Source organism: Sarcophilus harrisii, chromosome 3 (genome assembly GCF_902635505.1).
Source record: "Sarcophilus harrisii chromosome 3, mSarHar1.11, whole genome shotgun sequence".
In the NCBI taxonomy this organism is placed as follows: domain Eukaryota; kingdom Metazoa; phylum Chordata; class Mammalia; order Dasyuromorphia; family Dasyuridae; genus Sarcophilus; species Sarcophilus harrisii.
Genome location: NC_045428.1, coordinates 291,619,401 through 291,873,669, shown reverse-complemented (window position 1 = coordinate 291,873,669; position 254,269 = coordinate 291,619,401). Strand labels below are relative to the sequence as shown.

The 254,269-nt window shown below is 35.0% G+C and overlaps 4 protein-coding genes across 5 annotated transcripts; 1 reads left to right on the top strand and 3 right to left on the bottom strand.

The window, feature by feature from the left end:
• The first annotated feature begins 15,448 nt into the window (after positions 1 to 15,448).
• On the top strand, positions 15,449 to 41,685 carry GCSAM (germinal center associated signaling and motility). Its single transcript, XM_012547247.3, has 5 exons — positions 15,449 to 15,643; positions 23,873 to 23,941; positions 33,615 to 33,655; positions 39,666 to 39,694; positions 40,177 to 41,685. Exons 1-5 carry the CDS (start codon positions 15,564 to 15,566, stop codon positions 40,432 to 40,434), a joined length of 477 nt encoding a protein of 158 aa, XP_012402701.3. The 5' UTR covers positions 15,449 to 15,563; the 3' UTR covers positions 40,435 to 41,685.
• An 8,357-nt stretch (positions 41,686 to 50,042) lies between these two features.
• C3H3orf52 (chromosome 3 C3orf52 homolog) lies at positions 50,043 to 90,285 on the bottom strand. The gene is made up of 6 exons (XM_031959654.1): positions 89,716 to 90,285; positions 77,381 to 77,510; positions 68,028 to 68,158; positions 63,128 to 63,198; positions 53,265 to 53,443; positions 50,043 to 50,976 (listed from the first exon to the last, which is right to left on the bottom strand). Coding segments are annotated over exons 1-6 (621 nt in total). The 5' UTR covers positions 89,824 to 90,285; the 3' UTR covers positions 50,043 to 50,974.
• A 9,772-nt stretch (positions 90,286 to 100,057) lies between these two features.
• Positions 100,058 to 196,651, bottom strand: TMPRSS7 (transmembrane serine protease 7). Its single transcript, XM_003763582.3, has 18 exons — positions 196,604 to 196,651; positions 194,809 to 195,025; positions 178,811 to 178,941; positions 164,002 to 164,069; positions 162,162 to 162,349; positions 161,444 to 161,482; positions 161,058 to 161,286; positions 155,954 to 156,084; positions 154,258 to 154,370; positions 138,130 to 138,236; positions 126,560 to 126,696; positions 121,568 to 121,675; positions 119,260 to 119,370; positions 117,608 to 117,724; positions 115,272 to 115,446; positions 107,916 to 108,184; positions 101,589 to 101,725; positions 100,058 to 100,542 (listed from the first exon to the last, which is right to left on the bottom strand). Exons 1-18 carry the CDS (start codon positions 196,649 to 196,651, stop codon positions 100,372 to 100,374), a joined length of 2,496 nt encoding a protein of 831 aa, XP_003763630.1. The 3' UTR covers positions 100,058 to 100,371.
• A 33,849-nt stretch (positions 196,652 to 230,500) lies between these two features.
• TAGLN3 (transgelin 3) lies at positions 230,501 to 252,229 on the bottom strand. 2 transcript variants are annotated; one of them, XM_012544510.3, is made up of 5 exons: positions 251,919 to 252,229; positions 251,251 to 251,432; positions 249,904 to 250,078; positions 232,884 to 232,986; positions 230,695 to 231,198 (listed from the first exon to the last, which is right to left on the bottom strand). In XM_012544510.3, the coding sequence occupies exons 2-5, from the start codon at positions 251,428 to 251,430 to the stop codon at positions 231,057 to 231,059; spliced, it is 600 nt and encodes a 199-aa protein (XP_012399964.1). In that variant the 5' UTR covers positions 251,431 to 251,432; positions 251,919 to 252,229; the 3' UTR covers positions 230,695 to 231,056. The 2 variants fall into 2 exon arrangements, with proteins under 2 accessions (XP_012399965.1, XP_012399964.1); XM_012544511.3 differs by lacking the exon at positions 251,919 to 252,229 and having other exon boundaries at positions 230,501 to 231,198; positions 251,251 to 251,888.
• Positions 252,230 to 254,269: the final 2,040 nt, after the last annotated feature.

Below are 254,269 nucleotides of genomic sequence, written 5' to 3'. Positions count from 1 at the left end.
TTGAACTAATGAAGATGAATCTTTCTGACTGCAATCCTTACCTACTTTATAATCCAAGGATCAACCAGTGATCAGTGTGCACCTTTATGTTCCTGGACCAAACTGTGGGGCTGACACCTGGAGCAATACTTTCCACATCTCTTTTTCAGTTATTAGAAACAAAACAAAACAAAAGGAGAAACAAATAGATAGTTAAGTTTCCTATAGTAGTGAGAGAATAGGAAGCTCAGGTGGCTAGGGTACCTGCATATACATAAAAAAGTCTTTCCTATGTTTATATCTGGAGTTTGATTGCAAAATGAAGAACTCCATCATTTATTAGTTGCTAAGAATTTTATTTAGCAACTGACATCATGTCTTTTTAGAATATCTAAATTTAAACTTAGCAAATTTCACACAGGGAGCAGTGAGTTGATTTGAGATATTAATTGAACAGTATAAAAAGATTCAAAATAAAAAAAACTGATCTAGAGAACAGGACAAAAGATGATTTAATAATCATAGGACTCCTTGAAACCCACCCCTCAAAAAAAATTGGACACTATATGTCCAGAATCTCAAATGAAAGCCATTCAGATCTATTAGAACCAGAAGACAAAGTATAGATAGAATCTATTAGTCACTTCCTAATGGAAATCCAAAAGGAAAAGTCCTCTAAATGTCAGTCAAAATTTGAATGTCTCACAGGAAAGAAAAAAAATTACAAACACCCAGAAAGTAGTCATTTAAGATCACAAGGAGGAGCAAATAAAACCTGTGAATGAGAAGAATGTAATATTCCAAAAGGTGAAATAAAAACTTATAAGTAAAAATAACTTATACTACAACGTTGAATAAAATGCTACAAGGAATATAATGCTACTAGGAAAAATAGATCTTTAATGGAATAGAGGAGTTTCAAGGATTTCTGAAGAAAAGACTAGATATTAGTAGAAATTTTGAAAATCGACATCTCTTTAGAACAGAAAGGAGTGCTTAGTTTGATATGTATGGATAGGTTCCAGATAGTTACTGAAATTAGATGGAAACATACAAATTTATTTTAACTAATCGCTAAATGAAATTTAAGATTTCTTTCAATTTCTTTCAATCATTAGATTGAGACTAGAGCTTTACAATTCACTAAACTGTGAAAGTGGTTCATGATAAAAAGTTTAAGATCCCTGGCTTTCAAATCTAAATATTTTTGAAGTGTATTGTGGATGTTAAATAAAAACAAAACAGAGGTCTTAGAGACTGATTGGTTCTGTTTTGATGGTTCAAAGAGAGAAGGGAAAAGAGGTTAAAAGGAACATACTTGTGTAGAGAGAAGGAAATAAGGGGATTTCTTCTAATTGACGTATATGAGAAGAATATACAAACATGGGGGAAGGTGTGGACAATCAGAAAAGCCTCACTTATATGAAATGGACAGTGGAAATTTGTATCTCCACACAAAGTATTTTTTAAAATATTTAATGCAATTAAATTTGTATACATTATTATATACAATTTTGTAAATATTAAAAGTATACAAATACTACTATTCAGAATAAAAAGAATCGGGAACAATTCTGAGGTACCATCTCACACCTATTAGATTTGCTAACCATGATAGAATAGGATAATGACTAATTCAGGAGGGGATGTGGAAAAGTAGGGATACACTGTTGTAGGAATTGTGAACTGATTCAGCCATTTGGAAATATGCCCAAAGGGCAATCAAACTCATACTCTTTCACCTACCAATATCCACTAATAGATCTGTATTCAAAAGAGACAAAAAAAAAAAAAAAAAAAAAGGAAAAGGACCTGTTCGTACAAAAATATTTTTAGCAGTTCTTTTTGTGGTGGCAAAAAATTCTAAACAAGTGATGCCTATCAACTGGGAAATGGCTGAACAAGTTGTGAATGATGATTGTGATGGAATAGTGTTGTGCTACAAGAAATAATAAGCAGAAAGGTCTCAGAAACCTGGGGAATCCCATATGAATTGATGCAGAGTGAAGTGAGCATGATCAGGAGATTTTTATACACAATAATAGTCATATTGAAATGACGATCAACTAACAAAGACTTAGATACTTTGATCAATAAAATAATCCGAGATAATCCCAAAGCACTCATGTTAAAAATGTTTTGCAACATGGCTAATATGCTTTTAATATTTTTAAAATTACAAATTCCAGATTCTCTTTCACCCATTGAGAAAGCAAGTAATATGTTATCATATAATATGTGTGAAATCAGGCAAAACATTTGAATATTAGCCATGTTGCAAAACAAGAAAAAAAATAAGAAAATAAAAGAACCATACTTCAATTTGCACTCAGAGTTCAGAATTTCTCTCCTTAGAAGTAAATAACATTTTTAACATGAGTACTGAATTAGTCATTACCCTATTCTATCATGGTTAGCAAATCTAATAGGTGTGGGATGGTACCTCTCAGAGTTCCCAATTCTTTTTTTTTTTCTGAATAATAGTATTTGTTTCAAATACAGGCAAATTTTTTTTCCTCTCTCCCCCTTTCCAAGATAGCAAGCAATCTAATATAGGTTAAACATGTCCAATTCTTCTAAACATATTTCCATATTATTCATGCTATGAAAAAAAAACGATTTCCCAATTCTTGAAGGGGATATGTAATCTAAGATTTCCTCTTGAACAATTAGGAAATGACTGAACAAATATGTAATAAAATATTAAGGTACTATATAAGAAACGAGGAAAGAAGCTTTATTTGGGAATTCTGGCTAATCTGAATATTAATTCAACTGGAGAAAACAGAATCAAGAGAACAAGTTAAAAGGACAGCATTATAAAGAAAAACAACTTTGAAAAACCTAAGATCTGATCAGTGCAATGATTTACGGGTTCACAAAGTGTAGAAAAAGATAATTGACATGGCTACTTTGCAGATTTGTTTTGATTATATTTAATTGTCATAAAATTAGTTTTTCCCCCTTTTCTCAGTTTTTGGGGCAGGGGAAAGGGATACAAGGGAAGGTCCAAAGGCAGAGAGTGATGCCAAAAACTGAGAGCCATTAAAATACATATTAAACACATGTGTGTATATATGTATATATATAGATATATTTATATATCTATATATATCAACGCACAAAAGAACAGAAGATAATTCAGAAGGAAATGTAACACAACAGAGATTTGAAAGTAAAGTATATTTATTTTTTTTCTAATCATAGGTAAAAACAATTAGCATTTGTTTTTTTAAAATTGTGCCTTTCAAATTCTTTCCTTCCTCTTCTGTCCATCCCCCTCATTAAGAAGCCAAGCAATTTGATATGGATTATACTTGTGCAATCATGCAAAACATATCTCCATGCTATTCGTTTTGTGAAAGAAAAAAACAGGCCCCTAAAAAATTCCACAGAAGAAAGTTTAAAAAAAAAAAAAAAGCATACTTCAATCTGCATTCAGACTCCCATCAGCTCTTTCAATGAAATGCACAGCATTTTTCATTATCAGTCCTTTGGAATTATCTTGGATCATTGTATTACTTGATCATCTTTATATTTTCTTACTGTGTTGGTTCCAGTTCCTGGCAAATTTTGTCCTGATACCTTTATCCTTCAAGTAGAGGACTTTCAAGGAGAGGACTAACTCTACTTGAAATTTTCCCAGCTCAGTTTCCCCATCTAGTGATTTAAAGAGGCATTTCAGCTCCTAAATCTTAACTAAATTTCCTGCTCTTGATTATAAGATAGCATCATGAATATGTTTATGGATGGCACTCAAAAGTACATGTGATTAAATCCAAGTTCTATAACCTCTTGCCTATATTGGAGAAGTTATTTAACTTCTCTGGGAGTTAACTTCTTGATCTATAGAGTAGGAAGGATAATATCTCACTAAAATGTTGTATAGAAAGTTCTTTGAAAGATTTAAAAAGCTTTGTAAAGATTATTATTATGCTCTACTGTGATCCAAGACTACTTGAGCTCAAGAACCCTTCCGACTGCATTTACTAACTTGGTGAAACAATGGGCTAATCATAATGGTGAGATCCCTGGCTCTGTACTTAATCAAATATCATCCTTGATTCAGAATATTTACTTGTGCTTGAGGAATAGAGACTTAACCTTTTTTTCTTTCTAGTTAGTCTTTAATGGTCATGTGAGCACACACATAAACACTACCACCCCCTTCCTTTTCCTCCCCATGCCCTCTTTATTTAAAGTTTAACAAAATTTATTCCAACTTAGAAAAAGTATGAGTATACATACTATTATCCATATACACAGAATAGATCCAAGATTTCTACCTCCTGTCCTCCTTTCTAGGGTAAAAAAAAAGCAGAAAAAAAAGACCCTTGTAACAAAATAGCAAAATCATTTCCATCATGACCATGTCCAAAGTTGGATTTTTCAATATGCACCCTGAATCTATCACCTCTGTCAGGAGCTTGGATGAAATTAGGTATTCTAAATGGCAGAAGTGATTAGGAGTCAAGTTCAAAGCTGGGCAAAAGTAGAGACATGAGAAGAAATGCTGAGTTCAAGGAAATCTAAGAAGGCATATGATGGGAATAATACAAGGTTAGGATTAGGCAATGATGGTAGAAGAAAATAAAAGAAATTCAAAGGGGAAAGAGTATATAGTTGAATTGGCTAATTATAGCAATAAGACTGAAATGAGAGGAAGGTGAAGACAAAGGAGTGATGGAAAGAGCAAAGGAGTAGAGTTAATGGAGGTCAGAGTGAAAACCACAAAATAGGTTTTTATAGGAATCAAGCAGAAGAAAAGCTAGAAAGGTGAGAAGCTGTGATCTGAGAATTTCAGAGTCTAATATCAAAACATAGAATAGTTTATGAGTGAACATAAGATCTAGACAAAAAATGGAAAATCTGAAATAGATAAATATCTAAAATACAAAATTCAGATAAAAAGAGAACTTAAATTGCCCAAATTGGGGAGGGAGGGAAATAGGCAATTCATCTATTAATTCCCAAAAGGAGGGGGAAAAAAACACCCATCAGGGTTTGTAGGTGAATCCTATAAAACTAAGACCTGGGAAAAATTAAAAAGGGCAAGGTCTCCCATTACATCTAATGCTGTCTCTAATTACTCCAGATGGCTTCTGGAGGTGTGAGAGAGGTGATTTTTGCACAGCTCTCCCTCACTTAAATCCAATATATTTGTAAGTCATTGCAACATCTTCCTAATGTCACGATCTTTTTCAAAAATGAAGTTCAAAAAATGGCATTAAACACTTAATTCCAATATTGCATAAACTATTTGTAAAAATAAGAAAAGGGAAGAAGTTAACAATGTTCCTTCTATGATTCATATTTTGTCTTTATAGGTAAAGCAGGGAGAGAGAAATCAGAGAAACAGAACAATAGCCCATATCCCAAATGAATCCTGATGCAAAAATTTTAAATAAAATATTAGCCAAGATGTTCAAGAGGTAAACCCAGAAGAAGAAATTAATTAGACAATGAGTTCAATTGACCTGGTCACAAAAGTACCTAGAAGAAGTGAAGAAATAAAAAAATGTAATTTTACATGAAATAAAAGCTTTGGAGGAAATAATGGGAAGGAGAATCAATATCTTAGAAATGGACTTTTTGAAAAATTGAATGGGCTAAACAAAAATCAGTGGCTCCACAAAGCCACAGAAAGATATCAAAATAAAATCAAAGGACTGAAAAAATGGAAGAAAATAACAAATAGATGCTATCAAAAATGACTATACTGGAAAACAAGTAAAGGAGAGTGAACCTAATAATCATTGGACTATCTAAAAAATAACTTTTTAAAAAGTCCCTATGCCAAATTTCAAGAAATCATAAATGAAAATTTTATAGATATGTTAGAATCAGAGAGCAATGTTAAGATAGAAGCAGTTACCTCTTGAAAAACAAAATGAAAACTAAGAGTGTCACAGTCAAAAATCTAGAGCCTCATAACAAAAGAAAAAAAGTACTGCTAATAACTTAAAGTATTCAAGTCTAAGGAAACACAATCAGGATCCTATGAGATTTAGCAGCTACTAAATTGATTATTTAAATGTTCTATTTTTTATTTTTGTTAATTCTGAGTGCTTTATATTTTTGTAAATATATTTTGTATCCTTTTTATTTAAATTATTGCTTTTGTTGGTATGTAATTGGGCAAAAAATAGTTTCCTTTATTTCATCTTCAATGTTTTAAATTTTTTCATTATATTCATAATTACCTTTTTTCTTTTAAAAAACAAACTATTTTATATCTTTTTAAATAGCTCCTAGATTTTTCACTTCAATTATTTATCAATTTTATTACCTCATTTTTGATTTTTCATAATATCTAACTTGATGTTTAGTTTGTTGCTTTTCAATTTTTTTAAAAAGTTGCATTCCCAATTCATTGATTTAGTGTTGTCTTTCTTTTTTGTAGAAAAATGTGTTTAGAGATTTTTTTTCTTTAGGGATTGTTTTGACTACATCTGAAAAGTTTTGTTTCCTCATCATTTTTTGATGAAATATTTTTGGTGATTTTTTCCTACAATTTTAGGATTAAACTAACCTCTAGTTTCAGTCTTTTTTCAAAGATGCTTTATTCAGTATAATTTTGCTGTATTGTGGTCAGCAAAAGATGCATAAATATTTCTGTTTCTTCATATTTCTTTTGAGACATTTATGTCCTAATACTTGGTCAATTTTTTTTTTAAAGCTGTCATCACAGATGAGAATTATGTACACTTCTTTTGTTCCCATTCAATAATTATCAAATATCCATATATACATTTCCCTCTCCAGCTCCCCTGTTTTCACTTCCATAAAATTTTATGTCCTCAATTTCTTGTTTATCTTCTGTAGATTTATTTAGGTCTGTAATATATACACTATATATTATAAACAATGCTCCCTATTGTTTTAGTTTTAACCTATATTGTCTCTAAAATTTAATTAAATTTATTCTTTTAAGAATTTAATTACTGAATCATTTTGTGCATATTCAGTATTTATATCAATTTTTTTTATCTTTTAATCCTGTTTATTTTTACTTATTAGTCTTATTAGAGACCATGATTGCCAGTCTGTGTGAATCTTTCTGTTTCAAATCAGCTTCTTATAAACAATGTATTATTATATTCTGTCTTCTAATCTATTTTCTTCCATTTTAAAGTAATTTCATCTCATTCAATTTCATGATTATGATTTATTATTGTATATTTTCGTTCAGCCTTTTCTCTAATATTTTTTCCCTTTGCTCCCCATCCCTTCTTCTCCATACTTCTTCCAAAAAAAAAAAAAAAGAAGAAGAAAAGGGAATCACTGAAATCACTGAAACATTACTGAATAGAATAGGAGGAAGACTAGAAAGAATTGGTAACATGCAGAATACTTCAAAAACATAGCTTCAAATAGGTTGAATTTATTAAATATTTTAAAGAAAAAAAACTAGCTGTATAATAATAGAGACTATTTGAGGGATAATCCTCTTTCAGTCTTAGTTTGTATATGAAAATACTAATTTTATTGAATAAATTCAGAATAAAAAAAAAAAGAAGCACAAAACAAATACCAATAGTTTTTATTTTATCCTTCAGGCAAAAGAGAACCACTGAAGATTTTTGCACAGTGAAATGACAGGGTGCTTTTAGGCTTCATAAAACCCTATTAGTCCATCAATGAATCTCAAAAGTCTCAAATTTAAATGTCTTGAAATTTCTCAACTCACAAATCCCCTGCCCTTATTTCTCACCATCTTCATATTCTCCAGACCAACAAAGTAAATTCCTTTACTACTATAGGTATCACCTCCAACCTTATGATCACTGAACTTGCCATTGCATCATTTGGGATGTCTTACCTAGTCCATATCCCTCCATCTTCAAAATTTTGAACAAGTAACTTTTGTAATTTGAACTTTCAGTCTCCCTCTTGTCCTGCATGAGGCCTCTGTGAGCCTCACTTTTCATTGTCAGAAAGCATGTGATATGTATGTGGAAGGAGGATTGAAGGAGGATAGTGTTCACTAAATATTCTCTTTAGGTTATAAAATTCTACAATTAGTCAAGCAACAAAATTCATCAAGTGCTTATTTCATGCTAAACATTGGGCTAAGTGTGAGGAGTTGGGGGAGTTATCCAGTCAAAGCAACATCACAAAACTACCTTTCCTTCTTAGATGAGTCTTATCTGCCTCCAGGCACTCCAGTTACCTTTTTCCTTTTCTTTCCTACCCTTCCAAATCCCATATTGCTTCCTTTAATATTTATGTTTTTCTTCCAGGCTCTGTATAGGAGGGCAACAAATAAAGTCATGTTCTATATGTAATTGTGGTGGCCAAGGGGGCTTTCATTGATTCATTTTTCTGCTTGAAAAAATCCTCTCCACAAAGGCTCATTGTATCTGAAGAGTCTTTTTTTTTTTTAATTTTTAGTGGCTTTTTCTTCTGAAAGATTGGATGCACACTTTCTTTTTTTAAAAACTGTTACCAAATAACATGTATTATGCAAACATTGATTATATTTAAATTTACCACCTCCTGTAAGTATTGAAACTCACTTGTACTCCCCCTCTGCCATCCCATCATTGACCAACTATTAGTTTCTAAATACCAAAATAGTGCCAATATTCTATCAGCACAGTCGTTGAAGCAAAAATTCCTTATGCAGATATATGTTTTCCCTGATATTTTAACAATCAAAATCTCATGTTTCTGATACATGGACATAATAAATGTTTGTCTTGTTTTTCCACCATAAATTCCTCCAAAATGGACGACCTTTTTATTTTGTATGTTTATACAGGCAACACTACACACAGTGGATGTTCATGAAATGTTGCAGTTGGCACCGATTTATTAATACTTTATATTTAAAAATAAACTGTTACATTTATGAATGAATTGTATTCTTATATTCTAATGCAACTGGGATTTGGTTCTGGTAAAATTTAGAACCCCATATTCAAACTGGTTTTATTAATTTTTCTAAATTCTCACCCACTTCTATCATTCTATAGTTGGATCTGCATAAGAAGTCAACAAATCTGTTACCAAATAACAATTACTGATTGGTTCATCAATTACTCCAAATCCAAATCATGGCAAGTGACCTACATTTCCCTTATTTTTTCATAGTGTTTTCCTTAACAGATATACAGAAATTTGTCACTTTACATAAGAGAACCATTCCACAACATTTCCAAAAGTGATTTTTATATAGTTCTTCCAGAGACCTGGGGAAGAAATAGAGGGGGAGGAAAGGAAAGAGGGATGAAGTAAAGGGTCCATGTGCCTGCAAAGGGAGAGTGCTAGATAAGGTTCAAGGATACATTGGAGTCAGGGATAGAGAGACATAAACAGGGAAATGAACATGCAGGCTAAGAAGAAGAAGGTGGGGAAGTTCTAACATATAGGGAGTGACATGGACACAGACAGGAAAGAACAAGTGCTATGTTGGGGATTGGGTACCTGAACACCAAGTGATAGAAGATAGGAGCATAGGCAGGTGGGCTGTCTGAGCAGATCAAGGGCTCCTCTCTCAGTGCTGGAGGTCTAAAGCCAAGTCCCCAGTCAAACCCTCAATTTTATGTAGTCTGTCAAATTCTTCTGCTTTCACTTGGAGAGTTTTTTGTTTGCTTGTAAGGGAAAAGTTGAGCTAAAGGACAAGAACAGAGAGAACATAGTACTGAACGATAATGTTAACATAGGTGGGCTTTTTGGAATGCAGATGTCTTTCAGAATTCTTTACATAAAGCTGAATCAGTTAATGTGAATTTATGTAAAGTGAGAACATCTTACTCCATTCTGGTCAAACAGGCTGGTGAAACAGTCCACTTTACAAGGTATTCCACTGGTGTTCAAAACTGTTTATACTAGTCTCCTTCCCATCATCTTGCAGTATGGCTATCACATACTGTGATCCAGTGGCATTGGTGGTCTAGTTGTTTCAGGAACATCTCACAGTTCCGGATGTTTTCTTTGACTGTTCCCCCCTTGCTGGAATGCTCTTCCTCTTCATTTCTATCTACTAACCTCCTTGGCTTCCTTCAAATCCCAAATAAAATTTCTTCTGCACCAAAACTTCCTAAACTGTGTGTGGCTGACTCTACATGGATCTCCATAACTAAATGTGGGGGTCATGAAAGATTTGGCAACAATAAAAGGTCTCTGAACACACAAAAACCAAAAATTCAAAATCAGATTCACAATGAATCTGAGGTGTTTCTGGCAGTATTTGCCCATGTTGCATTGCTCAACTTCACTGCAGTCTTAATTATAAACACAAAAGATGATTACTTCACACTGCACATGGTTTCTATGCAATGCCAGTGAATCCTGCCAGAAACACATCAACTTATATTCAAGATTATGTTATGTTATAAATTGCAGTATTGTTACTGTACATATAAAGTTTTCTGCTATTACAGAACCATAATTTAATTATAGAAAATAAACTTTTAATATTTTCCTACCATCATTCCTCAACATGTATCAAATTATTATATCTCTGGATTGTATTATGTTAGAATGTTAGATTTTTTAAATTATCTCCTTCTTTTACAGAAACGTTGAGTTTTTAATTGCAGCAAGTAAAGACAAAAGCCATTTAATATTTCTCCACAATCACTGCTATATGTGTATATGTGAACATCAATTTTTTTAAATTATGCACAAACAAATATGATTTCATGAACTAAAACATATTTATTTGAGAAATTTTAACAAAATTTATTTATGCTTTAATACAAAAATATTTTTCAATTATGTATCAGTAATTAAATTTAGACAGAAAAGGTAAAAATACTCATTACAATGTAACGGTCTGCACTTCTAAGTTGGAGTACACTTAAATTGACAAGAAAAAGAAAATATGTCAAATCAATTTTGCAATGTGGATTTACTTCTAATTATGATGATGGTGTATCTCTGCTTAATTTGTAATGAAGTTTTGGCTGAGGAGAGCATGAAAACAGTCAAACTAAAATAATATCTTAAAACCAAGCATGTAGCATACTGCAATACATCAAAGAAATATTTTGAAAATTTTAAAAAATCTTCCATTAAAAAAAAGAGTTTTGAGAAATTTGTTGCTATCAACAAAAAGTATTTACTTGTGTCTTACAAAAATTCTTATTTAATTGCAAAAACTAAAAAGCCCTCCTCAATAGGGGAAGATATCATGTTGCCTGCTGCTATTAAAATATGAGAAATAGTTTTGGGGAAAAGCATGGGGATGATATTTGTAAAATTCCTTTATCAATTGATAATTTTCCTAAACGAATTTCCAAAATTAGTAATGCCAAATATGTTTATGAAAAAAGCATACATGAGGATTGTTTTTGTCACCCTTTAGAAAGGCAAAGAAGAGGAGAAGGTATATATCTTACACCTATGATTTTTTTTTCTCTTTATGAATTTTTCATAGCTGAAGGTTTATAGTGGAAAAATTACATTGGAGTCTGTGCTGGAGCAATGATGGAAAAACTGTTGCATTTGTAGCAAAAATTAAAGCTGGAAGAAAAAAATTACATAGCTTTTACTCATTGCATGATCCATTAGGAGACACCTGTAGCCAAAAATAATCACCAGAATTGGATGTTGTGCTTTTCAATACTATCAAAATCACTAACTTCATTAAAAGTTGTGTTTAAAAGTTATTTGTTTTCAAAACTCTGCAAAGACATGGACTCTAGTTACAAAAGCTTATTACTACAAGCAGAGGTAAAGATGCTTTCAAGAGGGTGAAGTTTTAAACATTATAGAAATTGAAAGATGAAGTTGTTATATTTCTGACTGAGCAGAAATACAATTTTGTTAATTTTTTATAATGACTTATGGCTTCCAAAATTATGTTATTTGTTGGATATTAAAAAAAAAAACCTCAATGATTTAAAGATGTCACTTCAAGGGAAAAAAAACTAACATATTTAAATTAAAAGATAAAATTGAAAGTTTTATTTTCAAAGTTAACATATAGAAAAATAAAATGGAAAATCGTTCTTTAGAAATGTTTATAGCTACAGATGATTTTATAATAGAATATAAACTTCCCAAAGATTTAATTGTGGTGACAGTTTCAGAAATACTTCCCTGCAAATTTTTGTAATGTTGGGGCTAGCTTTCTGGAAGTCCTCCAGAAGGGCCTTGGTCTCAGCAGGATAGACACCACAAGAATGGACAAGAGTCCAGAGTCTTTATTGTCTTGTACACAGTCTGTGTCTGTCATAGTCTGACCCCATCTCATCCAGCATTCTGACAATCTGCCAGTTTCAAGGAGTCTTCCCCGTAGTGTAGGAAGCAGGAGAGCCACCAGGAGGATGGTCAAAGATAGAATGTCTATCTTCCAGTCCTTCTTAGTCCTTATATACCTTATTGTAATTACATCATTACAGCATACTGATTATGTGTGAACTTAGAGAACCATTACCTCATCAATTCCACTGAGTTAACACCTTGTTTCAAGTATACTCCAGAGTTCCAGCCCTCTACAAATTTTGATTCTAAAAAACTAAGTTGGGTTCATACTCAAGTGAAATAAAAACTGTCAGTCATCTGCCATTAAAAATTCAAAAAGAATTTGCCAAGCTATCAAGAGATACAGATTTTAAACTCTAGTTTATGGGGGGAAAAACATTAAATGAACTTTGGCTTAGGCTTAGGTCAGAATTTCCAGTTCCAGAATTTCAATTATCTGAAATAATTCTAAACATACTCCTGCCATTTTGTATTACATTTATGCAAAGCAATGTTCCCAGCATTGGGAATTATAAAATCAAAATATCAATCAACTCTGAAATATGTTAAAGTTGCTCTGCATCCAGTAGTATCAAATCTTCTGTGATCTTTGGCAAGTTACTGCCAGTTTGGACTCACTTCATCTGTAAAACGAAGGGGCTTTATTTGATTACTTCTAAAGTCCTTTTCATCTCTAAATCTTATTGTTCAGTCATTTCAGTTGTGTCCAATTCTTTATGACCCCATTTGGGATTTCTTGGCAAAGATACTGGAATGGTTTGTCACTTCCTTCTCCAGCTCGTTTTATAGATGAGAAAACAATTAGGACTAAGTGACTTGCCCAGGGACATACAGCTAGTGAGTATCTAATGTTAGATTTGAACTCAAGAATTCAGGGCTTCCTAAGTCCAATATCTAAATATACGTTCCCCCCAAAAAAGGTTTTTTCCTGATTCTTTCCCCTCTGTCTCATTATTACCTTCTTTCTCTATCTAGAGATTACTTTGTATAGAGTGAAAAACACATTTGAAAGACTTAAAACTTAGAACAAAGTTTCACCTCCTGCCAGAGAGGATATAATGAGTTTAAAACTGAATTTTAAAAACTGTACTTAGAACTGTGGGAACTAGTTTTATAGATTATGCACAGAAGGTTTTATTTTTTTTTTTGTTTTGTTTTGAGGTTTATTTTGTTTTGAGACTTTGGTTTTTCTTTTCAGTGGGAGTTAGAGGTGGTAGAAAATACACATTATTAAAATAACAAAAACTATAACAAGAAAAAAAAGAATTACTTTATATTTACTTATTTATATGCATGTTTTATCATCTAGAAGAATGCAAGTTCCTCAATGGCAGGGATTTTTGTTTTGTATGTCTTTGTATATATTAGGTGCTTAATCAGAGCTTGATAAATTTATTTAATATTTAAATTTGATTCCAATACAACAAGAAGCCAAACAAGTCATTTGTTGTTGTTATTCAGTCGTGTCTGACACTCTGTGATCCCAGGGGGAATTTTCTTGGCAAAGGCACTAAAGTGGGTTGCCAATTTTTCTCCAGCTCTTTTTACGGACAAGGAAACTGAGACAAACAGGGTTAAGTTGCCCAACTGCACACAAGCTAGTGAGTGACTTAAGGCCATATTTGAACTTGAGAAGGTGAGTGTTCCTAACTCTATCTACTGTAGCATCAAGCTGCCCCCAAAACAAGTCATACTCAGTTGCTTTGATGGCTACTGATAACAACTTAGATGCTTGGTGAGTAAGTTACTGGATTTCTTTGCAGCTGAGTCAGTAGCTCTGAAGCCGTGACATCCACTGACTAACATTGTACCACAAGAAATTATCAACAAAACTGTCTTGAGCTCTAACAAGAATGATGGAAGTGATATGCCCTAGACAAAGGTTTCTAAAATGGTGAATCTCTGGATTGAGAGAAGTGAACCTATTTCAAAATCCAGTTTTGACACTTAACTAGCTGAGAGATCTCGACCTCAGCTACTTTCTCTATAAAACGTGGTTGAACTAAGCCACGTCTAAGGGTCCCCTCTAAGTTCTGTGATCTATTGTTCCCATCTTGTGCTTCATAATCAGCAGGTTGATAATTTCTGAGAATTGCTCACTTCTTCCACCACTAGCTTCAAGTCTCTTTACTGTCCCTTTTCTATCCTCATCCTGTATTTTTTCATAGGATCATAGATGTAAAGAGGGATTTCTATTTTCGTCACAATAGTCCAATTATCATTTTACTGATGAGAACTTGAGTCTCCAAAAGTTGAAGTCAGAGAAATAGTTAGTAAGAAAGCTAGGATTTGAACCCCACATCCTTTTCTTTTAATTCCAGTGTTTTTTCCACAAAGTTTTTTATATACCGGATTCTCTAGAACCAAAAAATGTAAATAAATTAAGTTGGGGAATTTCATCCTTTGTCCCAGTTATCCCTCAGGACTACAATGATCCAACCAAAAAGATATAGTGAATTTTTTCCTTTTTTCTTTTCCTAAAGAAATATATGACAAAAGCTGAAAAAGCAGGTTTGAGATTAGGTTTTAAAGTCTTTAAAAGCTAACCAGAAGAACCTAGATTTCATCTCAAAGGCAATAGGAAGCCACTGGACCATACTGAGTAGCAATATGACTTTGGAAAAAGAAATTTTGTAAGTTCATCTCCTTTTCCAGAATTCTGCACTAGCGATATCTAATTAAATTTAGAGCCATAAAAGTCCCTCCCTCTAACTGCTTTATTGCTCCTAAGCACACATTTACCTTTCAGTATCCTGGACTGCTCATATTTCTTAAATTTCCCAACATCAAAAGAAGTTATCTGGACAGAAACATTACTCATTCTGTTCACACTCAGACAGAGAAGCCAAACTCATATGTCTCTGGTAGTAGCAGAAATTAACTTTTAGTAAATTTAAACTTAAAACTTCAAAAAGAACTAAAGATCTATCCTTATGAAAAAGCACTAACCTTATGAAAAGGCAGCTTTATGGAAGATTGACTAGAGCTAGGCAATAGTTGAGGCAAGAGACCAACTTGGACGCCATTGAAATTGTCTTGGAGAAAGATGGGGAAGGTCTGGACTGTGAGATTTCATCCTAGCTGGTAGATTCTGTTTCTCTTGAGGGCTTATTGGAACACTGAAGTGAGGACCACAAGCTTCATTATCTCATTCTCTAGCACTTCAGGAAGTCACATGTGGACCCAGGCACTCACAAAGTTGCACATGAAATCCTTTTGCCTCCTCCCTCGGTTTCCTCCTTATCATCTTCATCCCCTCTTTAGATAGTCCTCTTACCTATAGATTGAGTCTTGGACTAGCAGTTCAATGATGACGCTACCCTCCTTATATTAGACTTCTTTCTTTCCTGAGGTGTGGTACAGGGCAGATGAAGAAGGGAGTGAAACAAGGAGCTGGGCTGAAGAATCCCAATGAAACGATGGGGAATTGTCTCCAAAGAATATTCAGGTGAGTCAAGGCTCAGGACTCTGCCTTGTAGGGCAGAGGCAACAAGGCAGCTGCCATAAAAGAAGAAACTTTGCAGATAGAAAGGTTTTATACTCTTATATCTGGGATGGGTATGAGTTGGGGATGTGGTTAACAAATGGAAGTCACATAGCCTAAGACAGATCTGGGTTTTCAAGAGGTTTTAATATGTGGCTTAGATTGATAGGTGGAAAACACCTTACAGACAATCAAATCCAATTTCTTCATTTTACGGATAAAGAAAGTGAGGTCCCTGGAAGCTAGATAACTTACTTTAGGTGACACAGCTGGTAAGTGACTGAGATGTTTGAACCTTAAATCCAATGTTTGTTACTTGTATGACTTAAGGAACGTCAATCTCAGATTTCTTGATTTCAGACTTTATAGACCTATGATCTTGTGATTAAAGCCTCATTCTATAATTCAGGGGTCCTCAAACTTTTTAAATAGGGGGCCAGTTCACTGTCCTTCAGACTGTTGGAGGGCCAGACTATAGTAAAAACAAAAACTTTGTTTTGTGGGCCTTTAAATAAAGAAATTTCATAGCCCTGGGTGAGGGGGATAAACGTCCTCAACTGCTGCATCTGGTCCGTGGGCCATAGTTTGAGGACCCCTGTAATATCTACATTATAGCAGCTGCATGGCTTAGTGGATAGAGTACTGGACCTGAAGTCAAGAAAACTCATCTTTCTGAGTTAGTTCAAATCCAGTCACAGCCACTTATCAGCTGTGTGAACCTGGGCAAAGCACTTAACTGTTGTTTGCCTCAGTGTCTTCAACTGTAAAATAGGGATAATAAAAATACCTACCTCACAAGACTGTTGTGATAATCAAATGAGAAAATACTTGTAAAGTACTTAGGATAGTGTCTGGTACATAGTAGCTTTATATAAATGCTTATTCAGTTCCTCTGCTTCCTCAAACACACACACACACACACACACACACACACACACACACACACACCCTGGAAGGAATTCATTTTATGTGGGACAAATTCACTTAAGTCTTTTTTTTTGTGCCTCAGTTTTCTCACTGAAACATAGAAATTGCTGTATTGATCATGTGGGTGTTTATAAAGAATAAGTCCATGACTAGGAAATGTACTTGAAAATGGAATGTGTCAATTTTTCTTCTCTTTGACAAGTGATTTCATTAGATTAAAAAATTTCTACTATAAAGTGATAAACAGAATCCTTTTTGGAAAAAAAAAAAAACTTGAAAAGTCCTCCATGAACTCAAGCAAAATGAAATGTACTGTATAAAAAGTCATAGCAAAGTTCTGGGATGATCAGCTGTAAATGCGTTTGCTAATCTCAGCAGTACTCTGATCCATGACTATTCTGAAGGACTTAAGATGAAAAATACTATCCATTCCCAGAGAAAAAAAATTGATTATATCTAAATACAGATAAATCATAGTCTCTCTCTCTCTCTCTCTCTCTCTCTCTCTCTCTCTCTCTCTCTTTAAACTTTATTTTTCTTGAATATTTTTTAATCAGGGTGGGAGATCTATTACAATATAACTTTACGTCATGGAAATGTTTTGCATAACTTCATATGTGATTTCTTAATGGGGGCTGAGGATGGATATAAGGGAGAGAATGTAGAACTCAAAAGTTAAAAAAAAAAACAAATTTAAAGAAAAAAACTGTTTTAATTGTAAGTGGGGGAAATATAAATAAATAAATAAAAGATTCCAAATGTAAAACTTCTCTCCACATAGAAAGATTAGCAACTCAACTGCAATTTACTATGTTAGAGCAGAAATTCTCAGTTTGTGGTCCACACATTCACAGAGGATCCATGAATAGATTTTAAAGGGTCTGAGAACTTAAATGGGAAAAAAGAATTCATCTTTATTTTCACTTTTTTTTTTCATTTCCTTAGTAATCCTATGTATTTTGTTTTATGCATACAAAAACATAATTCTAAGAAAGGGTTTAGAAGCTTCAAAAGATTACCTAAGGTGTCAATAGTATAAAAAATTGAGGAGCCTTTGGTCTAAGAAAATCAGTTGCTTAGGACACTGAAAAATCTACATCAGTTGTGGGCAAGAGCGGGAGGTGTTGGGTGGGGGGGGGGGGGGGAGGAAAACAACACACAGATTTGTGTCAGAGGCAAGACATATAATGCTTACTGTGTGTCTGGTGCACTACTAAGGATTTGGGGATACAAAAACAGGAATAAAACAGGTCTTTTTCTAAAGTTGTTTTCATTCTACTAGGAGATTATACATACAAATGCACACATGTGTGTGCATATATTCTAAAAGCTTTAGTGCTTTTAGAAGTTTTCTTACTAAAATTTAATTTCTGTTGCTGACAGGGATCTGTGAGTTTAGCTTCTCTGAGTGTGGACAGAATGAGCAACATGTTTGGATAACCCTTTTTAGTATTTGGGATTTCAAAAAAGAAGTGTTGTGGTGTTTTCTTCTTTTTTAAAAAATATAATCATTCTCTCTGGGAGCAGGTTTTTTGGGAGGTTTCTGGAGGCAGCCTTAAATTTCAATTCCAAGTAATAATCACTCAAACGCAGCCAGGAGTTAAAATCCAGTCCTTTATTGTGTCCTTCAAAGTCTTGAACTTCATCCCCTACTTCCTTCCGAATGTCTCCAGCCAGTACAAAGGTAGAATATGGAATGAATCTGTCTCCGCCTCCAAGAGTGGGCTTCTGTGTCTGGCCTTGAGAGCTTCTTGCTTATATGCTGTACACTGAGTATACACGAATCATTATATCACTGGAAAACCATTATTTGTTGTAGGATTAAATCAATTCTAAACTAGATTTAAACATTGTCTCCTCAATTCCACTTAGTACCTTGTTTCAAGTTCTGACCCATAACATCTCCTTGGGATCAGATCAATCATACTGAACCATGCTAAATTAGATAATTATTGTCTCTATCAATTCTAATGACTTAACACTTTGTTAGGATTCCAACAAAGTGTGATGAGTAATCCACATGTATAGTCCAGGATACTGATTGGGAGGTGTGTGCTTAAGAGCAGTAGAGCTGTTGGAGGATCTTTATGGCTCCAAATTTAATTAGAAATCACTGGTTCAGGATTTCTGGAAAAAGAGATGAACCCATAATATTTTAATCTTCAGAGTTTTGTCTTTGTTTTTCAAATTGCAAAAGAAAATAGCTAGGGAGGGGATTGAAGCTACTGACCAAAACAATTCTGGACCCATTGGGAGGTCATCTCTCTTTAGTTCCTCTGAGGGTAAGTGCTGAAAGGCATAGATCAGAGAAGGAAGAATGGGAATAATGGAAAAGTCAGGGCTGGGAGATACCTAGAAAGCCACCCTATTGCAGTACAAAGCAAAAAAAGTGATAATTTTTACTTGAAGTTCACAGTTTCTCTAGTATGGGGCAAACAGCTCTCCTTTGATAAAAACAAAACAAAACAAAACAAAACAAAAAAAACAGCTGTTCTTTCCACAATTTACCCAATAAGAGAAAAAAAGAAAAAGAAGAAAGAAGGCAGACATATTACACAGAAACCCAGTTCAAACATAGGAAATGATATTTTCAAAATAAGACTTTTTCTCATCCCCAACGAATTTTCTGCCCTTCCCAGAATCTAATATATTGTGTCTGGCTCAGTATTATTTTTGAAAAAAAGGTGGGTCCCCGTGAGGCAGGAATTTTATATCTTAATTTTTTTGCTATGCTAGCTACTGTCCTATTCAAACAAGGGGAGGTATATAAGGAAACTTTCTTCCTGATTTGTGTTTAAGAAGCTCTGATGCTTATTAGCTGTGTGACCCTGAGTAAGCATCTAAACCTCTCTGGGCTCCATATATAAAATGAGAATAAGACCTATTTTCTGCTTCTTAGTTATTGGAAGAATAAAACCAGATGATAAGTGGAAAATAATTTGTAAACTGTAAAGCACTACATAAATGTAAGTTATTACTCCCATTCTTCCCCAAATGGGAGAGTGGTTCAATACAATTCAATATGTTTTCATTAAAATCCTATTCTAAACTAGGTAATGGGGGGGGGCAGGGGGAGGGGGGAAGACAAAGATGGCATAATCCTTGTCCTCAAGGAGTTTATAATCTCTTTGAAGTATAAAGTAAGTACACATACAAGTTAAATACAAAATGCATGCAACATGAATACAAAGTTTATCAGATATAAACAAGGCATAGGTGTTAATATGACTAACCCTAATTAACCTAAAACACCTCATGTTTTCAAATCCAAGAGTTTTCCTAGCAAGGGAGACAGCTACAGATGCCACACTGATATAGTAACTCTTCTGACTTTATTTGTGTGGAAAGTTTTTTTGTAATTTTCCTCATGTAATTCCTGATTTTCCTTTGGTAGATAGATTTCCAAATATTTTATGCTATCGACAGTTATTTTAAATGGAATTTCTCTTTGTATCTCTTGCAGTTGGATTTTGTTGGTGATGTATAAAAATGCTGAGGATTTATGGGGATTTATTTTGTATCCTGCAACTTGGCTAAAGTTATGAATTATTTCTAATAGTTTTTTAGTAGAATCTCTGGGGTTCTCTAAGTATACCATCATGATATAGTAACTCTTAACCATCTATGCTCATCAATACTAGCTCCCAATGTTATGCTTTCTGCTTATATAAATCAATTTCAATGACAGCATTAACTCTTAAGTATAAGACACTTTCTAAATGAAAAAAAAAGCCAGAACAATATTTAATCAATTATACTAAAAATTATGAACAATCAAATCATAACAATCCTTCCATAAACTCGGGCTGTATAATCCCACCAGTGGACATGGGGTTTTGTGGCTGTTTCGTTTTGTTTTTGAATTTGATAAGGAGAAGTAGAGTTGATATTTACTTAGACACCCATGTCACCTGCTTCTCTTCTGATCTTCTCTGCTCCCCTACTATGCTTGGGCTACTGAAATGGTGATAAGCTTTTTTATCTAATAGCAGCTTTAAGCCTGGCATCTGCAGAGTTTCCCACATGTCTGTTCCTTTAGCTAGTGTGACATTCTTTCAGAGGAAAGTATTCACCTTTGATAGTGGAATCTATAAAACTACTGAAGTTTCCTTTTCTATTAGTTTTGAGGGATTTCTCCTCTCCAGGCTTATAGAGCATTAAAAGGCAAAATAAGCATGCCTTTGAGGGGTTTCTCCTGCCTCGTGGTGCAGCTGTCACCAGAGAATAAGGAAGCTAGTTCTTCATCCCCAGTAGAGGATTCTCCTTTCCATCAATCAGCTCTCTGGACTAGAAGTGCTTTCTTCCAAACAGATCCATTCCTCACATAAACAAAGAGCAGATCCTCTAGTGAGCTAGACTCTGCTTTAATGCTCCAATAGCTTGTGAGGTCTGTCTTCTGATTTTTCAACTATTCTCATTAGCTTCTCTCATCAGTGTCTCTTGTCCTTCATTCACCTTCATTGACTCCTGACTGGCTTCAATCAGAACCACTTAGCATTTTTATAACCCATATCTCATTGGTAGCTATGTGAGAGGTAAGGAGTCAGGAAGACCTAGGCAAGGCTTAGGGAAATTAAGGTATGTTTACTTGGGCAGCTTGGTGGTGCCTAGAATCAGGAAGACTCATTTTGAGTTCAAATCTGCCCTCAAACACTTATTGGTTCTGTAACCCTGGACAAGTTACAAGAAAGATCTATTAAGAGTTCACCTCCTTTTTCAGTTACAATTTTACATGTAAAATGTGCTGGAAAAGGAAAGGCAAAAATGCTACAGTATCTTGGTATCACAAAAAGTTGGACACAACTAAAAAATGGCTCAACAGCAATCTGTCTCTGTCTCTGTCTCTCCTCTCTCTGTCTCTGTCTCTCACTGTTTCTCTCTGTCTCTGTCTCTGTCTCTCCTCTCTCTGTCTCTGTCTCTGTCTCTCTCTGTTTCTCTCTGGCTCTCTCTCTCTCTCTCTCTCTCTCTCTCTCTGTTTCTCTGTCTCTGTCTCTGTCTCTCCCTCTCCCTCTCTCTCTGTCTCTTTCTGTCTCTTTCCTCTGTCTCTCTGTCTTTCTCTCTCTCTCTGTGTCTCCTCTCTCTCTCCTTGTCTCTTTCTCCTTATCTCTCTCTGTCTCTGTCTGTCTGTCTCCCCCCTTCTCTCTCCCTCTTTCTCCCTCCCTCCTTTTTTCCCTCCCCCTCTCTCTCTTTGTCTCTCCTATTTCTGTTTCTGTATCTGTTTGTCTCTCTGCCTTCCTATCTCTTTCTGTCTCTCTTTCCCTCTCTCTCCTTCCCTTCTTCTCTCTCTTTATGTGTGCGTGTGTGTGTATCTCTCTCTGTCTCTCTCTCTCTCACACACACATGCACACACATACACATACACACACAAAATGGTAGTGATACATAAAGTACTTGTAATTTGATCACTATTACAGAATATGAATTAACCGTCTCAGAAAGATATTATTACACCTTAACTGGAGAACCCCAGGTACAAATCTAGGAAGAAACTTAGATGATATTTTATTCACCTCCTTCCTTTTACAAATGAGGAAATCATGACCCATAAAACAATGGGTGATTTATCCAAAGGTAAACAATAAATAAGAGTTAGGATTTGAACCCAGATTGCCTCTGATTCCAGATTAAGAACACCTTTTGCTATACTATCCTGTCTTAGAAGGGTTTTCTCTCTCTTGGGATACATTTGATTTGTAATTAATAAAAAGGAAAGGATTGGATATTTTGGTTTGGGGAGTTGTTTGTTTCTTATTTCATTTTGTTCTAGCCTAAACCTGAGGTTTTGTTCTTGTGTTGTTTCGATTTTCTTCAAAGATCATACCAGAAGTAGGGCTGAGAAATCTTCCCTACTTACTTGAGTCACACAGAGCATCTCTCCAAGGCCCCTCTCAAAAGTGAAAGGCCCAGTTGTACCCCAGGCCAGACCCTACATGTAACATTGTAGAGTTTTTACAAAGAGAGCATTTATTTTGCAAAGTATAATCACACACACAAAAAAATACTCCCCATTATATGGGAGGCATAATCTCCCTCCTTACTTTGTAGCACCTCAGTTCTGGAGTGGGGAAAGGAATTAGGTTCCTAACCCATAGAGCACAGTTCCAATTTCAAGTGCACAAACTCTTACTTGTGCTAACGTCTGAGGTACTCTGGCTTCCCAAGGTTTGAATGCTGTTCTATATGTCTATACCACCCTACCTAAAAATCTGACCCTAAGGTTACCCATGCCTCAAATTCTCCATTCAATAGGGATTACCTCCCATATCTGAAACTGAGGTCAAACAACATAGAATAGCAACAAACACTACTAGGGACATTTTTCAGAACCAGTATTATGAGAGTGTAGGGAAGATTTTCCTTCTTCTCTCACAGATTCAGCTCCTAGCACCCATACATGTCAGGCACAGCAAATATCAGTCACTGGAAAAGAATAAATCCTAAAAGATGGTGGGGAAAAAAAAAGTTAATGGCTCAGTCTTTCCATTTTTAAAGATTTGGGCAGTCAATCAAAAGAGACCATTCCTAACCACAAATTATACTTATACTTGGAATAAATGGCAGAGACTGCAATTCCCTCTACAAGCCTGTACTGAGATGAATGGGGTAGGATTTATTAGTATTATTTACAATAGAGACAAAGACACTATGTGTAGTTTAATGGAGAAAATTCTGGACTTGAAATCAAAGAAATCTAAGTTCTAATCCTACTTCATCTATTTGTGCTAATAAGTAAGCAGGGTTGTGAGAATCACATGAAATAATGTATATTTCTTATAGCAAAACTTTAAATTACACAAATATGAGTTTTCATTAAGATCCTAGACCTGGAGCTACAAGAGCCCTGAAAGGACATCTTGTCTAATGTCTGCTTTTCACAGATAAGAAAATGAGGCCTAAAGAGGTTAAATAACTTGTAGGGTTTTGTTTGTTTTTTTTGTTTTTTTTTTTTTTTTTTTTACACTGAAGGACTTCAGTAGGACTTGTGGGACAAAAGCTAGAGAGAAGTTGGAGTCAGACAGAGAGGACAGGGCTGCTTCTGATGAGAGTATAATAATCTGAGAGATTGGGGCAGTTAGGTGGCACAGTGGATAGTGTCATCCCTGAAGTCAAGAGTTCAAATCCAGCCTCAGATTTGGATCATACTGGCTGTGTGATCTTGGGCAAGTTACTTAGTCTCACAATTGTCATAAAAATAAAAAACTGGCAAAGTATAAAGAGATTGGAAAGGACTATTAAGAGCACTGAATCTCGTGGGTTTTATTGTAGATGGCCAAAGGATACTCAAGAGGAGCACAGGATGCCCAGAACTGGAAATTCAAAACAGAAAAAGTTCAGGTAAGAACTAAATTGAACAGTATTTGTTGCCAAACTATCAAAGACTTGGGGGTCTATTAACTTCAAAGAATCCCAATGGAGAAGGCTTAGACTTTCTGCCTCAAGTCTCTCCTTTCTTAAATCATTTGTTTACCTAATTGTGAAACTAATATCTAAAGCACAGATCTGGCCACTCACCAGCTCAAAAAACTCCTTTGGCTCCCTATTGCCTAAAGGATCGAATACTAATTCCCTCATTTGATATTTAAATCTCTCCACAATCCAATTCCAGATTAACCTTTCCTGACTCATTAAACATTATTCCCCTTTATGAACTCTTCTGGCAAGAATAATTGGACCTTCAAGCACCTTCAAGCAGTGACCAAGTGAAGAAAAGGGAGAAGGCAAGAGAGATATCATGTGCTTTGAATACTCTTGTCCTGTGAGGATCAAGTTCAACAGAAACACAATCAGACTAAGACACTTTAAGTCCATTGTTACTTTACACACTCATTTCACATATCTTTGTACCCAATCTCCTCATCAATCATTTCATCTGTAGCTCTTGGTTTCTGTTTTTTTTAAGGCGGTTACTTCCTTTACCTCCTGTTTCACTGATATTATTTTGAGGTTTGTGGGAAAGAGCATCTGATGTCAGTTTTTCTGAACTGGACCACACTCTTTCCACCCACTACTTTCGCAGTAACCTGGTTCTGAAATAACAGAAGAGAATGGGAGCTAAGAGCCACACAACTTCTGAAGATAATAGTTTTTGCTAATAATAGAGTATGTGGAGCCCCTTGTGTTTGGTGCATTTTTTTAAGAAGGTGAAGGAAGAAAGAGCAAATGAATCAAACATCCACAGATATTTAGCAAGCAAATATATGTGCACAGTGTTGGGTTAGGCCTTATGTTTAGAGTCTCCTTCAGGAGATAGAACCTGTCAAAGAATGGCAACATTTCAGAGTTGAAAGGGACCTTAGGGACCACCTAATCCAACCAATATCTGAAAAAGAAAAAAAAATTATTTTTAAAATTTATTTACTTATTTAAAACTTAAATACAAGATAAAAAAAGAAAAAATCTGTTAACATGTGCACAGCAGAACATGTCAATATTCAAAACATAAAACAAACAAATTTTCATTTCAAGAAAGGCTATATAATAAATATCACACATTGTGTTACAGAACTGTCCACCTTTCCTTTACTTCCTTATAGGTTTTCTTTTGTCCTCTGCCTATATACTGTAATCTTTCTTTCCCCTTACCTCCCTCTACTTCTCCCCAAAATACTACGATTAAGCAAGAATATATATATATATATATATATGTATAGAAATACATATACATATACAATCATATATACATATGTTTACATACATGTACATGAATATATCTATATATACTTCTATCTTCAACTTCTCTGAAGAAGAATAACATCATCCTTTCCAAGTCTTAGTCTGCATATTTTTTTTAAATCCACCCACTCATTTCCTACAGCACAGCAATATTCTGATTGTATATTATCTCGTAATTTTAAATAGTCTAAAACAAAATTGAATAATGTGGCTGATATATAGTATGGTTCCCTTATTTTTTCTCTTTTGATTAAATCTGTTTTAGCTTTAATTTTGTCTAAGATCAATAATTACTACTTTTGTTTCTAATAAATTCTACTCCTAATCATTATTATTATGTTTGTATGTATCTCTTATTTCCTATCCCTACTGACTCCTCTGCTTAACTTATATCTGCTACCTTACCATGTCTTTAAGTAACTTACTCCACCTCCAAGCATCTCTCCCTGATCCTTTTCTCCTACTTTTTCCCTCCCTCATTATCTATTCCCATTAATCTACATATCTTATTCCATTCTCATTAATTTACATATTTTCCTATATTTCCCCTTCCTTATCCTACTCCCTTCCCCTTTTATTACTTTATAAATGTAGAAGACTTTTATACACTTCTATATATAGTTCCCTCATTAACCCATTTCCAATGTGAGTAGAATTCCAGAACTACCAGCTTTCCTCCCATATCTAATTCCTCTATGTCAGTTCTTGCTCTCACATCTCATTTGTATAATATAATTACTTTTTTACCTTTTCCTATACAGTTTTGCTTTTTAAAATCATATCGTACTCAGTTCTACCCCCATATTTCTTTTGAACTACCGACTTACTAATTACAATCTTACATGATTTACATTTCCACATATAAAACATAGTTTGCCTTTATTGAGTTCCTTGTATTAGTCTTTAATTTTTACTCCATATTTCTTCTGTATGTTATATGTCAAATTGATGAGATGCAAATGATGAAGCTAGTGGTAATGAAGAGATGTGAAAATTGGAGTGGGGAATCCCCTCTGGTCAGTGCAGGTCCAATGTGAAAGAATTATGAATGGCAGAAAAGGGAAATTTATTGTTCACTAAGAAGGAAGCTTTCCTAGCGGACAAAACTCCTCACTAGGGATTTGGCACTGAGAAACCAGCTTTGCTAGGAAGATAAGGCTACGTAAATGTAATATTCTTCTTTTCTAAAATATGATCCTTCTCTGGGAACAGATTTCTTGGGGTGCTTCTGAAGGCAGCCTTAGTTTCAGTTCTGTGTAATAATCACCTCAAATGCAGCCAGGAGTTAAAGTTCAGTCCTTTATTGTCTCTTCCAAAATAGCTCAGTTAGCTTTCTTTGAGACCTATCTCTCTCCTTGGTTCTGATACCTCTTGCTGCTAGTCTTTTGTTGCTTCCAGCTTCAGTCTCCAGCTCTCTCTGAATCCTGGCTCTCAATCTCCCCAACTGACTCCTGGCTGAAGCTCCAAGAGCTCCTTATATGTGATCTCTTAAAGGTGTGAACTCAAAGGTTGACTCCTCCTCCGAGAGTCGGATTGTGGGAGCTGTGATTTGTGAATCTCCTCCACTGAACTTGTGAATCTCCTGGACTTATGAATCTCTAACACTAATGTGTGAACTAATATGTGAACTCTTAAAGGTGTGAAAGGTGTGAATTCTGAACTAGAGAACTATTAAGCACGATGCTATAATTAGACAACTGACTTAGCACTTTGTAAGAATCCTAACAGGTAAAAAGTCCTGTTAAGGAAATAAAAAAGGCTAACACAGAAGAGAATATCTTCACAGTGGGCAAAAGTCCTGGCAGGCAGCCTTGCCAAGAAGAGAGCTTCTTTGGCAAAGCAAATTCCTATTTCAGACTTTTGCAAAGATTCGGGATTCAGAATTGTCTTTTATTAACAATCTGAGACTTGGGCTTCCATTCAAAATTGAATGAGATTCCTTCAATGTTGTCAATGCCCGGGGCTTAGATTTCCAGTTAAAAAGAGATTAATTATCTTGGAGTTTTGAGCCACTCAATAGGACTATCAGACCAAGATCTCCAACTGAATGAGGCCACTTAACTTGAGAGGGTATCATCTGGGAAAGGCATACTTTTTCCAGGAGAGAGCCTGAGACCCTGAATCTCCCTTCTTTTACAGTTTAAGGGGACACAGTTTCAAGATTCACTCCCATCAAAATTGTCTATTAAGTTCAGGTCTTTTGCCACAAAATCCTGAAAATCTGGTAATTCATTGAATATCCATTTTTTTTTCTGTTAAGGATTATGCTTAACTTTGCTTGGTATGATATTTTCAGACACAACCTTAGTTTTTTTGTTCTTCCATATTATAGCGTTCCAAGACTTGCAGTCTTTTGATTATAGCTACTGTTAGGTTTTTATGTGACTCCAATTTTATTTGAATTTTGTTGTTTTCTTATTTGAATTGTTATTTTCTTATTGATTATATTTTCTCCTTGAGCTGGCGGTTTTAAAATTTGGCTATGATATTACTGTAGGTTTTCCTCATAGAATCTTTTTTCTATTTCTACTTTTCCTCTTGTTTTAACACTTCAGGACACTTTTTTTCAATCATTTTGAGGGGGGAGCCCCAAAACTCTTTCTTTTTCTCTCTCTGACTTTGGGAATGGGCTTTGAGGTAAAGCACTTGAAGCTCCTTGAAGGAGAAAATTTCTTTCAACCCTGCCTCAGTGAAAGACTGCCCCAGGGAATCAGATAAAGTGGTTTATCTAGGTGGGGCTGGTTGAGTTCTGAACTATGGAATTCCAAGGCTATTCAATTAAAGATCTTCTACTCAATTCAACTCAAGCTGTACCCAGCCCTATCAAGAGCAACTTCCAGTTTACAGCCAAAGCTTCTATTATAAAAAAGATAATCTAAAACCCTCTCTTTGCAGAGGTCCTAACATGCTTTGCCATGCTATGCCAAGGAAACCTCTGCCCACTGGAATAATATTCTCTTCCAGTGCTACCCTCTCTTTATCCTCACCCATTTCCCTAATGAGACTTTTCCCCTCTCTGTCAGGATTTCTCTAAACTTTACTTCTCTGTTAGACCTGTCCACTAAGGAAATCAGCCTTTCTATTCACACATATCAAAGGCTGACTCCCCAATGCCTATAATAAATCTCTTTTATCAATCTAGGTTTTTGGGTTTGTAAATTCCTTTACAAAAAATCTCTGCGCTGCCAGAAGGGGGTTCCCAAAAACTCCCTACCCATGCACCAAATCCCAAGGGGATATAGGGGAGCCTAACCTCTCCATTTGGTTCCCTGAATCCCAAACCTGCCATTAGACCTCATTATTTAGCTCCCTGACCACCAGGAACCCTAATCTCATTTTGGTTCCCTGAATCTAATCTCATCATTTGGTTCCCTGACAACCTTAAATCTAGACTTCATCATATTTTGGTTCTTGGAACCCCAATACCTAAATCTTATCAATTTCTTATATTATTGTATCAAGATTCTTTTTTTAATTGCAAGTTTCAAGTAATTTTATTATTATCTTCCCTCTTTTTGATCTGTTCTCCAGATCAGTTTTTCTTCTGAGGTGTCTCACATACTCTTCTATTTTTTCATTCTTTATAGTTTATTATTTCTTGGTTTCTTATAACTTTGCTGCTTCTGATTCTATTTTTCAAGGAGTCATTTTCTTCCTTAAGATTCTGAATATCCTAATTGATTGATTTTCTTTACATATATATTAGTTGTTCCTTAGTCTCGCTCATTTGATTTTTAATTTTTTTTTTTTTTTTGGAGTTCTTTCATGAATTCTTTTTGAGCAGGTGACCATATAGCATTACTCTTTGGGGTAGAAGAGGCTGTTTTTGTTTCAGTATCTTTCTCTGAAAATAAATTCCAATCTTCTCTATTCCCATAGCAACCTTCTATACTTGGGTTCTTTCTCCTTTGCCTGCTCATTTTTTAAAAATTTGTAGCAGAATATTGGAGTAATCATTTCTAGTTCTGGGGTATGAAGAATGGTGCCACTGGCCTCAGGCTTTTCTTTGGTTCTTCACTCTGGTCTGGAATCCATAGACCAGTCCACAGCCAGCAGCATCCCTGCTTCATTGCTTTTGCACTCCCCAGAGTGTACTGATTCCTTCTCTCTTGGGGTCACTCTGGAAGCCCAGTTGGACATGGCATTTTTTATCATCAGAAGTTCTTTCAATTTTCCCACTCAGACTCCCTACTCCCCACACCATTTGGGGGGTGAAAATTCCCATGGATGGGGCAGAAGCTGTCTTTCAATACAGCTAGCTCATCACTCACTGTTTCAATGGAACAGTATGGAAGTATTTACATGCACACCCATGAGCCAAACCTATTCCTGATATCTTTTTTCAGATCTTCTCTCTTTGTCCCACGAGGACTACTGTTCTGCCCCAACTCTTATTTGTTTTTAATGTTCTATGTTCACTCTGAAGCACAATTTTGTCTTGTTTGTAGAGGGAATCTAGAGAATTTGGCATTTTCTCATGTATTCTGCCATCTTCCCAGAATCTTCACTCTCAATCAAAGCTTTTTTAAAATTCCCACAAAGAAGCTAACACTTCCTGAGACAGTCTATACCACTTCTTAAATAGCTCCAATTATAAAAAGGGTTTTCCTTATATAGAATCTAATCTGTTTCTCCAAAGAATTTACCTTTTGCTCCTTAGTTCTTCCCCTGGAGCCAAATGAAGAAAAATTAATTCCTTCCTCTGTTTTAAACAATATATAATATAAGCTATTATCTTATAATATATATAATATAAGCTATTATCTTATAGCTAATTATTAGCTCTAATATATATAATATATAATAGCTATTATTGTAATGCCGAAGAAACTGAGCAAGACAGAGATTCAATAGTTTGAATTCAATAATTTATTAAATGGAGAGAAATACTGGGATCCATGTTGATCCCAGGGCTAGACAAGACTATCATCTCAAAGAGTCTAGCCCGGAGTCTCTGGGCAGGGAGCCTTTTGTGGAATAACAACAATGGAGGGACCTAGGTGGGGATAATCTAATAGAAGGAGGTTACTGATATTCTAATGACATTAAGGAATGTCTATAAAACTTTTATCTCAACCATTAAGAGGGGATGGTCATAACCTAAGGCAGAATTATAAAATAGGACAATTGGAGGAGCTGGTCACCCCATTAAAAGGCAACTTTGGCATAACATTATCATATGAGATCACTGATCAGGAAGATTAGAGTTCAAATTCTGCTTCAGACACTTACAAGTTGTGTGAGATCCTGGACAAGTCATTTAACCCTGTTTGCCTCATCTATAAAATGAAGTGGAGAAGGAAATGGCAAACCAATCTTGTGTCTTTGCCAAGAAAATTCCCTAAATGGAGTCACATAGAGTCAGACATGACTAAAATGACTGAACAACAATAAAAGAAGAATCAACTTGTTCTCTTGGCCTCACTTAACCGACTCCAATCCCTGGGATGAATGTTGTGTCAAGATAACTGCTATTTAGTGAAAAAAATGTTCATTCAAATCCTCCACGTTAAAGGTAGTTATGGTTATTGACCACAAACTTTGCCATAGGAGAAAAAAAAAAAACTGAGTTTCAGTTTTCTTATTTGTAAGACTAAAAGATTGGATTGGATCATCTCCATGGTCCCTGGTTCTAGCTCTAAATCTATGTATGATTCAGACCCCTCTGGGACTAAAGTCCATAATTCCTTCTGAAGCAATATGTTATCTCAGAGTAATAAAGACACTTCAGATATATCCCTGGGCCATTGTGGATTTGAATATCCCCTTCTAGGTCAGTTAACAAATCTAACAAAGGAGGACATTCTTATATGTACATAGCTATCAACTCTGCTTATCTGAAATGATTTCAGAAACTTAGGAAGAACTGTCCTATCTTCTATACATAAAAAATCTATTTTTCAGCTACCAGACACTTGAAATTTCTGGAAAAAAAATTCTTTTATTCTCTAAATAGAAAAAGTGAGTTTAAAATACATATACAATTAGGAATGTTTAATTCATTTGCTTAAATTCACTCTAGGGTAAAAATGATAGATAATATATAGGTTCTTAAATTAGGATAGAAGAGAGAATATGGTGATGCTTAAAGAAAATTGGGAGAGCCAGCATTAGAGGATCTTAAGATAAATATAAAGCTGGAAAAAATTTAACCTAATCTACTTATTTTCAAGATGAGGAAACCAAATCCCAGGGAGGTCAAGTGACTTTCCCTTTGTTATCAATTCAACAAGCATTTATTAAGTTCTTACTATGGGCCAGGCATTATACTTAGCATAGGGAATACAAATATACAGACTAGGAAAAAAAGTCTCTGCCTTTGAGAGCCTTATATTTCTAATGAGAAACACAACATATAAAAGGCACCTGAAAAATAGGTGGGAGGGAAAATGTCCACTGGGACATGATGAAGGAAGTACAGAGAATAAGGAGATCCAGAAGTAAAGCCCAAGAGTAATGAAGACATGGATCTCCTGAGCAGTCTTCATCCTTGCTTGTTTTAGTAAAAGACTAGTAAAACTTGTAAGGAACAGCTAGGTAGCACAGACAAATCTTCCAGAGTTCAGACTAGTATCTTTGCAGAGAAAAATCAAAGGTATTTGTGCCCGGAGGGAGGGGAAGGAGGAGGATCAGAAAAATGATAGAACAACATGACTGAAATAACTAAAAAAGAAGGATTTGTAGGACAAAAGGATACAAATTCAAGTAACCCAAGAACCCAATTAAAGGAAGAAGGTCCTCCTGCTTCTGATAGTGTTGGAGAAATCTGTAAAAGTTCGGGAGCAGTGAAAAAGAAGTGTAATTATGACAGTACATAAGACAAGTTTAATCTTAAAGAACAAAACATACTTCTGGTGTTTTTCACTGTAGATGACTAGATCCCACAGACTCTGTGGAAAAAGCGTTTAATATTGAAAAGTAATTGAATGAGGTACGATGAAAATCCAAATCACCTGATTCCTAATCATAGTATCTATAATATGAAATCAAGGTCAAGAAGAGAGACGCTGGAAAAGGACAAATTTTGTGTTTCACATTTTTTTTTCCTTCTCTGTAAAGAAAAAGTTATCTCAAGTGCAGTAGTGCAAAGGTGAATTTGGGAATTCTACTTTTATGTTTGTTAAACCCTAGTAGTGACTCTAATAATATAACAGCATAATAATAGTATAAGTAAATAATAAAAGCACTTCTACCTCTCACAGTAGTTGTGAGGATTGAGATAATATTTATAGATCACTTAGTTTTAGTATGCCATACTTGGTACAATACAAATTACTATCATTATTATTATTATTATTTCATCAGTGAAAATTTTAAGCCAGAAAGGAGAATCTTACAACCCCATACTGGATAAATTGAAGAAGATATTTTTAGAGAGTTAATGAGCTTTTTCAACCCATTAATTAGCCTACATAGAAATAATTAAACAATTTGTCCATCAAAAAACCTGGTCCTAAATGATAACAACATTTCAATTTAGGAGAAAAATTGAATAGCGCCTATAGTAACTTGATCAGTTGAGAATTCTAGAAGTTGGTGATACAAAGACAAAAAAAAAAAAGGGTGGGGGGAAATGGACCATTTTTTAAGAAATTTGACTTTCTGCAGGAAAAATTTGGAGAGTATCAAGATAGAAGGGATAGTGATTAATAATAATAATAAATGTTTATCTAATGCTTTAAAGAAGCAGCAGAGCATAGAGAACAGAGAGCCAGCCTTGTAGCCAGGAACATCTGGGTTCAATTCCTGTCTTTGACACAACTTGACAATATAACACTTATCAAGTCACTTAATTTCTCAGCATTCTAACAAACCCTCTTAGATACCAAGTTAAAGAAAATGTGCTGACATTCTTTGGAAGAAAGTTTCCTCATCTGGCAATTTACTGTACTAATGGAATCCAATTTCAGGTCCTATCCATGGAATAGCATCTTAAAAATTTGTGAAATAAATTATTTCATTTGATGATACCCTATGAGATAAGCAATACAGATATCCCCATTTACAGATGAAGGAAGAAGCTCCAAAAGATAAACTTACACAATGCACACACACAGAGTCTCACAGCTAATAAGATAGCATTCAAGTCCAGTCCATCCAGATTCTAAGTATTGCTCTCTCTCTGCTCTACTATCTTGCCTCTAATGTGAAATTCATACCATGGTTTTACTTTTGCTCTGTTGGAGTATCATAGACTCCAAGTTTCACTTTGTCATTACTACAGCTAAATCTTTGGATATGTTAAAAAGATTGGATCTAATCTCTTGCTGCATTATAAAAACCTTTTCAGATATAGTAAATATTGAGGTTTATATTTTGATTCCTTTCTTTTTAGACAAAAAATGGAAAGAAGAAAGAAAAAGTTTCACAAGGAGAGTAAGTTCTTAGTTTCTTTTTTATACTGACTTGTTTTTACAAAGAATAAATTGATAAAGCATAGATGGTCAAATCTTACACATGGATCTACGAAATTGATTGGTACAGGTTATGTCCAGACAAGCACCCAATTGAAATAGTTTTTGAAAAATTTGAGCTAATTATGAGTTAGCACTCCTCAAATTTCTCATCTAAATTTATCTTGCATTAATAGGACAACATCCAGGACTAAGGAAATATACAATACTCACCCCTAATCAAATATCTAAAGCACTGTGATACAAAAAAAAAAAAAAATTTAAGCAACATATTTTGTAAAGGATGCTGGTAAACTAGAATGTACTCAAAAGAGCACAACTAGCATAGTTAGGAGATAACAGATCATCAGAGGAGCAATTAAGGAACTGGGAGATATATATCCTGGAGAAGTATTAGGGGAAATGATGCTAATAATGATGATGACGACAAAAATGACAATGATGATGATGATGTTGATAATGATGGTCAAGACTGTAGAAATACTCACTTTTAAATAAACATAAGGAAAAACTTCTTAATAATTAGTGCTATCAAATAAAAAAAAATGAAATATACTGTTTTGAGTAGAAATGTACTTATCACTAGAGATCATCAAGCAGACATTAAATGATGACTACTCATGTCCCTGTGATATACCCTTATTTTTTCATAAAAGATATCTGTAATAAGCAATGAATTAGATGACCTTAGAGGCCCATTTCGGAGAGATTTTAATTTAAAATTTCTAAATTGGCTGAACTAGAGTTTGAGGGGACCTATTTACATTGCTAAGGAGAAAGTGGAATAAACCTTTAAAAAAATGCATTTGGAGGCAACAATGGAGGGAAAAAAAGAATATAATTGATCTTTGAGTCATCTGCATGGAGACAATAATTCAAACTATTCAGAATAAAACAATTCAGATAAAACAAATTCCTGAGGCCATGTCCAAAAAGTCTCTTTGCTTGGTTTTTCAAATGCTTCACAATTTTTTTCCAACCTATCTTTCCATCAGCTCACCACATTTTGTAAAATTATTTGTTTTTATCAGATGACACAGAATTTTTTCTTATTTCATTAATATTAATCTCATCCCATAACATATTCAGACTACACACACACACACACACACACACACACACCATTTCACTCTCTTTCCCCTGCTCTTTTCTTTTTTCATTCTTTATAATCCCTCATACCAACATTTTCCTTTCTTGTTTTTCCTCTTCCAGTCTGTTTGTGTCACAAATTATGTATTGAAACTACATGATTATTTTGCATAAATTGTTGGACACAGTTTTTTTTTCTTCTTCTGTTTCTGATATTATATACTTCATTAAAATATTTCTGATTTTCCTTGTCTATTGTTTCATTTGTATTTCCTTCAATGTATTTCTTAACTGCTGTTTTATTATCATTTTTAATGTTAGCACAGTGGCTAGCAGATTCTTAATATTTATTGATGGAATATTTATTGATTCTCTTTAATATTTTTATGAGTGTCCACTTTTTTATTGCATCTTAAATCATCTTGTAATTTTTTTTCTAATTTAAGTTTTTCTCTTTTTTTTACTTCAGTGCATTTATTATCTATTCTGCTGTATTTTTAAAGAAAATTCTAATTTTAGTTATGATATTTCTGTTGTTTTTCTCTGATATTTTTATCCCAGCAATTTTCTCTCTTTTAGTCCATCATCGTCTCAAAAAGTTTTTGTCTCAATTTTTTGAGTTTTTCTACAAGCAAATTTCTTTTAGGTGTTAATTTGACCTCTTTAGAATTCTATTGCTGCTTTTTGAGAGATATTCAGGAGAAATTATGTATTGTAATTTCAGTCTGTCATGCTTCTAAAAGCTGTATTTGTATTTTATGTGTCCTGATAGTAAGGTATGCTACATATTACAAATAACTAATAATTTAAAAATTTTAGTTTGATGCCATTTAATTAAATTTGTGTCAATTAAAGATTGTTTCAACAAATATATGCCATTTTCCCAATACTTCTGTTATTCAAGGGAATAAGTAGAAGTGCTTGACTACTCTGAAAACTGTTAGTCTGACATCTTTGGGCTATACAAAGGGGTTCTACTAGTACATTCACTAGTACAAGGATACTAGTATCCTTATGTTGCCTTTGTATGTAATCTACAAAAAATAGACTCTATTTGTTCCTTATTGGACTTATTTACCCCTTATCTGATTAGGTTATTACTAAATCTTTGACGTAAGATAAAAATACATTTTTCAAATTGAGCAGATTAGAAAGCTTTCCATTACGCTACTTCTGCTTCTTCATTTCTACCACTGGTCATAAGGGGTTGTAAATAATCTCCCAAATAAATCATTTCTATCTTTGTCATTATATGTGTAAATTCCAGGCTAGCTTCCTGGAGACCTCAGGATCAGCCAGATTCAGGATAAGCAAAAGTCCTTGGTCTTTAGGGGGAGAAGTAAAAGGGATGGACAAAACTTCCAGGAGTTTTGCCAAGGATCCTTCCTTGATTCTAGAGTCCAGAATCTCCACACTTTTCTCCTCCTCTTTCTGAAGCCAAATTCTCTCACCTCTCTCACTCCACCCCCTAATCCTTACCTACAAATTCTTTTAATCCCAAGCATTGAGCCAGCATTAACTAAGAGAAGAGAAATTCCAAACATATGCTAATAGAGTTATTGTCCAATAGGTAATTAGCCGTAAGTGCTCCCCTGCACACTTTTTAAGAGTTTCAGCCCTTTACAATATGTGCTATGCCTATTTTTAAAAACCACACCAAAAAGTGGTTTTTAATAACCGTGTCCATCAATTTATGTCACTAGTATGGTTTGATGTCAAATTCTAGCCATAATGCCAAACAACATCTTTAACCCTATCATTTGATAATAGAAATTTTCTTTTAGCAGGAGAATTTTGCAAAACATAATATAGATATGTATCTATATTAATTCTATAAATTTCTAATTAGCATATCATTTAGCTTCATTCATGATGTTTCTTCCTTTCTTCCTTTCTTTTTCCTTCCTTTATAACTTTTTTCCTTCTTGACATGGAAGAGCTTTTCTATAACCATTCCTTAGTAAGGTCTGGCAATTGAAAAAAGTCAAAAGCAGTCCTCCCAAGTCCAACTCTGCTTCCTTAAATAATTAGTTTCCACCTCTCATGAAGAAGATGGTAGTGCCAAGAAAGGTAAAGGAAGAATGTTTTCCCTCCATTTATATTGGTTTAATAGCAAACTTTTCCCTGTAATGAGCTCTTCACTAAAACTTTTACATCAATTTGATCGTCCAACAGAAAATGGCATTTCAAGTTCTGGTTGACTTTTTGGGCCCAACCTCAAGGACCTTCTGACACACTCAGAAATCTAATCCTGACCTCTCCATCCCTGCTCTAAATCAGAATCTCTTGTAGAAAATGATTCACTTCTATCTTGTAATACAACAAAATCCACCTTTCTATTTGCACTTTGAAAATCATATGTAGGATGGATTGGAATGGGGAAATACCAGAGGAAGAAAGATCAATTATGAGGTCATTGCAATAGCCCAAGGTAGATGTGATCAGAATCTGAAATAAGGTTCACCTATATAAGAAAAAGAAGGATTCAGATACAAAGATATTTTCTGAAGGTAGAAACAATAAGAGCTGGCAATTGAAGAGGATGAGAAATCGGGGATAATGTAGAGATTATAAACTTGGTAATTGGAAAGATGGTTAATAGAAATATGGAAATTAAAGAGGCATAAATTTGAAGTAATGCTCCTTTTTGGACATCATCATTATAATCATATTAACTAAAATTTCTCACAATTGGTCTTTACTATAATCCTATAAAGTAACTATGATTGTTATTTTTTAATAACTGAGGTAAATGACTCATTTAACCTTAAGGTTAAATGACTACTTAAAGCCACACAGCTAGTAAATTTCTGAGGCCTGATTTTGAACTCTGGTTTTCCTGACTCCAGGTCCAGTATTCCATCTATTGTGACACTTACCTGCCTAGGACATTTTGAGATGTTTAATGGATATTCAGCTTGAAATGTTCAGTAGTCACTTGATGATTTGAAACTGGAATTTGGGAGAAACATGCATTTATAAAGAGACCATAATTCAAATCATGAGAACTAAGGAAGCCAGGCAAGTGAAAGATTATAGAAAAATGAAAAATGATCCCTTCAGTGAGGGAGTGTAGTATAAATTAAGAGTCTGAAAAGGACTGAGGAGTGGGCATACAGATAGAAGGAAAACCAAATACAAAAAAAAAAAAAAAAAAGAAAGAAAGAAAGAAAGAAAGATCAGGTGAAGAGGGAAAAGCCAAAAATTTTAAATGTTACAGATGGGTCAAAAGGAAGCAGAACTGAGAAAAGGCCATTAGATTTGCCAGTTAAATAAACTGAAGCTCAAATTAAGTAAGAAAATTGGATTGCAAAGAGCTAAGCAGTGAGAAGAGAGGAAAAGGGGGCAATGATGGTAGACAGTCTTTTCTTGAGGTTTGGCTAGAAAGAGAGAAAAATATAACTTGAAGGGAAGAAAAGGTCTAGTAAAGGTTTCTTAAAGATGAAAAGGTTTGCTCTCATATTGGCTAAGATGACAGGAAAAGATAATAAATGTTGGAGGGAATGTGGGACATTAATACATTGTTACTGGAGTTGTGAACTGATTTAACCATTCTGGAAAGCAATTCAGAACTATGTTTAAAGGGCTATCAAACTGTACATACCTTTTGATCCAGCAGTAGAGACCCAAAAGACTGGGTCTATGTCTCAAAAAGATCATTAAAAAAGGAAAAGGACACACATGTGCAAAAATGGTTCTATCAGCCCTTTTTGTAGTAGCAATCAACTAGAAACTGAGTGGATGCCCATCAGTTGGGGAATGGCTGAATAAGTTACGGTATATAAATGTAATGAAATATTATTTTATAAGAAATGATCAGTAGGATGAAAGGCCTGAAGAGATTTACATGAACTGATGATAAGTGAAGTGAGTAGAACCAAGAGAACCTTGTCCAGATCAATAAGATTATGTGATAATCAACTGTGATGATGGCTCTTTTCAACAATGAGGTGATTCAGGTCAGTTCCTATAGACTGATGGAGAGAGTCACCTGCATCCAGAGAGAGGACTATGGAGATTGACTGTGGATCACAATATAACCTTTGTTGTTGCTGTTGTTTACTTGCTTGTTTTTTTTTTCTTTCTCATTTTCCCTCTTTTGATCTGATTTTTCTTGTGCAGCATGATAAATGTGGAAATGTGTTTAGAAGAATTGCACATGTTTAACCTATATTGGATTACTTACTGTAATTACTTTTGCAAAGGTGAATATTGAAAATTATCTTTGCATATATTTTGAAAAATAAAAAGCTATTAGAAAAAAATGAAAAAAAGTTTGGACGTATTTATGAGCAGAAGGGAAATAACCAGTAGATAGGAAAAGATTAAAGATGGATGATAGGGTGAGAGGATGTGGGATGGGACAATCTGCTAAAAAAGATGAGAGGGCATGGAATCAAGAATATGCGGAGAGGAAAAGGACCACCTCATTATCAGAGAATAAAGGAAGGATGAAAGATTGTGTCAAAGGGTTTTGAGATAAAGAAAAGGGGACAGGAGGAAGTCACAGTTAATGTTCTTTATTTCCTCAGTAAAATAATAGGAGAGGGCATCAGCTGAAAAAGTGGGGACAGTGAGAGGGAAGTATGGAAGATTTGAGTAAAGAAAGTTAGAACAGTTTCTGAGAGGAGTAGAAACAAAAATCAATTAGAGAGAAATAAAAGAATTGCCTTGCTTCAGTGAAGTTAAATAACAGATTTGAAGTAGACACGGGCACCTCTGACTGGACTTCAGCCAGTCTGTTCAGTAGTTCATGCCTGCAGAGAAATAGGTGGTAGATCCTTGCTCATTCACTTCATCTATAGCTCTATACCTGTTCCCCCTTCAATTCTGTACTCCTTGAGGTCTGATCTATACTGACTGCTTTTCTTTTCTTCTTTTAGGGGAAGAAGTTTCACTTTCTTACCGTAAGGTAAGAAAAAACTCATTTTGTTTTTTCTGAAACAAGCTTAAAAATGCAGACCCATAGGACATGCCAGGGGGTGTATATATAGAATTGGCTACCATGTGGCACCATCTGAAGGGCATAAAGAGAAGCCCTCTTCCTTCTAACTGCCACAAAGTTTAAGACTATTAGAAATCCACCCTTTTAGAAGAAATACTGTTCTCTCAAGTTTGAGAAATGCAGGCTTTGGAAGAGGAATATACTAAGATATTATTTGTCACAAATCTTCATTGAAATATTCATGGATGAATTTCTCTTCCATGATAGCTAGCTGAGAGCATGGCACCCTAGTAATTTGGGTACCACTTGGACAGGAGAGGCTGAGAGAGCACAGAAGGGGAGAAGGGAGGGATAATTTAGGGAGGAAAGAAGAGAAGAAGGAGGGTTGCAGAGAAGTGGGGGATTGGAGAATATCTGAAGTAAACATGATCTTTTTTACCAATTGCCAGAAAAATCATGAAGGCAATGCAAAGGAGCCATTCTATGCCCTCATAGTGCACTTACCTCAGCGAATGCCTTCCACAAACTCCACAGAGAATGACTATGAGAATGTGGGCCCCAAGTACAAGAGACCCAAACCACCGGATCATAAGCATGAGACTGAATACGCCATTCTTAAAATCCCTTCCAACCCGCAGCCTTCCCACAGCTTAGAAGATGAGGAATATGAACTCGTCATGCCTGTTATTCATGACTCTTACCCATAGCGTTACTCATCCCACCTCAATCTGATGAATACAGGGAATCTGAATATATAGAAATCTCTAAGAAACAGATAGTAAGGTAGTTACTCATAGTAACAACAAAAGTAACTGTAACAATTCATCGTGTGTATAGAATGCTTGGTTACATGGTTACAAAGAGCTTTCACATACTTTCTGCTATTTGATATTTGCAGTGACTCTGTGTTAGGGCTGATCTTGTGAGGTCCATTTTATAGATGAGGTATCTAAAATTCAGGGGGACAGCATGGCATAATAAGCTATGAATCTGATATCAGAAATATTTGAGTTCATATCCTGCCTCAGGTACTTCTTAGAGGTAAGATTGGACAAGTCACTTAAACCTTTCTGTTTCTCAGCTTTGTCAGGTATAAAATAAGGAGGCTTGCATTAGATGTCTTGTAGGGTGCTTCTAGCTCTATATCTATGATGGAATGACTGGCCCCCCAAAAGCCAGGACTACTGATTCCCAATTCCCAGGTTTAATGCTTTTTCCACTACATAAAATCACAAGGAAGCCTTATCTGCAAGATGACATTTCCAGACAACAGCTTGGAGATCCATTTCCCCAGACATGTATAGCCCATTCCAAACCCCTCACTGTCTCATCCAGTCTTCCTCACTTGAGAAATAGGTCTTCCTCTACAAGAAAGAGAGAAGTAGGAGATGGGGCAGGATCCCAAGGTGATCAGTTACTTCCTTGGCCAACCTACCAATATTGGGGTAGTTTTTTTTTGGGGGGGGTTTGTTTTGTTGCCTGCCTTGCCATTTTGTGTATATGGAAACAGGAACATTTTCATTCAGATTCTTGAAGATTTAATCCATTTGATGAATTCTTTCATCCTCTCCCCCTTCCTCCTCAAAAATTCCTAACCCATAATGTTAGAGCTAGAAGGATCCTTAGAGATAAACCTAATAATTACTTTTTCAATTTATTTTTCAATTAAGCATTTATTTTCCCTTCTTTCCAGTTTCACTTAATGGAAAAAAGAAAACTGACAAATATTTGTAGTTGAGCAAAACAAATCCCTAATTGTCAATATATAAGCTTTCATTTTAGAGATGAAGAAATTGAGACCCACGAAGATAACATGACATGCCTAGAGTCACACACTGATGGAGCTGGAATTACAACCCTGGTTTCCTGACTCTTGGGGCAGCAATTTTTATACCCCAACTAGAAAATATCCTAAGAGTGAAAATTAAAAATTTAATTAATTAAACTTTTTTTTTAAAAAAAGAACACTAAAGAAAATATTTGTATAGCTCCTATCTATATGATTTTCCCTTTTAATGTTAACTTAAGGAGAAAAGGAGAAAAAAAAACAATTTGGAATACAAGGTTTTGCAAGGGTGAATGCTGAAAACTATCTTTGCATATGTTTTAAAAATAAAAGCTTTTTAAAAAATTAATTTAAGGAGCACCTACATGGTGCAATGGTCCTATAGTACCAGAACTATAGTCAGGAGGACCTGAGTTCAAATTCGGCTCAGGCACTTAACACAATACGTACTAGCTGTGTGACCATGTGCAAGTCACTTAACCCTAATTGCCCTGCAACAATAATAATAACTATTTTTATTATTATTATATATTAATTTCAGGTAGAATTCTCTGCCTTTAAGATACAATATTGTTCTATTATATTGTTTAAGGTACAATACTTGTTCTATTAATAGAAACATCTAAGCTTGAAGTGAGAATGGAAGTATCTTGGAATGTTTGCTGACATAGGTTGCTCTGAAAGCAGAAATTGGAAACTTTGGCAGTGGTAGAAATGAAATCCCATACATCATATTATTAAGTCCATTAATCAGAGTTTAAGAAAGGAGTAGAAATATTCTCAGATCTCCAGTGTTATTACATTTAACTGGTGACTGACAGACCCATTTAGGGATGTTATATAGTCTTGGAGGTTTTTGTATTTTGTTTTATTTTATTTTTTGTTTTTAGTAAATTGGGTCATGAATGGATGGAGGGAGTATGCTAAGGCCAACTCTAGTTAACAGAGTAATTATTAAAATTTTCACTGTGAGCATTTACACCTCAGAAATTAGTAAATGCTAAAAAAATTATGGCTAATTTATTGTTTTATTTTTAGACAAGTAAATGATGGAGAAAATGTTATTAATGGCAATTAGACTTAAAAGTATGTTATATCTACATCTTTTCCATAGAGGCAGTTATTAATCATTTATTAATACTCTATGGTCCCATTCATATTTATGCTTTTGTTCCAAAATATAATTCACTAAAAATAATGTGCTGATTGCTGGATCTATATCCCAAAGACATAAAAAAGCGGAAAGAATCTATTGGTATAAAAATATTTGTAGCAGCTCTTTTTATATGTTAAATAAGAAGTGGAAATAGAACGAATGCCTATCAATTTGGGAATGGTTAAATAAACTGTGGTATATGATTGTGATGGAATGTTATTTTGCTATAAGAAATTATGAGCAGTTCAATTTCAGAAAAACCTGTAAAGACTTACATGAACTGATGGAAAGTGATGCAAATTGTTCAAACTAACAGCAATACTGTATAATGTTCAACAGTGAATGATTTAGCTAATCTCAGCAATACAATGATTCAAGAGAATCCCAATGGACTCATGATGAAACATGCTAGTCACTTGCAGAGAAATAACTAATATTATCTGAATACAATTTGAAGAACACCATTTTCACTTTCTTTTTTATTATTATTTTTGAGTTTTCTTGTACAAAATTACTCACATAGAAATGTTTTACATGATTGCACACGTATAACCTATGTCATATTGCTTACCATTTCAGGGAGGGGCAATGGGAAGAAAAGAAAGGGAACATAGAATTTAGAACTCAAAATGTATTTTAAATGTTTTTTTTTAATGTCTTTAATATGTAACTGGGGAAAATAAAATATTATGTATCTAAAAAATAAAATAACATGGTGAGCCCCCAAAGAAGACTTCCAATAACTTGTTTAATAGAAGAAAGTATTGAGTTGACATAGACTCAGAATTATCAGCAGAATTAGAATTCACTAAGTATTAATAGACTTTAGATGGTTGGTTTATGGGCTTCAACTGGAAACTGGATATTTCATAAACATAAAGACCTGAAATCTTACTCCCCTATCTTTTAACAATTCATCCTAGTTGCTAGATATCTCACTTCTTTTTTTATTTCATTCTGAACTTCAAAAATAAAACAAATATTTCTGTAACATGGTACAATAAGAAAAAAAATAATTGTACAAGAAACTCCAAATCAATTATGTACAATTTTCTATTCCTTTTAAATATATAATAAAGTTATCATGTAATTTTCTTTTTTCCCTTTTTTTCCCCCCTTTTCCCAAGATGGCTATTATTAGGCACAAATATGTATGTATTCACACACACACACACACACACACACACATATATATACATGTATATATGTTAAAATATTCTATACATAATTCTATTTATCAGTTCTTTCTCTGAATGTAGATAGTCTTCTTTCATGGGCTGGATGCTTTAATTCTTGCCAGGCAGGAATGAGTCCTAAGTATATCAACAAAGCAAATATGGGCACTGCCCTGTAGAAGCAATATGTACCTCATTTACACTGTTCATTTTTTTCCTGGCATCTACTATTTACTCCCTCTTTGAATTTAGGCAAATAACGTTTCTGGGCTTCAGTTTGCTGATCTGCAATGAAGGGGTTAAACTAGATGCTGGTTAAAGACTCTTCCAGCTCTCAATTCTGAATGTCCTTATACCCATTAAATTCCAACCATTCTTTATTTTTTCCAGGTCTTACGGTAATTTTTTTTTTTTTTTTAGTTAAAGCTTTTTATTTATCAAAACATAAGCATGGACAATTCTTCAACATTAGCCCTTGCAAAACCCTGTGTTCCAATGCGCCCCCAACATCCTCCACACCTTCCCTTAGATGGCAAGTAATCCAATATAAGCTAAACATAATAGAAATATATGTTAAATCCAATATATACATACATATTTATATAATTATCATGTTGCATAAGAAAAGAGAAGCAAAATAAAATGCAAGCAAACTACAACAAAAAGAGTAAAAATGCAATCTAACCATTCTTTAAAATGCAAATGCCAAGTTCTCTAAGGAAACCTTTCCTGTCTTTCCCTCACTCCTCACTATCCCAATCATTGCTGATAACCTTTCCCCATCAGATTTCATGTAACACTGTTTTTAAATCTGTAATGCATTTTATTACCTATTATGATAGCTATGTATGCTGAGCCTTCATCCCTTGAAGGATTTGTCACTTTATATTTTCATCAATACCCAATACAATGCTCTACATATTATTAGTGCTTAATAAATGCCTGTTATATAGATGAATCCATGTCAACACATTGTTACCTGTTCACTCACCTTTCTATTCTGATTCGAGGGTCTGTGCTATTATTCAGGGAACATCCCAGGGCAAGTTGTCTATAATGTCCCAAGACCTACAGCTAGGATATATTTTGTAAAAGTTTCATTCTGTTAATACTTTAAGTTTTTGAGGGAAAGGGGAACCAACAATCCTACTCTTGACATTTATTTCCTACATAATCTCTGGCAAATTGTTTAATCTCCCTGGACTTCATTAGCCTCTTCTGTAAAATGAGAACTGATTTATATAAATGATACCTAATTTACTGATATAAAAACTTATTTTTACTAAAATTTACTAAAAAATTACTAAATTTACTGATATAAAGGCCTATAAAGACTTTCTTTTACTAAAAATTTAAATTACCAAATAGTAAATTTACTTATTTGTATAAAAGAAGACCTAACTTATTGACATGAAGACTTTTAAGATAGACAGCTTCTACAATCCCATTCAGTCCTATGATGTTAAGAATGATTGTTCTGCTCAGGTATGTGCTAGATCTAGTTCTACTGGCTTGAGGACCAGACTACTAAATTTCCAGTGTAAGCATTTATACCTCAGAAATTGGCCAAAATACTGCAAATTATGGATAATACAGATTAAACTTTAAAGCATATTTCATTTATTTATTTACTTATTCATTCATTCACTTATTTATTTGGAGAACTGATTTAAAACATTTACCAATATACCAATGGTTATACCACAATACAATAAATATTGATTTGTGCTTAGAAAATACAGTAACCTTCTCCAAGGGCTTTCCAAGCCCTTTTCAGGAGTACTCAGTCACCTGTGGCATTCACCTGGTTACCCAACCAGTTGCTCCAAGAAACTGTAATATGGGCTGTGGCCACATCCCAGGAAACTTTTCAGCAAATGGGCTAAATCCATGGACCTTAAATTCCTCAGTGAGTTAGGATGATGTTTCTACTCTAGTCAAGTGTTGAATGGGTAGATGAATACAATTTGACTATGAAGGTGGCTAAAGCAAGCAAAAGTGGAGCTTCATAGATATCAAAGACAAATTTATCCACCATATCCCTGGTCATTTCCAGACCCCCTGACTTTTGTCTTGTCATTGGACTTTGATGATTCTGAAAGAGAGATTCAACTTCACTTATATCCAATTCATGAACAAATCAAGACATCACTCCATGATGTCATTGGTGCTCTTCACAAACACAATCAAAACAAAACCCATAGATAACATTTTCATTTTATTTATTATAATGTTTAACAATTGGTGATGTCTGGGAGGTGATTGTTTTAACCAAGAAAAAATGCTAAATATCATAAGAGGATCTAAGTAATTAACTTGCAGGATACAATTAGTTCTTGGCCAAACTGGAGCTAGAAGTTGGGCCTAACAATTCCCAGTCCCATGCACTTTCCCTAGCAGGGTTTCAAATACAATGCAAGGAAGTTAATTTTGGATAAGGAAAATCTCATCATCCTCCAAACCACAATTTTACAATTAAAATCCATTCATCAGCTGAGAATACTCTTACTATACAAATACATAAAAAGTCAAAAATACACAAAATATTACAAAATAAAAAGTACAAACTTCATTGCTTAATAAATATGACCAAAAAAAAAATAGCTGAAATTTGAAACAAGATAGCTTTTAAATTGGAAACATATGACTCAGCAAGGAGCTAACAATCCAATGAGGAGCTTAAAAAGGCCAACATCTCCCATTGTATCTGGGCCCATCTCAAGCCTTCTTAATCTATATCTGACCATTAGATTTAGCTAAATCTGGAAGAAAAAGTGAGGCTGGGATCTTGTACAGTCCTCCTTCAATTAGATCCGCAATTCACTTGCGTGCCATCACCTTCTTGATCCAGAATGACCTACAACAACTCTTATTTGTCACCTATGTGGCCTTGAGGAAATAGCTCCCTTAAGCCTCAATTTCTTAATCTCCAAAATGATGGCCTAGACTAGAATCATCTCTAACTAAAGTCCCTTCTGGCTCTATAATCTCCACACAAAGGTCCCCTCTCCTTCCCCCCCCCCACTCCACCCCCACCCCCCCCAAGCTCTTATAAATACAATTATCAGCACACAATCTTTCCTTTGGTTTCTTTCCTGGTTTCATACCTAAAACCTACAAGTAACCATATGCTCACAAATAAATAAATCTTTGTTTTAAACAGAGACAAAGAAGAGAACTTAAACCAAGTGAAAATAAGGAAACTTACTGCCCATTTGAAAGTTTGGTCTAACATTTCCAAGCCATTCTAAATGTTCCCATTATGTACAGAAAGAAACCACTACACATGAATCACATTTTAAAAAATGAGAATTCGTGTATGCTGGTGTTCATTTGATGGCGAATTGTTCTATTCCTGTCTCAGTCTGAGAACCTAAGTTGATCACATAGTCTGTCTTGTTTTTTTCTTTAATAGTTTGTTAAGGGAATAAGCACAGCCACAACTCCTCCTAAATTTCCTTCCAATCATTCTACAAATTCTTTGTACAACAATACATTTAGCATCTACTAACTATAAACAGCTGTGGTCACTTAACCCACATATTTTCTCTGAGTCACTTATTCTTTTTATAGAGGGCTCTAGTTAAAACATTCATAACTTTGACAAAAGTTGCTTAATACCTATACTATTATTTATATAACATTCTAAGGCAGTGGTTCTCAAAGTATGGTCTAGAGAATCCTGGGGATCTTTGAAACCCTTTTAGAGGATCCACAAATTCAAAAATAGTTTTTATTTCCAATATGGTAAATGTTTATAAATATAATCCAGATAAACAAAAACGCTTTGGAGAGATCCTCAATAATTTTTAATAGGATAAAGGTACTGAAAACAAAAGTTTGAGAACCACTGTTCTAAGGTTTGCAAAATACTTAACAAATATTTCATTTTATTCTCCCAACCCTAGAAGATTGAGACTATTATTATTATTACAATTTAATAAAGGCACAAAGGCAGTCAGAGGTTACATGTCTTGCCTAGTCTTTCAGCTAGTAACTATGACTGGATTTGAATTTGGTTCTTCCTGACTCCAAATCCACCACTCTATTTACTTAACCATCTAAAGACCCTACACACTTGATTTTCAATCACTAGCCTGGAAAGTCATGAGTTTATGACTTTTCATGAAAAACATGCCTCTAACCCTTGCAATGTGCAATTTGCTGTATAATCTAGAGCACAGCACTTGAACTTGACTCTTCTTCAATTCAAATATGGTCTTCCTTTTGGGGGAGGGGCTTAGATTTTTTTTTTTTTTCAGGTTTGCTTAGGTCACACAGCAACTAAGTGTCTGAGGCCAAAGTTGGAAGCAGGTCCTCCTGACTAGGGATGGTGTTCTATCCACTGCACTACCTAGCTGCGCTCCTTGTTCTAATTGTGTGGGTAGAAGACAGGGAAAAAAGTCTCTTTCTAGATGATTGTAGTCAGAGTAGCAATAAGAATATGGCCTTCCCCTCTTCACAGAGGGGAATGAATTCCAAAGGGAGTATAACTCAATGTGAGTAGCTTGTCAGTTCTATTGTTCATTTTAAGAATGAGCAGAGGAGAAAATTGGGTATACTTAAAATTGATATAAATAAGTTCCTTTTCCCAGCCACAGTTCAATAAGAAAGCCCCAGAATTTGACACTGACTCATAGATGTAAGCCTATTGCCCCTTCACCACATTCTTACAGGAATACATTGTTGTTGAATCATTTTTCAGTTGTTTTTAACTCTTTGTATTCCCAATGGGAGTTTCCTTGGCAAAGATACTAGAATGATTTGCCATTTCTTTCTCCAGCTCATTTTACAGATGGGGAAACTGAGACAAATAGAGCTAAGAGACTTGCCCAAGGTCATGACTAGTAAGATTTGAGGAAAGATTTGGATTCAGAAAGATTAGACTTCATGATTCCAGACCTGATCCATGTAGCTATCCCTAGAAGAATTTACCTAGCAGGGAATTTAAGCTATTAGTTGTAGCATGTTCTTTGTAGCATGAACACATTCATATTCTCTCTCTCTCTCTCTCTCTCTCTTGAAAACTTTAAGCTACAAAAAGAAAAAAACCCAAAAGATAACTAGAAACATACAAAATAATATGCTGTAAAATTTTTTTCTTAAATCATCTTCCCTTTAAAAAAAAATAGTTTTATCTTCTAAAATCCACAAACTTTGCATTTTACATATAAAACATACAAAAATATGACAAACAAGGAAAATCCTATATAATTTAATTAAGGTGCTGTCTCTGAAATGAGAACTTCATTGTCTTCTTATGGATAAAAGAGAACATTCACATTCCACATAATCCTGAAAAATACATAAATAGAGATAGGACTGGACCTGTGATTTCATTGGTGTTGGTAAGTTCTCCTGTGTGGAAACTCCTTCTACCAATGTACATTCTCTACAATTTACATTCCTAGAGAATTGCCCAGAGCACCATGAAGTTAAGTGATTTGGCCAGCCTTTTATTATATGCATAAAAAGCTGACCAAATTTGGCCTCAGTTTTGCATACATATTTATAGAAGAAAGTGGAAAGAGATAGATATATACTTGCAAATAATGAAACTCATGCAAATACTTGTCCATCTCACTGACTTCTGGTTAAAGCTCAATTTGACTCTAAGACAATTAAAAGCGAGAATACTTCATTTTTAAACCATGAAACAGTTCTTTGTGGAAATCACCAAAGGTATCTCCTCAACAATATGAAATCATAGTATGATAGATAGGAGGCCCTATCTATTTAGTAAGAACCACCAGGTGGTGCTGCTGAGTCACAGGCTGATCCATTTATAAAGTGAATCTAGTGCAAGAAGAAAATAGCTTCTATTTTATAATCATATCAGTTTACCTTTTTAGGTCAACGCAAATACCTCAGTATTGGGAGATATTGAATAATCAATCGTGTGATGTATTTATGAGATATTATCCTTCAATCAGCAATAGCAGATCTCATTTTCTAAGTACTTCAAGTTTTTCTAAGCACTTTGCTTTTAGTCCATGTGATTCCCCATAACTCAGAGTTTCTGTTGTTCATTCATTTCACTTGTGTCTGACTCTCCCTGATCTTATTTGGGGGCTTCTTGGAAAAGATACTGAAGTTGTTTTCCATTTCCTTTTCTAGCTCACTTTACAGACAAGGAAACTGAGGTAAACAGAGAAGTGACTTGCCAGAATCATACAGCTACGAAGTGTCTGGGGCCAGATTTGAACTAAGGAAAATTAATCTTCCTGACTACTGGCACTCTATCCACTACATCACCTAGCTGCCCTCAGGTTCCAATTATACTAGAAATATACTGACATTTAGTAGCCAAAAAAAAAAAAAAAAAAAAAAAAAGGTGTTATAGAATAAAGTACCACAAATTGACATGGCAATGAGTATACTAGGGTCTCCTACTCTCATGTATATGATCATAGCTTTATTACTCAATATTTTGTACTACCCTAAAGGAAGCTACACTTGGTCTAGGAGGTAGATCATATTATCCCTAACTAGTGTCCAGAAACCTACAAAAAGTAGTTGACTCACTTTTTCCTTCATCACTAGAAAATTTCAAGCCTTTTTTCACCCATCAAGAGTCCATAGACCTCTAGACTCCCCCATTATTCCTTATAGCTACCAACTATCTAAAAAATTATTTCAAATAACAATTGTATATGCAGCTGCCACATACTAGGGGGGAATGTGTACCAGAAATGCCCCTGTTGGTGAGGAAACCAGCCACCAAATACATGCACAAGAATTTCCTCCCTCTCCCATCTGCTTTTACAAGTTTAAATACCTGGGGCTATTCAGGTGCTATCCTGCTAGTTAGGGCTACACAGTGTTCTGATTAGCTACAGGAAATGATATACTCTTCATATTCCATAGAGTGGAGAGGATTTCTCTGGGCCCGTGACGACAGCTTTTTCTTCTGCCCATTAAAGGAAGAATCAAGTGAATTGCTTGTGTACAACAGGATAAGGATTCCAAAGGACAATGGTCTGAGTCTCTTTAGTCTCTAGTTATAGTCTTCAGAATGATGGTGATAGCAAATTTCTGTCTCTAATATGAAACTAGTTTTCTCTTTCCAGAAAAGTAACAGATACTGAAAGACTATGGTCTTCAGAAACCAAGAGTGTGATTCCATTTCATTCTGGAAAAGAAAAAATAAAAGAAAATGTTCCAATATTATTTTTTTTAAAGGAGTTAGGTTTTTAAAGGTATTTATTTACTTAATTTTTGCTAATTTCAACTTCTGAACAAATATTGAAAGTTTCCTTCCACTGCTGCTGCTGTTATACACACACACACACACACACACACATACCCCTCTACTATGTTGAGTATTTCAAAAATTTTAATTCATTTTTAAGTATTTTTAATAACAGAAAACTGTGCAAGACCTTTGAGATAATCTATATACCAAATAATCTACAAAGTATAACACTGTATAAAATGAAACATAGATCCAAATTACAACTCTTTTTAAAATATCTAAACTTTATCAGTACACAAATTGACGAGTAAAATAGATGATAAAATTGTAAAATAAACTCTAAGCATTCTGAAAAAAAATTTCATTTTATCATGTAGTTGATGTGCACAGTATTTTATATGATAGATTAAAATATAGAGACTTATTTAACATAAAGAGTCAACTAGCATTTATTAAGTTTCACTATGTATCAGGCACCAAGCTAAGAACTATGTATATAGAGGTGCAGTAGATAGAACATCAGCCCTGAAGTCAGGAGAATCTAAGTTCAAATCAGGTCTCAGACACTTGAGACGTCCTAGCTGTGTGACCCTGGGCAAGTCACCCCAAATGCCTCAGCCAAAAAAAAAAAAAGAACTACATATATATATAAAGAAAGGCAAAATATAGTCCTTGCTCTCAAGAAGCCCATGGTCTAAACCTCTAATATATGTAAAAGGAGGCAGCTGTTGGCTCAGGGGATAGAATCCGAGTTAGGAGGTTGGAGTTTAAATCCAGTTTCAGACAGATTATTAGAGTGGAAAGTACACCTCACCACCACCTCTCTTTGACAGTTGTAGAGACTAAGGACTAAAGGGGTTAAATGGCAAGTTCAAGGTCACAAAATTCATTAATCACAGAGCAAGAGCTTGATCCCCTGGTCTTGGCTCCAGGGTTCCTTGGATTCAGCTTTTAACAAGCTTCCAAGACATTGTTAACTTTAAAGACTGTCTAGGAGAGATAGGTCTGTGTTTACAATCAATCAACTTGATTGTTCACAGATGTGAGATTGTGTCAGTGTTTGGATCACTGAAGAGTAAATTAAGTTATACTGGTGTAAAATTAATTGGAACCAGTGGGATTCTTGTGGCCTTGCTGTGCACAGTGGCTTAATTTAAAGTCCATATAAAATATATTTTTGCCATGATACAAAGAGATTTCCACTTGGATGTTCTATTAGCACTTCAAAGGTGACTTGACCCAAACTTCACCTTTAGAAAATAAAACATCTAGCTCTCACTTTAATATTTGTGTTTAAATTACCACCGTCTCTGCAAGCTTTCAGGCTCACAACTTTTCATGTCATTTTTCTCCCTCATTCCACACATCCAATCAGTGACAAATCTTGTATATTCCATTTCTAAAATATTTCTTACAGCTATTCCCTCTTTGCAATAAAGTCTAATTCATGCTCTTTTTTTTTTTTTTTCATATTTTGTCGTTCAATTATTTTTCAGCACTCCCATTTGGGATTTTCTTGGCAAAAATACTGGACAGTTTGCCATTTTCTTCTTCATCTCATTTTCAGATGGGAAAATTGAAGCAAACAATTAAGTGAATTGTCCAGAGTCACACAATTACTAAGATTTAAATGTAGGAAGAGGTGTCTTCCTGACTCTAGACCTGGGACTCCATCCATTGTACCACTTAGCTGCCCATCTTCATATCTAGATTTTTATCTTCATAGCTAGATTGTTATTACTATAGTCCCCCAATTGGTTTTCCTGACTAGTTTTTCCTCTTTCCAATCTATTCTTCCCACCATTTGCTTACAAAAACTACTGGTGGTATTAAATCGTAGACAATGTAAGTGGCTTGATTATAGTTTTAAACTATGGGACTAATTGAGTTGGGAATGGAATTCAGGCCCATGTGAGGTAATTAGTCTAGACTACTGGTCAAGAAGACCCAAGTTCAAAGACCCTCAGATACTTACTTACTAGGTGTGTGACCCAGAGTAATTCAATTATTGTGCCTGCTTCAGTTATTTCATCTGTAAAGTGAGAATAATGGTTGCACCTCTCCCCCATGGTTGTTGTGAGGATAAAATGAGATATTTGTAAAGCCCTTTGCAAATTTTAAAGCGCTATGTAAATGCTAGTTATTATGTTAATGTTTAGACTCAGGATTCATGTTTTTCTCTGCATTTTTCCACACTCTACTCTACTGTGCCCTACTATACTTACAGGAGAGTGAGAGAGAAGTTGGATCAATCCCCAGAGTTTCACAGCCTGTTACACTCTTATCATTAAAATTTTGTCGCAAAATGCCCAGCACTAACTCCTCACTCATCATGTACTTCATAAAGGCGTCATCATCTGATGGAACTGCAAAGTGTAGGTGGTATGCCACAGTGGAATTGTCACTACGGAACAACAATTGAAATACAGATAGTAAACACACAGAGAAGATAACTACATAACAGAACCACTTTTAATTTTTCCTATTACTTCTTATTTTTAAAATGCTTTAAAATTGAAAAAGTGCTTTATAAAGATTGTCACCAGATTCCTCCTTCTCAGTAAACCTTGTGAGATATGTATTGCAACTATGAGCTTCCCCATTTCAAAGATAGAAAAACCATGATATCTCATGGTTATATAAATTGGAAAACTGTCTTTAGAACCCAGGTTTCTCTTGACCCAAGTTCCAAGGCTTTCTCCACTACCCTATAATGTTTTCTGAGCAGAATATAAATATGGGAAAGAAGATGTCAAATATGTCTTTTCTTGAAAAGAAATTACATTTTTTAGAGCATGCACTGTAGTATTCAAGCTCTATTTCTACTCTATTAGGGTTAAAGTATAGATGAAGAGGCTTAGCTTATATCTCTATAATAAGTAAAATACACTGAGATAAATTATTATTAGTATATTGTCATAGTAATAACTAATTATTAAGTAGTATACCAGACTTTTTTTCCTCCCATTTCTTCATAAAAGGCCAGCTCTTATTAAAGTCAGTCTCTGAAGGACTAATTGAAGAGATTACTCCTAACCCTCAAAGAACATGTTACTCAATCTTTAGTAGGAGCTCACCCAATTTCAAGACTTAAGTTCTGTTTAGAATATAAAAATCCAGTTTGGGTGAGCCCCTTACTCTAAGGGAAGGAATCATAGTTCTTGGTCCTCTCCATTATAGTTTAGGATATCTCAACTCATAAAGGGAGAAAATAACCAGAGAGGCTTCTCCTCTCCAAATTGCTGAAGGCTTCCAAGGCTCAAGATCAAGATCAGTTCTCAGCAGGAGTTAAAGACTTTTAGCCCATATTCTCACACAATATCAACCATTCTAAACTGATTTTCACTTGTAAGGGGAATTCCTTTTCAGAAGATATTTAAGACATCTTTAATGTCTCCCTTGATGTCTTTGGTTACCAGAGAAACCACTGACCATCAACTGATTGCCAACTAGACTAAACTAGAATTTTTCATTCATCTCAATATCATTCATATACATAATTAGTCACAATACCCATGACTGTCGATCTCTTTTCCATTTTCCCCTCTTAATGCTCTTTTGTGGGAAAAAAAAATTTAAATTTATTTTTAGCATTCTTTTTTTTTAAACTCTGAGTCTTAAATTCTCTCCCTCTCTTTAAGTGTTCCTCCACCCACCGAGAAGGCAAGCAATATTCTATATTAACTTCATATACCTCTTAACCTGATTCATAATTATAAGTGCGCTGGAGGCAAGATCCAAGTACATGTACAAATTCTGATAGATACAGTGGGGAGGATCTAATTAATGGCTTGAAACTTAGTTAAATGTGGCCTAACTATCTAACCCTAGCTGTAACTCCTATCTTGTTCCATTGGTTCAAGATGACTCAAACAGAATATCATCAATAACAATTAAGAAAAATATAGATGCTCCCACTTGGGAATAGCCTCTGAAGGTAATATCCTGCAGAAATGCAAGCACTATTTAAATTCCTATAAAGCAATGAGAATGAAGATGAATAGGTAAATGGCACCCTCTAGTGATCACATTCCCACTGGCCTTTTACAAATAATAAGGTCCAAACCAAAAGAATACACAGAATCACAGGGCTTTAGGGAAATGGTCCTTCAGCTTTTTTTGCTGGAAGAGCTAAGAGCAGAAATAATATTTTACCTTTCTTTGTACCTACTGCTTTGTATAGTGTCTGCCACATACTGGGTGATTAATCAATTTTTATTGATTCAAAAGATTCAATTTGCCTCTTTGTACTTTCCCATTGTTCCTAACCTCTATTCTGCTTTGGACTTTGAAATTCAATTACCCCAGTTTTGTGTCTCCTGAAACCTCTTTCTTCCTTTAATTATTTTTAATAAGAACCAATCCTTTAAGGGGAGCTACCAGGACAATCATTCTTACCTTGTTTACTTCAAAGGCTGCCTTGAGGATCAGATGCAACAATGGTTGCAGTAAAGAAATGGGACCTGATGATATTGCTTGTCAGAGGCTTGGCCAGCTGGGAGATTCCCTCGCATGGAGTAGCTAGTTAACCAGAGAGCCAGCCTTATACAACCACCTTCTTATTATTTCTCAGGTCCTTGGTCCTACTGTTAATTCCCCCAGTGGGCAATGAATGTCCTACTACAGGAGGCTAGCAAAATCAGAAAAGATCTCAGCTGGAAAAATCTAGGTTCTAGTTTCTGCTTTGCTGCTAGTTCTGCCCAACTTTGAGAAAGTCCCTACCTTTCTCTGGATCTTATTTCCTCATCTGGGCTTGGGCCTGAACTTTCACCTAACAGTGAATGGTACAGGCTGAGTAATGATTAGGGTTGGGCACTATCTGAAAGCAAAGCTTTCTACCTCCAAGATCAGTGCAGAAACTAAAGGGGAGAGAAAGGAGGGAGTGTCAGGGTACTCCAACTGAGGCTGATCCAAATTCCCCTCAGGTCAGGTTGAGATTTAGGAGGATAAGACTCCCCAAAGAACATATATAGCAATGGTGACATAGGATCAGAGATCAGAGATTTCAAACTATCAGAAATACATAGGTCATTGAGTACAACATTCTCATTTTACAAATGAAAAACTAAGTTCAAGTAAGGTTACATGATTTGCCAAAGTCACATAAGTAGTAAGCAAGTCAAGGAGCATTTATATTATTTTTTATATACCATATTTACATCATAATACAATATATTATGTAAAATTCAATCATGCTATATAAAATATAATTATATTCTATAATATGTTCATGTTATATTCTATAACATGTTCATATGATATATTATATATTTGTATTATGTAGTGTAAATATATCATATTTATGTTATATCATATAAAACAATTATAATTATATTAACAGTATGTATATATTTATAAAGGGCCTACTATACACACATCCAAGAACTGTGCTAAACACTGGATATACTAAGAAAGGCAAAAAGGCTCCTTGAGGAGCCTATCACCTAATGTGGGAGATAACACATAAACAACATTTGTACATAATGTACAAATAAAGACTCTATATCAAATAAATTGGAGGTAGTCTCAACATGAAGTTTAAGGACAGGGAAAGGCTTCTTTAAAAAAAAAAAGGCAGGATTTACCTGGGACTTGAAGGAAGCCAGAGAAGCTGGAAGGCAGAAATAAGGAGGGAACATTCCAAAAGTATGGGATGGGGAAGACAGTGTAAACACCCAGAATTGGGAAATGGAGTGTCATGGAGTATGAAGAACAGCAGAGAAGCCAGAGTCACTGACTCACAGAGTATATAAAGGGGAAAGAGATTTAGGAAGCCTGGAAAACTAGAAGGTCAAGTTATGAAGGACTTTCAAATCCAAACAGAAGATTTTACATTTGATTATGGAGAAAACAGGGAGGAGCCATTGGAGTTTACTGAATGGGGAGCAAGTGACATAGTCAAACCTGTACTTTAGGAAGATCAGTTTGAAAGTTGAGTCTAGATAATATAGAATGGGGAAAGACTTGAGGCAGAGAGACCAAGCAGCAGGCTTCTGCTATAGGGCAGGTGTGAGGTGATGAGGGACTTGTAGAAGTGCCAAAGGAGAGAAGGGGGTGTTTGAGAGATAGTACTAGAAAATAGTAAAGGTGGGGTTTAAACACAGATCCTTGGACTACAAAGCCAGCCCATTTTTTACTATGTCACACTGCCTCTAAATAAAGCAGTCCTTGAAACTAGAAACTGGGTGAATGCCCATCAGTTGGGGAATAGCTGAATAAGTTATGGTATATGAATGTAATGGAAAATTCTTGTTCAATAAGAAACAAGCAGCAGGATGATTTCAGAGAGACCTGGAGAGACTTACAGGAACTTGTGCTGCCTCAAGTGAGCAGAACCAAGAGAAAGTTGTACACAGCAAAACGATTTTGTGATGATCAACTGTAATGCACTTGGCTCATCTCAACAATGAGGTGATTCAAGGCAATTCCAATAGACTTGGGATAGAATATTGATATCCACATTCAGAGAGAAGTATGGAGACTGAATGTGGATCAAAATATAGTATTCTCACCTTTGCTATTGTGGTTGTTTGCTTGTTTGTTTGTTTTTTTCTTTCTTGGGTTTTTTTCCCCTTTTGATCTGATTTTTTTTTTTTTTTTTTTTGCTCAACATGACAAATATGGAAATATGTTTAGAAGACTTGCACACCTTTAGTCTGTATCAGACTGCTTGCCGTCTTGGGGTGGGGGTAGAGGGCAGAGGAGAGGGAGAAAAATCTGAAACAAGATTTTGCATAGGTGGAGGCTGAATTTGCATGTATTTGGAAAAATAAAATACCATTAAAAAATAAAACAGCCCTTGCTTTTAATGAACTTTTGTCCTATTATTATTCAGTTATTTCAGTTGTGACTGACTCATGTGAACACATTTCAGGTTTTCTTGGCTAACTTACTGGAATAGTTTGTCATTTCCTTCTTCAGCTCATTTTCATATGAGGAAACTGAGGCAAACAGGGTTAAGTAACTTTCCCAGGGTCACACAGTTATTAAGCATCTGAGGATAAATTTGAACTCAAACTTCAGGCTTAGCATTCTATCTACTCCATCACCTAATTATATGTTCTGTAGGGGGATAGAACATGTATGTATGTGTGTGTGTGTATGTGTATATATATATATATATATATATATATATGTGTGTGTGTGTGTGTGTGTGCATACACATAACTGTATAATATACATATAATACCTATTATATGTATTTTATACATATAAACCTATGAAAACATAATGGAATATTCAAATATCTAATTTAATTGATCTGAATGTTCCCTTGAACAATGTAGAATATCATTCATCCATTCTTGCCTCTCTTTCCTGTCTCTTGTCTATGTCTTCCCATAAATGCATCCTAGGGTTATCAGACATATTCAAGATCTTTGTTGTTTTCTCCTAAGAGCAAGAAGAAATATGAAATACTTCAATGCTTTTACCGTCAAGATTCTTCCTTGATTATATGCTACAGTCTATTCACAAATGTTTAAATACCTCTCCATCACTATATAGATAATATCAATTTTAATTCTTCAGAGATTGTTGTATTCCTTTGTTCACTGCCATGTAGCAACATTGATAAAATGCTATTATTAAAAATTTACTGATGAAAATTATCAGACAAAAAGGATTTCCAATCTTGCATATTATTCTCCCCCCTTCCTCCTCCCCAGCTTTCTCTCTCTCTCATACTTGCTCTCAGGGATGCTTAACTTCAAGCTTAACCTATGAAACATGTAACACAAGCTAATTTTTTAAGGGACACACTAGCAGCTTGAGGGAATTAGGAGAGGCCTCAAGATAGTAGTGTTTGAGTTGTGCTTTAAAAGATATTAGAGATTCCCAGAAGCAGACATGAAAAGGAAATGCATCTTGGGTATGAAGATAAGATATGGAATGACATGTATAAGGAATGAAACAAAGGACAGTCTGGTGGGACTGAAGTTTTACTGAAGGAGAACAGTGTACAAGTCTAGAAAGGTAGCTTGGAACCAGCATCAACCCTGAAGTAAAAAGGAACACCCCATCTCCAAATACCCTAATATTAAACAAACTATCCAAATTTACTAGTCCTCAATCTTATATTTCAAAAGAAATAAGAGACAATTTCTAAGTTTTCTTAAAATTTCAAACCTATGCTTTTGCATTTGTTTGTATTTGATCATAGAGCTATGTCACAATGGAGAATGTTAAAGAACAAAGCAACTATTTACTTCTAATTCTTCACCCCAGATTAAGGACAAATGTCTCCCAAATCGCCAGCTATTTGCCTGTTTCTTGCTGGTCAAGGGTAAAGATAGGTTACAAGAAACCATCAACCTACTGGTGTATGATTTTAAGACATGGGATGCAGCCAATGTCAAAGAATTGAAAATGAATCTCAATCCCAGGGCAATGGAAAATCCCAGAGTGGGTATGAACTAAATATATAGGATCAACAAGAAACTTGGAAGAACATGAGTAAATTATGTCACCAGGGAAATCTTTGATAGGAAGAGGAAAGTGAGTAAGTTATGACAAGTGGGCAGCCCAACTATTTCATAAGCATTTTCTTAATGTCAGGAAGGCCTCTGGCACACTGGAGGGACCATTCTATAGTAAACTTATTGGAGGTCACAGACAAGAGTCACAAAGCATGGATAGGTATGGTTTGAGTTTTTATTTTAATTACTGAGAAGAACATTGCAAAAGATGATAAGAAACTCACTTGATATTTGGGTTAGTACAAACAAATTAAAAAAATAAACTTCCTTCTGTTTGAGAAATAAAGGTACCATTTGGGGGAGTGATAACTTTTTTCTTCTTCTGTTTCCTTCTATGAGAAAAACTAAAAATTGAGCATTTCCTACCTATTCAAAAAAGATTTCTTAACAATATCCAAATCTAGTTCAGCTTTTCTTCCTACCTATTCTAGTTGCTGCCTGGAGAGATCCATTGCAGCATCCTCCATTCTATTTTGTTCAACATTATAATCTAGTTATAACCCAAAGTGCAGATAAGAAGAAAACTTGGGCCAGGAAATATCTGCAAAGTTAAGTGAGACTCGGCTTTCTCGATTTTTTCAGATAAAGGAATCTAAGCACACCTAGCCAGCACTTTTAAATGTTTTGGGAGGAGGAGGAATGTGGGGAATTAGCTAAGATTTTCACTTATCATGCAATTTGCAATTTAAATAGTGGCCTAGATATCACAGTGCTAAAACAAGGTTGGTTTTTAGGTTGTTTTAAATCCAGACCTAAGTGGGAAACTGCATCTTTCACCCTTTAAGCTGATTAAAATCAGTAATTTACAGTCTGAGAGTTGCCTGGGGCAATAAAAAGTGACCAATATATAGAATCACATATTCTTTATCAAAGTCAAAATTTGAACAAGTTCTTAACTTCAAGTCATACCATTGTCCACTGAATCATATTGTGATATATTAATAATACTGGACAGTGAGATGGCACAGTGGAAAGAGTGCCAAGCCTGGAGTCAGAAAGACTCATTTTCAGGAGTTCAAATCTGATCTCATATATTTAGTAATTGTGCAATTACTAAGGAAATAATCCTTATTATTAGGCAAGTCATTTAACCCTGTTTGCCTCATTTCCTTATTGGCAAAATGAGCTGGAGAAGAAAATGGCAAACTGCTCCAGTATCTCTGCCAGGAAAACCTCAAATGGGGTCATGAAGAGTCAGATGAGCCTGAAATAACTGAAGAACAACAATAACAATAATATTGTGAAACCCCATAAGTGAGGAAATGATCCAGTGCAGAGAGCAATTTATTTGAAATCAAAAGACCTGGGTTTGAATCCTTACTGTTCTACTTGCCACTTATACAACCCTGAACAAGTATTTACCCTTTCCGGTTCTGAAGCCTACATTACTCCTGCAAAAAATCATAGGGAGCAATCTGTGCTAAAGAGAGAAAATCAGAGTAAAACCATCCTTAGAAGAATGGAAATCTAGGATAAATGATACTGTGATGCCTTCTTCCAATAAGCCAACATTTAGATATAGTTAAAATGAACAAGGATGTCTTAGAGGGGAAAAACAGATAGAGGTATAATAAAAGGGCTGTATTTAAGGCTCAGAAGTTAAATGACTTGCCTACGTTTGAACTATCAATAAACGTAGGAGATGAAATTTAAACTCGGACCTTCTTGGTTCCCAATCAATTCCCTTCCCAGCATTCCACAGTCCTTTCTGTCGTAATCATTTATGTACATTCCTCTATTCACCATTGGACTAGAAGGTCCTGAAGAGCAAAGACTATGTTGTTTATTATCAGCATATTCATAACACTAAACAAAGTGGGTTTTACACATAGTAAGTATGAAATAATTGCTAGGGGTGTTCTTGTTTTTGTTTTTTTCAGAAATTCAACTTATAACAATTCTGAAACACCTGTGATGAAAAATGCTATCCACTTCCAGAGAAAGAACTAATGAAATTGAATACAAATTGAAGCATACTTGGTCATTTTTTGCTTGTTTGTTTGATTTTTTTTTTTTTTGGAGGAGGGGCGGGGATTGAACTCAAAACTTTAAAAAAAAAATTAAAATGTTTTCACATGTAATTGGAAAAAATAAAATATAAAAATTTTAAACGAGGGGCAGCTAGTTGGTATATTAGATAGAGCACCAGCCCTGAAGTCAGGAGGACCTGAGTTCATATCTGGCCTCAGGCACTTAACACTTCCTAGCTGTGTGACCCTGGACAAGTCACTTAACTCCAACTGCCTCAGCAAAAAAATAAATAAATAAATAAATAAAAAATAAAAAGTAATTCCACTTATATGTGAAGTAACAAAATATTCCCCCAAAGTAATAGGAGATAACTGAAGATGGAATTAAAAAAAAAAGACAAAACAAAAATTATTAATCCCCTATTATATTTCAAACACTGTGTTCAGTGCAAATATGACTTCATTTGATCTTCACAACAATCGTGGGAAATAGGTGCTAGTAATACCTCCATTCTAAGCTGAGGCAGACAGTGACAGCGTTACGCAGCTGGTATGTGTCTATGGTCAGATTTGAATTTGACTTCCGACCTAGAATTCTATTTCACTACCTAACTCTCTCTTAAGTAATTTAATTTTTTTTAAGGGCAATGTTTTACCTTGTAGGACAAAAAGAAAATGGGGAGGAGGTTATGGCTAAATAGAAAGCTGACTTTTTATGACTAAGTCCTTCAGATCTTATGCAGCTTCCCCAGTGGTGCAATCTTGTTTTTCCAAAGTCTAGCAAAGTAGCGACAGTATTCTAAGATTTACAAAATGGTTTTTCTCATGACCACCTGGTGAAGTACAGATGAGGAAATTGAGGTACAGAGAGATGTAGCTAGTGTGTGCCAGAATTGGGTTTTGAATCTAGGTCTCTTGACTCGCTAGTCTAGCATACTCCTTTGGGAATATCATATTGCTTCAATGTAATTGCCCATTCTGCCCAGTTGGATTAGATTCTCAAGAAGGTCATTCTCTGTCTTAAAAATCTTCTTTTTTTTTTTTTTCTTTTCTCCTATGCCTTCATTTCTCATATTTTAGAGAAGGCCATAAATAGGAGGTTACTGAAATATTGAGAAAAGAGGACTTTTGCCATTAAAATTTTGGGTCTCCATTAGTCCACCAGGAAAAATGAAAAGCCATCTCTATCCTTTCACCTAAGACCAAGAGATGTTGAATCCATTATACTCATAGTCTGTCTTTCTGCCAAAAAGTCATCTCAGATAAGCTAATAGTACTTTATATTTTTTAAATTTCTAGGGAAAAACTCAAGAATTTCCCTCACAAGAGCCTTCCAAAGAGGAAAACCTTCCTTTGTTCAAACTTTGAGGAAACATGTACAATACCATAGGAAGTAGGAAAATTATATATGTGATTTTCATTGGTATTGGGAAAGTCTAGATTTTTTAAAATTCTCTGCACCTTATTAAATTGCCTGGGGCTCTGAAAGACTGGTTAAATGACTTTCATAGGTCATTCAATATGTATAAGAGAAAGGTAGATCTTTCTAATTCCAATGCCAAGTCTTTATCTCCTATGACACTATACCTTTATGTAAAGCAATTAAGCCCAAAATTTCTAAAGACTGTTGGACATTCTTACCTGGAGTCAGCTATTTCAACTGAAGCAAAATATCGGCTCAGAGCTGGAGATGAACCGTAAAGAGTTGTGAGCTGTGGAGGGAGGACAAAGGATAGATTATTTCCTCATCCTAAAATGTAAAACTATTTCTTCCAAAGAAAATTTACTTTAGTCATGTATCAGTGTATGTATAAGTTTATAAGCTAGGTGATACAGTGAGTGGACAGAGCAATGGATCTGGGGTCAAGAAGACCCAAATCAAATCTAGTCTCAGACACTTATGGGCAAGCCAGTTAACTTTTGTCTGCTTTAACTTACTCATTAGTTAAAAAATAGGGATGATAATAATATATTTTATTTTTTGAAAACCTTAAAGTACTATGCAATTGCTAATATTGCCATTTTATATAGGGTCAAAGAAAGGGAAAGCAGTGACCCAAAAAACAATTTTGAAAACTAATTTCATTTCCTACTGAATCAAATAAGATCAGGTAACCATTATGACATCTTTTATATAGCACAATGATATTTTATTATCTTATTAGTGTTGTTGATTAGACTTGACCACAGGAAAAATAGAAATACAGAGATGGGATGGAAAGTCTCAAAAGAGTAATGATATCACTCACAACAGACTTTAGTATACTTCACTCCCTAATCCACTGTATAGAACCAGAGTCATATCATTTCTCTGGGACCAGAAAAGGAAACAAGCCTTTTGATCAAATGATATTTTTCACTCTAGAAGAAAAATTCCCTAAAATATAAAGGAAAGGGACCAAAGCATTTTACAGATCACTTTTTTTAAATTGATTTAGTATTTTTCAATACTTATGGCTAAAACATTCATTAATATTTTACCTAAGACCCTCCTCGTTGGTTCCTAAGTATTCCCTTAAACCCTGAGCTTACTCCATGGCTGTCCCCAAGTTTCCCTGAATACTTTCTATCTCCCCAACTTGAGTTACCTAAAGTCAAATCCTGGCAGCAATCATGATAAGACCACATTATGTTTATTTGCTCTCTAAAGTACATTCTCATACAATTTGATTTTTCTCCATAAGGAACAGAATTAGTACCAGAATTGCCCCAGCCTCCATGTACATATCTGAGCTTTTTCTGAAGTCATCATCCTAGTACCATAGACATAGGTGTGGTTGAGAGATACCTGGATGGAATGGCCTTTATCATCATGTGCCATAGACTCTATTGTTCCATGAAAGCACTGAAGAAGAAACTAGTAGGAGTAATAAAGCTCTGAGAGAAGAATTTGCCTCATACTCTATCCCCAGTCCAATACAGACTATCACAACACATTCCACTAACTTCTCAGAAAAAAAGACTATCACGATACCTGAAGTTATTAAGCTTCTTTAGTTGCCATATTTATAGCTCAATCCAAGCATAGTGATGTCTTGGAGGGGGAGCAGTTGGTAAATAAACATATGGGATAAGGACAGGGTAGGGATAGGGACCTGCTGCATGATTTCATTAATACAGGAAACTCTCAGGTAAGGAAACTTTTATCAATAAAGATTGGCAATTTTTCTGCAACTTATAGCACTAGGAAGTTGCCCAGAAGTCTTCAAAGTGAAACCCAGATCTTTCTGGATTAAACAGCTCTCTAATACCCAATGCCAACTCCCAAACACATATACATGAATGTGAAAATAAAAAAATTAAAAAAAAAAACTCAGACATCTAAATGAGTGTGAAGCAAGGAAGTCATGACTCATTCTGACTCAAAGGATAATTAGAAAACAACCCCATTACTTCCGCTATCATAGATTTCATCACCAGCTTTCTAGTCAAGGCAGAAATAGGCTAGACTTTGTCTTAATAAAGGTAACACAAAGAACTGGTAGGGGAAATAAAGTGGAATTAATTTTTTGATGTCTTATCTGTAAAATGGTGTATGTACCTGGTTGAATGCTTAGCATAGTGTCCAAAATGATATAAGAATCTTAAACCAAACCACTAATAGTAAAGGGAAGAAAAACCTGGCAGGTAATTGGGAGAAAGTTTAAGAATATTGTGTTTTACAAAGCATGTTAAGTCAGGAAGAGGATAATTGTCATGTTCACTCCAAACTCCTATTAATCATCTATTTCCAAGAATACCCAGAAATTGGCATAAAAAAGAAAATATGACAAACAGGAAAAAAAATCAGACTCATTTGGAACTATGGCCAAATGGGTACAAAACTGTGCATACTCTTTGACCTAGAAAAAGAGAGAAAGAAAAAGAGATAAAAAGAAAGAGTGAAAGAGAAAAAGAGAGAAAGGAAAAGAAAGAAAGAAAGAAAGAAAGAAAGAAAGAAAGAAAGAAAGAAAGAAAGAAAGAAAGAAAGAAAGAAGGAAAAAGAAAGAGAGAGAAAGAAAAAAAAGAAAGAGAGAGACAAGGAAAAAAGAAAGAGGGAGGAAAGGAAGGAGGGAGAGAAAGGGAAGAAGGGATGGAGGGAGAGAGAAGGAAGGAGGGATGGAGGGAGAGAGAGGGAAGGAGGGAAGGAAGGAAGGAAGAAGGGAAGGAAGGAAGGAAGGATATATATATATATATATATATGTATGTAAATATTTATAGAAGTTTTTTTTGTAGTAGTAAAGAATTGAAAATTAGGGGATATTTATCAACTGGGCAATGGCTGACCAAGTTGTGATACATTATTGTGATGGAATACTATTGTGTTATAAGAAAGGATGATCAGGATGCTCTCAGAAAAACCTGGAAAAACTTGCAAAGTGAAGTGAGCACAACCAAAAGAAGAGTGCACACAGTAACAGCAACAGGACATGAGGATTAACTATGAATTATTTAGCAATTTTCTGCAATACAATGATCCAAGACCATTTCAAAGGATTCATGAAGAGACATGTTATCCACCTCCAGAGAAAGAACTGTTGGAGTATGAATGCAGATTGAAACCAATTTTTTAAACTTTATTTTTCTTATTTTGTTTAGTTTGGGAGGGACCTGGGTTTGTTTGTTTTTTTTTTTCCCCACAACATGAAAAAATGTTTTACACTGACTACATATGTATAACCTATAGCAAATTGCTTGTCTTTTCAATGAAGAGGAATGGGGAGGAAGGAAGACAGTTTGGAACTCAATTTTTTTTTTTTTTAAATGAATGTTAGAAATTATTTTTACAAGTAACTAGGGGAATTTTTTTTTAAAAGAGAAAACACATAGAATGATAGGTTAAAAGTTAGAAAGGACTTCAGAAGTCATTTTGTTCAACTTCCTTCATTTTACAGAACAGCAATGTGAACCCCAAAGAAGCAAAATAATCACTCTGACACCAAACAACTAATTAGTGAAATACCCAAGATTTGAATCCAGCTCCCCCGACCCCCCCACCCCTACCACATACATTCCAAATCTAGAGAGTTTCCAACTGTTCTCTCTTTCTTTTACCTCTTAGGCTGGGACTATAAAAATTGCCCTAGACATTCAACAAGGTGAACAGTCTACTTCCCTTCTCTGTTTGACTATTGAGATGAAGGAACAACTCTCTGGGCCTCCAGTTTATTTTCTTTTCCCATCTATAAATTGGGAATGATAATATGCCCCACCCATCCACTTCACAGGATTGTGATGGCAATAAATGAGCTGTCCCCAAGGTAGTGCCTGTTTTCTAGATCAGTGAAACAAGGTGTGACACACATATTCACATTAACTTTGTGAGTTATCAGTTCAGGGAAGGATTTTCCACTGAGAAAGTAAATACCATGGGTGTGTTTTCAGATTCAGTTCCTGCAAATACTTTCTAGATAATACAAGCTTAAACTTCGACACATGACAAAGACTATTTCATAATGAAGACTATTAACAGGAAATAAAAAATAATGAGAAATAAAAATAAATCATCCAAAGAGACAAACATTACCACAAAAGGAACCATAAAATGTTATCCTTAGGGGCACAGATATCATCTTCTAAAGAAAGTCTCACATGGATTCAAATGGAAGTCTCACTACATTCCCAAATCCAGTCCAGTTTTTGCTTAACTTCTTCAGTGACTTTTCAGGAACGGATACTGGCCAGAACAGTAGCTCCCAGGTAGAATCTTTTCTCATAGAAGCAATGTATGGAGTACATGATTCAATTCTGGAAAATCCACATCTTAAGGGGACTAACAGAACAGATCAGTCTATCAAAATTTCTAAATTATTATCAAGGAAGAAAAGTAGTTGGATTATAAAGTCTAAAATCAAATATGGTTCCTCACTGAACTCTGCGTAATTGTGATAACCAAGCCTGGCTCTAGAGAAGATACAAGAAAATAAACTTCTGACGTCTTTTTATTTAAAAGTGGGAACTGGGGTGGAAGGATTTATGGGTGGGGAAAATAACAAGTATCATCCAATTCAGTTCTTATGCTATTCAATTTTGCTGAACTGATTATTTTTTCTTTTTAAAAATCTTTATTACAATGTGTAAGCTTTCTGAGTAAGGAAAAAGAGGATGACGTAAACACAAAAGATATCAATATATTTTGTAAAAATGTGATTTCTCTCAGATCTTTAGACCTAGAGATTTTCTGGAATTGATCCAGAAATAGCAAAGGGTCTAAGAGAATACACCCCCAGACCAGTCCAATATCAATTCCAATCTCAACCCACAAAGATGTCTGCATTTGGCTACAGGTTAATCACTATCATTTACTATTCACCCAGTACTGCCACTGAAAAAAAAGAGAGCAAAAAGAATGAAGAGAGGATTCATTTCAATAATGATAATGATAAACATACTTAAATAGCATTTTAAAATTTATTAAAACCACTTCTAAACTTTGATTTCTATCCAAATCAAAAAGAAAATTTCAAGATCAAAGCCATTTGCAGAGTTATTCAGTTGTGGAGTTGTTGTTCCATGTTAACTACTGACAGCTTAATGAGAGTAAATAAAAAGATATAATTACCCTTTTATTGAGCTCATTAGATAGTATGTCCTCTTGAGCCACACACTCTTCTGGAATCTTTAGTGTGACCAAGAATGTTTTATTAGCTACCAATTCAAGTTCTTCGTTTTCATCTTCATCTCTATAGCTTGCTAAAATGAAAACAAAGAAAAAGGAAATCAAATTAAAATAGTTATTGGGGATAAATAAAAAAAAAAACTTTTTATGTGTTAATAACTTGTGAAAAAGGGAGGTAAAATGTTGTGTTATAATGAAATTCACAAAGCAAGGCTGTATATAGTAAGTATAAGTAAAAACACAGATAACAGAAAAAGACTTAAATCAAAGGAATGACCCTAACGGACACCAGGAAGGCTCCCCTATAAATTATTTCTGTAAATTTTGAGCCTTGCCCACTTTAATTCTCAGATACCCCACAAACAACAGATTCTGGGATGAAACGCATTAATCCAGTTTAGCTACTGAATACCAGGCTGAATTCAAAAACTATCCATAGAGATAATGGCAAAACCAGGTTAGAGTCTCATAAAGGAAAACCTATATTTAAATGATATGTGTCACTAATATACTGGAGATATTAATTGATCCAATCATTCTGAAAAAAAAATTGGAACTTTACCGAAAAAGTCACTAAATTGTTGAAATCACGAAATTTTAAGTCAGTGATACTGCTTAGACTTAGATTTCCCAACAGACCAAAGAAATAGAGGAAATTGAGAAAAGACTTTTATATACAAAAATAAAAAAAAACAATCTTTATAACAACACTTTTTTGTTGCAGGAAGGAAATTAGTGAACATCCACAGAAAAATGGTTGAAAAATTATGATATATGGATATTTGTCATAATAATATAAGAGAGAAATTCAGAGGAACATGAGAATATATTTTATATATTTTAAAGGAAAAAGTAGAGTGAACCAGAAAAATAAATTACACAACAAGTACATTGTAAAGAAAAAATAGGGCAGCTAGGTAGCACAGCAGATAGAATGTCAGGTTTGAAGTGAGAAAGACTCATCTTCCGGAGTTAAAAATCTGGCCTCAGACATTTACTAGTTGTGTGACTCTGGACTACTGTTTGCCTTAGTTGTTTATCTGTAAAATGAGATGGAGAAGAAAATGGCAAATCACTCCAGCGTCTTTGCCATGAAACAGGGTCAAGAAGAGAAGGACACAACTAACACAAATTAACACAAAGGAAAAACAACTTTTCAAGATTTATGAACTTGGATCAACTAAATAAACCAACCTGACACCATAAAACTGAAAATAACATGAATCATACTTTCCACATGTTAACAGAGAACTGATGGACTAAAAGGGGTAGAATGAGATTTATGTTTTCTGACACAGCTAGAGTGAATCTGTTTTCTGGAATATACTTATTTGTCACAAAAGAAAGCTTTTTTTTTTGTTTGTTTGTTTTTTGTTTTTGCTTAGGTTACAAAACTATGAGGGGAAAGGATAGTAATAGTGATTTTTAAAAAAGGAAGAAAATAATCTTAAACATTTGTATCATTGTAACATATATATATATCAGGGGAATTAAGTCATGAAAAAACAAGGACAGACAAAATAAAATAGGAATTAGAACGGCAAATTTATATACATAAAAAAATTGTACATAATTCAGCTTCACAATTTCATATACAATGTTCTTTTTTGTTATTTGCATATGGAAACTGATACTTGTTAAAAGCTGTACATATTTATCATAAAATTATTAATGTTATATGACTCACTTTTGTATTATGAGGGAGTAAATGAAAACTAGAATGTAGATGAAAGACAGCTTTATAAAATCTAATCACTGTACTCCATCCCCCAATAAACCATCAAAAATAGGCATTTTTTAAAAACTAGTCTTTTGCCTTGATTGATACATGAAATTAGTATGTTCACAAAATATTTGCCATATAAAAAACAGACTTTGAACTTGGCCTCTATCTCTGCAGTGTTAGGAATGATATTCTTGTAAACAATGAGTTTTATATTTCTACTTGAGTTCTAATGAGCTCTTGCTATTATCTAATTTTTTTTTTTTTAATCTAGGAAAAGCAACCCTTGAATCTGGTTGCTGCCATTATGGCTGAAAAGCCAGTTACTCATTCTTAGCATAATAATACCCCAGTGGAATAGGTACTAAGGATGACTTTTGTACAATGGAAAACAAATGGGTAGTAAGAATTTAGCTCCTGCTTATAGGTAAGTCTTTTAAAAAAATCCAGCCTTCTAACTTGGTAGTGATGGTTTGCATTGTCCACTGAAAAGGCAAGCAAGTATTTATTAAATGTCTACTACATTTTGAAATATGTGCTAAATATCAACACAGAGAATACAAGTTGTAAGACATAGTCTCCATCCTTCATGGACTCACAATCTAGTTGACAAAATACACCATATGCACAAAAAGATATTCGGTGATAGGTGCCATGAGAATAAAGTAATCCATAAATGCCCTAGCAGTGAAACAAAGAGGAAATTGGTGATTGGGAAGGATTTCATGGAGGAAAAGGAATCCCAGCTAACAATGCTATTGATAATGATGGTGGTGGTGGTAGTGGTAATAATGATAATAGCAATAATAATGGCAGTTAGCATTTATATGTCACCTTAAGGTTTGGAAAATGCCCTGCTGAAATTATCTTATTTTATAAGATGGATCTTAGAAGAGAATTAGCTCTTAAACAAGATGGAAGTGGAAAAAAGAGAGAGGGAGGAAATGGGGGAGAATGACATTCCAAGAAAGAGAAATAGTTTATACAGAGGTTTGGAGAGGGAAAGAGGTGAGATGGGGGAGGAAGGAAGAAAGGAAGGGAGGGATATGGGGAGAGATAGAGACAGAGAGAGACACAGAGAGAGATAGAGACAGAGAGAAGGAGGGAGGAAGGAAAGAAGGGAGGAAGGGAAAGAGGGAAAAATAGTTTGTTTAAAATAGGTAGGGTTACACCAAGTAGTTTATCCTTTAGGCAATGAAGGAGCACTAATAATTCATGAGCAGCAAGTGCCAAGTGATGTCTTAAAGAAAATTACCTAGCAGGGGCATGGAGAATATATTGAAAGGGGGGGAGAGATTAGAGATGCCAGACTGGAGCACATTGCAAAAGTACAAACATGAGGTAATGAGAATCTAAACTAGTCTGTAACAGCAATGGAAAAGTAAGAATGGATGTTATAAATACTGCCAAGGAAGGAATGACAGAACTTGGCAACTGGCAAGATGTGAAGGTGTTTAAAGATAAAACAGGGAAGATAAGAATGATGCAATTATACATAGAAATTTAGAAACAGAATTTTTAGAGTTGGAAAGAAACTTGGAGATCATCTAGCCCAGTGCTTTCTTTTTGTAAATGAAACTGAGATCCCAAGGAGTTAGGGGATTTAACCCATTGTCAGTCACTCAGCTGAGATTAAAACCCAGCTCTCCATATTTTAATGGAGGAGGGAAGGACAGAAGACGAGTAGATTTGAGAGGAAAAGATGATGAATTTGGTTTTACACATGTTCATTTTAAAATGGTGATGGTACAGTGAAGCTAAGATGTTTAGCAGACAATTGGAGATTGAGAACTGAAATGCTTGGGAGCTAGATATATTAATTTGGGTACTATCTGTAGAAAAGTGGTAGTTGAAGACAAAAGCACAGACAACATTTATGAGGAAAATGGGAGTGAAAAGAACTAAGAGGTGAATCTCAAAGATCAATGTTCTTGGTAAGTAGTGTCCTATAGAGGAATCTACATTGGGCCTGGAGTTAGAAGATCCAAGTTCAGATCTAGCTAGCCTCTAACGCTTACTATGGGTAACCCATATAAGAGCCAGAATTTATATAGTTCTTCCAGGTTTCCCTGTATTACCTCATTTAACCTTTAAAAAAACAAACAAACTCTGAGGAGTTAATGTTATCATTATTCCCCTTTTACAGATGAAGAAACTGAGGCTGAAATAAAGTGACTTGTTTAAAAAGTACTGAATAAAGTATAAACTTCTTAGTCTAACATTCAAATATCTAATTCTAACATCCTTTTCCAGACTTATCTCATGTGGCTCTTATTTACATGCTGTACAATACCTACAAACTTGATCTTGATGCTGGTTTTATGTGTAGTCGTCCCCCCTCCCATTTTCCATATATATAGAAATGTTTATTTTATTTGGCATTTGCTAAAATTAGAATTTTTTAAAAATGCTTTTTAAAAGGAGTATTTATTATTTCTTATTTTTATCTGCTATCTCCCGTCTCTGCTTTGTTCATGTCATCCCCCATGATTGGCAGGGACCCTCACCATTACCACGCAGACACATATAATATACACTGAAATTTTTCCTCTCCTGGGATGACATATTTAGCGGTGGAAGGGACTCCAGAAACAATATACATCTACCTCCTCATTGTACAAATGAGGAAATTAAAACCCAGAGATCATATTAGTTATTTAATCAAGGTTCATCAAGATCTAATTCAAGTGTCATCCACAGAAGCTGGATTTAAGATTTTTAGTTGGAGTTGTGTTTTATTTATACATATATTTATGTGTTTTATGGATATATGCATATATGAATACATTGCATATATACATATAGGTGTATGAGTGTGTCTATATATACATATGTGTGTGCATATGTGTAGCATATTATATATTCCACAAAATTATATACATAAATTACTTATAGATCATTACATGTACCATTACATATTACAAGTGTAACATATATATTGTAACAATGCATATATATCACCTACATATTACAATGTAAAATTACATGTGTATCCTATGTACACATTGAATGTGTCATACATGTATGTACTTATTACAAAATTACAAGCATATATAGATATAAAATATATACATAATACATATGCATACTCTTATTTATTTGTATAATTATCTGTCCCAAAAGTAGTTTTAAGATTAAAACAACATTAAGATTTCTTTTGGGACATCCTATATTCATACTGGCAACACATTATTTGAATATACCTTGTATCTTTCACTGGACTATAAATTTTTTCAGAATTATTTCATCTCTATATCAGCATGCCCAGTATAGGACAAATGTTTCATAAATGTTTGCTGGATTTGATTTATAAAACTGTTGGAGGTGGCTGGGTAAATTGGCACATGACTGCTACCATGGTAGTCATAGTGGCTAACACTAGTAGATCCCCTGAACTCAGGGGTTGGGCTAAAACAATGAAGTGTCCACAAAAATCCAGCAGTAAGGAACAGAGAGTCCCCAGATTGCCTAAAGAGAGGAAACTGGATCCAGATCAGTGAAAAGTGGGTCAACACTCCCATGCTGACCAGCAATGAGATCAGACCTGTAAGTGGCTCCTGTATTTCTAGCATGACTGAATCTGGGAGACCCAGGAAGCCCAGAGACTATGTCCTCCCCCACAAAGCTTTACACTCTGCCATGTACAGTAGGTGTTCAACAGATATTTATTGAATGAATAAGTGAACAAATGAGTGAGAGAAGTGAGAGAAGGGGATAACTACTAGGAGGGTAGAGCATCGTACAAGAGAAGTTGGGGGTAGGGATTAGCCAGCTTCCTTCCACAGGAGAGAAAGAAGAAAGCTTCTGAATGGAGAGGATGAGTAAAAGCCATTACTCATTTATATAGCACTAAGGGTTGACAAAGGCTTTCAGAGAAAGATAACCTATTCTCTGAGGTAATGGGATAAATATGCTATAGAAACATCTATAATATGTGAGGCATTGTGCTGGGGGATATGGAAACTACAGACCTATAAGACCTAGTCCTTGTTATCCAGCATCTTATCAGTTTGCCATCACCCTCTGCCAACACACTAGAATTTTCCCCATGAATCACCTTGTGAAACCTGTCCATCTACTAATAAAATATTACATCATAAGCTACCTTCTGAGACTTACTCGCTCTTCAGAGAGAAAACAGGTCTATTTCTCATAGTATCACTTGAACATGTCATAAAAAAATAAAAACCCAAAGGCATACTTTGAGAATAGGAAGGAAGCACAGGTTGGGATGCTTGAAATCATGAAATCATTTTTATTCAATATCCGCCTACACTTAGTATTATGTAGTATTTGTTCTCTGCAGTAACATGTTCAATTCTATGCCTTTTAAGGACTAGGGACGATTTATACTAGGCAAGAAAACAATTCTCTCTAATACAAAGTAGAGATGTGATACACAGATGTTTCCCTAAGTAGACTGAATAATCAACTTTATAAAAATAAACGAGCATTCAAAACAAGAGGCTAATGAGAATCTCCAAGCACCATCCCAAGACTATCAACTTTCCTCTATTTTCTCATGCTTTTTAGGAGTATCTGATAGAAGATAAGCAAGTATTTCATATCTTTGCCTACTCCAATCTATCCTTTACATGCTCCAAAGTAATTTTCCTAAAGCACAAATATGACCATATCTTCCTATCATTTCCCTACTCAATAAACTCCAGGACAAAAAATAAAACTACTCTGTTTGGCATATAATCATTTTCAGAACTACCCCCTTCTTAATATTTCCAGTCTTCTTACATAGGATAGTCCAAAAATCTTGGTACATTTTTAACTTCAAACTTTAATTGCTTAAAACTACATTAAAACCATTGGAATACCCTGTACATTGCTCACCTCCACCTATTCTTGGATCAGTCATACTAGCCTATATGCTATTCTTCACACATGAAGCTCTTCCTATATCTTTCATGTCACTGCACAGACTCTCTCCAATTTCTAGGATGCTTTCATTCCTCATTTTCAGCCTCTGAGAATTCTCTAACTTCCTTCAAGACTCAGGACATCTGCAGGTTTTTCCCTGTTCTCCTAAATATTAAATAATTTTACATACTAAGATAGGAAGTACATATGCAGGCACATGCTATTCAAAGTTTGGCAACCAGCTCTCAAAAGGATGAAGGTGGTAGTGTGTATGTGTATGTGTGAACTTAATATATATTATTTTAAAATACATTTTTTTCCATCACTTTTTTTAGGCTAGACAATCAACAAAACAATAAAGCAAGCTCTGATTTGTAGCTGTGATTTTTTTAGTGTAAATTATTGCAATGGAAATTTAAATATTGGATCTCATGAGCTGGCTCAGCACATCCCTATCTGTATGGCTCTTATTTACCTATATAGGGACAGACTCTTCCATTAGATCTAGATTCCTTGAGGTCAGGAACTGTTTTTGTTTTTCTTTGTATTCCCAGCACTTAGCACAGTACCTGATACAACATAAAGAGGACCAATGACATCAGGAGGAGGATGTCTTGACTTCTAAGTGAATTGGATTTAAGTGACCCAAAGCTGTGCAAAGTCATGAGCCTCACTCTCTCCTCCAGAATCATTGGAGTCCAGTGGCAGGACATAAGTCAAGATGATTGGTGCTGGCCCCCAATGCAGTGGGAGACCTTGGACTTTTTAAGCTAAGGACTTTTCCAGATCTCAGTTTGTCTGAGGCAGTACTCATTCAGTGATTAAAGACTAGGTAGGAACAGAAACAAATGGCCTAGTTTGATTTCCCAAAAGAATCAGTTTGGGAAGCGAAGACCCTTAAGAGTTTCTGGCCACAACAAAAACAAATTACTTTCAGACCACTTCAGTTATTAGGAGTTTTTTGTTTTTTTTTTGTAAATCAAGCCAAAATTTGCTTTTCTGCAACTTTTGTTCATTTTTCTCATTCTGATTTCTGGGGTTAAACATAAAAAATTAAATTCCTCTTTCTCATGAGGGTCCTTTGAATATCTAAAAATAACTATTATCTCACTAAGAAAAACTGGAACATTTTTGTTACTCCCCCAAAAAAGGTCTTTATTCCTTTCTACATTGATTTTAAAATGACTGGTGACTTGATAAGCATTTATCCACCAGTCTCAATCCCTCTCATCATTTTAATTTTTTCGTTTTTATAGCTTTGCAATTTACAAAGTGTTTTCACCTATTACATAATCCTATCCTCTCAACCACTCTGTGAAAGAGGCAGAATAGATATTATCATCCTGATTATACAGATGAAGAAATAATTTCTGAAAACTTAAGTAATATTTTCTAGGTTACACAGAAGTTGCAACAGGAGAATTTCTAATTGTTATCCTGGTACTAAAATAAATCACTCTTCTCAAACCTATTCTATATGCTAATGCTAAATCCCTAATTCCCTTTCTCCCCACCATCCCCCGCCATGGAATACTTTATTCTTTAATTTTTATTTCCAACTCAAAAGTCTCTATCTTCCTTTAGTCCCTCCCTTATGCATTAAGAATGCAAGAAAAACTATACAATACTGTACTCATTTATATGTATGACATCATACAAAACATATTTCCAAATTACCCATGTTGTGAGGAAAAGGAAAGAAAAATAAAGTGGAAAAAACTATACTTCAATTTTCATTCACACTTCATTTGTTATCTTTCTGGAGACAGAGAGCATTTCTCACTTTCTTTGGAAATGATTCATGGATTACTGAATTGATCAGAGAAAATAAATCTTTTACAGCTGATTATCATTACAATATCACTATTACCATATACAACGTTCATATAGTTCTGCTTCTTTTTGCCTCAGTTCATATGTCTTTTCAGATTTTTCATTTGCCATTTCTTATAGCACAATAGCAGTCCGTGAACAGTAATATATATTGTTTGCCCATCCCCAAATTGACAATCATATCTTCACTTTCTAATTTCGTTACCATCACAAAAAGAACTGCTATAATATTTTTGTAAATACAAGTCATTTGACTTTTTCTTTGATTTTGATTGAGAAATACCAGTTGTGATATTTCTATGTGAAAGGCTATACACATTTTAATAGCTCTTTAGGCATAGTTCCAAATTGCCTTCAGAATGGTTGAACCAATTTACAAATTTCACCAATAATGAGTGCATAAGGGTCTCTATTTTTTCACAACCCCTCCAATATTTGTCATTTTCTTTTTCTGCCATATTAATCAATCTGGATGTGAGGTGATACCTCAGAGTTATTTTAATTCATATTTCTCCATTTATTAGTGATTTAAAGCATTTTATATGATCATTTAAATCTTTTGATCTCTTCTGAAAACTTCCTGTTCATATCCTTTAATTATTTATCATTTGGGATGTGGTTCTTATGTTTATAAATCTGGCAAATCACCGATTTCCATATTACTTCCATTTCCATAGTATGTGGCCATGCGCTCCACTTCTAAGCCACTGGAGGGGAAAACATAGGATGCCCCAACCTTAATGGTTTAGAATTAACCACACATACACACACGTACATCACATACATACATATAGTATTGTATAATATAGATACAATTTTTATATGTGCATATACATGTACCAAATTATCTTTTTTAAAAAATTCTTACCTTCATGGATAATCAAACTTATAACAATCATTACAATGAAGACTATGAAGATGGAAACAATTGCCATCCACAGTTTACACTTCCCCCTCACAGGCTTATTACAGGATTTCCAGGGGTTTTGTCGTTTAGCCTAGAAAATAGAAAGGCATGATCATCAAGGATTGAACAAGGTAGTAAAGCAGACATTTTCCAAAAATGTGGCTATCTGCCCGTCTGTTCAGCAGATCTTCACATAATTTACATTTACCTAACAGAAATTTTTCACATGTAAAAGACACATCCTGCAGAATAAACTTATCACTGACAAAGAATGCCAGGAACCATAAGCACCATGCTAATACTAGGATTACTACTATCTCGGGCTCTTAATCCTTTGGGAAAGGGGTCATCCCTGTAGTCAGAGTCATAACTAGGGCAAGTTAAATTGTGCTTTACCATAAGGTCCTAAAATACTGAGAGTCGACAACTTGTATACTAAGTGAGCTCCCTAATTCAACCTGCTGATAACTTCGGCTTCAATCTTCCCCAATGTGGAAATTTCATAATGTGTATTTTCCACCATCTTCACCAGTTTGAATTGAGGACACATTTAGTGTTTCTTGCCTTAGACACCAATGTTGCTAGTTATGGTTCTGCCACTTACTATAATCAAGAATGAAAAATATTGAAGGATAGCAACAGTTTAAGACTTGAACTTTAGACTTCCCTTGACTGAAAAATTCTCTCTTATCTCCCGACTATCCACATTCTATCCAAACTTCAAGGCCCAACTCAAATTCCACCATCTTAAGGGCAAACTCTTAACCACTTAGTCCTGAGAGAGCAGCATTCTTTCTGAATTCCTCCACCACAGAAAACAAGCAGATGTATGCAATCTCCCTGAAGATGAAGACTAAGTGCTATGCTTTTTTTTTTTTATTACTGCCTCAGCTTCTCCCAATGACTATTCCATGTATTAGACATTTAATATTGCTTGATTCTTCAATAGACTATCAGAGGGTCCTACAAAAGTCCCTAAACACCCTCTACAAGAAACTATCCTCTGAATTTACCTCATCTTGCCCTTTAGGGACAAAATACAGCTTAAAATGTCATGAGGAATAAAAATGCTGAAGCATGGGACTGGAGTAGAATAGATACAGGAAATTTCTTTTGTGTTGTTGTTTACATTTTATTTTATTTCTCATTTTTCCTTTTAGATCTGATTTTTCTTGTGCAGCATGATAATTGCAGAAATATGTATAGAAGAAATGCACATATTTAACATATATGGGACGCTTACCATCTAGAGGAGAGGGAGGGAAGAAGGGAGGGAAGGAAATTTCTTTTGTGTTAAGAACACTTCCTGGAAATAGCTATATGACTCCGAGCAAGTCACTTAAATCTGATTGTCTTGCTAAAAAAAAAATTTCAAAAATTCTCCCTGGAGAAAGCATTGTGCTCTACTCTCTAGAACTGGATAGAAGCCCTATCATAGAAATCACCTAAAAAATAAAGTGATAGATCAGTGGAATAAATTATATATACAATACATAGTGGTAAATAACCATAGTAACTTAATGTTTGATAAACCCTAAAAGCTGCACTCTTGGGACAAGAACTCACTTTTTGGCAAAAACTATTGGGAAAACTGGAAAACAGTATGTCAGAAACCAGTTATAGATCAAAATCTTATACTGTATACTAAGATAAGGTTAAAATGGGTACATGATTTAGCCTTAAAGGGCAATACCATAAGCAAATCAGGGGAGCATGGAATAATTTGCTTTTCAGATCTATGGATAAGGAAAGAATTTATGACCAAGAGACAAAGAGCATTATAAGACATAAAATAGATAATTTTTATTATGTAAAATTTTAAAGTTTCTGCACAAACAACACCAATGCAACCAAGATTGAAATGAAAGCAGAAAGTTGAGAGGAAATTTTTACATCAAGATTTTCTGATAAAGGCCTCATTTCTCAAATACAAAGAGTCAAATTTATAAAAATATAAGTTATTTCCCAATTGGTAATGGGCCAAAGAATATAAGCTGGGATTTTTCATATGAAGAAATCAAAGCTATCTATAGTCATATAAAAATGTTCTAAATCACTATTGATTGGATAAGCAAATTAAAATAATTCTGAGGTATTATCTCACACATATTTAATTGGCTAAACAATAAGGAAAATGATAAATGTTGGGGGATATGTGGGAAAATTAGAACACTATTATACTGTTGGTGGAGCTGTAAAATAATTCAACCATTCTGAAGAGCAATGTGGGAACTATACCCAAAGGTCTATAAAACTATGCATGTTCTTTGATCCAACAATATCACTATGAGATTTGTATCCCAGATAGATAGATAGATATAGACAGATAGATAAGTGGATGGATGATAGGCAAAAGACCTATTTTTTAAAATAAAAATACTTATAATAGTTTGTAGTAGCAAAAAATTAGAAATTGAGGGGATGCCCATCAATTGAGGAATTGTTAAAAATAAGTTGGGGTATATGACTGGAATGAAATACTATTGTGTTATTAAAAAATGACAAAGAGAATTTTTTCAGAAAAAAAAAAAAAACCTGGAAAGACTTACATAAAGATACAGCGAGGTGAACAGAACCAGAAGAACATTGTTCTTAATAACATCAATATTGTAAGATATGTGAATGACTTAACTATTCTCAGCAATACAATGATACAAGACAATTCCAAAGGACTCATGAAGAAAAATGCTATCCACCTCCAGAGAAAGAATTAATAAGAGTCTGAATGCAGATGGAAATATACTATTTTCACTTTAATTTTGTGGGGGGGGGGGGTTGAGAGGAGAGGGAGAGGTCTATGTTTTCTTTCACATGACTAATACTGAAATATATTTTGCATGCACATATATAACCCATATCAAATTGTTTACCATCTCATAGGGGTAAGGAAAAGAAGGAAGGTAATTTGAAATTGAATTTTTTAAGATGAATACTATGCCAAATGTGGAAATATATGTAGAAGAATTGCACATGCTAATCTTTATTGGATTGCTTATTGTCTTGGGGGGAGGGAGGAGAAAGGGAGAAATATTTGGAATATAAGATTTTACAAAGATCAATGTTGAAAACTATCTGCTTGTATTTGGAAAAATAAAATACTATAAAATAAAAATGAATGCTAAAATGGTTTATATATATTTGGGGAAAATATTGTTCACACATATATTCTAACATATTTAATATGTATTGGACTACCTGCCAGCTAGGGGAGGGGGTGGGGGGAAGGAGAGGAAAATTTGGAACAAAAGGCTTTTCAAGGGTCAATGTTGAAAAATTACCTATGCATATATTTTGTAAATAAAAAACAAAAAAATATTGTTCACAAAAAGAAAAAAAAAAAGGAATCACCTTTTAAATCAATACTAGCTAAAGCTATGGTCAATTTGCTAGACAAGAAGGCTCTCTCAGTGGAAATTTCTGTAAATGGAGGACACCTTTAACACTTGATAATTTCTGTTAGAAATCTTGTTGGTTTTGTCTTGTCTTATTTTGTCTTGGTTTTCTTGGAGTTGGTAAGAGGTATGGCATCTAGATAACACAGTGGGTAGAATACGGAGCCTGAAGTCAGTCAGGAAGAGTTCAAATGTGGTTTCAGACACTTATTAATTGTAGGATCTTGAGCAAGTGACTTAATCCTGTTTGCCTCAGTTTCCTCATCTGTAAAATGATCTGGAAAAATTTACTAACCTTTAATCTACTAATTTACTAACTACTCCAATATCTTTGCCAAGAAAAACTCCACAAAGAGTTGGACACAATCACAAAAGTATGGGCCTCAGATTTTATCACTATAGGGAATTTCCATTGTACAAACGCCTTTCACCAATTTATATCACCAACTTATCTATATTCTTACTTATATTAGTATTAGAGAGTTACTAGGATACTGACTTACTTAGATATACATAATTACTATATGTAAACATTGATACTTCAATCTGAATTCTGTGTGTGTGTGAGAGGTAACTGGGGTGAAGTGACTTGCCTAGGATCAGTTAGTAGGTGTTAAGTGTCTGAAGTTGGATTTGAACTCAAGTCTTTCTGATTTCAGTACTGGTTCTCTATCCACTGAACAATCTATCTGAATCTTTTTTTTTTTTTTTTTACCAGAATTTAATAACCCTCACCAATAGAAACTCTTCCTTCTATTATATTTAAATCCCTTATGATGCAGATTAAATTCATTTCTTTAAACCTTTCCCTGAGTTGTAAAAGACAAGAGTAATAACTAGCTTTAACTTAATGATATTTTCAAATTTAGGAAGGTTTAATATGCAATCTTATAGCTTTTGCTTCACTAAATAAGGCTGTGGCAATTATTTTCAATACTCTTTAAACTACTTAACTTCCCTTTCCATATGGGGGATTTCACAGTCCTAGAACATCCAGAGGAGAAATATCATTTCCTTCCTCCCTATTGCCCCAAATTTTTCTCTCTTAGCTTGCTTTTTAAGGCAATGCAATAGCCATGAGATGGTATTCCATTTTAATGGGTTGGGGTGGTGGGAAACAAGAAATTCTCCACTAAATTCACATACTTTCAAAATATTTCCCTCTATATCTGTGAAGACTAAATGTGCATTCTGTGGCTGGGAGAGTCATGTTTAATCATCATTATGTCTGGCTGTCCTCAGAATGCTCTCCCAGGTTTCTACACCAGCCTTTAGTCTCAGAATGCCCTGGATAGTTTAAAAGACTGAATAGGAAAATAGGATTATCTTTTGGCTATCCTATCTATATATACTCCCAACAGAAGCAGACAAACAAGTGAGAAAGGAGTTTCCTAACACAGAGAACATATCATTTCCACATCAATCTCTCTGAGTTTCAAGTGAGTAGCCGTTTCATTTCTTGTTGTTAGTATACAGTATTGTCTTCTGGTTTGGCTCACACTCTCAGTTTCTCTACTTCCTTCCCAACCACCTTTTCAAACCTAGTCATACCTCTACCCTAAAGTCTATTCTGATTGGTGACTCCCTAGCCTAGACCACCAGTTCATCAGAGCCACTAGCCATGGTCATATCACTCCTAGTTTCACTCTCTCTGAACTTCCCTACTTCCTCCCCATTCACTTTATCCCCTCTCAGCTTTCCTTCTCCCTGTTACAGGCTCTCCTCTTTCCAGTTCCCTTTATATATTGTCTTTTCCCCATTGCAATCTAAGTTCTCTGAGAGAAGAGACTCTCTTGTTTGCTTGTATCTATATCCAAGCACATACCATAGTGTCTAGCACAGACTGAGCATTTAGTAAATGCTCAACCTATCCATTTATCCATCTATAAACTTACAAATTCTGGCATTTAAATGAGGTATGACTTTGACATTATGTGATGATTTTTTTTAAAAAACAAAGGCATCAGAATTTCTGAATATATGAATGCAGAAAAGATTTTATTTCAGAATATTTGGAATTAAATCTTCCTTTTGCTATTTATTGTGTGATTCTTAATCATTTTGTGCCACAATTTCCTCTTTTGTATTTCTCCAATTCAATAACATTTATTAAGCCCTTCTTATGTACAAGGCATTGTTAGATGCTGAGAAATGTAGGACAAAAATGAAACCATACCTGCCCTCAAAGAACTTATACTCTCCAAGGGCAGTCAGCAGAAAAGCAAATAAGTAAAATCAATTAACTTATATTATCATCATATAATATAATATATGCAATATATGTATATATACATATACATATATATATTCATTTAGAGAGCCAAAGGATGTTGAACAATGGCACACTGATCTTGGAGTCAGGAAGACCTGAATTCAAATCTTATTCTCAGACACACAATAGTTGTGTGACCCTGGGCAAATCATTTAACTCTCTCTGCTTTTTAACCCTCATCTGTAAAAAGAACTGGAGAAGGAAATAGTAAACCACTCCATATTTTTGCCCAGAAATACCAAATAGGGCCATGAAAAGCCAAACACAAGTTGTTAACTATTCATCTTTCATTCTCACAGAGGATTGATGACAATATGAGTGTGATGTTTTGACTTGCTGGTAAATGGATTTGACTGAAGCAGAGAAGCCCAAACTAATGAACCACAAATTCATTAAGAGCTTTTCATGTAAACATAGTGAGATGCACAGGAATTACAAAGAAAGTAAAAAACTCAGTCTATGACCTCAAGGAGCTCACATTCTAATAGGAGAAACAATACATGAAAGATTCAGAGAGATATATAGAGAGACAGAAAAAGATAGACTGATAAAGAGACTAAGAGAGGAGGAGGCAAACAGAGATTTGAAGACAAAGAGAGAAAAACACAGGTGAGGGAGGGAAAGACAAAGGAACAAAGGTAGGGGAGGAAGAAGGTTCTAGCAGCAAAGTGGATCAAGAGACACCTACTGCAGCACAAGTAGTCCTGAGGGAATGTATGAAAGGTAAAAGATAGAGAAGATGAAGGAGAGCCTTCTGGGCATGGAGGACAGCAAGAGCACATTTAGGGAAGCGATTACCATCTGTGAGGATGGGTGAAGGGGAGTGATGTGAGGACACAGGAAAGACAGAAGAAGCAAGGTTGAAAGAGTTTTAAATGCCAAATAGAAAGGACCTGGAACTTCAGAGAGGCAAAGGAGAGATTTGGAAAGCTGTCAGCTAGTAGGAAGTGCAGAGCTAGGGTATACGCAAGATTAAAGAAGATCTTACAGGAGAAATAGAGGCTAAAGGGAGCTTTGAACAAAGAGAATTTTGCAGTCAGAGATGAGGATGGAGTGCCTTCCAGGCTTAAAGAATAGTTTCTATGGTTTTAAATGCCTGGATGAGGAGTTTGTGTTATATCCTAGAATCAAAGGAAATCACAGAAAATAGCTTTCTGAACAGGAGAATGATGGGAAGAATAAGAAATACTCTAGAAGATGATTCAGACAGCCATGTGGAGAAAAATGAAAAAGAGAGAAGTCAGGTGGCAGGTGACCAGCTATGGGACAACAGATTAAAATGGCAAACATGTGTCCTACAATACTCCCCAGGGCAGCCCAAAGCAATATTTAACAAAATAAATAAAAATATAATATGTTGTTAGTTTGTGGTTTTCTAAGTTAATATGACACTGTAAGGAACCTTATGTATACTTCAGTAACCTATTTCTATTTGAATTTTCTACTACTCCTCTAGGTGAGAGATAATAAGGGAAAAGACAAGTGTGGTGTCTTGCATATCAAACAGACTTTAAAATAAAAAGTATTTTGTGTACAGCTGGGTGGCTCAGTAGCATTGAGTTTGGAATCAAGAAGACTCATTTCCCTGAGTTCCAATCCAGTTTCAGGCACTTACTAGCTGTGTGACCCTGGACAAATCACTTAATCCTATTTGTTCAGTTTCCTCATCTGTAAAATGAACTGAAGAAGGAAATGACAAACCACTTCAGCATCTTTGTCAAGAAAATTTCAAATGAGATCAGAAAGAGTCAGACAGTACTGAAAAATGACTGAACAATTGCAATATACTGAGAACCATATGAATAACATGGTGGATTCTGAAATAAGATAGGAAGGAAAATCCACTATTTCCTTAGGAAACGCCCTTCCATTTTTAAATTGTTCTAATTAGAATGTTTTTCTTAGTATCAATTCAAAATTTATCTCTTTGCAAAGCATTTTAAGAACTAAATAAAGATCATGAATTAAGATAACTGTAAGAGTTTAACAATGAGAGAGAAGATACAACAGTCCATAGCTGGAGGAGATAGCTGAAGAAAAGATCATATTTGCAAGCAATACAAAAGGGACTGGTACATAAAAGAGACCGAAAATGACAGGGGAATGGACTAGAGGATCTTTGAGGAATCATCCAAGTCTACATCTGTGATCTGGTGATTTTAGGAAGTTTATAAGTTTGCTCCAGTTATTCTGTCACTGCTCCAAAACATTTTGGGAATTCTTCTTTTGGAATGACCTTAAGAAGAAGTTGACATTCCATGAGATCAATTGGACTCATCATTTTTTAATCATATTCTATTCTTGACCCTAAAGCATTTCTTCCGGAAACAACTCACTTGGTTCACTAGTTCTGTGTCTACCTTTTGGTTGCTTAGAAAACATCAAATCCACCCTCAAAGCATGAAGATTTTGTAGCATTGAGATTATTATAAAAGACATGGCACAGGCTTTTGGAATAGAAACAGAATTCTGCATTTGCAAGACCTCAGCAGCCATGCAGTCCAACCCAAGGGAAGTCCACTGAAAGGGACTCCGATAAGGGTTTGTTCAGACTGTCTGGAGACTCCAGTGGAAGAGGAAACCATTGCTTCCTGAAGACCTATTTCCATTTTTAAAATTTCTCTAATGTTAAATTCTTATTGATATCAAACCTCAATTTACTACTTTGCAACTTCCACTTGTCACTCCTGGTTCTGCTCTCTGGGGATAAACAGAACCATTTTAAACTCCCTTTATAAAATGGACCTTCAAATATATATTAGGACAGAGTTATTTAAGGTAGGGCTTCTTAAACTTTTTTCTACTTTGCAGTTTCCACTTGCAGCCCCTTTTAATCTGAGAAATTTTTACATGATCCCATATATGAAGGTATGTAAGGTAGGTATGCAAATCAAACATTTACTGATAATAAATCATAATTTTGCCATAATTTTCCCCTCATTCAGTTATGAGACACCATATGGGTCATGAATCATAGTTTAAGAAGGTAACATTTAAAGCATTTCCAAAAAATTCCTCAAATACTCTGTGTCGTGCCTATGTCAAAGGAGTGATCACATAAACTCCTAAGGTAAATATTGTGATAAACTTATAACTTGGAAATAAAAGTTAATATACATACAAAAAAAGAAAAAAGAAATCAATCTCATGCCCTAAAGGTTATACTTCTTATGGAGGTAGCTCAGAAGGTTGACTAGAAAGGGAAATTACATGTTTTCTATTCCCTTAAGGCAGTTTGTCTTAAATAGCATTCCCTAAAGGGAATGAAGAAAAGTTCTGGAGTAGGATGGTCCTTGTAGTAAAAAAACAAGTTGAAAGAGCATATCAGAACAGATAAGCAATGTCCACAAGAATGGAAGCAAAAACATTAGTTCTCATGCCTACCTGAAGATTCAGAGAATTACTGTTTGGGATGGTAAATAATATGATATGCACTGCTTCTTTAAAGACTTGCTCCTGTTAAATAACAATACTAAAACTTGATTTTCATTGGTCTCTGTGTGACAGTCTAGAACAAAGAAGTTGAGATGCTCACCTCTTCTCAATGATCTAGAGACAGGAAAACATGTTGACGTATGACCTAATATATTAATATAAAAGAGCATCAAGGTGAAACTGTGAAGTCAGAAAGATCTGAGTTCAAATTTCAACTTCAAACATTAATTGTATGATCCTTGTCTGTTAGCCTCAGTTTCCTTATCTGTAAAATGGAGATAATAATAAGCACCTACCTCCCAGAATTGTTGTGAAGATCAAATGAAATGACCAAAAAGTGCTTAGCACAATGCCTGACATATAATCGGTGCTATATAAATGTCAGCAATTATTATTAATTATTGTTAAATATGAAAGCATGTATTTTGAGATGAGAAGCTATTTCAACAAGAAATTTTGACTTAGATGCATTTGTGGACGTGATCTTGGGCAAATCATTAAATTTCTCAGTCTCAATTTCCTCATCTATAAAATGGGATTAATAATTAATAGTACCAACTTAAAGGTTGTTATGAGGATCAAAAAAATAAAATTTGTTAAGTTCTTTACAAACCTCAAAGCACTTTATACACATCAGCTGCTATCATTATTATTATTAAAATTATTGTTCATTATTGTTAAAGCTATATATATCCAAAGAAGCAGCATGGCAGAATAAAAAAAATTATTCTACTATTTCACTGCTTTCAGACCAGGACAACCAGTGATTAAATCTTACCTCAGACACTTACTAGATGTATAATCCTTAGTTCACTTAACCTACTTTCAGCCTCAGTTTTCTTATCTGTAGAATAAACATAATTGCACTTTCCTTACAGAATTGTGAGAAACAAATGAGATGCATGTGCATAAATGCATATAGGTATGAAAGCCTGTATGTATATGTATTTATAAAATGGATAAAAAAATTAAATACAAGGTGATTAAAGAGTAAGGAAGGAAAGAGACATTTATTAAACTTACTATGTGCCAGGAACTTTTACAATTATTATCTCATTTGATTTTCACAACAACCCTAGGAGATAGATGCTATGATGACACCCATTTTATAGATTAAGAAACTGAGGCAAACATAAGTTAAGTGATATGCTTAGGGCAACACAATTAGTAAATTTCTGAAGTCAAAATTTGAACTCAGTACCAACACTCTATCCACTGTACCATCTAGCAGCCTCTAGGCAAATGGCACTATTAAGAAAGGTTTTGTGTAGAAATGAACATAATTATGAAGTCAGAAACAACAAATATGCTGTGTTTGTAGACAGGTGTAGTGGAATCTTAAAGTTAGAAGGGGCTTTGGAGATACTTAGTCCAATCTTATATATAAATAATTTCTATAACATCTCTGGTAAATATTATTCCTAATGTTTAAAATGGGGAGAAAATAGATATGAAAACATTAAATGGCTTGCCCAAGGTCAAATATAAGTTCTCAATAAATGTAGGCTAAATAAGAGCTATCTGAATTTAAATGATTATAACTTCTTAAGATTTTCTAGGACTGAAACTCATGTCTGGAACACACACACACACACACACACACACACACACACACACACCCAAGAGGCTGAAAGAGAGAGAACCCAAGTTTATATATTTGAAAAATATACATACTCAATAAATCTTAGACTGAAGTTTCAGATAATCTTTTTTTTCCCTAAGATACAGTCCCAGTCCCAGACAATTAGCCTAGATTATTGCAAATTTGTAGCCATTTGTAATAAAAGCTAGAACATTCTCAGAATTCCTATTATTTCAAATTCAAGAGGGAAGCCAATTTGTTCTCACACAAACCTTTAAATAGAATTATGAGTTCCTGGAAGTATAAATACCAAGACATCCAGTATATGTTGATAAGAGAACTTTCTCATTTGAACTCCCTGCTTGGGGATGCAATATGAGAGTGTGGGGCAAGAATCGATGAAAGAAAAAATGACAATTAGACCTATATGGGGAGAGCTCTCCAACTGCTCTAATTTCTTCTCCGTTTAAGATGGCATTTGGCACAAAATTATGTCATGGTTGTCATAGCTATTGAAAATTAATGATGTATGAAACATAACTAGAATCCAACTAAAGAGAAAGACAAGCCTTGACTGAAAATTGCCAAGGGCTAAGATTAGAATAGAAGACATCAAATTCAATTGAATTCTTCTAAGCAGGTGAAAAATGTACATCGATCCCCTCCATAACTCTAGTTCTTTCTCCCATCTCATCTTCTCTCCCTCTCTTCCTCTTGAAGATTGTGTGGGGAAGGAAAGGTGTACTGGCCTGAGGATAGAAAATCTTGACTGGACTGCTGCTAAGTGCTTAATAAAAATTTGTTGATTGAAAACTTGGGTGGGAGTGAAAGTTGGTAGAATAGAAAGAGGATCAATCCATAACCTACAACTCTCAGTCTAACCTTTTGGTTGTAGCTATTGGGTGGTTTCTTACTGTTGTTCAATGTAAAAAAATAATGATCCGTGGTCAGTTTATTTAATATTTATTGCCATAGAAATAACAATATCATTTTCCAAGCAATGCCCCCAAAGAAAAAGTCCATTAATTTATTGATGCCGTTATAATTAATTATATTAAAACGGCAATTACCTGGACCCCATAGTTTCCCATGCCCATTTAAAAAATGTCTTGTTGCTCTAAAAGAGAGTATTATAATAAAAGGAAAACGACGTTTTAGTAACTATAGCCAGCTACATACAAAACATATCTAAAATATGCCCGATCTGTCCTGTGGCATCGCTTTTATTTCCAAATAGACAACTTTTTTTTAATAACTTTGAGGGAAAATTAACAATGTCTGAGATACTACACAGAACACCACAAGTCAAATACAACATTGAGGAAGAAAAGGATCAGAAGCCTAAGAGTCTTGCTTCATAAAAGCTAATCTCCCACAATCTACTACCAGGCAAGAAAAATCACTTCCTTATCAATTTAACCTGGTGACTTTAGGATACGTTAGACATAGTCCCTCTTCCAAAGAGCTCAAAATTTCTTCCTTGGGGTTTCTAGTGTTACTATTCGAATTCACAACATACTTTATATCCGTTTGCTTTAGTCAATTTAGGAATGTTAAACTTATTTTTTAAGTACTTTATATCTGCTACCTCCACACTTCATTTAAGCGCTCCTACCTGGGCTGGCTCGAGGTTCTCCACTTGGACGATGGTTGATTGAGGAACTGAACTGTTCAGAGGCTCTGCCTCTTCGTGCCGCGGTTCGAGATCTGAGAGCGCAATCATCGCATCAGCCAGGTGCTGGCAACCTCCTTCTCCCCTTGAGAGAGCAGAGGAAAGCGATGGTCATGAGGCGGGAGGGCGAGACCCCAGGAAATCTGAAGAGTTCTGGCCGGCGATCCGCACTCACCTGAGGAGACTCCTTCCCACCCCGCCCACCGGGAGTGACGTGGCCCGGGTCCGGGAGGGGCCAGTCATACAGACTAACTCAACTCGGGGCCAAAAGGAGATTCAGTCTGTGTCTAGGGAGCCTTTGCTGTGCTCATCCTAGTGAAGGGCTAGCGTGAAGATGTCGCTTCCTCCCGCGGGTTGTTTTTCTGGTTTGTTCAACGTGCCTGTGGCTCCAAGCTAACCTTGGATAGTCAGATTCCCCGCCTGAACAGACTGAGGGAAAGGACTGGCAGTGCTGAAAGAACCAGAAAAACTACACTGAGCAGAAAGAATTTGGATGCGTATCTTCCTAAAGTAGGGGCGCAGCACTAAAAAAACTATGAACTTTGGGTTTCATTTTATCCAGTTCACAGCCTTTCAATCAAGCAGATAATCAACAAGCACTTACTAAGCATCTACTATATGCCCAGCACTGGGCTTGGTGTAAGAGACACACACACACATAAATCTTGATCAGGCTTAATAACAACATAAGCACGTGTAACCGTATAAATAATCAAAACTGAATCTGTGACTTAATTGATATAGGTCACTCCTATTTGAGGTTAAACCTTTCAACAAATGCAGATTAGCACTGAACTAGATATTGTCTTATGGGTTGAAACAAAGGGACTAATATGAGAGTTGTTATTCTGTGTAATAACTTGAGTATTCGAGACAAAGCAGATCCAGCAAACAACTATGACTCCAAGGGATTCAGTCTTCGTGACCCTTAACTGCACAGGTGATACATATAATCATTGTTCAAGAGAAGTTTGAATTGAGGTGAGAAGGTAATGAGTTCTGTTCTGAATGTGTTTTGATTGAGATTCTTTAGATGAACAGAACATTCCGTTACCTGGGATGATACTAAGCATTTAAGTGATTTTTAATCACATAACCAATATGTATTAGGTGGGATTTGGCCTCAGGTCTTTCTAGGCTGAAGTTTATGCTATTTTCTATACCACACTGTCTTTGAGAAGCATTTATGAATTAAAAGTGTAACTGGGAGGGCCAGGAAGGGTTTTGTGTAGAAGTTAGCATTCGAATTGGTCTTAAAAGGAAAGGAGGGGATTCCAAAAGGCAGAAATGAGGAGAGAATGACTTCTAAATATGGAAAGGCAGTCGTTGCAGACATGGAAATAGCTTTGCAGTGTATAAGAAACTAGTAAAAGGCCAATTTAATCCCATAGTCTGTAAAGAGGAATAATGTATACAGAAGCTGGAAAGATCTGTTGAGGCAGATTATGAAGGGCTTTAAATGTTCAGAGGAGTAGAGATAGAAGGGATTTACTGGAGTCTGTTAAGCAAGAATGATTTAGTGAAAATCACTTTGACAGCCGTATAATGGATAAATTAGGAAAGGACTTGAGGCAGGGACAACAATTAGGAAACTACTGAAATAGTGTATAGGCCATCTATTAGAAGGTGCTGAACTAGATACTGTCTTATGGGTGGAGAGAAAGGGACTAATATGAGTGTTGTTATGTAGAAATGACTTGGATATACCGGGCAAGGGAGATCCAGAAAACAAGTATGACTCCACAAGGTTCAGCCTGGGTGATCCTTGACTGCATCGTGTATACATACTGTCATGATCAAGAGAAGGGGAATTTAGGGGAGAAGATAAGTTCTATTTTAAATATGGATTGTTTGAGATTCTTTAGTTGAACAGGAAATCCAGTTTGAAATATCCAATAGGTTATTTGTGATACAGAAATGGAATCATCTACATAAACATAGTAATTATACCATGGGAGTGGATGAGACCACTGAGAGAGAATAAGTATAGAGAGAAGAGGGCTCAGGACAGAGTCTTGGGGTACATCCACAGCTAGATGAACAGCTCAAATTCTACTTTAGTCTGCATAATAAGTGGGCAGGGCAGCCTGGCACAATACTGCCCTGCCTTGCTCCCTACTTACTCAGTACCTCTGTTCCAAACAGGAATACATTTATCTCCTGCTTTGGGTTAAAGTCCACCTGTATTCTGATATCACTTTTTTGCCTGGTCAGGTGGCATTAAAAGCCTGGCTGATAAAATCACATCAGTATCAAATTTCAGTTCCCTTGTCAATGCCTTAGACTCTGTTCCCAAATCTTGACTCTTCTTTACCTTGGTTTAAGGTAAAGTCAGTGGAATTTTTTTTTCTTTTCCCCCAAATTTCCTGAAGTTTCAGGTACGAATAGGTAAGCAACTCAGACAAGTGAGTCTGACAATATAAGAGCAGTCTGATCTCTGAAACACTGCTGAACTGTAGTCATATCATCTGTATCCTAGCACTGAGGATGGAAGATTAGTGTCATAGATTGGGTCCCAAAAAGGAAAAATAAAAAGCTAAAAAAATTGGAAAAGATCAAGTTTCTTCTCGCTATCATCCAAAGGATTTTTTTCTTTTTGAATGTGTGAAGAAGTAGGTTTATAAGCTGTGGAAAAAGCAAAAGTAAAGTATAAGACTGGAAAGGTTTAAAGGGGCCAGGTTATAAAGAGCTTTAAATGACAAGTACAGGGATTTATAGTTGATGCTGAACAGAAAAGAGTGCCTGAAGTTGATTGAAAAGGCAAAATGACATTAATCAGGCCTAAATATGAGAATAATCATCTTAGTAGTTGAGTCAAGTAAGGATTGAAGTTTAAAAAGATTTGAGACAGAGAAACAAATGAAGAGGTTATAGTCTTTTAAGTGATTAGGATGTTGGATTAGGATAGTTGTTGTTTGTCATTCATTCTCAAAAGAGGACTATGATATCAGGCAGGTGATTAAATAAGTTAGATTTGAGTAATGGAGTGTGCAAAATTACCAGCTTTATTTTCTCCTCTAGAGTCATCTAGGTCCAGTGGCAAAATATAGATCAGGGTGGTTGGAGGTGGCCCTGGATGGAATAGGAGACCTTGGCCTTTTTAAGTTAAGACCTTTAACAGATTTCAGGGTCCTAGATATGGGAAGAAAAAGAAGAGGACATAATGGAGAAATGTTATGAATAAAACAAAATTTGGCAACAGTTTTGATGTGTAATGTGAATCATAATAAAGAGTTGAGAATGACACCAAGGTTAAGAAACTGGGTATCTGACAGGATGTTGATGTCTATGGAAGTTCAGAAGAGGGATAATTTAGGGGAAAAAGCAATGATTTCTGCTTTCAATAAATTAAACTTGTGGTATCATTGATATATCAAACCTGCCAGGAGTCTAATTTTCCTTTTTCACTTTAAGTTTTGATCACTGTAAGTCCTTTCCTTGCCCTGGCTCCCTGGTAAATACTTTCTCTATCTGATCTCCATATATTCTTCCCCTGGGGCTTCAGACCAGCTGGCAAAGCTTGACAGCTTTGAAATCAACACAAATAACTTTGATTGGGTATTCCAAATGCTAACAATGGAAGATTCTTTTAATAATATCTTATTTTTTCAAATACACGTAAAGATAATTTTCAACATTCAACTTTGTAGAACGTTGTGTTCCAATTTTTCTTTGAAAAAGAAAATTCCAAATTTCTCTTCTCAAGAGAGCAAGTAATCTAAGTTAAACATATATAATTCTTCTAAACATATTTCTATATTTATTATCCTGTGCAAAAAATAAAATAGATGAAAAGAAAAAAAAAACACACAAGAAAGGAAAAGAAAATAAGTAAGCAAACAACAAAAAAAGATCTCCATAGTTTTCTCTCTCAATGTGAATGACTCTTTTCATCACAAGTTTATTGGAATCGCCTTGAATCACTTTATTATTGAAAAGAGCCATGTCCATTACAGTTAATCATCCCATAATCTTTTTTTACTGTGTACAATGTTGTCCTGTTTCTGCTTACTTCTTTCAGCATAAGTTCATATAAGTCTTTCGATGCTTTTATGAAATCAGCCTGTTCATCATTTCTTATATTCTATTACATCCAAATACCATATACCATACCTTGTTCAGCTATTTCCCAACTGATGGGCATTCATTCAATTTCCAGGAAGATTCTTTTAAAAAAGTAAGGTTAGAACCATTTGTCATATGAGAAAGTTTCATGTATTAAAAAACATAGAGACTGAGAATTTATAATATATAATGCTGGATATCAAGTTTAGAAATAGATTTTCCCCTCAATAATAAATGATTCCATAATGTTTTATAATGCTCACATTTATATAATGGCTTAAGTTGATATTGACAGCACAATTTAAAATAGGCAAGGTACAAAGGAACAAAATCTGAAGAATTAGGTGATCTGGGTTTTCACTTCCAATTCATAATTGAAGTCAAGTCTTCCTGACTCCAGGGTACTCTATTCAGTATATCACCTTCCTGCTCCACACTATATATAGTTGGTATTTAATATTAAAATATTAGGTAGGTAGTAATAGGTATGAATGCTGAATGAATAATGGAATGAATCTTGTTGATACCCAAGCCCCGAGATTGACACTGTACTGAATCTAAAGCCTAAAGAAAGACTCAATTAAAAACACCAGAAGCTCCTTCTTTGGGTCTGCTGACCAAGATAGTCATCTTAAGAATTGAGTTACAGACTTGTAATTTAGAGAAAGAAGCCTTATTCCTGACCTGATTTCATCTATAATAGTTCCTTACTTAAACCTAAAAACACAGTTCCAGCAATATTGCCCTAGATAATGAGTCACTCCATTTAGATATCTTTTTCCTTAGATGTATGCCAAATCTGTTTCCTCTGAGTCATGGGGACTTTGTGGAAACCCTCCAGAATAACAAAAGGTAGCCACCCCCAGTGCTTTTCATGCACCCATGTCCTCCATGATACATGCACTCCATAAAACAGATCCATCAATGCTTCCATAAATAAGGATCTAAAATGTCCCCACAATTCTAGAAATAGAGTAAAACAATATCAGATTTACATCTTTTTAGCTGATGTTAAATCTGGATTTACTCTGGATTGCTAATCACTTTCTTATTTCTAATCAGTATTATTTATTTGATTTTCCCAATTTTACTTGCCTTGTCAGTAATGAGGGAATTCCTTCCCAGCTGTCATTCACAAACTCAATAAGATGGGTGTGGGAGGGGGAAGAGGAGGAATCTAACTCCAAGAAAAAGATCCAAAGTGAATTAGAAAGAAGCTTTCTGTAGTAGCATAGAGAAACATCAATGTTAGAATAGTAGACAGTCAGATTATTTAGTAATATCAATGATATTCTAATCTGATCCTGCTTTTTCTCCACATTAGTAAAGGATTATTTGCTAACATCAGTGACTACCTAATCCATCTTCAATTTTTCTCCATGCTAGAACTGAAAACTTCTTTTAAAAATTAAATATATATGGGGCAGCTAGGTGGCACAGTGGATAGAGCACCAGCACCAAAGTCAGGAGGAACTGAGTCCAAATCTGGTCTCAGACACTTAACACTTCATAGTTGTGTGACCCTGGACAAGTCATTTAACCCCCCAATTGCCTCAGCAAAAAATAATTTATATTATGTATATAATGCATATATATAATTTACATATATATTTAATTTATTTATTTTTTAATCTTTGCCAGGCTGGAAATTCAAAGGCTATTCGCTGGCTCTATTCCACTCTGGTTAGCATGGAAATATTTACCTCTCCCTTTCCAAAATGGGATCAATCTTCTTTAAACAACATTGTGTAGTCATGTTCCAGAGGGCTCAGAAAACTGATTATCTCAGTCCTCTGCTATTTGAACATTCAACATTCAAGAAATCCACACCACCACACCTGACTAAAAATGTTTATTTAAGTCATAGCTGCATGAGTTTTTCTCTAAAATCTTGAACTAAAGAGAATCTTTAAAAATCTGGAATGTTGTTATATGTATTTACTCCTCCCTCTTCCAAAAAATAAAGAGAACACTTTATTAAACAGCCAATAAAGTAGAAGTATAAGTCAATTGTTTCCAAAGGAAAATCCTGGTGGATTCCTGTGTAATCCAAGGCTGAACCACCCACCTGGTAAGCTTCCTCTAATTCTAAACCAATTACTTGGAAACAGTGTTTGCAATGTTGATCTTCCAAATCTTTATACAAAAGAACAGAGAAGCAGTGAATGGACTTAGAAATAGCAAGTGATCCTCAGGTCCCCCAACAAGTATGTGCTTGGAACAAAAACAATAGTTTGCTCCAATTTAGTCACATATTTCTCAGTAGAAACAGAATCAGAGAGATAAGTTGTCAGATGATAAGAAGACATTAATTTACCAATGTGTCAGTACAATTATTACTTTCACATCTTGGGGGTTACGAGTATGGCACTCCCACAATCTGGAAAATATAATTAAAAATTTTTGTCCCTTCATGCCAGAGAAGAAATTTAAATTTGTTTTCTTTTTCTTTTATGGAATATTTACGTACCTTGTTTTAAAGGATTAAAGTTTTGGGTTAAGGATTTGGTCATAGGTTATATGTAGGTCAATGCTGAATAAAGATACTATATGAAAACAAAGTTTTTAAATTCAAAATATGAAAATTAAAAAATGAAATAATTATTCAAGGAGAACAATACTGAACATATTCATGTATAATAAAAAATAACCTTTGAAATTCCCTACTGGTATTCACCATTAGCCTGTGGTACATCTCTGTGACCTAAAGGCACTTTCCCCCAAATTATAGGGCAGTTTCTTCAGCATTGACTATCTGTTTTGATTTGTAATCTTTCTTTTCAAACAATTTGTTCAGGGTTTCAGGAAACTCCCTAGCTGCCTCTTGATAGGCAGGTGTCTCTCCCATTACATTTTTAAACTGTGTAGTTTAAACAGTTTTTGCTGGCCTGAAAATCTGTAGCAATAAACCCTTTACCTTCATTTTCCTTTAAGAAATCATGTAAAGACTTAGCCTTTTCTCATATGATGCCGGAATCTACCAGAATGTCTTTTTTTTATAATAATCCTTCACCCAAAAGAATGTTACACATTTTACATGAGAGAAAGATGGAGACCCCATGGTTTATGCAAATGCTTTGCACATGTTGGAATAGCTGCAGCACAGATTTCCTTCTACTTTTTCTTGATATACATTATTATCGACTCATTAATACCTTAATGGTGACAACCACAGCAGCTGTTTTGCCTGAATGAAGCACATCTAATAACTAGTTTTTCTTTCAAACTCATCACTTTCTTCTATTTTGTGGGAACACTTTCTGAACCACTAGGAACACTACACTTGAAATCCATTATTTTAATAGAGTTTATTTCATTTAAACGACAAGATACAAGAAATTCAAAATGCAACAATCATTGCAAGATCAAGGCAAGATGTCATGTGAGAGATTGCCATAAACATTCTTGGTATCCCAAAATTAGTGCATCAACCCACAGTTCTTTTACCACAAATTTAATTTTAAGAAAAAAATGTATAGCTATTTGTTGGAATCTTTTACAAACCTTCACAGCTATTTATTTAGGTTATTAAACAGTAAAATACATACTATATACACATAACAGGACATAAATTTTATGTATTTATGAGTTATTAAACTTTTTCAGATATCTCTACATTTCTAGCCTTTGTATATATTCAGCTGATTTTTATATTCTTTTCATGAACTTTTTGTTTATTTTAATTTTAAAAAAGAAATTATGTATGTTGTGTGTAAGCCAGATGTGTAAGCCCTCATACTAGAGATGCTAGTCCTCTGTGAATTCCCATACAATCCTGTGTGTGTGTGTGTGAATATATATATATATATATATATATATATATATATATATATTTTATAAATAACACTTTAATAACTTAAAAGTGATAAATAAGTGTTAGCTATAATCATTACTTTGACACGTGGGGAAACTAAATCCAAGATAGATTAAGTGTCATGGTCACAAAGTAATACATGGTAGAGCTAATGCCCAAAATTTATTCAAAAATTCAAAATTAATCACATTAGACTCAGAGAACTTCTAGTTGCCTGGCATCATAGTAATGTATCCAGTCTGCTCCACTTTTGCCTTTGGCTTGGTCCATAAGTTTGTGAGACAGATTATTTCAAGATAATTCAGATTATATAAAGATTTTCTTTGACTTCTCTAGATAACCATCCTAACTATCCAATTATTCCACACATATGTATGTATGTGGAGATAAGTCTTTAAAATGGATAACAAGATAAAATTAAGACTCCTGTGATTGATGAATGAACCTTGGGCTATATTTATACATTATAGGCAAAAATGAACCAGGGTTATTGATTTGTGTTAGTCCAATTTGTCAAGGTTTTTCTACATAGTGAAGTTTTATATCTACATGTTGGAATGTTGGTTTTCCCATTTGTGGAGAAAATAGCTGATTTGTTCAACTGATTCATGCCATAGTACAGTCACTTTCATAGATACATGGAATTTATCATTGAGATGTATTGCTTTTCAAAAGTGAAAAGTATATAATATAGTAAACTAGGAAATGTCCCATGAATAGAGTAGGTATTTAATAACTGTTTTTTGAATGATGAGGAAATTGAGCCCCAGAGATGTCAACTGACTTCTCTACTGTTGTAAAATGAGTGTACCAGCAGAGCAAAGACTAGAATCTAGCTTTCTTGACTTAGTTTAATAGTATTTCATTTCTCTATCCATGCCAGAAAACATGCACCAGAGCATTTTTGTCCTCAGGCCCAAACTCACCTCTTTGATGACTGTCTCTCACAGAACTTTATTTTAGAATAGCCCCAGCCAAAATTCATTTTCTCTCCTTTGACCTCCAAGGACAGAAGCCTCACTCTAACCTTAGAAGTCATACATTGAAAGTATCCTCCACCCCTCTGCCCTTACTCTCTTATTGGATAGTTCTGCCCAGAATCTTTATTTAAGGAGGGCTCCCAGAACACCTATCTTTTCATTCCTCACCAGGCTACACTCTAGATGTTCTTTATCCCACTTCCTTTACTTTGTAATAATAGGTGCCTTTATTGATCTCCTCTCATTTTCTTAACTCTATGCAATTTGACTTCTGACCTCATCATTCAACTAAATTCACATTCTCCAAAGTTATTAATGATCTCTTAATTGCGGACTCCAATGGCCTTTCTTCAATCATTGTCTTTATTGACTTTTCTTCAGTCTTTAACATTGTCAATCACTGTATTCTCTTTGATACTCTTTTTTTAAAATAGATTTTTCAAGATACTATTTCCTGGCTCTTCTCCTACTTACCTGACATTTTTAAGAAATCTTCTTTGTTGGATTTTCATCCAGGTCATTCAAGTTAATTATAGATGTTTCATAGGACTCCATCCTAGCCTCTTTTCTATTCTTCTTCCATAGTATTTCAGTTGGTGATTTCATCAGCTCCCAAGAATTCAATGGTTATCTCTATGCTGATGATTCTCAGATCTATTTATCTAACATTTATCTCTCTATTGATATAAAACATTTCCAAATGCTTATCATACATCTTAAATTAGCTGTTTTGTAGACATTTAAAACTCAACATGTTCAAAAATGAACTCATCTTTTCCTCCAAAATTTTCCTCTCTTCCCAAATATCCATTTCCAACAAGTGTAAAACCACCCTCACAATCCTTCAGCCTCACAATCTTAATCTTTACCCTTGATTTCTCACTATCTTTTACCATCTGTATCCAATCTGTTGTCAAGACCTATCAATTTCATCCTTGCAATATCTCTCAAATATGTCCCCTTCTTTCTTCTGACACTGACACCACTCTAGAATATCATTTCATGTCTACACTATTGTAATTTTCCACTGGTTGGTAGGCCTGTCATAAATCTCTTGTCATTCCATTTTGCCACCAAAATGGTTTTCTTGAATATCAGGTCTACCCACATACCCCCTTATTCAATAAATCCAGTGATCCCTTATTACTTCCATGATAAAATATAAAATATTGGCTTCAAAGCCCTTCATTCCTCTTCATCTTCATTCTCTAATCATTCCCTTCCTTCAAAATTCAGCTCAATTAGCACATCTTCCATGAACGCTTTAGTGGCCCTTCCATATGAAAGTAAAAAGTAACCTTGCTTTTCTCAATTTTCTCAAAAATTTTATAGCACTTTGTCTAAACTGCTCCTTGGCACTTATCTTGATCTCTCATTTTTATGTCATAATTACTTTTATATATATATATATATGTATATGTACAGAAAGAGGTGATAGGTTCTTTGACAATAGAATCTGTGTCCTATTTCTCATTTTAACCCTAATGACTACCATACTGTCTCCTACAAATATTAAATATATGTTTATTAAATGAATGAGTTTGTAAATAAATGAATGATGACAGGAAAATCCTATCTGAATAAAACCACATATAAACTTGCTTTCCATCTGCAACCCAGTAATAGGAATGTGATCTATGACATTTCAACAAAAATGGACATGTGATGTAAATAATTACTAAATCATTTTAATGGTATTCTCACATAATACACAAAATTCCAGGGCAATCATATCTGCAGTTATGAAAGAGAAGATACATATCTGTGAATCCAGGGAACAAAATTTGACACCCTTGTGTAAACACCAGGAAAGTCTGCTCTTCCACATCCACGACCCCAACTAACAATGCCAGTCAAAATCCATTTTCCGTCACTTTTCCTTTGACATGATAAAGGTCCACCCGAATCTCCCTACAACGAGATCATGACTGTGTCAGTCACATTTGTCCCACAAGCAATTGTTAATTGTTTTATTAATATCTTAAAAGCATTTATTTTAAAAGGCATTATTCTGACTACATTCTTCTTGACTAATACAGTTTTTTAATGTGCCACTGAAATATTGAGGAAAATGAATGTTTAAATGTCAGATCACCTTTGTTTGTCATATTGAAGCAAGGCTTCATTCAACTGAAGATGTTTGACATTTAGGATATTTTAGTTTCCATCTCCTCAGTAATAAGACTCAGGTGGTTATGAATCTATGAATTGCTTGTTCTGAGAGGCATCATGAAGTAGTGGATAAAGAACTGACCTCAAAATCAGAATAGCCCAGGGGCAACTCACCTAACATTTTAGTGGTATTTACAGCTCCTTAAGATTAGAAACTGTAGAGAAAATGCTGACCTGCATTAGTAGAGATGTTCTCTATATCAATGAAGTCACAAGTTCTATCCTTATTCTGGACTGTTTGTTCTAGTATTATTTCTTTGGATCATAATTGCATTTGATTCTTTTTTTATGACAATTGGGCTACTGTAACACAGGAGATTGTGAAGCTCAGAAATCAAACTTGTCTTGACAGAATAAAGTAACTAATCTACTAAACAACAACTATAAAAGAAAATTAATTGGATTAAAAGAAGGAAGTTCAATTTCCAATCCTTAGTAACAGTGGTTCCTCTTGTCTAAGTTACTTCACAGACTTCTGCAAGAGCTTAGGATATACTACTATGCCTCAGAAAGTAGAGTATACATGTGCAAAATGTTTTTTTGAAGTTGCAAGGAATTGAAAACTGAGCGGAGGCCCATCGTTTGGGGAATGGCTGAATAAGTTATGATATGTGAATGTTATGGAATGTGATCTACAAAAAATGATCAGCAGAATGATTTCAGAAAGGCCTGGAGAAACTTATATGAACTAATGCAAAGTGAAGTGAGTAGAACCAAGAGAACATTGTACACAGCAACAGCAAGATTATGTGACATTTTGAGACAGGGGTACTTTGATTACTTACTTTGCAAGCATCTTTCTTCCCAGACATTACACCTGCACAAAGCATCCGGGCAGTAACAATTCCATATGTAGAAACACATACAGTTTGGTCTATGAGCTCAACTTCAGCTTGCTGAAGAATTGTGGAACCTTTGCTATCTAAGAAAAAAAAAAGATGAAAAGTAGAAGACAGGAAAAAAATAAACATGCACACATACACAAACACACAAACACACACACATATCCCTCTTTCTTTCACCTCAGTTATTGACCTAAAAGTTAAGGTGGCACCTAAGTGGTCCAGGGGATAATAGGCTAGAGTTAGAGTCAGGAAGCCTTGAGTTAAAATCTGACCTCAGATACTTATTAGTCTCTTAACTTGGGCAAGTCCCTTAACCCTGTTTGCCTCAATCCACTGGGGAAGAAAATGACAAACCACTCCAGTATCTTTGCCACAAAAACTCTATGGACAATATGGTCCATAGGGTCATGAAGAGTTAGACACAACTGAATGACTGAAAAAAAGTTAATTAGGGTCCATGAATATTCTCATGTAACTATGGTTTAGAGTTGGGAGCATTCAGTTAGCATGGAATTGATGGAAGAGGATTCAGGGGCAGAAATCTGAGGTTTTGTTTTTAAGGTGACATATAAGTGTGCTTTGTTGATGATAATGTTGCAGTCATGTTCTACTTCATGATCCCATTTGGGGTTCTCTTGGCAAAGATACTGGAGTGGTTTGCTATTTTCTTTTCCAGTTCATTTTACAGATGAGGAAACTGATTTGAATTGAGGTCTTCCTGATTCCAGGGCCAGCACTCTATCCACTGTTCCATCTAGCTACCTTTTGTCTCAATTTAGCAAATGGGGAAACTGAATCCTGAGAAATGTACCTACTTCCTGTGTTTAAAGAGTATCAAAGGGTGAGACATCAGTACAAGGTTACCAACCCCCATCTCACAGGATAGTCATTCTTATGTCTTTAAAAATTACAGCAAAGAACACTGATGGACCTGGAAGATCAAAAGGGATGGGGCATAGTACATTGAAAGAATGCTGGCTTTGGAACCAGAAGATCTGTGTTTGAAATTGTCTGTCACTCAGCATGTGGGAACCTCTCCGGGCTTCCAGTTTCCTATATAAATAAAGTGAGTACATTAGATTACCTCTAACATCCCTTCTGCTTTTATTCTATGATCCTATAAGAGCTTTAAAGACCCTCCAGGTTCAGTGCTTACAGGTTTAGTGACCAAAAGTTCAAATTTATATAGCACTTTAAAAATTCCCAAGGTGCTTTTCAGATACTATTTCATTTGATCCTCAGGAAACCCTTGTATGATAGGTGATGTCTTCCTAGCCATTTTATAGATGAGGAAATGGAGATTTAAAAAAAATAAAATGACTTGACCAGTGTCATACAGTTGGTATTTAAGGTGCAGGCTTTCTGATTTAAAGACCATCACTTTGTTAAAATACACTTCCTTAAGAAGCTTACATGAGGGGTAGCTAGATGATATAGTGAATAGAGTCCTGGCCCTGGAATCAGGAGGACCTGAATTCAAAGGCACTCACACTTCCTAGCTATGTGACCTTGACAATTATATTTCTGGCAGATTTGTACCCAAATAAGGAGCAGGTTAGGACTGGAATTATTGGAGAGGCTCTGTTCCTCTATTCCAGGTGGGGCAACTTTGGTTAGCCCAGGATTGAGTGTCAGGTGAAAAAAGAGAATCTGTTTCTCCCCAATTGAGAGGACCTTTCAAAGATCTATTATTATTGTTGTTGTTATTGTTGTTGTTGTTGTTATTATTATTATGGAGTCGATTGGGGCTAAGTGACTTGACCAGGACAGCTAGTCTGAGGCCAGATTTTAATTCAGGTCCTATTAACTCTAGGTCATAGCTTATCTACTGTGATACTAGGGTCTCCCTCTCATTGTGTTTTGCTAAGGGAAAGGGGACTGATATGTCCTATATGTTGAATGAGTAGGTCATGGGAATTGGAGAAACAGATAAACTGAGAGGCCAGATATTTGAAAGGACATTTCAATGAGCACACATTTCCTATATTTCCATTTCATGTATGATCTCTATACATGGGCATTTTCCTAACTCATGTGTAGTTATGCAAATATATGACCTAGGTTAAGGAACAAATTCAACTTAGATCACCTCCAATTTGTCTTGTGTGTATCTTATTTTTACATAATTTTCATGTTGTCTCCTTCATTATACCGAGTTCTTTAAAAGCAGATATTGTGTTTTGCCTTTCTTTGTGTCCTGGCATTTAGCACAATCTAGGTGCTCAAAAAAAAAAAGGTAAGAAAAAAACATAAAAACTGGGTAGATCATAGTGAAATAATTAGATATGTGTCTTAAGAAAATTATTTTGGTAACCATATGAAGCTTGAATTGGAGAATAGAGAGATTAGAAGCAGGTCCATCAATTAAGAGTCCCTTGCTGTATCCAATTATTGACTTGACTGACGTGACATCCCGACTAAAATCTCATCTTCTACAGGAAACCTTCCCTAATCCCCCTCAATTCTAGTGCTTTCCTTTTTTTGATTATTTTCTACTTATTCTATACATAACTTGCTTTATATGTATCGATTGACATGTTGTTTCCTGCTACTAAATTGTAAGATTATTGAGGGAAGGAACTGTCTTTTGCCTCTTTTTATATCCCTAGAACTTAGCACGGTACCTGGCACATCATAGGAGTTTAAACATAGTAGCAGTTTGTTGAATTTATTAATGTGAGTAGAAAGGAGATGAACATTAAAGATAAGGACACAGGAGGGATCAAACTTGATCATTGATTGGATATAGGGGTATGGGGGGAAAGAGAAAAGTCTAGAATTTCTCTGAAGTTGTGAAGCTGGCTAACTGGGAAGAGAACAGTATTCTCCAAAGAAACAGAAAAATTTGGAGAATAGGTTGGTTACGGAAGATTATGAATGTCATTTTGGATTAATTGATGTTGAGATGCTAGTGAATGAATGTTCAACAGGTAGCTGACAATGAATGATGCAATTCAGCAGAGTTTGGGACTGGCTATTGAAAATTAGAAGTTATCAGTATAAAGATGATAAATGAACCCAGGAACCTGATGACATAACCAAAATAAAGATTGGAGAGAAGATAGCTCAGGACAGAAACTTGTATGAACTTCAATTTTAGAGGAGAGGGATATTCAAGAAAAGGTTTTATTGGGATTGTTTTAGAATACAGGAAGGAGATATGTTTGTAGACATCAAAGAAAGATTAAGAAGAGTGAAGGATAGAGAAACCAAATGATCAAAGAAGCAAAGTTCTTTAAAATGATGGAAGGAAATGGACACAATCAGAGGAATTTGCTTTAGCAAATTTTCTAATGATTGTAGCAAAAGGAGAAGGAAGAATTATTTTGTGAGTTTTGAAATACAGAGCATAGTTAAAAAAAAAAAAAAGGATTTTTCAATAGATGGCTTCTATTAAAAAAAAAAAAGAGTAGGAGCTAAAATGCTATTCCGAGAGAAATGGTATAGGGGACTTGGGAAAATCTTAGAATCACCCAATCATACTTGCAAAAACCTCGGAGGCCATCTAGTTCAAACTATGTGTGGAGGCAACAAGAGTATACGATAATCAATGTGGCTTTATTCAACAATGAGATGATTCAAACCAGTTCCAATTATTTAGTGATGAAAAGAGCCATCTACACCCAGAGAGAGGACTGTGGGAACTGAGTGCTACAACATAGCATTCTCACTCTTTTTGATGTTGTTTGCTTGCATTTTATTTTGCTTTTCTCTGTCTCTGTCTCTGTCTCTCTCTCTCTCTCTCTCTCTCTCTCTATCTATCTATCTATCTTTACTGGTTTGATTTGATTTTTCTTGTGCAGCATGTTAATTGCATAAAAATGTATGCATATATTGGATTTAAAATATATTTCTACCACGTTTAACATGTATTGTACTACTTGTCATCTAGGGGAGGGTGGGGGGGAAATTGAAACACAAGGTTTTGCAAGGGCTAATGTTGAAGAATTGTCCACACTTATGTTTTGAAAAATAAAAAAGCTTTAATAAACCAGGGGGGAACTATATATGGAAGGAATCCTTACTATAACATACTTGAGAAATAGTCAGAAGATTTGGAGTGAAAGATGTATTGGAAGAATAAAAAGTTTGCTATGTAGTTAGCAGTGGGGAATCAGTAGAGATTAGATACACAAATTTAGAGGGGATCAAGGTGGCATTTTCATATGAATTTAGGATAAAGATTTAGAACTTAGGAGTCCAAACCTTATCTTACAAATGAGAGATTAAGGCCAAAAGAGGCATAACTTGCCCAAAGTAATACAGTCAGTTTCTAACATAAAATTTGAATTTGAATCTACTTAACTCCAAGTCTAGCAATCCCTTCAATACACTACACATTTCCCAGCAATATCGTATAACATATAATAACAGAGAAGGTACATAGTTATCACTTAAGAAATGTTCTATCTGTTTATCTATCCATCTTTCAATCTGTCTATGTATCTGTGTGTCCATCTGTCTGTCTACCTATGTCTGTCTGTCTATTTATCTATACATCTAATCTATCTGTCTGTCCATCTGTCTGTCTTTTTGTTCATCTGTTTATCTCTCTGTCATCTATCTGTGTGTCAACCTGTCTGTCTATCATCTATCTGTCTATCTGTTCATGTCTGTCTGTCTATCTGCTTATGTATCTATCAGTCTACCTGTCCATGTATCTATCTGCTACCTATCTATCTATCTCTCTGATCTACTAGAGGCAACCCAGAATTGAGGTCTGAGAGAACAGAAGTAGTGATAGAACAAAGGGGTCAAAGATTCAAGGGTAAATGATCATGTTTAACTACAAGTCAGAATTGTAAAGAAAAGATTTCATGGGTGTGAAAACTCAGGAAGAGAGAGATAAGTAAAAGGAATTAAGGTGGTGATAATGATGGAGAATAAGTTTAGGAGGAGTGATTTGATAATTAAATTATGAAATTGGGTCAGGCACACCCAGTTCTTTGGATGGACTATAATTGACAGCAAGAAACAGGAAGCAATTACATATTAATAAGGCTAAGTCAAGTAGAAGAAATGATATGAAGGAAAGAAGACAGGTTGGGAACAGGGGAATGGGATAGTGAGAGCAGGCAGAGTGGGGAAGAGGATAAGGATGGGGAGAGGCAGAGAGTATCAGCCACATAACTATAGATTAGAATTGTGGAACAGGAGTTTGAGGTCTCATTTTTACAGGGTTTAGGGGAGAACAGACCAACTCCTATCTGTGCCATGTTAGGGTAAGTTCATTAACATATCTAAATCTTCTCAAAGTTATTGATAAAACTTCAAAGTTGTCTTGGCTCTTCTCAACAATGCAGTCATTCAAGGTAATTCCAATAGACTTGGGATAGAAATTGCGATCTGCATCCAGAAAGAGAATATGGAAACTGAATATAGTTCGATGCATGGTATTTTCACCTTTGTGTCTTGGTTTTTTTTCTTTCTCATGTTTTTTTTTTTTTTTTTTCCCTTGTGGTCTGATTTTTCTTACACAACAAGACAAATAATGAAAATACATTTAAAAGAATTGCACGTATTTCATTTACATCAGATTACTTGTGATCCTGAGGCGTGGGAAGGTAAGAGGAGGGAGAAAAATTTGGAATATAAAGTCCAAAAATGAAAGTTGAAAATTATCTTTACATATGTTTTAAAAAGTAAAATATTATTGAAAAATTTTAAAAAAGAATCCTTCCAATTCTTAAAAATAAAACCTCCAAATCTTAAAAATCATTCTGCTGGTCTGGAGATGGAGTTTACATATCATATGACCAGAAGCTTTAACAAGCAGCATCTAGATGGATTGCTCTGATGCAGCACATATTATTAGGATATGAATTTTAGTTGATTTAGGATTCAATTTTTAAATTATGCTCTTTTGATCTTTGGGATGGTTTGCACATGACTGCCAGATTCCCCTTTGCGAATCTATATTTTTTGCTAAAACTTACTGACTAGAAGAAGAGAGAATAGTTAGGGGAACCCAAATAAGAAGTAATTTTAACATAATGAATAAAGGAGAGGAAGAGAGGAGAGATAAGTATAATGAGAGAAAGATTTTCAGAGTTGATCAGTGAGGTGGGAGTTATGCTAGATGACAATATCTACTATATTATCATCATTGTGGGAGGCAGAAACGGAATAGAGATGTAGGTCATGGGATTTGAGTAGGCTGATGAACCAGGAAACTAAAGTATTTGAAGGACTGTCAGTGTGCATATTAGATCATCCTGCTCAGGACCGGGAAGGAGACTGGAAGTCAGTGAATGAATATTTCCTCACCTGCTTCATTCCTTCGTCCCCATCCTGTTATCCAGCACTTTTGTCCACTGTGTACTTTCTGTCCAATGGGAGGAATACATATTGGCTGAATTAACTGCTTCATGGTTTCAGGCCAAGCAGTGCTCAGCTGCAGCAGGGCAATATCATAGTCAAAGGTTTGGCTATTGTAGTACTCATGAATCACAATTCTTCTCACTGGAGAGACAAACTTGGCATTACCTTGTATGTACATCCCTAAGTGAGCAGTCCATGGTCTGGGGTCAGATAACCTGGTGGAAAAGGAGTAGCGTGCAAGGGCATTAATTTCTAGAAGCATAAACAAATACCATGTGGAGTATTGAGGACAATGTAAAAATGAAGTGCAAAGGATGGTACACTAGAAATAGTTATTTCTATTGATGTTGGATGAGGAATAAGATATCTTAGTGCCTCACTGTCCCTATTCATAAAATGGTGGCAAACATAACTATGCTGTATCCTTACTTTCTTGACAAAAGGAAAAAAATGAGACATTTAATGTCAATACTTTAACAAGTCAATGATCTAATCCATGTGGTGATTCTTTTCTATGATACAGATTACATCCTAAGGTAATTGAATAAGACTAGATCCCTTCCCCCAGAAAGAAATTGAGAGAAACAGTTGAAATAACTGAACAACATAATAAGTGAACCAAAGCAATTTTACCAACTCCTGTGGGTACTTTTTAACTAGTTTATACATGCTTGGTACATTCAAAGTCTACTAAAATCTACTAAACATAGATGGATATGACTATAAAGGGTTCCAATCTCTTTTCTCCTACTTTGATTAAATAAAACATCAGAGGCTCCAAGATACAGAATATACTCAGATAAGTCTGTAAATCATTACTAGTTGTACCCTGCTCCTTTATAAGTATCTCTTTGTTCCTCATTGACCTTCCTATTTTTCAGATACGATGGTGTTTTACAATTCATTGCCATAAAACTTTACTTTAAAAGTCTGGAAAACAGCTTAGAATTCTAAAGGTTATATAATTTCACAAACTGCAATCCACTCCATATTTTTTCCTCTTTAATGTTGGTTCTGGCTAATTATCTGTCTGTAGTGTCTCTCAAGGACACTTGTGAGAAATTTCAATACTCCTCTTAAATTAATCAGTATTTATTTTTGATTTATTTGGTACCAGTGATTATCTTTAAGATAAATGGGATAGAATTCCATAGGTCAGAATTAATTAATCCTCTATGTACTGACGATAATATCTATGTATTAATGATTATATTGCTTTTAATTGAGAGATTTATATTATATAGATTTATAGTTTGATATTTTGGCCTGTATGAAACTGTGTTAGGGATAAAGATAAAAACTTGTTGTCCTCCTCTGTCTCCTATGAATGTGCTAAGAAAGCTACTGTGCTCTACAAGACCAGTTTCCACATTTACTTTATTCTTTCGTACCTAATATTCACAAAATACTGGTGAAAAGTCTCAAAATACTGTTGCCTAGTCACTGACTAAACACACATAATTGATATATGTGGAAAACCCGATGACTCATGACTAATCATGTGATTTCCCCTTTTGGAAGTGGCCAAAGAATTACAATACCTCCATCCATTTTTGGCACCCCTTCAGTTGCTGTAATAGAATAGGATCTTCTGTTACTGGGATAAGGGATCCTTGATTTCAGGGGACAGTTTTGGATACAATTTATTTCTCCCTCTCTTAAATACCCCTCCATTCAATGGTATATATTTTTCCAATTACATGTAAAGATAGCTTTCAACATTTACTTTTATAAGATTTTGAATTCAAAAGTTTTCTCCTTTCCCTCTTCGCAATCTGATATTGGTCACATATGTACAACCATGTTAAATGTTTTCACATTAGTCATGTTGTAAAAGAATTAGAAGGAAAAGGAGAAAAAAGAAACTGCAAGAAAGAAAAAAAAAGTGAAAATAGTATGATTTGATCATTCAGACCCCATAGTTCTTTCTCTGGATGTGGGTAGCATTTTCCATGATGAGCCTTTTGGAACTATCTTGGATCATTGTATTGCTGAGAAGAGTCAAATCTATCATAGTTGATCATCACACAATGTTGTTGTTACTGTGTACAATATTCTCCTGGTTGTACACACTTCACTCGACATCAGTTTGTGTATGTCTTTCCAAACTTTTTCTGACTTCTGTCTGCTCATCATTTTTTCTACACAATAGTATTCCATTACATTCATATGCCTCAACTTGTTCAGCCATTTCCCAATTGTTGAAAGAATTTCCAATTCTTTCTCACTACAAAAAAAGCTACTATAATTTTATCAAATTTCTTAGACATTTACCAGTTTCACTAATAAATTGAAACTTCTTCAAGTCCTGCCTAAGTATCTCTTAGTTATGGATTACAATTTTGGGTCCACAGTGTATTGATGGACTAAATTAATAGACTGCCTATGCAACCTCATGTCACAATCTGTACAAAAGGCATTTTTCCATCCATTTGATTTTTCTATGTAGATTGTTAGGCTAAACTATTTTGCATAGTCAGGGATCTTAAGAGGTTCTATAACATTTTAAGGTGTTAAGCAGTTGGCACAATATAATCTGTAATTAGAAGTAGCAGAACTCTATTTCACTTAACTTCTCTGTATAAGACATCCTTCCTGACAATGGCAAACACCTTTGGTAAACTTTCATGTTCTTGTGTGAATTGTGATACTGATCATTCAACAAAGACACCTTTGTAGCTAGATCTATCAAGGAATATGATACCATTTTAATGTATATGGAGACATTTTGTCTCCTAATGGGTGTGTTTTGTTTTATCAAATCAAATTATATCTACACAGAGCTATATAGAGAAATATGCATGTGTATATATATGAATCATATTTCGGAAGATTAGCACCTCCAGCATGAGGGATTTTTGAGCCTTTTTCATGGTTGCTCATCTACTGTTAATGTCCACCTGATTTACTATAGCTTGTAAGAGGCTATAGTAAGGGCAATAGTCATACTCTGATAACTTGTCTTGGCAGATGGTCTAAACCAGGCTCAGAGTAACTGGCAGGCTCAAACCCAGTGGTTATTTAGGGGGATGTCTTATCCCCAGGACATGAAGACTTTCTCTGGTAGAATGGGTGTATGAGAAGCATTTGTTCCAATGGCCATGAAAGCTGCTCAAGCAGGCTCTATGGAAAGCTTAGAGCAGTGGTCCTCAAACTTTTGTTCTCAATATTTTTATCCTATTAAAAATGATTGAGGATCTGTCCAAAGAGTTTTTGTTTATGTGGTTTATAGTTATAGATATTGATCATATTAAAAATAAAAACGCCATTGTCAGTCATCCTGATTTTTATCTTGCCACTGGATTCAGAAAGAGAAAATAAGACTGATGTCTCTGTGCAACTCTGCCTCACTTTAAATTCATTTCATACACAAGGCATCACCTGTGATGTCATTGGTCCTCTTCTAAAATTAAAGACAAACAATATACATATATGTGTATGTATATATGTATGCAAGCATGTATATAACTAACATTCGAATTCATCAGGGTCTTGTATTCTTTGTAACTTTTACAAAGGTGAAGATCATCTCATCTGTGAAGATGAGACAACATGCTAGGAAAATCAAACAATTACAGAATCTCAGAGTTGGGCAGGATGTTAAAAATCATCTATCCATTTCATACCTGAGAAGGAAATTCCCATGACTACATACTATCATACTATTAATTATTATCCAACTTTTATTTGAAAATATTCAGTAATGGGGAAATCAATATCTCCTGAACTAGTCCATTACAATCTGGACAGCTCTTTTTTTTTTTTTTTTTAAGTACTCTTATTTATTTATTTATGTATTTATTTTATTTTTCCAGATACATGAAAAGATAGTTTTCAACTTTCATTTTTATAAGACTTTGTGTACAAATTTTTCTCCTTTCCTCTCTTATCTCCCCTCCCCAATACAGCAACCAATCTGAAATAAGTTAAATAAGTTATAATCTGGACAGTTATAGTTTAAAAATTTGTCTTTAAATTGAATTTTAAAAAATCTATCTTCTCCTTGTCCAAACAAAAAAAATCTTATCCTTTTACCTAATAGTCCTTCAAACACTTGAAACCAGCTATATCTCTCTATAACTTGCTTCTCTGGATTTAATATGCTCATTTCCTTTAACTGATCATTTTATGGCATGGCTTTAAATGTTCTCATAAAGCCAGATGACCCACTTTGTACACACTGCAACTTGTAATAAAAATTTCCAATAAGTATCCTCAAGAAATATGCTCTATGACAGAAGAGATACAGTTTAGAGTTTTGGTTTCTAATATGAATTCATAACTTCCTTATGGTATTTAACCAAAAAATGACATCATCTTATTGGTCATTCACATAAAATGCTATCAGTCTTCCTATTCATTCTGTCAAGTTGTTTTGTAGTGATAAACAGAAATAGATGGAGTAGATGGTTTTCATGGACTTTGGCCCTGCTTGTAATCAAGGAATATTGAGAATTAAAGTACAGGCATTTTTATATTTTAAATAGAAATGTTTAAAAGGCAGTGCAAGGTGGTGGGGGAAAAAACACAGAACTAGAAATTAGAATAAGAATCAAGTATACCACTCTTTACAGATCCCACTTTGTAAAGCAGTAATCACTGTTCTGAAGCCAGAATCATCTTTTCTGTACTGAGGAGTAGAAACATTTTATCAGGTTCCATTGCATCCTATTTCTAAAGACACTAATGTTTTGAGCAATAAGTCATTGAATCACATTAAGTGAGGCATGTAAGACAACCATAGGTACCATCTTAGTAGTCTCACTATAGATGTTGTTAAAAAAGCATTTAGAAATATTTAGCACGGTGCCTTGTCTCTACCCTTCCCTTGGTTCAGTCTGACTTATTATTTTATAAGTATGGGGAACTCCTGATATAAAACTTCTCTCCAATACTACAGATCAGAAACTTGAACATAACCAATAGTCCTAAAGAGTCACCTGGAGCCTGAGAAGCTAACAGTCTTATTGATGATATCTGATAAAAACTACTAGTGTCTCTCATGCCTTGCCCTATTAATAAACATTTGCCAAATTAAATCAAATGCCTACACAAACCAAAAATATATGATTAATCATTTACTTAACATACTGGCAGGCATCTGGTTAAAAGATATGACAGTAAGAACTTATTTGAGAGAAACTTGAAGTTTAAAAAAATGAACTATTACCTAGAAAGTTACTTCTTTCAAAATAAATAAAGATTATAATGATTCCTGATATTATTCTACCAGGGCTTAAGGCATATGTCAAAGACCCCTTTGGAAATCTGTAGACCTCTACTCAGGATGTTTTCAAATGAATGAAATAAAATACACAGGAGTAAAAAGAAAAGTTAATTTAAAAAGATGTAATTTTTCTCTCATCTGAATTCATGGACCACTTAAAATCTTTCCAGTAACCAACTGGGCATCTGGACCCCAGCTAAGAATACCTATACTAGGGACAATAAATATTTAGGGGTTTGTTGTTGTTTATTTTGAGACTGAGCTTCCTATCTCTTCCAGGCTGAAAATGTAGTAGCCTCAGCCCTACTACTAATTGACATGGCAACTTTTGACCTGCTCTTTGTTCACTCTTTCTCAAATAGTCTGATGGCCCTCCACTCCCAAGGGGTCAATGATGACAGACTTAACACCTAATCAGATTTAGCCCTACTACAATTCAGAGTTCCTGCCCTAAAGTGATCTTCCAGCCCCTACTTCTCTCTCTATAAATTATGAGGGTGTCCACCATCATACCTGAGCATTAACATATTAATAATTTTGGTTAGAAATCCTCTTCCTGAGAAAACTATTCCTATTTGTTAAGGATATTGATTGATAAGGTATTGAGTATCTGGGTGCAGTTGGCAAAGAAAGATTGAAGTATTGATGGAAGTGCTCTCTGAAGAGTCCTAGTCCCACTCTCTATGGAAATGGGAATCGCATCATCTTGTTGTGTCTGGTCAGAAATCCTAGTTATGTCAAATTCCTGAGGTTAAATTTCCTCTATATATTTGTCCATGGCTCATTCTATCTTTGCTGAACCTCATTGGATCAGTGTACCATGGTATCTTTTCTCTCACCCTTCTCCCATGCCACAAGGTGTTTTTTCTCTCACCCCCACCATACCTCTATTCTTTTCTCCTTCTTATTCTTTTAGAATGCTAAATCCCTTTCAAAATTTACCCTACGAAGCAAAGACATACCCCAACCTCATGACATGTTCCCTTTCTCCTACTTAATTGTAAGTTCCACTAAGGAAATTGCCTTTTCCATTATTAATTGTTAAAACTTTTCCTTGCTAACTAACTTTCCCAACTTAATCTCATTCAGTTGGATATCTGGACCTAATATTCCTATTGAGTGACTAGAAACTCCCAAGATAAGTACTCTCTTTTCAACTGGAAATCTAAGCCTGGGGACAGTGACAACATTGAAGGAATTTCATTCCATGAAAGCCCTACTCCCAGACTGGCCAATAAAAAAGACAATTCTGAACTCCAAATCTCTTCAGAAGTAAAAGCAGAAACCTCTTGGCACAGCTGCCTACCAGGACTCTTGCCCTCTTCTCAGTGATAGCTTTCATTTCCCTAATAGGACCTTTTGTCACTGAGGAGTCTGTCTTCCTAGCAAAGTTGGCTTCTAAGTTGCCAATAAACTTCCCTTTTGCTATTCAGACTTTTCAGGTTTGTGAATTCTTTCACATTGGACCTGTGTATCTCCCACCAGAGGGGATTCTCACAACTCTTTGTACTGCCACTAACCACATCAAAAAGCCATAAGATCATTTCATAGGACAATCATTTTTAAAAACTGGGAATAGCTATGTGGTACAGTGAAAATACTATCTCTGGAGTCAGAAAGGACCTTAGTTGAAATCCTGTTTCAGATAGTTACTAGCTGTGCAATAAGAGAAGAAAGGAAAAAAGAAAAGAAGGAAGGAAGGAAAGTCTTCAAGTATTTGAAAAGCTGGAGTGGAAGAGGTATTTAACTTATTTGGCTTAGACCCAGAGGACAAAATTATGCATGGTAGTTAAAAAACCAATTTTGTCTTGATAAAAGGATAAAAGAAAAAATTATTTAAAAAATTATGAAAGTAAAAATAAAGCCCTTTCTACTTATTAGTTGTCTGGATAATGCACTTGATTTGTAACTTTGTACAAGGAATTTGTAAAGGAAAGTTTTATTCAAATCTGAACTAAATTAGGTGATTTCTAAGGCCCTTCCAAATCTGACATTCTAAGATTCTTACACCTGTGAAGAAGTATAGGTGTAGCAAGCATTGCCCCAAAAGGTTAGGAAAGAAGTTTCTGTCTCACCTGCTTCCTTGAAAACAGTGGGCTGCAGAAAGGAGCCACTCCTTGGAGATGACTGAGGCACCACAGTAAGCAGACCCAACAAAATGAAGGCTGACTTGCCATGGCCACCCACCTTCCAGAGTATCAGAACCACCAATGATGCGATGGAGAGTAGAGGAGGAAGTCCTGCTACAACCTTCAACAGTAAAGAGAAATGAAATCAAGTTTGTTATGAAACTGGGACTTTGCCACTGCTGTAAACTAGCTTCCTGCTTCTTCCACAGAATGTACGTTTGGATGTCTGAGACTGGTACTATCCAAACTTCTCCTCAGCACATTTCTACATATATTCTTTGTAGACAAACTATATTCCATTTAAATGGGACAGGGTTTGGGGAAGAGGAGGAGGGGAGCAATAAGCTGAGAGAGAACAACCGGAGGAAGATCCTGTTGACTGGAGCTGGCCGAATGACAAGAGAAACCTGAAGACTTTTGGAATGGATGAGTAGGAAGTCAAGATAAGATCTAAATAGAACAAAAGTAATAATAGTTTCAAAATTGAGGTCACTGTAACTTGGAGGGGAATGGGAGTGGAGAAGAAGGTATGCAACCACAAAGTAATTATTAAAACACCACAAGGAGATTGCTATTATAAACTAAGTTTATTGTAGAGATGGGAATGATACTTGACAAGAATTCACAATAATGAATCCGCTTAATGATTTTATGCTGCTCAGTTAGGTTTCTAGTATGAAAATTGATGAATGTACATATAGGATGCTCCAAAATCTTAGTACAATTCTAAGCCATTAAAGTTTATATAATTATAGTCAGAGACCTAGAATTAGAACAGACCTCAGAAACTTCTCATCCAACTTTCTCAATCTACATTTGAAGAAATGGAGACCAAGAAAAGTTAAGTGACTTTCAAGGTCACATGAGTAGAAAGTATGAAGAGTATGTGGCTATATAACAGATAAATATAGATATGCACACATATATACAGAAATACACATATTTATGTGTTGTGTGTATATTGTATGTATAATGTTGGTGACTACAGATGCCACTCTTAGGGTAACAGCGACATAATGAGGTTATCATACATGTGCATATATACAGACATATCTTGTATGTATTATATTACACAATAGGAATACATAAATATATATGTATATGTGTATATGCATCTCTACTCTGTGTAGATGCTAGCCCAAGAGTGGTATCTGTAGGCACAGGTGTGCATATATGTGTCAGCATATATACATGTATGTGTATGTATGTTTATATGCATGGGTATACCGTAAAAAGAGAAATCACATTAACACATTTATATGCATGCAAAGTACATTATGTATATTATTATTACTAATTATTACTATTATTATTATATTTATAATCATTATTTCTTAGCTGACAACTCAACATTGGTTAAGGAACATATCTAGGAAGGAAGAAGAAAAGGAAATCCATTCAATGTGATTTGCAATGCCTACATATTGTATGGAATTCATTGAGTGAAAACACTCTCATGGGAATATAGTCTTAAACTATAATTGTGAATGGAGACTTTATAATAACAAATACAGCTATAGCTAAATAGTTGCAAATGTTTGTCTCCTCCTATTTTCCATCACTCTTAATTAGCATTTAAGTACTTTTTTAAAAAAGTGATGATGGCTTTGAATTCTATATCTGTTTATATAGCAGTTCCCTAGAGAAATTTATATTAAGAGTTATTATTATTTAGTTTCTGGGTTAAATTTCCTCAATTAGAATGTAAGCCTGGACTTCTCCAAACAATGGGAGAAATGGCCAGACTGAGGGGATGAGATCCCCTCAGGCTAGCAGCTTTGGAGGCTTCCTCTTCAGAAATCTATTTAATCTTGTGTTTCACAGTTTATACTTTGCACTTTTTTCTTGACAAACATCTTGTCATATGGAAGATGCCCTTTCTCCTGAGATTGCAGTAAACCTCTTTTTGCCTTTTTTTACTCTGAGAGTCTCTGATTGTTTATGTGGATGTTACTGTCCCATATAATATGAAGCATTAGACAGTATAAGCTCATGAAACAGAGTTTTATTTATTAATGACTGTAATCAAAGCAAAAATCACTTTATACTTCTGTTTACAAAAGACAGTTTATTTTAATTTTTTTTTTACATTTATTCTTGGATTCTTTTTTCATGTTTTCGTTCAATAAAAATCAGATTTCCTACCTCTTCTTGCTTGCCACATAGAAATATGCATTTAACATTGTCACATGTGAAGCCTAGCTTAGATGAAAATTAAAATTTTAAATCAAATAAGTTGAAGAAATAAAGGTATTGAAGAGAAAATCCTACTTTGTACTTACTGCAGCCTTTCTCATCACTTCCATCTGGGCAGTCTACTGTTCCATCACACTTGGCATTTTGTTTTCTAAAGCAAACATCATTGCCACACTTAAAAGTTTGGTTGTTGCATGGAATTCCTAAAAGAAAACCAAAGGAGAAACTTATTCTATTGTTACCTCACCAGGGAATCATAAGCATGAGTCATCACAAGTTTCATTACTCAGTATATTTTTACCAAATTCATTCTTCTGTAAGAAAAAAAAAAAAAGGAAGTGGAAATGAAATGATCTCACAGTAGCACCTCTCAGGCCTCATTTAAAGATAATGGTGCAGTTAGAAGAGACCTATGAGGAATAAATGATGCTCAGTTTGATGATCTCTCCAATCTGTCTATGTATGCTAAAAAGCATTTGGGAATCAAAGACTTAAGTTCATATTACTCTCTTGGAGGAAAAGTAATAACATCACATTTGCATAATGCTTTACAAAGCACTTTATAGCTATTTTATTTTCTCAGTGAAGCAGGTTGTGGTCCCTTTAAGAAACTATTCTTTTCAGATTGATTTATTCCTTTCTGATTCCAGCCCTTCCTAGTTGATGCATTATCAATTCAAGAAGCTAGGATCTTTGATTCACAAATCTTGGTCAAATGCACCCCTTTGAATTCCAATGGGAGATCCAGGCTTGTCCCAGTCCCCACCGGATCTGAACCAAATTGGGACTCCACCCACAGGCCCCCTTTAGCTAAATCTCTCATTATAAAAAGAGCCACACTAAAATCCTCTCTTTGCAGAGGTTCCAAACATGCCAGCCCTATGCTTGGCACACAAAGGATCTCTGCCCACTGGAATACTGTTTCCAGTGCCTTCTTTTTACCCTCACCTATTTCCTTAACCAGACTTTAACCTTACTTCCAATCCCCATAATAAACCTTTTTTTTAATCAATCTAGGTTTTCCGGTCTGTAAATTTCTTTACAGGGAACTTCTTGCACTGCCAGAAGGGAGTTCCCCAAAACTCCCTACCCTTGTGCCAAATCCAAAAGGATTGCAGGGGAGGTCCATTTGACTCCCTGAATCCCAAACCTACTACTAGACCTCATTTAACTCCCTCACTACCAGAAACCCTAATTTCATTTGGGTACCCCAAATCTAAACTTCATCATCAACAACTCTATATGGTAGATGATATAATTGTCCCCATTTTACAGATGGGGAAATCGAGGTTCAGAGAGGTGATTTGCTCAGGATCACATAGCTACTCAATATTTGTGGCAGATTTCAAATTTAAGTCTTCCTGATTCTAATTTCACCTCTCCATCTGCTACAATGTAACACTTGACTAGTCCTTAAATAATAAATAAATAAAACACACTGTCTGAAGCAATCATTAAAATCACTTGTTTCTTGTCAGAGGCAAACTAATAAAAATGAGGTTTTTGGAAAATAGTAGGACATTTAGTTCTGATAAGGCTAGGGCATATAGTGTTCTGTGGTGTATAGTGCCTTATGCCATTGCCACAAGTAGGAGGAGAGATCTTGTCAGTCAAATGACTTCAAGGCCTTAGTTTTTTTACACCTCTGAGCCACAAGAAAAGCCAAATGATAAATAACATTGCATACTTAACAGGCACACATGTCCCCAGAAAAAGATACAGAATGAAAATTCCTTACGCTGAGTACAGTTCTGTTCATCTTGGCCATCTTCACAGTCCCTAAAGCCATCACAGACCAGGGGGGCCTGTGATTTAAAGGTACTGACATTACAAGCAGGCCTAAGCATGCCTGGAACAAAAAAGGAGAGAATAAACATGAGTCTGAGTCAGTGTTTGGAGGCTTTGGTGAGGAGAAATACCAGCTTGAGGCATTTAAAGCATTAAAAACTATACATTAAAGATGCAAATTTTCTAAAATTTAAAAAATCTACAGCTTATTTCTCCAAAAAACATTCACTCAGCCCTCCATGAGGGCCAATGTAAGTGAAGGCTGCTAAACTATAGATACATGGTTTGTGGGGGAGAAATAAATAATGGGAGTCCATTCTTAAGTGCTTCTTATTTTTTTAAAAAAAGGAAATTATTCTGTATTTATAGATGTATTAATAACTGGTAGTACTCCCCTCCTAATAATACTCCCAGGAAACTCCTTTGAACAGAAAATGTCTTTAGTATTCAAAACAGTGTCTACCTTGTTGCTAGTAGCCAACTTAAGTAAATGGGCTCTTTGAGAAAGTGAATTAATTTTTTTAGGCATTCAATCCAGTGCATAGTGGTGAGTCATCTTTGGTGTCCTGTAATGTCTCTATCATATTTATCTGTTCCCATGTCTTAACAGATTCAATTCAATAAATATTTATTAAGTATCTATGATGTACCAGTATGCATACCTCAGAATGCAAATTTAAGAGAGACAGAGACAGAGACCAGAGACACAGAGAGAGACAGAGATAGAGAGATAGAGTTCCTGGGATCAGGAAGTACCTAGTGTGGTCCCTAGAGTAGAAACCACCTGAGCTGCCCATGGAAAATGGAGAGTCCTCTTGAAAGTTCTGAGCCCTTTGGGAGGAGTCTTTCACCACCCTCTAGCCAGTCAATTAAGGAGGTGAGGCAATTGAAGGAGGTAAGAAGGCACTGAGTATCTAATAGATCTCTTTTGATTGGGTCACCTAAAAAATTTCATTCAACTTCTGCTTTCCTCCCATGGGGAGGGCAAATGCTCACTTAGTGAATAGAAAAAATAACAATAGTTGCAGAAGTGATTATGACACAATTAATCACTTCGTAATAAAACATTACAGCAATAACACAAAAGAAGATGCATACTTTATCACCAGAAAGCAATCAGTAATGCAAATTTACACCAATTCATTAGATGATTATTTCAACTAAAATAATCAACATTGTATATATGTATTAGCATGTTGGATCATATAAATTGATTTTAATTTTTCTACATGAAATGTGTTATATTCAAAGATGCCTAAGTCCTATTAATGTTTATGGTATGTGGAACAGAGGGTCTAAATCTCTGATTTCCTCGGGGTGGGGCACTTCCATAGGGTATACTCCCTCTACAAAAGCAGATTTTTCTCTACTCTGAAAATTATAATCACTGAGAGATTATGTTATTTGGTTAGCATTACCTAGATGATTTGTATCAACTAAATTTGAACCCATGTCTGACTGAAACTGAAACCTGAGTCCTATTCAATAAACATCATGAAATTGCTGCCTCTCCACTGTATTAATGAAGGAAAATAACAGCAAGATATTGGAATTATTTGCAAACTCAACATCTAGGGAATTTGGGAAAGGATGGAAATAACATTAATTTATGAATTAGTTTCTCAAGATTTCTCCCTTAAACCATAAAACATAATGATGCCAGCCACAAAAATACAAGAAATGAAACCATTCTCAAAAGGGGGGAATTTCTGGTAGTTTTTTTCAATGAGTTCTAATGGCAATCTGTCAATTATGAAATTGAATCTTTCCTCAATGAGAATATATGCAGACTTGAGTGTTTTAAAGTTTTGGAGTAAAAGAGAGCATATAGTCTCTCTAATTTTCTACCCACAATCTCCCAATCTCTTGACATCTATGTGGGCTTTCCTGGGTCATTTTTCTTTGGTAAAAGAATTAGTGCTCCTCTGTCCTCCTGCTTTTACTAAATCAGCAAACTGAGTTCCAGTCACAGGGCTTGCAGAGCTGGGTGAGTCAATGAGAAAATAAAAGTAAATATGTAAGAGGTCAAAAGCCCAGGAGAAAGAGGCTGTGTTGAGGAGAGGGCAAAGGGAAGAGCTGGTGCAAACTGATATGTAAGGGGCTGAACAGGAAGAGGATCAGCAGGAAGTCAGAAACTGAGTTTGAGTATCACTGTGTAATATGGCTAAAAGATAATAGTCTAAGGCAAAAAAAATACAAGAGAATATATTAAAAGAGTTTTTATTTAAATGAATCAGGTTGAAAACCCAGATACCAACCACAATAAAGTTCATCACTTTCATCAAAGCAGTCATTGCTTCCATCACAGCGCTGAGCCTGGGGTATACAGAAGCCAGTGGAACATCTGAAATAATTTGTTGGACAAGCTAGAATAAAAAAAAAGGCAGAGAAGTGAAGCATATTCCTAAGTAGTGCAAGATCATATAAGTCAAATGCTCAAAAGAACATTGTTGAGTTACTTATTTCCATTTGTACAGCATACTGTATATAGGAAGATAATGATATAAGAATTTTAAATTTATGTCTCCATAATTTCTTCCCAGTATCACTGGTAGAAATTTCATTGTAGCATTCTTATTCTTAGACATTAATCAAAAAAGGTGTTATTGAAGGAAGGGGGAAGAAAAAGATGGATAAGCATTTTAGACTAACATTACATCTCGAGTCATGTAGATTTTAGGGGCAATTAGCTGGAAAAGTAAATTTGAGGGCTAGATCTGGAGTCAGGAAGATTCATCTTCCTGAGTTCAAATTTGTTTTCAGATATTTACTTATTATCTGTGTGACCCTGGACAAGACATGTTTAACCTTGCTTGCCTCAAATTTCTCATCTATACAATGAGCTGAAAAAAATGGCAAACCACTTCAGTATGTTTGCCAAGAAAAATCCAAATGGAGTCACAAATGAAATGATGGAACAGTTATAGAGTCCTTTGGAAGTAATGACATCATGTATTGGCTCTACTTATCATTAGCAAAGCTGTGTGGTCTTGGTCAAACTTTCTGAGCCTCATCTGTAAAAATAAGCAGATTGGATAAAAGAGCCTCTGAGGTCCTGTTGTTGTTCAATTTTTTTGTGACCCCATTTGGAATTTTTTTGGCAAAAATATTGGAGTGGTTTGCCATTTCCTTCTCCAGCTCATTTTACATATGAGGAAACTGAGGCAAGCAGGATTAAGTGACTTGCATAGGTTCACACAACTAGTAAGTATCTGAAGCTGAGACATTCTGATTCCAAACCCTGTGTTCAAACACTGTACCAGCTAGCTGTCCTGTTCAATTCTAAATTTAGAAGGGCATCATTTGAAGTCCCTGCTAAGTCCATACTGTCCACAGCCACTACACTAATGACAGTTCTCTGATCTTAATCATGGCTCTCAGGGTTGAGATTAGAACATATAAGTATGAAGTTCAGATAAATAGTTAGCTCAAACCTATCCTTGGTAGAAACCCATGTTTATGGCATAGATATATCAGAGAATGGAAATGGAAATCTATTTAACAACTACCTTTTTCTGTTAATGGTGAATTTGATGTCCTAATGTTCAGGAACTAAAAGGAATTAATAATGTAGGTTTTTACACTCTTAGGATCCATAGAACTAGAACTAGAAATACTCTAAAAGGTAATCTCTGCCACCACCTTCATTTTGCAGATGAAATAGCTGAAATCTGAGGTTAGATGACTTGTCCATATGTTATACATCTGGCAAGTAGCAGAGCTAGGATTTGAACTCAGGTCCCAGATTCTAAGTTCAGCATTTCAATTTCAATCTCTCTCTCTCTCCCCTTCTTCTCCCCCCCCCCCCCAGTGCTTTATATTTTCAGCTAAAAGCTAAATAGATAAGATAATTTTAATATCAAATATCTGTGATTTTTAAAAATTTGTTGAATAGAAGTTCATGATATTATAGCGTTAGAAGCGGAAGGGATCTTTGAATTATCACATTTAATTCCATCATTTTTAAAAGAGGTACTTATTTTAAATGGAATTCCTCTTTCTATTTCTTCCTGCTGGGTGCAATGTTCCTTCTTAATCATAGAGAAAACAACAAATTACTTGCTCCATACGTATCTAACTAGGCAGCCTGATAACAAGACTGTCTGGGAAGCCAGGTCAAAGTGTCAAATGGAATATGTTGGAGCCAAGACTATGACTGCAAACTTGTGTTCTCTTCTCTCCCTTGCTCAAGATCCCCAAGACCATTGAATCTAACAGACAGTCAATCAGGACAACCCAATATGGGCCAGTTAAGTGGAAAAGTAGACCAATGGAATCATGCCTAACTATGAATATATCCATAAGGAATAGCTGGTTTAGGGCACAATCAGTAGTTTTAGCAGGGTTGGAATAGGAGCAACTCCCAGCTAGAATTCTGCTCCAGGGATTTATCAAAGGGAGGGGCAGGGTGAGGAGAGGAGAGTACTGAATGATATTTCAGATGGGGCCCAGGCCTGACTGGGGTCCTGACTTTTCTCCACCCAATCAGCATACTTATATGGATCAATGACACTTGAACACTAGGGATTGTCAGGCTCAGATATGTATTGACATTTCTCTCCAGCTTCAACAATTTTCCCCAGGTTTGAGATTAATATTATTCTCTGTATTTACTGACACTGTACTAATATCCTAGAACATTGATAAGTCACTGAGTTCATGCTTGTAGCAATTTCCATTCTTGAGCTTTAAGTTCTAGCAGATTTAAGATAAAAGGGACTGATCTGATTTATATTTGCTAAGATCTCCATAGGTAATTTAGGTCCAAATGAATCATAAGGACCTAATTTAATTTCAAAGAGGCCTGGAGAGACTTACATGAACTGATGCTAAGTGAAATGAGAAGACCAGGAGATCATTGTACACAGCAACAGCAAGAATATATGATGATCAATTCTGATGGACATGGTTCTCATCAACAATGAGGTGATTCAGACCAGTTCCAATGGTCTTGTGAGAAGAAAGTCATCTGCACCCAGAGAGAGGACAGTGGGGACTGAATGTGAACCACAACATAGTATTTTCACTCTTTTTGTTGTTGTTTGCTTGCATTTTGTTTTCTTTCTCATGTTTTTTTTTCCCCCCTTTTGGTCCGATTTTTCTTATGAAGCATGATATTTGTGGAAATCTGTATAGAGGAACTACATGTGTTTAACATGTATTAGATCACTTGCTGACTGGGGGAGAAGGTGGAGGAAGGGAGGGAAAAATTAGAACACAGGGTTTTGTAGGGGTAAATGTCAAAGACTATATATATATCTTTTTTTTAAAGGACCTAATTTAAGTTCAGCCTAATTGTACACTGAAAATTCATCACAAGATCAAGACTTCAGAAATAAATTTTAGTACATTGGCAATTTGGGACTTTAATTCCATTCAATACAATATTTCAAACTATACTACATCAAGAATCTATTAGGTGTAACTATTAACTATGTGGTTCAGTAGATAGAGTATTGACCCAGAAATTAAGAGGACCTGGGTTCAAATTCAATCTCATACTCTGTGGCAAATTACTCTGTGTGCTTACAAACAAAAAACATTAAGTACTTGGGAGGCTGGAGTGTGTGTATGTGCTGGAGTAGTTGTAGAAAGATCAAGCAATTTTTTAGTAAGTCTTTCTAAAATCCATTGTGTAGTTTCCTTCCTGATTGTCTTTAAGAATATCCTGAACTTTAAAAACTTACTGAAAATATTATGGGGAAAAAAACCAGGAATCTATTAAGTACCTACTATGTTCAAGAAAATATTCTGGTCTCTGGGGATACAAAAGCAAAGCTCTCAAAAACTGAGAAGCTTCTGGTTTATAGGAATGGTTTCCTAGTGAGTTAATAAACTGAGCTGGGTCTCAAGGATGAAAAGTATTTCAACAGGCAGAGATAAGGAGGGAATGCATTCCACTTGTGGAGCTGAGCAGTTCACTTCAATACTGAAGAATTTTCAGGGTGATATTATTATTCTACCTATTAAGAATAACATGAGAAGTAATTAATTGATTGTAAAACACCATCACCAGGGTGAATTTCTTATAAAGATAATAAGTAAACAACAAATATTTAGTAATTTTAAAAATGCTACTTTAAAAAACAAAACATTAACTATGTAGCATACATTAAAATTCAATACTTACTATTTAAATTCTACAATGATGGCCATTGCAATAGAAATTCCATTTCATTATGTTATTAAGGTTTTAAAAACAGATTAGAGGTAGTGTAATCTGGTGGATAAAGAAAGGACTTTGAAGCTTCTGATATCTACTGAGTCAAACACTCAGCCACCTTGGAAGCCCATGCCAGAATCAGATTATAATATAATTAGGAAATATTTAACAAAATAAACAAAAAATACCAGTTAGATGGTATAGTGGATAGAGCACCTAACCTGGAGTCAGGAAGCTCTGAAATCTAATCTATCCACAGACCCATATTAGCTGTGTGATCTTGGACAAGTCACTTGACCCCGTTTGCCTTTGTTTCCTCATCTGTAAAATGGAGATACAGTGGAAAAGGAAATAATAAATCTACTCCTATACCCTTGCCAAGAAAACTCTCCCATGGACAAAGTCCAAGGAGTCTGACAGAGTCAAATGAATAACTTAAGAATAAAATAAAAATAAATGAAAATAAGTAATAATAAGATTCAAATTTGAAAATAAAACATAGATAACATTACTTAAAAAAAAACCAAAAACAAAAATTAAGTCAGTATGCCACCTGCAGGGATCCTTATATAAAGATGAATATACTCTGTGTTTGATACTATACTGCACTGAGCAAATCTCTAGGACTCTCAACTTATGGAAAGCCCAGGCCTGCAAAGGTAGAGAGAATTTCCTTGCCTGATGGAGCTCCCTATAATAAGGAAACCACAGATCCAGTTTTCTCCACCCTATCCCCATCCCTTTCAGCATGCTACATCATGGATAGCCACCAGCTCAAAGGATCAAATTTGCAAGGGACTCAAAGAGAAATAGAAAACAACCTGGTGAGTTGGAATAGGCTGCAATACTTTAAAAACAATAATTTGTATTCAGTAAGTCATAAAATATTATTAATTAGTGGAGTCAAAGATGACAGAATAGCTCAACTGCTACACTGGTACCCACAAAAGATCCAGGGAGTGACATTTAGCACAATGAATATATATTTTTGTGGAGGATGATGAATGAAAAGTCCATGGGATGAAAAAGCATCTGTAATTTGCAAGTGGATAGATCAAGGATAGGAGGGAAAAGATCTCATTCTTACGTTGACTGATGTTGTAACTACCATATTCCACCAAAAGCGGTTTGTCTGAAAGTCTTGAGCTGCACTGAAGCTGAATGTGAACTACAGAGCTGGCTATTCGGAAAATTGTCTGGTGATCAATGTAAGAACCACAGTACCTGAGAAGAAAAGAATGACAAAAAGGAAAGACAAAGAAGAGAGATAACCAGGTCAGACTCTAGGGTCAGGTCATATTTAGGTCCTGAACTCTTGCAGTAGTCTCTTAATTGGTTCCCCTGTTTCAATTCTTTCCCCTTCTCCAATCCATTCTCCCACTGCTTCCAAACTGATTTTCCTAATGGATAAGTCTGTCCCTGTAACTCCCCTATAGCCTGTTGGATCAAATGTGAAGATCTCTGTTTGCATTCAAAACTCTTTACAATCCAGCCCCAATCTACCTGATTGAAAATCTAATTATATATTCCTCCCATTCCAAGGTCCAAACAAACTAGCTGTTCTTCACAAGTTAGATCACATCTCATCTTTCACTCTTTGCACTGGTTTTCCCACTCCCCACCCCACTTCCCAGGAATTCATTTCCTTCTCAATACCATTCCATAGAATTCTTCCTTTCAAAATTCTTCTACTAAAAAGGCTTTCTAGCTCCTCTTCAGCTGCTAGCTTTCTTTTCCACATCCCACACATTCCTGGCATTTATTTTTCATGTGCTTGTTTATGTAGGAGTTGGCTCCTCCAAAGCCTGTGAGCCTGTGAGGGCTGATACTGCGTTATTCATTAGGTCAGATCAAGTATATACATTAGATTCACCCAGATGATGGAGTTCAGATACAATAGACTGTAACTTAAAATTCAAATCGTATTCATTTTCAGTCACAAACATTCAAGGACCTACTTTCCTTTGCTTCCAGGTGAGTAATACTGATATAAACTGAGATCTTTGGTGGGGAAGGATTGGAAAGGAATTTTGGGGGGAAGGATGGTCCTGGGTCTCAAACCTTCCTGGCCTCTGGGAGGGGCGTCACCTGTTCATAGGGGGAACTCCCAAATAAGTAATCTCATTCAATTGGAGAACTCAGCCTAGTGCATGGTCAACATTCTCTTTTGGAAGCCCCCTCCCCAACCCCCCATCTTTGGACCAAGACTCAATTTAATCGAATGCTATGTGCCTAGACCTTTGCAAAAGTCCTATCAGGAGTTTGCTCACTGATGAAGATATTTCTCTTCTCAGTGTAATAAACCTATTCTTGCCACAAACCTCGAGCCTATATTCATTGGAATTTGAAAATTCTTTTGCAAAGCCTGCAGGATCCCATTGCTGTCAAGGGATCTCTCAGCCCTCATTTCTCACACCTCAACAGTACTGCCGTAGAAGGTTGGGAATTTTTCCTTTTGTTTCTCCCAAATTGACAGCACTGGGTACATCGTAGGCATTTTAATAAATACTTGTAGATTGATTAAGTGATGGAAAATATACTGAGTTCTATGGGTCAAGTTTTGGTGTAATTAAGTTCACTTACATTTTGAACACTACTGTCCTTCATATTTCTCCTGCTGAAAATAATGTCTTTTTTACCCCTTTTTTTTCTGAATAGTGTAGTGGAAAGAATACTGGATTTGGAATTAGAGGATATGAGTTCAAATCTCAGCCCTGTGTATGTGGGAGCAAGTTACTTCTCTGGGCCTCAATTTCCAGATTTATCAAATGATATTATTGGACAAAAGATCTCTAAGGTAACTTCTAGCTTTAAATTACTTTTTTTTAAAAAAAATATTTTGAGCACAAAAAATTAATTTAAGTTCTCCATGGTTCAATTTCTTTCCCTATAATATAGGAACTGGATCTATGATTTTTTTTGTCATGTGAGAAAGTATAAATACAAGTGACCACTTTCTTCTTAGCAAATTGTTCAGAGCCCTGAAAGGTTAAGTAATAATTAAGTAAATAATTAAGGCAGAGGCCTTAAACCCAGGTGTTCCATACCCTCACACTGGTTCTTTATCCACTATTTCATGCTGCCTCTCCAAAATAAAAAGCACTGACTAGTTTAAAAAAAAAAATTGGAGGCAATCAGGATTAAGTGAAATGCCCAGGATCACATAGCTAGTAAGTGTCTGAGAGCAGATTGGAAATCAAATGATTTTGAGTCCAAGGCTGATGCTCTGTCCCCTATAGGTGCTACCCAGCTTTCCTAAAAGCACTCCCTACTGAGTAGCTATTCAGATATTCAATTGTCCATTGTCATAAGGGAAGAGGAAGAACTTGAGTAACAGGAGTCCATCAATACTCCTGAAATATCATTTGATCTATTTATTTTCCCTTTTACTAGAATTGACTAAATTTCTATTTTCCTTGCTCAATCCAACCTCCTATGGCAGTTCTAACCAACTGTGAAACTGTCAAAGAAAAGCTAACAGTGAAAAAGAAGTAGCAAAGATAATTAAAAGGGTAATCCAGATGCTGGCATTGGTCCAAACTGAGAAGTAAGTAATTATCAACAATCCTCCTTGGAGGAATGTAGAGCAAGAATTCATTGCATTGTATCAAGTCTGTGCATCAGATTCACACAGAAGTGGTTGTTGCCATGACATGCAAGTGAGTTGGATTTAAGTGAGGGAGGTCTCTGCAAGCTCACCTGACTCACCTTCCCCTCTAGAGCCATCTGGGTCATGGCCAGATCAGGAAGACTGCAGATGGCCCTGGATGCAATGGGAGACCTTGGCCTTTTCAAACTAAGGTCTTCAATGAGTCTCATTTTAACTGAGGCTGCACCCATCCAGTGATAAAGGTTAAATAACAATTAAAATAAAGAACCTTAAGTACCTACCATGTGTCAGGTAGAGTACTAAGAGCAGGGATTACAAAAAAAGGTAAAAGACAGTCTCTGCTTTAAGGGAACTCACAATCTAATGGTAGAGACAGTAAGAAAATAATTATGGGCAAACAAGTTTTATACAAGATAAAGAGGAAAGGCACTAGAATTAAGAGGGCTTAGGAAAGGCTTTCTGTAGAAGGTGGGATTTTAACTGGGACTTGAAGAAAGCCAGGAAGAAGAGGTGAGGAAGGAGAACATTCTATGTATGGAGGACAGCTAGTGAAAATAGAGTAGGGAGAAAAAGAGGTAGGGCAGACAATTAGGGGGTACGGTAAATTGAGTGCCCCACCTGGAGTCAGGAAGGTTTGGATTCAGACCTGACCTCTGACACTTACTAACTGTATAACCCTGAGTAAATCACTTAACCCTGTTTGCCTTACTTCTTTATCTGTAAAATGATCTGGAGAAAGAAATGGCAAAACACTCCAGAATCTTTCTTAAGAAAACCCTAAATAGGGTCACTAAAAGAAATGATTCATTGAGGACCCCTACTCAAACTCTAATCAGTTCAATGGTTTTATAAGGGATAATGATTGTTAGTAATTGTTTTTTAATATACTCATCTAGTTATACATATCTATTCAATCACCTAATAATAGGCATAAGAAAAAATAATGTATTAATCCATACTTTGTTTAAGTCACATAGGGATATATATAGGCCTCAGACTTTAACGTAATTATAATTTCTAATTGCCAGAGAGGAGGCTCACTTGTGTAACCACAAGAATGCTGATACACACACACACACACACAGAGAGAGCAAGAAAGAGCCTGTTTTGTTCAAATTCTATGATCAAAGCAAGTATGGGTGAAGGTATGGTATGGAAAATTCCCTCAATATGTTTTTGGAGTATATGTATAGCTTATACCATTTCTTCTTGTCTAACCTAAAGAGAATCCCATCTCTGTATCCTAAAGAGTTATAATAAGTTATAGTATATGAATGTTATGGAATATTATTGTTCTATAAGAAAAGATCAGAAGAATGATTTTACAGAGGCTTGGGGAGATTTACATGAGCTGATGCTAAATGAAATGAGCAGAACCAGGAGAACATTGTATACAGCAACAAGAAGATTATGCATTGATCAATTCTGATGAACTTGGATCTTTTCAACAATGAGGTGATTCAGGCCAATTTTAATAGACTTGTGATGGAGAGAGCCATCTGCATCCAGAAAGAGGATTATGGGGACTGAATGTGAATCACAACATAGCATCTTCACCTATTTTATTGTTGTTGTTTGTTTGCTTTTTTGCTTTCTTTCTCATTTTTTCTCTTTTTGATCTATTTTTCCTTGTATAACATGATAATTGTAGAAATATGTATAGAAGAATTGCATATGTTTAAAATATATTGGATTACGTGCTATCTAGGGGAAGTGGGGAGGGAGGGAGAAAAAATTTGGAACACAAGGTTTTGCAAGGATGAATGCTGGAAACCATCTTTGCATGTATTTTGAAAATAAAAAAAACTATTATGGAAAAATTAAAGTAAAAAAAGAGAAGCCCATTCATCTTATGGCCAACTAATTGGTCAAGATACTCCTTATTTCATACAATTTGTGATCCTGCTGACATATCATTTTTGCTTATTTTACTTATGCATCATATGTCAACAGATGAGATTCTGTATTTTAGCATGGGTCTTTTGCATATTTTGGTATCAAAGTCTATAAATACAAGATCCTGGAAGAAGGTAACATTTCAGATCTAAAGGAGAAAGAGGAGAAGGAAATTTGAGGTCCACTTCATTAGAGAGGACTATAGACACTTTAATAAAGCACAATTCGCTCAGAGCTCTGCCTAAGTCTTTTTTATTATAATTTGAACAACTTTAATCTTCACATCATCAAGAGTCAGGATTCGAACAACTGAACAACAACAAAAAACGGGGAGTGAGAAGGAAGACTGGAAATGCAGTGGAAAGCAAGTTATGGATTTTGAAGGGTTTTGAAAATCAAACAAAAGATTTAATAATTGATCCAAGAGATAATAGGGAACCACTGAAGTGGTCACTGAAGAGGGTGACATGGTCAGACTTGTTCTTTTGGAAAATTACTTTGACAGCTGAGAGGAGATGGACCAGCAAGAGAAGACCTGTGACCTGGAAACCAAATGGGGGCTACCATAGTTCAGAGGTGAAGTGATGCAGGCTTGCTTTAAGGACGTGGCAGGGTCAGAGGAGACAAGGTGAGGTATGGGAGAATTGTCACAGAAAAACTTAAAAAACAGATTGGATATGGAAGATGGAAAAGAGTGAGGAGCTGAGGATAACTCTTATATTGTGAGCCTGGGAGGCAAGGAAGATGGTGGTACCCTAATAATACTTAAGCTGGAAGTAAGAGATTGGTGCTCCAGGGAAGGAAAGAAATCATGATTTCTTGTAATTCAAGAATTCAAGTACTGAGCAAAATTTCAAAGCAGTGAAAGTTTGTCTTCTGTGTAATTTCTTTTCTCTTTCTGAGCTCTTCTTTCACATACCTGCAGGCTCAGTTTTTTGTGCTTCTTTTTAATTGATTCACTAGCTCAATATGCTCATTAGGGACATCCCAAGTTTCTATTTTATTGCTTTCATTCAGCATTTACACAATCCTAACAACAACATACTTTCCAAAATACCTCCCCTTTCTTTAGTAAATACTTGTATTAAGAACAATTTTGCTCTATTGAAAGGAAGAAAGGATTTATTTAAACTAATCCCCTCTAAGGTGTGAAAGACCAAGTCCACCCAATCTATTTGCACTTTAAAAGGAGATGTTATTTAATTCAAAAGGCAGTCAGAATCTGTAAAGTTTCCAGAGGCATTATAAGAAGAAATAAATTTAAGGATCCTGGAGAGATAAAAGTAGAACTTCAATTTAGTAGCAGACTACTCCACTAGCCACTAAAAGAAGTCTTGCTGCAATTAGCAAACAAATATATATTCTGAACTGGAAAATAACAAACAGGTAACTTAAAAAAAAAATCTCTGCTTGGAAAATACCACTAAACAAAGAGGTTCTTTCCCCCTCATAGGCCAGCTATTAAACATTTGATTTTAGGTAGATTATAAAGGAAAGACTATTTGTCTTTTATTTTACATCTCCAGTTTCTGGTGCAATTCCATGAACATGATAGACAATTAATATAAAGTTCAACTGAATTTTGCAAAGATGCCCCAAAGTATCACTAATTCCAAAGGTATGCCCTAATTGTGATTTGAGACTTTTCAATAACAAGCTGAGCTATAGCTAAAAGCTGCAGGTGTTTGATTATCTCAGGTAAACATTTCCCTCCTGTAACTGCTCCCCTCTTTTCATTAGCATTAAGTAAAGAATGTGCTAGTCTCTGGGTAAATTAGAACTCCCCAGCCAATGAAAGAAAAGATCAGAAAGGGGTGGGGGCTTCTAGGTTAGGGATCTATATAATCCTGTATTTTCAGCTTGCTCTATTGACACTTTATCTGTTGGGAGTTGCCCTTTCTTGAGGATGGTAGTAAGAGATAAAAGCAGTTGTGGTCAGAGATCTAGTTTGGAAGGGATATGAGAGACCATTTAGTCCCAGTCCTTCATCTTACAGATGAGGAAATTGAAGTCTAAAAGGTTAGGTTGACTTATTTAATATCACACAGGTGGAACTTTTAACTCGGGTCTCCTGACCTATTGGGACAGCTAGTGGCACCATAGTGCATAGAGTTGATGGGAGAGAACCCTGAAACTAGATTTGGGGTCTCAGACATCGAAAAGTCTGGGGAAAAGCATACTTTCCCAGATAAGCCTTTTCCAAGTTAAGTGGTGTCATTCAATTGGAGATCTTGGTCAAATTCCAGGCTCTGGGAAAAAGCCTTCAAAATAATTTTATTCAGTTGGAGATCTGAGCCTGATATTCCTAGTGAGTGGCTTGAAACTCCAAGATAAGTATTTAGGCCTGGGGGCATTGAGTCTCTTTTCAACTGGAACCTAGCCCCAAACCGCCAATAAAAAGACAATTTTGAACTCCAAATCTCTGCAGAAGTCCAAAGTAGGATTATGCTTTGCTAAAGGCCCTCTCTTCTTGGCACAGCTGCCTGCCAGGACTCTTGCCCTCTGTTAAGATACCCTCTTCTCAATGATAATCTTTTGTTATTTCTTTGACAGGATCTTGCCCCTGAGGAGTCTGTCTTCCTAGCAAAGCTGGCTACTCAGGGCCAATAAAAATCCTTTTTGCCATTCAGATTTTTTGGGTTTGGGAATTCTTTCATGTTGGACCTGTGCACGACCAGAGGGGATTCTCACACCTCAATTCTCTACCACTAGAACCACATCAGAGTGCTGCATCTGGAGTCAAGAAGACTCATCTGCTTGAATAACCTTGTTTACCTCAATTCCTCCTCTATAAAATGAACTGGAGAAGGGAATGGCAACTACTTTGCCAAAAAAAAAAAGAATGAAAAATGGAATGCCAAGTGCATCTACTTCATTTTACAAGAGACTACTGAGACCCAAAGAAATCTGATTAGTTGTTCAGGGTCACATAAGTGTTGGGGTCAGAATTTGCAATATTCTTTCCATTATACACTGCTGTTTTCCTATTAATGCTGTGATATTCTTTAATGAAATCTTCAAGAATAACTCTGCCTGGATTCAGGAGCAAAGAGCATTATTCCTGAAGTTCAGAACATTAGAAAACAAAGGTCTCTTCACCAAAAGATCATTAGGACAAATAAAAATACATTATTTTAATTTAAAATTTAAACTTGGGTTAAAGTTTATATTACCTTCTTAAAGAAATGCCAGAACCAATTTTTTTTTATCCATTTCTTTAAGCAAAGTACTTGTGTGCCCTTAATTAAGTCAACAAAAATTTATTAAATGCCTACAATTGCTAGTTCAAGGTAACTAAGTAATTTTGTGGGCAGAGAACTGTATTTGGAATCAGGAAGATTCAAGTTCAAATCCAGTCTTACATAGTTAGTAGTTTTGTGATCTTTGTCAAGTTTGTTTGCTTTGTTCTTGTTTATGCTTTGTTTTTATTTATTTATTTTTAATTTTTAATTTGGTTAGGTGACTTTCCCAGGATGATACAGTACTTAGTGTCTGATATTGGATTTGAACTCAGATCCTCTTGATCTTCCCTGAACTGGTGCTATATCCACTGTACCCTTCTAACTACACCTTGTCTGACATCTTTGGGTGATATCTTGACATGTGTCAGTTGGATTCCTTATTCTACTGGAGAAAAAAATTGCAAACCCCTCCAATATACTTGCCAAGAAAACTCCATGGATAGTATTGGTGCACTATGGTCTACTGGGTCAAAAAAGCAAACAATCCCTTCTCTCAAAGAGGGAAAGAAATAAGGAAGTAACAACATCACTTATCTTGTGCTAAGTGCTTTACAAATCTCATTTCTTTTTCAAAATAACTCTAAGGGGTAGTTTCTATTTTCATCCCTATTTACAATAGAGGAAACTAAGGCAGATAAGTTGATTGAAAAGTTAGGAAGGGGTTAGGATTTGAAGGCTTATTAATAGTAGCAACATCAAAGCTTAGTGTATAGCTAAAGTTGGGGGAAGAAAAAAATGTCATGGGAATAAATAATTGCCTTTCTTAATAGAAAAGGAAAAAACCTAAAGTACATTCAAAATATGGATATTGGGAAATACTTGATCTGGCTCAGGAAATCAAGACAATCTGGCTTTTCCTTGACCCCTTTGAAATAGCCCCAACCTACACATCTTAAAAGCCAGAGAAATTGATATTTGATCCCAAAGGCAATGGGGAGCCATGGAAGTTGATTGGATAGGAAATTGCATTATCAGAGTCACATTTTAGGACAATCACTTTGACAGCTGAATAAAGGACAGCCTGGAATGGGGGAGAAATTTAAGGCAAGAGAAGCAACCAGCAGGCTGTTGTAATAGTCCAGATTAGGATGACAGCAGTGTTAGAGAGGGAAAGAAATCATATGGGAGAGATATCACAAAGAGAGAAAGAAAAGGACTTGATAATTGATTGACTCTAAGGGAATGCAAATGAAAGATGACCCCTATTTTGCACTTTATCTACTAAACCATCTACTTGCCTAGGGGCTGAGTTAGATGGATAGATGAATAGATAGATATGTTGACAGAAAGATACATAGATTTTTGCAAACCTTAGTTATTAAGATGATGGTGTTACCCTTAATAGTAAAAGGGAAGTTAGGAAAGAGAGGATTTGGGGTTTGAGGGGAAACATAATGAAGATAATGAAGACAATAGAAATAGCTGGTGGCTAAATGGATAAGGTACTGAGCCTGGACTCAGGAAGATCTGAGTTCAAATCCAGTCTCAGACACTTTTTAATCTGTTTGATGCTGAGCAAGTCACCTAACTTCTGATTGAATGACAAAAAGATCCATTAGAGAGGGAGATGGCAAACCACTCCAGTATATTTGACAAGAAAACCCATGGACAAGTGGTTCATGAGATTATGAAGAGTCAGTATGTGACTGATTAACTGAACAATAACAAAAATAATGAGTTCAGTTTTGGATGTGTTGAATCTATGTTTTATCCAGTTTGAGATACCTAATAGATAAGTGGAGATTTGAGACTAAAGGTGAGGGGAAAGCCTGGACAAACAGATTTGAGAACAATCTTCCTAAAGTTCATAGTTAAATCTATGAGTCAGTGAGGTCACCAAGTGAAATTACATGAGAGAAGAGAACAAGACTCAGGTCAGAGCTTTGGAGAATACCCATAATAAACAGTAAAATGCATGAAGATCCAGCACAGGAGACTGAGGACTGGTCAGGGAGATAAGAAGAGGATTTGGAGAGAGCCCAGTCCTGAAAACCTAGAAAGAAGAAACCAAAGAGAAGAAGGTGATTAGAAGAGGTAATTGTCTAGATGTTTAGCTGCAAATGAGAAGAGAGATATGGGGCAATAATTAGGGGAATGTTTGGATCAAGAGTTTTTGAGACTGAAGGAGGCATGAACCTATTTATGGGCTATAGGAAAGCATTCAGAGTTTGTTGTTATTATTGTTGCTTGTCCTGTTCTTAATGAGGACCATGACATCAGGGAAGTGATGCCATGACTTGCAAGGGAATTGGATTGAGTGAGGGAGGACAATGTAAAGTTCTCAGCCTCACTTTCCCCTCCGCAGTAATATGGGTCCAGTGGCAAGATATAGATCAAATCAACAGTAGATAGCCTTGAATAAAATGAGAGATCTTGCCCTTTTTAAGCTAATGTCTTCAATAGATCCCATTCTGACTGAGAATGCATCCATTCAGTATTTAAGGCTAGTAGCAACTGAAGCAGAGATTCTCCTTTTTCATCTAGTCCAAAAAAAAAAAATCTAAATGAATGAATGAATGAATGAAGGATCTGGGAGGGGAAGAGTCTCAAGGTCTCTGGTCAAAGCAGAAATGTCTGTTATTTACATTCAATTTGAATCAATCAGGACCCAAACAATGATGAAATGGGGATTGATCCAGTACTTATTGGTGGCCAATGAGAATCAAATTGGTTTTAATTTAAGACATGGTCCTTAAGAAAGACATCTTACTAGTAAAATCTGAGATATTTTGGGAGGTTCAGAGATGCAAAAGAGAAGCATCCAGGAGTTAGGGAAAGATTATAGATAAGGAAGAAAGTAAGCATGATAAAGGGGAAATCTTCTAGCAGGAGAGGTGGAATAGCTATGATCAAATAAAGGAGTTTTAGAGTTCATGACTGTGGAAGCAGAACACTTATGGGATCATTATGATGCTCTTTGAGTGGTCTAGATTCCTGGTGGTTTAGAGGTTAGTAGCTATAAGAGAGTTGCTAAGCATCCCCTTTAAATTGGCAGCAGGTTCTAGGAGTGAAAGAATTCACTCATTCCCAAATTAGTTGCAAAATGAAAGTTTATTGTTGGATAGAAATCAGTTTACCAAGAGACTGACATATAGTGGCAAATCTATTGGAAAATGGAGTTTTGTATTGAGAGAAAGCAGTTTTCAATGGATAGAAGGGTCCTGATAGCTGAGTGAGCTATCTGGGTCCATCTGCAAAAGACCTTCATTGAAGGAAGCTCTTATATTAGGTGTCTTGGTGGGGGCTGAGACAGCCCAAGCAGGTCAGACCCAGTGGGGACTGGCACAGCCTGGATCTTCTATTAATAACACTTCAAAGGGATGCTTTTTGACTAGGATTTCTAATTGAATCAAAGGCCCTGGCATCCTGGAAATTTAACTTATCTGGGGAGGATATGCCTTCCTCAGGAATGGTTGAGACTCTGAAAGGGATCACAGATCAAAAGGAAATATAGTTTCTTAAAGGGACCACAACCTGCTTCAATGACAAGATGAAAGAATGAAAATCTATGTGAGCTACTGGAGTGAGAAGAGAGGGAGAAATAGTCACAGGATATAAATGTCTTTTATATATAAAAAAGAAATTAAAGTACAATTTAAAATATGGATTCTAAGGATTACTTAGTCTGGTGCAAGACATTCTGGATTTCCCTTGTCTCCTTTAAAATAGTCTCAACCTATATATCTTAGCCCAGTGGCATGGAAAACTCTACTAAATAACTGCTGTAGATTACCAATCATTCATATATCAAAGAAAATCATCTATGTAAAGAGTTTTGTAAAACTTAATGCATTTTATAAATAATAACTAATAGCTATCTATAATTTATATAGCACTAGGTTTGCAAATAATTATGTATTATTTCATTTAACTTATCATTGTTGCTGTTATTATATGAAAATCACTTACATGTGTTCATTGATTTCCCACCATCCATGTTCACAGCCTTTCACATTCTTCTTGGCTATTGTGTAGTTATGAAATTTTAGTGCTATCCCTAGAGTCGGCAGGGGAGTCTGTGGAGGAGAAACAGAAGATTGGGAAATATCTCTTTTGACTGGAGAACACATTTAGTTCTTCAGTATTTTCGTTATTGCCCAAATGTCCCATACTACTTTGCTATCATCCTTCTAAGATGACCCTTTGAGGAATGGAATATTATTTCCTGTCCCCATTGCTCTAACTTTTAGAAAACTTAGTAATAATATCTATTTGGAATAGGATTGCTTTTTCTTCCTTTCTTAAAAGGGTAGGGAAATGAGAGAGGGGAATATAGAAAAAAGAAGGAATATATATATATATATATATGTATATATATATATATATATATATATATATATACATGAAAAAAATTGAATTTCAAAAAATTGAAGGTGCAGTACTAATCTATGTGGACTAACAACTAAAAATGGGTAAAACAAACCAGAAGAATAAGTGAGTAACAACAGCATAGTGGAATTGCAGAAGACACACTGGTATGTAAATGAGAAGGAAGTCTTATCCTTGCTTTGCCTTAGTCACATTCATTTTTCTTGTTTTTCTCAATAGTATTTTGTTTCCCCAAATACATGTAAAGACAGTTTCCAACATTCATTTTTGGGAGACTTGGCATCCCAAATTTTTCTCTTTATCTCTTCCACCTTCCTCCTTCCCCAATATAATAAGCAAACTAATATAGATTAAACATGTGCAATCTTTTTAAACATATTTCCTTATTTGTGATGGTTTATAAGGAAAATTAGATCAAAAGGGAAAAAAAATCTCCTGGCTGTGTGACTCTGGGCAAGTCACTTAACCCCAATTGCCTCAGAAAAAAAAGGGGAAAAAATCACAAGAAAAAGCAAACAACAAAAAGAGATGAAAATACTATCTTTAATCCACATTCAGTCTCCATATTTCTCTCTCTAAATGCAGATGGCCTTTCCTACCCAAACCTATTGGAACTGGCTTGAATCACTGCATTGCTAAGAAGAGCCAAGTCCATCACAGTTGATCATTACATAATCTTGCTGTTACTGTATACAATGTTCTCTTGGTTCTGTTCACTTCATTCGACATCAATTCATATAAATCTCTCCAGGCCTTTCTGAAATCAGCCTGCCCATCATTTCCTATAGAACAATAATATTCCATTACTTTCATATATCATAATTTATTCAGTCACTCCTCAATAAATGGGCATCCATTCAATTTCCAATTCCTTGTCACTACAAAAAGAGCAGCTACAAACATTTTTGCACATGTGGGTCCATTTCCCTCTTTTATGATCTCTTTGGAATATAAACCCAGTAGAGTCACATTCACTTTCAATCACATCATGTTCAAGCTTCATCTCACCAAAGGAAAGAGAAAACAATGTTCTCTGAACTCTTTACTCAAGTTCCACTGGAAGCTAAAGGCCAAAAGTTTACACAGTTACCTTGAAACAAGAAGCTTCATCTCCCTTCAAAGCTTAGTTTAGGTGCTACCTCCTCTGGGAGGCCTGCCTTGATCTTTTTGCATTGTTAACTCTCTCTTCTCATGTTGTGTGTCTATGTCATATCTTCCTAGTAGAATGTAAGCTCCTTGAGGAAAAAGGGTCTTTTGTTTGTATCACCAGACCCTAGTATTTATGGATTTGTTTGTTTATTTTTAAAAATTTATTTATTTATTTTAAATGCACATTGCTTTTTGAATAATGTTGGGAGAGAAAAAATCAGAGCAAAAGAGAAAAAAACATGGGAGAGAAGAGAAAAAAAAAAAAAAGAAGTGAACATAGCATGTGTTGATTTACATTCAATATCCACAGTTCTTTTTTCTGGATACAGATTGCATTTTACATCCAAAGTCTAGGATTGCCTTGGATATGAATATTTGTTAAAGTCAATTTATGATGAAATGCTCATTTCTCTCTCATATTAATAAAAAAGTATTGAATTAAAATGAAGTTTTTCCCCTTCCTATTCCTCATTCAGAAATCATTTCCTGTAGTTTAACTACCCAATCTTTCAAAGTCAGGGATGATAATGAGATGAAATCTTGGGCAAAATGAGGAAAACTTAAATCCAATTAAAAGGTAAAGAAATTCCAGTTTAGGTAAATTAATGGATTCTGGCCCTATGTCAGATAAGTCTGTTGATGAGATGGTATGGTTATATATGTTTCTTTGTCCAAGAAGAGTGATCAGAGTCACTTTCTGCAGACCATAATTACAATAAGCCCACCTCTCATTATAATGTTAATTCTTTGACTACTTGTTAACAAATCAGAGTTAATTTCCACTCTTAGGAACTCTTACTTTTTGGAAGTTCCATGAAAGGTCTGTGGTTTAGGAGAGATGGATAAATCACCATCCTTTTTATTAATTACTTTCTAGAATATTTAATAAAATGATTAATTACCCAGAACCTATTACTTTCTAATTTTTTATATGACCCAGTATACTCCTTCCAGAGTAAGAGCCAATCAATCATTCTGTCATTTGATAAGGAGAAACCATGATGGATTTGGAAGCAAAAGACTTAGGTTTAAATACCAATTCTGCTGCTTGCTACCTAAATGAACTTGGTCAAGATAAAGCCTCTCTATCTCAATTTCCTCATCTAAAGTGACGGAATGAAGCTAATTACATTTAAGGTCCCTTCCAACTCTAAATCTATGATCCAAAGAATAATTCCCCTATTTCAATGTTCTTCTATATTCTATGGGAGATATAGAAGTCTAAAATGTGACCTCTGCCCTCAAGGGATTTAGAACTAGTTGGGGAAAATAGAACATATATTTACATGTAACAACAATAAATAATCACAGAAAACAGAATATAATTAAATGTGAGATCATATAATCTAGACTTGGAAATTAATCAAGTTTAGAAAATGTTTTTTTATAGAAGAGGGATCTTGAAGGATATAACAAGGAGTTTTTAATAAGGAAGAGAGAGGATGAGTATCCATGGGACATGGATCACATTGGTGTGATAGTGTGTGTGATAGTGAGGATAGTGATCTTTTCTTGAGCAAGGGTACATGATAGTAATAGAAATAATAATAAAACTGTAGGACAGGGCTAGATCATGGAGGATTTCAAAAGACTGAGATGACAAATAACAGAAGTTATTTGTTTATAGGTTGTATAATATGGGGAAAGGGACCCCTTGGGAAGCGATGACTGAATGGGAATAGTATTTTAGGAAGAATGATCTGCAAGGAAATCTATCAAGGTAAACAAATAATAAATATAAAGAAAAGTTTCTATCTTGAAAGGGAAAGATTTCTCTCCTTTTTTCCAAATATATCCAAAATTTCCATGACTTTTTAGGGCTTATTAAACTTTTTCCACTTGTGATTCCTTTTCAACAGAGAAACATCTGGATATTTAGGTATATAAAATAGGTATACAAATCAAACATTTGCTGATAATAAATCATAATTTCACAACCCCCACATTCAGTTACAAGACTCTGGTCTAGTTTAAGAAGCTTTGTTGTAGGACACCTGGAAAACACAAAGTTTGAGAATACTCTTATGGTTGTTGGAATTAACAATTTTAGGCAGTCACATAGAATTTTGGAGTAGGAAAGGATGTCAGGGAGATCATTCCAGCCTCATATATAACTGAACCCTCTCTATAGTATTCCTAACAAGTGATCATCCAGCTTTTGTTCAATAACAACAGTCTTGGAGAAGTAGCCAATTACACTTTGGATCAACTCTGATCTTAAATTTTTCCCTTTGTGAAACTTATACCCCAGCTCTGATTTCTGAGATCATCCATAGTTCTAGAGTTTTTTCCACGTGTTATTTTTCAGTCATATCCAGTTTTCATGACTTCTTTTTGGTGATTTCTTGGCAAAGATAATGAAGTGGTTTTGCCATTTCCTTCTCCAGCTCATTTTACAGATGAAGAAATGGAGGCAAATAGGATTAAGTGACCTTCCTAGAGTCACACTACTATTAAATGTCCAAATTTGAACTCAGATTCTTGATTCCAAACCCAGCAATCTATTCACTCAACCATCTAGCTGCCTTATGAGAATTCTTCCACATGACAGCTCTGAAACACTTAGGGATACATGTTTCAGATCCACAATCTAAAAATCCCTGGTTTTCATAAGACTCTCACAGCTGGGAAGTTTATTGTCACGCCACGGCAAATTCCATGATAAGGAATTTGTGAGCCTTAAGATTGGAAAATCTTTTCCTTCTACTTCCACATGCCCATTTTAAAGTTGGGTCTCTTAGGTTACCCTCTGCTCTCCACTATCAGAGGCAATTATGTGATGTAGCAATCCTGTTTGGAGACAGGAAGAATGGAATTCAAATTATGAGCTATGTTACTTAACCCCTGTTTGTCTGTTTCTTCAACCTAAAATGGGCTTATAGAAATACCTACCTCCCAGGATTGTTGTGAGGATGAAATGAAATAAATTTATAAAAGGCTTAGCACAATGCCTGGCATTTTTTTTCCTGGCATATTTTAGTCATTTTTCAGTCATGTCCCAAGTTGAGGTTTTATTGACAAAGATACTAGATTGATTTGCCATTTCCTTCTCCGGCTCATTTTATAGATGGGGAAACTGAGGCAACAAGAGAAGTGACTTGCCCAGATCACATTGTTAGTGTCTGACATCACACTTGAACTCAGCTCTTCCTAACTCTAGCATTCCTCACCTAGCTTTCTGTATGGCATGTATCACTTAATAAATACTTGTTACTCTCACTTCTGTATCAAAAAAAAAAAATTACATGCTATGGTGAACATAATTTTCCAGCTTTAACAGTATATTTTAGGAAAAGATATTAAAACTTGTGCTACTTTCCAGTACCTTGCATGAATGATATGTTCTAATCAGTTACTTGATTTATCAATGCTTAATTTTAGGTCATTTATGGTTGGTAGAATGGTGAGTTAATAGTGATCAGAAAATCAAGTCAAATTCCTGCAAAACTAAAAAGAATAGATCTACCGATATAGATATAATATAGATACACATATCTTCAAAATGTGCCTGTCTGTCTTATCTTCTGTGACTATCTCTATGTTACAGATAAGGAATCTTACTCCAAATTTATCTTTCCCAAAATAAACTCACTAGTTATTCGTATTTCCAGTTTCATTCAGAAAGAAAGGCTAAATTGGTTCACCACAACCATAACTTTCAAGGAAAAAATTCTATGGTCACTGGGAACTGCATTTCTAAAAGCAAATAAAAATGAAATGAACTGACCCACAGAAGTCCTAAAGCACTTTCTCTTCTCTCTTCCCTGAGTTGGATGATCCTGCAGTCAAGGGTCGAGATCTAAACACTACAGATAAGGCTCTGATGCACAACTGATGAAAATTCATTTCATCACCTAGTACTCAGTGATGAAGTCTGAAGGGATCTGAAGCAGTGAAAAAAAAGGGAAGATACAGAATAGAAAGAACTGTTTTAGAAAGATTGTACATCTGTTTTAGGCATGGCTAAAGAATAAATTTCAGAAGATACTGATGGAATACAATAAGTCATGAAGATGGAGAGTAATCCAGAAAGAATTCACTGGTTCAGACCATTTTAAAGTCAAAGGGCAAAAGCTTTAGTATGATGTCATAAGGCGGGCTAACTTCCTAGAAGAACTTGCAATTTACAAGGGCAAAATGAAACCTTTTATGGGAAAGGACTCACAGCAAGAAAATCAGCTGGTGAATAAGGAATGCTTACACAAAAGAACCTCGGGAATTGACATCTATAGCTTGAAATCCTGATTGTATATAATAACTCTGGGCAACAGTTCAAGATAACTCTGTTTATACAAGATAATGCTGTCAATGTAAGAAATTCAACAAGGACCTACTTAGGGACAAGATATCTTGCCACTATCCATCTCTGGGGCCCACCTAGGCACTGGGTTACTACCAACAACATGATCTTTTGCTGGGGTCTATCACCTCATCAACAAAAGCCTTATAGGCTCTCCCTATGTAAAAGAAGACAGACCATCTCCCCTTTCTGAACAATAGTATATAAAAATTAAAATTCTGCACTAATAAAGATAATAATAATTAATAATAATAATGATAAATAGATCACATTTATATAGTGCTTTGAGGTTTGCAAAGCCCTTTGGATTATATCATTTAAACCCCTCACAACAATTCTGGGAAGTAGGTTCTATTATTATCTCCATTTTATAGATGAGGAAACTGAAAATGCTCCATTCTCTTATTCTTACTGAATTGTTTAGAACATTGCAAATTTAAGTGATTTTTCTGAGTCATATATCCAGGATCCAAGGCTAGTTTGCTATTTATTATAGGAGTAGTAGCTCACATTTAAATAGTGGCTGTGGAGGTTGCTTAATACTTTAAATGTTATCTTCCTTGACCTCATGATAACCATGGGATGTTTTTTGTTTATTTGCTTTTGTTTTTTGTTTTTTTGTTTTTTCCCTGTTTTATAAATAGGGAAACAAGTTAAGAGAAGTTGAGACTTGTCTAGGCTCACACAGCTAGTAAATGTCTGAGGCAGGATTTAAACTTGAATCTTCCCAACTATATGTCTAGTCTCTATCCACTATGCTACTTGACTGTCTTCTTCAAGAGGCTATGCCCTTGATTTACTTGGCGTGAATGGTACCATGAAATGGTCCATATCAACTTGCATTTGCATTCTAAGAGAGTTTCTTTTAGCAACTAGGTAACACAGTGAATGGAATGCTAAGCCTGAAGTCAGGAAGACTCATTTACCTGTTCAAATCTGACCTTAGACATTTACTAGCTGTGTGACCCTAGATATGTCACTTACCCTATTTGCCTCAGTTTCCTCATCTGTAAAATGAACTGAAGAAGAAAATGGCAAACTACGCCAGTACCTTTACCAAGAAAATCCCAATGAGTTCATGAAGAGTTGAACATGACTGAAATGACTAAATAACAAACTGAACAAAATTCCAAGATTTTAGGAATGCTTTTCCCACTCTCCATGAAGACCAGGACAACCTTTTAATGCTCCATAATTATATTCTACTCAGGCTGTGAAAACTTAATGAAAGACCCAAAGTACTAATATGAGCCCACCTAATAAGGGAAGTGCTAAGGAAAAATTGCTTTAAAGTTCCAGAGAAACAGATAAAACAATGAATATGTTAAGTAAGTTTTTTATTTATTTATATGATGTCCTACAGCTTTGCTGCTTTTCTAACTTAATCAAAGTAAATGCAGAACTTTATACTGATGTAGGATTGCAGTACTTTCAATGGTAGCTACTTGACTCTGAGCAGGAGTTAAAAGGACAATTCAATTCAACAAATATTTATAAAGTAGGGAAATGGATGATAGGTGCTAGGGAAACAAAGATGAAAAACAATGCAGGATTTTATAGTAATATTTGGAACCAGAAATCTAAACCTAAAAAATTGATAAGACTTATGATTAGCCTTTAAATTTTAAAATATCCTAATTTTTCTCATCTTATTCCCAATATATAAAATCACAGAATCTAAGTTAAAAAGGCCTTAGAAGATTTTTTGTCCAACTTCCCACATGGATCATTATAACATGAAATGAACAGCTTGCAACTGGTCAACCTCTACTTGAAGAAAGCCTATGAGGAGAACTCAAAGTAACCTATTTCATTTTTGAATAGCACTATCATGGAAGGGCAGCTGAGTGGCACAGTGGATTGAGTATTAGGCTAGCAGTCAGAAAGTCTCTTTTCTGTAGTTCAAATTTGGCCTTGGACACTTCCTAGCTTTAATAAATGTTTGTCATTACCTTCTTTTGTGTCATTTCTATTTTTTGCGATTTTAATATATTTAATATTTTATTTTCCGCAATTACATGTAAAAACAATTTTTAACCATTCATTTTTAAAAATTTTCAGTTCCAAATTCTCCCCCACTCCTCCCTTACCTTCTCATCAAGAATGGAAGCAATTTAAAATAGATTATTATGACATTTCTTTGAATAAAACCATACAGTATTTGGTGTTGAACCACTTCACAGTGCCAGGGAAGGTGGCACTTTTATTTTTTGGAACTTAAATATGTGTATTTGCTGAATTGGGGGTTCCAGTGCTTGCTTCTGGAGGTATTCTCTAGGTAGGAGCCCTACAGGAATAGCTTGTTTGGCTAATTGTCTCTAGAGCAATGCTGAAACTGGGCCAATGGTTTGGAGAGTGTGACTAATTTTGAACACCTGGACCTACCTCCTCATTTGTATTCATTGATATGAACTGCTTATCATTTATATTTACCCAAAGAGCAATATTTCTTAGCCAGCTCTTTACACTTGATAAATGATCTAAGTTTAAACTTAAATTCCCTTAAGGGAGTGCTTAAAAACAGTAAATTGAATTTTACCCACTTTTACCTTGTCACTTGAATTAGAAGCTATTTTTGTTTTGGGTCTCTACCACCACCTAGTGGAAATATATGCATCTATAGTAAGGATATCAAAGGGAAATAAACCAGTACAAACCTCAGATGCTGAACATATATTGCAACGTTTAATGGCAGGCTGATTCTCTAGACAACAATTTATAAGAGCAACTGGAATTCAGAAGTATGGTGGAACCAACTACAAAATAAAGATATGTGGAGACAAACAGAACTGTTTAGAAAAGGGTGACCTCAGGATCCCTATGTGAATATTGCTATACTAATAGATTTGAAGGATTCATCATCAATCAGCAAGTATCTATTAAATGCCTATTATGTGCTCAAGGAAACAAAAACAAATAAATCTCACAGCATCATTAAACTCATAGGATGTTAAAGTTAGTGTTCATCTTGTACATTGCATTCTGTAAAGAAGAAAAGTGAGATTTGGAGAATCCAAGTGACTTCAGGTCCAATTAGAATTCATAATCTCTCAGTCTCGCCTTGTTTCTCAGTTCAATCTGACTAGCCCCTATTACCTTATTTTCAGTTTCCCTGGGTAAAGGCATATGTTTGTGTGATGATAATTCTGATACTTCCTATTTAAATTAATCAGCATTTACTCAGTTTATTGTGATTCGTTGGATATCAGTGATTCTCTTAGTGAATTAAGCAAAATAGATTAATTTGAGACATTTATGTTAACATTGTTAAGATAAGACTTAGATACATTACAGCTCCAAAACCTGTTATATCAGTGATATTGATATTATATATTAGTGATATATTATAAATTATAAGTCAAAAGCATATAACTACCTGTTATGTAGAATTATATATTATATTAGCCCTGGACTTTGTTATAGCAGCTTCAACACCTCCACCCCTATGAATCATTATCATGACTACCTACTGACATCTTTTCTCCCGCACCACTTCCTTCACTTGGCTGTTGCTCATCAAAACATGAGATGTTTGACTTGATAGGAAAATCCTTACTGAGGTGGCAGGTGGGATGCTTTTACAGGAGAAAAACCTGAAGTTAATGACTACAAAATATGCTGACAAAATGATTATGATTGATGGACTTCAGAGTTCCCCCCTCTTCTGGTGGTAATCAATCAAGAAATTGTACTGCTTCGTTCTATTTTTAGTGTTTTCCCACGTATATAAAAGTAGCTCACACTCAAAGGGAAGGATCATTGATCCTGAAGAAAATCTTGAACTCAAAATGATTAGGGTCCCCTGGACTCCCTAATAAATTGAAAATGTTTGGAGTGCTTCAATGTCCTTTTGTACATATTGGATTGTAATTATGGGATCACATTAGGCAAAGAAGATGAGAATAAGTTTAAGTATTGCAGGACCTCTCTAGTCTCTTCTTCCTTGAAGATGTTATATTGTCTACTGCCATCAGATCAAAAACCTAGCTCCAGGAACTTTAAAAGAATGAAACTGTACTCATCCTATCTGAGGCTTTTATCTCATCCTTTCTCCCATTGCCACCATATAAGAAATAGTACCAGATAATACTTAGGGAGGAGAAAATGTTGGATAGTGATTTCATTACTTTAAGAAATTCACAATAAGGAAACACTTCTCAATGCAGAGTGATTTCTTTTCTGAAATTAATTTTTTAAAATTGGCTGAGAGACCAGGAAATTAAATAATTGGCCCAGGGCCATGCAACCTGTATATGTTAGAAGTAGGATTTGAATCATCTTATTGTTCCTAGAACAATACATGTTATTGCCTGACCCCAGGTATTTTTCTGTACCTGAATTCGCTACCCCATTCTGGCTTTCCTGGCTTCCTTCAAATCCCAACTAAAATTCCACTTTCTACAGAAAGTCTTTCCTAATTCCTGTCAATTTTTGTGCTTTCCCTTTTATGATTATTCTCAATTTGTCCAATGTATAGGTTTTCTTTTCATAGTTGTGCATGTTGTCTCCTCCTCAAAAGTAAAGATTGTCTTTTATCTTTTATTGCATCCCAACTTTTAGCAAATTCTAATTTATAAGTCAAATTTATTTAATAGGCTCTTAATAAATGTTTATTGATTGACTGAACAAATCTATATCTTCTAAACTGAGGTCAGCTGTCTACACTAATAAACATATCTCTAATAGGATAAACTAGACTCAGACAACCATGAGTCAGAATACTTATGCCTAAAAACAAAATGTCAAAACTGTTTCTTTTTAAGCACCTCCATCAAAGACCTCTTTCTATAACTCATGAGGGAATGGTGATAATGCTAGAACTTGCTGTGGCTATACCATTTTTCCCCTATAACATTGCCAAACCATTAAACCAACATTATCACTTGAAATTGATATCATAGTGATAATCATAAAATCATAGATTTAGAGTTGGAAAACTCCAGAGTTGGAAAGGCCAGCTTGTCTAATCCCTCATTTACAAATATGGAAAATGAAACCCAGTGATGTTGGCTTCCCCAAGGAAGAGGTGGACTTTGAATGCAGATCTTCTGACTTTAAATCAGTATACTGCAATGGAGGCTATCACCTTATCACAGAAGGGGCCAGCCACACCAATACCATGGTCCTATATAACTTCTGATACAGAGAAGACATACTATATGGACAAAAGAGCTACTCACATTAGAGGCCATTTTTGAGAAACAGAGACATAATACTGTAAAATTTTCTTTCTAGCTCAGGGCAATTGGGACCATTTGTTAGCTCTCTCTCTCTCTCTCTCTCTCTCTCTCTCTCTCTCTCTCTCTCTCTCTCTCTCTCTTTCTAAATACACACACACACACACACACACACACACACACACACACACACACACACCTTTCTTAACCAAGGAATGTGAGGAAATCAGCTTATCAACTCCTTTGTCAACTTCCTTCCACCTAGAAGACCTGTTAGAAGAGATTTAATTATAGAGTTGCATCTTGCGAAGGAGTATAATGTCATAGTTAAAGATAAGTATCAGGTGGTAGGTACTTTGACCATGATGGTCCATTTCTTTTCCCCTTGATGAACTATAATAATCAAAATTACGAACCTAATCCTGAAATAAATGTCTTGTCTTCCACCAATATCACCTCCAAAACGATGTTTCACTTTTGGCTTATATTCACAAATCTCTTGATAAAGAATGACTTTTTCCATGAGATACAAGATCTATTCTTTAAAGCCATGATAAAACATTAGATTTTAATGAAATGATCTCTGCCTAAAGCAGAGCCAGTTCTAAGTTATCGAATCTGCAGAGGAGCTTGGTTCCTAGAGCATAATGAATTACAGGATCACAGGACTTAAAATTTAGAGGGTCCTTAGAGACCATTTAGCCAGACCCCATTAAGATACAGCTAGGGAAACTGAAACCCGGAAAGGAGATTTGTTCAAGGTCATAGCGTCTCCTGAAAAATGCAGTCTTGAGGAAGGGGAAAGCAAATTAGTAAAATAAAAAGAACCAAAATAATTTTCTTTAGATGTACTTTGTAGCCATATTTTTTTTTCTCTTCAGTTTCCTGTCATGTTCTGTAGAAGAGAAAGAATAACATACAATGGTTGGCACAATGGATAAATGAAGATGGGAAGACCTGAGTTAAAATCCTGCCTCAGACTGAACTTAATCATTAAATCACTTAATCTCTTGGGCCTGAATTTCTTCATCTTTAAAATGAAAGAGGACTGGACTCATTGGCCTCTAAGATTGTTCAAGCTCCAAATCTAGGATCCTAATAATGTATTTTAAATCTACAATAATGAGTGCTTTCTCCACAGCAAAATTAGGTAGATAGTATATTATTATGCACATTTCATAGATTAGGAAATTTAATCCAGAGGTATCAAAAGAAAGGAAACAAGCATTTATTAATTACCTAATATGACCAAGTTCTTTACAAATATCTCATTTGATCTTTATAACAATTGCGGAAGTAGGTGCTATTATTGTCCCCATTTTATTGTTGAGGAAACTGAGATAGACAGAAGTTAAGCAATTTGCCCAGCATCACACAGTTAGTAAGTGTCTGAGATGTATTTGAATTTAGGTCTATTCTGAATGCTGACTCAGAATTCTATCCATGGAGCCATCAACTTGCTTCTATAAGAGGGTCATAAAGTGAATAATGAAGCCAGGTTGAATGAATGAGGCTTTTTGACTTAAAATCTTGTATGATTTCCAATATATTGTGATGTTTTTCTTTATCAGTTTTTGAGGCAGCTAAGAGCAGAATAGAATAATAGATATTGAATTTGAAGTCAGGAAGCTCTTAGTTCAAACTTGACATCAGGCACTTATTAGCTATTTAATCCCAGGTAGGTGACTTAATTTCTATTTGCCTCAGTTTTCTCATGTGTAATGGCATCACCTCCTTGATGTCACGGTCCTCTTTAAGAACGAAGGACCACCAACAACAATGGTATATCAGGATATATAATAGTACTTATCTGCCAGGGTTGTTGAGATAATAATTGTAGAGAATTTAGCACAGTGCTTGACACATAGTAAATAATACATAGATATTAGCCATTATTATTGTTACTAGTTATTTTGGTTCTTTCAATAAGAAATTGTATTTCTTATTAAATATTAATTATTATTAATTATATAAAGAATAATTATTCTTGTCAAAGATTTAAAAATCTTATTATTCTTATTAAAGAGGAATAGGTAGTTGGAAAAGCATGCATTAAGCAATAATGAATCACACCTAGAGATGCCTAGCTTCTCAGACCATAAGAACTAAAGGAAAGCACCTGTGGGAAGTTTCTGACAATTGTGGGCCATATACCCAGAAGGAATAGTTGAATGTCAACAGCTCAGAGTTCTCCTAGGAAATTGCACAATTATGTGTTAACTAACTGATCTAAAGCCAGAAGAGATCTTAGAGATCAGCTAGTCCAAACACCTTACTTGCAGATGAGAAAACTGAGACCCAGAATGAGTTTAAGTAACTTGCCCAAAAACAAATAAATGCCTGGTAAATTTTACCTAAGTTGGGATTCAGACTGCATTTCTATGACTCTTAAGTTCGGCAAATTTTTCACATATTAACTTCCACCTTGGCAAAGCTTCTACCTGTGGGTAGGCTAACTAAGTAAGCTTTGTCCCAGGTGCTGAACCTGGCATTGATGTCACCCCTTCCCCCAGCTTGTGATCTCAACTTACTGACATCATTGTCAAAAATAGCCAAATCACCAAGAGCATTATCCTATGGTTTTCTCAAACTATTTGTTATAGTATGGGTAGGGCTTTCTCTAGTTTGGTCTTAGCTACCACTATGAATACTTTTAAGACTATTTTGTCTTTGTCCTATTTTAGCTGAACATCTCAAAAAATATTTTCTGTTTACAAATATATCTTATGGCAAAATTTTTTGGAGGCAAGCCTTAAGAAAATTAATTTCAAATATAACTATATGACAAAATAGAAGACAACTCTAAAATTCTGATGCAAAGTCTATACTCTTATTCACCTTGTGATGGAGGAATTTTTAAGTGAACCAGAGGGGAAGTCACCAAAAGTATGAAATTATCATGATAAAAGTATTCTTTGCCTTAGATCCTAGGAAGTCCTACTCTAGACACTTGACACTGGCTTCTGGGTTAAAAACTAAATAGATTCTCAGACTATCTGCAAAAACTTCAGAACAAGAAATGTGTCCAAGACACCATTGCCGAGGTTGAGGATATATACCATAACAACTTGGGTACATGTCAAAGGAAAGTGGAGATGAAGGGGCAGCTAATGATGCTGACAATTTAAGACAGATAGAAGGATCCATCCTTTAATTTGGGAATCAGTGAAAAAAGAGACACTAATTCCCCAAAAGTAGTAACTGATTCTAAATCACATAATCTGTCCCTCTCCCTTTGGATTTTACTCCTTTTGTTATAAATTTTAACCAGATCCCAAAATTCCATGGTCAAATGAAATAAGTCCCCGTGTCTTCCATTCATTGGTCCCTTCTAGTTCTGCAGTATCACTTTTTTCTAATGGAAATGCCATACTAGTATTTGTACTATTTTTGTCAGAGATAAAAGTTTGGTTTTGAAACATTATATAATTTTGAATTATTATTATGAAATGAAGAAACTTCAGATTTTCTTCTGGAGAAGGATCTGGGCAACAGATTCTCCCCTTCCCTTGTTCAGCAGGATTCCAAGTCCCTTTCCAATTGGTATTTCCTCCAAGAGAGTTTCCAGAAAATGAAAGTCTATACTTTCCCTTGTAGGAGAATATGAGGAGCAAAACTGCAGAAGCCTAGATCAGGGAGTTTTGAATTTTCAGACCCCAGTCTCCTCTAACAGACCCCTCAAACTCTTTTTACCAAGTTTTAAAATTCCAGGGACAGCTAGGGAGTACAATGGATAAAGCACTAGGCCTGGAGTCAGGAAGATCTACATTCAAATACAGTCTCAAAAACTTATTTGCCTCTATTTCTCTTCAATAAAATGTCAACACACTGGAGAAGGCAATGCAAACCACTCCAGAATTTTGCAAAGAAAACCACCACGGAGGTCACCTAGAGATGGACATAATTGAACAATAATAGTCCCAATATTTCCAACAGGTCCTTCTACCAGAGCTGCCATTGCTTGGGCTTCTGGACCAACCAGAAGCCATCACTGGAATGCTGAATTCTTAAGTGTGCTGATACTACAAAAGAAATTCACCTTAAAGTTATCACTAAAGTGTAGGTGAACTAGGTTAGGAGATCAGTGCCCTAGAGATGAGATCATGCTCTGAAAAAGAATGAAATCAGTCTCAATCCAGAGACCTTTTGGGTCAAGAAATTTATCCATAGATATTTGGCCAATGAACCTGAGAAGGCTCACTAAGTTGCAGAGGCAAGATTACTGAACTCAAAGAGCTCAATTTAGAATTAAAGGACCTGAGTTCCCAACTCAATTCTATCTGTGAAATCATGAATTATTCATTTAGAATAGTTAGGTGGACAGTGGATAGAGGACCCTCTTGAAGTCAGGAAGATCTGAGTTCAAATGTGACCTCAGATACTTACTACCTGTGTAAACCTGGACAACTCATTTAACCCCTTTAGACCTTTCTTTGCTCCTATAAAATGAAGATGTTGGAATAGATAAACTCTAAATGAGGGTATTGGAGTAGATGATCTTTGAGTGTGGCCTAAACCAGACCAAAATGTAATTGGGAAATTTTTGATGAAATTAATTGAAATACAGTAAAACAGATAAGTTTATATGTAGCCTAGAAGGAATTCTTATATAAGTTATAAAGGCCCTCTATAAAAGGCCTTTAAATTTATAAAAATGTTTCTAGAAGGTTTATACAAATTATACCCCACAGGCAAAAAGTCTATTTTGTATACAATCTCCTCCATCTAGATAAGAATGATTTTTACAGTTTAAAATAAAAGGGTTTTTTTTTGCATTTTAAAATGTCAAAATCATTTATAGTTCACAGGGTATTCAAAAATTTAGCTGGGATTTGATCCTCTGCAATTGTTTATCTAGCCCTCACGTAGAGTATTAATTTTTCTTTCTCACTTTTCAAGTTATTACTATTAATGCAGTATGACACTGCAAACATTGAAATAAATGATAAAATAGGTAAAATAACCACTATTTAGAAATATAGAATTGGTTGGTTCTCTATCATTTGTCAGCTGATATTAAATAGCAGAATTTTCGCTATTATTATTCCTTAAGAAATAAAGAAAATCAAGGGGTATGTGTACCTGAAATTTCCACGTGCACTTGCATTTTGGAGGAAAATAACTTGGGTAATATGGACTTGAAAATTTTCCTTCAAACCCAATGTTCTCCTTGGCTAATATTGTGCTTCCACACTCTGCCAAAGAAAATTAAGGCACAGAAATTAGTATTTTTTGAGAGAAAAAACACAATAAATTCTCTAAAGGCCTAAGCATTTATCATGGCAAATAGTAAATTTAATCAGTTCAGGCTTGATTTCTAATTTTTCATTTAAAAGCAAGTTTATGGTATCTTAAGGATACAACATATTGAGCTCACAGTACCAATATTGGTTTCTTCCAGAATGGGAGAAATGGAAGAAGTTTCTGAGATCATCTATTTTAATAGCCTCAATTTTATTATTGTTATTTAATTGTTTCAGTTGTATCCAACACTTCATGACCCCATTTGGAGTTTTCTTGGCAAAGATACTTCAGGAAGTGTCTTTACCATTTTTACCATTTCCTTCTTTAATATTTGACAGATGAGGAAACTGAGGCAAATGGGGTTAAGTGACTTGCCCAGGGTCACATAACTTCTAAGTGTTGGAGGCCAGATTTGAATTCAGGAAGATGAGCCTAGTGGATAGAGAGCCAGGTTTGAAATTGGGAAAACTTATTTATATCTATATTCACATACATACATATATGTGTGTGTGTGTGTGTGTGTATATATGTATACGTATAATCATACGCATGTATATATAAATATATCCAGGATATACAGTCTAATTTTGATTAAATAAAATTATTAAATTTCCCTCATTTATGCTTGTATATAATGGAAAAAATCCTCTAAATCATGCGTGATCTTGGTGAGGAAATGAGTCTGGTTCATTGAAACAAATCAGAACAAGAGTGAGCCATTAGCCTTTCAGATTTATGTCATCTCCTCCCTGCCTGAAGAAGATTATCTAAATTTCTCTATACATTTTACTCAGACCACTTGAAAATATGGTTAAAGTGACTGTAATTATCCATAATTAAACAATACTTTTTTCCCCTGAGGCAATTGGGGTTAAGTAACTTGCCCAGGATCACACAGCTAGAAAGTGTTAAGTGTCTGTGACCAGATTTGAACTCAGGTTCTCCTGACCTCAGGGCTGATAAGCTGGTGCTCTATCCATTGCACCACTTAGCTACCCCTAAACAGTAATTTTTTATATCTGATTATACAAAGCCTCCTGTAAATTGAATTAATTAGAAAACATATATGTTGATCAGTTTAGGATTTAGAAAAGTTCAATGATCATTTTTATACTTGTTTGTAGTATTGTAAACCAAGGGCAATAAAAATACGACACATAGCTCCCTTCCTCCATCAGGAATACATTATCATAGTTCATCATTCTAAGAGCTTCATTTGGATACAGAAATTGTATATCTGATTTCCCAAGTGCAGGATATCCCTTTTGAGGATATTACTTTTTCTGATGCAAATGGACACTTTCTCTGCAACTTAGAGCACTTAGAGGTTAAGTGACTTCCCCAAGATCAAAGAGCCAATATGTATCAGAGGTAGAACTTGAATCCAGATCTTTCTAGCTTTCAGGCAAACTCTCTATCCAATACACCAACTGACCTGTCTTAAATATTGTATGCAGGCATTTACATGCTTTTACACACACACATATACACATATATGAGATTCACATTTTTAAACATTTGAGAAGACACTTACTTTCTTCTGGAATGACCTCAAAAAATCCCCGAATTCCTGACAACCTTCGCACTCGTGGTGATTTAAAGGTCACCAACATGAGATTGTTTGTTGAAACAAATGACATTAATGATCTGGTAGGTTCACAAATCCTGAAACAAGATACAGAGTAAAGACATGAATAACAGATTATTGAATGACCAGGAATTAAAAAACCAATCACTCATTATATAGGCTGTTCCAAAGCTCTTAGGGAAGTTTTAAGCTATTAAACTCAAAATTACTCAGTTGCTTCAGTTAGTCAATTCTTCATGATTCCATTTAGCATTTTCTTGGCAAAAATGCTGAGGTGTTTTGTTATTTCCTTCTTCAGGTCATTTTACAGATGAGGAATTGAGGCAAACAGGTTTAAGTGACTTATCGGGGTCATACAGCTTGTTGAATGTCTGAGCATAGATCTAAACTAAAGATGAGTATTTCTGATTCCAGGAATGGAGTTCTATCCACTGCCCCATAGAGCTGCTCCAGCTTAAAATCACTCTAAGATTTTAAGTTGCCCTGAACAAATTTTGTCATCTTCAAAACGGATATAAAAATATCCAGTTTATCTCATATGGCTGATGTGAAAGTCAAATAAGACTCAGGTTTCGAGGATAAAAATCATTATTTGATTAAAAGAATTGTTGGGAAAGCTGGAAAGAAATCTGGAAGAAATTGGATCTTCTACCATTTACCAAGAAAAAGTAAAAATGGCAACATGACCTAAATATAAAAGGGAGAAATTAGAAGAAAATTTGAAGACCATAGGACATATTATCTTTTAGACGTGTGGATTAGTTAACAATTTATGAATAAACAAGAAACAGAGAGTGGTGTGAGGTATAAAATGGATAATTTCAATAACATTAATTTTTTTTAAAGTGTACAAATAAAAAGATGAGAAGGAAAGAAGAAAATTGGGGGAAATTTTTATAGACAGCTTCTCAGATAAAAATCTCCTATCTCAACTATATAAAGAACTTTGTCAAATTTATAAGAAATGAGTCATTCTTCAATAGATGGTCAAAGGATACGAACAGGCAGTTTTCTTAAAGAAAAAAACAAAATAATTTATAGTCATAAAAAATGTCTAAATCATTATTGATTAGAGAAATGCAAATTTAAACAACCTTAAGGTAGCATTTTATACCTATCAGATTGGATAAAGTAAGAAGAGAAAGCAATAAATGTTGGAGGGTCTGAAAAACTTGGAAAACTCACTGTTGGTGGAACTATGAATTAATACAACAATTTTGGAGAGTAATCTGGAATCATGTTTAAAGAGTTATTCAACTGCCTATATCCTTTAATCCAGCAATATTATTACTAGATCTGTTTCCCAAAATGATTAGGGAAAAGTGAAAAGAACATATATGTTCTAAAATATTTATAGCAACTTCTTTGTGATGGTGAAGAGTTAAAAATGTGAAGATGCCTTCCAATTGGGGACTAGCTAAACAAGTTGTAGTATATGATTGAAATAGAACGGTACCATGCTAAAATAATTGATCAGCTTGATGATCTTAGAAAAAACAAATGGTTTTTGCATGAAATAATGAAGAGTGTAATGAGCAGAACCAAGAGAACATTGTGTACAATAATAGCAATAATGTTTTAAGAACAATTTTGAGCAGCAGTCATCAAAAGCATTTGGCACTGGCTAAGAAATAATAGTAGATCAGTAGAATAGATGAGGTATACAAGGTACTGTAGTAGTAAATGGAGATAGTAATATACTTTTTGATAAACCCTAAAACTCCAGTTCTTGAATAAGAATTCACTATTTGACAAAAACTACTGGGGAAACAGGGAAATAATATGGTAGAAACTAAATATAGACCCATTTTCGAAGAGCATAATCTTGAAGTATGACCTGACATCTTTCAGATTGTCTAATGTGGCAGAAAAAGAAAATTATAAATGAAGGAAGGGATATAGGAAAACTGGAACACTGGAACATTAGTGCACTGTTGGTAGAATTGTGAACTGATCCAACCATTCTGGAGAGTAATTTGGAACTATGTTCAAAGAACAATCAAGCTTCATATATTTTAATCTAGCAATACTACAACTAGTTCTGTATCCCAAAGAGATCATAAAAAGAGAAAAAAAGCCATATGTACAAAAATATTTATAGCAGCTCTTTTTGTGATAGGAAAGAATTAAAAACTGAGGGGATACCCAACTGTTGGGGAATGACTGAATAAGTTGTGGTATATGAATGTAATGGAATACTATTGTTCAATTAGAAATGATGCACAGAAGGATTTCAGAAAAACTTGAACTTACATTAACTGATGCTGAGTGAAGTGAATAGAACCAGGAGAACATTGTGTACAGTAATAGCAACATTGTGCAATGATCAGTCCTGATAGACTTAGTTCTTCTCTGGAATACAATGATCCAAGAAAATGCAAAAGATTTGTAATACAAAATGCCATCCACATACAGAGAAAGAACTATGAAGACTGAATGCATATTGAAGCAAATTATTTTCATGTGTTTTTTTTTAATTTGCTTTTTTTGTTGTTGTGGTGGTTTTTTTCTTTAATTCTGATTCTTTTTTCACTATATAACTAATAAGGAAATGTGTTTAGCATGATTGCACATATATAGCCTATATTGGATTGCTGGCTGTCTCAGAGAGGGAAGAGGGAAAGGAGGGAGGGGAAAAAATTCGAAATTCATAATCTCACAAAAAAGAATGTTAAAAACTATCTTTACATGTAATTGAAAAGAATAAAATACTGTTTATTAGGGAAAAATAAAAATTTTGAGGGACTAAGTCATTTGGATTATTATAAATACCCAAAATAACTACAAAGAACTTATGAAGGAAGACACTGTCTGGCCTGACAAATAGAAGTATGACATATTTGTGTCTAATGGTAGCCATCTCTATGTTGGTGTGAAGGGTGGGAAAAGAGCTGCATGAAAATTTTATTATATATTTAAAAGGAATAGTAAATTGTACATAATAGATTTGCATTCTCATGTATTATCATGTTCCCCCCATTCTACTATATTATATAAATGCTTGTTTTTATTTCCTAAATTGTGAAGAAAAAAAATCAAATGATGGTACTTTACAAATTATAAGGTACTCTATAGATATAATGAATAAAATTATCATTTTTATTTAATTATTATTACTAGAGTAATAGATTGAATTTGTGTTGATATAGAATACTACTACCCTAAATGACAAGTCTTTGAACAATAGGCATATGAAATTATTTTCATAAAACAAGTATATTAATTTTTGCATATAGATATAAAATTGACACCCATCTATTAGGTAGGTTAAATAAAAGATGAGTGCTACATTGAATGGAAAATTGAATTGGATAGGCTCTAAAATCCTTCTAAAAACTAGTATTTTAGTCCACAAAGACAGACCTGTCTATGATAAACATCACTCCATTATATATCTATTTGCATATATATAAACATAACCATATATAACACAATACTATAATCATACCATGTTTGATTTTTCAAAACATCTCAAAATAATTTTTAGTTAATCTTAAACTCTGGGTTCATTATTTCTGCCTTATTTTTTGCTACCTCAACAAGATTTTTCTTAGGTTCTTTTCCCAGGGGTCCTTAAGATGAACATATAATGTCCATTTTAAATCTAAGCCAGATTTAACCCTTCTAATCCTATCTTCTTCCAACATCCCTAAGGAACATAAGTTAATTTGTTGGAGAGACTGGTTATAAAGTACTTTCTAACCCTCTGTGTTACATTTGAGTGTTTTCCATAATGAATTTCACTGAACCATGAAGTATCCTTATAAATAATCATCTATCCATCGGGAATTCCTTGGAATTGCACTCTACTATACCGATTTTTGACTGATGTATAATATTGTCATATTATAATCTGATTATTATAACAAATAATTCATTATAAAGATACTTTGTAATATTGGAGAAACTTAACCTACATTTAAATAAAAACAAAAATTAGAAAAGAAAACTATTTGGATCTCTCTGTAGTTCCATGTTTAGCAAAATATTTGGTACAAAGTATTCACTTAAAAATGCTTGTTGACTTGAATTGATTTTTGATACAGTAAATTGTAGACTATTTCTTGGGCACATCCCACAAGCACTACTAGTAAAATTGGCATTGTCTCTGACTGGTGTCTACTGATGGCATTTATAAATGAATCATAGCAAATATAATATTAGAATTGGAGCCAGGAAGACCTGAATTCATATTCTGCCATTGGTACTTATAAGCCGTGTGGCACCAAGCAGGCCATTTTACTTGTTACCACCTTAGTGTTCTCATTTGTCCAATGAGAGCAACAATATCTCTTGAATCACTTCACATGATTATTATGAGCATCAAATAATAAAATGTATACAAAGTACTTAATAATTTTTTCAGCCATTGTATAAATGTTCAAAAAACAACTTTGTGTAGGCTAGAGGATGAGCTTTGAAATTAGGGGACTAGCTAGGTTCAAATTCTACCCTGGTGCTTACTAGTTGTATGACAATGAGAAAGTCATTTAATCTGTTTGAGCTTCAGCTTTTCCATCTATGAATGGGATCAATAATACCTGTTGTGCTACTTCACAAGACTTTGGGAATATTAAATTTGATAACATATACAAAACATTTTGCACATTTTCAAGCTCTATATAAAAGACAGGGAGATATTTATATAGTGGTTAAAGAAATGAGTGGCTTTCAAGTCAGAAGATTTAGATTCAAATCCTATCTCTGACGAATTCTGGTCATGTGACCCTGGATAGATCACTTAACATCGCAAATGCCCCCCAGACTCTAAGATTAAGTAACAGAGCAAGCTTCAATTTGTATTAATAAAGTTTGTACACGTGCAATTTCCTCATACTAATAAAATCACAAGTCTGGACAAAAATATCCGTTATAATGATAGTGATAATATTGATGCCAGTAAAAGTCTTAGTGTTTCACATGGAAAAATGTCCCCACTCCCCCCCCCCAAAAAAAAACACCTCAAGAGAATTAGCAAATAATAAATTAAGAGACATCTTATGAAAACAGATGTTATATCAACAAATATAACTCCAAACTGTATCCATACCGATATAAGATTGTACTCTTGATAGGCATGAGGGAGTCATAAATAGTCAAGGAGTCAGAGATGCAATTGTCGGCTTCAATTTGCAGGGACACGACAGAGAGGCGAATAAGATAACCAACCGAGGCAATCAGTTTGAAGTGGCACATCAGATGTCCTGAGGTAGCAGAAATCTCCAGAGGAAAGTGCTGAAAAGGATTATCTGCATATATGTCCTTAGCACAGCCTTTATCTGTGAAGACAGTACAGTTTACTTGAACACCAAAAAGTGAATTTCCTGGTGGCCTTTAAACAGAATGGGTCAATAGCAAAAGAGTTTATTTTTCAAGAAAAGAAAAGATGTAGCAAAAAAGAAAGTGATTTGGGAAATCAAGCATGAAAACATTTACCTATTCCAATAGTTGAAGAGTAGTCAGACCTGAGTCCAGCTGTATCAAGAAAACAAACAGAAAAGTTAGAGCCAGCATTTCCATTCAGATGTATTTAATCACGGAAAAAGCTTCCTAGTCCTTTATAAAAAGAAGTACCAATAAATATGATCATCAGAAATAATGTAATAATTAATGCTGTTCTATATAAAGTGGGCTTAAGAACTGTTCACTGTAGATTTTAATCTTTAAATCATTAGGAAATGGAGTGTGCACATTTCTATAGAAATTAAATTGGTCTCTTGAAGGAGTTTGTAATCTGATAGAGATATTGTCAGTTGTCAAATTGATAATTATATTTGGACTGTATAAAAATGCAAATACATAATACTAGATAATTCTGGGGGGAAAGCAGAGATATATATTGTCCTGACTTCTTTCTCCAGGATTCTCAGATTGTCCTTTAAAATGAATGGTCTGAGAAAACATGAAGCTATAATGAATACAAGAAGAAGAAAATTACTCTTCAGTAGATTAGATATTGACTTGAAACTTTGATATTTGCAGTCAGGTTCCAGCCAATGCAGTCTAATCACTGCATTCATTTAAGCCAATTGCTTCACTAAGTTATGCTCCATTGCTCTTATCTGAACTTTCTTCAACAAGAGTGGAAAACATTAAGTTCATTAAAATGTTACTACAACCAATAGCAAACAGCAGAGCTTACAGGAGGACACACCATTTAGTACCACAGAATCCATGTCAATAGCCAAGCCCTGCAGGCTCCCCACAGAGGTCCGGTTCACAATGCTTGTCTGAATAGAGTCCTTCAAGATGGCTGCTACACATTCTTCACAGAAGACCTTGGCATGTGGCACCACAAACACAAGCCAAAAGTGGACAAGGAGGCCACCCTCATTATTGTTGCTGAAGCAAAGAAATAGAGATGTACAGGAAAACCTTTAGGGTGATAGCATTTCAGGGGGAAGCTGGGGCATATAGTGCCCAGACACAAATATGGAATTTCTTTTAAATAGGACTGGTTTTCCAAAAGGAGATCACAAAACAAGGAAAGAGTCTTGTTTGGTGTATCATGTCCTCTGTGTGGATGGGGTAGGGCAGAAGTGGGAGGGAGGACACCAGGGTATTTTCAACAAAAGGTAACCATGCTGAAAGTCAGGTGACTAAGACCATAGAAGCCAGAAGAGAACTTGGAAGCCATGAAATCAAATGTCCTCACTTTGCAGCTGAGGAAATTGAGGTTGAAAGAAAGGTGACTTGTCTAGGGTCACATAGTTATTAAGTGTTTAAGCAAGATTCAAATTCAAGTCTCCCTGATTCCAAGTCCAGGAGTCTATATTTCAACAAACATTTATTAAACACTTGGTATGTTCAGGAAACCATGTTAGGAAATAGGAAGTACAAAGAAAATAGGGAAATTATCTCTACCCTCAAGGAGCCAACATTCTTTGAGGAAAAATGCAACATATACTTAGCTAAATGAGACCAAAGTCTAATTGCACACATGCATATATGTATGGAGAGAGACAGACAGAAACATAGACACACAGAGAGACAGAGAGACACACAGAGACAAAAACATAAAGACAGAGTCAGAGAGAGACACACAGAAAGAGACATACACACAGAGACACAGAGGAGAAGAAGGGAGGAAGAGAGAGGGGGGAGAGGCAGAGAGGGAGAGGAGAGAGAGAGAAAGAAAGAGAGCGAGACAGAAGAGAGTGGTAGAGGGAGGGAGAGAGGGAGAAGAGAGAGAGAGACAGACAGACAGACAAACACATATCCAGAGAGAGAAAGAGAAAAACACAGAGAGAGACACACAGAGAGAGAGACAGAGAGATATGGGGAGGGGAGACAGAGACACACACACACACAGAGACAGATACATACAGAGAGAGAAAGGGACAGAGAGACAAAGGGGGGGGGGAGAGAGTGGGGGAAGAGAGAGAGAGATAGAGAGACAGAGATAGAGAGACAGAGAGACAGAGAGACAGAGAGAGAGAGAGAGAGAGAGAGACAGAGAGAGAGACAGAGACAGAAACAGCAGAGAGAGACAGAGAAAGAGACAGAGACAGAAACAGAGACAGAGACAGGGAGATGCGGGGGGCAGAGCCAACAACTGGAAGAAAGTTTCATGCCATTTGTGGCACACAAGATACACTTTGAAGGAAGTCAGAGATACTACAGAGCAGATAGGTGACATCTTAATTTGCAGAGTGCTGGGCCTGTAGGCAGGAAGATTCGTCTTCCTGAGTTCAAATCCAACCTCAGACACTTAATAGCTGTGTCATCCTGGGCAAGTTACTTAACCTTGTTTGCCTCAGTTTCCTCATCCTGGAGAAGGAAATGGCAAACCACTCTAGTATTTTTGCCAGAAAAAGCCCAGACACAGTCATAAAGGACTGAAATGAATCAATAACATACTGATACCAATCCATAATGTAACTTCATAATTCAGATAGCTTTAGCGCACATGAGTTATATTGTAACAAGCTAAGACACACCAAGGCAGAAAGAATTTATGAATGATGCAGATTATGAACAGTTTAAGATGTTACCTGACATCTACAACCACAGACTTCTTGTAAAATTTGGAGAAGGCAGATGTTGAGTATACTAGGTTCATCTGAAAAAGAAAAATCAGGAGGCCACTTTAGGTAGATTCTTGTTTGATTGCAGTTGGTGAGAACAAAATCTTTTAGGTTTGGTTGCCTTTAGAAAATGGTTTTTAAAAATCACACAATAAATGTGTTCACTCATTTAATTAGTCTGAATTTTGTATGTTCAATCAAATTGGTATCTTGTGTTAGAATAAAATGCTACAGAATGTATAACAAATGCTTTAGAATCCCTTTTCATTAATTCATTTACTTGGCTTTTCAATTAATCAATAAATATCTATGGAACATCTATTACATATATGCAATGCTTACAGCTAAATTCAGAATAAAAGGAGCATATAAACCAGTGCATTTTCCTCCTGTCTCCGTTTTTCTTTATTTTTCACAAGTGGTGGAAAAGCTAACAGGAAATATCGAAAACATACTGCAGTCCTTGAAGAAAGGTCATATAAAACCAACCACTTCTTTATAAAGATCTTCATGATACTCTGAGTCAAACAGCCTGTATCATTGAGTTTCTTAGCTCCCTTCATTTGCCACTGATTAATACCAGGGCTTAGTATAGGACAAACAAAAGATCACTTCTCAAATTTCAGCCCTGATTCAATCTCTCTACATGTGACAGAAGGCACACTTGTATAAAAGCCTCTGGGACATCTTGCTTTCATGATGTTTCAGGGTCAACAGGAGAATCAATCATTGAGGAAAGGTTCTCAAAAGAGTAGAAAGTCAAACAGAAAAAAAGGGAGAGGGAAGGAAATAACCATTATATGCTTACATTGCAGGACAGCTAGGTGGTGCGGTACATAAAGTGCTTGCCCTAAAGTCAGGATGACTTAGCTTCCTGAGTTTAAATCTGGCCTTAGACCTTTCCTAGCTGTGCAACTCTGGGCCAGTCACCCAATCCTTTTGCCTCAGTTTTCTCATCTGAAAAATGACCTAGAGAAGGATTCCAGAATATTTGCCAAGAAAACCCCCAATAGGTTCATGAAGATTCGGACACAACTGAACAACAAAAACGCTTTCTGTGTGCTAGGCACTGTACTAAGTATTTTTTAATTAAAAAATTATCTCATTTGATACTTATGACAACCCTTTGAGGTGGGTGCTAGAATTGATATCATTTTACAATTGAGGAAACTGAGGTTGACAGAAATTAAGTGATTGGGGGGATCATATAGCTGGTAAATATTTGAGGCCAATTTAAAGTCAAGTTAAAGTTTTTCCTAACTCCAGACTAGGTGTTCTACCTACTGCAACACTGCTGCCCCTAAGAATAGAACCAATGAGCAAAAAAAAAAAAAAAAAAAAAGAACAGAAGCTGTGGAGAATAGCCCTGTGTGAGATCTTTCTGTCTTTCCAGGTTCATTGGCTCCCAATCTATCCCATTCTGCTAAAACTCCAGGAGCTCTGTGGGACTTACCCCATCTTTTCCAGAAATGTTTCAGCTAGGGGTGAGGGGAGACAGAGGAAGAGAGAGGAAAGGTGGAGAGAAAGGGAGAAAAGAGAGACAGAGATAGAGACAGAGGCACACAGAGAGACAATTAGAAACACAGGCAGAGGCAGAGACAGAAATAGAGATAAAGAGAGGTAGAGAAGAGATAGAAATAGAGACAGAGAGATAGAGACAGAGAAAGAGATAGAGACGTTCAGAGACAGACAGTTAGACAGAGCAGTTAGGAATTTTCAGGACCCAGGAGGAAACTTTAAACTAGAAAAAGAAACACTAGAGATAAATGGAGAAGAAACAGCCTCAACAAAGGATAATAGGACAATAACTCTAGAGCAGCAGGCTCATTCCTCAGAGGCCATCTAATCTAATCTTATTTTATACAAAAGGAAACTGAGGTCCAGGGACAAAGTTATCTGTGCAAGGTTATATCAACAGCAAGCTTTTAGAAACTAGAGTCCCCTGACACTGGACTCAGTGGTTTTTTCCATAGTACTATTATGTTTCCCTATGCTTTACCCAAGTTATTGATAACAAGAACATAACAAAGCTTTCTACAATGCTTCTCAGTTTCTATGCTGACACCCAGGAAAGAGGGCCCTCAGTATGTCGTATTGTGCAGTGCCAATACCTACCAATGTGTATGGAAGAGGTAATTTTACTTTGTTAATGCATTTTTCTGGCATTTGCCTCACATTTTATTTCAAATAAACTTCTCTTCTTGTACAAGATAAGGTCAGTCAGTACAATTATTTGACATCAGATCACCTGGTTCAAATGCTTGCTTTACCTTTTTTATATAACATTTTGGGCAAATTTGGGCAAGTCATTTAATATCTCAGGCTTAAATTTTCTCAGATGTAAAATGGAGATATTGAATGGTTTCTGAAATCCTTTCTACTAAAATGTCTAGAGCCTTGCTTCCTAAACTGGGGTTCAAGACCTCATAAGAGATCTCATAATTGAATATAAGGGTTAGAAAATTATGATTATCAGTAAATGTTTGTTTTGTGTACCTATTTTATATTCCTATATACCTGAGGACCTGTAGAAACTTCACAAACAAAAAGGGGTCACAAACAAAAAAAAGTTTAAGAAGCCCTGGTCTAGTGTATGAAAAGGTTAAGTGACTCTCAGCTTCACATAGTTAATATGCACTAGATCAGGATCTGAACCCAGATTATCCTGGCTTTTGAACTAGTTCTCTATCTACAACCACCACCATGAGAATGCCTCTCATTCCACTCTAAGATAAAATCAGTCAGAATAATGATGTATAAAAATTGACAACTCAGTGAGGAAATTAATATTGTGTCATTGTCCTCCTTTAAATCTTGACATAGATTATGATATTAATAGCTCAGATTTATATAGTGCTTCACAACTTGTGAATCCTTTTCCTTACAACAATCCTCTAAGACAAATGGTTCAAATATCATTATTACTGTTTTATACAAGGAGAAATCTGAACTTCAGAGGGATTTGTCATTTACTCAGTGTTTCATGAACTCAGTGTTTTATGGGATGGTAGAGCTAAGACTGAAATGCACGTCTTTTGATTTTAAAATCCTGTAATCCTTCTATTTTATCTACTATGTCTGATGGTGTCTAATTGAGTCTAATAAGCTATCTATTTTAAGAGAAAATGACACAATTTAAGACAGAAATGAACAAAAAGAATTTCTAGCACATTGGATGACAGCACCCAAAACAATTTTAATTAACTAAAGCCATAGGCTTTCATCTTATTAGATGAAAGTTTAAAATAAAAATGTGGAATCCTTCCCTGATTAAAAAAATGAACTACTAAAGTATAAATTGAAGAAGGCATAGCTGTATTAATATATTATAGTTTCCAAACTATATTACTTACCTGTTCAATAGACTACAATGACTCCCTATTGCCTCAAGTCAAATATAAAATCCTTTGTTTGATTTTTAAATTCTTTTTTACCTTGGTCCTTCCTATCTTTCTTTTTTATTTATTTATTTTTTTTCTTCCTATCTTTCTAAGCTTTTTACTCCTTACTCTCCATATATTCTACAATCTAGTGATTCTGACCTCCTTGCTATCCTTATATCTGATATTCCATGTTCCAATTCACTGTATTTTCCTTATTTGTCCTTTTGTGTGCCATCTTCCCATCTTTTCAGATTAACTGATTCTCATTCCATTCTGCTACACTTGGAAGATTGATGAGGTAAAATTCCAGCAGCCCTGTGAGACTTAACCATCTTTTCCAGGAAGGTTGGAGAGAGAGAGAGAGAGAGAGAGAGAGAGAGAGAGAGAGAGAGAGAGAGTCAGTCAGTTGGTTAAGCATTTCCAGGACCTAGAAGAAAACTTTAAGCTAGAAAAAAGAAACACCAGAGGTAGATAGACTTGAGACAGCCTCAACAAAGGGTAATTATATTATAACTCTATAGCTGGCAGGCCCATATCTCAGAGACCATCTATTCCAATTCTCTCATTTTTTAAATAAGGAAACTGAAGTCCAGTCTAGTGACCTAGAATTCTCTGTCTCCTGGCTTCCCTGACTTACTTCCAATTTCAGCTAAAAATCTTCCTTCTGCCATTCCTGATCTTCCTCGATGTTAGTACCTTCCCTCTGAGACTACCTCCAATTTATCCTGTGTGAATGTGTGTATACATGAATACTCATATATATATATATATATATGTATGTATGTATATGCATATATATATATTTACACACAACTATTTTATATTCTTTCTGTTAGGTCATGAGCTCTTGTCTTTCTTATCTCTATATTTAGCAAGATTCCTGGTAGATAGTAAAAAACTTTAAAAATGCTTATTGATGACTTGATGTGAACAAGATATTCAGGTTTTAGTGGTTTGCAAACTTGATATGAATAAGGGGTGTAACATGTCAGGTAAATGTCATTTTAGCTTGAATGAAAACAGTATGTTCTCTATAGAGGCCTTAAGCAGACTACAACAGAAATATTGTGTTCAGTTCTGGACATCATACTTTGGCAATGACATGACAAATTAGATCATGTCAGGGAAGGATGATCAGAATTATGGGAGAATTAGAGAGCATGCAAGATTCATCTGAAAGAACTGGAGATGCGTTGCCAGAAGAAAAAATTAGAGAAGAGGGAGGAAAAAATTTGACAACTATCTTCATGTATTTGAAATGTAGGAAATTAATTAGACTCATCTTGTTGTTGCTGTTGGTTGTTGTTTGTCCTTCATTCTCAAAAAAAGACCATAAAATTAAGGAGATGATATGTCATGCAAGTGAATTGATTTAAATGAGGGAGGGCTGTGCAAACTCACCTGCCTCACTTTCCTCTCCAGAGCCATCTGGGTCCAGTGGCTAGAGATAGATCAGGACTACTGGAGATGGCCCTGAATGCAATGGTAGACCTTGTCTATTTTAAGCTAAGGTCTTCAAGAGGTCTCAGTTTGACTGAGATACCATCCATTTAGGCAAAGACTCTTTTCTTTCACTTATTCAAAAAAAAATCTAAACGAACGAATGGATCTGGGAGGATAAGATGCTCAGGGTTTCTGGCCAAAGCAGAAATGATTACTGTTTACATTCAAACTGAGTCAATCAGGACCCAAACAATACCAAATGGACCTTGGCCTAGGACCTATTAGTGGTCAATGAGAATCAGATTGGGTTTGGTTTAGGACTTGGTCCTTGAGAAAGAAATCTAGCCATTACACCCTATTTTGGATCCAAAAGGCCAGGATTTGAATCACAGTTTGACTTAGTGATATCTTTGGGCAAGTCACTTGATCATTTTAAACCTCAGTATACTCATCTGTGAAAAGAAGGGTTGGATAGGATGATCTCTATTGTTCTCTTTACCTATAAATTTATCAGTCTATGAATAAGGAATAATGGCTAGAAGAAAGACAAATTTTGATTCAATTTTGTAAGAAAAAAAGATTCCCAACAATTAAAATTGTCTAAAAGTAGAATAGATTGTGTGGAGATGCAAAGGATATCAGTAGAAGATTTTCTATTGGAAACTGGATAACTTTTTGTCAAGGATATTGGAAAATAGTTTCTTTTTTAGATGGATAATGTACTAGAAGATTTCTGAAATCCCTTTCAACTTTGAGGTTCTGTGACTCTGTGATAGTAAGTAAATATGAAATAGAACAGATCCACTAGCATTTTTATAATTACCTGTTCTCACCATAGATGATAATTAAGTCACCACATCTGAGCAAAACCACCTCACTACCCAGTGTGCTTTATAAATAAATGCTGTTGACATATAAAATGAATTTAGGATCAACAGCTGGATCTGTTCAAACATAAAAAATCCATCTGAGAAGTTACAAAAATCTTAAAAATCACTCAATCCATTTTCATCCATTTGCAAATTTAAATGGAAAAGATCAAAGGTGGTACCTCTAATAAATTGAGGGTGGAACTATTATATTATTGACTTTTTCTTATCTATATAAAATCTTTGAAGTTAAAGATTGGTTTGGAGACTAATTTTCTTCATAGTGCTGCTCTCCAGTTGGAAATCATAGAACACTATGATCTCAGAAAAATAAAAATTTTCAGTTGAGCCAGAATGTAAAGAAAAATTACATGGTGGGGTGTAAATAGCTTATAATAAATTACCAATGATGAATTTGGGTGTCAGGAATGATATGCTTTTACAGAAAATGAGGTGAGCCAGTCATAAAGTGAGAGTGAAGGATAGGGGGCAGCCAGGTGGTACAGTGGATAGAGCACCAGCCCTGAAGTCAGAAGGATCTGAGTTCAAACAGACACTTAACACTTCTTAGCTGTGTGATCCTGGGCAAGTCACTTAACCCCAATTGCCTCAGCAAAAAAAAGGAAGAAGGAGAAGAAGAAGAAGAAGAAGAAGAAGAAGAAGAAGAAGAAGAAGAAGAAGAAGAAGAAGAAGAAGAAGAAGAAGAAGAAGAAGAAGAAGAAGAAGAAGAAGGAAGAAGAAGAAGAAGAAGGAAGAAGAAGAAGAAGAAGAAGAAGAAGAAGAAGAAGAAGAAGAGTAGTGAAGGATAACAGATGGACAGCCTAGATGTTGTACTAGTGCCTGCAATATACTAAAAAACAAAACAAAAATAACAAAAAAGGGAAGGCGTCAAGCTTAATGAATAATTTAAAGAAATATACGGACAAAAAAAATCACACTAATATGAGAAATCATAGAATGATTGTGATCTACTCTGGGGAAAGGAAAACTCACCAGGATGCAGTTACATCCCTTTCTAAGAATTTGAGAATTATGATTATCATTCTTGTCAAGAATGCTGAAGCTCCCTATCATAAGGTTCTCTTATCTATGCATTGTAAAACTGGGAAAAGCTCTTTTAAAAAATCTAATCCATCTCTCTCCCTCTAAGTGGGACTACAGATTCATCACCATAACAATTGATTGGGAAGTAGGTTGTACAATCTCGCCTCCTAATATGTTTCAGTGCTTAACAACAATCCCTGTAAAGACTTTCCTCCTTAGATCTAAATTAATTCTCACCTCATGTGACATCATTTCAGACTATTTGCTTTCTTTTTGTCCCCAAGGTGAGATAGACAATACTCAGTCATCCCCTTCCACATGATAATAACCTTTTATTTCATTAAGGACACCTGATCAAGCTTAACTTCTGCTTCCAAGGTTATCTTCTTTTGAAATGAATATGCTACTAAACTTTATTCATTCATTCTCCTTTTTTAAACCAATCTCCACATCTCCACATATAAAAGTAGCAGTGAAATGAGGGGCTTGCATATGATTTCTCTGGTAAAATGGTCAATGAGAATAACATTCTAATATTGACCATTAGGTGGCAGGTAGCATCCATAATTCAAACTTCAAAGGCCATCTGACTTCTCTTATTAAGAGTGGCTGATTATTGTCTTTTTTTTCCCCCTACAAGGATAGAGATTTGACCTTTAGGTTCGTTATAGAGAACTTCCTATCTTTTCTGCAATTTAGTGCCTGGGAGATTTATTTGGAGTACTGAGAGATTAAATGACTTTTTCAGGATCACACAGCCAGTATGTGTGGGAAACAGCGCTTGAACCCAGAGCTTCATGGCTTTGTTATAAGCCCTCTGTTCAAATCCAACTTAAGATGCGTACTAGTTGTGTAATCATGGGCCAGTAACTTAACCCTGTTTACCTCAGTTTCATGATCTGTAAAATGAAGGAATGGCAAACCACTCTAGTATCTTTGCCAAGAAATCCACTCATGGGATTATAAAGACTAATACATAAGTGAAAAAGAACTGAATACAAGCAACAGTAACAACTAATCTCAGAGGATTGTTCTGAAAAAAAATATTTTTAAACCACTATCTAATTACAAGATATTAGTGTTCCATATATGAGAGGTATCTAGCTCCTTTTTGACATCCTGTTGCAATTTTATCCAACGTTTTGCCTCACATTACACTTAGTGCCTGAAAGAAGCCATTGGTTGTTGTAGACAGAAGTTTGGTGATAAAAGGAAACAGTTTTGAAGTGGGAAAGATAGAGAATTAGATACAATAGTAACTATAGTGGCAGTACAAACATGCTTTTTTCAAATTTCTAGAATACTTTACTTCCAATCCCAATGTAAGCAACTAGTTTTGTGTTAACAGACTACAGGGAAGTAGAAAATTCATTTAACATAAGGTACTAAATTTCTGGATTAGCTTTCTCATTTCTGTTCTGCAACTGAGAGGCTGAAGAGGGAAGAACCAGTGGGAAAAGAAGGGATTTTGCCTAGAGGAGAAAGAATGCAAGATGGTGTTTTGTAAGAAATGTGTCCATTGGTTTTAATTTTACCATACTTGCAGGTAATCTTGGGGAAGGTAACTGGCACTTTGCTGGATCTATAAAGGAGGGGATGTGGCAATTAGGTAAAAGCAGAAATAAAAAGTGACACAGCATGATCCAATCAATCCATCAATTAACAAATATTTACTAAATGTCATTATGTTCCATGTACTGTGCTAGACACATTCTCCCAGATAAAAAATTTGGTACATGGAAATGGAGGCAGAGTGCAGAGTGATTACTAACCATCTGGCCCAAGGCCCAGATTACTAACAGGTAGGTCCTAGATAACAACACCATTATAGAGATAAGTAAGTTGAACTTCAGAGATGTAAAGATACTTAAGTAAAGTCATATACTAATTGATGGCAAAGCTACAACTAGAAGAACAACAACAAAAAAAGACAAATAAGGTGTCTTGACTTACTGTGGGAATACTGTGGAGAAAGAAATAGCAAACTACTCCACTATTTTTGTCAAGAAAACCCCAAATAAAGTCATAAAGAGTTTGGTATGACTGAAATAAATGAATAACAAAAAAATGTCCTTTCCAGATCTAAGTCTTCTTACTATATTCTTCCTATGTCTGTCCTATGTCTTCCTATGATTCCTCTGCCAGCTTCCTATTATTCTTTTCACCTTCTGCCATCATTATATCTGTTCATATCCTTCATATAAGGTTACATCTGCTGAGAGGGGAACCTGTGCGGGCAAACAATATTTGCTAGTTCATTTATACCTTAAGTAGCAAATTGGATTAACCATATTCCAAACATGAAAAATATTTGCTTTCTGTCTTTCTAAAGATGAGTGATAATCATTAAGTCTATGTTAATAAAAATTTTAATAATCTAAAAAGGAAGATACAAGGTAATTCACTTAAATCTAGAATTATTAAATGTGTACTAGCATATCAGTTTGAGCTGATAATGGCATATCTGTAGCATATTTCCTGTCTATGCATAATTGCCAGAGTTTGCTGCTGGCAATAAGTTCCCCAATATGAGAAAAGAAAATAAGTACGGCTGATTTAAAAATACTGATACCTCTATTTTGGCACAAACCAACGGCCTATGTATCTAGTGGCAATAAAGGTTGTACTAGGGAGGGATATGAAAATTCCCTCCATTACAGTGACCTCAAGAAGAAAGGAATCCTGAACTTTTCCTTGTAGATTAAGGTTCTATATTCTGTATATTTGTTTTTGAATGACAAATATTGACTCATTTGACTGAGATCTGGAAAAGAAATTTTTTGTTGTTCATTTGTTTCAGTTATATCTAATTCTTTGTGACCTGATTTGTATTTTCTTGACAAAGATAGTGGAGTAGTTTGCTATTTCCTTTTCAAGATCATTTTACAGAGGATGAAACTGAAGCAAATAGGGTTAATTGACAAGATCACACTGTTAATAAGTGTCTGGGCCAAATTTGTATTAAAGAAGATGAGTCTTCCTGACTCCAGGAAATCTCATACCAGAGACCAGATACCAGAAAGGGCCTTAAATATCAAAGGAGGAGAACAATGAATAGGGCATGCAACTAAAATAGAAAAAAGAACAAGTTAAAAACCCTAAATTAAATACCAAATTGGAAATTCTGAAATTCAAAAGAGAGACTAATAAAATTGAAACTAAGAAAACTATTACACTAATTAATAAAACTAAGAGTTGGTTTTGTGAAAAAAATCAACAAAATAGAAAACCTTTGGTCAATTTGATTAAAAAAAGGAAAGAAAAAAACAAATCACTAGCACTAGCATGAAAAGGCTGAACTTACCACCAATGAAAAAGAAAATAAAGCAACAATTAGAAGCTATTTTGCCCAATTCCATGGCAACAAGTCTGACAATCTAAGCTGAATAGATGACTATTTACAAAAAATTAAATTGCCCAGGTTAACAGAAGAGGAAATAAATTACTTAAATAATCTCATTTTAGAAAAAGAAATTGAATAAGCCATTAATGAACTCCCTAAGAAAAAATCTCTAGGACCAGATGGATTCACAAGTGAGTTCTACCAAAGAATTAAAGAACAGTTAATTTCAATACTATGTAAACTATTTGGAAAAATAGATAAAGAAGGAATCCTGCCAAATTCCTTCTGTGACACAAATATGGTACTGACACCTAAACCAGAAAGAGCCAAAACAGAGAAAGAAAATTACAGATCAATCTCCCTAATGAATATTGATGCAAAAACTTTAAATAAAATATTAGCAAAGAGATTACAGCAATTTATCAGCATAATAATACATACAACCAAGTGGGATTTATACCAGAAATGCAGGGCTGATTCAATATCAGGAAAACTATTATCACACTTGACCCCATCAATAAGAAAACCAATAGAAATCATATGATAAATCTCAATAGATGCAGAAAAAGATTTTGACAAAATATAGCATCCATTCCTATCACAAACACTAGAGAGCATAGGAACAAAGGGATCTTACCTTAAAATAATAGACAGTGTCTATCTAAAATCAACAACAAACATTATTTATAATGGAGAGAAGCGGATGCATTCTCAATAAGATTAGGGGTGAATCAAGAATGCCCATTACTACTACTATTATTCAACATTGTTTTAGAAATGTTGACTTTAGCCAGAATAGGAAAAGAAATTTTAAAAATTAGAATAGGCAGCAAAGAAATAAAGCTATCACTCTTTGCAGATGATATGATGATATACTTAGAGAATCCTGGAAAATCATTAAAAAATCTACTAGAAACAATTCATGGCTTTAACAAAATTGCATGATATAAAGTAAATCCACACAAATCAACAGCATTTCTATATATTACTGACAAAGCTTATCCACCAGAGAGAGAAAGAGAAATTCTATCTAAAATAATTGTAGAAAAAATAAAATATTTGGGTGTCTATCTGCCAAGACAAACCCAGGAACTGTGTGAACAAAATTACAACACACTTCTTACACAAATAAAGACAGAACTAAACGACTGAAACATATCAATTGCTCATGGATAGGTCAAGCTACTATAATAAACATGACAACTCTGTCTAAATTGATCTACTTGTTCAGTGTCATGCCAATCAAACTGCCAAAACATTATTTTATAGAACTAGAAAAAAATAACAAAATTCATCTGGAAGAACGAAAGCTCAAGAATATAGAGAATTAATGAAAAAAAAAATACAAAGGATGGTGACTTAGCACTACCAAACTTAAAACTATATTATAAAGTAGCAGTCATCAAAACTATTTGGTACTGGCTAAGAAATAGAATGGTGGATCAGCGGAATAGATTAGATACATGAGACATAATAATCAAAGCCTATAGTAATCTAATATTTGATAAACCCCCAATCTCCAGCTTCTGGGATAAGAACTCTCTATTTGACAAAAATTTCTGGGAAAACTGGAAGATAATATATCAGAAACTTGGCATAGACTTACATCTCACACTCCATACAAAAATAGGGTCAAAAAGGGTACATGATTTGGGCATAAAGGGTGGGAGAGCAAAGGATAATTTACCTATTAGATCTTTGGAGAAGGGAGGAATTTATGACCAAAGAAGAACTAGAAAATATTATGAAAGGCAAAATGGACAACTTTGATTACATTAAATTAAAAAGTTTTTTCACAAATAAAACACAAGGAAAGTACAAAGCTGAGGGGGAAAAATACAGTCAGTGTTTCTAGTAAAGGTTTCATTTCTAAAATATACAAAAAGCGGTGTCAATTTTATAAAAATACAAGTCATTCCCAATTGATAAATGGTCAAAGGATATGAACAGATAATTTTCTGATGATGAAATTAAAGCCATATATAGTCATATGAAAAAAAATGCTCTAAGTCACTATTGATTAAAACAAATTAAAACACCTCTGAAATGCCATCTCACACCTCTCAGATTGGCTAAGATGACAGGAAAAGACAATGATAAATGTTGAAGAAGATGTGAGAAAACTGGGACACTAATTGATGGAATTATGAAATGATCTAATCATTATGGAGACATTCTGGAGAGCAATTAGGAACTACACCCAAAGGTCTATAAAACTGTGCATACCCTTTGACCCAGAAGTGACACTACTGAGTGTATATCCCAAGGAAATCATAGAGGGGGGGAAAGGACTCACATGTGCAAAAATGTAGCAGCTCTTTTTTTGGTAGCAAAGAATTGGAAAATGAATAGATATTCATCAATTGGGGAATGGCTGAATAAGTTGTGGTATATGAAAATAATGGAATATTATTGTTCTATAAAAAAATGATGAACAAATTTATTTTAGAAATGCCTGGAGAGATTTACATGACGTGATGCTGAGCAAAACAAGAAGAACCAGGAATACATTGTAATACAAAAACAGCAAGGATACATGATGATCAGCTATGAAAGATTTGGTTGTTGCCAGTGGTTCAAGTGATCCAAGGCAATCCTAATAGACATTAGATAGAAAAATGCAATCTGCATCCAGAAAAAAAAAAAAAACCCATGGAGATTGAATGTAAATTAACACATACTATGTTCATTTCTTTTTTCTATTTTTCCCCTCTCTCCTATGGTTTTCCCCTTTTGTTCTGCTTTTTCTCTCCCCACATAACTCATAAAGCAATGTATGTTAAAATTAATTAATTAAAAATATTAACAAAATTCCTGTCCCTACCACTTCTTAAGTTAAAAAAACATTATAGATATATATATGTAGAGATATATCCATATATATATGCATATGTATATATGTATGTATATAGTACATATTTGTGCATGTATAGTTATATATAATTTTCTAGTAAATCAAATAGTATTTACTTTTATTTATATTAAGAGGATTTTGAACTTCAGAGTCTTCTCTTTTCTTATAGGATCCTAGGAATTAGCTAGTATCTCCCTACAACACAATTTCATGATTATACATGTTTTTATTATATCTTCTTTCTAAGTTCATTTTTGTCATGGAAGAGCCCTATTCATGTTTGTATTCTTCAGAAATAGACAAAAAAGCCCAGACAGCCTAGACTCTATTATTTCCCTACTATCTGTACTTCCTTCTATCTCTTTTCCATTCTTTCCTTTTTTCTTTTCTCTATTTTTTATCCTTCCTATAATATCAGAGTATACTTCTCCTGTAGTGCTGTGTATACTTTTATGGAAATATTCCCTTAACCTTTTTAACTGACCTGATATATATATGTATATATACATATATATATATATGTATATATACATATATATATATATATATATATCAACAGAGATTTCTTCTTGAATAATCTATAAAATGGGGGAATTTTAGTTTATAGTTTTAAATGTCCCTTCCAATTCTGTCATACTTAGACTTGTAACAACCCATATTTTCCTGCTCCCAGATTTTAAAAGTTCATTCGTTTTTACTACACTCATTTTTCTGAGACAAAGCATTTTCATTTCACTTGTATTCAGTGCTCTTAGAGTCATCATCATAACTTGGATAAAAGGACCTAGCTTTAGAACCTTAGGGCCTTTAATAAAAATGCAACCAAAATTGTTACTAAATTATCTCAACACAGACTCTTTCTTTAAGGCAATGCATATATTCAGGGCAGCTAAGTGGTGCAGTAATAGAGCATCAGACCTGCAGTCAGGAGGACCTGAGTCTCAGACATTTAACATTTCCTAGCTGTGTGACCCTGGGCAAGTCACTTTACCTCAATTGCCTCAGGGATGAGAGAGAGAGAGAGAGAGAGAGAGAGAGAGAGAGAGAGAGAGAGAGAGAAATGCATACGCTTTGCCACTCAGAGTCAGTATCAGATACTACTGCAAGATAACACGTGCTAATTGAAAGAAAAATACGGACACAGAAACCTTTCCCCAGCCATTTTTCTGCTCATTAATACTTGGGAAAAGAAAAGTAAATGTAAGACCTGTGACAATATATTTCTCCTACATAAATTCAAACAATACAAAAGTTTTCTCACACCTCCAAAGGTTTGCCTAGGTCTTACTCTTACACTATGAACAATATAAACTACCAAGCCCGTGAAAGTTGCCCAATATCCTCCTTAAATATTCTTAATACTCTATAGCAACACTGTAGTTACAGAGAGCATGGTGCTATCCACTATCCCAGTGCTGAAACATCAAACTATTTTCAGCTGACCATGGTGCTGACAACCTTTTCTGATTAGCTACAGTTTAATTCTCTTTAATTTTTAAAGAAAATTTTTTTTACTTCTATTTCTCTTTTTGACTATTTAGCTTTAGAAGTTTAATTTTGCATTCATTCTTTTTACTAATAAAAGCCCATGTATTATTTTAGTTATTTGCATTATTACTGCATTATTACCACTTCAGTCATATACCTCTAATTTAGTATTAAATTTCTGCATATTAAATGATGAAGCAGGAAAAGAAAAAATTATTTTTGATCAGAAAAGAAATGTTTATTTCTAGCTTGTAGAGAATATATATAAATCTTACTTTTTATAGATGGTATTTTAATCCTACAAAACCTTCTATGCTATAGGGATTCTATAATTCCTGCTGCATTTTCTTACCACTTGCTGCACATTTTGTGCTACTGAAAGGAATTCTCTTGATTCTTTCTGCCGATATTCTGGAAGAAATTCGATGTTGGCAATACGGAACAGCCCAACAAAGTAAAAAGCATCCTTGCTTTCAGCCTGACCTGTGAAACAAAAAGAAGACAATTAGTAGCTGCATAATACTATAATACTATCTGGTTTGTACTTGTGTGTTATTGTGTTTGTGAATTAATTGTTTTTAATGGCAAATAAATATTTTAGTGGTTCATAAATTTTTGTACTCTACATAGTTAATAGTATCTCTTTCATGAATAGTAAATGATGGCACCCCTGAGAATATCTCTTTCTCTTTTGACAGAACTATTTGGAATAAGGTAAGAATATAAATTTTGCAATTCACAGGCCGCATGAAGTTGAGGTATTTGGGGAGCAAACAACATATGTGGTTACTCAGAAGGAATGCCATGTAGGGGAAGAGAGGTTTATAATGATAGATATCTTACGATACATTTTTTGTCTTCGACTTTTCCCTTTTGTTCTGATTCTTCTTTCAAAACATGACTAATATATAAATATGTTTAATTTAATGATTATACATGTGTAGCCTATATCAAATTGCTCCCCATCTTGGGGAGAGAAGGAGGAAAGGAGGGAAAAATATGGAGTTCAAAATCTTATAAATGTGAATGTTGAAAACTATCTTTACATGTAATTGGAAAAAAATACTATTAAATATCTTGTGATGGGATTAAGGTAAAAGAAAAGGGCCACAGACCCCTTAGCCTCTGGTTTTGAGTGCTATGCACTCTCTTCAACTTCAAAGGCTTACCCGCATGTTGTCTTTTGTAGACTTTTGTAGACTGAATGAAGGACAAAATATTAGAATCCTGCTTCTTAAACCGTGGTTCTTGACATCCTGTGGGTTTTCATAACTAAATATGGTGGTCACAAATTTATGATTTGTTATAAATACATGCTTTATTTGTAAATCTATTTTATATACTTGGGGTCATAAAAATTTCTTGGGCAAAAAGGGGTCATGAGTGGAAAAAGTTTAAGAAGCCCTGCTTTAGAAGACCTTAATCTGATTTTTAAAAATGATCTATAATTAGCTAGCTGTGACCTTGTAAAGGTCACTTTACCTTTCTGCATTTCAGTTAAGAGAATAATGTAAGGCACTTGGCCTTTATGACCACTAAGGTATTTTTAAATCTACAATCCTAAAATGACCAGCTTTAAGAAAGAAAAGTGACAAACTAACAGTAACTTATTAATCAGTCTATTTTTCAAAATAATACATTCCAAGTAGATGATTATCCATTCTGCCTAACTTTTTCCAAATTTTCCCAAAAAATATAGTTAGTATAACTTGGAACCAGAGTAACAGAACTAACTCCAACTTTATATAAAGACTGATCTCATTATACTCCCAAATATGGCAAGGTAAAGAGGTTTTGGGGTTTAATGGAATAATTAAAATATCTTTCAGAAGGAATTTATTTGGTGGGAACATTCCTTAATATGGGTATCACAGTGGGAAAATCAATAAAGATCCAGATACTAGATTACCTGGACTGGCCCCTAGGTTCAAGTCATATTCTCTCCAAGATCACCCTGGGACCAAAAATTTATGCTATTCCCTATGCTTGCCCAGAGGATGATAACTAAATTAAGATCTGAGCTGGTATCTGGAGAAAAGTTTTCTATTAAGAAAAATTGTAAATCAGTCAACTGCCTCAATATTAACTATCCTTAGACCAGACACCAAATGTCTCATCAACTGGGCATACAACATTGTCCTGTACCACTAACCCAATCCATAGTCTTTTTCATCCTGACAAAAGGACAAAAATCAAATAAAAATTCTGGGTGGGATCTAAGGCACACCTTTCTCCTTCCCCATTCTCACCTCCTACAGGAAAGGGTGTATTGTCAACTCCCATTGCCTCCATTTTCTTACCTCAATCTCAGTTCTCAACCCATTAAAATGTGGTTTCCAATTCCATCACTCATATGAAATTGTTCTTTCCAAAGTGAGTGATTTTCCCTTAATTGCTAAGCCTAATTGCCTAGGAAGTAACTAGGTGCTAAAGTAATCAAGCAGTAGACTTGTAATTAAAAAGACATGAGTGCAAATCTCGATTCAGACACTTACTAACAGAATGACTGTGAAAAGATTCCCTGTCAGTTATTATTATTACCTTTTGTCAGGCTTTATCATTCTTGATCTCTTTACAGCATTTTACATAGGTGACAACCCCTTTCTTCTGGATACTTTCCCCTCTCTAGGTTTTTATAACATTGCCCTTTCTGACCTGTCCTTCTGATTCTCCTTTGCTAAATTATTTTCCATATTTTAATTTCTATGCATGAAATTCCTCATTTCATTCCTCAGGGTTTCATTCCTAATTATTTTTTATTTCTCTCTAAATATTCCTCTTATGATCTCATCAATGACATTTTCTGTTGTTGCTTTCTTGAATTTTATTTTTTCTATTTTTTTTCCTTTTTGATCTGATTCTTCTTGTTCAGCAAGATGATTGTATAAATATGTATGCCTGTATTGGATTTATATATATTTTCACCATATTTAACATATATTATTTGCCATATAGGGTCATTGATGAAAATTTTTCCTTTCATATGTTTTGAAAATATAAAGCTTCAATAAAAAAGTAAATGTTAAAAAAAAATTCCCTTGGACAGTATAGTACATGAGGTCACGAAGAGTTGGGACACAACTAAATTACAACAGCATACTCCTTTCTGTCGTCTTCCTTCCCCCTCTTTTTCTAGGTACCTTACAATTTTGCCATTTAGTACTTCCCCCCCCCAAAAAAAAACTCAATACTGATTCAACTCTAAGTCTAGTGTTGTGAGTTAGTCCATGATGTTTAAGTTCTGTTTCTCAACCAGCACTTCAATTTGACTTACATCAAATTCAGTTATTTTCAGTTGTGCCTGACTCTTCCTAATCTCATTTGAGATTTTCTTGGCAGAGACACTGTAGTGATCTTACAGATTTTTTTAAACAGATGAAGAAACTGAGGGAACCAGGGTTAAGTGTCTTGCCCAGGATCTTACAGCTGGTAAATATTTGAATCCAAATCTGAACTCAGGGAAGATGATTCTTCTGACCTCTAGGCCCAGCACTCTATCTACTAGGCCATCTAACTCCTTGTATACTTTTAGAAAGAAATGTCTCTCTGTTGTTAATTTGTTCTTCTAGTTGTTGTTATTGTTTTGTTCTTATTAAAGTCATAGATAACCTAATTTTAATTCGATTTTTAAATTTTTTGTGGGGTAATTTATTTCCTTACCTGTACCTTACTTATTTGATGTATCTTTTTATCTTTCTTGTATTTATGTTATCTATAAAGGAAGAAATTTGTTCAATTTTGGTTTCTTTGGTGGGAATATTTCAAATATCATTATTTTATCAAACATCCAATTTAATTGAGAGGTTCAGGTTTGCAGGACATGTCATATTGGGTTGCATCTTTGATGTCTTTGCTCTTTGAAACACATCATTCCACTCTTACTTGCAGTTTCATCTGGGCAAAAATTGTCTTGCATTACTTTTGTGTTGTTGTTATTATTTTATTTTTTTAAATACAAAGATAGTTTTCAATATTCATCTTTGTGAAACCTTGTTTCAAATTTTTCTTCTACTCTTTGCCCCTCTCAAGCAATTCAATATAGGTTAAATGTGTAATTTTCCTAAACATATTTCCATGTTCATTGTACTGTAGAAGAAAAATAAGATCAAAAAGGAGGAAAAAACACATGAAGAAAAAAAAAGGCTTGCAACACTTTAATTTCCTGTCTTTTCTATTTTAAGTTATTTATCTTGGTTGGTTGCAGAATTTGTTGATTAATCTTGGAATTGTTAAATCTGATCACCATATATCTTGGAATTTGTAGCACAGGGTTTTTTTTTCCTTGAAGAGGGGGTGATCTGTTTATTCCTTTGAATGACACTTTGTTTTCTATGTTTTCTATGTTTTTGCTTCTTTCTCTTTGCCAGAGATTAGAACTCAAAGTTGCTTCACTTTTTTCCACACTGGAGAATAATCACATCTGATCATTATTGGGTTATTGCTTAAATGACTTTTGAGGATATAGAATGTCCAGCTCAATGTCAATCTTTCTTCCCTTAGATTTGATGAATTCACACACATGTGAACATCTTGTCTCATTTTCTCATATTCTTCTGTTCTCAAGGTCTGTACTTTCAAAGTACAGAGCTCTGCCACACTGTCATCCTAAGCCTTTAGGTTTACTTGCAGACAGAAGCACAAAGATAGAGAAGAGTTGAGTTCTATTTGCAAAAGCTGATTTGACTTATGTAGTCCTATGGGGCATAGTGACTGGTGGAGAAAGAGGAGGTAAGTGAACATAGTAGGGGACTAGGAATTACCTTTCCCTGGTGTTAGTGAATTTGGCTGACAAATTTTTAGAGTTTTTGGTGTTTTAGATTGTAGAGATAGCTGAAATTTATTGATCTTTTGTGAATAATTCCTATTTTGGAAAAGTTTGAGAGATCATTCAAATTGAAAAAAGGTACATATAGTTCTCCATAGTAAGTTCTTATAAATGCTTGTTGATTGATTATTGAAAAGAGAATATGAGTTTCCATTGAGCATATCTTTTTGTTGACTATTAAAAAACAACAACCAAGGAACTTGTGATTCAGTGAAGCAAAATTTCACCCTAAAAGCTTTTCTCCAACTAAGTATCTCACATATCTCATATGAGTAAAATCATATGAGAGTAAAGATACTAGTTGCAAAATAAAAACCAAATTCTAATTTCTCTTGGTTTATATTTCTTCTGTTTAATATGTTTCTCTTTTCCCCCCTTCAATAAATGGCATATGCAAATCTAAAATAAGAATTGTGAGACAAGTAACCTGAGGTTACCTAAGTAAAACAATACAGTAAAGAGGAATATTCAATCTAAGTTGATTAAGTCTTAAAAAAAAAAAAAAAGAAAAGCAGTTTTTAATTTCATAACAGTTAGCAAGTATCTCAGTCTGAATTTGAATTCAAGGCTTCCTGGCTTTGGATCCAGAAGAATAAAGAGAATAAATGCAAGGTGAACCAGGAAGAAAGACATTAAAGGAATTCTGGGAGAGTTAGGAAAAGCTTCATATAGAAATTGGCAACATAAACTTTGTCTTGAAAAAAGAGAGGAATTCTCTAAGTAAAGGTGAGGAAAAAGTATACTCCATACATGGAAGTTAACCAAGGTAAAGACATGGAAACAGGAGATGGAGCCCTCAGTATGTGAGGAATAAAGAGAAGACAAATTTGACTGGACCTCAGAATGCAGGATGGAAAGAAATGTACAATAAGACAGGAAATATAGATTGGGAATAGGTTGTAAATGGCTTTAAAATATTTGTGTGGAAATTTTTTTTAAAAAAAAATTTATGTGTATGTTGTCTCTTTTCCTTAGAGTATGAAATTATTTAATTTATTTTTTTCACTGGTGCCTTGCATCTGGCATATAATAGAAAATTCTTTGAAATGTTTGTTGATGGATTTTATATTATATAAACAGTTTATATACCATGTTTCTGTAGATGATCTCTATATTTGATTATTGTACACAATTGTTTTATATATGTTTTATGTGTCATTTTAATTATAAGAGACTTGTATTTTTGGATTTATATTGCAACACTGTCATTTATGCTATGATTATATACATGACTTATGGTCGTTTTGTGTACTATGGTTAGCTACACGAAATTCTAATGTAAAAGATGTAGATTAATGTATGTGTCTGCATTGTTTTTAACATGTGTTAAAGACCAACCCTGTTAACTATATTGAATGTGTTTTCTATAAATTTCTTTAATTAGTTGATATGTTAAGTTCTATATATTGTATTGCACATGCAGAGATATTTTGGTGAATTCCAGTATGATTTTCAGAGATTTCAAATACTGGAAGATATAGACCAGCACTTAGCACATTATCCAGTATCTGGTTAAGTGTTTGACAAAAATTTGTTGACTTTATTTGATATAAGTTTCCCCTTCTTATAACAAAAATCTTTCTAATTCCTAGTCCAGAGGCACATCAATATGAATTTGTAAAACATTTGAGTTTCAGAGTGTATCTTTTTAAAAGAAGCTACTATATGGGTGGAGTCAAAATGGCAGAATAAAGTCGCAAAGCTGATGGAGCTCTCTTAATTTCCCTAGAAAACCACATGAAACCAAACCTCTGAACAGAGTCTGATGGAATGAAACCACTCTCCAGCTCAAAATAGAAAAAACTTCAAGAAAAGTCAGTCTCACTGGGGTGAAAAAGGCATCCAGCTCAGATCAGATAAGCTCTGGGAAAGCAAGTTAGATGCTTTTAATCACAGCAAATCAACAACTAAGATGCTCAGACTTGCCTCAATAGTGGAGCAAATCAGTGGGGCAACCCACAGTACCAGCTCAGAAGGCAAACTGGAAAACCAGGCTGTTTCCTGGAAAGAGCAGCCAAGCTACCCTCTACAAACACAAGGAGTCCCTGGTGCTCAAAGCCAAGGCTCAGAGCTTCACAAGAAGACAACATTACCTTTATTCCAGGAGCAGAATTCTACCATAAAATTTTTTAAAAGAGGAATGCCAAAAGAAAACAAAAGAAAATGAACAAGAAACAGAAAAGATCATAGAAAGCTACTATGGCTACAGGGCAGATTAAAACACAAACTCAGACAAGGACAGAATGTCCACAGAAGAAATCTCAAAGAGTGAGATAAATTGGTCTCAAGTTCAAAAAGGTTTCTTGGAAATGTTCATAAGAGACTTCAAAAGGCAAATAAGAAAGGTAGAAGACAAAATGAGAAAAGAAATGAGAGGGATGCATGAAAGAGTAAACAGTTTGAAAAAGGAAGGGAAAAACTTGTCTGAAGAAAACAACTACTTAAATGGTAGAATAAAATAAATGGAAAAAGAGATGCAAAAGTTAATTGAAGATAATCACACATAAAAAAAAAAAAAAAAAAACTAGAACAGGGCAAATGGAAGCTAATGACCTTGTGAGCAAAAAGAATCAGTCAAACAAACTAAAATGTATGAAAAAAATGAAAGAAAATGTGAAATACTTCATTGGCAAAGTAGTCATGTGGAAAATAGATCCAGAAGAGACAATTTAAAACTTTTTGGCCTATCTGAAGGCTATGGCCAAAAAAAAAAAAAAAAAAAAAAAAAAAAAAAAAAAAAAAAAAAAAAAAAAAAAAAAGAAAAAAAAAAAAAAAAAAAAAAAAAAAAAAAAAGAACTTGGATAGAATTCCACAAGAGGTCATTAAGGAAAACTGCTCCAATATTCTAGAAACAGAAGAGGAAATACTTATTTAAAGAATCTATTGATCATTTGTGGAAAGTGATCCCACAAGGAAAACCTCAAGGAATATTGTTAGGAAACTCCAAAATTATAATCTCAAGGAAAAAATACTGCAAGCTGCCAAACAAAAACAATTTAACTATCAAGGAGCAACAGTCAGGATTACCCAGGATCTGGTAGCTTCTACAATAGAAATTGGAAGGCCTAGAATACCATATTCTAGAAGACAAAGCCTGGGATTACAACCAAGAATTAACTACCCAGTGACACTCAGCATTGTCTTTCAGGGGAAGAGATGGAGTTTCAATGAACTAAGAAACTTTCAATCATTTCTATTGGAAAAAAGGAGATCAGTACATGAACTGATGCTGAGTGAAATGAGCAGGACCAAAAGATCATTATATACATCAACAACAATACTATATGATGACCAATTCTGATGGACTTGGCCATCCTCAGCAATGAGATGAACCAGATCAGTTCCAATGGAGCAGGAATGAACTGAACAAGCTACGCCCAGCGAAAGAATTCTGGGAGATGACTAAAAACCATTACATTGAATTCCCAATCCCTATATTTTTGCCCACCTACATTTTGGATTTCCTTCACAGGCTAATTGCACAATATTTCAGAGTCCGATTCTTTTTGTACAGTAAAATAACGGTTTGGTCAGCAAAATAATATACTTATTGTGTATCTAATTTATATTTTAATATATTTAACATCTACTGGTCATCGTGCCATCTGGGGGAGGGGGTGGGAGAAAGGAGGGGAAAAATTGGAACAAGAGGTTTGGCAATTGTCAATGCTGTAAAAGTTACCCATACATATAACCTGTAAATAAAAGGTTATTAAAAAATAAATAATACATAGAAAAAAAAGAAAAAAAGAGATCAGAAAATTTAATCTGCAAACACAGGACTCAAGAGAACTATAAAAAGGCAAGCAGGGGAAAAATGTATATGTAAAGGTTAAACTATTTACATCTCTAGATAGGAAAACATTATCTGTACATCTTACAAACTGCATCTGTCACTGGGGCAGACTGAGAAGGGCATCACATGACCAAGGGTGTGGTTGTAAATGATCCCCGATGTGATGACATCAAAGAAAAATACATCAAGGGGTAGGAAGGTCTGTATTGAGAAAATAGGAAAGAAAATGTATAATGGGATAATTACTTCACATGAAGATGTACAAAAAACAATTACATTTTGGGGAAAGAAGGGAAGGGTCTTAGCATTGTCTGAAGCTTGATTTCATCAGTTTTGGCTTTAAGAGGGAATAATTTAATCATGCAGTTGGGCACAGAAATTTATCTAACCCTATAAAGAAGTAGAAGGAGAAAGAGGAAAAGAAAAGGGACAGGATAGAGGGGATGGCAGAAACACTGGGGAAAAAGGTAAAAGAAATGGGGGGAGGGGATTGATAGAAGTTAAGGTAGTAGGTGGAGTGGGTAAAAAAAACCACTAGTAAGGGAAGGGGGGAGGAGTGATGGGAGATAAGGTAGTGGATGGGGTGGGTAAAAAAACCCCACAAGACTAGGACTTAGTCTTGTCCTAAGGAAAGAGATAGTAAAAGTATATTCAGGGGAGAGAATAAGATGTAGGAAAATACAGAGTTGGGAATCATAACTGTTAATGTGAATGGGATGAACTCTCCCATAAAATGGAAGCAAATAGCAGAGTTGATTAAAAAACAGAATCCTGTAATAAGTTGTTTACAAGAAATATATTTGACACAGAGAGATACATACAAAGTAAAGGTAAAAGGCTGGAACAAAATTTATTATGGTTCATCTTAAGTAAAAATAGCAGGCAATTCTAATCTCAGATAAAGCAAAAGGAAAATTAGATTTTATTTAAAAAGATAAGGAGGAAAAGTACATCTTGATAAAGAGTACCATAAATAATGAAGTAGTAATGATACTAAATGTGCATGCACCAAGCTGTAGAGCAGGGAAATTCCTAGAGATTTTAAGCCAATTATGGGAAGAAATAGATAGCAAAACTATTCTAGTGGGGTACCTCAATCTTCTCCTCTCAGAATCAGACAACGCTAACCACAAAATAAACCGGAAACAAACTAAGAAGGTTAATAGGATCCTAGAAAACATAGATATGATAGACCTCTGGAGAAAATTGAATAGAGACAAAAAGGAATACACCTTTTTCTTGGCACTTCATGGCACCTCCACAAAAACTGACCATGTATCAGGCCATAAAAACCTCACAATCAAATTCAAAAAGGTAGAAATAGTAAATGCTTTCTTTTCAGACCACAATGCAATAAAAATTACATTCAATAAAGGGCCAGGGAAAGATAGATAAAAAATCACTGAAAATTAAATAACCCAATTCTAAAGAACAAGTGGGTCAAACAACAAATCACAGAAATAATCCATAATTTCATCCAAGAAAATGACAATAAGGAGACAATATACCAAAACCTATGAATGCAGCCAAAGCAGTTCTTAGGGGAAATTTTTTATCATTTCAGTGTTCAATGACATGCCAACCAAACTGCCAAAACATTATTTTATAGAACTAGAAAAAATAATAACAAGTTTCATCTGGAAGAACAAAAGTTCAAGAATATCAAGGGGATTAATGAAAAAAAAAAAATACAAAGGATGGTGGCTTAGCAATACCAAACCTAAAACTATATTATAAAGCAGCATTCATCAAAACCATTTGGTACTGGCTAAGAAATAGAATGGTGGATCATTGGAGTAGATTAGATACAAGTGACACAATAATTAAGGCCTATAGTAATCTAGTTTTTGATAAACCCCCAAACTTCAGCTTCTGGGATAAGAACTCACTATTTGACAAAAATTTCTGGGAAAACTGGAAAATAATATGTCAGAAACTTGGCATAATCCTATACCTCATACTCCATACCAAAATAAGGTAAAAACGGATACATGATTTGGGCATATGGGATACCATAAACAAATTAGGACAGAAACCCATCATTTCATGATTTCCTCATCATTTTATCACTAAGTCTCTTTATCTGCACATGCCTCACCTTATTCAGCAACTACTGATTTACAGCCTGAATGGGCTTAGAAATCAACACCCTAGCAATTATCCCTCTAATAACTTCCCCAAACAACCCATGTGCCACAGAAGCTGCCACAAAATACTTCCTTACACAAGCCACTGCTTCCATAATAATAATAATAATAATATTCACTATCATCTACAGTGCATGATCAACAAACCAATGAATACTCTTCCAACTATCTGACCAATGGGCCTCTATTTCAATAACCCTGGCCTTCTCCATAAAACGAGGCCTTGCCCCTTTTCACTTCTGAGTGCCCAAAGTAGCACAAGGAATCCCACTCCTAACCAGAATAATTCTTCTAACCTGATAAAAAATCACCCCAACATCCATCCTATACCAAATTGCCCCCTGCCTGAACATAAATATCCTCATTACCCTTGCAATTCTATCCACCATCCTGGGCAGATGGTTTACCTATCAGATGATTTACCTATCAGATCTTTGGAGAAGGGAGGAAATTATGATCAAAGAAGAATTAGAAAACACTATGAAAGGCAAAATGGACAACTTTGATTACATTAAATTAAAAAAGGTTTTGCACAAACAAAACCAATAGAAATAAGATTAAAAGGGAAGTACAAAGCTGAGAGAAAATTTTTATAGTCAGTATTTCTTATAAAGGTCTCATTTCTAAAATATATAAAGAACTCGGTCAAATTTATAAGAATAAAAGTCTTGACCATTTGATAAATGGTCAAAGGATATGAGCAGACAATTTTCAAATGATAAAATTAAAGACATTTATAATCATATGAAAAAATGCTCAGAGATTGGCTAAGATGACAAGAAAAGATAATGATAAATATTGGAAGGGATGTAGGGAAAATTGGGACATTAATACATTGTTGATGGAGTTGTAAAATGACCCAACCATTCTGGAGAGTAATCTGGAACTATGCTCAAAGGGCTATAAAACTGTGCATACCCTTTGACCCAAAAGTGGCATTACTGGGTTTATGTCCCAAGAAAATCATTAAGGAGAGAAAAGGACTCACATGTGCAAAAATGTTTTTAGCTGCTCTTTTTGTAATAGCAAATAATTGGAAAAGGAGTGGATGCCCATCAATTGGGGAATGGTTGAACAAGTTGTGTACATGAAGGAAATGGAATATAAATATATTTAAAATGATGAACAAGCTGATTTTAGAAAGGCCAGACTGGTGCTGAGTGAAACAAGCAGAACCAGGAATGCATTGTACATAACAACAGCAAGAATGTGCAATGATCAAGTATGAAAGGCTTGGTTCTTCTCAGTACTTCAGTGATCCAAAGCAATCCCAATAGACTTTGGACAGAAAATGCCACCTGCATCTAGAAAAAGAATTAAAGAGACTGAATGTAAATCAATACATACTATGTTCACTTCATTTTTCTGTGTTTTTTATTCTCTCCTGTGGGTTTTTCCCTTTTGCTTTGATTTTTCTCTCCCAACATGATTCCTAAAGCAATGTGTATTAAAAATAAATAAACTTACCACAATAAAAATGAAAAGGGAAAAAAAAAAGAAACTACTATATGTTATCCCCTGCATCCCAGCCATTGCTAGTTGTTTTGACACTGGTCTAATAACTCTAGAAGAGAGAGTGAGATTGATGACTTTGTGCAGTTCTGTCTCATCTAAATCCAATTAATGTCCAAGTCAAGACATCACACCATGATATCATTGGTCCTTTCTTCAAAAATAAAGTTTTGACAACATCAAGATTCTTTGAAAGATGCAATACAAATTATTTCATTCAATAACCCATTCATGATCAAGTGTGTTACTGAGATGTATGTCAACCAAAGATATTTTCCACTGCCATGGGAAATATTCAGCACAGTGTCCAAATAGAAGATGGGTTCCCTATAATAGTAAGGTCATCCAGATGTTCCTGTTATTTTTGGCATCATAAAAGTTACACAAACCCAATAAAACTGCCTCCTAAATGAGATGCACATGGCTTAAAGCATTTGACCTAACAAATCACATTGGAAAAATAATGTAGAATAAGCATTATCTAGATTGCTATGGGCAGTTATACGATGCAGTGCGTAAAGAGCCAGTTCTAGAGTCAGGAGGATCTGGGTTCCGATCTGACCTCAGACACTAGCTGTGTGACCCATTATAAGTCACTTGACCCTGTTTACTTCAGTTTTCTCACCTGAAAAATGAGGTGGAGAAGGAAATGACAAACCACTCTAGTATTTCTGCCAAGAAAACCCCCAAATGGGGTCACAAAGAGTCAGACATGACTAAAAAAAAAATGACTGATTGAAAATATGTGAAATACTCTTCTTGGCCCTGTTGATTTAAAGACAAAATAAAACATTGCCTGCTGACAGGGACATTCTACTTATGAATAACATAATTAGTTGGGTTTTTTGTTTTTTTTTTTTTTGCTTTTTTTTTCCTGAGGCATTTTGTTGTAGTGATTGGCAAATGGAGTTTTGGACTTAGAATCAGAAATTCAGATTCATATGCTACTACTGACACTTAACCCAGAGATGTGATCCTGTGATTCTGAACATATCTTGTAGCTATTCTGAGTCTCAGGATTTTTTTCCCTGTAAAATGGAGATAATTATTAATGCCAGCCTACATCACAGTGTTCTTATGAAGCTCATGTAAGATAATCTATAAAAATGCTTTGTAAACCTGTCATTTTTTTTATTATAGCTTTTTATTTACAAGTTATATGCGTGGGCAATTTTACAGCATTGACAATTGCCAAACCTTTTGTTCCAACTTTTCCCCTCCTTCCCCCCATCCTCTCCCCACAATGGCAGGTTGACCAATACATGTTAAGTATGTTAAAGTATAAATTAAATACAATATAAGCATACATGTCCTAACAGTTATTTTGCTGTACAAAAAGAATTGGAGTTTGAAATAGTGTACTATTAGCCTGTGAAGGAAATCAAAAATGCAGGCAGACAAAAAAATAGAGGGATTGGGAATTCTATGTAGTGGTTCATACTCATCTCCCAGAGTCCTGGGTATAGCTAGTTCAATTCATTACTGCTCTATTGGAGCTGATTTGGTTCATCTCATTGTTGAAGAGGGCCACATCCATCAGAATTGAAAAACCTGTCATTTTTATCAATACTGTTTTGTTTTATGCCCCAACATCTTATCATAGCAAGAAAGAAATGAATGAGGATGAGAAGAAATTTATTTTTTTTGAAATTAGTCATTAAAAAACAACAAAAGTCCACTTACATTTGCAAACTTCTTCTGTTTGCCCCAAATCCTACATGTCAACAGAAATTTTTAGGGAGCCTAATGATATTGATAAGGGCAGCCTGAAACTGAAGCCTTTCTCCTTCAATGAAAAAGTCTCCTTGAATCCTGGCCTCTGTAAAAGACCCCACCCAAGGGAAACAGGATAAACAGCTTCATTCTGTTATCCTGAGAAACGAGTACCACTCCCATTGATAACACAATTAAGCTCCCTATTGAGGTGAAGATTAACCCAGAGACACTCATTCAATTCCAATATTTTCTCTGATTCCAGCTCAAACTGCAGCTAGCCCCCATCAAGAGCTGCTAGCCTAGGCTTCTATTATAAAATGAGCCAACTTGAGGCTCAATTCTTACAGAGGATCTAATATGCCATGTCAAGGAACCTCTCTCTCCCTGGCATAGCAGCAACTCTCTGCCCGCTGAAATTATATCCTCTTTCAGAATTATCCTCTCTTTATCTTTCTCATCTATTTCCCCAACAAGACTTTATACCTCTCTGTTGGGATTTCTCTGTTAGAAACTTTACTTGTCTGTGGGGACCTTGCCACCAAGGAATTCAGTCTTTCTATTCATGCATAGCAAAGGCTGACTTCCCAATGCCAATAATAAACTTCTTTTACCAGCCTAGCTTTTTGGGTTCATAAATTCCTTTACAAAGGACCTCTGAACCACCAGAAAGGGGTTTCCATAACTCTCTCCCTGCACCGAATCCTAGGGGAATCTAGTCAAACCTTTTTATTTAGTTTCCTGAACCCCAAACCCTCCACTAACCTCATCATTTGGTTCTCTGACTGGGAATCAAGAGGAGTCAAACCTCATCAATACCATTTAAAAAACCCTGATCCAAATAAACTAATAACCTACTTGGTGAGTTATTCCTACTGGCAGAAAGAAATACATGCTGGCCTATTGTGTTCCTACCAATGGGAAAGGAATAAAACAAAACAAAACAAAACACTTTCTGATATTTAAGGACCCCATCTAAGGTTGGTAATGTCTAAAGAGACATATGATAAAGAGGAAGTAGAAACTTGGGTCTTCATTTCATCCCTCTATCATATATGATTTATTACCAGGATCCCAATATTCAGCATCTAGTGGAGAAAGGGATCTCTGAGTAAAAAGCCTACTGCTTTTTATACTGATGCACTGGGATGCACTGAGCAAAGCAGCATGAGTATTATGGAAATGGAGCAAATAGATTAAAAAAAAAAATCTCTGTGCTCCTCATCTTTGAATGAAGTTTCTCTTTAAATACCAACAGCCTCAAAGATATCTCTTCTCTGTTTGGTGACCTCTTATGAAAATATCTTCTATCCAACAACCATTTTCACTGGGTATGAGCCAATTGCACTTTCTATTCCCTTTCAGCCAACTTTAATTCTTTCCTTATCAGGGTGATCAAATTTCATTTACTGATCAAATTCTAAAACATTTCAAGTTGAGTAAACCTAATATCTCTTCCTGTCAATTCTACTTGTGAGATTGTTAATGATTTAAAATATTAGAGAATCTCTTCATCCTAATTGGTTCAAACTGGAATGGGTCCAGCACCAAAACTCTATTTGCTTCTTAGGAAACTTCTATCAATGAATTAAGCTCTTTTGGGGCAGTAACTGCAAAATTATCTTGAAAACTGAGTCCTTTCCTCTCCTCTCCTCTCTAGTGATTCTTTCACAATTTGCTGTTTTCATTCCTTTGGATTTCTAGGATTCTTGGGTTCTCTTCCCTCCTTACTTCTGACTCTTCTTTCTTTGCCAGAAAAAAAAAAAAAACAAACAAACAAACCCTAAAACTTGTATAATGAAATAGACACAACTGAGATTCAAGATATTTGAATCATCCATCCTAGGGCTATTTGCAATTTGACAAGAAAAAGATCTGAAATACAAGGGATGATGTTCTGAGTAACATTTCAAGAATCATCCAAGTAGACAGGGGAGATATATAGTTGGTGGTCCTTCTTCACCAAGTGTCTACAAAGCAACTATGGAGGTTCCCCATGATAATGATATTTAGAAAAATGCTAAGGTAAAATTATAAGTGAGATAAAACAACTCCTTTTTTTCTGAAGGATTTCAAATTCATTCAACTTATCTGACCGTGTAAAAAGATTCTAGAACTTGCTTTCTCCTGCCACCACTCCTATCTTTCTCTTTCTTTTCCCTCCTCTCTATTGAGATGGAACAGGGTTTAGAAAATGCCATTTTCTCCTCTACTTCACATCAAGGTCTGCTTGGAGGATAAAAGAATACTATAATGAAAATGCATAGAATTTAACAGTTTACATAATGGAACCTACATTTATAATGTGTCATTAATCCTAATGCATTCAACTTCCATGAGCACACATTTTAACTCACTGATATGGAGCCATAGCAACGTCCAGGTGATTACTGCTAGGATGACTAAAAATGCTGTGAAAAGAATGATTTTATTTTGAATGTTCCAAAAGGGGCTTTTCTTGGCTTTCTTCTTGAATTTGATTTTGCCAATAGGTTTTCTGTGTGGCTTTCTGAGTGGTTTCCTGACTGGTAGCTTTTCTGGTCGGGTCACCATTTGAACAGAAATATTAGATACCTTAAAGAAAGGAGGAAAAACACATACACACACACATAAGCATACATATTATGCAACAAAGGCAGCTGAAATAATTAAAATCAAGAGAGATACAAGGACATTTTAGCATAAAATTTCAAAAGTTAAGGGCTAAATGGTGAAAAATCATGGTCATGTGTTTATTTTTTTTAAGTCCTAGAGATCATAGAACTGGAAAGAGTATTCAAAGCTAATTTTGTTTATCTTGTTCATTTCATAGATGAGGAAGCTGAAGTCCAAAAAGATGAAGTGTTTTGCTTAATATCATCCAGGCAGTAGATAAGAGAGACAGTGTATGAATCTCAGCCCTCTAACTTCTGATGTAGGGCTTGTTATATAGTGCCAGGTGATATTTGGTCTGTCCATGCATGTTTAACCTTGTCTCAGTCAAGAAAATTAACAACAACCAAAAAAATTTTAAATATTGTTCTCTAGGGAAATGGATAATTTCTATTCCTGGTTATCAAAGAATTCTTTACCACTAGGAAAAAATAACAGATGATATCCTGTTTTGGGGAGGAGACATGCAGCTTGTTCACAACTCTATTCCTATATACTTTTGAGTGATCACATAGCTTTGGTTTCCCAATCAATAAAATGAGGATGACAAACAAGGAACTGGAAAAAATTATTTTGGCAAAAACCACTGTATAAAATTAAAATATTCTGTTTACAAACAAAAATAATTGCTATTTACTATTTATTGTTGCTCTTCTTCTCAGTTCTCTTCTTCCTGCCTTCCTCACCTGATAGTGTGAGAATTATAGAATAATGTATAGAAGGAACTTTGAGCTTCTTGAACAGAGAAATTTATATATGTCAATGTAAATAAAGTCCAGTGGCAAAATTATTTCTAACTACAACACTTGTAATGAGAGTAATGACAAATGAGTAAAATGTAACAACCTAGAACAAAGGCAAAACCAAATAAGAATAAGAATTCTAAAGAAATAATGCATTTTTGTTCCACTAATAAGTCCAATTTTTATGAATTTATACCAATTAATAGACTAACTTGCAGCTCAGTATGCTTTAAATTATTCATTTGTATCTCATTCCTCCTGCCAAACAACCTTGTCCAGTGGAATGTGGACTAGTCGTCCAGCTGAAACTTAACAAGAGTAGACTTAATCTAATGCTATACCTTGAAGGAGGTAGAGATACTGTTTCTAAAGAGCAAAAATAGTCATTGTAGAAAATGGAGTGGACTCATTAAAATAAAATTCCTTTCCAGATATTTTCTAAATGAGCCAAAGGAGAAATTCTTCTAAAATATATACTTGTGATGCCTTCAACATGTAAACTGAGTCTCACTCTTGATTTTCTATGTAATTACATCAAAGATAGCCTTTTTCTCCATCAGTTTGCCCTGGTTTGCTTAAAGATCAGTATACATTCAGTGATATTTCAATGCACAGATGTGAACAAATGCCACTGACAAAACTCTAACACAAGCTGACAGCAATTCAGAAAAGTGGTGCAGCCCTCAGTGGTACACAGAGAGCAATGACAAATAGACCCTAAACAGCTAAGAGAGCAAGGTTGTCAAATACTACTTACATTGAAGTCAGCAGGTTTGACTGAATCATCACTGTTGGTTTTCTCCATTTTAGGGGATCTCTTCTCAAGTTTTCAGGTAGGTTCCAAAGCCAATTGCCCCTTACTCTTGTACAAGGTCCCCAGGTTCCTGTCTTGGGGAGAATCAGCAATAGCATTCAAGAGATCACTCAGGGCAGGGCATCAATTTACATCCAGCAGTTTCCAGTTCTGTAATTGCATCTGTCTCACAGCTTTACAGAGGGTGTTAAAGGGACCTGGCAAATTATGTCCCAAACTGAAATTGAGTAGGCAGGTTTCTATATATGATTTGAGGTTTATGTTGATTACTTCCTTTTGTAGACTGAGGCATGGTGCTGTCAACTTGGAGGTGGAGAGGGGAAGCATAATATTATGTGGGTACTATGAATGAGAAAAGCATGAAGTTGACAAATTAAGTCCTTGAGCACTTTGCATTTAATTTATCTTGAAACTTCATAGGGCTGCATCAATCAATTATGCTATTTTTTAAAGTATACTTTCTGAGTTATGGTATGATAACTTAATGAGATTTCCAACATTGCTCTATATTTTAAAATCAGGGTTAAAAAATGTAAAAAGAAAAATGACTTTTCCTACTCTCTCATCTACACGAAACACTTTGTAATAAGAGCTCTCTTTGGAAGATTGAGAGGCAGCATGCAGTAGTAAATAGAAAACTGGCCTTGAAGCCAAGAAGATCTAGCTTCAGGTTCCTCTTTAGATAATACTGGTGTTTGACCTTGAGCAAGCTAACCCTCTCAAAAAGGAGTTTAAATCCAATCCTTCTTTTCCATGATAGACTCAGCCAGGAACTGATTCCTAAGGCCTAGTACAAGAACCATCCACAACCTACCTCCAGTCTCCCATTCAGATTCCTTTTCTCTCTATTATAACCATATTGACCTAATACTGTATTTACTATATCCATAGTATACACATTATAAATATGTATTTTATGATTTGATTAATTAATCTGTTGTGATGGGGGGATTCTCAATCCTGCAAAATTCAACAATTTTAAGTACTTTATCCATAGACTTAAATATAATTATTTGACTTTGGTTACATTTTAGTAAGATCACTACCTCCCACAGGACAATAAAAGTCAACATCTAAAAGTCAAGTTGAAAAGATCAAGAGACAAAATAGAAGTGATGATGAAAAGATAAGAATAATGATCATAGATTGGATGAGGTGAAGAGATTAATCAAGTTTAAACCACTATTGTGAGTCTTAAAGAAGAAGGAAGAAAAGGGGGGAAAAGAAAAGGAAGAGAAGATAACATTTTTTCATATAGCCATATACTTTCATCTTTTCTTACAGCTTAAATTAGCCTGTGGGAGCATTTAATTTCTTGGCAGTCAGAAATATATTTTACACTAGAGAGGCACAACTCATAAGCTTCTGTCTGTCTTCTCTGCCAAACTCCTTCATATTGTTATCCAAGTTTCCTAGCTCTATGACTGTTTCTTCCTCATATTTGTAAGATACTTAGTATGTAGAAGAAAGAATACTGAACTTGAAGTTAAAAGGCCTAATTCCAAACAAATCTTAGCACAGCTATTAGACAATGGGCAAGTCACTCTACTATTGTTAAGTTATCTTCTTATCTTTAAAATGTAGATGAGTATAATTATACTGTCTATTGTGAAGTATTGTAAAAAAGAAATTGATTTGTAACCTTTAAGTGCTGTGTAAATGTGAATTTTAACTAGATCCTTCAGCTATACCTAATTAACTAGTCACTTTCTTTTCAAGGTAGTATATAGATATAAAGAGAAGCATACAGACAGATATAGATGCATATATACTATACACTTAGGTATCAATATGTACATATATACATATCCGTATATATGCAAGAAAAACTACTGAGGCAGAGCTCTAAGTCAATAGCATTTTATTAAAGGATCCATGGCCCTCTCAAATGAAATGGATCTGAAATCTTCCTCACAAGTTGATATGCCCTCTTCCTCCAGGGTCTTAGTTTTATAGTGCTTGTTACCTGGACAATACAGGTAAAGTAGATTAAAAATACAGAATCTCATTGATTGATAATCTTTGCCTTTGGTCCTCTAGAAGTTTCTACACAAAATACAGAATCCAATTAGTTGACAAATGGTCTAGTGAGCAGACCTTAACAGACCTATCTTAATCTTTCTAGAGATAATATACCTAGAAGTCCTACCAAGCTGCTGAACAAGCTCATGGAGTTGAGTTGATAAACAAATGTCAAACTATCTCCCTGGACCAACATGTCAATAAAAGGGCAGAATATAGTCCAGCAATAAGAATCACTCATTGGCCATATGCTCATGGCCATTTCAATGTGTTGGGCAGGCCATATGCTTGTGGCCATCTCCCAGTGTTGGGCAACAGATAAATAATTTTTATTATTTACTATATATATATTATGGGACAGAGAGACAACAAAAATAATTGGAAGACTTTCCATGTGACTTAATTACATGCTAGATTCTAGACTCTGTCAAGCTGGATTTGGTCACCATAACAAGAAAAACCAAGGATCTAAGCCCTCTAGTCAGTTTTCTATCATAAAAGAAGTGAACTTACAATCTGCAGTACACAGCTCTAAGGCCTATCAGAACTGATAATTACCACCCGTATAGAATCATATCAAACTCTTTGATACTGATTGGGATTAAATGGAGATGAATAGAATAAGGATCCGATTAATCATCTCTCTCTCTCTTACACACACATTCTCTCTCTCTGTCCATTTATATATATTATTTTTGTAAACATACTCTGAACTATAAAATAGCATCATTCATTGATTTGGTTTATTTTGTACTGCATAATGAGAAACTTTGGTGCTAGACAGTGCCTTAGATATTCAATATATCTAAACCACATTTTACAGGTGATATTGTTGTAGTCTAACCTTTGCTTTTGAAGAAGGCTAATAACAGCACAAGGACAATTCTTTGACTTGCATGTGAATTGGATTTAAATGAGGTAGAGCTGGAGAAAATTATCAGTCTCACTTTCTCCTCTGGAATCCTTGCAGTCCCATGGCATGACAAAAGTCAAGATGAATGGTGATGGCTGGGATCCACTGGATGACTCTGACCTTTCTAAATTAGGGTCTTTCCCAGGTCTCAGTTTGATTGAAGCAATGTCCATTCAGTGACTAAGATCTAGCTAAGAATTTCAATTTACTATCATAAAATTATCAATTTGGGAGGGGAAGACCCTACAAGTTTCTGGCCAATTGAAAACAAATATGCTCATTCTAAACTATCAGAACTAAAGAACAAGACACAGAAGCTTAGGTTGGAAGTTATTAATGCCCATTGACATTGATTGCCAGAGTGATTTGGATTTAAAAAAAATTATTATAGCTTTTTATTTACAAGCTATATGCATGGTTAATTTTTAAGCATTGACCCTTGCAAAACCTTCTGTTCCAACTTTCCCCCTCCTTCCCCCCACCCCCTCTCCTAGATGGCAGGTAGACCAATACATGTTAAATATGTTAAAGTATATATTAAACACCATATATATATATATATATATATATATATATATATATCCATACAGTTATGTTGCTGCACAAGAAAAATCGGACTTAGAAATAAGGTAAAAAATAAGCTGAGAAAGAATTTAAAAATGCAAGCAGACAAAAACAGAAGGAGTGGAAATGCTATGTTGTGGTTTACACTCATTTCCCTTAGTTCTTTTGCTGGATGTAGCTGGTTCTCTTCATTATTGAACAAAAGGAACTGATTTGGTTCATCTTATTGTTTAAGAGGGCCATGATCATCAGAATTGATCATCATAGAGCATTGTTGTTGAAGTATATTATGATCAGTTCATGTAAGTTTCTCCAGGCCTTTCTGAAATCATCCTGCTAGTCATTTCTTACATAACAATAATATTCCATAACATTCATATACCACAACTTATTCAGCCATTCTCCAATTGATGGGTATCCATTCAATTTCCAGTTTCTAGCATTATAAAAAGGGCTACCACAAACATTTTTGCACATACAGGTCCCTTTCCCTTCTTTAAGATCTCTTTGGGATATAAGCCCAGTAGTAACCCTGCTGGATCAAAGGGTATGTACAATTTGATAACTTTTTGAGCATAGTTCCAAATTGCTCTCCAGAATTGTTGGATGCATTCACAACTCCATCAACAATGTATCAGTGTCCCAGTTTCCCCACATCCCTTCCAACATTCAGCTTCATCATTTCCTGTCATCCTAGCCAATCTGAGAGGGGAATGGTAGTATCTCAGAGTTGTCTTAATTTACATTTCTCTGATTAATAATGATTTGGAGCATCTTTTCATATGGCTAGAAATAGTTTCAATTTCATCATCTGAAAATTGTCTGTTCTTATTCTTTCACCATTTATCAATTGGAGAATGGCTTGATTTCTTCTAAATTAGAGTCAATTCTCTATATATTTTGGAAATGAGGGCTTTATCAGAACCTTTGACTGTAAAAATGTTTTCCCAGTTTATTGCTTCCATTCTAATCTTGTCTGCATTAATTTTGTTTGTATAAAAACTTTTTAATTTGATATAATCAAAATTTTCTATTTTGTGATCAATAATGATCTTTAGTTCTTCTTTGGTCACAAATTCCTTCCTCATCCTCATCCACAGGTTTGAGAGGTAAACTATCCTATGTTCTTATAATTTATTTATAATTTCATTCTTTATGTCTAGATCATGAACAATTTTGACCTTATCTTGTTGTACAGTGTTAAGTGTGGATCAATGCCTAGTTTCTGCTATGCTAATTTCCTATTTTCCCAGTAATTTGTGTCAAACAGTGAATTCTTTTGGAGTGATTCTTATTATGGCTCCTCGGTATTTAAATTTTTTTTTCTGGGTGCTTGTAACATTTTTCCTTTAATCTGATAGTTCTGAAATTTAGCCACAATATTCCTTGGAGTTTTTATTTTAGGTTCTCTTGCAGAAGGTGTTTGATGAATTCTTTCAATGCCCATTTTACCTTCTGATTCTATTACATCTAGGCAGTTCTCTTTGACGATTTCCTAAAAAATAGTGTCTAGACTCTTTTTTTCATCATGGTTTTTAGGGAACCCAATAATCCTTAGATTATCTCTTCTAGATCTATTTTCTGGGTCTGTTGTTTTTCCAAGTATATATTTAACATTTTTTTCTCTTTTTTCATTTTTTTGGTTTTGCTTGACTGATTCTTGATGTTTCAACAAATCATTCATTTCCATTTGTTCAGTTCTGATTTTTAATGAGTTATTTTCTTCATTAACTTTTTTTTTACTTCTTTTTGTATATGTGCAATTGAGTTTTTAAGTGAATTGTTTTGCTCTATGGATTTTTTTTCCATTTCACTAATTTTTTTAATGAGTTATTTTCTTTTTTCCAGTTCACAGATCCTATTTTCCTGGGAGTTCTTTGTCTTTTCCAATTCACAAATTCTGTTTCCCTGAGAGTTGTTTTTTTTTTTTTTTTTTTTAACATTTTCCCAGTTCACATTTCAGGAAGTTGTTTTCTTTTTCCACTTTATCAAATCTTTCTTTTAATGAGTTATATGCCTTTTCCATACTCTCTTACAGAGCTTCACTTTCCTTTCCCCATTTTTCTTCTAGCTCTCTTTTAAGATCTTTTATAATTTCTTCTAGGAGAGCTTTGTGTGATCAGGTTATATTCCCCTTGGAGGTTTTGTCTGGAGACTGTCTGCTATTAGTCTCCTCAGGGTTGGAAATCTGCTCTCTTTCTGTATAGAAGCTATCTATAGTTAGAGCTTGCTTTGCTTTTTTACTCACTTTTTAAAGAGCCCTTGGGTCTGCCTTCAGGGCAAGGAGGTTCCCAGCTTCCTTTACAAAAAAGGACAGATGGACAGTAGCTGTCCTGTGTACTGGCTTCAAAGAGCAGTAGAATTGTCACTGCCCTGGGAAGAGCCCCTCACTGTGGAATATGGCTGCACTGCGGTCGTGTTGAGTTACTCCCAGTGCTGGGTGGGTGTGGCTAGGTCTTGTGAAACTCTGGCATTTTAGTGTACACTTTACCTTTGGTGTTTGTGTAACTTCTCTGCTGATCTACTGCTTTGCAACAAAAGCAGAGCAGCCAACCTGTGGTACAGTCCTCCCTGAAAATTCTCCACCAGCAGAGACTGCACCCCACCCTCGGTCCACTCAGTGTATGTTAGCCTCTGTATTCTGCTCCTGCCTGCACTGGCCTCCTCCTGTCTAATCAAGACAGACCTTTTCTGGTAATCTTCCAGATTATCGTCTGCTGATAATTTGTTGTACTCCCAATATTCATGGATTCTACCAGTCAAGAACTATTTCAGAGGCTGACTTTGGTAATCAGTAGTGAGGGTAGAAGAGAGTGCAGAATGAAGTTTGTGTTCTCTCAACCATCTTGGCTTCCCTCCCATTCCCCCCAACCCCCCACCATGATTTGGATTTAAAGGCATAGTCAAATACCTCCATTCAAAACACAATGGGAATTTTAAAAGCCTGTTTTTTTTCAGAGCTATATATCAAGAAATAATAATAAAAACTGCAAGGGCCAAAAGTATGTTCCTACAGCTTTTTGGGAAAAAAACAAGTAAAAAAGAAAAAAAAAAAATAAAGCTTTAATAAAGACATCTATTTCAGAAGGCATAATCACAAATTTACAAATTAACTTCTCCCAATAAGTGGGAAGCATAATCATTTCCTCCTTACCCCCTCTTCCTCAATTTCTGGTGAGTAGGTGGGGTATGAAACTCATAGTTTAACTTAGTTCCCTTAGAACATAGTCCCAGTTCTGAGTCCAATCCCTCCTTCCCCATTTTTCCTCATGTGCTTGAGTTCCAAGCCTTATGGTTTCTCAGAGTTTCCATGATGTTGTGACTGGCTGCACCATTTCACCTGTAATTCTTGCTCCAAACTCACTACAACTTGTGTTCCTGTGGGGATTATTTCTGGCATCTGAAATCTAGGACAAACAATACAGACAGAAACAATTTAGGCCCATTTCTTTTGGTAAAAGTGGGAAGTCAAGGGACAGGGAAGTCCCTTTCCCCCTCTTGCCAACTGAATTCATGACATCCACCCTGGGCACAAAAGATAGGGTCACAGCTGAAAAGAAGGAAAGAGTGAGGATATCTCAAGCCCACACTAATTTAAAAGATTTGACAGCAATCATCCGTGGGATAGAGCATACAATAGACTCCATATTAAATAAATTTAATGTTCAGAGCCAAGTTCCAAAATAAAAAGTGAGGGATATTCAGCTCTAAGACTTTGGACTCTGGAGTTCTTCATTATTTCCCAGCTTCATTATAGAGCATCTTTCTTCATAGGTCTTTTGTAGCTAATGAGGTATTTATAGTTATCAAAATGACAGTTGCTCAAAACTGTTCTTAAAACAATATTTCTGTTACTGTATACAAAATTCTTTTGGTTCTGCTCATTTCACTCTTTATTTTTTTGTGCAAGTCTACCTATATTTTTCTAAGATCATAGAATTCAGTATTTCTTATAGCACAGTAGTATTCCTTCACAATCATATACCACAACTTCTTTGTCCAATTCTCAATTAGAATATTTTAGAAGATATAGATTCTTTTCTTTTTCCTTAATCATTTCGGGAAACAGATCTAATAGTGGTATTGTTGGCCAAAGGGTATAGGCAGTTTAACAACTTTTTAGGCATAATTCCAGGTTGCTCTCCAAAATGGTTGGCTTGGTTTACAGTTCCAGCAATGGAAGAATATTTACCAAGATATAGATTACATAGAGTAGCAGAAGAGGAAATAGAATATCTAAATAGACTTATTTTAGAAAAAAAATTGAACAGGCCATAAATGAGCTTTCTAAGAAAAAAGCATCAGGATCAGATGGATTTATAAGTGAATTCTATCAAACATTTAAAGATTAATTCCAATATTAAAAAATGTATTTGGAATAATAGACAAAGAAGAGATCCTACCAAATTCCTTTTATGAAACAAATATGTAGTGATATCTAAATCAGGAAGAGTAAACAGAAAAAAGAAAATTATAAATCAATTTCATTAATAAATATGGAAGCAATTATACTAAATAAAATACTAGCCAGGACATTACAATGATATATTACAAAAGTTATACATTAAGAACAAGCAGAATTTATCCAAAAAAAAATGCAGTGATGGTTTAACATAAGGAAAACTATTAACATAATTGACTACCAATATTAAAAGCAACAAAATAAAATTCTGAGAAAAAATTTTAGTTAGTGATTTTCCAAGATAGAAAAATTCCTACCTAAGACCAATTTAAGAATTTAAAAAGCAACAAAAGACATCCCTCATCTCATTCTCCTTAAGAAGATCAAAATAGATGAACTATAGGACAACATAGCTAGAGTTGGAATTTTCTCGAAATCTTCTATTCCAACTTCCTTATTCTTCAAATAAGAAAACTAAGATCCAGAAAGTTTAATCCACTTAAGAATTTCCCATCCTTCCTAGTTTGCTAGGTGGAAAAATGGAAGAGTACTAGGTTTGGAATCAGAAAGACTCATTTCCCCCCCCCCCCCCAAGTTCAAATTTGAATTCACTAAATGTATGACTCTGGACAAATCACATCATCCTGTTTACCTCGGTTTCCTCATCTATAAAATGAGCTAGAAAAGAATATAGAAAACTCAAAGTATATTTGCCAAGAAAACCCAAAATGGGGTCATGAAGTTGAATGTAACTGAAACTGCTCAAATTTATACATATGCATATATGTATATATACATACAAATATACACATAAATATATACTAATAATATACATACATGTTTACATATAATAAATTTATATGTTTAAATATATAATACACATATGTTTTATATATTTATATTCTATATTTTTATATATATTTACATTTTATATATGTGTGTGTGTGTGTGTGTGTGTGTATAAAATATTTTCCCCTATCTATGGATATATGTATGTCCATGTTAGGGAAATTCTAACTTGATTAAATCACACCATCAATATAAAGCATAAAGATTACAGATTTAGAATCAAAGAACTTGTCTTCAAATCCTGGCTCTTTCATTTACAACTTGTATGACCTTGAACAAATGACTTCACCTCCTTTTCCCTCAATTTCCTCATCTACAAAATGATAGGGTTTGCAAAGAAATTTCCACAGATCAATGAACAAAATCTTTCTTTCCTGACAAAGGCAGGAGCCTACTGGGATAGAAAATTATCAGAAGGAGTCACTGTGTCAGCTGTGTTGGTGTTAATGTTTTGGTTTGTCAGAAAGAATAGTTTATTCTGCAGGTGGGCAGAATTAAAACAAACAAAACAAAAGATATCAATGAAATATATTTTTTGAATATTTTTTTAATGATGACATTGAAGGGAGAGGGCTGTGGATTAGTAACAATGAATGTAGTGTCAGTGTCAGTGGTTGATATATTGAATAGCTTTCCTAAGAATTAATTAAGAGGGGCCAGCTAGATGGCACAGTGGCTAGAGCACCAGCCCTGAAGTCAGGAGGACCTGAATTCAAATCTGGCCTCAGACACTTCCTAGCTTTGTGACCTGGGCAAGTTACTTAATCCCAATTGCCTCAGGGGAACAAAAATTAATTAAGAACTTAAATAATTAAATAAAGAAAACTAAATAATTAAAAATAACTAAATCCATTTAAATAAGATTTGAAAATAATTTTAAAATAAAAAATAATTAAATTTAAATAATTGTTTGATGGTGACACTGAAAGAAGAAGGCTATGGATTAGGAACACTGCATGTAGTGTCAGAGTTCATTGATACATTGGATAATTTTCCTTGTGTTTTTTAAAATTTCTTTTTAAAGAAAACTAAATAATTAAAAATAACTAAATCCATTTAAATAAGATTTGAAAATAATTTTAAAATAAAAATAATTAAATTTAAATAATTGTTTGATTGTGACACTGAAAGAAGAAGGCTATGGATTAGGAACATTGCATGTAGTGTCAGAGTTCATTGATACATTGGATAATTTTCCTTGTGTTTTTTAAAAATTTCTTTTTCCTTTTCCTTCTTTTGTCAGCAAGGAAGCAGTGTGATATTGTGAACAGAACCAGGAGGACCTGGATTCAAATCCCATATGTGATACATACTGGCTATGTGAGCCTGGTCAAGTCACTTAACCTCTTGGTTAGTGCTCCAGACACTATTCTAACACCATAAATTGCAGAGAAGTTGGTAATCTGCATGGAGAGAAGTATGTCATGGGAGCTCTATAAACCACAATTACAGCTCTAGTCTCTATCCTTATCTTTATAAATAGCTGGCTCCTGGGTAAGAGGGTTGGGTTTTTTGTTTTTTTTTTTCAGAAATGAATTTATTTTAGAACCAACATACATCAATAAAATTTAAAATTACAAAAATTAGGATAGGAAACTAGATAACTCCTAAAGTCCCTTCCAACATCTTTAAATCCATGACCCTGTGATTTCTCTCTCTCTTTTTTTTTCTTTCCTAGTCAAGGATCAAAGCTTTATGGCAATATAACACTATTACAAAGTGGACTAAATTCTAAGTGAATCCAGTAAAGAAATTGAAGCAAGGAGATACATTTATACAGCTTTCAGTCATAGATTTTTAAATTCTACAGCCCAAGGATAAGGTTAGGGAGTAATCTCCAGCTAAATTGAGGGTGGTCTCCAAAATTTGTTTACCACTGACCACATCATCAGTCTATTATCTGAGGAGTTTGATATGTGGGAGTTTCCTGAGTCCAGAAGCTATATGGCTAAGGAGTGGTCAGAATCAGATAAATTGGGAGTTTCCTGAAGCAGATTCTAAAGCTGGAAGACCCAGGACCACTGACCTATTAGAACAGAAGACCCAAAGTCAGGGGACCCCAAAATCACATTACATCATTTTCCCCCTCAAGTAGTCATTTCCAAATTCATTTGAGACAAAGGGATGGAGGTCTCATCTTCTGCAGCTGCTTCAGGCTGTCAAAGGGCATAGAGCTTCAGGGAAGGAAGCCAGTAACCCTGTGGTTTCTCAAAGGACTGAAGCATGAAGTACTCTCTTGACTGTGTCTATTTTTTATGCAGTATCACTGCAGTTGAATCTCCAGAATGATGATATCCTTCATTGACTTCCAAAGATTCTGTTTTTGGCATCTGTAACTGATTGAGCCACTAATTTGTGCTGGTCCAAAGCCTCAGCTTATTAAACATACAATAAGACAGGAACTTACTGGGGAAATGGACTCCTGGCATTACACAGCTATTGATCTTATTAAAATATTTTAAAATGTGCTAGGTCATTCTGACAGACTCAGAACAGATTCTGAAATACAGTGGACAGGGTGAACTTTCCTGCCATTTCTCAAATCTTAATATCACATTTTTATTTGCATCTTGCTCAGTGACTGCTGCTGATCTCTCATTCTTATTTGAAGCATAAAGGGCAAATGAGCGAATGTATCAGAAAAGCATCTATTCATTTCTTCAGCATATACCAATGACCCAGAAAAAAGAAATATTTCCAACCTAAATGATTCTCTCCCATCTTTTGTCACTAGTAGCATATTATTCCAGAATCTAAAATCTCTTCAAGTGGCAGTCAAACATATCGACCAAGGTCCTTTTGTTTAAAAGCTTGGGGTGTCATGATCCTTTAATTTGTTTTAGGAAAATAAGATGTCAGAATAGTCAAAATAAAACAATGGCAAGTCAGGGGCCAAGACTAGAGTAAGCAGGATAAACAGTCCTCTGAGCCCTATGTCTATGGAGATAGAGCACCACCAACATCAGCCTAGGAGATCCTTTTTGCTTTTTCCCAAAGCCATGGTTATGGACAAAGTGGCAAGTACCACAAATAATTTAGGAAAGTGCTACAGGTTGTTTTGTTACCTGTCATATCCCTATTTAGTTCATCTATAGAAACACATGTATGATAGATCCCATTGGCATTTAATCAGAGTGATTACATATAAAATTTTCTTTTTAAAAAAATTAGCTTTTTATTTTCAAAATATATGCATAGTTTTTGACATTCACCCTTGCAAACCCTTGTGTTACAAATTTTTTCTTTCTCCCTTCCCCCACCCTCCCTTAGACAGCAAGTACTCCAATAAATGTGAATTGTGCAGTTCTTCTATACGTATTTTCACATTTACCATGCTGCACAAGAAAAATCAAATCAAAAAGGAAAGAAAATGAGAAAGAAAACTAAAAGCAAGCAAGCAAACAACAACAAAAAATGTGAAAATACTATATTGTGATCCACATTCAGTCCCCATAGTCCTCTCTCTGGATGCCGATGACTCTCTCCACCACAAGTCTATTGAAATTGGTCTGAAGCATTTCTTTGTTGGAAAGAGCTTTGTCCATCAGAATAGATTATCACATAATTTTGTGGTTGCTGTGTACAATGTTCTCTTGGCTATATCTAAATTTTGTATTTCTTCTCTCCAAGCAATTAGAATAGTTTTCTATATAGTGTAGAAATTTCCAGACACTTAATACTTCCTAACTGTGTGACCCTGGGCAAGTCACTTAACCCCAAAGGCCTCAGCAAAAAGAAAAAAAAAGAAATTTGATAAAATGTAAATTAAATGTAGAAAATACCCCCAGCACATCCTAAATAAAGTATTCAGTTCTTCATTTCTTTGCTTGAAGTAAATATCAGGAATTATCAGGCACACCCATATTCAAATATTAATATAGAAACATCTTTACTTTATTATTACTTGTGGATTTTCTCATCTTTTTTTTCTATTACTGAAAGTAATTACAATTTAATTCTATGATCTCATCTCTGTTACATATCTAAATCCTTTTATTGGTGTGACTTTGTTAGTCTTGCCTATTCTATAACATTTTTGGGGGGAGGGACAAAGACAAAATACTTTGAACAGAAAAATGCATAGAAAGCCAAACTTACAAGGACAATAAGCAGCCATTCCTGTGGTGCAATCTACGGGGTTTTGACAAGAAACCCTAAGTATCTTCCCTTCCAGATTGGATTTCCTTTTACTAGGTAAAAGAGGTCATTTTTTGTTTCAATTCTTACCTACCTTTAATCACTGAGAGGACATTGCTTCAATGAAACTAAGATTTGTTAAATATCTTAACTTAAAAAGGTCAAGGTCTCCCACTGCACTCAGGATCATCTCTAGCCTTCCTTATTTATATCTTGCCACTGGACTCAGATGGCCCAAGAGGAGAAAGTGAATCTGATGACTTTGCATAGCTCTCCTTCATTTAAGTCCAATTCACTTGAATGTCATAGCACATCCCTGATGTTATGGTCCTCTTTGATAATAAAGGACAAGCAAGAACAACAGCAATAGTGATCTAAAAGGTAAAATGAAGAAACTTTAATCCTTCCTTACTTATGCTTTACATTATTTCCCTTCCTGTCCTTTTATGGCTTGGAGAGTATAGAAATTCAGTGTAAGATTTTAAGGTCATGGAAAGTCAAGCCTCAATGGAATGTTCTAAAAAGTCAGTAGGCAGTGTTAAGTGCTTGAGGGATTTGATGTGAGAGCCCACAGCTTGAAGGAAATGGCAAGATTCAAGTTGACAAAGCCATATTCCCATAAGACATTTAAGTGCATGGAGCTACCATGTTAATGCATGCCCCATCAAAAGGGACCATTCTATACCCTTTGATCCACACTGAATCTGCAGCCCAAAGAAATCATAAAAAATGGGAAAGGACCCATACTGCAAAAATGTTAATAACAATTCTTTTCAGAATGATAAGGAATTGGAAATTGAGTGAATGCCCATCAATTGGGAAATAGCTGAATAAGTTACAGTCTTTTAATTTAATGGAATATTGTTGTTCTACAAGAAATGATGAGTAGACTGATTTCAGAAAAGCCTGCAAAGATTTACATGAACTGATGCTTAGTGAAAAGAGCAGAACCAGGCACACAGTAACAGCAAAATTATGCGATGATTGGAGCAGCTAGATGGCACCTTGGATAGCGCACCAGCCTGGGAATCAGAGGATCTTGCAAAAAAAAAAAAATGACATAGTGATTTACTATGATAGACATAGCTCTTTTTAGCACTGTGTTGATCCAAAACAATTCCAATAAACTTGGAATTCAAGATGCCATCCACATTCAGAGAAAAAACTGTGGAGATTGGATGTTGATCAAAGCATAGTATTTTCATCTTTTTTTGTTTATTTGTTTTTTCTTCCTAATGTTTTTTTTTTCTCTTTTGGTCTGGTTTTTCTTATACAACACAATTATGAAAATATGTTTAAAAGTATTACATCTGTGTAATCTATATCAGATTGCTTGCTATCTTGGGTAGGGGGAACGTAAAGGAGTACAAAAGTACAAAATTGAGTGTTGAAAACTATCTTTACAGTATTTGGAAATTTTTTTTATAAAGATAATTTTACTCTATCACTTCATAATTTATCTCTGCAGTGATTCATTTTTATTTTCTGAATCTAGTTTCACCATAATTCTTAATCAAGCTACTTTTCATTCTCAGTTTTAATTTCTCTGTGTTGTATTTACAATGATTATTATCAGCTTGTACTTGAGTATTTGTTCATCTCCCCATTCCAACTTGATATTGTAGTGCCTTAAGTTATCTTGACAATCAGTCAGGAAATCTTGAATCAATACATACTGGTAAATTTTATTCATTTTTAGGCTCAGCACTGTCCCCAATGGTCTGTACTATTTTCTGAGCTGAGTGAATTAGCATCTTGAAGTAATACCTATTCTGTTGTTGTTGTTGGGTTTTTTGTCTTTTTTTTTTCAATTACAGATGACTTTAATTTGACCTAATTCTTAATCCAGGATTCTGATTGGTGGAGCCACTAAAGATAAATGACAATGTCACAATCCTCCCTCAACACTAGTCCTGCTAGCCTAAACCTAGAAACTTTGAAATAATAATTAAGCATAGTATTTTGCTTTAGTGTTGAAAAGATAATTACTAATCATGAACAATTTCTCCATCAGTTTACCTGTTATACCTCTAGAGAGCAGGCAAAAGGACAAGTTTGGTTCTTTTTGTTTGCCTTTTTGTTTGTTTTATTCAAGATTTAAAACCATCCCAGGAGGTGATAGTATTCCCAATTTATATGTGTTGATTGTGCTATTTGTAGGCCACTGGGGACTCATGGAAAGTGAGACAAATCTAGGGATGAAATCAGGATGAAATCTTAACTGTTTCCAGTTCTAGTGACCAGACCTCACCAATTTCTTCATATATAACTCTGAATATAATTGATTAATTTTCTAATCTTATTTTCTTAATGAAATGGCATGATTTAGGTGATGCAGTAGATAAGAGTGTTGGACTTTGACTCAGAGAGACCTGAATTCAAATCCTGCCTCAGACACTATCTGATCCTGAGAAAATCACTTAATCTCTATCTGCTTCAGTTTCCTCATCTATAAAACAAGTAATTTTTAGACCTTAGTCTAAAATGCTGGCTACTATTTTTATTATACTTTTCCTTAGACATCCAATACCAGTCACTTTCTTTTTAAAATTTTTCAATAGTATTTTGTTTTCCAAATACATATAGAGATAGTTTTCAACATTCATTTTTGTAAAGCTATGTTCCAAATTTTTCTCCCTCCCTTACTTCCCCATCCCCAAGACAATAAATAATCTAATATAGATTAAATATGTGCAATTCTTTTAAACATATGTCCATATTTATTAGGTTGTGCAAAAAAAATTCATTCAAAATGGGAAAAAAACGAGAAAAAAGAAAACAAAAAAAAGTGAAAATACTATACTTTGATCTGTATTTAGTCTTCATAGTTTTCTTTTGGGATGCGGTTGACTCTTTCCATCACAAGTCCATTGGAATTACCTTGAATCACTCAATTGCTGAAAAGAGCCAAATCCATCACAGTTGATTGTCATATAATCTTGTTGTTACTGTGTACACTTCTGCTCACTTCATTCAGCATCAGTTCATATATGTCTTTCCAGGCTTTTCTGAAATCAGCCTGTTCATCATTTCTTATAGAACAATACTATTTCATCACTTTCATATATTATAACTTATTTAGCCATTTGCCAATTGATGGGCAACCACTCAATTTCCAGTTTCGGCCATTATAAAAAGGACTGCTACAAAATTATTGCACATGCAAGTCCTTTTCCCCCTTTTGTGATCTCTTTGGGATACAGAATGACACTACTAGATCAAAGGTATACACAAGTCATTTTCAAAGAGGCTTTCAGTGATATCCTTAAAAGGCTTTAGAAGATCCACAACTTTCTCTTCTATATTAGGTTAGGACCATAACATAAATTGACTGATTAACACCTGAAACAAATATACATAATTTACTTATATATACTGAAATTCATGAGAACAATGTGAATAGTAAAAGAAACTTCAAGTTTTGTCTCTATCACTTACTAAATATGTGATCAAGGTCAAGTCATTTAATTCCTGGTGAAAAAAGCCCCAGTTATGAATACAGAGGACCTGATTTCAAATTCTGCCTTACCTAACAACTTCCTTGAATCTCAGTTTCCTCATCTCTAAAATGATAGTTGGATGAAAGTATCTTTTTCAGTTCAAGATCAATGATTTTATTATAAGTTGCAGAGTTTCTGACTTGCACCCTTGAAAAGAGTTTCCACAATAGCAGTTCAATGAGATCACAGATCTGAACCAAAACTAAAAAGGAATAAAGAGAAATCTTACTCAGGGATATCTCAACCACAGCAGGTTAATTTTCTCTTTTTCATTGTAGTGAAGCTAAGTTAGTGTAGGTCATTAGGTGACACCATAATGCCCAGAGCATTGGAGCCTGGAGTAAGGAAGATTCATCTTCCTGAGTTCAAATTTAACCCCAGACACTTACTAGCTGTATGACCCTGGGCAAGTCACTTAACCCTGTTTGTCTGTGTTGCCTCATTTGTTAAATAAGCCAGAGAAGAAAATGGCAAATTATTCTAATATCTTTGCAAAAAAATAAACAAAAAAAAAAACCAACAACAAGAACCCATAAACTCTAATTGGATAATGAAGAGTTTAACACAATTGAACAACAATCAATGTAATAAGCCAAACTAGGTGGGCTAATAAGACACCTGAACCATTTTTTTTCCCTCTGAAGGATAAAGAAATTTAAGTATCATTGCTAAAAAAAAAACAGAAAAAAACAGTCCTTCATTGAAAAGTATCTCCTAAAATGTCATTCAAAGCATATTTGTTTCTTACCCCTCTCCCCAAACATGTTATGGAAAGAGAGTATATTCTTTTATTCCTCAATAGCTGTTCATAAAAATGTGCTGCTACTGTGCTGACACTTTGAGAATATTGCCTCTATAGGTTGTTCAGGGGTTACCTATGTATACTCAGCACACTGTTATCTATAGAGGGAAGTCAACTTACAAATGCAATCTAGATGGGAAAATTATGGCTGTAGATCCATTAGCTTGTTTATCCATCTGAATAAAATACCTTTTCCTCTCTATCCAAAAGTATACATTTCCATCATTCCAAATTTCCTACTCACTATCCTAGCAGATAAAACTTTTTCAAGGCAGAATATTTGGACCAAAGTCATAAAACCCTCTCAGAAAAAAAAAAAAGAAGTTAGCATTGAAATTAAGGGGGAAACTATAAGGAAACTAAAATGATACAATCTTAGCAACAAATGTTTATCTCAAGGGGAGGCCTAAAGTAATTATTTAATAAGATGATACTAATGTGATTGCTTTAACATTTGCTAGGGAATTCTGTTTTCTTTGATTTGGTTCATTACCAAAAGAGGTAAAGGAAAGTCCAGGCTGCAGCATCTGTTTTTCATACCTCTCCCTGGAGGTTTTAGGCATCTGTGCAATGGAAGAGAAAACTGTGATTATGTTGGTTTAGGTCTATAGGGCCAGATGAGACCAGCCTGCCACACAAGCAGCCTTGGATCCAAATTTTCAAACAAGAATAATTCATTTTATTTTCCCCAAGTCTTTTGAATAACATTGTATTTAGTTTTAACTCAAATAGCTTTTGCTAATTTTAATTAGGTGAAAACAAGAAAAAGGGGGAGACGAAAATAGATAAATCAATTCAGTGTCATTAGATGCTAAAAGTAGCAGATCAGCAGCTACTGACAGAAAGAATACATTTGGAAAGATTGATGCAATTTACTCAACCCCACAGAAACAGCTCAGCCATAGGAACAACTTCAACATTTCAAAGTGGGGGAAAATATAGCTTACAGGATAATAATGTCTATTTACATATATTTTCACTCCCCTCCTTTCACTTCCCACTTTAGTGCCAACTTTTTTTTTTTCTAGTGGAATTCCATCATTCTGTGGTGCAATGGTTAACACTTTAGTTTCTGAATTCACAGATATAAATTTAAATATTGATGATACTTTTTAGTGTCTTCCCAGTACTGTGTCACAATTGCATAGTGAGCACTCTATAAGGATAGTTTATTCAATATGCTATTCAATAGCATATTGATTGGTATGCTGGCCCTGAAGTCATGAAGACCAGAATTCAAATCTAACCTGAAACATTTACCAGCTCTGTGATCCTGGGCAAGTCACTTAACCGTTTGACTAAGTTTCTTCATATATAAAATGAACTGGAGTAAGAAATGGAAAAGTACCTGAGTATTTTTGCCAACAAAATCTCAAATTCAGTTAAGTGCACTGAATATCAACAATAAAGAACTCTGTGATGAGTAGTTGAGTGAATACTAACATCCTGAATTTTTGAACTTAGTGATTCTATGTAGGTGTTAATCATGAAACACCATGATTCCAGAGGAATTAAAATTCTAAGTGATGATATATGTGTGTAGCATACTACTAGTGATAACTCAATAATAATAATAAAATTAATTCATTTCTTTAGCACTTTAGGGTATAATCAATTAACAGCTTCTCTATAATATTTTGTTTTCAAACTTTTTGGTACTAGGAAGGATCCCTTTATGATCTTAAAAATTACTGAAGATTCCCTTCTCTCTAATAGCTTAATGAATGAAAACCATTCCAGATACAAAAACCAGAGTGAGTTAAAGTTTCCATGCTGAGCACTAGTGAGATCAGTTCACCTGTGGCTACTTTACTCTCTGTTTGAGATGAGGAGATCTGGAGAAAAGGCAACAAAGCTACAAGGAAGAAAAAAGGAAGGAAGGAAGGAAGGAAAGAAGGAAGGGAGGAAGGAAGGAAGGAAGGAAGGAAGGAAGGAAGGAAGGAAGGAAGGAAGGAAGGAAGGAAGGAAGGAAGGAAGGAAGGAAGGAAGGAAGGAAGGAAAGAAGGAAGGGAGGAAGGAAGGAAGGAAGGAAGGAATCAATGAAAATGTGATACGAAGATTTGTGGAATAAAAATAGACTTGGGTAATATTTCTTCTCAAGAGGGCATACCAATATATTCTTCATTAATTATTGTGATGACCGCGTATTTTAAACTCAGCCGGAGTAAGGAATTCAGCTTAGGGGGAGATCGTCAATCTTTATTCTCAGTGAAGAAAAATCGGAGGTGGAAGATAATCAGCGATAGCAATGTGTGCAGCTGAGTCAAGAAGCTAGCTAGACCAGAAGCCACACGACCAGCAGCTACCAGAATAGAACCCAGGCCCAATCTCTCCCAGCCTCTCTTCCTGTCTCTCTGCCTCCACCCACCAAAATCATCATTTCCTATACAACACATCAGGACTTGCACAGAGAGTGGGTGGGGGCCATTCTTTATCCAAGCATATATATTAATAGAGTATAGTCCAATTACTATTTAACCTCACATGCTTGGAATCTCAGTGCATCAACTCAAGCCTCAGCCCATTGCAAATTATAAAAGTCAGAAAGATGATATTCTTCAAAATCCATTTGTTCTATAGCAAGATTTATAATTACCATTTAAGACAGCTTTTCATTCTTGGATTAATGACATGAAAATTGGCTTTATTATTTTAAGGGAAGAGAAATATAACAACAAGAAAATAATGTCATAGAATTATTATCTGACTTACCCCAGTAAATCCAGTCATTGCCAATTACTGCAATTATAACTCATATCCCATCTCTGTGTCCTGACACAGAACTCCATCCAAGGTCATGAATACATTTCTTCTTCACTTCTATCTCCTAGAATCACTGGCTTCTTTCTGAACTCAACTTAAAGACCACCTCCACTAGGAAGGCTACCCTGATCCCTCTGCCTCCAGTCACTAATTCTCTCCCCCCATAAATTATTACAGATAAAAAATTTATATTTAATTTCTATGTTTATGTGGTATTCCCTTAGTAGAATATAAGTTCCTAAAGGGCAGGAGTATTTAGTTTTGTCTTTTCATTTCTAGTATCTAGCACAGTACCTGTCACATAGTATGTACTTAATAAATTTGTAATGAAATTGATTTAATCAAATTATTACTTTTGGAAAAAGCAAAAACTAACATTTTTGGAAATCAGGTAAGCTTCCTTTATAGACACTCTAAAGTTAAAATGTTATTTACACACTGAATTTGGAAAGACAGGCAATTTGTGAATATAAAGAGAGAAAATACACAGATAGTGACAAATGTAACACCTAGAGTCTCTGGTATCCCTAAAAGCGAGAGGGAATAAATCAGATGGTAGAGGTTACAAATTAAGTATTTACCTACATATCATCAATTGTTATTCAGTCATGTCTAATTCTTCATTATCTGATTTAGGGTTTTCTTGGCAAAGATAACTGGAGTAGTTTTTTCTATTTCTTTCTCCAGCTCATTTTACAAATGAGAAAACTGAGGCGAACAAAACTAAGTGACATGCCCAGGGTCACACAGCTAGTAAGTGTCTGAAACTGGATTTGAACTCACTTCCTGATTCCAGGACCAGTTCTATCCACTGTGTCACTTAGCTGCCCATAGCATCAATAATTCAGATGGTTAGAGAGAATGTAACTTTGTCTTTAAACCTTTTTAGGAAAGGGAACAAACAAGCATTCCCTGAATACTAGCTATGTTCTAGGAACTATGCTATGAAATATTACTTTGCTTTACAAAAAAATGATTTATAATCATTTTATATATATAATATAATGATCCTCCCTACAATATTATCCCACTTTATAGAAGAAGAAACTGAGGCAGACACTAAGTAACTTAATGAGGATCACGTAATTAGTTAAATATCTGAAAGCAGGGACAGATTCAGTACTCTATCCACTAAGCAACCTAGATACAAATACATGAATCATAACCTACACTATATAGCTACTTAACTATAAGTTAATCCAAATTCCTTTAAAAATATAGTTGCATTTAGTCAAAAAAATTCTTTTTTGACTCAGTAACGAAGCACAAGGTGGTTGCATCATATAAGTGTTTTGATTGAATTTTTCATATTTCAATCATTTTCAATTTTAGACATCATTTTACAAGTGATTTTGGAGTTACAAACATGGAAGAGATAGCTTAGGCTTGATCTCTGCCTGTACCCAGCCTTTTTCTTAAGTCATCCCTTTGTCCTTGGCAAATATCTAAACTGGACATTGGAATCAATATATCTTTTTGGATTAACTAAACGCATTACGTCAAACAGTAACAGTAGAGATTTAACACTATTGGGTGGCCTATCAATGCAATAAATATTTCTCTTATAATCCGTAGGTACCTGAGTCTTATTTTCTGGGCAGAGGCAACAAGATGAGTATAATCAAGAAAGAGAAGAAGTACATGGTTAGATAAAAGCTTTGTATTTTTCTGCACTGGTTTCACTCAGTTCTATGGTTTCTAAGCCCTTTTGAGTAAAAGATTAACCCATTTTCCCCCTTAGTTGCATAGTAAAGAATTTTTCTTAACTGCAGAATGATAATAATAATAATAATAATAATAATAACACTTACCTTTCAGGGTTGTTGTAAGAATCAAATGGAATAATGCTTGTAAAAACACTTAGCACAGTGTCTGGCACATAGTAGGTACTATATAAATACTCATTCCTTTCCCTTTCCCCTTCCATTTGCCCCACCTTCCTGTTTTCTTCTTACCTAGCCCAAAGGACCACAAATTGCTGCTAATACATTGTATACTCTAAGTGAGCCTGACAAATTATAAAAATCAAATTTGTAACCTAAGTAACTGAAGCATCAACCAACAAAGTCTTTCTTTGCATGCTAATAAATTTTTTTTCTTCTCAGTTTGACTTCTCAAATCATTTGATCTTCAGTCAGCAGATCTAGCTGGTAGGTGAGATTCTCTTAGGTTAGGAAAATAGACTCAGAAATTTTCTACCAAAATAAAGTTTTTATATTTGAAATTTTTATGTTTATTTAATCTATCCTCCACTCCCTCCATTCATCTATCTCTCTATTATCCAAATGAGATAGTATATGTAAATTCCAAATCTTAAAATGCTATATGAATTTTAATCATTGTTATCATCCTCGACAAAATACTTGATAAAAGGTCTGACTACAATGTCACTTTCTGTTGTGCTAAACAAACAAATGGAACTCCTATATTTCTTTAAAACTAGTCCCCTTGGGAGGCTACGTACTTTTTTCCAGTAACACTGTTATTGATCAAGATATTTCTGGAATTCCTTTCAGGAACTGCCTTCAAGTCCAATTTAATAATTATGGAAGAAATTGAGTTTCAATATTTTCAAATCATACCTTATATTATATAATGCCTTATCACACAGAAGATCTTTATTTGATATTCTCTGAGATGAGAATAAGAGTGAACAAATCATCCATAACTTATGACCTTGCTGATCTGAATCAAGATCACAGAGAAGGCTCTCCAAAGATCATATTTAGAGCATAATTGTAATCATTGTGTGCATTATTCAGACTGACTTTCAGTTCCAATAAAAGCCCAAAATATGTTTAATCAATAACACCAACTATTCTGACAATCTCAAATAGATTTGGTTCAGACTAAGATGCATTTGTAAATACCTGGCTTTGATTTTCAGAAGATCTCAGCAAGATTTGATCAGAACACTTTACAAGATAAGTACAATCTATAAAATATAACTAAGCCACATCAACATGTCTCTTTCTCTGCCAAAGCTAGCAAAAGCTCACTTCATTATCTATTCCTTCTCATCCCCTTGATCCACTAGTTTCTGTCCAGTATTTCCAAAGAAATATTTCAGCATGATTCAGGAACTTAATAGTCACTAAACTTGAGATCACTTGTCCACCTTCTAAACCTAATATGACACCAATAGGCAAGTCACTTTGCTTTTCTGTCTCCCAGCATCTTTATGTTGGAATAAGCAATGGGGATGAAATCATAAAATCAATTCTTATGCTTTTCTCCCTTTTAAATATTCAATCACACTGTTATTATTCCCAAGCACACAATGTTCCAGCTCCTGACTCCATGATTTTTCATTGGCTGTCTTCCATGCTTAAGATGTTTTCTCTCCTCACCTCTATTTCTTGGCATCTGGCTTTCTTCACGATTCAGCTCAAATCCCCTCTTCTACATAGACTTTAACTGACTCACTTAACTCAATTCCTTATCCCATAGCTACCCTTTGAAATTACCTTCCATTTATAATATATGTATTGAATGTATGATTTTTTGTTTGTTTTATTCCTCATAAGAATGTCAGCTCCTTGAGACTGTTGAGTTTGGGTTTTCTTTTATCTTTCTTTCATTGTATTCTTGGCATTTAGTGCAGTGTCTGGCATATAATAAGCATTTAATAAATATTTATTGACTGACTCTGTAATGGGAAAGATAAAAACCTAGAGAACCAGAAAAAATCCCCTCACAAATAAAGAATAGGAGTATATCATAGATATGATTTTAAAATACTTAAACTGATTTTCTTGCATGGCTGGTAAACTTTGACCCATGATCAATGTAGATTTTTCAGTATAATATATGGGGAAAAAACTCTAATAATAAGTGAAACTTTTGCTTCCTTTGTGCAATTACATACACTAACTGGACGTAAGAAATAAAGCACATTCTGGAGAGCAATTTGGAACTATATAACCAAAGGGCTATAAAACTGTTCATATCCTTTAGTCCAACTGGGTCTGTATCCCTAAGATTTCCTAAAAGAGAAATAAAGGACCCACATGTGCAAAATATTTGAAGCAGTTCTTTTTGTGGTGGCAAAGAATTGAAAATTGAGTGGATACTCACTAACTGAGGAATGGATGAATGAGTTATGGTATGTGAAAGTAATGAAATATTATTGTTCCATAAGAAATGATGAGCAGGCTGATTTCAGAAAAGCCTTGAAAGATTTAAATGAACTGATGCTGAGTGAAACGAGCAGAACAATAAAAACATTATTCACAGAAACATCAAGCTTGTGTGATGATCAACTATGATAGACTTAGCTCTTCTCAGCAATTCAGTGATTCAAAACAATTCCAATAAATTTTGCATCAAAAATGCCATCCACATCTAGAGAGGGAACTATGGAAACTAAATGAGGATTAAAGCATATTGTTTGCATCTTTTTTATTGCTTTTTTTTTTCTTTCTTAGGGTTTTTCCCTTTTGTTCTGATTTTTCTCTCCCAACATGACTCATATGAAAATATTTTAAAAAGAATGTACATGTATAACCTAAAACATAAAATTTAAAATAATAAAAAAAAGAAATGTTAGGAGCACTAACCTGTTACATGTGTGCCGCTTGTCTTCACCACAATAGAATTAAATAGTATCTTATAATCACTAATTTCTGTAGCCACCAGCAGTTGGACAGAGGTACTTTATTGAAGGATTTTTCAAATTACAACATACTAGAAATTTAACAAATACTTTAATTGTTTTGTAAAATAATTGATATTCCCTATTTATTAAGTTTCAAAAAATCAAACTGTAATTGTCTTCTTTATACCTTATACCTTGAAAGTTCAAGGAACTTCATGACCTTCAAAATTCTATTTTCAAAATTCTATTGTCAGGTCAAGGGCTTCTATCATTTTATTATTATTATTATAGCTTTTTACTGACAAAACATACACATGAATAATTTTTCAACACTGACCCTTGCAAAAACTTCTGTTCTAATTTTTCTTCTCCTTCCCTCCATCCCCTCCCCTTGATGGCAGGCAGTTCCATACATGTTAAACATGTTAAAGTATATGTTAAATACAATATATGTATATACATTTATACAGTTATCTTGTTGCACAAGAAAAATCAGATTTAGAAAGAAGGTAAAAATTACCTGGGAAGAAAAACAAAAATGCAAATAAACAACAACAGAAAAAGTGCAAATTCTATGTTGTGGTTCCATACTCATTTCCCAGTGTTCTTTTGCTGGGTGTAACTGGTTCTGTTCATCACTGATCAATTGGAACTGATTTGGATCCTCTCATTGCCAAAGATAGCCACTTCCATCGGAATTGATCTTCATATAGTATGGTTCTTGAAGTGTACAATGATCTCCTGATTCTGCTCATTTCACTTAGCATCAGTTCATCAAAGTCTCTCCAAGTTTGTCTGTATTCATCCTGCTGGTCATTTCTTACAGAACAACAACATTCTTATACCACAATTTTTTCAGCCATTCTCCAGTTGATGGACATCCATTCAATTTCCAGTTTTTAGCCACTACAAAAAGGGCTGCCACAAACATTTTTGAACATACAGGTAAGGGCTTCTATCTTAAAATTCTCCCAACTTCCACTCAAATTTAATTTTTCTTTATATTTATCATATTATTCCAGTTCATCATCTCAACTGGGACTTCTCTTGCCTTCTATCAGTCCTGAACCTCATTGCTTACCATGATTTACCAATGACTCAAGAATCACCATCCTAGAAAATCTTCCCAACTCACTCTGACTCCAACCTAGCTTCAGAGTTGTAAATCCTCAACTCTAGGGAACTTCCACTGTCAAATTTCTCCCCTTCTCCTTCTCCAAAATGGCCAAACATCACTGGAGAAATTTATATATTTTGGCCTTTGTTCACACTAACCTTTATCCAGTGTAATACCATCCCTACTTTTACTCCCTCTATTAATTCCAATCCATCATTTAAAATCCAGCCTAACAGCCATTTGTCCTAGATAATTACTCAACCTCAATTCTGGTAACATTTTTTTTTTCAATTTTCTTGTGCACTTATGCTGCGCTCATTTTTATTATATTTTCTCTTAGTAGAATAGATTCCCTACAACATCCCTTCTAGTTCTCAGGCCCAGGGGGCTGAAATACTTAATGTTTAATGAATGTTGATTGAATGAATTGAATAATTCAGATTCTCTGAAGTAACACAACTGCTTTGTGAATAGTTTGTTATATATTAGCAAGTAATCATTTTCCTCCTCCCTTACAATTTTTGTTCAGCATTTTTCAGTCTTGTCCTACTCTTCGTGACCCCATTTGAAGTTTTCTTGGCAGAAATAGTAGAATGGTTTGCCAATTCCTTAACTCATTTTCTATATGTAGAAACTGAAGCAACATGGTTAAGCCTAGAATCACGTATTTAGTAAGTGTCTGAAATCAGGTTTGAACCCAGATCTTCCTGACTTTAAGCCCAGAATTCTATCCACTGGATTTACTTAGCTGTCTCAAAGTCAAAGAGATATTAACGCACTGGATCACAAAAGCCCTAAGTGAGAATCTTGGCTATTAGACTTCATCTCTACTGCACAGGATCTTTTCTCTCCCTTTGGGCCCAGAAGCCTAAGATATGGCCCATTAATTATCAGAGAGACAGCATTAACCATCATTTCCTCTCTTCTTTTTTTTTTGGAATTCTCAATCCCAGCCATAGTAAAAAGGAGAGTCACAAATTGTTTTCACATGTCTATGTTCTCTGAAAAAATCAGTTGTTACAAAAATTTACAAGAAAATATAAAATATAGTGGAAGTAGGGAAGGTTGCATCAATAACAAAAGTCAGAAGGCCATTACCATGAAATAAAAGGTATTTTTTTTCAATCTTAGATTTTATGCGCAAATCATCAGGGAAACATTTGATGATCTTGGGCTATTGAAACACTTAAAACAATAGTTTGTCAGGAATATGAGGCAGAAATATGACAGACGGAAGGATAATCTAACACACACACACACACACACACACACACATATGCACACAGCACAGCACTGTTTCAAGACATTCATAATTCTAAAGATGTAAATTTACACCATAAGTTCCTGATATGATAGAATTAGAGTTGGAAACAGTATCATGATGAAGCCAATTCAAACTGGCCCTGGAGAGGCCGTTGTTAAATTTTCAATGTAAGAATTTACACCTAGGAAATCAGCAAATCTCAAAAATCAGCAAAGGATGCAAATCAAGACTTGATGTATTTTTTATTGAATGTCTAGACTTAAGAAAGTGATGGAGAAAATGGTAACAATGTATTTTAAACTTAAAAGTGAGTAGGCTAAGTTTTTTTTTTTCCCACACAGAAAGCCGGTTTTTAAATATTTACAAACATATTGCTGGCTAGAAAATACCTCAGGGGCTGTCTAACCCAATTTCTTCATTTTATAGTAAAGAAAATAGAAGTTAAGAGAGGTTACATATATTGTCCAAGTTTGCATGGGTAGCAGATAGAGACAAAATTTGAACCCAAAATATTCTGACTCTGTCTTCAGTACTTGCTCCATAGTCTTGGGGTCTCCAACTATGACACCTTGATATAAAGTTATGTTTGGAGAGGAGTAGAGTAGAGAGGAGTCTCTCAAGCCTTAAAAAGCCTATTAGTTTTCCATCTTTTTTCAGGACAGAACATTAGCAAATGTGTATCAATACAGGAATCCTTCCTACCCCCTTCCCTCCAAATAAATAAAAGTAAAATACAAAACATAAACCTAATCAATGTTAGAGACTCCTGCCAATGTTGGAAACTTTGTTGTTGTTGGGCTTCATTTTTACTTCTCAGTCCTAATGGAATTTCTGTACTTATCTTTCTAGTATTGTTTCATGTCTCCTATTAGCTCCTATCATTATCTGAAGCCTGATGCAAAAAAAAAGAAGAAAAATAACTTAAGACTTAACACATACTTTTTAAGGTTTCAAGATCTATAATATTCCATTGGAGTGGAGGTTACTACAAAGATCTTGATCCCTATATGAGTTAGTAAATGATCTTTAAGGGTTGATGTGGACAAAAATATCCATCACACTGCAAGCAGCCAACCTGGTTCTGGGCCTCTCCAAAATTAGCTAGGCTTTTCCTTAGACACTAGACATACAATTCATCACCAGGACTATCCTTGATGCCTTTCCAATTTGGTAGGACATATCAGAGCTTGTGCTCTGGCACAGTCTGCAAGAACCCAGGGTCACCTCCACAAAATGATGATGAGAATTTTGGTGAAGAATTGTGAGAGAAACGGAGATATTCAGATCATCCAACTAAATATTCAGTTTACCCCCAGAAAGGCAATTATTAAGATATATATATGCACATATATACATCCATATATCTATAAGTATACACATATATGTATATGTATGTATGTTTAGAAATTTGTGTATGCTTTATACATATATGTATATTTGTGTATACATAAATATATATTTATAAAATGCAAAAGAGATCTTTACTACCAAAGGATTTTAATCCAACAGACAGATAGATAGATAAATTTTCAAGAGGAGAATGTGAAATATATGTATGTTTATAGTCATATGTGTATAAATACTTTTATTTATAGCTCTATGTCTATTAATCTTTGTGAGACTTTCCAAGAACATAATGAAGAATTCTTTTTCCCTTTCTCCTTCCCTCTCCCTCTCTCTGTATCTTTGTCTCTTCTCTGTCTTTCTGCCTCTGTCTCTGTCTGTTTGTCTTTGTCTATCTGTCTCTGTGTCTATCTTTCTCTTTCTCTCTTCCTCATATTTATCTTTATCTTACCTTCTTGAAGGTAAAAGAAGGACCTTCTTATAAATTTTAGTCTATTTCTGTATATGGACATCTGTATATGTGAGTGCAATGGAGGTACTCAGGGAAGCATCCCACATCCCTGAGCAACTCTGAATAGAGCACATCCCATGGAACACATGTGAAGTTCTCCGGGGAATTCAGTGATAAAGGATTTTTGAATGACAGTTCCCCATGATGACAGCAGAGGGGAAGGGATTGAATCCAAGAATATTGACTGGTAATAGAGCCAGGAAGAATGATACACTTGATGGACCTTAAAAAGAGTGACTACCATGCTATCTTTATTCACCATCTATTAATCTTGTTGGGACTTTTCAAGCTTCTCCCTTAATAACAATATTATAAAGACAATCAATAACCAATTTGAAAGACTTATAACACTATTCAATATAATGACTAACACAATTCTAATGGGCTCATAATAAAACATGTTCTCTACCTTCAGATAAAAAGCTAATGAACTCAAAGTGCAGATTAAAGCATATTTTTTTTTTATTTTCTTTTCTTTGGAAATAGCTAATGCTGGATTTTGTTTTGCACTATTATACACATTTGTTTTTTTTTATTTATATAAATATTTATTATTTTAAAAATATAATTAAGCAGATGCAGACTAAAGGGCAGGTAGGTGATGCAGTGGATGGATAAAATTCCATGTGGCAACATCATTTATTTTCTTGTAAAATTAAGTATGTTTGTTCTTCAGAGTAAGCTACAAAATGAATTGTAAAACTCTCCTGAAACAAGAGAATAGCAGTCTCCCATATAATGTTGCTCTAATCAATATTATTCTGAAATAAGGGACTAGGATTGGAGCTATATTATACACATTTGTAATGGATTTTTGTTTTTCTTGACTTTTCAATAGGTGGCATAGTAAGAGAGAAAGGGGGAGAATTCTGAACTAAAAATAAAATTAAGATGAACTAAAAAAATGTTATATCAACAATTCAGAGAAACCTGGGAAGAGTTTTATGAAGTTATACAGAATGAAGTGCATTAATAAATAGGGATAGATGTGTTTTTTAAAGGTAAAAAAAAGCATCAACGAAGCATCTTGAAGTATATAGAAAACAAAAAGAAATCAGAAGAGGACTTTTTGTGTTAATTTATTTCAATACATAGTTTAAAAAGCCATTCTGTAATAGAAATTCACTTCATTTGAAGTCTTCAGGAAAGGCTGGATGACCACTTGGGGTCTATAGAAAAGATGCTCAGTGTGGTTTGGATTTTTGAGACTGATTCTGAAAAAACATATCTGAAATTCTGTGGTTATATACAATTATAGATTCTTGATTAAATGAAGTATAGAAACAGCTCCTAAAACTCATCATTTTCCATTCTTAAATGGCATCTCCTCTTTTACCTATAAAAATCTTGTCCAGTCTTTTTTCAAAGCCCAGATCAAATCCCATCTCTCCCCTAATCAATCTAATCCCAAATAATCTCTCTTCCTCCTCTGATCCCTGAGGCACTAATTATTTATCTCATATCTTTGGCACTTTACATGTGCTGTCTCGTAACTTCCCTTGTGTTGTTGTCCCGCATTATTAACTTTTTCATTTCTCTTTGTGTTTGTTACTCATTTCTCCCACTGGATTGTGAGTATGTTGAAGTTATTCTCTTTTTCCACGTGAAACATGTGATATACATTAATTGTTTAACAAGTGCCTTGTGAGTTGATTGATTGCCTGATAAGAATATTAAAATGCATTATTTTGTAACTGTTTGTAACCCAGAAGGAAATTTGTCAACAGAAGAGATAGGCCTTGGGTAAATAGGATATAGAGTAGAGAAGGTCTTGAGTAGAATGGGAGGTAAGAATAATCTGGAGCATGAGCCTCCCATAGAAAGTCTTTGTGAACCCACTAAGAGGAACAAGGGATAGAATACCCTTTAACTGCATAGGACAGGGAGTGAGGGAGAGCCAAGATTACATAGACAGCTAAGTGCTCTAATGGATTGAGTATTGTCTTGGGGGTTAAGAGAGAGCTGAGTTCAATTTAGCCTCAGATATTTGGTAGTTCAGTGACTATGAAGAAATCACAACCCCTTTCCTGCTTCAGTTTTCTCATCTGTAAAATGGAGACATAATAGCCCTTACTTTTTAAGGTTTTTTTGAGAGTAAGATGAGATTTGTAAAGTACATAGCAATCTTAATATATGTAAATGCCAGTTATTATTATTATTAAGTTAATTGCTATGCAAATTCTTTCCCTAATTGAGATATTGAGACAGAAAGTGTAAACTTCATTATGTTCAGGTACCTAAATTCAATTCTGTGAATAAATCTGTAGCCCAGTGATCAAAGGGAAAGAACACAGGACCATGAATAAAGAAATCTGGTTCTAGTCTGGGCTCTGCTGGTGTCTAGCTGTGTGATCTTGGGCAACATTTTATGTTTTTTCAGGTCTTAATTTCTTTACTTATAAAATATGAAAGTTGAATTAAATAGTTGCCAAAAGTCTTTCAAGTACTAATGTTCACTTTTTTTGTGGATTTTCAAAAATGCTTTTCTGAATGAATTCCAAACAGGAATCACATCAACCTGACAGCACTGATCCTTTTAAATAATTCATCTTTTAAAAAAAATACTAATATATGTTGAGAGGAATGAGCAAATCCTATCTAATCTGCTAGACAGGATCATTCTTCACTGTCTGAACAGTTTCTTTTGTTTTCCAAATGTCTCAAATGTATCTGACAGTAACTGTAATTCTGTCTTGGACATGAATTAGTGATTCACTTAGAACACTCATGAAGCAGTTTTTCCCTCATAGTCTTTTCATCCAAAGCTTCATCCTTCTCACTCATACAAAAGAGTTATTATTTTTAGTCACTATTATGTTTTTAAATGAGTAAAAACAGGTGTATAGGTGGTCTCTTGAATCTTTTCCTACAGAAAAGTGGTTTGAGAGTGGAAGATATTTGAGAACATCACATTTCTCTGTATTTTTTAAGTTTTTAAAAAATTAACTCTCCAGGAAATCAAACTTTCATAGGATCACAGTACCAGAGCTCTAAAGGTGAAGAAGACCAAGACTCTAAAGACCATCTTGTCCAGTAGTTCTCAATATCTACTCTGAGGAGTGACCCCTGAGAATCCCCAGAACCTTTTTATGAGGTCAAAACTATTTTTATAAGAACATCAAAATGTTATTTGCTTATTAAATTTATCTTCCCTTTTATATATCACAGTGACGTTGAATTTCTTTCATATACTTCAACCAAAACAATAACTTTTGGAGTACTCAATAATTTTTAAGATTGTAAAAGGGTCACAAGACCAAAATGTTTGAGATCAGCTGGCCTACTCCAACCCTTAATTTTGCAAATGAGGAAAATGAGGTCCAGAGAGGTTAAGGGACAAAGCATAAGAATCTGAGCTAGGTTTGTTGTTTGCTTTGGGATTTTGAGGCAATTGGGGTCACACAGCTAGAGTCTGAGGCCGGATTTGAACTCAGGTCTTCTTGACTCCAGAACAAGTGCTCTACCTATTGTACCACCTAGCTGTCCCTCAGCCTCTTTTTGAAGCCAAATTTTTTTATGAGCTATTGCTGTTTCCATTGTTCCACGATGCTTCCATTTCATTAGTAGGAAAACTGCCTCAATCTCTGTTCTAGATGTGATGGCTCATTTGCTGCAGTAAAGATAGGATCATAAGATTGTAGAATCCTAGGGAGGTTAATGACTTTATTAAAGTCATGAGAATTAAGCAAAGAGAGAATTCTAACCCAGATCTTCCGACTTCAAATTTAGTATCCATTCCGTGATAATAATGCTGGCAAGAAGTGTGAGAATTATTTGTTCATTCCATACACTTATGGAGTATCTTCTAAGTGCAAGTGATTTGCTGTGGGCTAAGCTATCCCTGAGCCATGTGTCAGTTGCAAAACACTAAACGAATCATGCAGTATATATTGAATTATTCTTACACCTGACACAGTTGAATAGAATAGAGTAGCTGTCTTTTTCTCCTCCACATTTCCCTACAGGGAATTCTGATTTTACTTTCCTCTCCCAGATGTTCTTCTAAGTAAAAGGCTATCTTGCAGTGCTTAAGAATTTGAGCACTTCAGATATATCTCTCTGGTAATCCATATCAACCTAGTCCTTAGATCATCACAAGGCATTGGTGTGAGAAAGGGATAATATAGGAATGCTTCCTTAGTGTAGAATTTACAATCAGAGCTGTCTAAAATATGAATGGGATGCTTCCTAAGGAAGTGAGTTCCCCACAACTAAAAGTTTTCAAATAGAATTTAGATGACCACTTAACAGCAATGGAACTGGTAGTCTTTGAGATTCTTTCCAAGTATAAAGTTCATAATTCTATCACTGTTTATCCTAGACCGGGGTTATTGAATTTAAATCCATTTCATTTTGTTCATTTAAACCCATTTCATTCTCTCCATATACCTACCTATGGAAATTCCTCTTTCTTGCATACTCATTTAAGATTCTAGCTCTTTCACAAAGCCTTTGCTGCTTTCCTTTCTTAGATAAATGCAATGTTTCTCTCCTCAAATTTCTAATGCTTTGAGGGCTAGATAGTACAATAGGTAGAACACTTGACCTGAAATCGGGAAGATTTAAGGTTAAATCGTGAATTAGATATTCATTAGCTGTGTGATTCATTAGATGTGGCTAAGTGACTTAACCTTTCTGTACCTCACTGTCTCATGTATATAATTAAAGATTTAGACTCCATTCCATTACAGCCTGAAACCTATGATTCCATGAAATGTCACATTTATTTGTGAACTTGTCATCTGTCTCTTGGAAAGCATGGAATGTGTTTCTTTTCAAGGTTATATTCCCAGCACCAGAAAGGTAACTTTAAGTAGCAAATGACCTACTTTGGAATCAAGAAGTCTTGGGTTCAAGTCTAGCTTCTGCCACATATTGGCTGCCATCACTCTGAATGATTCACTTAACCTCTCAGGGTCCAGGAAATTCTTTAAGATTGTAAGTTTCAAAATAACTGTTTTGAAAGTTTTCTATATAAATAGACTGCAGGTCTGGATCAAAGAAAATAATAATAATTCTTAGCCCCTAGCACAAGTCTGATCAATAGCAGTCATCTCCATAATACTGTTTATTGAATTTTTGTCTTGGAAAAAGCTATTTTCCCTCTGTGAACCTCGGTTTTCTCAAGTATAAAAGCTTGGAGGGGATTTACTAGATTTCTAAGGTTTCCTTTCAACTTTAATTCTTATGATTTTATAAAATAACCCTGACCCAAGCAGAAATTAAAATAAATAAGGTGTCCACTTCTAGATGCAAGATTTCTTTTTTTTTTTTTAATTACGTGTGTACCTAAGAACAATAGGGGAATTGATGGTAAATAAATAGACAACCAAATAAATAAAGTACTAGAGAGGAAAGTAGGGGTAGGAAAGAGCTCCTGGGAGAGGCAGGTACATCTTTGCATAGTTCAATAATGAACACCGGGTGGCAGCGATTTGAAATATGGATTCTCAGCAGAAACAGCAGTTGCAAAAACCAAGAAAGGGAACGAGGCTTTAAGGAAGAGGAGCAGGTTGGAAGGTGATTAACTACTACTTTTTTTTTTCTTTTTCTTCTTTTAACAGAGATCGTGCTGTGAACTTTTCATCCTCTCTTAGGGGAAGCAAGTGTTTTACATGATCTGCCTGGGCATCCCATACCCAGTCATTCCTGACTGAGATGCTCCTTTGTTGCTGCCCATCTGTAGGCCTATTACATTCTGCCCTTGGCGAAGCTGCTCTTCAGAAAACCCTCTTCTGTTCTGCTGAGCTTTCCTGCACAGAGAGGAAAGAAAGTAAAAATGTCATCATAACCAACTGTATATAAAATTTATTCTTAATTTTTTGACCTCTCAAGATAAAGTTGTTAGATAAGCTATAATATTACTTCCAGGCTATTATATCAGAACCTATTGACAGATTCTAAAGATTTACTTGTTAGATCTCTCTCTCCCCTCCACCCCTTTCAAGAATTACCCTGGTTTTTATGAAGGAAGGCAATGAAGCCCCACCCCATCCCCATGTCTCTCTTTCTCTCTCTCCCTCTCCCCCCCTTCCTCCTTCTTTCTCTCCTTCTCTCTCCTCTCCCCCCTCATATCAGTTCAAGAATTTCATTGCCATAACCACCTTTAATTTAAGTGTACTTTTATTATTTTCTACCCCATAGAATCTCAATCATTGGGCGAAATGAAAAGGAGCTTAGTCAAACTTAAAATATGGGGATCTTGAGCTAGGTAGATCATAGGTAAATCAGAGCATCTTATTTTTTCACTTTAAAGGTGAAGAAACAAAGACGGTGGGCAGCAAGCTAGCTGGCACAGTGGATAGACTGCTAGGTCTGGAGTCAGGAAGACTTGAGTTCAATTGTGACCTCAGATACATACTAATTGTGTGACTTTGGGCAAGTCACTTAACCCTGTTTGCTTCTCATCTGTAAAACAATCTAGAGAAGAAAATGACAAACCATTCTAGTATTTTTGTTCAGCAAACCCTAAATGGGGTCATGAAGAGTCAGATGACTGAAAAACAGAGACCATGCATTTTATTAATAGAAAATTAAAAAAAAACAATTCTAACAAGAAGTGCTACTTGATTCATGATCAAAAATACATTTTCATATTCAAACTATGCCCCACACTTGCCACATCATCCCTATCAACTTTAAGAGAGGAAAAAATTGGAATAATACTTTAAGATGCAATAAATGTGAAGGAAGAATCTGAAATTCTAGCAGGGAAAACAGGTAGGGGAAAGATAATCAGATCTGGAATCAGAGGCTATTCAGTCATTTTTCAGTTTTGTCTGATTCTCTATGACCCCATTTGGAATTGCTGGAATGGATTGACATTTTCTTCTCTAATTAATTTTACAGATGAATTTACAGTTTAGGAAACTGAGGCAGAGTTAAACGACTCTCCCAGGGTCACACAGCCAGTAAGTGAGGCCAGTTTTGATTTCATAAAGTGTAATGTCTGAACTAGCTTTCTGAAGGATCTCTGGATGAGCTGTGGTCCACTATCTGTGGTCCTCTACAACAAAGGTCAGGCTTCCTGACTCTAGGCCCTGCACATTATCAACTATACTGGACTTTATATTGGAATCAGAGGATCTGAGTTCAAATCTCAATTCTGCTTCTAAATTACTAAATGATTCAGGGCCTCAGTTTTCTTATCTGTAAAATGAAGTCCCTTTCAGTTTCAAGTGAGTAATCCAATGATTCTCCACATCTTTCCAAATATCTACTTGCCTCTAATTCTTTCATCAACAGTCATGTTGGGCAAGATGAATGTAAGGTCCCTTCCATATGCAATTCTGTAATTCTGTGATCCTTATGTCTGACAGAGGAAAGCATGCTGTTGGGCCTAGATAAATATGAGCTAATATTGTCAGGCTCCCAGGCTTCTCTCTGAAGACTACTGTTGGCTTCAAGCATATTGAGTTTGGGATTTTTGGTTTTTTACCTGTGAAACCATGATGGTTCTCCTCTGTAGCAACCATCATCCTTTGTGACAGCTAAGCTGCCTAATGCCATCAAGGTCCTCTGCACAGCAGCCATGTCCTTCCCTAGAAATCCATCAACAAAAGGATCAGATTAAAATATGTTTCATAAGAAGAAACAAAAATTTAGGGTTGGAGGGCTGGTTGGGTCTCTAGAAGAAAAAAAAAAGCTTTGGCCAGTCATGGTAGATAGTCCTTTGGAAAATCAAGTCAAATGTACAGTGTTGCAGAAGTCTTAATACAGTTTTAAACTATTAGAGCTGAAAACTGAAATACCTTATAATTCACATAATAAATAAGTCAATAAATATTCATTAAATGCTTACTGTTTGCTAGGTGCTGTGCTAAGTGTTGAGGATACAAAGAAAGGTAAAAATACAGCCCCTGTTCTAGAGAAGTTCACAATCTTATGGTAGAGACAACTTGCAAACATCTCTGTATAAACATGCTATTTTTAAGATAAATTGGAAATCACAGAGCAAAGAAACTAGAATTTAGAAACATTATTAAAAAAAACTTTCTGTAGAAGTTTACTTTTAGTTAGCACTTGAAAGAAGCCAAGGAAACCAGTAGGTGAAAATAAGGGAAGTGGGAGAACTTTGCATGCAGTGATCTCCAGTAAAAATGTAGGAAGATGGATGTCATGTCTGCATCGCTTAATCACAGAGTAGGAGAGGGGAGGAGGTATAGGATATTTATAAAGTGTAAGAAGATTGGAAATGTGTAAGAGGGAGACAAATTAGAAGGGCTTTGAATACCAATGGATCTTATATTTAATGCTGCAGGTAATAGGGAATCATTGCATTTGGGAGTGGGAGATGAGGCAGAAAGGGGAGCATAAACAGATTAGCACTTTAAGAAGATCACTTTAAGAGCTGAAAAAAAGATTGACTGGAGTATAGAATGGATTGTGGCAGGCAAACCAGCCAGCTGGCTTATTGCAATAGTCCAAGTGAGGTGATGAGGGTTTAAAGTGATAGTATTATTCAGAGGAAAGAAAGGGGCAATATTCAAGAGACATCACAGAGATAAAATTAGCAAGACTTGGCAACAGATTGAATATGGGGGATGAGAGAGAAATGGAAGTGGAGAATGACTCCTACATTGCAAGATTGAGTGACTGGCAAGCCCCCAAGTCACAGTGATATTTCCAACACTAAGTGTTTCTGAGGTTAAAAGCTTCAGAAGATGAACAGGACTCCCTGAGTTAAGCAAATAACACATTCAAGTCACTGAGTAAGAAATCCTAATCAGTTCACAGTCACTGGGTCATTCTAATTAGTTCACAGCCACTGATTCTAATCAGTTCACAGTTGTTGTGTGGATAATACATTCCAAATAATTAGCAAGTGTCAGGGATAACACATCCCAGTTGCTTCCTGGAGAACAGGGATTTCATTTGCTTTAACGTATTTTTAAGACAATAGATAATAGATCAAGAGCTAGAACAGACCTCAGAGGTCTCCAAGCCCAACACCCCCATTTTAGAAATGAGGAAATTGAGAAAAGTAGTCTAAGGTGAAGGAAAGTCTATCCACTCGGTGGAATATCCCATTTCAACAAAACCATGACCATGAATAGAGAAGTCTATCCATAGGCGCCTCTGCTTGACAATTTAATAGTAATAATAGCTGCCAACTAGGTCTAGATCCCTAAAGAGATCAAGAATTCCTCTGATAAGATTCATAAGAATAATTTTACTTATATTAATGTTAATAATAACAATTGTAAACAAGCAACTATTACTATGATGTCAAAGAACTAGAAACTAAGGGAAAGAAATGATGAATGGAAAAAGGGATGATTTCAAAGAAAGCTGAGAAGATTTTTATGAATTGATGCAAAATGGAGTGAGCAGAACTAGAACAGTTTATAGGACAACATTGTAAAAAAGAAGTTTGAAATATTTAAGAACTGATCAATCCAATGACCACACATGAGTCCAGAGGAGTGTGAGAATGCTACTTCTCTTCTGATAGAAAGGCTATGGACTAAATAGACAGAATAAGACACACACTTTTGAATATGGTCAAAGTGGGAATTGTTTTGCTTAACTATGCAAATTTGTTTGTCTTTATATCTTTTTCTTTTCCTACTGAAAGAATGGGGAGGTAAATACTAAAATACTAATAACTAATAATATGTATAAATATACATATTCTATATGCATATATAAATCTTTATAAACTATTTTGTGTTTTTAAAAATGTATTTAAAACTTTCCTCCAAGAATTACAAGATATGTGACCTGAGGCAAATTCCTTCACCACTAAACTTCAGTCTCTTCATATATAAAATGAGAAATTTGGATGTGATGACTCCAAAGTCCCTTCCAGCTCTAAATCTATGATCTTATGATCATATATTCCTTGTTTAAAAAAAATCTTTCAGGATAGCCAAATCAGGAAAGGCCATCCTGTATGCAAATAAAAGTTGGAGGCCAGTTCCCAATGCCTTCCTTGGGAAGCATTTTTTTTTTTTGAGTGATAGATAGTACCAGACTTATTGTCCCCATTTTACAGATGTGTTAATTAAGGCATGGAGAAGCAAAATAATTTGCTGATGATTACACAGCTATGAGATACAGTCCTGAAATCAGGGAAGTTTATCTTCCTGAGTTCAAATCTGCTTCAGACACTGGGTGATCCTGTGTAAGTAACTTAACTGTTTCCTCCAATTTCTTTATCTATAAAATGATCTGGAGAAGGAAATAGCAAACCATTCAGTCCCTTTGCCAAGAAAACCCCAGATAAGGTCAAGAAGAGAAGGACAGACTGAAATGACTGAATAACAAACAACAATAAGACATCAATTAAGTGTCAGAGTTATGATTCAAATCCTCTCTCCTAACTTCAAGTATAGCACTTTTTCACTTTTTTTTTTTTTTTTTTTTTTTTACTACAACAAGGACACTTCTCCAAAGACTGATAATGGAGAAAAGAAATGAAGTTAAGAGTATTTCAGCAGATGCTGTATAGAAAAACCCCACTTAACTTCTAAGGCTAACCTATATTGGTTTAAATTTTTAAGTGTATCCATCTATGTATATGAAATTAAGAATTTATTTTGTTATTCTGTGCAAACACTTGGATTTATGCAAATCCAGTATATATTGATGGTTAATCCCCAATGTTTAAAACATTTAGTTGTTGTCTTAAATGGATTTTTAATTTTGTTCATCTGACTCTGAGACCAGATTAGACCAAGAATTCATTAGGATCTAAAGATTGATCCCTCTAGTTCATGTTGCTTCAAGAGAACTGAACAAAAGAGATGATAAATAACGGATGCTTGTGGGGGGAGTGATGGTGGTGGAGGGAGGTAATTTGAGAAGATGAGTGACCTCTAAGCAGTGGAAAATATAGTTGGAGAGAATAGCCTGTTCTCTTCTCCCCACCCCCTCTTCATCCTCTCCCAGGTGACAGATGGGCCCAGTGCTGGAGGAGATGTATGGTAAAACTCATGTGATGTTTACAGCAAAGTGAGCAGCACAAAAGAGAGATGAAGGTTGTATGGAAACCTGAAGAGGACAGAGGTTAAAAGGGAAAGCCTAAATCTGCCAGTGGTGGTGTAGAAAGTTTTAAGACAGGTATTAAAATGCTCTCTTTATATTCAGAGTTACCGAATCTGGCTATTGTGACTTGGTCATTGGGGAATACACAATTACAGAGAAAAAAGAAAATGGAAGAATAAAATGGATTTTGGAGTTAGAAATGTGGCAGAATTAAAAAAAAAATAACACAAAAAGTCCAATTCAAGATTCCCATTTATTTAAGGAGAGACAGGTAGTTTCCCATTCCAAATAGTGGATTCTGAAGTCCAGTAACATTAATGTCTTCTTGTTTTCAAAAATGAAAGTGATCTCTGAAGAGATTGAAACTTGAGAAAATGCTGGGATGTCAGAGAAAGAACTGTGCAGATAGTAATGGAAAGAAAGGAAAATCCAAGGGATAAAAAGGCAACATGGAATAGTGAAGAAAGTGTTACATTTGGAGTCAAGAAGAGTTGAGTTTAAACCAGTTTTTGAACAATTTCTACTTATGTGACTTTGGACAAATCACTGTGTGTATATTTTTAGGGACTTAACTTGAATTACTAGATGAGAGCTAGCAAGGCAGGTCACTGACCCTCTCCAAAGAAGGAAACAATCACAGAGAGATTAAATAATATGGTCCCAGACCTATCTGGGTCTAAACTGGATGTTCTCTTCATTGAACAGTATGAGTTTTCATACTGTGAGTTCCTACACTACTAAAATCACAGATACTTCCTGCATGGAAATACAAGATGAACATAGAGGCAGAAATTAAAAAAAAAATTGACCAAAGATAACAAACTTAACTGAATGTTGGGATATTTATTGATACAGAGACAAATAGCACTAAAAGAAGAAAATGAGACTACTGAAGGCAAAAACTTATCATGTGATGATTTGGCACTTGGGACAAAGATAGAACAAAGAAAGCCTGAGCAAGCTTTAATGAAAGATGAGGAGACAATTTTAATTACTAATCTGTCTACACTTAAAGCAAGACCAAATTAGTTATATTTTAATTGAACCAGATTTCCCCATCACCAAGGCAACTGATAGAACCTGATTGTGTATTTTAGCTAAAAACAAGTTCCCTCACCCAACTCATCAAAGCCAAAGAAGGCATTGGGAACTGCCCTCCAACTTTTATTTGAATACAGGATGGCCTTTCCTGATTTGGCTATCCTGAAAGATTTTTTTAAACAAGGAATATATGATCATAAGATCATAGGTTTAGAGCTAGAAGGGACTTTGGAGTCATCACATGCAAATTTCTCATTTTATATATGAAGAGACTGAAGTTTAGTGGTAAAGGAATTTGCCTCAGGTCACATATCTTGTAATTCTTGGAGGAAGGTTTGAAATACATTTTTTTCTGCCTCTTCCCCACTGCACTGATGACTTAGTCTTGTCATTATTTTCCTCCTACTTCTGCCTTACCTTCTACAATATATTGTATCATCAAGATAATGATAATGATGGAGAAAAAGAAGAAAGCAAATAGAGATGAAATTAAAGGCAGATTTTAAAAACTCCTGCTGTATTCAATATTCACATTTCATACTGGGTATGAACCCTTATGCATAAAAACCCTTAACCTAAAATATTTTACTTCAGAGCTACTTATTCAATTTTAGATGAATCATGCATGATTCATCCTCTTAACTCTTGCATCTTCCACTAACTGCTTACCAAAGGGAAGCAATAGAACTTTTAGGGCAACATAAAGACAGCACAAGGAAATACCTCATTTCTTGCTTGTTTCTGAAACAGGCATAGAGACTAGATCTGGGATTTCACTGGTATAGGGAACTCCAAGAGGGAGAAAACTCTCTCAAACAATATAAGTTAGTACCTCCTCTACAAGTTTTAGTCTTAGATAGTTGTCTAGTCTGGAGCAGCAGTTCTTAAAATCTAGTCCTAACTCTCCTGAGGTTCCCCAAGACTTTTTCAGGAAGTCCTTCAGGTCAAACATATTTTCATCATAAGTGATATTTTAATTTTTAATATGATAAATACTGATATGATCTACTTAAACAAAAGCTACTAGGAGCATCCCCAATAATATTTTAGAATGTATTGGAGTCCTGAGACTAAAAAAAAATGATTACTGCTAGTCTACAACACTGAGAGAAATTATTTGTCCCTAATCAAACAACATGTATCAAAAGCCATACTTGAACCAAAGTCCCCCTGGCTTCAAGGATGTCTCTATTCACCATGCCACATTGCATCTCTGAAAAATCTAGAATCAGCCCTAAAGGGATAGCCTAGTGTATGTTAAAAAAACTTGGAGAAAAAGAACAGGAGGAAGAGGAATGAAATATCTAAGGATTTATGGTTGTCTCTCAGCAATTTTAAGTTCAGGTGCTTACCTCACTGAGTTTTTTGAGGATATCCTACAGTGTAGAAAACAACAGATAACATATCCAGAATATAGTTGTCTTTTTCTGGAAGGCTATTCAAATCATAGTGGGAATTGAGGAAAAGAAGAATAGCAGAATAATGGAAGGAAAAGAATGCTAGACTAGAATAACAACAAATAAAAAAAATAATCTGTTGGGGAAGAAATATTTGCAGCTCTGATAAAAATCTAACAGCCAAAACATATACAGTATTAGCACAAATGCGTAAGACAAGAGCCATTTCTCAATAGATTCATTAGATGTGAACCAACAGTTTTCAAAAGAAAAAATGCAAACAATCAACAATCATTTGAAAAATATTCCTGATCACCAACACTAAGAGAAATGCAGATTAAAATAATTCTGAAATTTCATCTCATACCATTCATAGAATTTGGGAATTGAAGGGACCCCAGTGGCTATCTAGTCCAACTAATACATGAAAAGTAATTCTAACCATAATATATCTAACAAATATCCTCCAGTCTCTCCCTAAAACTCACCAAAATAGGAGAACACACAATTTTTTGAAGCAGCCCATTCTACTTTTGGATAGCTCCAATTATTAGGAAATTTTCCTGACATTGAACCTAAATTTGTCTTTTGGAAACTTCTATCCATTACTCTTTGTTCTGTCCCTTTGGGATCAAAAGACCCAAGTCCAATTGCTCCTCCACATACCAGCCCTGCAAATCTAATTTTAAAGATTATTTTTAAAGGAAATGATAAATTTTAGGATCTGAGAAATTAGACATGCTGAACCTATGAATTGATGTGACTATCTTGGAAGACTATTTATAATATATGACAAAAATGACTAAAGTCTATTTGTACTTCATCCCCAAAACTGAGCAAATACAACAGGAAATCAAAAAAGAAAGAAAACAATTCCATATAGATCAAAATATTCATAACAGAAGTTTTTGTACTAACAAAAAACTAAGAACAAAATAGGTATCCATTAATTGGAAAATGGCTGCATCAGTCATAATACTGAATATAATGGTATTTTGCTGTACTATTCAGAACAATATGAGTTTAAAGAAACTTGGGAAAAGTTAGTTGTCATTTTAAATGATTCTGAGGGGAAACAACCAGAACCAGAAGCAAGAAATCAATAAACACAATGGACTTAATAATGGAAAGGAAAAGAATACTAAAAGCCACCAGAAATTAGATTGGTACAATGAAAAATCCTGATTCCACAAGACTAGTTATGACAAATATTCCCTCCTTCCCTCAAAACATAGTGATTACGGATACAGAATATTTTATAATTTCTCAGATATGGTGGGTATATGTTTCCTTTTTGTTTCCTTTGTTACTGAAAAGTGGTTATTGGAAAATGACAATGAGGCAAAAATGACATCTAAAACACTTTTAAGGGGAAAAAAGGATGGTGAACTTCTTGTAGAAGAGAGCAGTGTTTAAATCCTGATTCCAACTTTTTTTTTCTTAGTGTTGCAAACTTGGTGAATTTCAGTTTCTCATCCAAATGAAGGAAAAGATTCCTGCTTTTTGATTTGTGTAATCTAAACCTGTCTCTGATTTTAGTCTATAAGTACCAGAGAATTGCCAGAGGCACAAAGAAATCAGATGATTTGAGCTGGGTCACATAGCCAGAAAATGTCAGTCTCAATTTAAACCTAAGGTCTTTCTGTTGACATTTTTAGCACGATTCCCACTACAACACGTTGATTCTTTTCCATTGGTAAAAATGATATGAACACTTGTACTTCTCATCTCAAGAGAGGAAAGGTATTGAGATCAAAGTATTTTCTAACCATAATAGTCTATATAAAGATGAACTATTGTTATGGCTACATGGAGCAGAAAGCCTTCCTCAGTCTTTCTGTTGGTCAAAAGGTTTAAAACGAAATAGCTAATTTCAATGCCTAATGTAACTTGGAAAATATCTCCCAGGCAAAAACCTAAAATACTTCACAAACTGAAAGGCTTCCTCCTCCATGTAATCACAGCTCAGCTGCCACTGGAGTTAAGTGCTATCACTGCTGCCCAGGAAGGAATCACGTGGTAATTCTTGCTTCCTCCCCCACAGCCTGGGGATAAACATGGGAGCATATCTAAGCTTTCCTACCACTCCTACCACCACCCAACTTTAGCCATATTTTCATGAATAGAGTGAGGGTGGAAATGACAAGATGAGGAAGAGACAAAGCCATCTGTGCCGAGACTTAAGAACCACATTCGAAACTCTTCTGTGAATTACACATGAAGTTTTTCCTTTTAGTTTATCCTCTCCTCATCCCAAAGAATTGTTTCTGCTTATCACTCATGTCCCAGAAAGCCTCAAGGTATGGTACTCTCCATCCACTTCCCAGCACCACTGCACTTTTTATCTTTTATTCCAAGGATTCTCAAATTATCAGTCCCCTCAATCTGTGATTTTGATTTTTTTTAATAAAGCTTCTTGAACTTCCCCTTCAACATAAAAGGCAAATGCATACAGGAAATATAATTGATTATTTTTTATAAAATTGGTTACTGACCAAATATTTTTTATATCCTTCTTGTAGCTACTGGAAACTTGAGCAATTGTTCTACTCTTCAAAAATCAAAGATTCCAAGGTTACTTCAGAGACTTAGTTCAGGTTTGGGGAGTGGGAGAGGGATCTCAGAAATGTCTCAAGGCTTCCTAAGACTAGGAAAACTTTGGCATTGGGAAGCCCCCTTGAATTGAAGAACCCTCACTCTATGTCACATCCAGGGAGAGTTACTAACTGACAAACCCTGGTGTAATAGTGCCAGACCTAGAATCAAAAACAACTAAATTCTAAACCTGCCTCAAGCATAGTTATTAACTGTGACCCTGGGCAAGCCACTTAACCCTGTTTACCTCAGTTTCTTCATCTGTAACATGAGCAGAAAAAGAAAATAGCAAACCACTCTAGTATCTTTGCCAAGGAAATCTCAAATGGAATCACAAAGAAAAATCATTCAAAACCATTGAACAATAACAAGAACTACTCTAACCTAGTTCAGAGAGTTATTATGTATAATCAGTTCATGATTGTCATCCATGTTATATTCTAATAAATTCCTCCTTAACCTGTATAAAATTTTTTACCAATACAGTTAATCAATAAGCATTTCTTTATTAAGCATACACAATGTGCTAGGTACTGTGCTCAATACTGGAGATAAGAAGAAGGGCAAATAACAATGCTTATCCTTGGAGTGCTAGTATTCTAATCGGGGAAACAAAATATAAACAACAAGTACAAAAAAGAAAGAAAAAGGGAGTGGGTGGAAGGAAATATGAAAAGGGAAGATCTTAGCATTTGAGGGATAGGAAAAGCTTCCTGCAGAAGGAAGGACATAACTCAGACAAACTGACTAACTCCTGAAAACAAAACTGGAGTCCGTCACTCAGGACTGACTCCATGGGACCAGGAAGATGCCTCTGCTGGAGCTTTTGTCTAAATGTAAAGAGGGAATGATTTTCCCTCTGTAAAGAGAGCCACTGTTACCAATATCACCACCTTGGGGAAGCACCAGCAACAGCTATACAACTGGAGAGGGGACCAGATGCTATGAGAATCAGGGCTCTAAAAGCAGACTACAGAGTATCGAGGGGACCATTTTTTCTCCACGACTTCATAATGGGATGAGGATATGGTTACAGCAATTTATCACAGAAAGAAGAAAAGGATAATGGTCCACAGTTTCACCCTGTTAGTTATGATATGGTAGAACATAATGGATGGGGTGGGGGAGGAGAACTTTCAGTATATCTCATCAGAATAAAATACAAATGTATCAGTCTGGCATTTGATCCCCCCACCTGTTAAAATCTGGCTCCCACCCTTATTTCTAATCATATTTCAATCTATTTGGATGTCTCTCTCCTTCGTTCTCTTCTCCCCCATATGGTTGCCACTTTAGGTTAGACCCCTGTCACCTCTCACATTAGCTACTACAAATAAAGTCCTTATTGGCCTCTCCTCAATCTTTCCCTTTTCCAATTCATTCTTTATTTAAAAAAATAATCTTCCTGAGACACTAAGACTGAGACACTCTCCTACTCAATACTCCCTTTTGCCTTTAAGATAAAACAGTCTTCAACTGACATACCTTATAAATTGAATCAAACTGTATTACTAGTCATCAGATGATTCATCCTGCCTTCTCCTACCTCCATACATTTTCCCCTAACTTCTTCTCTGCCTGAAATAAAATTCTCTCCATATTTCTTCCTGCTAAAATCCTCCTTTTCCTCCAAAATTCAGATCAGATGCTACCTCCTGCATCAATTCTTTCTTCATATCCCTAATTATAAGAACTCCACCCTATAACATCTCTCAGTTCATTTTGTTTCTACATACTTACTGGTATTTTAATTTTACTTGTAACATGCCCTTCACTCTCAATAAAAGACATAAAAAACAAGACCTGTCATTTTTAACTTTCTGTCCCCAGAAACCAATATATACCTATAAGGACCTATGGTTTTATTAGTAATATACCCTCTAGCAACACAACTGTAACTTCTTTGAAGTTTATTTATATGTCTTAGAGTAATGACTGCTTTAATAAAAGACCTAGGTTCAAGTCTTCCTTATTTCCATGTGAGTTCTCTGGCTGTTTCATTGCCCTACCTCCCACAGAATCTATTGGAAAGGACATATTTATTTATTACAGGGAACAGGTATAGGCTAAGGCCTGCTCTAAAGAAAACTAGAAAGCCAGCAAGACAATTAAATGTTGATTTCCACAGGATTTTACTTGATGCAGGCTATTTGTTAATAGATGCAATTTGAGAAACTTTCTACGTTTTTATTCTCCATCCTACTCCTTCTATCAACTGGAAAAAAAGATAGGTTAAATTGCCTACATACTGGTTTTTTTTCCTATGATTTTGTACCACTCATCTCTCTCCTAGCTAAGCACATTTGATTGGGATGTCTTCCTTGATTCACCTAATGATGAAGAGGAGGAGGAAGATAAAATCCACCACACAGCATTTGCCTTGGTCAAACAAGTGACTGTCTTCAAGAGCCAGAGAGTCAGCAAGAACTGGGTTAGTACCCTACCTCCCCAAATAGACAAGCAGTACTATTCCATGAAAAAAGCAATGCATTTAAGTTGAGAAGACTTGGATTCAAATTCCAGCTCTTCTACTTAGTACCTGGGTGACTTTTTATTGATGTTTCCTTCTCTATATGATAAAATATTGTAGTAGATGACCTCTGAGACCCTTTCCTATTCTAAATCAGATTCCCATGATTCAGGAAACTGTTATTCAAAGATAATGCTCATTTAACCTAACCCTAACTTTGTAAAAGGCTAGGATCAAAATCTTTGACTTTTCCATGTCAAAACTTTGGACAACCAACTAGCCAATTCATGGCTATCATGCTCTAGCTACTGACACAAGGAAAAGATTTAACAATATTCCCATACAATACAAATTGTGATATAGGAATATAATGGAATAATGCTGTCTTATAGGAAAGGATGAATATAAAGAATACAGAGAAGTATGGGAAGAATTATGTGAACAGACAGCAAAGTCAAACAAGCACAACCAGGAAAACAATATATATAACGCCTACAACAAAGCAAACAGAGAGAATAGCAAACACCCCAAGTGTGGTATAATTATAATGACAAAAACATCCAAAAGAAAAAAAGAGAGAAAATGTGCCCTCACCCCTATTTCTAAAGATGTGGACGATTGGATATATCATCAAATATATTAGTAAGTTTTCTAGAACTGCTTTGGCTTTTTTTCACTTTCTATTTTTCTTTTATATTTTTTTTCTTTTTGTTACAAGGAATGACTTGTTGGGCAGAGAAGACAGAGAGATCTATTTGGAAATAAAAGTAATAAAAACAAACACTAGCAATAAAAATATTTTAAATGATATTTTAGATATTATGATCCATCATCTGTCTATACTGTTCTGAGCCCCTCTTCCCCTAATACTGGGCGGGGAGGGAGGGAACACTTAGTTTGTTTTCAATGCTTCATTCTCATTGATCTAAATTTTACAAATTGAAACCTTATGCACCATTCTGCACCATTCAGAGAACACTGGGGATCTTTTTAGAAACAGTGGTCCTTTTGGGGATGGAAAATGCTACCTGCATCCAGAGATAGAACTATGGGGACTGAATAAGGATTGAAGCATAATATTTTTACTTTTTGTTTGTTTGTTTGTTTGTTTCTTCCTCAAGTTTTTTCACCTTTGCTCTGATTTTCTTGTCAACACGACAGATAGGAAAATATGTTTAAACGAATTGCATATATTTACCTAATATCAGATGACTTCCTGTCTTGGGGAGGGGAGAAGTAAATGAGGGAGGAATAAATGTTTGCAACACAAAGTCTTACAGAAACAAATGTTGAAAACTATCTTTATATGTATTTAGAAAATAAAATACTATTGAAATTTTAAAAAAGAAACAGTGGTCCTTTTTGATTATTTCAGAGTTCATTACAAATATAATAGAAATGGTGATGCTACAATAATATAATACCACAAATTATATAGTACTTTAAACTTTACAAAACACTTTCCTTACAATAAGCCTGTAGAATAGGGCACAGCTCAAGTCAATTTGATAAATCCAGAAACTGATATTTTAAAATAAGTTAAAGTCACACATCTAACAAGTATTGGACTCAAAACTAAAGCTTACATTTTCTTGTTGTCTCAATTTCTTCATCTGTAAAAAGTAGATAGTAATAGCATCTGTCTCCTAAATTTATTGTGAGGATCAAATGAAAGAATATTTGTAAAGCACTTAGCAGAACACTGGATACATAGTAGGTACTATATAAATGCTATTATTGTTATTACCATTATTCTAACTCCAAGGCCAGGGCTTTTAAAACTATGCCTTTCCAGCTTCTCTGTCAAAAGAGGGTTTCAAGTTATTGAATCCTGATGCCTCTGGAGTTCCATTCTGCTTGAATAATTGAAACCTCAAAATGAGTATGCATTTGGCCAGTCTTTCCCCTTGAGTTTCCGTGAATACGTGGCATAAGAGCATCACCTGAGACTAGTGGATGCCTACAGGTTTGCTGGGGCCTCTGGACCAGAGGGAGGTACAGAGAAGCAGACATCAAAGACAAATGTAAGTGAGAAATGAAATGTCCAGAGGACAGATACATGGCAATGTTGCCCAGTCTTTCAGTTATGTCCAACTTCATGAAATTATCCATGAAGTTTTCTTGGCAAAGATACCAGAATACCTTGTTATTTTCTTCTCAAATGTGTCCCCATTTTACAGAAGATGAACCCAGACAAATAGTGATAAACAACTTGCCTGGGGTTATATGCTGGGGTTAGCATTGAAACCACTGAAGAGTCTGAAGACAAGCCAGGAGATTTGTGAGCCAAAGTTTGATAGGGCTGGTCTATAACTGATATTGTCACTGTACACATACCTCCCCCCACACACACACACATACACGTAATCCTGTCCTGCCATTCTCTCTCTAAACTGAGAGCTTTTACACCTCAGTGATTCTCCTCCACCTGTTTAGCTGCTCTTCTAAGCAGATGCCTCCTCATGATGTCTGGCTCAGCTCCTGCTCCTGCTTCCTGGGCTTCATCTGTCACTGTTGTGCTAACTCTGAGTCATCTCTCTCCTTTTACTCACTGCTCTCTGGGCATTTCATCTGAGGTTCCATTCTGTCTCCTCTGCTTCACTCCCTGATGGTTCTCTCCTCTCGCCAGAGCCCCCCTTCTTCCTGTCAATGGCATAAGCTGGCTTGAGCTGTAGGGGATGACATCCATAAACCTTCTGAGCTTCAGTTATCCTTACCCAGCACTGAGAAACCATAGTTCAAATAATAACTCCTGACATTTAAATGGCTTTGAAAAAGCATTTCACATAGGAAAATAATATTGTTGCAATGGATAGAATATTGGTCATAGAGTCGGGAAGAACTGAGTTCAAACCCAGCCTCAGACATTCATTAACTATGTGACTCTGAACAATGCATTTAACTCTGTTTGCCTCATCAGTAAAATGAGCTAGAAAAGGAAATGGCAAACCACTCCAGCATCTTTGCCAAGAAAACCTCAAATGGGGTCATGAGAAATTGGATATAACTAAACAAGCAAAAAAAAAGATTTTAGGAACAGAAAGGGCTGCAGTTCTATATTCTGGACTTCTCTGGCTCCACCTTTCTCTCCTTTACTGCTACTGTAATGTTTGCTAAACTGAGTTCTAGATCACATTCATAAATCCCATTAGCTCTACCCACCTTAAGAAAGACTTCAATCGTATCACAAGGATAGAAGTGCAGGAAGAGAGAACTAGTCTACTTTCCTTGGTTCCATGCATTAAAGGATGGAAGCAATAGTACAAATCAATCAAGGAAGCAGCATGATGCAATAGAAGTCCTGGGAGATTTGGAGACAAAGATCCTGGGTTCAAATCTTGGCTCTCTAGGCCTCTGTATCCTCATATATAAAATGAGTGGGGTGAAATAAATGGTCTCTGAGGTCTCTTTCAGTTCTAATTCTTAGAGCTGTTCAGCTGTTTCAGCCATGTCCAACTTTTTTTAAGTATCTAAAACAAGAGCTTAACTCGTGCTCAATCTACTGCACTGCCTAGTTGCTAAAGTACTTAAAAAAAAAGAAAGAAAAAAAACTTTAATTAATACATGATCTCATTAATGTGACTATTTCCTCCATCATTGCAGATCATAATTCCTTGATGGTCTCTTACTCTTTGTAATTTTAATCCTTTTTCAGTAGATTTTTCAAAGGAGTACTATCCAATGTGCTAGAAACCTCACTCTAGATCTTCCTCAAGATCTTTTAAGTTTTTTAAGTTTTAAACTTTAAACACCTTTCTCAAAATTTTAAACTTTAAATTTTAAACACCAAGACTTTTGGATCACTCTGCATTTAGGGGATGCTAATTATAGTACCTAAGCTATCCCCTTTTCCTCCATGATAGAATATGATTGGATAGAGTATGGTGATTATACATTTTTTTCAATATGTCATCAAACATGCCAACAACAAATATTTAATGAGAACCTGCAATTTGAAAAGCCTTTAACGGAATTTGACAAAACTAGGAAGACATTCCTTTTTTTAGGTTCTTAAAGTTACAATAAATAACACATAAACACAGTCTTTATAGACCACCATTCATCCTCCCTTCAAGTTCCCTTTCCTGCACTCTCTGTGCCTTAATTTATGTCATTTTCCCATTAAAAAAACAAAGCCCCATGATAGCTCATTCTATCCTGTACAGTATTCTATACAGTATCAGTACAATACTGATGCCTTCTATCTAAAATAGTTAACTTTGATAGCAGTTTTTTAGTAGCTAAAGAAAACTGAGCATTCAGGCAAAGAATGAAACACATAATGACTACATGATATCATCATCATCTTCTTCATTATAATTATTATTAATGGAATCCCCAAACATATATCTAGGGCCTGACTTTACATGGTAACTTTGTGTTAAAATAGATCATAGTCCAGGGAATTTGTGAATGAGCATTGCCTCGGAATCAAAGAGCTTGGGTTTAAATCTAACCTCTGATGCTCCAAATCACTTAAAAATGCGACTTAAATTTTCAATTTTCTCATCATAAAATTAGAGTAGATAATCTTTAAGTTTCTTTATTTCCTAATCTGTAATGTTATCATCTGTGCTTTAAATTTGGGTAATAAGTGAACAGATATTGGGAGTCCTTGATAGCCTCAAAGGTCCCTTCTTTTCCACTGTAGCACAATGGAAGTACTTACTTTGGAATTAGAGGATCTGATTCAAATCCTGTAGTTGTCACTTGTTTCCTGTGTGACTTTGGACAAGACACTTAATGGGCCTCATTTCCTTATTAGCAAAATGAAGAGGTTGGGCTTGATGATCTCTAAGGTCTCTTCCATCTATAAATCATTATCCCTTGAAACTCTCAGTTTCTATTATGATTCTGCCATACTTTGAATCTCAGCTGCTCTTTTTTTTTTCCAGGAAGGATGTTGCTTCTGTCTCTCTTTTCATAGGGGTATTGCCAAGGTGGTAATAATCATTTTTCATGAGTTAGATTTCTTAGCAGGAAAGTACTAGTACTAGTTCAATCTAAGATGGCATTAACTGAAAGGCTAACTCTTTTAGCATTAACACTCAATATATTTTAAAATACTATTAGGTCTAATGGAGAGAAAATACTGTTATCATCAGTTAGCTCTATGTGAGAACAACCCATTTGGATCACAGCATCATTGATTTGTTCTATTAGGCCTTTTGAAACAGCCAATAACAATAAACAGATGAAAGAACAGTTGATTCAGTAGCCACTGTCTATCTCAATGATTCAAGCAGGCTTTATAGGAATCATAAGCAGCAAACCAGATATGTCCGTGGAAGATGTAGTGAACACCTAAGTAACTAGTAACTACAATTTAGGGTAATTATTCACTTCCCAGATTTTATGACAAAATAAAAATTTCATTTTTGTATTAATTGCATTATTGTATCATTATACAGGTCAATCACCTTTACCATACCACTTTTCTATTAGCTGATGTTTGTTTGGGAAAAGTATGTTGTGGGTGAGGTAAGAGAAATAAAATATATTTAGTGTACATTTTTCTTTCAAATGATGTCTTTTAGTTACTTGTCAAATTGAAAAGGTTCCAGGATATACTCAATGTGAGACATCTACCACAAAAGAGATCTAAAACACACCACTGACATAGCATTATAATAACAGAAAACTGGCAGACAATTGGGATAATGGAACTAGAAGATTTCTCTGGGTAGAGGAAGGAATCAAAGTGAAAAATGGTGAGAAACACAGAGACACAGAGGAGAGTGGAAATGTTAAGCTGGAAAAAGAAAGACAAGGGAGAAGGAAGAAGAGAAAGAAGGAAGGAGGGAAGGAAAGAAGTAAGGAAGAAGGGAAGGAAGGAAGAGAGAGAGGAAGAAAGAAAAGGAGGAGAGAGAGAGAAAAGAAGGAAAGAAGAGAGAACAGAGAGGAAAAATACTTCTTTTGTTAATATATACATCAGCTGTTTACCCACAAACACTTCAGTTGTTTACCTTCCCATAGATCTACAGTCTGAAAAATATCTGTGGTCCTGACTCCATATATTTCAGCAGCCTTTAAAAATTGAGAGATCTGCTCCATCTGTTTGAAAGCCATTTTTGACTCTGAGATCTTTGGGATTGGCTCTTGTCCTGATGGATGTAAACTATTTATCAACTTGCACAGCACCTGAAAAAGGATAGAGAGATGGAAGAGTCTGTCTAATATTGTTAGTTACAGGTCACAAAGTAACAGTCAAAAGAAAAAGCAAATCCTAATCCATGACAATTTATACAATAAGCAATATCACTGGAACAGGGAAAGGTGTGGCAGTTTACATGAGAAAATGAAATGATCCAAGATCTTTTTTCCTATGCAGCAAACAATTTGCTGTGCAATCACAAACCAACCACTTAACTTCTCTGGACACAAAAGTCTGTTTACAATTGGGGAAACTAGGATCCAAATTTCATTAGATAATGTTGATAAGCAACTAATTACTGGGGATGGCTGCTTCAGAGAAGTTATTTCAGTAGCATCTATCTATTTACTTATTCGTTGATTTATTTTTTAATTATTATTTCTATCCAAATATTGAAATCAAGCTCAGTGATTAATCAAGCACATGCTATTGCCATGACAAAGAACTGAATTAGAAAATCCTACTCAACACTCCTCCACAATTACACATACACACAGGGCGGAGGGGAGGGGTACCTAAAAAAATTCCAAACCAAGAAAATAAAGTGAAATTATATGTTAAATATTATGTAACAGTAAATCACAGCATCAGGGCAAGGCTAGTAGGGCTTGAGTCACAAGCTCATGTAGACAGTGGTCTATCTCCCTGAAAGGATCTGGTTGGAAAACAATCACTAAATAATGACCTCTTTGGGTTTCACGCTAGCTTCAGCCCTGGGTCTCCTTAACAAAGCAATAGGACCACCACAACACAAGAGGGAACTCATTCACTTGCAGAAAAACAAAAACAAAAGAAAACAAAGCAAACAAAAACAACCAGATTCTGAAATAAGTTAATGCACCATGGGTGGCTGCTGGTGGCAGAGGATGAAACAACAACAATAACACAATGAAGGTGAAAAGGAATTATTGTCTCTTTTAAGAGAGGATGAGTAGGTTTGAATTGCCTGAAATGTTCTCTAAAGCCATCAGAAATACTTGGGAGGTATGGAAAGCCCAGAAATCTAGCTAAAAAGGGTGGGCCACTATAGACTTTGAAAAGACCAAGAAATTGTTAATTCCCGAATGATAGAGCCAGCCTAGCAACACAACTTAGCCGCCTCTCAATAGAGGAAAGAGGGGAGATTCGTTCCTAGTATGCTAAATCAATCCATACTTACCGTTCCATCCATTAACCAGTTCTGAAAATTGGTCCGGCCAGGGGCTGGGTGCTCTATGTCTTCTCCACATTGCAGAATAATCCAGTCCACTAATCTATTCTCCAAATCCTGATCATACTTCTGTTCGATCTTTTCCTGCACCTCCCGGCTTAAACCATAGCTCGGTCCCCTGTTAGCCATCTCTGGAAGAGAAGAGATAACACAGCCGTCATTCAAACAATAGCAGCAGCTGCCTCCCCAAATCCCAGACCAAATACAGCGGTAGCTTTGGTTTAAAGGGCCAGGAAGAAAAGGTAAGGAGTCTCAGAGCAGCTGCAGGGACAGTAACAGCAGGAGAGCGGAGAAACAGGGGAGGAAGGTTAAAGGAGGGGGAGGGGAATAGGGGTGCACTTTAAATGGAGACAGTGAGCAGAGCTTCTCTTGGATCCAGGAAAGGAAAATGCATCAGTATTCGGATGGAGCTTTAAACTCAATACCCAGCAAGTCGGAAAAGGGAAGCAGGATCCCTGAGCATCCCCACTTTGTCGGGGGGTGGGGGTGGGGGTGGGAATAGATGGGAAAGGGTGTAAGGAAGGAGGGAAAGAGAGAGACAGAGAGAGAGAGAGAGAGAGAGAGAGAGAGAGAGAGAGAGAGAGAGAGAGAGAGAGAGAGAGAGAGAGATACTGTACATGGAAGCTCAGCGAAATTTGAATCGAAGCCAGCCAGCAGGGGAAATTTGGTGATGTTTTCCCCCTGCTCAGTTGCTCTTTAGGAAGCCTGAAATCATGGAATCTAAAGGAGTTGGTAATTAACAGACAGAGCAGGAAAATGACTGGATGCTGTGGTGCTGATGCTGCATGGTGATCTGGAGAAGGATGCACTGATTTGATTTTCTCATGTATGAGGAGGGTCAAACCAGGGGCGTTGCTAAGAGCCCTATGAGGAACCAACCCACTTCTGCCAGAGTCACTCAAGCCTGCACTACCCATCTCTCCTCCCGCATAATTCTTTCCCCTCCCCTTGGGAGAAGGGATGAAAATAAGAGGCAGGCTGTGGTCTAAAGAAGGACAATAGATCTGGGACTGGGGCAGAAGGAAAGATATGGGAGGGAGACAATGTTGAAGAGAGGAGTGTGTAAATCTCTAGAGAGCCTTTTGTATCTATTGCCCATCTGGTATAGGAGGAAAAAAAACACTTTCCTCCATTGTCCACCATTGCAGAAGCACAGGGCTGATTGCCACTGACTTTTGGGCCCATCCCAGATTTCATTCCAAAACTATACTCCTCCTTGGAAATCAAATTTAAAATTCAACTCAATTTTTTAAAATAAGCTTTTATTGCCTTTGTTAACTCGCTATTTTTGTAATCTGATGTTTAAAGAAAGGTTCTTAATATTTTTTTGTCTCATGTCCAGTCTAGTGAAACCTATGGATCCCTTTTCAGGCGAATGTTTTTAAATGATAAAATAAAGTACATAGGAATACAAAGGAAATAAATTATATTGAAATATCAAAATACTATTGTAACTCCAGAGAAACTGAGGCAAGATAGAGATTAGGGAGCATTTAATAATTTATTAAATGGGAGAGATATACTGGGACCAAATTATGATCCATGGTTTGGTCCCAGGGCTGAATGAGGCTATGGCCTCCAAGAATCCAGCCTCCAGCCAGCATCTAGCCAGCATCCAGCCTGCATCCAGCAGTCAATTCGAGTTCTCAATGACATATTTATACACAGTAGCTAAACAAAGGCAGGGGAGTGGAGTCCAATCTCTGGTGAGTAGAAATCTCCAGGCAGGAACCATAAATCTGGTTCTGACAGGTTGGAGGGTAGGACCATAAATTCTAACAAACTAGGAGTTAAGAATATGTTGAACTCCAATGTCTAGAGTTCCCCTTTCTGAGTTTACACATTGACAATTGATAACTTTAGAGCGCCCTGAGTTATATCAGTCTTCATGAACCAGAGGGAGGCGGTTACAATTAAGGGGATTGGGGCAGAACAATTTAGGGAAACTGAGACAGAACAATTGGGGAAACTGAGGCAGAATCAATTTAGGGAAACTGAGTCAGGACAATTAGGGAAACTGAGTCAGGACAATAAAAGAGAATTGTGGCACAACACTAATATTATCAAATATTTTAAAAATCACAGACTCCAACTTAGGAAATTCTTGAACTTTAAAGCAATTACTTATTGTCTACTGAAATTCAGGTTTTACAAATCATTCAGAGCTCATAATGTGAGCTATTGGTATAAATCTGCATGAACTTCTTGGTATGATAGGTTTTAATAGCTTGGTTCTGTGAACTTAAAGATGCTATTGACTTATAAAAAAATAATGTTTTTAGTGGTTTTGCAGTTTCTGGCTTTCTAAAAAAATCTATCTAACTGATGGGTTTAAGGACTCCTCAGCTGATCATGGACAAAGCTGGGGGAAAGGAACAATGGACCATGAGAAATAATCCTTGGCATCTTGTCATCTCTAAGGTTTTCAAAGTGACAAAGGGATTTGCCAATCTTTTTAAAGTATACTTCATCTCTGGCCAGGAATTTGTTAAGTTTGTATTATATTATAAGTCTTTAGATATCACTGTGATTAAAATATACTGGACTCAGTGGGGAAGAATTGAGTTCAAATCCAAATCTAGATAGTTCTTAGATGTAAGAACCTAAGACAAATTACTTAGCCTCAGTTTCCTCAACTGTAAAATAGGGATAACAATAGTACTTATTTCTGAAGATTGTGAAAAAAATCAAATAAAATAAATATTTATAAAGCACTTAGAACAGTGCTTAATAAATGCCCATTTCCTTTTTCTCTTCTAAAAATCCAAATCCCATTCTCAGATACCACTTTCTTAACTGGCTCTTCACTTCCCAGATTAAATTTCCTCTTCCACACTTTCTCTTACCTTCAGTGGGAAATGGTGAAGAAAATACATACTTTGTACTTAGAGTCTTCGGTTTCTTACATCAGATTTCATAATATTTGGCAATGTTTTGGGGAACACCAGAAGTAAGTAGTTATTTTGAG

Coding starts and splice junctions, on each gene's coding strand:
- TAGLN3 (XM_012544510.3), bottom strand. CDS start 251,430: ATGGCTAACAGGGGACCGAGCTATGGTTTAAGCCGGGAGGTGCAGGAA. Junction 232,987..249,903: donor GACTGTAGATCTATGGGAAG/GTAAACAACTGA, acceptor ATGGATTTCTAG/GGAAGGACATGGCTGCTGTG. Junction 231,199..232,883: donor GAACCATCATGGTTTCACAG/GTAAAAAACCAA, acceptor CTCTCTGTGCAG/GAAAGCTCAGCAGAACAGAA.
- C3H3orf52 (XM_031959654.1), bottom strand. CDS start 89,823: ATGATTGCGCTCTCAGATCTCGAACCGCGGCACGAAGAGGCAGAGCCT. Junction 77,511..89,715: donor AGAACCTCGAGCCAGCCCAG/GTAGGAGCGCTT, acceptor TCTATTTTCTAG/GCTAAACGACAAAACCCCTG. Junction 53,444..63,127: donor GTTGAAATAGCTGACTCCAG/GTAAGAATGTCC, acceptor GTTGTTCCGTAG/TGACAATTCCACTGTGGCAT.
- GCSAM (XM_012547247.3), top strand. CDS start 15,564: ATGAAGAAGGGAGTGAAACAAGGAGCTGGGCTGAAGAATCCCAATGAA. Junction 15,644..23,872: donor TGTCTCCAAAGAATATTCAG/GTGAGTCAAGGC, acceptor GTTTTATTGTAG/ATGGCCAAAGGATACTCAAG. Junction 33,656..39,665: donor GAAAAAGTTTCACAAGGAGA/GTAAGTTCTTAG, acceptor TTCTTCTTTTAG/GGGAAGAAGTTTCACTTTCT.
- TMPRSS7 (XM_003763582.3), bottom strand. CDS start 196,651: ATGGAGAAAACCAACAGTGATGATTCAGTCAAACCTGCTGACTTCAAT. Junction 195,026..196,603: donor TCAAACCTGCTGACTTCAAT/GTAAGTAGTATT, acceptor CCTTTCTTTAAG/GTATCTAATATTTCTGTTCA. Junction 115,447..117,607: donor AAGTGATGAGAAAGGCTGCA/GTAAGTACAAAG, acceptor TTACTGTTGAAG/GTTGTAGCAGGACTTCCTCC.